Source organism: Acomys russatus, chromosome 5, assembly GCF_903995435.1.
Source record: "Acomys russatus chromosome 5, mAcoRus1.1, whole genome shotgun sequence".
NCBI lineage: Eukaryota > Metazoa > Chordata > Mammalia > Rodentia > Muridae > Acomys > Acomys russatus.
Genome location: NC_067141.1, coordinates 44,468,217 through 44,752,029, shown reverse-complemented (window position 1 = coordinate 44,752,029; position 283,813 = coordinate 44,468,217). Strand labels below are relative to the sequence as shown.

Below are 283,813 nucleotides of genomic sequence, written 5' to 3'. Positions count from 1 at the left end.
ATATGTGCCTGCACACCAGATGAGGGCACCAGATCTCATTGTAGATGGTTGTGAGCCACCATGTGGTTACTGGGAATTGAACTCAGGACCTTTAGAAGAACAGCCAGTGCTCTTAACCTCTGAGCCATCTCTCCAGCTTTTTAATTCTTAATAAACTAAGAATTTTGGTTACATATAAAATTAATAATGTGGGCCATCCTTTGCAGTGGAAGGCTTACAGAGTTATATGATGATTCTGATCAAGGTTGAGACATGGTTTACCTAGGACTTTATAGTTTACTGCAGAATATAGGACCAAAGTATATTTTACTGAGCTACTGTCTCCCTGTTTATAAAGTGGAGATGATACAATTCGCTATGAATTTTCCCAGGGATTAAATGTCAACTGTACTGAATACACGATCCCAGCAAGTACGAATCTCCACTTTCTAGCAAAGTTTGCTGTACAATTCAGCTTCTACATATTAGCAGACCTTTTGGAAGATTTTTTTTTCCAGTTTTAAGTAAAAGGAGGCAAGAACATTGGTACCAACTTTGAGTTGCTAAAGTGTCAGCATAGTTGTGTGGGAAAACTGCATGATTGACAGCTTGGTAAAACCTTGGAGCTTCATGCCTTAGTGTTCCTGTCTGGGTGGCTGTCAGTGTATAAGCCAGAAAAGACCCTCTAAATTACTCACCAAAGCAGACTTGGGGGCTCAACTGCCTTCCCTGCTTATAAATCCAGATTTTCCAAGTTATTTATTATTATTATTTTATCTTTTTGGGTCTGGGGACAATAGCCCCATAGTAGAGTATGTGCCTAGTAAGTAGAAGGGAGTCAAGCTCCACTGCCAAACATTGTTTAAACTAAGAAACTTTATAAATCTTCTCATGGGCTTTTGTATAGGAATTTAAGTTTAATAAAACTACCTCTCTGGGATATTTTTAAATCTTCTTTTAAACTTTTTTAATTTTTAAAGAGCTATTTATTCTATGTATATGAGCGCTCTCTCTGCATGTACTCCTGAATGCCAGAAGAGGATATCAGATCCCAGTACAGATGGCTGTAAGCCACTATGTGGTTGCTGGGAATTGAACCCAGGACCTCTGGAAGAGTAGACAGTGCCCTTAACCATTGAGGCATCTCTCCAGTCCCCTTTTCGGGGTCTTTAATTCCTAGACTGAATTTTGAAGGCAATAATAAGAAAACAAAGCAACGAAAGGTATCTAAAGCAATGATAAGTAACATTTCATGATATACAGGTGTGGTGACAATCTGTGAGTTGGGTAATTATTCCCTTTAGCTTCCTAGTCTAGGTGGGAAAATAATGTTTAGAATGCATTGAAAGAACTTTTCCATGTCTATAAATGATTGTGGACATGATGTTGAAAGAAGTGGATTCTGCCTTAAAATGCTGAGTTATTTTCTCAGAATGAAGCTTTTTTTTTTTTTTTTTTAAACTAGTATTAGTTCTGGAAAAACAATGACAGCAAAACTGTTTAGTATTTGGAGATAGGCGATGACGAAGCACCTTTGAATTCCCACTGTTCTGCGCCTTCCTTCAAATGTCCAGGAGTGTAAGGGAAGACTGGAAGCTTAAGGCAGCATCAAGGAGGTGAACAGTGTGAGTCCTTTTGTTTTTTAGAATGAGGAACCACAATGGGCTTCCCCCAAGGCGGTTGACTTAGTTTTCACTGCTGTAGCTATTCCATTCATAGTCACTTTTCCTGAAGTATACAGTTCACTAAGCCTACAGTTAGGACACTATTACTGGAATCCAATGCAGAACATTATAGTTAACTTCCAAAGAAGCCCTAGGTCCCTTAACAAATACTTCCCGTGTTCCTTACACTAATCTCTAAACAGTTCCTCTAACTTAGCATGTTTCTTCAGGCCCTAATACTTTACTCCGTATTGCTGAATATTCTGTTAATTGGTTACATCACACTTTGTGTGTCTACTGGTCAGCTGACATATAACTTGCATCCTTATGGCTTTTAGGGCCTTCTGTTTAATCACTCCACCCCCTGCATGATGGGAAACTGAGTATAGGGCTTCACAAGCTCCAGGCGAACTCGCTGCTGCTGAGGTGTATCCTAACTGTTCTAGTCTGCTGTGTTAAACCACTGATCAGAAGTGACTCAGGGGAGGAAGGGCTTTGTATTATCTTCCAGGTGGTAGTCCATCACTGAGTGAAGTCAGGGTAGGAACTTGGAGGGGAAACCATGAGGAACAAAGCTGGCTAGCTTATGCTTAGCCTGCTGCTTTGTGCAGTCCAGGCCCACCTGCCCACAGTAAGTGTGCCTGGGCAGGGGGTTAGGGGAGAAGGGGACACTTCAGTCATCGGTCAAGACAGTCTCTCACAGATGTGACCACAGGCCAGTCTTGTCAAAGCAATTTTTCAATTGATATTCCCTCTTCCCAGGAGACATTAGGTTGTGTCAAGTGACAGCAAAAACTACCCAGTATACCGGGGCCTTCTTTTCACTTAGAGGTTAGAGCTCACGAAGTTTCCCATGCCGGCCTTAAACTCATTCTTAATAGCCCAAGCAGGTCTTGAACCTGGAATCCTCTTGGCCTAGCTGCTCTAGAGTAGCTGAGGTTATGGGCTTGATTCCTGAAAACTGGGTAAATTTTAAGATTAATTGTATTGTGTATGTGTGTGAACATGTGGAAGCCAGAGGACAACCCCTTTCTCTTTGTTTGTTTTTCGAGACAGGGTCTCTCTGTGTTAGCTTTGGCTGTACTGGTCTTGCTTTGTAGATCAGGCTGGCCTCGAACCCCAGCGATCTGCCTGCCTCTGCCTCCCAAGTGCTGGGATTGAAGGAGTGTGCCACCATGCCCGGCTCTCTCTTCCTTTTTATTTCATTTATTGTTAATATTCTTTTCTGTCCTGAAACTCTCCATGTAGGCTAGCTGGCCAGGGAGTCTCAGCAATCCACCTTTCTAACCCTGGGATTACAAGTGTGCCACCATGCCTAGCATTTTTATGTGGGTTCTGGGGTTCCAACTCAGGACCTTGAGCATGTAAGGCAAGCACTTTACCACTGAGCTAGCTATTCAACACCCAGCCCTGGGTTAAAGGTTTACATTGATAGGTGCACCAATATTTCACCATGCTATGGTGCATTTCTTACCACTAGTGAACCAACACTGATACAGGCTCAGATTGTTTGGCATCCTTAACTCATATTGTTTTTCTGTTGAAGAATCCCATCCAGGATAGAACATTGCACTCTATAGTCTCCTTAGATTCCTGTGGACTATGGCAGTGCCTTAGCTATCCCATATTTTTGTGCCCTTGGCGGTACTTAGATGCTCTTCGGTTGGGATTCGTCCCATGTAGATCAGAGTGCCATATAGATTGGAGTGCCATATAGATTGGAGTGCCATATGGATTGGAGTGCCATATGGATTGGAGTGCCATATAGATTGGAGTGCCATATGGATTGGAGTGCCATATGGATTGGAGTGCCATTCTCTCACTAAACACTACACATCAATACTGCATGGTAGTTGGTATTGGCCTTCATCTCCTGGCTGAGGTTTAATTAGATTTCTACGCAGGAAAGGCTACCCTATTCCTCTTTCTATTGTATGTTTTTGGGAGAAAGTCACATGTGTGACCCACACAGAAAGTAGTTGAGAATTAGGCTCCATCTGGAGTAGCTATTTGAAATTCTGATTTAACAATTTATTTTTAGCAATGTGAACACACAAATATATTTTAGACATTGAAATTATAACACTGCTACTTTGGTTGCATGGATTGTCCCAGCTTTGACCACAGGGAACTCTTTAGTTAGCTCCTGAGTCACCTTGAGATTGACCTATAATGTGGGGGTTTTGTTCTGTTTTTGAGCTCATTCTTACATCCTTTCATTTGTAAATAACCCAAATTCCCATAGCAGTTGACTTTAGGCAAACCAACAATACCCTGTCTCCCAGGTAATCAGAGAGGGGGAACTGAGCCTTTCCAGCAGGGGCTGAGGGCAGCATCTGGGACTGCCTGATTGAATGAGACATCTGCCCCAGCCCTCCCACAGTTTAGAATCACACAAATAGTCATGGGTCAATTTTGGATTCAAACACAAACCTGTTAGGCTCAGATCTGTTGTTTGTTCTACCTCAAGCTGCGCTTAATAGAGAGCCTTGGAAGGTTAAAAAAAAAAAAAACAACAACAAAAAAACAAAAAAACAACTCTGTAGAGCACAAAGCTTTACTCAAAGGCTTACAAGGGAGCTGTTCTCCAAAAGGTGCTACTTTAAACTACTTTAATCCTAAAGGTGTGGAGCTATTTTTGATGTAATTTAACCTGGTAGTCGCCTTCTGATTTCTCAGTAGAGGTTACTATCATTTACAAACACCAAGGGTGACAGTGGCATAACTTTCATCCTTTTGTATTGTGTTTTGTTAGATTCCACCTCAGGAATTCCCCCAGTGTGTACCACAGAGTTGCATTTTGCCATACAACCTGTTTATGTTACAAACATATTCTAACATATTGTTGCTTTAGTTGCTGGCCTAATTCTCATGAAACCCATCTGAAAGCTTAGGTCCTCCAAAGCCTCCAGGCAAGTCCTGGGCTTGCAGTGTGGATGCTTCAGGATTGGCCCCGGTGTGTCTAGTAGCAGGGACACTGCAGCCCAACCCTTCCTCGGTTTAGTTTCAAGTTTTTATTATTATTATTATTATGACTACAATAAAAGCCCTTCGTGTGTCTGGATGGATGTTGGAGTTGGAGGCAGGGGTAAAGACAGGCAGGCAAGTGCACCCATACAGTGAGGGCATTCCTTTATTTATAAGACAATTGGGGAAACAGTATTTTTATGGTGAAACCAACATAGTTGGTCAAGAATATTAAGAAAAAGAAGATATCAGTTGTCATTGTGGTGCAAGTATGTTGCTTTCTGAAGCCCCCCCCCCCCAGGCACACCTGTCTGAATGTGAAAGATAATATTCACCTGTGTTTCTCTGGCTAAATATTAAAAGAATGTGGAGAATCGTGACTGTAAAGAGACTAAGGAAATACTCTCTCCCTTTAAAAAATCCTCTTAAAATTCACACTGAACTTCCACTAGGGTGTTTTAATCTTCAGGGAAATCGAGTTAGGGGAGCATTTGGTGGAGCTTGAATGGAGGGAGGCAAGGGGCCATTTCTCTAGAACGGAGGCGCATTAAGTCAGTGCTCCATTCTATTTGGGATAAAGTCCTTACTCTCTCCAGCTCCTAAGTATCGATATGGTCACAGGTCGCTGAGTATCATGTTTTCCTCCTCGCATTTTATTTGTGCAGTTTTAGAGTAGCAAATTAACAGAGCCTAGGCAATGCCAGAGCACTTTGGCTGATTAAATCAAGAGCATCTTCCTTGGTAGTGGATGAGTGTGAAAAGGAGGGACCAAGGACCCTCATCATTGGACTGCGTCAGAAGGAAGTTGCTCCACTCTGAAGAACCGAAAGGATATATAGTAGGAAGTCCACTGCGCATTTCTCAGAGAAACTTAGACCACTAAATGCACCTTGCCACGCGGTGTTAGAAAGAAGAAACAGAAGGAGCAACGAAGCCTAACCTAGGAGCGCTCCCGTTTCCTGGCAGACTCATCCCAGCTAACCCACCCACTCCAAACCAGGTGAGCTGCCCCCACGTCTACCCTCTCATTTCCTTCTTCCCTCCTATCCTCCATGAACTTGGCAAGAGCTGGGCACCTTCGCTCCACTCCGCCGCTCAGTCCCCTAAGCTCTGACCCGGATGAGGTGGAGGTCGACGTGCTGGCAGAGGAGGAAGATGGAGACCAGACGGAGGACGAGGAGGAGTTGGAGGAGACTGCCAGCCAGAAGTGCCTGGAGCGGTCACTGAGGAAACCCGGAGTGCCTACGCTTTCCGGTAAGAGCATCAGGGACCGCGGCGGCTTGAACAACTCCTCCGGGTTCGTCCGAAAGTTCCGAGAGCCGCGGACACCGGCGACCGCTGCAGCTGACTGCCCGCAGCCTGCCAAGCCCCCGTACTCCTACATCGCGCTCATCACCATGGCCATCCTGCAGAGCCCGCACAAACGTCTGACGCTCAGCGGCATCTGCGCCTTCATCAGCGGCCGCTTCCCCTATTACCGCCGCAAGTTCCCCGCCTGGCAGAACAGCATCCGCCACAACCTGTCGCTCAACGACTGCTTCGTCAAGATCCCCCGCGAGCCCGGCCACCCGGGCAAGGGCAACTACTGGAGCCTGGACCCCGCCTCCCAGGACATGTTCGACAACGGCAGCTTCCTCCGGCGCAGAAAGCGCTTCAAGCGCCACCACCCGGCCCCCGGAGGCCACCCGCACTGTCCCTTCCCTCCACCCGCTGTGCCCGCTACCTTGCACGTCTCCCAGCCCAGCCTCCTGCTCCGCTACTCTGCTCCCCAGCAGCCTGGCATCGGAGCCCATCTCGCCGCCCCGCCGGGGAGCCGCCCTTGCGCGCCGATGCACCCGCATCCCCTCAACTACCTGCTGCTCGCGGCTCCGGCCTATGCCGAAGCTCCTAGAAAAGCCGAAGGTGCGGACCTCGTCACCCCCCTCTCCATCCCCGCATTGCAGCCCGCACTGAGCTCCCAGCATTGGGAAGGGGACCAAGGCTCTGGATCTCGACACGGTCGCGGTTTTACCACCTTCACCATCGAGAGTATCATGCAGGGAGTTAGAGGAGGAGGAACTGGGGCTGCGCAGAGTCCTCCCTCCACGTCCTGGAGCTACTGCCACCTGCTGCAGCACCCGTCGTGTCTGCTCTACCCCCGGGCCGCTTCCCCTTTGCTTCAAGTGTCCGCAGCCGCCCGGACAATGCTGCAGCAGCACCCACCGCCGCCCCAAGAGCCTCGACACTATGCCGATAGTTGCACCCCGGGTAAAGGCATTCGCTTGGGCCGGCATCTGTCTGCCGTTGCGGCGCTACTGAGGCATCAGCCTGCAGCAGAGGACTGTAGGCTGACAACCCTGACCACTCTTTCGGGCAGAGAGGGGACCTTACCCGCATTTTAAGCAGCGCCCAAGCCCAGCCTCCAGGCTGAGTTGCCGGGGCACATCTGGAGGCAAGTGGCAGAGTGGAACCACTCGCTATCTGGGTTTGCACCACCCGTCTGCTAAGCTTGTGTATGGAAAAACCAGCAGCGGAGCATGATCTAAGTCTTGCCAAACTGTTACAACCATATCTGTTCGGCTGACCTGAGCACGGGGCAAATCCGAGGGCTCCAAGTCTCGGCTTGTCTTGTCCACTTAAGTCGTGGCTATCACGGCTTTTCCGATTTGCATACTTCCCGAGATGTTTTGTTGTTTATAAAAACAAAACAACAACAAAAACAGCCAGCAACACACCCCTATCTCCATTCCCTAGGGAATGCAAGTGTTCCTCAGTGTAGAAAGCATACATGCTCCGACTTTCCGAAATCCGTATGTAATACAAGTAGAATCATTTCGGAACATTTGTTTCTTGTATATGTGTCGTACCCTACTCTAGTGGGGAGTGTTAAATTTAAGCCTAGTTATATAGACTGAATAAAATACTAAGCCAGGACGCTACATCGCTTGTTTTCTATTATGTATCGTTATTCGCTTTCATAAATGGAATTTCTTTTCAAGTTTACATTCTTATCTCGTAATTCGTGTTTATGTTTTATAACCGTTATAGATATTAGGGATGACACATTTGAAATATGAGCTTTAAAGGTTCCAAATATTTCAGAACAAAACGTTTATCTTATAAAATAGTTTTAATACTTAAGAAACTTCTAGAAGGAAAAGTTAATAAAAGAGAAATTAATAAAACCTCCATTCTATCTCACCCCCACCCATCGCTTTTGGCGGAGGCATGCGGTGGGGTAGGGTGAGGGGAGTTGAAACAGGAGAGTGTTGCTGTGTAGCTCTTGGTGGCTTGGAACTAGCGATCTTCCTATTTCTGCCTCCAGAATTCTTATCATGCCCCATTATGCTAAGTTTATTCGCCATTTTTCTCAAGTTGATTATTTTTCTGAGGTAAACTGGAGGGTGACAAGATCCATTTGAAACAAAGCGCATCTACTCTTGGGGAAAAAAAAGACTAGTAAGCATATTACAAATACTAGTATTTTCCAGGCCTTTTCCTTATAAAATAATTTCTGAGAGGCCCTTGCAAGAGTAAATCACCTTCAGGGTGCAAGGAAAACAAGGGAACACCAATTACCTCTGACAACCAGAAAGGCGGGATTAGAGCTGGAGTCAATAGTGAGCAGGTCCTCTAATTTGTGGCTTTGCGGGGGGGGGGGGGGTGTGTGTGGAAGCTCTGGGTAGAAAAAAAATCATGTTTTCCCCACCCTTAGCAAGGAAATCTAAAGTCTACATTTCGTTGTTACTATTCCATAGCCCAGAACTATTGCTCGATTCACCTGCCAGCCTACCCCTTCCTACTTGAGTGCTTTTTGGAGCCTTCTGGAAAGTTCCTAAACTTGGTAGCTTGGAGCATTCGAGCAGGCAGCTCTCCTCCGCTTGGCTCATAGTCTACACAGTACCTACCACCCCGTTAGTAGCCAGCAGCAGTTTGAGAGTTAAGAGGCAAATCAAAAAGAGAAAGATCTTCTTTCCCACTTATCCGCCCTTTCCCCTTTGTGCTTTGTACTAGGACGTTCCCAGACTGGCCACCTTCGGTAGTCAGTTAACACTATCCCCCGCCCCCACCCTTTCCCGCTCCTGCTGTAGCCGACCCCTGAACAGGAATGAATCCCCGACTGGACTCCCAGCGCGGAATTCCCTTTGCTTCCCAGCCCAAACCCACACCAGCTCGAGGATGACCCCATCAGAGCCTGGCCCAGGGGCCCTTAAATTATAATGATTCGACACTGAAACCGACTTGAATAGCTCGGACCTCTGCTTGGTGCCACCTGCACCGCGCCCACCTAGCTGGCAGAGGGGACCTGCTGCGGTCGCTGCTCCTGAGAAACCACAGAACCCAGTGCACCCCTGCAGCCGCCCCAGGCAGGCCAGCGTCCCCACCGCACCACGTCCCCGGGAACACTCGAGGGTGCGTGGCTGGGACGCAACGTGCTCAGCCTGGTCGTCCGCACTGCCCTCTCCAGGCCCACGCGGCCGGCGGTTCTTGATTCCATGTGGCGCGGATGGATGTCTTGGTTGGACTTAAAAAATACCGTGTGGCTTCTGAGACTCAGAAGACTGGAAGATCTCGCTGGGGACAGACTGGCTGAATGCGCCCAGAACGGAATCGAATGTGGGCCATCCCCAAAGCCACAGCAGGTCGGGTCTCTGCCCTCTATGAACGAATGACACACACCTTAGTAGCTCTTCCCCTGTTACTGGCGCGCCAGGCACTGAACTCAAACCTGCACCCCAAGCATTCACTGAAGAAGAGATTTAGAACCCCACTGCCAAGTAGAACTTTTGAACTAGGAGAAACTGTTTCCTAAGGACCCCCGGGTGGTAGCGTCCAGGCTCCCATAGTTTCTACACCATGAACTCTTCAAGCACCTGTAGCTTCCAGCGGGGGAAGAAGGGGGATTTCAAGGTCAAGCCAGGAGCCCAACGGGAAGTCACTAAAACCGAAGTAGTTAGGGGCGCACGGGGGTGGGGTGGGGGTGGGGGAATCAGGAAAGAATTCAAAGAACTCCTTCCTCTAGAGAGATTTTGTCCGGTTCTCCTGAACCTGGCACCCAACACCCAGCAAAGCCACCTCCTCCCGGTGGTCATCTGGGGGCAGTCCCCACAGCCACTTGCTCCCCCACCTGCTGCTTGCTGGGCTGGGCAGGGCAGGGAATATCAGTGCCTTGAAAGGTGTCTGGAAGAAAAGGTTGAGACTGGGGATGAGCTGGCTAGCTGGTGCGAAGGTACTGTTTTACTGAGGTATCCCAAATGAACTATCTGCTGACATTCTGGAATGAATGGTTAGGACCCGGAAATCAACCGGGCTCGGTGGCTCAGGCCTGTAATCCCAGCATTCTGAGAGGCAGAGACAGGGGGATCTCTGTGAGTTCAAGGCCAGCCTGGTCTACAAAGTGAGTCCAGGATAGCCAAGGGTACACAGAGAAACTCTGTCTCGGGAGGAAAAAAAAAAGTTCCAGAAACCACTTTCATCTCAAGACTGCAGCAGTCAGCCGCCCCTACTCCTTTGGTTTAGATTCTGTGACAGATGGTAGCCTAGAGCCCCACCAGAAACGAGGGACAAGGGGAAAACACTCTTAAGACTGGCAGCGTGATGGAACTAACGGCCCCTTCTAAAGATGGAACCTGTGGGAGACTGTTCTTCCCTCAGCATTTACAGAGAATGTTCAGGAATAATTTCCCATGCCAACATATAATTACAACCGACACGGAAATATTGCTTGAATTGCTAATTGGCCTTGTAATTTTCACAAAATAATCTTAATAGCTTTTTTTTCTCCTACATCAGCCCTGAGACTGTCTCATTTTTTTTTTTTAAAGAAGTGTTTATACGTACAAGCACTAACTGAAAAGTAATCATACAGGTGACAGCTAAGCATACCAAAACCGGCTTTCAGCAAAAGAAAAACTTACAGGAAGGAAAAGAGCAAGCATTTGAGACCACAGTATGACATTCACCTCCACCTTAGTTCCCTGCTGCTCAGTTCCCTTAACACAGTGGAGGGTTGCCTGGATGGAAACCCATCCTCCTGTTCCCGTAGAGTGCAGGAATGTATCTACTGCAATCAGTAACTACAAATGCTTTAGGACAGTTATGGCTCCCTTACAATGAAGCAGTTTCTTGTCCCAAAGCCAGGAAAGAAAACAATGAGATTTTATGAAGCCTATGAAGCACACACTTTTCCATGTATACCTATGAGTCTATTTAAGGCAGTACTTTATGACTCATAGTTTATAAATTATGGTGACTGTTGTTGCTATCTGTAGGTACCTATTGTATAATGCACACAGGGCCATTTTCCTTTTCTTCTCTCTATCCCTCTCTGTCCATCCCTTCCCCCCTCTTTCTCTCTTTGAGACAGCGTCTCACTGTGTAGCTCTGGCTGTCCTAGAACTTGATGTGTAGACCAGCCTGGTCTGGAGCTCACAGAAATCCTTCTGCCTCTGCCTCCTGAGTGCTGGGATTAAAGATGCATGTCGCCACACAGGCAGTGTGCCATTTTTTAAAAAATGTTTATTTATTTCATTTGAAAGAGTTATTAAAATTGGAAACTTTCATAGAGAGAACAGCGTAATTTTACCTCTGTGATAGCTATTTATAGCACATTCTGTTGTAATTAACCCGTTTCATCTTTATCATCTTACTGTTCTCTCCATAGTATTTTGTGTCAAATCCAAGATCTTATCATTTCAACCACAAATATCTCTTAATATTTCTGTAAAGGTAAGAATGTAACCAAGTAACATTATTGCTATTGTTACACCAAAATAACTTACTGACCATCGATTTATCCAGGCAATATTTAGATAGCCTCCATTGTCTCAAGAGAACATTTTAAAAAGTTTGTTACTTTGAGCAGGACATTGTGGTACTGGCACTGGAGGCCGGGATGGGAAAAAGGCTAAGTTCAGGCCAGCCTCGGCTACAGTGGTGACATCTTGCATTACAAAACAAAACCAAGACCAAAAGACAAAGTGAAACAAGAAAGCTTGTTGGTTTGAATGACAGTTGTGTAGGTGCTAGCATTTGGCTGTCTAGTCTCTTAGCTTTTTGAAAGTTGCTCCATCCTCTGTCATTGCCCCTAGGCATTTGGGCAGCTGGAGAAAGTAACTGAGAAATTTAGCATTCCAGACTTTTCTGCCCATAGATGATGTTCTCATGGCAAAATCTACCCAGTGATAATGCTACTTCTACAGACTTAAAACAACAACAACAACAGAAACAAAACCCAGAGTCTCACTATCTAACCCAGCCTAACCTGGAACTCGTTGTAGACCAGGTTGGTCTTAAACTCACAGAGATCCGCCTATGTCTGCCTCCTTAGAGCTGGGAGTAGAAGCATCAACACTCACAGCCCCTTCTGCAGACTTCTGAGTATTTCCAAGCATGGATCTTGGAAAGTTTATGTTACTTTCTCTTCAATGCTTCTTGTATTTTAAAAAATGGGTTGTCATTTCAGTTGTGTTTATAGACACATAAAATTACTAATCAAATACCCCATCTAGAGCTTAAATTTAGTTTTGTGTTGTTAAAACATAAAAAATGTAAAGGCATAAAGGTCTTCATTACAAAGGATGGTCTCACTGTTGGTAGAACCTTGCCTGATATCTTCCCAGTCTGTCTTTACATGGTGGCATCCCTCACTTACTGCCACAGAGGCCTGGAGGACAGGGCATGCCGTTCCTGATGTGACAGACCAACCATCCTTTCCCTGGACCAACAAGACCCATCAGAGACCTGTCTCAGTTCACACAGACACCTGCCCCTGCCTTTCACTGAGGTCCCACAGAACAATAAAAAAAACTACAATATCTCTAAAATTTAAATTAGCATACATGGGACAATAGGGGCACCCTTCTCCCCCATTAATCACCGGCTTCCTTTCCCTCTGACTTAATTTTCACTGGTGTGAAGATTATTTCCAATTCACTTTTTTTTCTCTAGAAGATATTGACTGGGAAATTATACTGTGCTACGCACTGTGTCAGAAGGGACACAGTGATGAGCTAAGACAAATAAAACCCTTACCACTGGACCTTGAAGTCCAGCCCTAGGCACAGCGTCCGAAGTGGACAACTATAAAGTCAATGGATAAAAGGCATGCTGGGCACACTCATGGTGGTGGCTTTTGTTTATTTGGATTCTATTTTATTATTTTTTTTGAGTTATGTGCATGCATGTCTGTGTGTGTGTGTATATATGTATACATACACATACATACACATATGTGCACAAACTTCTGGTGTTTTGAGGTCATATAAGGAGGAGTTTTAAAGGTTGTGGATGAACTATTGGGCAGAAGAGAGGGTCTGTGGGTAGATATGTAACTTGCTAACTTAACTGTTGTGACACTAAATTTTTGCAAGGATAGGTGACTCTTTCCCAGACACTAAGTAAGTTGCAGCAAGATAGCCATGTGGTTTCACATAAGTCAAGACCAAGAAATCCACCTGGAAGTGCAAGGGGGCCTCAGTAGAAGGGAGCTAAGGTGCCCATAGAGATGCTGGCGGTGGGAGTGGTAAAAGGCCAGTTAGAGAAGAAACTCATCTGTCTGCTCTTGTTAGACCTGCAGATGAGACTCTCCTGGCACTGGATGAGGTATTTATAAAGAACTTATAGACACATCTGAGAGGGGGGAGTTGGGTGCAGGAGAGGGGAAGAGAGGAAAAGGAGAGGGAAGGGGAGGGAGAGAGGAGTGAAAGGGAGGACAGGAGAAAGAGGAGAGACTCAGTTTACCTTGTATCAGATGTAGGAGCATGGATGCTAGTGCCACAATAGGCAGGCTCAGGGTGTCACTCACTGTCCAAGGCTTGCCTAGCATGCATGAGGCCCTGGCTTAGGTCCCCAACACTGAGGGAGACCAGTAAAGACCCTGGAAGTGAGAAATGTCCTGGGATGTGAGATTGGCACCAAATCCATGACACTCTTAGGGGTAACAGGATAGCTGGTCATCTGATGAGCTATCTCCTCTCATAAACTTAAATCCGGGAGGCATTAGAATACCCCTTAGCAAGGTGGAGGAGAAATGGGAGCAGAAACAAAGCCCTGCATAGCAAGGTAGAAATGTGACTCTGGCTGAAGGGTAAAGTCTTGGGTATCACCAAGAGTTGGCCCTTTGAACTTACTGACCTGAGGTTGCATCGTATGGCATGGACTCACCAGAGGACTGACTTTGTAATAAAAAGTGCACAACATGCCATTTACCATCCTAAGCATTTCTGGGTGTGCACACGAATAGCGTAAGGCATACGCTGCTTTGCAAAAGAATAGAGAATGTTTTCATCTTACATGCGTGCAAGTCTGTGTCCTTGGAACAGCCTCTTGGAGTCCTACCTCCCCTCAGCCCCAACCCTGACGTGATGGTTAATCTCTGTTGTCAACTCAAAGGCAGAAGACCACATTTCTTCACTGACTTTATATAATAGGCTCTCAGACCTTAGCCCAAGCAACTCCATGATAGAAGTGCCACTCAGGCCATAAAATACCACATAGACAGCACCACCTGCCAACACAGAAGCAAAGACCTGATCCGTCAAAGTCCATGTTTTGGAGAAAGTCTCTAAATGTCTTAAGTCTTGCTTTTTGACTTCCCTGGTTTCGCTTCTGGCTAACAGCTCTTGTTAACTGAAGTATGTTAACCCAGGACATGGATTTTTGTGCTTAAAATCTCACCCTGAGAAAGGCTCAGTGCTACACTGGGATCCAGAATGCCCAGTGGAGTCACCAGCAAGCTAATAAGGACTTTCTATTGGCTTAAACCCGTCTGAGTTGCCTTTTCTGGTGGATACTCCACAACATTAGGTCCCAGTTTTGGGCTTCCAGGATGGATAGGAGACAAGTTGCTCTCCAGGAATTCTTTAGGCCTTCAGCACTGGATTGGAACTGTAGAAGCACCCTAACTGTGGATTGAATAATTACTGGGTTCTCCGCCTCTCCTGTGTGAGACAGACACTGTTGGACTTCCCAGAATGTACCGTGTAAATACGTCTAACAAATTCCCTTTAGTTACCTGGAAACCTGCATTCTATGTCCCCCAAAAGGTCTTATCTTGGTTTTTTAGAATAAGGGAAGCACGGATGGAGAGGGTCTGCCTGTGTAGATTAAGGGCACAGGGAGAGACTAGAGAGCTGCCTCCTGGTTACACTGGGCTGCCACACCTGTTTACAGATCTCCTCCCATTTATGCATTTTTCTGCTTCCCCACCCAACTTGACCTGCTGTCAATGAGCTTTCTGCTGTAGTGTCCTGGGACCAGAACCACCCATTTCTGTGGGTGGTGAACCTCTGTCATATCAGCTGGTGGCACTAGTATATAGCATTTTTAGCCACGTGTTCTTCACTGCTCTGTCCCCAGGGAGACTCCCTCCTCCCTTCTTCTACCCTGGGGTTCCCTGAGTGTGTTGGGGTGTAGTACCATACGGAAGACTTTTGTTTTTTAAATTTTTCATTTCCTCAGGAGACTTCAAAACCGAAACCAAAAACCCCATCCCACTGGATTTATCATGAAATACACCACACACACACACACACACACACACACACACACACACACACACACACACACCCCGGTGAAACTTGGCTCCAGGTTCTCCACAGCTGCACGTGCCTAAGACCCTTCTATGAAACACGATATAACATAAACTATGCAGATGCTCCCATGTATTTTAAATGAGTATCTGTCATACTGAATGCAGTCTGATGCTCTGTAAATGTTTGCTGTACTGTTATGTTTGGGAGGACAACACAACAACAACAACAGAAACCCCTGTGTTTATTACAGTACACACTCCCCTCACCCTGAATAATTTCTGCCCATCCTGGGCTAAATCCACAGACTTGGGACCCAAAGGTATGAAGAGCCGACTGTGCTCATTTTTACCTTCTCCACGCCAGGAAACAGCCTCTTCCCTGCCTTCCCTTGAGCAGCCATACCCATACCCCTCCTCCGGGACCCAGTGCCGCACTCTTCCATCTCTGTCAAGTCCTACACACCTTTTCCTAGATCTGTTCATATTTCATGAGCCCAAAGGCAGCTTCCCTTGTCCCTCCATTCTTACTTTTCTCCAGAGTGCTACAGGACTCAGATGAGAACTCTCCAGTATGTTTCTTGTGTGTTTTGTGTTCTCTTATTTCCTATTAACTCACATTTGCTAACCCTTTCTCTCTCCCATGACTTAGTATTATTTCAACACAGTGAAGCCAGAACCAGGTTCTCCAGAATCTTTCTTCGATGTGGCTCCAGGTTAAGCTTAGCCACAAAAGAAATTTGTACAAGGATTGGAAAATGCAAGCAAGACAGCTCCAAGATGTCTGAAAGTTGTGGGACAACGCAGTGCACTGGGTCAGGTTGCTGTGGATGTTGCCTTACAGATGTGTGCTCATGGCTGAATCCACCGCTCCATCTGATGTCACTCTTTGCTACTAAGTTCCAGCTGCACATGCCTGTGTGTACCTCTGGCTGGGGTGTTGCTTTTCTGGTGCCTTTTATTGTCAGAATCTAATGGTGATATTTGTGGTCAGTGGGGTTCTAGACCATTATTCCATTTCATCCATGCAGTATTTGGGACATGAACAGGTAGGTGTTAGATGTCCATTTAGGAAGACAGTGGGAAATTCAGAACCATGTTTGGGGACTTTGGCATGTAGATAGCAGGAGAGCTGATGGTGAGATGAAGTCATAGCTGGACATGATAGCATAGCACAGCAGCAGGAAAAAGCAGTGATGGACTGAGGACCATTGTGACTTAGGAGGGAGCTGGGAGTTTGAGCTTAGGGAGAAGTAAGGATGCTGAGAAGGATTTGGAAGAAAAGCCTTAATGAGGCCTAAGTAAGGACCATTAGCCTTTCCTCCTGGGCATTGGGCATTGTTAAAACCTGTCAAATGGGGCTGGAGAGAGATGGCTCAGTCACTGCACTTGCAAAGAACCTGAGTTTGGTTCCCAGCACCCACTGCTCACAGCTCACAACTGCTTGTAACTGCAGCTCCTGGGACTCCAGTGCCCTCTTCTGGCCTCTGTAGGACTGACACTCTGTAGGACTGACACTCACATGCACATACCTCCACCAATCACATACACATATTTTTAAAAAATCTTTTTTTAAAAAACCTGTTGAAATCGGTTATTGTTTTTTTTGTAACGGCTTTACGTCTCTATGGTAAGTACTCCTTCTGATGTTCATTTTCCTGGAAATAAGTAAAGATGGTGGGGGATGGAGAAACAGACTCAATTGGCAGCTGTTAGCTGGACTCTCTCTTGCTGTCCTGGCTCTCTTGAGCAAAAAGTCCATCAGTCCAACAGCCAGCTGGACTAAGCCAGGAACAGTCAGCTGTCTTGAGCACTCCACAGATGCCTTGAGACAACTATGTCAAGGCTTCATGTAACTGATTGCCCTGGCCCCTGGAGGCACAGTATCAGCCTCTGTTTGAAATCAGATCTTTGCCAATCACAAGCCACAGGAAACCATTTCCGAAGGCACTCTGGGCAGCTCAAGTATGGTGAGCACGGCTCTGGAAGAGAGCAGTGGCCTTCTCCCTTATTCCCTCTGCCTTGGAAAACAACAACAACAACAACAATAAAAACAACAACAACAACAAACCCATTAGATTACATTCCTGAAGCTAGCCACCAAGGTCTATTCCTTTATTTGGCCACTTCCTCCTCCTGAGGCTGACTCCCAAGGTCTGGCTATCAAAGTATTGAAGTCCAGCAATCAAGAGCCCCCTTCGGCTCACTAATGAACATGCCCGATTAAAATGAAACACCTTACCCTAACACGAGGTTTCCCCTTGTACCTTTATAAGTCGTCAGTTGCCTATGGGCCATATCTGTCTCTTCTCTACCCAGAGGCAGCCCTTCGTCCCACTCTGGGATAAATATCCCTTCCCCGTCTCCCTCATCCTCTATTTCCTGTCTTTGTGTCTCCTGCCTTCTGTCCCTCTGGGGCAAATCTCCTTTGTGCTGAGGACTTGGTTTTGGGGTATCTTGAGCCGACTTCTGTGGTTCCCTACAATTTCAACCTTTGTCAGAGTGGAGTGTGCCTCCTTGTGGTCTAACAGGGGACTACTGTTTCTGTTACTCAGGTTAGGCCATGCTGGTCCAAATATACAAGCCTCCATGATGGCGATTATTGCTAAGAGGCAAAGGTGTCATTGGCTCAGACAATTGGCTGTGGCTGCGCTTCACAGCCCTTCTGTGGTTGTAAACACAGACTGCTCAGGTTCAAAAAGTGAAGTGATGCTGGGCACAGTGGCAACACATCTGTAGCCCTATCGGTTGAGGAAGCAGAGGCAGGTGGATCTCTGTGAGTTCGGGGCCAGCCTGGTCTACAAAGTGGGATGGCTAAGACTACACAGAGAAACCCTATCTTGAAAAACCAGAAGACCCCCCCACCCCCCCACCCCCGCCACAGTGACATGATTTGGAACACTGTCCTGTGCTGCCTGCCTTCCCTGCTGTAATAACACGAGCTTTTCTTGCTGACTCAGTATTGTGGGCTGATCTGGTAGCAGGAAGAGGCAGGAGAGACAGCAGAGTGGTGGGAATGTCAGAGGCAGCTACAGCTGAGCAGTCAGTAGGCCAGGCAGTGAAATCAGCAAGGCATCTAGTTTTTCTCAGCTGAGCAGTTCGGGAGTGGCCAGGCAGGAAGAAGGAGTGGCCAGGTGGTGAAGGAGAGTGACAAGGGAGGGCTGGAGAGCAACGGCTGAAGGATATAGGTCTGTAAGGAGTCAGAGGAGAGCACTGGTAAGCCCTGGTTGCTAAACCCAGAGATGTATCAGGTCAGGTCAAAGGTCTCAGACCCCAGGCCAAGAGCTATAACACTGGCTGATGCCAAGGGCTGAGAGCATTGCTACCTGATGACTGTGCCAGGACTGTAACACTAGAGGGCACCATCTTCACTGCTTCCTCCTGGCAAATGCTGAGGCCTCTGCCTCTAACTGCTAAAGAGAGCTGCCTGCCTACGTGCATTTGAGGAGTTTCCCCTGGCCTACCCCGTGTCCCTCTAGGTAGAGCACAAGGACCCTCTGACAGGGGACTAGAGACATTGTGTGACTCACATAAAAATGCAGGCTGGATTTGCTGCAGCAGCTTTTATGTAAAGGAATCTTAGATCCAGAAGGAAAATCATAGCAACTTAATGGGCACATCCACTTCATAAAGATGCCAGGACAACGCACCAGAAACTGGGTGGCTTAAAACAATCATATCGTTGTCCAGGAAGGCAGAAGTCCAAAATAAGATGTTGATTGCATCATGCCTTCTCTGAAGGCTGCAGGGAAGGCTCTGTTGATCACATCCCTTGGTTTCTGGTGTTGCTTGCAAGGCTGGGCACGCTGGCCATGCCTCTATCACTCCATGCAGGGCTGTGTCTCTTTTCTTCTTATGACACAACTCTTAGCAGATTAAGGGCATACATATAATTCAATGATTATATGTGCAGCAATTCTGTTTACAAAGAAAGCCCCATTCTGGGGTTTCAAGGAAGGACATAGATTTCTATGAGCAGGGACACTGGTCAAACTGATACACGGGGTGGGGTGGAGTGTGTGGGGGTTGGGGGGGTGGGGGTTGGGGGGTAAATAAGTAAGAGCAAGGAAGATTAAAGACTGATTGAAGAAGCTACCAAGGAAGACAGGGTTAAAGGCAGTTTTTGTTTTTCTTTTGTCTTGTGTTGGGGGATAATCTGATGTATTTTGAGGTTAATTACTGCTTTCTGTCTGTGACCCACCTTTTGCTTAATAAAAAGCCATCTCACCTGGGCAGGACAGAGGAGATAGGTGGGGCTGGGAGAGGAAGGAATTGTGGAAAAAAGAAAGGACAGCCAGGAAGAAAAAAGGGAGAGACCTGAAGTGAAGAGAGGAAGGCTGCCATGGGTTAGCTGGAGAAGCTCATGGCCGGGGTGGATGGAGAATCCAGCCCAGATGAGGAACTTTGACAAGTGTTTGGGATTATGGATGGAAAGTAACTTGATAGAAGTTATTGGAAACAGATGGCATGGGATTGAGACAGGGATCCCCATTATGGGAGGTAGTGTAGAGGATTGCTCTCTCCCTTGCCTCAGGTTAACTAAGGCTATTTTAAAATATAACAAGTGTCTGTGTCTTAATTGATTGCTAGCCGGGCCTACAGGTAATACAGATAATACTGATAATACATGTAATTTTAAAAACAATAGTTTTGTCTTGTTTTTCCAAGATGGAAGAGGTTTGAACATGTTTCTGTGTTGAATAAGTTGAAGAGCCCTAGGGACAGGGAAGCCAAAGAATCCAGACAGAGAGTTAGTAAGTGATGGTGCCAGCTCCCAAGGGTCTGAGGTCTGATGTGCAGGTGGATGGATCAATCAGGGACTTAGGTAGCGGACGGGAGGGATGTGTGTGGGTACAGATGTGGGTGGGGGATGGAGGAAGCAAGCGGTAAAGCTGGATGCATCGAGACAGCACAGCTCCGGGCACGCTGAAGGTGTTGAGCAAGGAAATCAAGAGCAGTTGGCGGCAGCGGCCTGAGCAGCTGCAATAACAGCTTGTGGAGCAAGCAATGCTCTGCGAGGAGACGATTAGTGAAGGATTCTGACCGTGGGAACCCAGAGGGGGAGGGCAACCGACTCATGCTGACAGATAGGACCGTGGGGCACCGCTTCATTGTTAACCTGGAAACTGCTCTGGACGGCCAGAGGGAAGCCCCACATTCCTGGTACCTGCCTGTCTCTGCTGCCCCAGCACTGTGAATACAGGTACACTCCATCACATCAGGTCTTCCCTTGGTGCGAGGGGACACGCACCTGGCTGTGTGGCTTTGTGCACATTGTGTGGAGGCTGGAGGATGCTGCTGAACGCCTTCTTCCTCTATTGCGTGACAACTTGAGTTTGCATGCCCAGAACTTGCCTGACTCGGTAACTCATATGATCTGTCCCCTACATGGATTGGGAGGTGAGATAGGAGGCCAACAGGAAGCTCACAGGCCAGTTATCCTGGCCCAGTGCAGCATCAAAGGGACCTTGCCTCAAGCAAAGGGGGAAAGGGAGGACTGACCACTAAGCTTGACCTCTGACCTTCACATGCACATCACAGTACTCACTTGCCCATATGCACACACACTTACACATGCACACACACTTACACATGCACACACACTTACACATGCACACACACTTACACATGCACACAGCACACTCTACTCGTGTATACACATCTACATGCACACTCCTCTATAACGCTCTCAGCTCTCTGTATTACAGCATTGGGTGCAAAGTGGACAAGGTAATTGAGCCTCCAGGCTTGTTAGCTGCTAACCATGTTATTATTAGGACAAGTGTAAGTGATGAAAATCATGAATTTATAAATTTAAACCCCACACTCTCATCCATATTCATACTCAGGGCTATGTATGCACACACATGAATACACACACACACACACACACACACACACACACACACACAGAGAGAGAGAGAAAGAGAGAGAGAGAGAGAGAGAGAGAGAGAGAGAGAGAGAGAGAGAGAGAGAGAGAGAGAGAGGAACTTCTGTTTTCCCAAGATCTATCCTATAAGAAATCATTAAGAGGGCAGGAGAGATGGCTCAGAGGTTAAAAGCACTGTCTGCTCTTCCAACGGTCCTGAGTTCAATTCCCAGCAACCACATAGTGGCTCATAACTACCTATAATGAGATCTGGTGCCCTCTTCTGGTGGGTAAGCACACATGCAGGCAGAACATTGTATACATAATAAATAGATAAATAAATAAATCGGGGAGGGGGGGAGAAAAGAGAGCATTAAGAAGAGGAGATGAGGAAATAAACTGAGAAATGCGGAGGCCCAAGTAGATACTCAGACACCAGTGTGGCAGGAGAAGGGCAAGAGAAAAAAAGACAGAAGCTGCAAATTATGGGACATCAGGATGCTGGTTTTTACCTATGTTGCAGTAAAGCTGGTGGTGAAACTGAACAGATGCTCCAGGCTACAAAGATGGACCAATAACATAGGAAAATACAACCTTCATCTTGAGGTCATGGTCATTTGTAGATCTCTTTTGATATCCCCAAACCAGAGGGTGAACTTGGACAGGTTCACTGGCTGGCCCCTGTTTTTCCTGGCTCCCTTCTGGTATTGGGGTGCAGTGATGGAGTGAAACATTAGGACCTACTCCCTAACTCACTGAACGAGTAGAGGTGAAGGGATGGGCAGGCAGCTGGCTCCTTAGACAACAGGTGGACAATCTGTTTATCCACCCGTGAACTTAAAGGCCATGCACTATTTACTGGTTATAGATTTTTGTTCTTGTTTTGCCAACAATATCATCATGGATTGAACTTTATCTAATCACTTCATGCCTACTAATTCCACTTACTGTAATCTCTGGTGCAAGAAATTAATGTTGCTTTAAGAGCTTACATACAAAGGGTTTTAACACATTAATTTATTATCTGTGTAGGTATATGGGTAGTGCAAATGCCATAGCTGGCATGGCACAGTGTGTGTGGAGGTAAGGGACACTTTCCAGGTGGCAATGCTTTCCTTCCAACATGTGGGGCCCAGAGATCTAGCTCAGGTCATTAAGTTTGATGGCAAATCCCAAGGCATCCTGAAGGCTCACATGAACAGTTTTCTATATAAAATGCCTGTCCATACCTTACACTTCATCCTGCTCCCAACTGGTCCCCCTAAAATTAATTTTTTAAATAATTTTTTTCTAAAATTATTTTTTAATAGAGCTGTCTTTGCACTAATTAAGAAAGGTGACCATGTTTTCTTTCCTTGCTTCTTGGGTCTGCCTTGTCCCTTTTTGGCACCAGTGCAAGTTGCCATATTTAAGGGATACAAAATAAACCCACTAATAATAATAGTATTGTTGGTGTCTAACATTTTACTGTTTATTCAACATGTGTGAGATACTACACTAAACCACACAGAAATACTGCAGGGTTTGTTTGCTCCAGGGTATTTCAGAATGAGACAGGATGTGGAGCCTGTTTGTTCTTTGTGGACAACTATCAAGAGTGACCTACCAAGATATCTTTTCACAATAGCAACAAGATGGGATCAGCTAAGATATACATTAATTAATGAACGGGTAATGAAAAATGTTACACACACATACAAAGGAAATTTATTTAGCTATAAAGAAAAAAAAAATGAAATGATAAAATTTGCAGGAAAATGTGTAGAACCGGAAAATACGTTAAATGATATAATCCTGGCCCAGAAAGACAAACACCACATGTTCTCTGTCATCTGTGGATCCTAGCTTCTAATTTTTAGTATATGTAGGAATGAGTATGTGTAAAGCCCAGGAAAACTGACCGAGGCCCAGGAGAGGTGCAAATAGAGGCCTTAGGTGAGGAGGGGTAGTAGGAAGCGTATTCTGTAAAGGTAGAAGGGGAAATACTGGGAGTTGAAAGGATTTTGTGGGGAGGATGCAGGGGGCTGGGTGAGAGGAGGGTACCAAACTAATGTTTACCAAAATGCCATAAATAAGTCTGATGCTTGGTAAGGCAATTTTAAAAATGGAAAGAGGCTGGAGAGATGGCTCAGTGGTTAAATGTACATACTGCTCCTGGCAAGGGCACAAGTTTGGTTCCCAACACCCATGTAGGGTGGCTCACAATCATCTATAACTCCAGCTCAAGGAGATCTGACAACCTTTTTTTTTTTTGCCTCTACAAGGGGCTGCACTCAAGTACACAATCTCCCTTTTATACACATACACTTAAAAGTTAAAAAAAAAAAAAAAAAAGCAGGGCATGGTGGTACCATGCCTTTAATTCCAGCACTCAGGAGGCAGAGGCAGGTAGATTTCTTGAGTTCCAAGGTTACATAGTAAGACCCAGTCTCCAAAACAAACAAACAAAACAAAACAAAAACCTAAAACAAATCAGGTGGAAAATTAAAAGGAAAAAAGAAAGAAGTGGATGGATAAAATTGCTCCTAGAAACTATAGGCCATTAAAAGAAAATGCCAGCATGGTAGGTAGGCTAGCCTCCTACAAGTTTTGGTCAGGGAAGCCACCCAAACAATATAGTTATCTGCTATTGATATTTATTGCACCAGAACTAGAAGGTAAGAATCCATTGCTAAAGATACCACATACCATATCCAGTCGAAAGACATAGAAAACAAGGTGGAACTGCTCTGGAAGCTTCTACCCTTCTAGCTAGCTCTCATAGTGTTGGAAAAGGTGCAACGCAGGTCACTGCTGAGGAGTTTTCATCAATGCTACTAACTGGCCAGCACCTACTGATGCAATACTGGCATGTCTATTATATGGGTAACCAGCCACTTTTGAATTGGATCTGAGGCCTGCACCACAGGAGGAAATTTATTTCTTGTTCTGTAAACCTGGTTAAAAGTCCATGGATAGCAAAGTCTTAGTGGGAATCTACTGCCTTTTCACTAAGTAGACATAATTTTCTCATAAAATGTCTTTGTAAATAAGTACATTTGTGCACATATATTAGTGTTGTTGTGAGCTTTGGTCCGAGAAGATTCTTCTTGCAGGGGGCAGTGGTAACTATGGAGACTTATGACTGATCAAAGCAATGAGAACAAGGGATTGTTGAATGCTCATTCAAACCTAGGTCAGTTGCATTATCCCTTCCATAGCTTGGGGAACATTATATAAGAAGTGGTAGAAAAATGTAAGCACCAGCAGATGGACAAGGAGTGATATGGGATGCTGACTTCTGGACATGGCTGTTGTACTCTTGAACTCGCAGCGTCTGTGGTAGCTTGGGTGAGAATGGGTCCCATAAGGCTCACATGTTTGATGGTACTGTTTGGGAGGGATTAGGAGGTATGTCTCATTGGAGGAGATGTGTCATTGGGTGTGGACTTTGAGGTTTCAGAAGCCTACACCATTTCCAGTTAGCTCTCTCTCTCTCTCTCTCTCTCTCTCTCTCTCTCTCTCTCTCTCTCTCTCTCTCTCTCTCTCTCTCTCTCTCTCTGCCTAGCACTTGTGAATCAGATGAAAGCTCTCAGCCACTGTACCAGCGCCATGCCATGCCTGTCTGCCTGCTGTCATGCTCCCTCCACCATAATGATCACGGACTCCAGCCTTCTGGAACTGTGAAACCCCCTAGAAACATTTTCTTTTATTCGTTGCCTTGGCTGTGGTGTCTGAATCGCAATAGAAAAGCACCTAAGACAGCGTCTATGATTACCTGCGAAAGGTCTGCATAGGGTTAGGCCTGTCACCATTGCTGTCATGGATGGGGAAGTGCTCACAAGGCACCACCCATCCCTGAGGGTTTCTATGTAGCTAGTGACTAGTGGCGAGGCGGAGACATTTTCTTCTGTGTTGTAGCCACGGGTAAAGTGCTCACGCTACTGTAAACACACTCTCATTTGTATTCTTGTAAGGAACCCTAATGAAACTCATTGATTCATTAAAACCCAAGAAGAGGACGGAGTACGGGGCGGGGGGGGGGGGGGGAGGTTGGAGGAGGACAAGAGAGGGTATCACAGAATACATTACACACATGCATGAAAACACAGTGAAACCTAATACTGTGTGCAACTAACACATGCCAATGAAATAGTTTTCAAAAGAGAGAATGCCATGCAAAGGAAGGATGCTACGGATAAATGTTTTATAAAGGGTGTTGAGGTTAGTTGCTCACACTAACAAATGACTACTGAGGGCGGTCATGGAGGAGGCGGAGCTGGAGCCCTGCGACAGCCCTGCTCATAGGTGTTAGGAGTGCCATGCTGTGGGAGAGGACCAGCTCGGTGTTTGGTGCTCTGGGGCTGGAGCGGCCAGGGGACACTGGTTCGAGCTGAGGGAGAGACCTAGGCAGGTTCTGTGCTCTGCCAAGTGAAGGACTCAGCAGAGCAGTACAGAAAACCTTAGAAGGGAAAGGAAGAGAGCAAGAGGATTCAGAGAGTGTGTGGGTGCTGCACAGGGCTGAGAGCCTTTACCACCTGGAGTTGGCTAAAGTCTGAGGAAAGGGCTTTGCATTTCACCAATGTGGGATTTAAGGCTGGGAGGGGCTGAGGGGAGAAGGGAAGAAAAGAGAAGAATAAATTAGGGTGACCACAGATGGAGTCTTAAAGTTGTCTGAAGATCATCAGGGAAAGAGGGGGAGAGGGAGGGGAATATCCTGAGAAAACAGATGAAGGAGAGTGATACCGCTAATCCCTTTTCAGAGAGGGCAGATGTTGGAGAGAGGGATCACAGTTGTCCCGTTTTATCTCTGTTTCGAGCTCTCGTCTCTGATGCACGGGACAGGCTTCCGAGGCTTGCATGGGGAAACACACCTGATAGTGCTAGTACACTGCCTGGCACACACCTAGTCTGTGCTAATTATTCTAGTGTTTTGTTTCCGCAAGTCCACGATGAACTCGTCCAGAACCTCAAAGCCAAGAAAGGTGTCGCTCACATGTTGTCTCATCTTGGTTTCATATTTAACACGGCAAGTAAGAGGTTTCTGTTTTGTTGTTTTGTTTTGTTTGTTTTTAAAGGGAAAGAAATACCATTTAGCATATTTGAGAGCTGGGTCTCATAACGTGCTCAAAGACACATTCTTTTTTTTCCTCTCATGTACATATGAACAGCATACATTTCAATTAAGGATTACTACATGAGCCAAGCTCCCTCCTTATGGGATTTGGTTTTGATTTACTGCCCACATCTGTGTGGGAGGATTAAGACCAGGATGCTCTCTGATAAGTGATTAAACTAAGTTTTCCCTATTTTGCTAAAAAAAAAAAAAAAAACCTCTTGTACAGCACACACACTGAGATAATAACACCGTACTTTTTTAAAAAAAACTCTTCTTCCGTGGGCCAAAATGATTTTTAAGCAGCAACACGACTCAGAAGAGACCCTTCCCTTGGAGGACTCTGACCTGGCTCTTTTGGTAAGAACGCCATGGAAAAATAAAAGCCAAAAGGAAGAGAGAAGGTGGGGTGCAGAGTTAGCAGGGAGAAAAGGGGAGAGAAGAAGAGGAGGAGGGAGTGAGGAAACTGAGGGACTATGATGCCCAGTCACAGCAGAAGGGACCCAGTCACAGTCCAAAGAGGGACCCAGCACCCAGTGTCAGAACAATTCCAATGACAGTCTCACCCAGTTCTGAGCTCAAAAGTGGTGGAGTTCAACATGAGACCCAGATGGACATAGATGATGCCTGAATTGCAAACGGCAGCAGTGAGCAGATCGGGCTCAGACATAATGCTGAGTGCAACAGGAAGAGGGAGAGGTAAATGTATGGTGCCCCACACCCGCACAAACAGCTCTTTTCAGTTCTACAGAGACATGAGCACATGTAAGGGCATATATGGTGCTTATTGGAGAGGTTGTCTGTCAGTGTGGGGCAGAGGGGACAGAACAGTGGGCTTTGTACAGATAATACATGTGCTATGAGATATAGAGTGAGTTTGAAGAAGAGAAAAGCCATTGGCTATTTCTTTTTATATAAAAAAATTCTGATTAAAGTTCTTTATGGATATTGTGTGTGTGGCGGGGGAGTGCATGAGTGAGGAGCTCAAAGGACACCCGTGGGAGCCATTTCTCTCTCTTCACTCAGGTGGTCCGGCTTGGGGGCGAGCGCCTTTACCCACTGAGCCATTTAGCCAGATGCTGGTTCTTTCTGGCTCTGTAAAGTCAGTCTGTCACAAGAGCAGAAAAATACTGAGCATACCATCCCCATGCTACCGTGGGTTTTGAGGAACTCCTGAGGGAAGACGAGGTTGGCTTCCTGAGGGAACGTGGAGCTGTGGATAAGCCAAATGTCAGAGCGAGCTTGGGGGACCCAGGTGGTGAAATGGGCGGGGGCAGGGGGTGGGAGTCACCACAGAAATAGTGTTTATCTCAGAGAAGGCCGGAGTCTGTTTCCACCTGAGCTTTGTTTGAGGGTTACACTCAGGTTGCTTTTTTTTTTTTTTTTTTTTTTTTGGTTTTCTGGCCTCGCTTTGTAGACCAGGCTGGCCTTGAACTCACAGTGATCCTCCTGCCTCTGCCTCCTGAGTGCTGGGATTAAAGGCGTGCGCCACCACACCCGGCTCAGGTTGCTTTTATAGTTAACACTTCATCCCTTGAAATGTTTCATTTTCAGAGGTGTTATTTTTATTAACCCAAATCAACTAATTATACCTGAGCCTGAATTCCAGATATTTACCTCTGACTCCGAAGGGTGGACTCAAGGATCTAGACCTAGAAAGTCCCCAGATGGTTTGAGCCTGCTGCCGAAGCAGAGATCATCCATGCTTTTTCTGGACTAGGACCTGATAAACTCGGGCAAATGTATCAACCAGATCGTGTTTTTAAGTGAATGGAGAGGGCTGGAGGGATGGCGCAACAGTTAGGAGCGCTGGCTACTCTTCTAGAGGCCCTGCGCTTGGTTCCCAGCACCACATCACGACTCTTAACTATTTATAACTCTAGTTCCAGGGGATCTGACACCCTCTTCTCAGGCCTCTGAGTGCATTGCATACATGCACGTATAAAAATAATAAATAAAATCTTTTAAAAAATGCAAAAGCAGATGGAGTGGGCCTGGGCGGGCCTGGGTGGGGCCGGATGGGCCTGGGCGGGCCTGGGTGGGGCTGGGTGGGGCCAGATGGGCCTGGGCGGGCCTGGGTGGGGCTGGGTGGGGCTTGGTGGGCCTGGGCGGGCCTGGGCGGGCCTGGGTGGGGCTGGATGGCTGTGTATTTTTTTTTTAATCAAGCTTCTGAAATCTGCTATTGTCCCTAGACTTCCATCCCCAGTTTGGAGACACTGGCATGTGGGGAACTGGCTCTCAGGGGTCAGTAGTCTGGCCTTCCTAATCAGGGTTTTTTTTCCGGCTGCCATTTCACGTGCTCTACTACATTTCTGTCTGGCTCTGTGTTTATCCTACTTCAGGGATACTGAGAAGGTGAAGTGGGCAATGCAAGACCGTTTCCTAAGGTGCGTGTGCACACCCCATGTGGATACATATAAAACATTTAATGTTTGAGTGTTTAGAACAATGACCAATGATACTGGCTTCCATGTGTAGTGCCATAGTGCCAGCTACATGTGAGTGTATGTACCTGTGTGTGTGTGTGTGTGTGTGTGTGTGTGTGTGTGTGTGTGTGTGCCGTGCATGCCCACCCCATCTGGAGGCTGAAGGACAGCACTGAATATATTCCTCTGCGGCTCTCTGCCTTACTGCCTCTCGCTGAACTGGAAACCTAGTTCTGACTAAGACATTTAGCCAGAGAGCTCCCAGAATCTGCCTATTTCTGCCCCTCAAAATCTGGACTTATAGACAAGTGCAGCCACGCTCAGCTTCTTATGTGAGGGCTGGGCACTCCAGATCTGGTTCTTGTGCTGATGCGCCAAGTGCTGTGACCTGATAAGCCAGCTCCAGGGTCCTAGAAGAGGAACTTAAAACATTTCTACTTATTATTACTGTGCGTGTGCATGTGTGCATGCACATGCATGTGTTCAGGTGTGTGCACATGCCACAGTGTGCGTGAGGGGGCCAGGGGACAGCTCTCACAGGTAGATATTTCCTTCTTCCACAGGATCCAGCGATGGAATCAGGTTACTGTGTTGGCAGAAAGGTGCTTTTACCCACTGAGCCGTCTCACCAGCCCAAGGTACATCTTAAGTTTAGAAAATGAAGCTTTTGAGTGCCCCAAGTTTACTGGCCATGGAGAATGTTCCTTCACTTCATGCCTACGATCATTTCCCGAACGAGGAAAATAGTCATTGTGTGACGAAATGCCAGGACGCCTTGTGGTAGTGAATGAGCCCAACAAACCGAGAGGGCAATCACAGATTCTGATGTAAATAAGAATTTTTTTAAAAAATGAGAGTTCTTTTTTTTTTTTTCAACAAACAAAGCCTTTTAAAAAGATTTATTTATTTATTTAATGTATATAAGCACTCTATTTGCATGTATGCCTGTATGTCAGAAGAGAGCATCAGATTATATCATAGATGGTAGTGAGCCACCATGTGGCTACTGGGAATTGAACTCAGGACCTCTCGAAGAGCAGTCAGTGCCCTTAGCCTCTGAGCCATCTCTTCAGCCCAAAATGAGAGTTCTTCTTCTTCTTTTTTTTTTTTTAAAAAAGAAAAAAGGTGCAAGAGTGCGGAATAATTTAGACCTTGTAGTCCTGGGCCTCAGGACTTGAATATGCCTCTTTAGCCCCCTGGGCTTCAGTAGTTTCATCCACCAAGTTTTTAGGGTTGGCTCTTTAAGCGTAGTTTAGTTTCTGTGAATTTTGAACGTGAGAAGGGGTAAGGTTTGGGTAAGTGTCCTCGCAGCCCCATGGGTAAAAGGCTTGGGCATCAGCCCAGGCACTGTTAGGTGGTGGAACTCTTAAGGTGTAGGAATTGGTAGGGGGAGGTTATCTTAGTGGGGTCAAGTTCTAGAAGGGGACCAGGGACCCCAAACCTTCCTCTGTTTCTGATCATGAGGTGGACAGGCCTTCTCTGTCACATACCCCCACCATGGCAGTGTAGGACCTGAGGCTAGGTCCTACTTCCTGTCTAGGTCCTACTTCCCAGAGCCCACTGAGACACAAGAGTCCAATGCAATCAGCAAAGGATGCTTTATTGCTCCATCGTGATGGGGTCTACCGAGCTCTATTGAGCTGGAGACCCTGAATAAGCAAAGCTTTGGTCTTTTATACTCTTACAGAAGCAGAATTTATGGTTAAGCAGAGTTGTTGGACCATGGTTGGTTCTTAAAAATGGCCTTTAAAATGATTGGTTACTAATTATTTTATCCCTGAGGGGGCAAGATCCCAGCTTGGGATATCATATGCTGTCAGGTGTTCAGGACAGGTATGAGCGTGTGGTTTTTCTTGGAAAGTATAGAACAGCACTGAGGCCATCTCGGAAGGTACCAAGTGGCCAGGGTTGAAAACAACTTTTCTATCTTTTCAGCAGACTGTCATAGCATTAAGGACAGGAGAACATGGGCCAAAACTTCTAGAACTGTGAGACCAAACAAACATTCTCTCATGTTGGTTGCAGCGATGGAGAGCTGACTGACATAGGCTGTCTGCAGGAGAGCAGGAGGGCCACTGACAGTGAAGCTAGGCTCTGAAGCCTAGGACCCCATTCATGACATAAAATGACCAATAAAACTTTATTGAAACTTAGCAAGAATGTAGGTTCTTCTCTTTGATTTGAGCTGTGTAAAATGTTCCTTCAGGGAAAATGAAGCCAGATGCCATTTACCAAGGAGCCGGGCAGAGGAAGGACTCAAACTCCCACTGTCCACACGTAAACCAAAGGACTACGTTTCTGTTGTTAACTGTGGGATCAGGGGTCGAAAGGCAATGGTGATTGCTTGAGCCTTTTCATTCTGGCTAGCTTAGAAGCAGAGCCTGGGGTGGTCAGGCAGCTGAAAGGAATTGTGTCTGGGCAAGTCTGCCATCTGGAGAGAGAGAGAGAGAGAGAGAGAGAGAGAGAGAGAGGCACAGAGAGAGAGACAGAGACAGACAGACACACACACACACACACACACACACACACACACACACACAGAGAGAGAGAGAGAGAGAGAGAGAGAGAGAGAGAGAGAGAGAGAGAGAGGCACAGAGAGAGAGATCTGTTTTCATCTAACCTTAAAGGGTCCAAAACGAAGATGGAGCTGCCAGAGGGGAGTGCTGCCCCCTGGGAAAGAGTCTGCCAGTGAAGTGTGTGACATAAGGGAGAAGTTTCTTTGTACTATGATCCTTTTTAATGGGAAGACTCTGAAAAGAAGCTAGTCTTGAGTTCGAAGAGGCAGCTTCTAAAGTCAACACTTGCCTTGAGTTTTGCGGGGAGCCTTGGCTACAAAGAAGCAGCTTCATTTCTTGCTCCAGATGCAAGGCAGGATTCTCTAGGCGATTGTTTCAGTTTTCAGGAACCTTGAATGGGGAAAAATTACTTTTCTCAACATGGGCTTTCTTCCCATTGTTTGCTAAAACCTGATCTAATATTTCCTTCTTAATATATATTAGAGTCTGTATTCCTCTCAAGTGACGACGAGCTAATCACACAGTTTTCCTGTCAACTTCATACTTTCTGCAGATGCTGCGGAGGAGAAGGAAGGGTAGCCAGCTGGTTGTTTCTGGTTTCTCTTTGCGAACACACAACTCTGTTGTAGTTCTTGGCTCCTACTTTAGGTGGCGCTGTTGGACCATTTTCTCCACTGGAGCCTCAGGAATGGGCTTACGTGCTTTCTTCACCTGATATTGATTGAATCCATATTCTTTCTCACGTGGCGCTCTTTTTGCAGACAGCCAGTGCTCTTTCTGTGTTGCAAGCCCGAGACACCTCTCAGGTGCAATAAAAATGAAGACTTTTGAATGATGTCGGACTGCCAGCTGCATTGTCGCTCTGTGTGAAGTTGGTGGGTCTGAAGGTGCCAGGCAACAGTGATAGCCTTTAAAAGTACAAATCGATAGCTGTGGGGTGGGCCGGCTGGTGGGTGGAATAGGGAGATCTACAAATCAAAGAACGTGGACTGATCATTTGCATATAAAATAAGCTTGGAGAAGTAGCCTGACATGGTGCAGAAAAACAGAAAGGAGGAATTTGCCTTGGAGAGTTAGAAGGAGAGGTCATCGCAGGCTGTTACTTGCACAATAGCCATAAACTTTAAAAATTTGTATGTATGCATACACAGTTCTATGTAGTTGTTCATTTTTTTCTTTTTTCAGTCAGAAAACTGATTTATTTTCTCTTCTCATGGTTTTCCTCCTAAAGTCATCAGCCCCTTGAAAGACCCACCCTTTAAAATTTTTATTTAATAATAATAATAATTTTATATTATATCACTATAATATAGCAATATTATATTATTAATAAACATATTGATAATATTTTATTGCATCATCATTATTCCCATTATTATTTTACCATCTTTTGATTCTGGAATACAGGTGAACTTCAGGATGCTGGCTCTGGGTGGAGTTGGCCACAAAAATATAGCCTCTCCCAGGAACTTACTATTTAGGGGAGGGATGTCCCTCTTAAAGTTGTGGCTTCTGTCAGGCATGGTGGCACATGTCTGCAGTTCTAGCCCTCAGGAGGCTAATGCAGAATTGAAAGCTTAAGCTAAAGCGACACCCTGCCACCCTGCCTCAAAATAACACAACACAAAACTAAACCCAAGTGTGACTCTTTTACTTTGCACTGCTTATATCAAAGCAGTAGGCAACATTGGGCTTGTCATGACTGTCTTTCATAGACAATCGAGCTGAGGGGACAATGTAACTGAGAAGCTTGCTTCCCCTATCCCTGGTGCCAGTGACCAACAACATCCCGTGGCACTAGTGACAGGACTGGACAGATCTGGCATCCACTTAAGGTATATTTGAACCCTTATCGTTTCAGAATTAAGATGCAATGCTTTTGTGTAGAAAGATCTGGAAGTGACCCGGTGTCCTCGGTTTCCTTCGCCACACTGTTTGCTAAGATGCATTAGACTTTTAAATCAGGAGAGTCAGCAATTAGAGTTTGATTCCCCCCAGTCCCCCCATCCCCCGCCCCCCCATCCCCTGCCCCCCCTCGCCCCCTCCACAAAGAAGAGAAAGATATTTGCAGCTGTTTCCGGGACTGATAGGGAAATGTCTTGTAAACCAGAGGCTGGTGGAATGCTGCTCTCCCTTCAGGCCTCTGGTTCTCAGCAAGCAATCTGTGGGTCCTATGTAGAACTGAGCGAGCATGAGGACACCTGCCTGCAGGGAGACCTGGTGGTTCAGATGTTAGTCATTAGGACCTGGGCATGGGATTTCTAAAGTTAAACTGAATCGGGTCTGGGAGGAAGGTCTCCTGGATCCACGCCTTCTGTGCCCGCCCCATAATCTTCTCTGGAAAACCAGATTTCGGCAGAAGAGTCCTTAGTGTGGACTTTGTGCAGCTGAAATCCTTTGGGGATGATGGGAAAATTGGGAGTAAGAGTTGGTACGTCCCGCGCTTCAACACTATCTAGAGGCCGTGGCCTTCATAATAATAAGCCGAGACAAACAAAATTCCTCACGCACATTGAAAATATTGCCTTCTCATGTTAGCCAGATAGCTGAGCCTCAGCCCAGCCATACATTTTCTCCACCAGTGACAGATTTCACTGGTTGTGTATGTAATATCCAAATCATTAGCCAAGCATTTGGCTCAGGAGCAGATACTGAACACTGTACAGAGCTTGTCACTCTTTCCAAGGTGAGGCCTCACCTCAGCTTTCTCTCCATCCTGTCAGTTTAAAACTTTTCGAATATAAATATCCTGTTGGCTCTCCAGATGAGCTGCAGGGAATGCCACAGCATGTTTAGACATCAGCACAGTTTGCCTTGTAGTTCCTGAGTGAACCATGTACAGGTGTTCACTTCTCTGGATCCCTCTGGCCTCCCGGATGTTCGTGTCAGACAGCTGAATCCCATTAAATACCATTATAGTAAACGTTCGGTATGCTAATTCTGTAGCCTGTAATTTTACTGAGTTATCTCATCAATTCTAACGGTGTGCATGCCTAGAATTTCTATAATTTCTTTTGTGGGTTTTTAAAATTTTTTTTTTAAGATATATATTTAACAATACGGTACTATCACTGGGGCTGGAGAGATGGCTCTGAGAGCACTGGCAGCTCCTCCAGAGAACCCTGCTTCAATTCCCAGCACCCATATAGCCCTAGGGGATCTGATGCCCTCTCCTGGCTTCCCGGGGCACTGCACAAATGTGGTGCAAGTAAATGCAAGTAAAGCACCCATAAAAACGGCCATGCCAACAGCAGAGACAATTTCACGCTTCTACATGGCTGCCCTTCCTTCCTTCCTTCCTTCCTTCCTTCCTTCCTTCCTTCCTTCCTCCCTCTTTCTCCTCCCTAGCTTCCATTAAGCCCTCCAGTATTCTGTTGAGTAAAAGAGGCAAGAGCTGGCCTACTTGTCTTAATCAAATAAAGGAAAAACTTCCAATTCCTCACCATTGAACAAGATGATCCTATGTGGTTTTTCATATGGTTTTGTATCTTTTTGTTGAGGTCTGTTTCTTTTCTGCTTAGTCTGTTGAGAGGTTTCACCACAAAGGGACACTAAATGCTTTTTCTGTGTGTGTCAAGGTGATCATATGGTTTTCATCTTTCAGTTTGATAATGTGGTGTATCAAGTTTATTGCTTTGTATATCTTGAGCTGTCCTTGCACTCCAGGGATAAACCCCACTTGATTGTAGGGATTCTTTTCACATGCTTTTGAACTTGATTTGTGAGTATTTGGTTAGGAATTTTTTTCCATCTATGTTTATTGGTAATATTGTCCTGTCATTTTCATTTCTTGTGAGGGTCCTTATTTGGTTTTGGTGTCAGGGTAATGCTGACAATATTTAGCTGAGAAAGATAACTTTAAATGTTTGGTGGAATTCAACGGGGGGGGGGGGGGAGGCTGTCAGGTCTTCGTCTTTTCTCAGAAGGGAGACATTCTGTTACTGACCCAATCTCCTCACCCATTATTAGTCAGTTCAGGCATTTTATTTCTTAACCATTAAGTCTTAGAGGTTTTTTTTTGTTTTTGTTTTTGTTTTTAAATTTTATGTGTACAGTGTTTTGCCTACACATCAACGTATGTGCACCACATACATGCAGTGCTCTAGGAGGCCAGAAGAGGGCATCAGTTCCCTTGGATGGTGGAAAACCTCCATGAGGGTGCTGGAAATCAAACCCTGGTCCTCTGGAAAAGCAGCCAGCGTTCTTAACTGCTCACTCATCTCTCTAGTACCCTTGTGTAGGTTTTATGTATCTAGTAATGTATAATCTCCTTTCTGTTTTTATTTTTATTTATTTATTTTTTAATACTTTATTTAATTTTGAATTTATGTGCTTTGGTGTAGGGGTGTCAGATCTCAGAGTTACAGACAGTTGTGAGCTGCTGTGTGGGTGCTGGGAATTGAACCTGTGTCCTTTGGAAGAGCAGGCAGTGCTTTTAACCACTGAGCCATCTCTCCAGCCCTGCTTTTTATTTTTAAAACATGTATGCAGGACAACAAACTTAAAGCAGGCTACGCACTCCCCTGAAAATTAAGTGGTATTGTAACTGTTGAGTCTCCCCCACGCCTCTGCTTGGGCCATGTTTCCTCTTCCCAGCAAGGCCCATAGTTTGTACTCAGATGCTCATTATTACATCAAGGCAGCCACGGCAGCCACCTCTTGCCAGGCGCTCTGAGCCTGCCACGGACACTGTACACGTGTCCTTACAAAGCTATACAGAATATTCCTCTGTGTGTTCCTACACTTTTACATAAATGGTCTCACATGCCACTTTTACAAACCAGTAAGGTGTTTTCTGTTCTTTTGGAAGAATGAAAGGAATTGGGACTGTGGAATAATGAGCATTAATATTTTGATTAAAAAACAACAGACAGTAATTCTGCTGCTTTAAACCCAGAGCGATCCAACGAAGCACACATATGTACTTCCTGTCTAGGAAAGGCAGCTGAGCGCCACTCTGTGGACACGAGCAACAGGTCGCTGAGATGCAGTCTTCTGGTCCTCGTAGGCGCGGACAAAGCACAAAGCTTCTGCATGCCTGGAGGTTTTGAGTTCCCGACATAGTGAGAAATCCAGTTCTGCCAGGAGTGCTTCCCTGACTCATCCCTCCACCCTGAGTATGTTCAGGAACGGAGGATGACATAGCAGGGTCACTGTAATCAGAGCCTTTCCCAGCGGACTGGGATACTGCAGAGGAGGCGCTGTGAGCTGGGCGCCTGCGCAGGTGATCCCTGTATGGGACCAGAGAAGGTCTGGAGATGAGAAGGAAAGAACGGAGGGGAAAGTGTTAATATTTAGGAGTTCCTAGCTGGTGTTTCAACTTATTTGGGCTTCTGAACTTTGAGAAGAATCTGCTGAGCCGTGAATGAAATGATTCCTTGCTTAGTAGCACAACCCCTTGCTATTTGTGAGAATTAAGAAAAAAAAAAAACGCAATAGCCAATATAGAGGATGCTCTTGATTTGAAGACAGCCATTGACTCAGGGTCACAGGCGGATAGGGTTGAAGGTCAAGGTCCACACTGCTAGAAACCAGAATGGGTGTAAAAGAAACCTCCATAGCAACGACTGACTAGTCCCTGGGATCAGAATCAGGGGAAATCCCTCCTGGCCCACTGAGGACGTTGGGAGGAGGAATTACCTGCTGTGGTCACAAAGCCAGCCTGCCTCTTTGCCTAAGCACACCAGATACATTTCGTTAAAGGAAGTGAAGATGCTATCTTTTGCCTGGGGAAGAGGGATATTCTTGGGCCAGGGTTTTTGTTGCATGGCAGGTTTTGCCTAGCAAAGCTTATATGAGCCCCTGGCTATGATCTCCTGTTCAGCTAGGGGTTGGGTTGGGGTTGGGGCTGGGTGGGGCAGGAAACTGATTTTACACATTTCCACATACATACATACATACAAACATACATACACACACATGTGTGAGATTTTCTATTTTACATTTTTTTTCTCCCATTCTCCCCTCCCTGCTCCCCTGGCTTCAGGGAATCCAAGATGTATTCGACCTGCAGTGGTTATATATTCCTACTGAGTCACTGTCCACTTCCGTGCACACAGGGAATGCTAAAAACATGCTGGTGACACATTGACTCTGAGAGGAGAGAAACGCCAAAAGTACGGGACAAGAGGAGGCAGAAAACCAAGTGAAAAACGTCACAGGGCACTTCTCCACGGAGGCCCACATTTCTCTTCTAGCCCACCTGAACACTCTCTGGTGGGGGGGACATTATGTATATTTTTCAAGCAACACCAGAACACCACCTTCCACTAAGCCTAGAGGGGATTCATGTGGAATTCATATCTTCCTCAAATCCTTCACAATGAGGGCGCAGCATGAGGAGGAAAGTAAAGTTGAACTTCGTACATGTACCTTAAAGATGTTGGCACACCTGCCTCAGTGCCCTTACATCCCTGGCTTTGTTTTTCCATCCACAACTACCCATGTGGCCTTGAGCAAGCCACTCAGTCACACACTCAGCTTCTGTCTTTCGAGCACACACAATGCTTCCTGCCTCTTAGAGCCTGTGGCCTAATTTAAATAGTTGGTACAAGTGCCTGGCTTGCTGTTCTTACTATTGTTAAATCTGACTACTGTTGTGGTCATTATTACTCAGACATTATTACCAAAATAATAGTGATTAACTGAACTCTTCCATTGCTATAGTAATGAGTCTTATTCTTTGTATCAAAGAGTACTGATCTTGAGTGACTAAGTTTAACTTTTTTAGCCTGATTTCAAGTATAATAACCTTAATTAGGGAATTAGTGCTAATGATGAAAAAGCATTTTTACTGACCCGTATGTGCTCTGAAATAACTATGCATAAGGAGGCACCAGCCCAAAGTATAAGAAGAAATTCAGGGAGTCAACAAGATGGCAGATAAAGATGCTTGCTGCCAAGCCCAGATACCTAAGTTCGATCCCAGAACACACATGGTGGAAGAAGTGACTAGATTCTGGCAAATTGTCCTCTGACCACCACATGTGTGCTGTGGCACATGTGTGCATACAACACACACACACACACACACACACCATAATAAATCAGGACATGTAAGTTTTTTAAAAGGAGAGCCAACTCTCTAGCAGTTTGCTTTTGGAGGTAGCCACAAGATACCTAGACTATTTAAGTACCGTTGTTGGAGGTCAGCACAAGAAGTCAATGAGGAAAATTAGCACAGGCGTTGATTTCCTACTCCTATCTACACCCGAAAGAGAAAAGCATTTAGTTTTAATTAATTGAGTTTTGAAAATTATGGACTTCGGAAAATGAATGATTTTATTTAAATTCAATTATTCGTAAAGAGATGAGACTTTTGTCCCACTAAGGACACAGATTGACTGATTTCCCAGTGTCCTGGATAGAAACATTAAAGACACAGAATAGGATTATCTTACTCCCCGTCTCCCCACAAGACAGGGTTTCTCTGTGTAGCCTTGGCTGTCCTGGCCTTGCTTTATAAACCAGGCTGGCCTCAAACTCACAGAGATCCTCCGGCCTCTGCCTCCCAACTGCTGCGATTAAAGGCGTGCACTACCACGTCCAGTTTAGAGTAGTATTATCTTAATTTCAGAAATTGTTTCATCAAAGCTCTTTATATGCAAAAGAATGTGTGTTCTCCTCTAACAAAGTCTGTTCTTTGTCAAACTGCTTCCAAAGACTTGCAATTTCACTTGACAGTGTTGTTCTTTCTGTTGAAGTCAGAAAGTGAGGGCGGATTCTTAGAAATGTGCTTACTTTGTATTTGTCAAGAGAGTGATTTTTACAACCATCTGCACGACGTTCTTACCCAACAGCAGTGAAATGCTTTGTGCATCCTGGATCCTCCCAGAACAGGCTGCTTATTCCTTAGTGAGAATGGCTCAGGGCTCCCAAAGCTTCTTTGTTAATTCTGCCACCTTCTGTCCTGTAGAAGATGTGGCCACTTTCATGGGTTCCTGTCCCATTGACTTGCAACAGACCTGCATCAACAGGGCCTGGGGATCAAGAAAGACTTTCTGAGAATTCCTGAATTTATCTGTTATTTTATGGTCATTGTAATATATGTGTCTATTGTTATCAGAACAATAGAAAAGGAATCCGCTTTCCTGTAAGAGGGTTATATAAAATGTCTTGGGGTCATTGTTCTCTAAAAAGATACAATAACAAATGTGTAATTCATTACATTATAATATCCAATGCCTCACAAGGTTTATAAAATCCAGTCACATGGAAAAATATCTCTATGCAATCCAAATATAAGACAACAGAAAATATTGAAAGAGAAATGAAACATTTGCAAAACATAAGTGTTTAATGAACATTAAAGCCTGTCAGGGGCCTAGAAAGATGGCTCAGTGGTTAAGAACACTAGCTGTTCTTCCAGAGAACCTGGGTATGATTCCCAGCATCCACATGGCAGATTACAACCATCTCTAACTACAGTTCCAAGGATCTGACGCCCTCTGGCCTCTGCTGGCACTAGGCATGCAATTGGTACACAGACACACATGCAGGCAAAACACCCATATATGTAAAAAAGTTTTAAATATTTCTTCTTCATCTCCTCCTCCTCCTGGGATCACAGTTTCTCTGTGTAGCTCTGGAGACTAGGCTGGCCTTGAACTCAGAGACCCGCCTGCCTCTGCCTCCCAAGTGCTGGGATTAAAGGCGTGCATCACTACTGCCTAGCTTTGTATACTTCTTCACACTGACTTTATTTTTTAAGTCACTCTTAGCAGCCAAAAGGGCCATGGACACAACAGCAATAGCTATCACCAAGGAGGGAACCCCTGCCTCCTGGTCCTCTTATCTCCATCTGGGATTACAAGCATGCAGAGCCACACCTGGTTCTGTTTTTACCCTTGCAGCTTTACATGCTGCCTTTCCTATAATCTGACAAGTTATAGTCATTTTGTGTAGATAAGATGACTATAGAGATAAGATGAACATTTTAATAGTTCAAAAAAGAGGAAAAAAATGAAAAGAAAAAGATGATGTTATTGGAAGGCATCCAGAGTAGTAAAGTGTCTTGTAGAATGCTCTAGTCTTTGATCTGTTCATTGGAACTTTAGAAAAGGACCCCATGGTTCAACAAAAGTTGGAGATGTCAGACTGAAGTTAAAGCAGGTCCTTTTCTGCAGAGCCTCCAGTGTCCTCAATGCACGAACATGCTCTGAGGACCTATGAGAATGGGATGCGGAGTGAGGCTTTCAACACTTTACCCCAGGTCCTCACTGGGGAAATGCAGGTCTTCCTGAGTTAGTGTATGCTCTGTGTAATGATGGTGGTTGCTGCTGTCTTCACAGCAAGGAGATACTGAGGAAGAAAGGTGACACCAGGTGCTGTTTCACACCCTGGGTGGTGCTAATCTCTTGGGACTCAGGGAGGACTGAGAAGCATCTCTAGGCCAGATAGCCTCATGTTCCTTGTGACTCACCTTGCAGAGCTTAGCATAGGAGTACCCAGGGCCCCTGAGACTAGGATCAGGTTGGGAGGGCATGGCATAGAGCTAGCCTGGCTCCCTCTCCTTCCTTTCCCACGTGGTGCAGTGGCTCTTAGAAAGCACATTAGTCCCATATTGCTTAAGCCTTCTGTGCCTTGACCTCTGTCTCCCGACCCGACTCTAGGACAGGCCCCATTCCTTACTGCTTAAGAAGTGGAGAGATGGTCTTTGCAGGCTTCAGTTGACAGTTCCATTGGTTTCTCCATCACAGTTCAGTGATACCGATGAAGAGAAGAGGCAGTGGGAGAACTTGAGCTGGCTGCACAGGACCTCCTGGCCGTTTCCTTGACTTCACAAGAGGTTCTTTTTTCTTCGTCCATAAGATGGGCCAGTATGAATGTCATTGCTATTCCCTTGGATTGATTTTTAGCCTCTGAGGAGGGGGTGGGGTGGGGGTAAATACAGAGCCTTTAGCTTGTGTGTGAATTACTACTCAGTTATGTCACCATAAGCAACCACTACATTGCCCTGCAACATGTCAGCGGTTCTCCCAGAAAGCGGCTAATATTTTGGAGAGGAGAGCCGCAGCGGAGGCTGGCCTTGGTTCTGTGTCTTCACCTCCCGTGTTCTGGGATTACAGCTGCGCTGCCAAGCTCAGCTGCCGTCTCCTTTTAACCTCCCCTCCTCCTTTCACTCTTTTATGAAGATTTTCCTGATTTTGGATTTGAGGTGGATTTTTATGGAAAGAACTTACCGAATCCCTAGTTCCCGCAGAACGAAGCAATTCAGGCAAAGGGGCCTAGCACAGCAGGTGGCACTTCCTTTTTGCTTCAGCTGTCTTTGCTCATTTGTTCTTGGTAGACATTAAATGCGTTTTAATCTCCCTTTGAATGTGTTTTATCCAGAGACAGAGGAGTTCAGTAGTGTGGACAGATGCAGCCAGAAGGAAGCCGGTTTCTAAGCAGACGTATAGAAAGGACGAGCAGGGCAGGGATAAGAAAATATGTGTTTGTTGCAATTACAACAATGAAACAAACAAACAAACAAACCAAAAATACAAAACGAAAAATCTCCAGAGATGTTATGAAAGTTGGTGCTGGGGTAGTTCTGAGGCCTGAAGGGGCCGACAGGGTGTGATTCCCCACGACAAATGTTCCTGCAACGTGGACACACACACACACACACACACACACACACACACACACACACACACACAGAGCCCAGCCTCCAGCCTTCAGTTTCACCTCTGGCAGAGCCTAACAATTTTCAGCTCTCCTTTCCAGGGTTATTTTTGGCTAGGGCTGTTCTCTGATGGCGAAAGGTTTCAGCCCCCTTCACCTCCCTCTCTGTCCTTACTAGGGAGAGAAACTTGTGCTTGAGCTAAGCTGACTCTCAGGGTATAAGGTGAGAGGGCTGCTGGCTAGGCCCCAGGCTAGCTCAGACTGGAGTTCTAAGGCTATCTGGGGGAGAGTGTGCCTCAGGAGCAGCTGGTAGGTTGGAGTCCAGGCACTGAGCTGAAGGTGTGGTTGGGAACGCCGTAGCTGGGTTCTGGAGCCTGGGGAAAGAAATCGAGGACAGCTGGGCGCTCCTCTGTGAAGGAGAAAACTTTATCTGAAGGTGGAGGCAGACTCCATTCCGGGACGTTGAGGGGACAAGCTGAGAGCAGCGGCGGGAGGGTGGGGAGGGGCGGGGAGGGCGCGAGGCGGAGCCGGGAGCCAGGCCAGACCGCGGGGGCCCGGGAGGGCTGTAGATCCCCGAGGCTCCCGCAGCCGCGGCAGGACCGGCCAGCGGCGCCATGGAGGGGAGCCCCATCCCGGTGCTAACGGTGCCCACGGCGCCCTACGAGGACCAGCGGCCGGCTGGCGGCGGCGGGCTGCGGCGTCCCACAGGGCTCTTTGAGGGCCAGCGCAACTACCTGCCCAACTTCATCCAGAGCGTGCTGTCGTCCATCGACCTGCGCGACCGCCAGGGTTGCACCATGGTGGTGGGCAGCGACGGCAGGTACTTCAGCAGGACGGCCACTGAGATCGTGGTGCAAATGGCTGCAGCCAACGGGGTGAGTGACTTTCACGCGGGGTTTGCGGGCCCCCACGCCCCCGCCCCGGCCACCTCCCTAGTGCTCTCCCCTGCTTCCCACGCCGGCACGGGCAGACACTAGGTGCACTGAGACACTAGGCTTGAAGAGGGCTGTTCTTCTCAAAGCCGGGATCTGGAACCTTACGTTTCTCCCGCACCTGTTCCACTTTCCGTATTCCCTTCCTCGTCCATTTCCCACTCCATCGCAGCTTTGGGTTTCCCATATTCACCCAACCGATTTATTGCCCGCCTCCCTACATAGGCTTTTTTCGAGTCTGCCAACATGATCTCCCACCCTGGCGTTCTTTTATTCTTTTCTTTTGCCACAATTCTCTCTTTCCAAATCTTACCTGTCAAATTTAACAGTTATCTGCGTTCGCACGCCATCATTGAACCATGCACTATTTGGCCCCTGTGGGCCCCTGATGGATAACTCTAGCCCAGTGGTCCTTTAGTGATTACTTTGACTGAGACAGGGGTCGGGTGGGATGGTTTTAAAGGCTGGGCTCTCAGTTCCCAGGAGGCCTTTCTCCGAAGGCTCTGTGAGCATTCTGAACGCAGTTCTTAACTTCCCTCCAAGATGCTGCTGGCATTTGACACCCTCACCTTCATTTCGGCTCCCTTCTCCCAAGACCTCTTCAGTTTTCTTCTTCGGCAATCTGCTTTCTCAGACTTTGAGTTTCTTTCTGTCTCCTCTTTCTTATCCTACAGACAAAAGCAACTACCTATAAATCCATTCAGCTCGCCCCACTTGGTGCCCCCTTAGCTCCAAATCCAGCTACCAAAACGTTTGACTAGCAAACTTTAGGGGGGTCTCTGAATACTCTATAGGAAACATGATTTTAAAAAGTCATCTGAGCCTGGTTAACGTGACCAGATTCACACCCACGAAACTTTCTCTTGGGTGAAATCTCTTGCAGAGGTACAGATGTAAACATTTAAAAGAGCGAAACCAGATAATTACCTGTCATACGGACCCTGGCCGCCCCACCCTGCTCTCCGTGCTCCCATTTCCTCTTCGTGTTTCCTCGCTAGCTAGGGCTGCTCAGGCTTCATGTTTTCCTACTGTGATTTTCTCTTCTCAGTGTTTTAGGAATGGAATTGTGTGTGTGTGTGTGTGTGTGTGTGTGTGTGTGTGTGTGTGTGGTTTTTGTTGCTGTTGCTTTCTTTTCTTAATACCCCCCCCCCAAAACAATAGAGGGAAACGGGACCAGAAGTGTTAGAGTGGAGTCCAGACTGACATTTCTCTTTGGCTCCTCACCTGGGATTGACGAATGTGGGCTGGCGTCAGGGATTGATAAATGTGGGCTGGCATCCGGGATTGGAGAGAGGGTAACAAATACTCTTTCCCTCTTGTCTGACTAAGCCGGTCCTGGGAACGAAGGAGGATAGTGAGCCCTGGGAGGGCTATAACAGCATTCGCCTTCCTCCATGTTCTAATTTGTCGGGGGGGGGGGGGTGGGAGAGGGGGGTGAGAGGAACATAGTATTTATCGTGGGTCAGAATATTTGTGGAAGATAGTTGTTGATTTGTACTTCAAGCAGTGGCTTGGACCAGTCTTCTCTTCATTTTCTCTCATCTTCTGGGAGACTTGTTCTGAAGTGAACACTCAGATAGTTGGCTCTAGGAGAAGTGTTTGGCAGGACTAGAAAATGAAATTGCAATATTGGTCCTTTGTGTGACTGAAAACGGATGGTACAGCTATCCTGGACTTAGGCCTCCTACACAGATGTCATCAGTGGGCAGCTTAGTCTGCATGTGGGTCCCCTAGTAAGGGGAGCAGGGGCTGTCTCTGTCATGGACTCTGTTGCCTGCTTTTCGATCACTTCCCCGTGGTGGGGAGGCCTTGTCTGGGCTCAGTGGAAGAGGATGTACTCAGTACTGATGCAACTTTATGTACTGGGGTGGGTGGGTGGTGGTGGGGATCCCCTTTCCTGAGGAGTAGGGGAGAGGGAATAGGGGGAAGAGAGAAGGAAGGACTGGGAGGAGAGGAGGGAGGGAGCTATGATATGATGTAAAGTGAATTTTAAAAAATTAGTTGAGGGGCTAAAGAGATGGCTCAGTGGTTAAGAGCACCACCTGGTCTTCCAGAGGTCCTGAGTTCAATTCCCAGCCACCACATGGTGGCTCACCACCATCTATAATGTGATCTGATGCCTTCTTCGGCAGATAAAGCACTGATATACAATAAATAAAACAAATAAATCTTAAAAAAAATTAGTTGAGAAAAAGAAAATGGATAGGAACTCACTTGCCTTCTAACCTGCAGGCTGCATGAGGCTGAGGGGTGATGGACTTGGATTCCTAAAGCCTTTAAAATAGATTCCTGACCAGGCATCCATAAGCAGGATACAGAAGTCTCAGAAACTAGAGCTCATTCTCTCTGACCTAGAAAACCTGATTGTCAAGTGGCCTGTCATTCCTCCATCTGAAAAAGTTTGGTTTTGACTGAAAAATTAATGTTGTGGTTTGAATATGAGTGACGCCTCATAGGCTCATATAGTTGAATACTTAGTTACCAGGAAGTGGAACTTTTAAAAAGGATTAGGAGGCGTGGCCTTGTTGGAGGAAGTGTGTCACTGGGGGGTGGAGCTTTGAGGTTTCAAAGCCTACTGCCAGGCCAGGCCCAGTCTCTCTCACCCTGCTGCCTGTGGATCAGGGTGTAAAATTCTCACTACTCCTCCAGGATCATGTCTGTCTGTGTCTGTGTACCTCCATGCTTCCTGCCATGATGCTAGTGGACTAAGCCTCTGAAACTGTAAGCCAGTCCCCAGCTCAACCCTTTGCTTTATAAGAGTGGTTGTGGTCATGATGTCTCTTCACAGCAATAGAACAGTGACTAAGACAGTTAATTTTACAAGGGAACTTTCTGAGAAAAGATGTTCTTGGTATTTGTTAATATAGTTGCTGGAGGAGACCAGAATTAAAAAGTTTCTAAGTGATGAGCGTATTACACATATTTTACTAGTCTGTCAGACGTCAAGCTGATGCATTTCACACTAGTAACTATATAACCTGGGATTTGAATATTTTTAGGATAAAATTATGATAATGGGATCAGAAAGATCCCATCTCAGCAAGTCAAGTTCTTGCCTCAATGCCTAATCATCTGAGTTTGATTCCTAGAACCCACATGGCAGGAAAGAACTGACTCTTCCAAGTTGTTCACATGTACATTGTGATGTGTGTCTGCATGTGTATGTGTGTGAACATACATGCATGCATGAATGCATACATACATACATACACACACACAATAAATAAGTGTAAAAAATTAAAATTATGGTTAGGATTGTACATGCCTGCACTCTCACAATACACATATGTATGTAAAAATAAGTACAATGAAAATTTCTAGCTTTCAGAAAAGTCAAAATAGGACTTTTCGGTGGCCTAAGCCTTGACTCTAAACATTTTATAATGTTTGACCCATTTTTGTTGTATTAAGAAAACAGACTTTGTCCCTAGTGTGGAACTCTTAATAAATAAGGACCTTTCCCTTACATAGTTATAACTCTACATTTGAGTTCACTCTGTTGCTTTGACATTCTTTTATGCATGATTTACTCAACCCAAGTTTTCCTAATCAAGGAATAAACACTGCATTTGGTAATTTAGGTCAAATTTTAACCTATAAAATACTCTCTTGTCTGCTCATTAGTCTGTGAATCTGTCTATAAAACTGATTTGTAAAGAGCCAGGCCAGTTGCTTGTAGAATGTTTCTTTTGGCCTTTTCAGATTTTATGACACCATTTAACTTTTTCATTCTACCTTTTGTTGTTCTTGTTGACTGGAAATTAATTCTGAAGACTTGCCCATTTGGGCTACTGTAACAAAATGCTATGAACTGGCTAGCTTATACACAACAGAACTCATTTCAAAGCAGTTCTAGAGGCTGCAAGTCCAAGGTCCAGGCTCTTGTTATTTTGGTGTCTAGTGAGGGCCCATTTTCTGGCTCACAGAAGGTGCTTTCCTACTGTGGCTTTGCATAGAAGGAAGGCCTAGATAATTCTTGAAGACTCTAGATTCCAGTCGCAAGGACTCCATCCTTACCACTCAGCCTTACCTCCAGCAATCACCCTGGACTTAGGACTTCAATATATGAACTTATGGGACATGAGCATTCAGTCCTTTTGCAAATTTCAATGGATTCAGTTTTAACTTACTTTTTAATGAGCATATTTCAAAGCCTGGTGTGGCGATGCATGCCTCTGATGCCATCACTTGGGAGGCTGATGTCAGCTTGGGCTACGTAGTGAGACTGTCTCACAATCAGCACTTTGTGGGGCTCTGAATTATCTGCATCCTGCGAAGCCCAGGCTGGGTGGTGTCAGCATTAGTGACAATAGAAGGACTGTGGAGTCCTGGTAGTCACTGTTTCTATGCCCCTCCATTATCTTCCCAGGCTGTAGTCACTTGTGGGCTCAATTTATACTATGTGCATGTTTGGTTTCTTATCAAAATTTAGTCATTGTCTTAAAACCCACTAATGATCATCTCAAGCTATTTCATTGAAAGTTTCAAAATACTCTTTCAAAATACTCTAATTCTCAAATTATACTAGCTAGTGCATGTTTTTGTGCCTTCTCTGTCTCTTCCTCCTCTTCCTCCTCCTCCTCTTCTTCTTCCTCCTCCTCCTCCTCCTCCTCCTCCTTCTTCTTCTTCTTCTTCTTCTTTTCTCTCTCTCTCTCTCTCTGGGGATGGGGCCTGTGTACCATAGCATGTGGGTCCTGAGGATCGAACTCAGGCTGTCAGGCTTGCCGGCAGGTGGCTTTACCTGCTCAGCCATTTTCTCAGCCCCCTGCCTTGCTTCTTACATGGGTACTAAGTGTTGACCTCAGATATTCACTGCAAACACTTTACCAGTTGAGCTATCTCCCAGCCTTCAGGGCCATGAACCAGACATGTCCTTACAACTGAGCCACTTACTTCTTCCTTCTGGAAAGAAGACACTCTGTTTCCTTTCTTTCTTTCTTTTCTTTTTTTCTTTTTCTTTTTTACACTGCTAACTTTGGAACAAGGATTGGAGAAAACAGTCATCTCTATAACTGAATTTTATGACAACTGAATTTGTTTCACTTTTGGATTTTGGGAATGCTCCATGAATTCTTGGATTTTTTTTTCTGCATTCAATTTCAGTGGGTTACTGAATAAATAAGATATTTTTAGCTTTCCACCCTCCACTCAGTGCTGGGGGAATGCTAGGCAAGTATTCTCTCCTTTTTGTAGTTTCAATGTTGCTATATAAACTTACCTAAAACCTCCTGAGAAATATTTTAATTTTTTCTGAAGACACAAACCATGCTATACTGTAGGGAAAAAATGGTTGGGTATTAAAAAGTCAATAGGACTGAACTGAGAGTCAGTAGTATTTGATGTGGTAAACAAAATTAGTTTGCATCTAATTGTCTTTGAACCTGTTTTTATTTCCATCTGGTTCAGAACTTCTTTAGTAGTATTCACACACACACACACACACACACACACACACACACACACACACGCACGCACACACACACACTAAAGAATTTAGATCACCACAGTTTCTGTAAAAATACCTTTGTCCCTGTCCCTTTTTTGGCTGGAATCTTCTTACTTAATATTGGGAACTGTGTTTCCCTCAAGATGTTTCTAAAATTTTATCTCTCTGCACTTGACCTTAGTAAGCAGACCAAGGAGTGATGGAGATCCCCCTTCCCTGGAGATGACATTCTGTAGCATGGTTCTCTGCTGGTGGAAGTGTCTTAGGATCGGCACTATCCTGGCCTTTATCCAAGTGTGGCATCTGAATACTTGTAATGTAGCTAGTGTGATCAGTGAGCTAAATTTTAAACTTTTCTTTCATTTTAATTCAATAAAATTGAAATAGTTGCAAGGAGTTAACAATAATGATGCTGGATAGCATAGCATGGCACTGGAACTTAGCTTTTATAATCTGCTTGTGTGTTATAACTACAGTTGGTCTGGCATACCCCAAAGCATCCACAGGTTAAACATAGGCCATAGTGTTGGGGTCCCTGCAAGCAGCACAGCTAGCAGGAAAATGATCAGGTCAGCACCGCTTTGGTAGGCACTGGGTCAAAACTTCCAGAGTCTGATCTCACAGTTTATTTTTTCTTACACCTTTAAGCACAGTAAAACTGGGGGAAAGTCACCACATGGCAGTTATCACAACAAAGCTTCAGAGACGGCTACACTGAAACTCCTTTACAAATTACACTTCAATAGCAAAGTACCTCTGACCTTTACAGTAAGAATGGCCAAGGAGGAAGGATTTGTAATAAGTGTAAGGATGGAGGATGGAGGATGGAGGATAAAGGATAGAGGATGGAGGATGCAAAGTACATGGGACCTCTTTCATAATGATGGGTTTTATTCACTAAGAGACAAAGTTTGGGATTAAGGCCTCAACAATGCGCAGGATTTTGGGAGATCCAGTTAAAGACTGGCTCCATAGAATAGCAAGAGACCAGCAGGTTGTTAGACACCATCCATCCCACCCTTCAGGCTGACTAGATGTCAGCCATTTTTCTGCTCTCAAAGAATAAAAAACCTGCATGTTTAATAATTCTGGTTTCTGGGGTTGGAGAGATGGCTTAGTGGTGAAGAGTACTGACTGTTCTTCCCGAAGTCCTGAGTTCAGTTCCCAGCAGCTGATTGCAATTCACAATCTGATGCCCTCTTTTGGCCCTGCAGGCAAACATGGAGACAACGCACCTGTATACATAAAACATAAATCTTAAAAAAAAAAAAAAAAAAAAGCAGAACAAACAAAAACCAATTCTGTTCCTCCATTGTTTTCTCTAAGTTGTGCCTCCCACATCATCATATATTACAAACACATACTTGGAAAGTTCACACAAGATTTCTAAATGGGATAACCTTGGAGGTAATGAGATGGTAGAAATAGCCTTGGGTTAGCAGCTGGAAGGCAGACCCTCTTTTCCTTTCTCTGCCACTCAAGTTGCAGAATAGACTCTTTTAACCTTTTGGCATGTCTAGAAGCCACTTGCCTTCAAATTGGGTATGGTTATATCATTGTAATAATCTAATAATATACAGTAATAACTCCCTTGGGAATCTACTCAAGCCTTGTTCTAGAATGCACTTTGTAGCATTTAAGGCACCATATTGGGCATTTTTTGTTGTTGTGACAAATGCCTACAGTGGTAGGGATAAAGATTTAATTTATCCATCATTTCTGGGGTGTCAATGTGTGCTCAGTCTGCTATGGGCCCATGATGAAGCAGAAGACCGTGGGGACAGGAACTGGAAGCTAATCAAAGTGGAATCCCCTACCCCCACAACCTCCATGGTGGTCTCCCAGTTATCCATGTCTCTGAAATAGGCCCTACCTACCAATATTGCCATTACAGTATGACTCCATTAAGGGGTTAATCCTGGGTAGGTGGAAACCTCCAGAATTCAATCACTTCTCTCAAAGTTGATAACCTACAACTAATTTTCTTAGCACATGAGCCTTTGGGAGACATCTCAGCTTCAAACCATAATACTTTTTTTTTGTTTTTTGTTTTTGTTTTTGTTTTTTGGTTTTTGAGATAGGGTCCTGGCTGTCCTGGCCTCACTTTATAGACCAGAATGGCCTTGAGAGATCCACCTGCCTCAGCCTCACAAGTACTAGGACTAAAGGTATGTGTGTCACCACGCCCGTCATCCATAATACATTTTATCAAAAAGAAAAAAGTATTGTTGTGGCCAACAGAATGTGTCCTAGATAAATATGATTTAACCATATGTATTGAACAAAGGCTGTCATGGGTCCCTTGACAAAAACTTTACAGCTCTGCTGGACATTTCTGCCAAGAGAAAATCTGTTTGTTGGTCAAGTATGATCTACACTGACAACAGGATGACCAACAATGATGAACAAAGGATACAGTCTATCCAAGAGACTGCAATAGCTAGTCAGGATCAGTGAAATCTTTTAGAGGTGGAAGCCGAATTAGTCACCTGAGACAGCTTGGTCAGCTGAGGATTTGGGACTGTCTCCCAGGTAGGTGCTCCCACAGACTGTATGATCCCAATTGTCCATGGAAAGCTGGTTGTTAAAAAACACAAAGAAAAACAAAAACAAAAACATTAACCACCACCACCAAAAGCCTGAGAACATACTTGTTTTGGCATTTGCTGCTGCTATGTAGGGAGGATCTTGGTGTGGTTCCAAAGAGGAGTAAACACAGACTAGAAGTTGACACAAAGTAGGCTGTGCTGGTGGAGGGTGGGCGTGCAGAGACTGAAGCAAGAGCTGCTTCCAGTACGGCAACACCTAGGGCCTCTTGCCTGCGTTAGATCTAAAAATCTGGGTTAGGTGACCCAGGATGGGGCCTCACGAGGAAGAGTGATTGGCTCTGTGTTTTTAGCTAGCGTTCATTCGAGACCTGGTGGACAAAACAGAACGGGCTACCACAGTGCAGACAGTGGTGTGCTCAGGAGGAACCCAGAAGGAGCCTTCATAGCTTTCCCTCAGTGCCCTTTCCAGATCTTCAAACCTGAGTGTGCAACAGGCAGATCTCCTGGGAACAACAACGCACTTCAGGAGGCGGCAGCTGCCTCCATTTCCCCCTGTGACCAGTGAGCAGTTGACACTCTTAGCCTCTTGTCTTCACTCACTCTTTTTTTTTTTTTTTTTTTTTTTTTTTTTAAGGGGAATTTAAAGGCGGGAGAGGGAGTTTTGGGAACAGCTGGGCCCTCCCAGTTGCTGGGTGGTTATTTTAAGCTTTGGTTAACGTATCCAGAGCCCCAGATGGTGTTTTCAACTAAGCTGCTTTATTAAATCTTGTGATAAAATATAATGGTGTTTATTGAAAAGGCAGACACACATCCGCAACATTATGTGTAAAACTTGCCCTAAGAATCACTTTTGATCAGAGGTCTGTTTTGATGGCGCCTTTTGTGAGCTCTGCACATTTGCTGATTTCTTTACAGACTTGAGGGCCATTGTTAGAGAACAGCAATATAAATAAGCATTGGAATAGAATTTTAATAAGATTACTTGGGAATACTATGCAGGAGAAAATGAATCTGATTATCCGAAGAATATCAGAATGGAGGTAGAAAGCTAGGGCGCCAGTGTCAGGCATTGGCCGTATGGGTAGAACTGAAAAACGCACAGGCCTGGCCAGTGTGCTTTCGCTGTGTGTGTTTACACAGCCAAAGGGGGCATTTTAACTTCTTGCAACTGATTCCCCCAGCTAGTTATGAATAAACGCATATCTATAACATACACAAGACTTAAAAGTGAAAGCTCACAATTCCCGAGTCCTTAAATATGATGCACTTCTTAGGGTCTTAATGACATCATCTTTTGGAGCAATATCTGTATTTGTATGAAGAGAAAATACTTCAGGAACACTCAACCATCCAGGTAGATCTTTTCCTTGGCATGGTGGAGTCATGGAGGGTTTTGATTCTTCTTCTCCCTTTCCAAGTCTTTACTAAGAAGCATCTTGTTCAAACATAATATTGTTTTTGTCATTTTTATTGTTTTCCTCTAAAAAGAAAGAAAAAGGAAAAAAAAGCAAAAACGAAAACAAAAATGAATCCAGGGTTTAGTTTATTCAATACAAGACCTCAAACACATACTGAGAGGAGAGTTTTAAAGCTAATGGTTTGTATGTCCAACGCAGAACACACTCTTCCAAGTGAAGAAGAAAACAAATAATTTAATGCAAAAATTATCACCAGCAAACACACAAAGAATGTAATCAACCTCATTGTAACCAGATAAATCTAAATGCAATAATTGATATATTTAAAAAATTGAAAATACCCAAAAATTGGTGTGGGTAGGAGAAAGTCATCATGTTTATGACATAGTATTGGTGGACATTAATACATGTGACATTTTGGCCAGTCAGCTTGGCAGTAATTATCTAAACTAATAGAATCTTTATACAACAGCCCAGGAGGGTGTTGGTCTAAACATCATTTCTGCAGCTGTTTAAGTACAGATGTGCAAGCCTGTGTTCAACAATGCTCACTGTGGTACTTTGCTAAGGAAGCAGTCATCCCACAGTGAGGTGGTATATGACTTGTGACACGGCCACACAATAATGCTATTTATTTGGTACAAGACAGATGTGAACGGCAGTTTGCTAACTGGAAAAGCAATCAGCAGAAGTCATGATCCTCCCTCTGCCTTTTTTTTTTTTTTTTTTTTTTGTATATAAGGTCAGCAAATAAGGTTGGTCTCCAGCCAGTTTCAGTGGGCATATATATCTGTGTTTGGGGTGTGTGTGGTGTGTGTGTGTGTGTGTGTGTGTGTGTGTGTGTGTGCGCGCGCGTGCGCATGCCCCTTTGCTTTCTTTCTGCTTTACACACTTTTCTAATTAAAATAGTCATACATACATATATTCATTAGTTAATAGCCAGGTGTAGGGGAAATGGGCTTGAGGATTATATGAGCTTACAGGGCCAGGCTGGGCAACATAAGCTGCCCTCTACCTCAGTTACCAATCGACTAATCATCCATCCATCTAAACACACAGCACACACACACACACACACACACACACACACACCCACAAAACCACCACCATCACCACCACCACTGCTACCACCACCACCAAGTGGCCTTTCAAGAGACACAGCAAAAACAGGAAAAAGTCTGGATTTTGTCTACAATGCTGTTGCTTGTAACCTGCATGATGAGGGGAAGTCACACAGCCTTGGGTTGGTTTATAAAAAGGGAGAGAGCAGGGATATTGCCTCCATGCTTTCTAAGTTGCACGGTGGCTTAACGTAATGAATTACTAAGGCGTTTTTGTGTGTCTACTCATAGAACACAGTTATTTTGCTGTGATGAAAAGGAGGCAGAGTGTGCTTTTTTTTTTTTTTTTTTTTTAACTGTGGCTTTTTGAACCAGAGGCTCCTGTTGGTCTGGTGACCACAGTTGCTTCCTCGGGCTTCCTCTTGACTTTTGGCATTTCTCCATGCTGCTGGCAAGCTGGGTGGCAACTGCTGAAGATACTGTCCCCTCCCTGCCCAGCTGTGCCTGCACACATATGTACTCTTTTGAGTGATCCTTGAGGTGGCAGCAGTTGCTCCCACTAAGACTGATTCAACCCAAAGACCTTTCCTGGTACAGTCTGTGTGTTGTCTCCTGAAGGGAGCTAGCTGGGTCAACACCATGTTTTTCCATATTTAATCTTTCTGCCCACTCTGTCTTTTGTGGGGACACCAATCCGGGGCTCCAGGCCTACCCCACTGCCCTTTCCTGAAGCCAGACCTTAATCTGCCCATTTCACGAAGATTTTCTGACCTAATGGACTGGGCCATGTGAGAGATTATTGAGAGGAACAGGCCCAGCAGAGGCGAGGAGACTCCATGCTAATCTAGGTATCAGCCGAGGAGGAGTCTGAAAAGGCACAGCTGTGGGAGCTCACAGTGCTTTCAAGCACTTGGTTAAAATGTTTATCAGGGGCCTGTGTCAGCAGCTCTGCTCAGTGTTTGGTTAGGAGGCACGCTGTTCTTTGGGAAGGAGCTCTCAAATGTACAGTGACAGATGCAGGCACGGAAGGCCTTATATGCCTGTCATAAATAACAGTAAACTGTTTAATCTTGCTGAGTTGTAAATCTGATTGCAGAGGTCTTTAGTTCACCGGTTCACTGGAACATAGGATAAAGGGTGGGGCCATTTAGGAAACGGGCTGTTACTGTTTCCCAATCAGACAGAAAGTGGACTGAGGGACTTCATGTAAAAACAAGGACAAATGAATTTCAGTTGACTGTGATAACTACTCAGAGAAAATAGGTAACTTTAAAGAGATTTTAAAAATCTGATGTGAAATCTTTTATGTAAAATCTACCAAAGGTTTTTGTGTGTGTGTGTGTGTGTGTGTGTGTGTGTGTGTGTGTGTGTATTCTACCTACTTTGCCAAGTAGCATATGCCCAGGGCCCCACTCTCCTTACCCTCCACAAAGCTGTATTCCTCCCTTGAATATATCTAAGAGGAGTCTTCATTTCTTCTTCTGTTGAGGTGCCATGACTAAAACAACTTAAAGGAGAAAGGGTTCACTGTATCTCAGAGTTCAAGGTACAACTCACTGTGGCAGCAGGAGCCTGAAGCAGCTGATCACATTGCGTTTCAGGTCAGGCAACAGACATGCATGAATACATGCAAGGTAGTGCCTAGCTTCTCTCTCCACGTTATACAGACCTGGATTCCCTACCCAAGGAATGGCCTGGTCCACAAGTAAGATGAATCTTAATATAAACAAGACAATACCCCCCCCACCCCAGGTGAGCCCAGAGCCCCTCTCCAAGTCTGTTAACTTGACAGGGACACTAGCCTTCACAGAAGACAGAACAGAATCCCCAATGTCAGAGATGGTTGATGCCATCATAGAACTAAAATAGATATGCAGATCTTCCCTACCAACCTGTGTTTCCAGAACATTCAGTAGAAAGTGGTGATGGAGTGAAAGCAAGAATATAAGGTGCATGAGTCTGATGGCTCTTGGCCTCTCCCTCACAAGGATGGCTTTGTGAGCTGAGCTCAGTGGCACTGATGAGCCAGTGGCCCAGTCTGGTATACGCAAGAAGACAGGGTCAGCAAGGAGCTGTGGCAGGACAATATAAGATCTGAGTGATGTGATGCTTTCACTCCCTTCCATAGACTTTGGCCCCTACTTCTTAGTGAGCAGGTTTTGTGGCTAAAAGGATGCCATAGACACAGTCTATGAACCAACTTGCTTTCTTAATTTTTGGCAAATAATATCCAGTTTGTTACACCTCACAGTGGCTTCATTCTTCAAACATGTAGTAATTGTTTTACTTATAGAAACTTGAGGTAAAACACCTTTACAATGTCAGTAAATAATAGTTCATTGAAATAATGGAAGATTATACACCCAATAAAAGTATATTGAGATTATTCAGTGCCATAAAAAGAATTACTCAGAAAGATACATGCCACATGTCTTCCATATGTATATTTTAGCTTTGAGTCTTTAGATTTATGGGTTTGGAGATTTATGGTTTGCAGTATTTGTAGGAATTGGGAAACTAGAAAGGGGTTGAAGGTAGGGGACGAGGTGGTATGAAGGGGAAAAAAGGATAATGGGTGATGATTAATGAGGAAGGGAGGGAGGACAGGAGCAGATTGGGGGGTAACTAACACTAAGGATGCTTGATAAAGCATATGGAAGCACACACACACACACCCACACAGACAGAGAGAGTGAGAGAGGTAGGGGGAGGGGGGCCAGGGGAAAATATTAAGCAGTAACTGCCTTTTGTAAAAACATGTGAAGACAACTGAAACAGGCAGAGACCAAGGCGGAGCCTGGGAATGCTGATAATAGTTGTAGGTGGTAGGACTACAGATTATTTTTCTTTTCTTTTTTGTTTTGTTTTTTGTTTGTGCTTTGAGAGAGTTTCTCTGTGTAACAACTTTGGCTGTCCTGGGACTCACTTTGTAGACCAGGCTGGCCTTGAACTCACAGAAATCTGCCCTCCTCTGCCTCCCAAGTGCTGGGATTAAAGGCGGACACCACCATGCCTGGCTTGTTTTCTTATGTACCTCATAAATGCTTGACAAAAATTAACATAGGAGTAACATATTTCAAGTTAGTACCTGATGACAATGACGCACTGATTCACTCACTGTTACCAGCTAGAGAGAGGCTGAGCACAGGATGTGCTGAGGGATTGCTCGTGCTGGGCACCGTGACAAGCTGATGAGCTATATTACTTCTTTTGTTCCCATCATGTGATATAGATCCTTTAGATATCAAAACCAAGGTGCAGAGGCCTCAGGGTCTTGCCCAGAGCCACAGAGGCAGGGGAGCAAAGTGTTTTAATAGACTTTTCTGTTGGGTACCAGCTTGTCTCAGCTCTGTAACTCCCTTTTGCTTCTTCACCCCAGGAGATGCAATGGACATTGGCAATTTTCACCCTTTGTCCACTGAGGTGATTACCTTGTAGAATGTTAGCAGTTTACTGAGTGAGGCTCAGAGCATTCTCCAAGCACTTAACTACCTGCTTGCTAGGAGGAGCATAACTTCCAGTTTTTAATCCATTTTCCAGCTGAAGGCAATTAGATTTCCCAATCTTAGTGAGATTTTCCTAACAGGCTGCTTGAGCAATGTAACATGGGCCAGACTTCTATATGCCTGCGAGTTTTCCTCACATGTCCAGACACTAGGAATTGCATGAGAAGTCTGGGTTGGTTTGATTCAAATTGTACCCTCACTCCGCCTTCCAGCTGCAGAGTGTATGTAATGCCTTCCAAGGGTCCAGGAAGCCGGGGATGCATCCGGTGGTTCCCATCTGGTCCCCATGTAAGAAAGCACATAGCTGACAATTGCATGTGCAAATGGAGAAGTCCCTTGATATTTGGGTAACCACATCCATGCCTTGCCTTGAGTCTGCTTTTTCTCTAAATTCCACTGAGCCATCCATCTCCTCACTCACGCAGCACTCCTTAAGGGTTGGCAACCCTCTCTGACAGCTGGGACTTAAAGAGTGAGCACTTAGTGTTCATGTTCGTGGCTGCTTGGCTTTGGGCTTCATGTGTGTGTGTGTGTGTGTGTGTGTGTGTGTGTGTGTGTGTGTGTGTGTGTGTGTTAAACAAAGAGGACAGGAAACAGGCGTCTTTGTATATATTGCTAGCTATAGCACTTCATAGATAGAAATGGTCTTAAGTGACAATAAGGTCCCTCCAAAGGAGTCTGGTTCTGGGTTGGGTCATCCTTAGAGTCAACCAAATCCATGCAGTGGGAGGTTCAGAGTTGGGACTCGGGAATACTGTAGTTGCCTTCCCCAGCTGAGCCTGGGTTTTACCCAAGAACACAAGGCAGATCTTGCCTTTCAGCACTGTACTCCAAACTGAAGCCAGTTAGGTAAGCAGGCTCTGGTTTGTTTGCGAGGTAGTTGTCTGTTACTTTGACAGAGGCTCGTATTTCTAGGACTTTCCCAGAAAGTGAAACAATGGATTAAAGAACCTACCACCTAGGGAAACATAATTTTAAGAAGTGCCAGGGTTTGGGGAAGACATTAGCATTATATTCAGCCATGTCTAGGCTTAAAAGTTTTTCTTACAGAACCTTAAGTGAGTACTTTTGGCTTTGCATAAATACATTAAGCTCAGAGAGATTAAGGGGTATATATATTCTGCACCCCACTCCTTGACTTGACACAAGCTAGAAGTGTCTGGGGAGTGGGACTTCAAAGAGAAGATGACCCCATCATATTTCTCTGTGGCCATGTCTGAGAGGACCCAGTCCACTGTGGGTGCTACCAACTCTGGGCAGGTGGTCCTGAGGGGCATAAAAGAGAAGGCTGAACAGGTCATGGGGAGAAGGCAGTGAGCAGTGGTCCTCTGTGACTTCTGCCTCAACTCCTGCCAGGAGTCCCTGCCCTGACTCTTCTCAATGATGGACTATAAATTGCTTTTGTTCATGGGTGTTTTTTATTACAGCAACGGAGATGGTGTTTTATCACAGAACTAAGACATGGTACAAGCTCCTATGTAGTTCAAGTTGGGTACCTTCCCTTTATTCCCTGAGTCTCAAATGTGCATTTATTTATCTTAATAGCTGCTGGATGTTGAAAGCTGTGACTTTTCTGATGAGATTTGTCTTGGGTTAGTTGGGAGAGGGAAGGCTAGCAGAAGAGGCAACAACACAGGCATGCAGAGGAGAAGATGATGGGAAGACAGAGACCAGGGTAATGGGTAGATACCAGAAATTGGAGGCACCGCAGGCTCTTCTCCAGGGTCTGTGGTCTTGCTTGGACCTTGGTTTTGTACTTCATGTCCTCAGAACCACAGGAAGCCAGCACATTCTTGTGTTAGCCACTATGTTGTTGACAGTTTGTGTGGCAGCTGTAGGAGGGGGTCTTGATTTTATATTCATTTGCAGATTTTGTATTAATTTGTTAAGTCTGCCATAACAAATGGCCCACTTAGCTTAAAACAACAGCAGCTATTTTCTCACAGATCTGGAGCCCAGAAGTTGAAATGAAGGCATTGGCAGAGTCGTGCTCCCCAGAGACTCCCTAGAAGGATCTATTCCATGGCTCTTCTAGCTTCTGGTGGCTGTTGGCATTCCTTGGCTTCCTGGGATGGTGGACACATTGCTCAGCCACAGTCTTGGCCTCTGTGTTCACCTTCTTTCCGTGTGTCCTCCTCTCTGTGTGTCCATGTTAGTGAAAAATTCCAACCTTCCATAATGGAACTGGCCCAAATGAATCAACCTGCTCCCTAGCTGACCACCATAGGGGAATGCTGCCGTTTTGGAGCTTAGAGTTGATCTCTGCTGTCTCAAGATTGGACACTCACCAGGGAAGGAGGGCAGGTCAGCCTAGCGGAACAGAAACCCATGTTTCTGAGCTCCTTAGCAGGTAGCCCTAGGTTGTATATAAAAGCAGTGGAGCAGTAAAGGGCAACACCAGTAGGCAGCTCTTCTCCAAGGCCTCTGCTTCAGCCCCTGGTGCCAGGTTCCTGACTTGAGTTCCTGTTCTGACTTCCTTTGGTGAAGGAATGATCCTAGGGGTTGTAAGCTGGAATAAACCCTTTCCTCCTTAAGATTGTGGTCACGGTTTTATCCCAGCAACAGAACTCTAACCAGGACAGAAGCCCCCTGCTTACTCTGCTTACTTCTAGTGCTCTTCACTCTCATGTGTCCCTCTAACTGAATTTTTAAAATTATTTTAATTTATTCACATTACATTCTGATACTATCCCCTCAGTTGTATCTTCCTGTTCCTGTCCTCCCTACCTCTCCCACCCTATTCCCCTCCCCTAGACCTCTGACATGGGGGCCTTCCTGTCCCACTGGCTGACCACAGCCTATCAGGTCTCATCAGGATAGCCTGCTTCTTCTTCCTCTTTGTGTCCATAGGGCCTCCCTGCTAACGGGAAGTGATCAAATCGTGGGCACTAGAGTTCATGTCAGAGAAATCCCTGCTCCTCCCCCGCCCCAACACACACCATGAAGAATGAGCTGTCCATTGGCTATATCCTCTACTGAACTTTTGTGGGCTGCTAACTATGTTTGCCACAGCTGGAAACTTTAGAACTAATTACTTTTAAATGACTAAATAGTATTCCATAAGTGTTTTTTTTTCCCCATTATACTTTGTCTAACTGGTTCTTTGTTACTGGACAAGATTGTTTTAAAATTTTCATTTCAAGTAAATGCACCACAAGACACCTTTTCCAACTTTTTAACCTATTCATTAACTAATTTATTGTGCCAAGGAAGGAGTCCATGACTTCATGAAGCATACGTGGCAAATGCCCAGCCACTGAGCTCTATGCCAGCCTCCTGTCTACCAGTTAAAAACATATTTCTTTAAGAATAAGTATAGACAATGGGGAAGACAAACAGTTATGGATGGGAGTCATTAGCACTTTATAGATGTTCTTGAGGGAAGTGGTGAGGTCGTGTGTGTCCTTGTTTGCACATTGACTATTTCATGGTAGATAATCAATAACATGAGCTGAGCAACAATGGGAGTTTTAATGGAAGTGTATGGAAGGTGCTTTGTCAGGGCCCTGGATAATAATGGGGTGTCTCTGTCATCATCTGTCTCCCTTGTCTTGGTCCAGGAGTACTGCTGGGCATCTACCGGTAGTTATTAAGGGTATAAAATTGGGCATTATATCTGACTGCTTCCTCAGAGCTCCAGTCTTACCTACTGGTTAAAAACTGAGCATAGCTGAGTGGCTTATGTAGTAGAATGCATTCGCTCTCTCTTGCCTTGGTGAGATAGGAGATGGGCCACCTCTGCCTGGCGATCCTCATGATGCCACCATTGGGTATTGCTAGGAGTTTGTCATACGAAGATTTGATAGAGGCCTGAGGATCTGCTCCAAACGACTCACTCATGAGGTTGCCACATGGTACGGGCTATTGGTGGGAGGCTGCGGTTGCTCCACGCACAGGCCTTGCCACAGGGATCCTTGAGGGTCTTCAGAATATAGTGCTACCAAAGTCTCCATGAATAAGCAGTCGGGAGAGGCAGGCGGGAAGTGTCGGCATCCTTCTCAGCCCCTCCGTGGAAGGGGCTGGTGGGGTTGTATTGCTCACCTTGATCAGCACTGCATAGGGAACTGCACGGGGCCCCGTTTCCAGAAGGCAAGGCTCACTGTGGGCTGTGTGGACACTGGCTACCACAGCATGTCCCTGCCATTCTTCATGCCGCTTGCATGTTCTAGCCATTAAAACATCTCACAAACTGAACAACACTTTATTTCTACAGTTTAAGGAACTCTTAGCTAAATGCCGCTGACAGTCTTTAGCCTCTGCTCTCCTCACCCCTCCCTCCTGCACTGGATTTTTGTCATTGTGCAGTCCTGGTTTCGCAAAGAGTGGTTCCTTCAAGCATATTGTATGCTTTGATATTATTCCCCCTACATATCCCCCTCCCTCATCCTGTCAGGCTCCTTTCCTCCCTCAGTCTTTCTCCTATCATGTTATTTATACATTCAAACACCACACACACACACACACACACACACACACACACACACACACTCACACACACACACACACACACACACACACACACACACACACACACTCACACACACACACTCACACACACACACTCACACACACACTCACACACACACACTCACACACACACACACTCACACACACACACTCACACACACACACACACACTCACCCACAAGACTCAGTCATACATATTTTCATATTAATACACACACACTCACACACACTCTTGTATACATACACACACCCACACCCACCCACACCCACCCACACACATTTACATATACATATATGCTCACCCACCCACACTCACACATATACTCATTCACACTCACACACAGATACTCACACTCACCAAACACACAAAGGTCGAGAATAAAGTGTAATACTATCCTGCTGAATTTGGCTTATTTGGCTCAATCTGGTTATCTCCAGTTGTGTCTAATTTTCAGCAAATAACATAGTTTAACTCTTCTTTATGTTGACCCCGCCCCCAGCACCACCACCAAGGCTGACTCCATCCTTTGTCAGTTGTGAATAGTACTGCAGTGATCACAGAACTGCAAATGTTATGTGAGATGCTGAGCTACACCTACTGGCCATGTTTTGAGGACTGGTACAGCTGTTAAGATTTTTTTTTTTCTATAGAGCTTATATCAGTTTACACGCCCACCAACATTGCTGGCTTTTCTTTCCCTGACCCTTGCTGCCATTTTTTTTTTTTTTTTTTTGTATGGTTGGGGGTCTGACAGAAGTGAATGGAGTCTCAGTGTAATTTTAATTAGCATTGCATTGATGGCTAGGATGAGGTCCAGCTTTTCACGTTTGTTGTAATTTGTATGCATTGTTTTGAGAATGTATGTTAGCCTTTTTTTTTTTTTTTTCCATTAGCTTGTCTGGGGTTGTATTGAGTAGCTTTTAGAAATAGAGCCGCTGCCAGTTTTTCAGTGATGCCACTTCATTTTACCTTGTAGTGTCTTCCTCAAATTTTGTAGTTAATTCATATATTCTAGACACTAACCCACTGTCAGATATATAGTTAGCAAAGACTTTGTCCTGTTGTATTGACTGTCTCTTCATTTGATTAATTGTTGTCTTTGTTTGGAGAAGTTTTAAATTCCACACAACCCACTTGCCAGTTCTTTTTTTTTTTTTTTTTTTTTTGTTTTTCGAGACAGGGTTTCTCTGTGTAGCCTTGGTCATCCTGGACTCACTTTGTAGACCAGGCTGGCCTCAAACTCACAGTGATCCGCCTGCCTCTGCCTCCCGAGTGCTGGGATTAAAGGCGTGCGCCACCACGCACTTACCAGTTCTTGAGGCTGTTTCCTGAGCTACCGGCGTCCTTTTCACGAAGTCCTTCCCTTGCTATGCTTTCCTTGGACAGTTTTGGAGTTTCAGACCTCACCTTAAGGCTTTAATCAATTTGAACTGATTTCTGTACGGGGTGAGAGGTAGGGATTTAATTTCTCACTTCTGCCTCTGGATAAGCAGCTTCCCTGAGCACCATTTATCAAAGAAACCCTCCTTTCTACAGTGCGTGTTTTTGAAACTTGTCAAAACTCAGGCGGCTACAGATGTGTGCAAGTGTGTCTCTGGGTCTTCCATTTGCTCTATGAGCACGTGGCTCTCTTTGTCCCAGCGCCATGCTATTTTTGTTACTATGCTTCTGGAGTGGAGCATGACGTGAAGTATGTTGATACCTCCTGCGTTATTCTTTTTCCTCTGGCTATTTGCAGCCTTTTGTGCTTCCACGTGAATTTTAGGGCTGCTTTTCTTTTTCCATGAAGACTGTCATTGGAACCTTGGTGGGGATTGCATCGAGTAGCTTTAAGTAATAAAGTCACTGTCCCTCTGCCAACAATGCCAATTCACTATATCTTCTAGTGTCTTCCTCAAGTTCTTTCTTTACTGTTTTGAACTTTTCAGTGTAGCGATCTTTCCTTTTCTTAGTTAGGTTTCTTCCTAACTCTTTTACCTCAGTTTTTTTTTTTTTTTTTTTTTAAGCTCTTATGGGTTGGATTGAATTCCCGATTTTCTTCTCATCACGCATGTTCCTGGGATAGACAAATGTTGCTGATTTATGTGTATAGGTTTGTACGCTGCAGCTTTGCTGAAAGCTTCTACCAGTGCTGAGAGTTTTCCTGTGACATTTTCAGAATCTCTCATGTGCAGAATTATATCATCTGCCATAGGGATCAGGATCACTTTTCCCACCCATATCCATTTTCTTCTCTTGCCTTATCACGTTGGCTAAGACTTCAAGGACCATTATTGAATAAGAGTGGAGAAAGACCACACCTTTTAGCCCTTTCCTGACTTTAAAAATAATTTCAAACATCCCTATTTAGAACAATGTGGGGGTAAATGTCATTTATACCCTTTCCTATGTTGAGGTATGTTTCTTCTATTCTTGGTTTCTTGGGGCTTCATCATGGCACCGTGTTGGACTCTGTCCAGAGCCTCTTCTGCATCTGTTGAGATGATTTCCATCTTCGAGTGTGTTGATGTAATGCATCACACCTATTGATTTGCACGTGTCAAAATGTTCATCTTGGAATGATGCCAACTTTGTTGTGGTGAATAATGTGTGGTTGAATTCAGTTTGCAAGTATTTTATTGAAAAATTTGTATGTGTATTCATCAGGGAGGTCGGCCTATAATTTTCTATTTTTTTTTTTTTTTTTTTTTTTTTTGTGCCCTTAATTGGTTTGGTATTAGAGCGATTCTGCCTTTGGAGGGGGGCGGGGCAGTGACAGCATTCCTTCCCTTTTTATTTTATGAACTAGTTTGAGGAGCACTTGTGACTGTTCTTCTTTAAAGGTCTGGTATAATTCAGCAGTGACGAAGCCAGGCTCTTAGAACTGGCAGAAGGTTTGTTACTGCTTCAATCTCTCTATTTTTTTGTAGATCTAGTTAAAGTTGTTTACGTCCTTTTGTTTTAAGGACGTATATGTATGGGAATTTATCAGTTTCTTTTAGGTCTTCTAATTTACTAGAATAATGTTACAAAAATATTCTCCAATGATCTGGATTTTTATTGGTGTTTTCTGGAATGTCCACCTTATCATCAATAATTTTTATGACTTTGGGTTTTTTCTCTGTTTCTGTTTCTGTTGCTCTGCCTGTCTGTCTGTCTCTCTGAATTAGTTTAGTTAGAAGATTGGCAGTCACATTTATCTCATCAGAGGATCAACTCTTTGTTTCATTGATTCTTTATATATTCTGTTAATAATTTAATTTCTATTGTTGTTTTTATAATTTCTTTCTCATCTAATGATTTTTGTCTTGTTTTGTTTTTCTAGGACTTTGGAGTTCATCATTAAGTTATTTTTCTGTTATTTCTCTGATATTTTTACTCTTATTTTTTAAGAAGTAGACATTTATGCCTATAAATTTTCCTCTTAAAAGGCCTTTTATCATATACCAGAGGCTCTGGTATGGTGTATTCTTTTGGTTTGGGGATTTAAATTTTTTCCTCATAATTTCCTTGATCACTCATTCATCATTTGGTACTGTGTTGTTTGATCTCTGTGAGTTTGTACATTCTATGATCTCTTGCTGTTGAGATCTAGTGTACTTAATTGTGATCAGATAGATGAAATCACTTCAAATTTCCAATATTTGTCACAACTTGCTTTGTTTCTTCTTTGGACAAGTTTCTACAGCTTGCTGAGCAGAATGTATATTCTAGAGTATTGGGTGGAATAATGCATAGATGTCTATTAAGTTTATTTGACCTCTTTTACTTAACTTTGATGTTTCCTTGTTGAGTTTTTAGGGATCCTAGGTGACTTGTCAATTGGTGACAGTGACATTAAAATCATCCATGGAAGCTGTATTGAGGCCAGTCTATGCTATTACATCAAGTATTATTTATCTTCATATAATGAAATTGGGTACACCGATGTTTCATGCTTTTCATTTTTGTAATTGTAACTTTTGTTTACTTGGTTGGTCCATTATGCAGTAACCCTTTTTTAAAAAAATCTCTTCAGACTAATTTTGTCTTCAAGTCTATTTTGCCCACATTAGTATGGCCACACGTGCTTGCTCTCTAATTCTATTGCTTGGCTTGTCTGTTTTTCATCTGTTCACTCCAAGGCCATATTTGTCTTTGCTAGACAGCTGGTGTTGCTTGTAAAAACCAAATACATGGATTTTGTTTGTTTGTTTTTTCCTTTGAGATAGAGTCTCACTATGTATCCATATTTTTATGTAGACCAGCCTGGCTTCAAACTCACAGAAATTCTTCTCTCTCTGCTTCCTGACTGCTGGGAGTGAAAGCAGTGAGCCACCATGTCCAGCTGGGTCCTGGTGTTTAATTGCATCTGCTCCTGTTGCCTTTTGATTGGAAAATTAAGACTATTCTTTTTTCTTCCTTTCTTTTTTTCCTATACAGGGCTTCTCTGTGTAATAGCCCTGGCTGTCCTTGACTCAATTTGCAGACCAGGCTGGCATCGAACTCACAGAGATCTGCCTGCTTTTGCTTCCCAAGTGCTGTGATTAAAGGCCTGCACCACTATGCCCAACCCTTAAGACTATTCTTATTCTGAGTTATTATTGAAAAATATGGATTAATTCTTAAAATTTCATTGTTTTTGCAGCATTTACTATGTTCCTAGTCCCCATTCACTTGTGGCTCTACTACGGTTTATTCTTTCCTGGGGCCTTATGGGTATGTCTCGTTGGTGTGTAAGACTCCTTCATGTGTCCTATGCTTCCCTGGGTTCCCAGATTGAGCACGTAGGCAGGGAGGGACCTTTGCCTTAGCTTAGCTCTTGACTCAGTGGGGGTCTTTTAATTTTGATTTATTCATTTAAAGGTTGATTAGCATGTATTAATTATATACAATATGTATCTAACTATGGCATTTTCGCACATGTAACATTTTTGACTATGTGCAACCTTTCTCATTTCCCTCTAGTCCAGTGTGGGGAAGAGAAAGTTTCCCAGCACCATCCCATCCATTGCGTTGGGTGTGGCTTTCATCTCCCTTCCTCGGTGCTCTTTAGTGTTCTGTCACTGAACATACAGTGTGAGTTTTATGCGAGTATCTCTTTGCCTTAACCCGCGATTCCAAATGCTGCTGTTGCCCTCACTGTGAGGAAAGCACACCCAGTTGGAGCTGAGCCCTCTAGGATGCACTATGGACTTTTTCACCTGTTCTGCATTACAAAGTTTTCTTTCTTTCTTTGCTACTTAGACGAGTGTTCTTCTTCTCTCACCCTTCCAGTAGGACAGCTGATGGTTAAGCGTCCCTACCCTCATCTGGACAGTCTAGCAGATCATGTGTCCTAATTTCAGTTCTGTTGTGGTCATGAAATTCCCTGACAAAAGTAACTTAAAATTCCAGGCTATTGTCCGTGCTTGTGAGGAAGACAAGGCAGAAACTTCAGTCACATCATACCCTTAGTCAATAACAGAGAAAAATAAATTTATACATGCTTGATTGCTTCTGCTCACCTTGGTTTTTCCACTTCTACACAGTTCAAGACTTTGCCTAGGGAATGGTGCTGCCCACAGTGGGCTGAGCCTTCCCATATCAGTTAATCAACACAGTCCCCCACAGGTGTGCCCACAGGTCAATTCAACATCGATAACACCCTACTGAGACTTTTTGGGTGGCTCTAAATTGTGTCAAGTTGACAAAGGTAACCATCATACCTTCATGGGTATCATCTGCTATCTTCCCCTTTACCAGTTTATTTTTCATAGAGAACTTGTTCATTAGTTTTAATACTAACCAATTCACAGATGTTTACTACACACTTACTGTCTGGAAGGTTTGCTGTAGGTTATTTGGAAACAGTGAATAAATAATTCTTGGGGGTTATACACAGTGGGTAAATAAATAATATGGAAAGTACTAGGTGATAATCTATGATGCAGGAAAGTTTATGAGGACAAATAGAAAATAATGCGAGGTAGGCCCTGTGAGTACCATTTCAGAGGGCTGTCATGGTTTCTACCTCTCACATTGGAGTAGAAACCCAAAGGCATGGCAGCAAGAGTGGGATATGACTAGTCACATTGCATGTTCAGTCCCGAAGCAGAGAGCTGTGCATGCTCCTGCTCTGTTGGATTTCTTCTCCTTATGTAGCCCAGGACCAAGCTCATAGAATGGTATGGCCATTTAAGGCAGTTCTTCCTCCCTCAGCTAACCTCATCTAGATAATTCCTCATAGACATGTCTGGAGACTTGTTTCCATGGTGATTCTCTATTGCATTAATGTGGCAATCGAGATTAACGTATTATACCGAAGAAGCGAGGAGTAGGATGCAGTCCTTTTCTTTTTATTTGTCATTTCTAACACCTTCATCATTATAGTTTCTGAGGCAGACCTAAACTAAGAATTTATGTGACCTCAGCAAGCCTGTTGGTCACCAAAAGCAGATTATTTCAAACTACCAGAGATCAATGATCTTTAAGTAACTACTAGTTAGCAGTGGAAGACTAGATATGAATACCCCAAATGGACTTGGAGACTGGGTGGGGCACACAATGCTGGTACTCCTTTTATTCGGCTTTCCTAACATAAAAGCTGTTCAATTTCTTTGAATAGGAGATGGATTACCTCTTCCTGCTGAAATGCTTTTAATTTCATGAGCCTTAAACTGATTTTCCTCCCTGGATTGTTTAGATTGGAAGACTGATTATTGGACAGAATGGCATCTTGTCGACACCTGCAGTCTCCTGCATTATCAGGAAGATCAAGGCAGCTGGTGGAATCATCCTCACAGCCAGCCACTGTCCTGGAGGGCCAGGGGGAGAGTTTGGAGTGAAGTTTAATGTTGCTAATGGAGGTATGTGGTTCCAAATACGCCTTACCTGATTTATTTCTTCGTGTGTTATTATACTTTCTGATGATAGACAGGCAATGCAGAGAGGAGCCAGCTTAGAAAATTCAGTGAGGTGCCTAAGGCGATGTCGTTCCAAGGAAGTAACATATGGCCCCCTCAGATGCACGGGCTGGCCTGTTGATCTCCTTTATGCTTCGGCCAAGTGAAAGATGGCATAGTTGACACTTAACTGATACAAGGGGACTCTGGTTTTTAAAGTTAGAGAATATGCTGAAGGCCATTTAAAATATCGCTCTCATTTTGCAAAGAAACAAATGGAAGCCCCGGGAGACTGAGTTACTCTGGAAGGTCACAAGGCTGCTCAGAGGCAAATGAACTTTGCCTAAGTCTTCATCTCAGTGGAGATGTTCTCTCAATACACACACACACACACACACACACACACACATTTACATATATATGTACATACACATATACACAGATTTACATATATATACAGATTTAGTTAATTTGTTTTTAAATGTATAGAAATGCATAGTGTGGAGTCCTAGTGAGCTGTGAGATGAGTTACTTTAAAAAACAGAATGCAGGTGGGTTCGGTGGTGCCCACCTGTAATCTCTGCACTCAGGGAGGCAGAGGCAGGCAGATTGCTTTGAGTTCGAGGCCAGCTTGGTCTGCAAAAGTGAGGCTAGCCCAGGCAATAAGCAAACAAAACAAAAACCCAACCAAACAAAAACAACCAAACAAAACAAAACCCCAAACCCAAAAAGCAAAATAAATAAATAAATAAATAAAAACAAAAGCAAAACAACAACACAAACGAGAATGTATAGAAAAGTAGGAAGAGTCACACATGGTGTCCAGTTATCCATTATTGCTTTTTTTTTTTTTCTCTCATTTTGGTAATCATCGCCCCCCCCCCCCCCCGGGGTATTTTAAGGCAAAATTCAGCATGAAGACGTTTCATACCTAAACATTTTTTTTAAAAAGAAAGATACATCTCCCCACAACTATAGTAGCATGCTGTGCTATTTACTTTTCATTCGCTGTGATGAGCTCCTGACAGAAGTAACCTAATGAAAGAGGGGTTTATTCTGGCTCACAGTTTGCAAGGATTCAGTCCACCATGGAAGGGAAGGGTTCAGGGGAGAAAGGAGAGGAAGGGGAGGAGGGATTCAGGGGAGGAAGTGAGGAAGGATTCAGGGAAGGAAGGGGAGGAAGGGGAGGAAGGGGAGGAAGGGGAGGAAGGAGAGGAAGGGGAGGAAGGAGAGGAAGGGGAGGAGGGGGAGGCTGCTGCTGTGTGTGTGTGTGAAGGGTAGGGAGGGAAGGGAGAAAAGACTGGCGTTTTTGTATTTCCCTTTTTATTCAGTGTGAGGCTTCTGCCAATGGCATGGTGCCACCCACAACTGGGGTGGGCCTGTCCTCTTCAATTAAACCTTTGTGAAACAGCCTCAAGAGGTGTGTTTTCTAGCTGATTCCAAACCCAGTCAAGAATGAATGAATGACAATGAAGACTAACCCATCACACATATCTAACAAAAATAACACTGGTCCTCTACTACCATTTATAACCTAATCTCTAGTCAGACCTCCCTCCCCCTGCAGTGATTGTCAAAGTTTTATTGCATTGTTTGTGTATGAGAGCATAAGCTGACTTTCAATTTAAAAAAACCCAGTCATTATTGTGAATTATTCCAGGCACCAGCAAAACAGCACAACAGTACACTGAAAAGAAGAATTTGTTATTGTTGCTTCCCTTTAGCCATTTTGCACATTATTTAAAAAAATAATTTTTATTATTTAAAATTTAATATTATTTAAAATTTAATATTATTTAAAAAGTAATAAAAATTATTCATAAGCCATGAATAATTTATTCACTTTGAATGTTGAACACACATGCACACATACACAACATACACACACATGTACACACACATGTGCACATGCACGCACACACACACACACACACACACACACACACACACACACACACTAACCACAAGGAAAAACTAGAGCACATCTATGCCTGAGGAAGTAATCAACAATAGTATAGAAAAATCACCAAACCACAAAAAGTAGAAAAAAGTAACAAAGAGCCTAGGAAACAACAGAGAGCACTCAGCTAAGTGGGAGGGGTAAGTACTTATGAGTGACAGCCCAGAATGCAAATGAATTGACTTCTTCAATTAAAATATGTAGAGTGGCTGAATGGGCACAAAAACAGCCATTTCCTAGCTGTCTGGACTAGACTCTTGGGAGCTTTCAGAGCACACATAAGTCACAAGGGAAGGGGCAGAAGAAGATATTTCTGAAAGAGAGACACCAAAGGAAACCAAGACTGGTAACACTTAGGTAAAATATAACTCAAGTTGAATAATTATTACAAGGTAAAAAGAAGGGCATCATGTAATGATAAAGGGATAATGATAAAGGCAATAAGAACTATAAGATTCTATGTGCTCAATGCCGAGGCTCCCAAATACCAAAAAGTAAACCTTAATGGATATGAAGGAAGAAATGGGGTATTGGGATACCAATAGTAGGGTACATCAATATCCCATTATCAACACTGGGTAGATCAACAAGGCATAAACTTTTCAAGAAAATATGGGATGTGAGCTGTACTCTACACCAAATGGACCTTGCAGGCATGAATAGAACTTTTGTCTCATGACAGTAGGGTATGTTCTTCCTCAGGACATGCGAAACATTCTTTAGGTAGAATACATGTTAGGCAATACAGTAGCACACTCAAGAATTAAATGGGCTATCACCTTATACTTGCTAGGATGGCTACTATGAAAATAGCAGGCGATAAATGTTTGAGCGGATAGGGAGAAAGAGAAGCCTAGAACAGTTGGAAAGAACTTAGATTGCTATAACCATTAAGGAAAACAGTAGGAAGGAAAAACGAAATTTCCATATGAGCAAGCCATCTCTCTTTTGGCTCTACACACAATGATGCTGCACCACCATATTGCAAAGAAATCTACACTCCCATTTTCTTTGTAGTATCTTAACCACAATAGCTAAGATATAGATGTTAATAGATGAATGGATGAAGAATGCGGTAGACACATGATGGCATAGTATTCAGCCTTAGAAAAGGATGCCCTGCCATTTGTTACAACATGGATGGACCCAGAGGGCATTCTGCTAAGTGTAGTAAGTGTGAGCGTACTTACAGGTGGAATAGAGTTAGTCAGCTCTATAGAGACAGAGGATAAAACCAGCACTTGTCATTGTTGGTGAGGACCTGAGGGAAAGATGGAGAAATAGAGGCCAAAGGACACAAGGAAGCAGGCATGTTGGATGAACAACTCTAGGGATTTAATGTACAGGAGGAGTGTTACAGATGATTGAATTGCAGTGTATTCATGATTTTATTCAGTTGATCTTAGGTGCTTTGCTACAAGAAAACTACCTGTGTAATGATAGATATGTTATTTGATCCATCATAGTAACCATTTTATTTATTGTGTGTGTGTGCACATGTGTGCACATGCATGTGTATGTATGTATGTATATATGTATATATGTATGTATATGTGTGTGCATATAGAGGGCAGAGGTCAACCTTTAGGGTTATTCTTGTTTTTTAAAGAAGTTTTACTGGCCTAGAATTCGCCCTGTAAGCTAGTTTGACCAGCCAGTGAGCCCTGGGGATCTACTGCTCCTGTCCTCAGTGCAAGGATTACAAATGCATTCCACAACCTCCACCATTTTCCCCGCTTTTTTCCTTTTTCTATTTTTTTCCCCACATGGCCACCAGAGCTCTGAGGCCCTCATGCTTAGAAGGCAAGCACGTTATCAGCTGAGCTATCTCTCCTGGCCTCACTTTATTTTCTGTATGGATTCCACAAAACCATGTTGTGGACTTCAATTACACATAATAAAACATATTTTGAAAACAAAGCAAAACCCAAATTTCCTGAGTTCTTCATTTTCTCTGCCCCTCCCCACCCCCATTTTGGATCAGTGTCTCACTATGTAGCCCTTGCTGACCTGGAGCTCACTGTGTAGATCAGGTTGACTTCTGCCTCCTAAGTGCTGGGATTTAACCTGTGCGTTACCACATGCAACAAATGCCCCATCTTTGAAAGCCAGCTTAGGGCAGTGCTGTCTCACTCAGAAAATGCTTCCCCATGGCCTACATCCAGTTCAGCAGCAGCTTTTGAAGATTTCAGATAAAATGTGAAGTTTCCAAGATGTTCATACACTAGTGGAACCACGAGCCAAAGTTTGGTATTTTGTAGAAAAGTAGAATACATAAGTGGCCTAATGGATAATAAATTTCAAGCAGGCATTCTGTGTCAGCACATAGTTTCCTACCTTAAAGAATTATCTTTACACTTGACAATGATGCTGAAGTATAGCTCTTCACAGTTGATGGTTTCTGGCAGGGTGGGGTGAGGTGGGGAAGGACTCAGTTTTCTTTTAGGGACTGGCCACTGGGAGTTTGACCTCGCTCTAATGAACATATGGGCAACACAAATTGAAGTTGGTGTTTTTTGGATTTTTTTTTTGTGTGTGTGGTTTTTGTGGTGAGGGAGGGTGCAAGGGTGGGAGGGTAGACATGGGAGGAATCAGTGTGATCAGGGTACATTGTACAAAATTTGCAAATAATAAGAATATTATGTTGGAGAAAATATTTTTACATTGATTTGTTTAGTTGGGGGGACGGGGGAGAGTGTTTTTTGGCAGTCATTCTCTCCTTTCATCATGTGGGCTCCAGGGATCAAGGCCAGGATGTCTGGCTTGGCAGCCCCTTTCTCATATCTTATAAGTGTCTCAGTTGTCTCTGTGAGGCATGAGAGGAGAAAAGTGTGATTGTGTAATAGTCCAATTCCGTTACCATTACAGAATATTTAAGACTGAGTGGTGTAAAGAAAAGATGTTTAACTCACAGATTTGAAGGGTAAAAGTTTAGAACACTTAGCCCCACATGTTTGGCCGCTTGTGGGGTCTTTTCTGGCCACATCACATGATGATGGGTGACATCATTGTAGCCGGACATATAAGAGGAAAAGAACAGTGACGTGATGAGACAGGAAGCCAAAGGGGCTCAGGGACCAGAACTGCTCTTTTTATAACAGTATTCCTCTCCAAGGAACTAACCAGGGCCCCATAAGAACTACATTAATCTCATCAGAGGATGGTATTTCCATCGGCTTACCCACTTTTCACTGGGCAGATGGTAATGAGGGCTGGCTGCTGTGTCACAAGCTGACCTAGACTGTGAGGACTCAAAGGCAGCATCTCAAGGCTGCCATCCTGCCTCTGCAGAGATGCTTAGAGTAGGAGCACCGGCTGTTCTTTCACAAGTCCTAGGTTTGAGTCCCAGTACCCACAAGCTGCTAATAATAGTCTGGTCTATAACTCTGGTTACAGGGTGATCTGATGCCCTCTTCTGGCCTCTGTGGGTACTGCACACATGGGGTGCACATACAAACTTGAAGGTAAAACATCCATATACACAAAATTTAAAAAATCTTAAAAACCTCAAACAAAGACACGCCATGCTTTATGACTTCGGCTTTTCCACTTGGAGAGGGTAGTAATATTCTGTGATTTTGAGTATTAAGCTCCCTGTAACATATCCAGTGTGTTTTATATAAGTTTTCGTACACGTTGGCTCACATGAGGACCCCAGAGTCCTGTTGTGACAAGAAACCAATAAAGCTAGGATTAGGGTGATGTTCTGGGATTAATCAGGTGGTGGAAAGTGACAAATAAGAGTGTAGAGTGGGTTCAGAGTCAGGCAAATGGATGATAAAGATTTTGTTAACCTCGGGAGCTCAAGTACGACATTTTTCAAAGGATTTAAAGGAGTAGGAGCAGTGGGAACAGTGTCAGGCAGCGATGATGACAGTAAACGCAGAAGTAAGTCACGGGGATGGGACACGTTAAGGGTCTTTTTTTAAACATTCAAATGCTTTTTGGTAGCCTGTGGAATTGTGGGTTTCAGCATGACATCTCCTCACATTAATGTCACGGTACTTCACAGCGATCTGCCCCTGATTCTGAGAGTATCAGCATGGGTGACTGAGTAACCCCAGATCATTATGTAGAGCTATGCAAACTCTGGCTAGAACACGCTTTGGTTTAATAAACCAGTGTGCTTTGGTGTTAGACTTCAGACTTCATAATCATGACATACACAGGCAAGTAATGCACTATTGTACCTGGTGCCACCCCATGTCTGCTTCCCCCTTTGGGGTACCAGGCACACTGAGCTGGACTGGAGGGAGGGAAGCTGAGTTGAGCTCAGGGGAGTGCAGTGCAGGATCTCAGGCAGCAGTGAGCATTCCAGAAACAGACTTCCCGGGAGACAGCTTCAGTGAGACTGCTCATTTAATTGGGAGGAACATAGGCTATTTAGACCTCTGTGGGGTGAGTGTACATCATTGGCTGGGGCCAGGCTGTTGAGGATGCCTCATATGCACAAGGAGGAATTCCAGGTGCTGCTGGACATTACCTTATAAGAGGAAAGGAAGTTTAACCTGGCAGACAGGCTATGTGACCTCCTCAGGAAGGCACGGGTGGAGGCACAGGGCTATGTGTGCTGGGGCATGCAGACCCAGGGCAGAGAGGGAGCAGTCCTACTCTTGCTGATCTCAGGATGAGATTTCTAGGGTTTGGACACGTCTCAACCCTACTCTTGTTCCAGACCGGCTCCCCCTCTGCATGGCTCTTCAGTCCCACAACCTGGAAAGTGAGTGTATGTATGTACATACGCACATATGTATAATTATGTGCCTACATGAAGGCCAGAGGTTAATATCAGAATATCAGTTGGCTTCCTCTATTACTATCAGCCTTGTCTTTTGAGATAAGATCTCTCTCGCTGAACTAGGAGTTCACTGATTGGCTAGACTAGCTGGCCAGTGAGCTCGATCCTTTTCCTGTTTTCCTGCCCTTGTCCCCAGCACCAGGGTTATAGGCATGGGATACCATGCCTGCTCTTTACAATATGTGATTGTTGAGGATCCAGGCTCAGGTCCTCATGGTTATGTGGCAAAGCACTTTACTGACTTGATCCATCTCCCAGGCTCGTCTGAGCGCTTGAGGTTTTCACTCATCCCATTTAAGATAACTGTTGATAAACCTATGAGGGTCTCTCTTGCCTTACGTGCTGGAGTGGAGCTGTTGCTTCTTATTCAAAGAAGGCAGCTTTGTTCAATATGAATGTATTAAGAACCACATATATTATTTAACATTTTCTAATAGTTGTATAAAAAATGTAAAAAAGAACATCTAGGCAACACAGTTTGTTTAACGTACTATATCAGCATACTTCAATATATAAATATAAAGTATTATATAACAAGTCACATTGCTGTCTGTACTAACTTAAAATTTGGATGTGCATTTTATAATTGTAGCCTTTTTTTCACAATTGTAGCAATTTACAATTTTACTTTGAATAGCAACATTTCAGGTACTCAGTAGCTAAATATGGTGGGTAGTCATCATATTGAACAGTACAGTCTCTGGAATGGGAAATGAGATGAATCTAGAAACAATTTCTGTTCAGTGGAAAGTTACATTATAGTCAGCAACAATGATTCACACATTTAAAAAAAACTACCTAGCTGTGCTGTCTTTTATATTTTTGGCCATTCAGCATACTTATTTATTTAGTTCCTAACATTCTCCAAGACCAAACAAACAAAAAGAAACAACTAAGGCTTGTGTGTTTTAAAAGAGGAGGAAACAAACAAATAATTTCATCCTCAACTCATTTAAAATCTCTCTCGCTCTACCACTGTTGCCACTTTGACTGAGGAAATATATCAGGGACTTTTACCTGCCTCTCATTTTAAGAAACAAAGCTGTAACGGAGAGTGTAAATGGGAAAAATCAATTTACCTGGATAACTGCATCTATCAATGAGACAATAGCGAGGAGTAGAATTCATTTTTTTTTTTTTGAGGTGCACTCTGGGAGCTGTGGTTTAAATCTGGAATCCCTCACTTCTGTCAAATGCATATCCTGTTTGTGTCTCATTTCCTGGATAAAGCTGATTACATAACCAGGTCTCCCCAGCAGGTGTAAAACTATTTTTAGAGTGCATGTATCATTGCTTAGAAAAGTGGATTAAAACAAACATGTGGGTTGTTGGTCTACACAGAGCAGGCAGGGCTGGTCAAATATCCTCCACAGTGACTGAATACAACATGGGAAATGCGTGGTCTAATTGAACTGTGAATCTTTGTTCACTGTGTGGAAACTAAACGAATTCCTCCTCCCTAGTGCAGGAGGCCGGTAATGTTTCTCTGATAGGAATTCTGGAGGCTTTAAAAATAAACACATATTGGGTATCAAATTTTAGGTCCTGCTCCAGATGCCGTCTCAGATAAAATATACCAGATCAGCAAAACAATTGAGGAGTATGCCATCTGTCCTGATCTTCGAATTGACCTGTCTCGCCTAGGAAGACAAGAATTTGACCTGGAGAACAAGTTCAAACCGTTCAGAGGTAACAGATATTTTGGAAAAAAAAAATCAGAAAAATTCCGTGTGTTGGGGGCAGCCTTCCAAGAAGGGTGCCTATTGGTGGAGCCTGGGCATGCACAGGAGTGCAGTAGTCCAGGCTGGTGCTCAGCGCTTTCTGTGGGGAAGGATACTTCGAGAGAGCCACTGAGTTAGTCATCTCAAGAGTGGCTCTGGAGGGGTTGTTAGAAAGTGTATGCAGTGCAGAAAGAAACTGGGAAAGCCTCTGTCTTTAGACCTGGACACTTTCAAAAGTTACTCTCCGAACGGTATCATTTTCAGCATAGGGAAAGGTTTGCACTTACCCATCGTAGCATACATGGTGTAGTCTGTGGACCCCAAAACCTGTCTTTCAATAATTTCTAAGGAATGAAGGTGAAGATGCAGGTCAAGAGAACTAAGAAAAACAAATGAGTTGTTAAACTTGCCATGGGAGGTAGGAGTTTCTTTGCCAGGCCAGAGCCATGAAGTTCTGCTTAACACACCGTGGTTGGTCACCTGCTCTCTACGAAGTACTGTCCCCAGAGATTTTAACAAAGGGATTCAGTAACTACCAAGTGTATTTAGGCAAGCTGTTCAAGAACTAAACAAGTGGTCTGGCATACCATGTAACCACAGAACTTGGGAGATTGAGGAAGCAGGGTCATAAATTAGAAGCCAGCCAGGGCTCCACAGAGAATAAACTAAGAACACACTTTACTATTTTACCAGTTCATTTTGAACACTGTAACAATATTCATGCCCTGAATATGCACATCACACTCTTTATGCAATTAAAATTATACAGAAGCTACTTAGGTAGCATTCGAAGTCCTATATTTTATTCTTTTAGTGCCTCTACAAGATTGGGTACGGTTTGCATCACAAAGGTGACCTCATTTGACAAGTAATTTAGTCTATGCCACCTCTTCTGTAGTGCTCTCTGTACTTTGCAAGGGGAAGGGGTTGATAAAGATGTCTTATTTAGGGCTGAGCACTCAATTATCTCTCATCAATACTTGGACAAGTTATGCATCCTATATTAACTATTTTCTACTTCAGAAGAAGCTTCTGGGGCCAATGTTGAAAGCAACAGTAATCAATGGAGATAAATATAAATAATATAAATACTTACTTGGCAGTTTGGTAACATGTCCATTTTGCAAGATACCAGTCCTAGATTTCCCTGTAAATTCTATGATCTCCTGGCTATGGGTTTTTGATCGGGCTTACAGTACTAGGAATTAATTCCCTTCTGCAGAGCAGGCCTCAAATCCAATCCAAGCCAAAGGAATTGGTTAGCCCTATAACCCTCATGCCACTTGTACCCCAGGGGGAAATTTCTCATTTTATTAACCTTGTTAGAGGTGCACACATATGCAAATATAATCATGTAGGCAACTAGACAGCTGTACCTAGGTTATATATATAACAAAATTATTTAAATATGCCTGACTTTATATGATTAAAAAGACTGGGGCCATAAGATGGATGAGAGCTATCAGGTGTTGTCACCAGAAGAAGTCATAGATATTTTAATTGTTTTGGGCATATTTATGATGCTATAGTTTTTCAGAGACATGAGTCTTTGGGGAGCCCGTTGCTGTAACCGCATTGTTGATTGATGTCTCTAAAGTGCTGGTGATAGTCTGGAAAGTAGGTGGAGAGCTTCCTGGCTTCCCAGAGTAATTTGGAGATAATCCTTTGAGATAACTTATGTGCTGCACTCCCATTGTGTTAAGTGGTGTGTAGTGCTTGCATTAATTGAAAACAAATAGTCTTTGGTGTCCCACCTTAAGGTGTAAAGAGTATGTGTGAGATAATGGGAGTGTTTAATTTTCCTAGATTCTTGTTTCCTTGAACTGTCTTTGTGGTTATCAAATATTCTTAGGCAAACGATTCAAGAATTGAAGAGCCAGCATGAAATTTCCCAAAATATCTTACATTATAGAGTAAGTTAAAATGTCTAAAGCATTCAAGGCCTAAAATCAAGATGTATAGTTCATGGTCGGTGATTTTTAATTATTTTTTGAATTAATATTCTCCCCACTTCACAAGATAATGAAATAGTCTGTGCTCCTTAAGAGGTAATTAAATTTGAGTAGATAGTCATATGTTGGTTTAGATGTAAGGAAAGTATTATGAGACATGTGTTTGACCAGATGAAGGGGTAATTTATATCACACATTAAATATTGTCCCTGGATGTACTGAAAAATTATTGAAGATTGATTAATAATATCTTTAATAGAGGCTTAAGCAGTTTGGCTTCGAAGTAATATGACATTGAAAAGTAATATACAGATAGCTTTAAATTTTTAATTATAGGGGTCTAGAAAGATGGCTTAGTATTTATGAGCACTTGCTGCTTTTCCAGAGTACCAAGTGTGGATTCCAACATTCAGGAAACTCATAACCACCCACAATTCCAACTTCAGGGGATCTGATGCCTCTGTAGGCACCTGACCTCATGTGCAGAAACCCAAATGTGTACACACACACACACACACACACACACACACACACACACCTAAAGAGATAAATAGATGTAACTATAAATTTTAAAAAGCAGTACTTTTTTTTTGGACAAATTTTTATTTCTTCCAAATGCAAATGTTTACTCCTCCAAGGAAAAATGCTTTTTGAGTATTACTTGTGTGTGATAGATGCCTGAAAAAGGTGCCACATTCTCTGTGCTGGGTTTTCATGGGTTTTAAATAAAAAGCTTTGCTTGGGATCCTTGATGACACGCTGGAGAGCCCGTGAGTTCGCTGAGCACCTGCAGGCGTTTGCCATGCCCCCGGAAATTAGCTATGAGCTGATGTGAAAGAGGGCTCATGTAAAATCAGGATGCTGCCCTGCTTCACGACTTCTGTCCTTGGATCCAGTGTGCATAATAACATTTGGAAAAGAAAGGTCACAGCTGAGGTCACTCCTTTATGTGTTTCACACCAGCTGAGGCATTCTTTGGCTAACCTCACAGGAAAGACCACTGCATATGTGGGTTGCTTGCTAGCATTGGTGTGTGCACAGCTGGGCGAGAGAGGTGTTGAGAAGATGTGGGCAGAGATGTCAGTACATTTGTATTATACATTCTTCTGGTGGTTAATTTTCCCTCTCAAAAAGACTGTAGAATGACAGTCTTTGTGCTGTTGCTTCTCTGAAAAGCTCGTTGCATTTCGCTTGTGTGGTGATTTGAGTTCTTGTCTGCAAATGGACATTTCTCTGACCATGTAACATGCAGGTTACACTGGGATTTTTGATCAGAATTTCCCATCATTCGGGTAGTAATTTTTCTTGTGCCTCTAAAGATCATTTCTGGCTGTGCTCACTGACATCCTCCCCTCCTGTTTTCCTCCATCATCAGTGGAGATTGTGGACCCCGTTGACATCTATCTCAACCTCCTCCGGACCATCTTTGACTTTAATGCCATCAAGAGCTTGCTGACTGGGCCCAGCCAGCTGAAGATCCGAGTCGATGCTATGCATGGAGGTGAGCTTGCGCTGTCACAAAAGCAGCGGTTAAGAACCTTAAGGAGACCTCTACATCTTCAGATACACAGAATGTTCTAGAAATTTTCAAGACTCCAGTTACTTTCTTTTTATGTAAATGACAACAAAAGTTGAACAGATTAATTTGGGCCTGTACCGTGTGAGTGTGAAGTAGATCAAAACTACCTATTTATAGACTTTAAAAATCTGACTATGTTTTATAATTTAAGCAGTTGAATAAAAGTTATCATGAAAAACATAGATGCCCAACTCCTTTCTTCAGTCAGTGTCCTACTTTCTAGTGGTTAACTCTTTCAGCCCCTCTAGTGGCTTTGAAAATTATCTCCTTGTTATGAAATGCCACAAATACCCAGCTGTTCCTTAACTTTTCAGTTTTGAAGACCACAGGCTTCTCACCGGACTTTCATAGTCAGCCCTCCGCCTGTTCCAGCAGCCCCTGGCAGCTATTCTGCTGCCTTCTGCTTTCATTGTTTTGCTCCTTCCGGAAAGTCATATAAATGGAAGGATAAACTCAGAGTCTTTTGCTTCACATCTTACTCAGCACACTGTTTTGTTTTTTGTTTTAAACATCATTCATGGCACACGTGTCCCCTCTTGTTCTTTGTTACTGTTAAGTCCTAGTCTGTTTTACCAATGTGCCACAGTTTATCTTTTTGCTGGTCGATAGAAATTAGCCTTTCGGTCCCTGGTGTTTGGCTGCTACAATTAAAGGTGCTATGAATAGTCACAAAGTCTTTGTGGAAACGTATGTTTCCATTTGTTGTGGGTAAATTTCTAGAAGCAGTATTGTTGAGTTCAGATAGTGAGTACCTGCTGAATTACATAAGAACTCAGCTGTTGTCCAAAATAGCTGCTCCTTTTACATATCCAGCGGCAACTCGGAGGCTTCAGGGTCTCTGAGCTCCTACCAGCACTTGGTAGTGTCAGTCTCTTCCATTCCAGCCATTTTTGCTCCATCTTGTTCATCTCTTTGAAGGCATTCTCCCTGTGTGAAAAGGTTTCTCTTTGCTGTTTGTTCCAGACTCAGGTTTAGTGTGTTGTGTTGGGAGAAAACACAGGAAGGTGACCTCTTGTACATTTCAGCCGACAGGAGTGCATGCTGATCCTGTCTCAGGCTCTCCTCCTTCATTTTAATGGCTTCCACTTGTGTGGTCCCCCCTGCTACCACTCCTCGCAAATTTATATTCTTCCTTCAAGTCCTACTCAAAACACTGCTTTCTCTGGGCATCTCACCCATGGGTATCATTTTTTTTTTTTCTAAGCCATTGAGTCCAACTAGACACCTCTCTTTTGGTCTCACCTCTCCACTCATTCTGTAGATTTGACGTGTCTCACTACTAGATAAGAGCCCAGGAATGTAAGAGTCACGCACCTTACCCTCTTTAATCCGGTCCTTTCAGTTCTTAACATAGGACTTCAGGGTTAGGTCTCCTGGTCCATGGAACTGCTATGATTGCTCAGCATTCATTGTTCTGCAAGAGGCGCTTTGTTTTATAGGAAGCTTCTGGGATCTGGGTGCCTAATGATATACTTGGCAACGTTGCAACAGTTGTACAGAGGGGGTTACTAGTGCCCGTTAATGCTTTTGATGGACTCAGTTGAAGTGCTTAATACATGAGATGCAGCAGGTAATAAAGCATTATCATAGAGTTGATTTCTTTAAGGCAATGTTTTAGGAAACCGTAAAAAAAAACAAATTCATCTCACTGGATGATTGACATCTTTGATCTGCTTAACAGTCCCTGGAACATGCTAGATGCTCAGTAAGTGGAAATTGCTATGACTATTATTTTATATTATGTTATATTATGCCCCTAAAAGTGCTATGTATTTTTCTTCTTCCGGGCTATTAAGTGAATTGTTATCTTTTTTTAACCTGAAGAAAATACCTAGGGGAGAGTATTCTTCAAGTATTTTTACACTCTCAACTATCTTTTTTTTTTTTTTTTTTTTTTTTAGTTATGGGACCCTATGTGAGAAAAGTTCTGTGTGATGAACTGGGGGCCCCGGCCAACTCTGCAATAAACTGTGTCCCACTAGAAGACTTCGGAGGGCAGCATCCTGACCCAAACCTGACATACGCAACTACCCTTCTGGAGGCCATGAAAGGGGGGGAGTATGGATTCGGAGCTGCATTCGATGCTGATGGGGTAAGTGAGAGGGTTCCCAGGATGCTGAGCCTTTCGTCATGTGGTAGAAGCAGCATCGGAAACCAGAAACTCTGAAGCTCGTGTGCATGGGGCATGGGGCCCTGCCCCCACTTTGCCGTTAGCGCCATGAAACTGCCACACCTTTCTTTAGTTTCAGGTTGGTGTACGCTATTGGGAAATTGTTTCTTTAAAAAATAATCAGGCAGCAAATTTTCATTTGTCGCTGGCTTTGCTGAAAGTGCCACATGCAGGGACCAGCTGTTTATCAGTCACTACCACTCTCTAATCCACTGGGGAGGAAAGGGGTGTGTCCGTGGAGGCCACTGAAGCATGAGTGAGCTGGGCACAGGTCTCACCAAGTGGATAACATTCCAGCTGTATCAAGATTCCGGGCCCCTGGGGGATTTGTATGGCTTACCGTGCCTCCTTTGGCCAATTCATATCATTTTAGGTTGTTTAAATGGCAGGAAAGTGGCTTGTTTTGAGGATGGGAACTGGGTATAAAGACCAGATGCTTCTCCCTGATCATTTTCACACATTCCTTCCTCCAGGACCGTTACATGATCCTTGGCCAAAATGGCTTCTTTGTGAGTCCCTCGGACTCCCTTGCCATCATCGCCGCCAACCTCTCTTGCATTCCATATTTCCGTCAGATGGGGGTTCGTGGGTTTGGGAGGAGTATGCCAACCAGCATGGCTCTGGACAGGTAAGCAAGGCTGTTACTGTGACGTATCTCGTAGTAGACCTCTGACGCCAAGGCCCCTCTGTTGGCAAATGGCAGTCATTGTTCCTGCTCCGCTGCAGGCCAGGTGACAGCCTGGGGACTTAGGGATGTGATGTGTGTGGTGTAGCAGTGTGAGAGTCAGGTGGCCTCAGCTCGCTTTCATATTTGATACTATGTCTTACTGTTAAGCATCTATGATGTGGGGAAGCTAACAGTGTCATCCTTAGATAGACTGGTGAAGTATGGATGAAGTCATGCTCTCTATGACCAGAAGTGCTTGCCTATTCCCAGTGTCATATAAGTAGAGTCCTCTACTATGGCTTTCTTTGTTGTTGGTGTGTCTCATTTGATATATTTTGTTCATCTGTATGCACTTTGTTGAGACATAATAAATGTCCATAAATGTGTGTAGTCTTTAAGGTGCATATAAGTAAAATGAAACGAGGTCAGACTATATTAGACGCAAGACTCAGCTTTTGCTTTCATCAGGTGGGCAACAATGGGCTGCCGAATTGCAGGATGGTTCGGGACGCTATACTGCAGTATGGCTGTAAGAATGAAATGACGCTGTGCAGAGGGCGCCCACCAGGAGGTTCACTCTGGAGGCCCTTGATAGCGGGACCTGGATTAGATCAAACCCAGAGCCTCAGACATGCGAGGGCAGCACTCTGCCACTGAGCTGCAATCCTGTGCCTGCATCCGATGTCCTTATAAGAGTGGAGCATGTGCGTTAGAGGACATTAGACAGCACAGACAAATGAGAACCCAGACTATCACACTATTCCCAGTTACCTAGGGTGATAGGCAAGTTCATACCTGTGCTGTGTCTTGTTCTGTGTACATACTGTGCAGGTATAGTTAAATATATAACATAAGTGCACAATAACAGTGTATAATGCATAATACTGAAAAAACTAAAAGTTCATACTGTTTTTTAAATCAATTTATAATCAATTGTCTATTAATATGCTTTTCTTTATCGTCTGAAACCAATACAACATTTAAATTCCCCCTGAACATCCCCAAAATATTTTGAAGGTTTATTTTCTGGATCCCATCCAAAGCCATACATTGGGTCTGCTTGTGTCCTGTGGTCTTTCTTTGTCTAGCACAATTCATACCTGTTGGCAGTGATTTTTGGAGATCTGGTCAGTTGTCCTCCAAAATGTCACCTTCTATATTGTGTGGCTATTTTCTCGTGACGTTATTTGTTCAGTTAGGCATAAAGTAAGAGTTATATGCTGTGAAGTGTATAAGCTTGAGAGTTGAACTCAATGTGTTTTGAAAGTGTGACTGTGCATTTAACCAGCACTCAGATGAAGGCGTGGGTTAGCCTCATAGCTCTGCAGCCCTCTTACCTCTTCCGGTCCCTGCAGACAGCCTTTGCCATGATATCTATCACCGTGGAGGTTTGCCTGTTTTACACGAGGCATGGGTGGGATCCTTTGCCTCGTCACCCTCCCTGTTTTAGATTTATCCTCATAGTTGCATATATCATAAACACATCCCTCGTTGCCAGGCAGTATACTACTAACATGTGAGAATATTGCCATTTGCTTTTGGTTTTCTTTTTTTTCTTTTTTTTTTCCAGTTTCTCATTGACAGACATCTGGGCTTTCTGCAGCTGGTAGCTATTTAAAGCCTTTGTTGTTGCTGTTGACACATTTTAATCACTCCTGGGTAAATATCTAAGAAGAAATATTGGGTTTTAGGGTACTTGTCCATTCAATAAACTAAGAAACTGTTTTCTATCTTAACGCTTTTCTCAGCAATGTGGGAGCTTGTTGTTGCTTCATATTCTCCCCAGTATTTGGTGGTTCGGAGAGGCTCTTAGCTTTAGCCATGCTATTACCTGCTAGATGTCATTTTATCATAGTTTAAAATCTCACCATCCAAAAATTGATGATATTGAATTATGTCATATGCTTATCAGCTACTTGTTACCTTATTTCATTGTATATTCATCCAAAAGGTGTTTGCATGTACTCAGAGTTGGGTTAGTATGGTTTTGTTATTGTTGTTTTTGATTTGTGGATATATATTCAGTCTTTTGTCAAGTATAGTATTATCTGTATTTTCCCTACCTGTAGCTTGCTCCCACCGTGTGTGTGTGTGTGTGTGTGTGTGTGTGTGTGTGTGTGTGTATGTGCGCGCGCGTGCATATGGGGGCCAGAAGTCAACCTCGAGTCTTATTTCTCAGATGTTGGCCACATTTCAGTTTTGAAACAGGGCCTCTCACTGGCCTGGAAATCATCAAGCAGTCTATGGATGTGCGTGTCTCCGCCTTCCCAGGGCTGGGAAGTCTGTGACCACACCCAGCTTTTTAACATGGATTTGGGGCTCTGGATTCAAGGCAGACAATTTACTGACTGAACTATCTCCCCAGCCTCTGCTTTTCATTTTTTCCACTCAGTGTCTTTTGATGGGCAAAGGTTCTAATTTTTTATGAAATCCAGCTTATTATTTTTTTCTTATGCTTCACCAATTATATTGTTACTATAGATGCTTTTGGCATCTATGAGAAATATTTGTTTACTCTTGTTATGTGATGATATTCCTGAGAGACAAGAGCAGGCATCTACTCACTCCGGATAAGGACACACCAAAGTAAAGACACCTCCAGAGTCGAACTTGGTGAGTGGAGGTTTATTGGGTTACTACAGGAGCAGAAGTGACTAAAAGTCAGCTGCATCACCAAGGTCCACCCCAGCGTGGGTGACAGTGCACAAGATCTGGAAGCCTGGAACTACGTGCACAGCCTGTAGACTGCTCAATCAGCTGGGGAGTGTCCTCTCCAGCAGCTCAGGTGGTCTGAACCTCTTTGAGTAGCTGTTGATGTCTTTGTTGCAGGTGACTTGGCTGATCTGAGCTTCATCTAAAAAGTTCACCTTATCTGAGAGTCTTCCAATAGTCTTTACAGCTTATATATGCTTGTGCAGGGAGGGGCCTAGTATACCTGGCCAGTCTCAGGGACTTCTTGAAGCCACTGAGTTGTTTACTTCCTGAATCTTAATGAGCTTCCAACCGAGACGGATGGTTCTCAGAGGAAATTGCTATATAAGACTTTAAAGGTCAGAAAGATATGTCCCCTGTGTTTTTCTTTTAAAAAGTTTCAGTTTTAACATTTATATTTATGCTTTAAATTTTTGGTTCATTATTATGTGTGGTGGGAGGTAACAGCTGAAGATCTTTTTTTTTTTCAATGTTCAGTTGTTACAACTCTATAAATTGGAGGAATTTCCTCTCTCCTGAATAGCATTGATTTCCTTTTTGTTATAAATTGACTGGATGCGCGCGTGCGCGCGCACACACACACACACACACACACACCTGTATATCTATCTTTTGGGTGTTTTTAATCCTATTCTATTCATTTTGTTGATCTTTACAAAGATACTACACTGAAATCAGATGAGTCCTTCGGTCATTTTTATTTTCTAATTAGTACATGTATATCTACCAGGATTTCTCCAGTAATGCATCCATTTTAGAACCAATGTGTCAGTTCACACCAGCACCCTTTGAGACCTTGATGGAGACTGTGTTCAATCTATGAAGCCATTTGAGGAGGGTTATATTTTAATAACACTGGTTCTTCCAATCCATGGTTGTATTTCTAAATAGATTTTCTTCAATTCCTTACATAGACACTTCAAGTTTTTAGTGTAGATACCTGTCAGTTTTTGTTAAAACTTGAGCCTTATATAAGTGAAGTAGTTTTTTTTAAAGAAAATTATTTTATTTTTTTAATTTTTATTTATGTGTATGTATGTGTCTGTGTGAGTGAATGTCATATGGTGCAGGTGCCCAAGGAAAGGACCCTGGGCATTATGTAGCTTATTTGGTATTGCGAAATTCTACTTAAAACCTAATTTTATAATTTAGACAGAATTTGTGTATATCTCACTTACCTCAACAATAGTTTTTTGAGGAAATTGTGTCAGTCATTCCTGTCTCCATATCTACGAAGAACTAGTCATCAGAAAAGTTGAGGGCCTGGTTCTAGGCCCCACAGTTAACTAGAAATGTGGGGTTTGACCCTGGGTTTTCTGACACAGTTACTATTGCAGCTTCCGGGGTCTAGAGGGTCCCAGACGCAACAGTTGAAAACATTGCCCAGCTCTCCTGGCAGGGTAGGCAACAGCTTCCCAAGCCATAGCCAGAACTGTGAGTTTTATTCTGACAACAGAAACCATTTGTCCTCTTTTCTTGTGGAAATGTCCCAGTGGGTCTCAATTTCACTTTATCCACTTTCCCAAGAAAACCTTCGTTCAGTCAGAAGCCAGAGGCCTTGCCTGGAGATTCACAAAGGGCCTGTTCTGATACACGAATGACCGTTTAAAAGGATTATTCATGCCTGTCGGTTGGGATTCAGGATTCCGTGGGGCTCTGACGTGCTGATTTGCTCTGGGTATTTGATCTGCTGGGTAGCTCCCTTGTGGATTCTCATGATGGGCACTTCATAAGCCTCTTTCTTCCTGTGAACAAACACAGCTTCAGACATTGGTCTTCCTGTGGTTTTCCAAACCACTGGTTATGAGTATGATTGTTCATTATTATTTTAAGTGAATGAAGCCATAGGATTGTATCCATAAATGCCAGGGTGACGGGTGAATGCTTGAGATTCATCCGATGGCCCATTTCAGAATGGGCAGGGAACCTTTGAAATTGATGAGTTACCCAAACTTCCATTGTCCATAGATAAAATTGGTATTTCCCAGGCAAAGACTTTCATCGCCTTTAATTCCTATTCTCACAGTGTCATTAAAACAAAGATTTCATTTACCCCTGAATAATAAACTTTCAGTTTTGAAAATGGCATTCTTGGGGGACTCTGTCATCTGAATGTGTCTGATTTGCAGTGCAGATGAGTTGTGTTGTTGAAAACATTCTGGTTCAGATGATTTGAGAAGCAAAGCACATTCAAAGTATATTTGTGGCCTGAGGTCCATCTCCACCCACATGGAGGTATTAAATAAATAATCCTTGGTGTCATCGTCATTTGGTAATATTTATGAAGCTCCCATCTGTGCTTGGGGCTATGCCGAATGCTATGCAAAGTGAGGCAAACATGCAGGCTCCAGCCTTACTCACTAGGGAGAATTCCACTCCTCCTGGAGGCTAGCATCCTTGAAGGCGTCCAAAGGATCCAGCTACGAGAATGTTTTGACTACAAACAAGACCACAGAGGTCCACATGTAGAAACAGGACAGTGACACATTAGTGACCTTCAACCTTCCCCCCCCCCATCTTTGTACCACCTGTGTGTTTGGCAATTTATTCACTAGGAAATCTTTTCTAAGCACATTCTATGCCCTAGATATGGTCTCCTGCTATGGCAAAACTCATTGTCTAGTGGGAAAGACAGAAAATAGCATGTAAAAAACAGACAGATAAATTGTAATACAAGCTATGGGGATATGAACTTGGTACCATAAAACTTGGTGAGGATAGGGCCAAGTTCATATCACCCCCCCCCCCGACCCCTCGAGCTGAGGACCGAACCCAGGGCCTTAGCACTTGCTAGACAAGCGCTCTACCATTGAGCTAAATCTCTAACCCCAGAGGAGGGGGCATCTTGCTTAGAAAGGGTAGTTACAGAAAGACTCTGAGAAGGTCACAGGTGGGTCATGGTTCATCAGAAACATGCAGCTGGGCCCGCCTGTGAGGCTGGGATAAGAGGTCCTGTATAACACATATGAAAGCACTTACTCCCGAGTCTGTGGTTGGCTGCCAATCCTCAGTCTACAATACGAACTGTAGCTTATCTTGATCACGCTCAGCTGGTTCCTGGAATTCAGACAGTGTTAATCCTGCAAGTATGCAAGTTCCTCCTGATGTACGGTGACCTCGGCCCTTGCCACATCCACAGCTCGGTGCTGTTTCATCTCCTGCATCAGTCCTGATGTACATGGCAATGAGAAATGTAATGATGCGAGTTAGTGTCCAGCCACTCAGCTGCCGTAGATCGCTTTTGCAACGGAGTGATAGAAATGTTTTGCCTCAGCAGATAAATATGGCCGTTTCTCCTATATTGAAACAGCAGAGAGAAAAAGTGGGGGGGGGGACCTTTAGATGACCACGAAACTCTTCACACCCACCAGGATGAAGGCAAGAAGGAGGTGGTACTCTGAATAGAGGTTTTACAGAGGTGGGGAGATGGCTTAGTGGTTCAGAGCTACTCTTGCAGAGGACCCGAGTTCGGCTCCTAGCAACCACACTGGTCAGTTCACAACTGCCTCTAAATCAAGCATCAGGAAATCAGCTACCTTCTTCTGCCTTCCACTCATGTGCACATACCTCCACACAGGTAGACATGCAACATGGCATCAGAAATTCACCTTAAAAAGAAGAGGCCTACCGAAGAGACTCTAATAGTCTATGGAGGCATGAACGGAGTTAAGGAAACCCCGCCCCCCTCCCAAGGTCAGAAAAGAATGGGGAGGCCAATGGAGTAGCAGATGTGGATCCATAGGACTGGAGGGTCAAGGGCAAGGGTCAAGGGAGCCCAGCACAGTGGGCCCTGGAGCTGTGAAGACTGGGCTGGTGCATGGAAGCTAAGCTTTCAGGGAGGGAGAAAGAATGAACTCTGTCCTCTCACCCTCCAGTCTCCTGTTGGTGCCTCCCACCAACTTAACTCAAAGGGACTGCCAGTTCCCTTTGGGAGGAAGAGTAGGACAGAGAGTGAAATGGGGATCAAGGAACGAAAGAGGGCAACCAAAGAATCACCACGGCACCCAGCACACCAGCCAGCCTTTCTGCTGTAGTTCTAGTCTCACCCCTTTGGGGGACCTCAGACTTAGATACGTTTGGCATCATTTTGCAATTGGTCTTTTAAAATTGGTTTCTTACATAAACTAGTTTTTTGTTTGTTTGGTTGGTTTTCTTTGTTTTGTTTTTGTTTTGCTTTGCTTTGCTTTGGTTTGGTTTGGTTTTTTGGTGCTGCTGATCAGACCCAGGGCCTTGTCCATACTAGACAAAGTACTGCACCGCTGGACTGTGTTCTAGACTGCAGGGCTTACTTCTAATCACTTAAACAATTCAATATTTGTGTTTTCTCTAATCAACTGCTCCAACACAGGCCTCAGTGGTGTTCTCAAGCACCCTGCTGTGTTTCTGATTCAGTCTCCCCTTTCCTGTCTTGTGTTTACTGCTCCAATGCTCACGCGCTTTTCTTCTTTGGGCTATTGCAATAATTGATAAAGTGGCCTCCTGCTCGTCTTCATCACATATTCTGGATTGTCTCCCCCCTCCAAAGGACATTGTTCTGAAGCACAAAATCACAACTCTCTCCTTCCTAAAAAATTGGCTGGTGGCGTCTGGTGGCTGTGGAAGGAGCTGCCTCCCATCCCCTGTTATGATGTCTTCTGCTTCTAGATACACACTGCTTGCAGCTCCCCTAGTTCTCCGCGGGAAGCGCGCTGCCTTGGCCTCAGCTCATTCTTTCCTTTTAAGTCTGCAGTCCACTATTACCTTCTCAGCGAGTCTTTGGTATCAACCCCCCCCCCCCCCCCGCCCCAAAAGCAGAGTATGAGACTTAACTCTTCGTGGTTCCTTTGTCACTTTAATAACCTGGACTGAAAGCGGTCCCTTCCCTCGTGAATTGGCATGGTACGTGTTTTTAGTTTACACTTATTAAACGAATGGGTGGCATCTCTCCACTTTTTGCTACTTACCATTTTGGAAAAACTGCCTGCAGAACACCACAGATCGATGCACATAATTCTGAAAGATTACTACGCACTGCCAACAGACCTCCTTGGACTTTATACCAAGATCGTTTTTGTGATGCTAGCCCTTGGATACAAGAGAAAATAGACCCAAACAGTGAGAGCAAAACAAAGGATGCCTAAGGACCCAACCAGCCTTATTTGGGTGTTATAAACTGTGCTTGATTTGTGGTTTTCATGTACCTTTGTGTGTGCTTTGCAAGCTGGATTTTTAGCAATGGCAGATGAGTACCGAAGCCTGTGTCATGTGTGACTCAATGGGAGAGGAAATGGCACGGTCACTTACTGGCTAACAATTAAAATCTGCCCAATCTGTGTTCCAGTTGAGGATGGACTGCGTGCCTCTGTAAACAGGAGGAGCAGCAATCCCACTATTAGGATGTTTAGAGCAGTGGTTCCCAACCTTCCTAAGGCTGTGACCCTTTAATGCAGCTCCTCATGTTGTGGTGATCCCCCCAACCATAAAATTATATTCGTTGCTACTTCATAACTGTAATCTTGCTACTGTTAGGGATTGTAATAGACATCTGTGTTTTCTGACGGTTTTCGGTGACCCCTGTGAAAGGGTCATTAGACCCCTAAGGGGGGCATGAGCCCCCAGGTTGAGAACCTGCCTAGCACTCCTTCCTGGGTGGGTTTTGTGTTCACTGCCTGGAAAGGATGCTGAGACTGCTTGTGCCTGATATCCAGCATCTCTGAGTGTAGGTCTCAGGTGGGACAGTGGTTTCATAGGGGGCACTTGTGTATGTGGCTATGGTGAGAGGAGTAAGCGAACATTTCTGAGTAGAAGGTGCCTAGGCTTCGGAGACACTGGGTAAATCGTCTTTCTTTCAAGTTCTCAGAGTCATCTTAGGTTTCTGCTCTGTGAGTCTGTCAGTAAACCCTGTTGGGTGGCCATTAAGTGACCTGAGCTCCACACTACGTCATTTCCTTTTTGTTCCCAAGTGAATGGAGAGATGAACGGGTTCTGAACTCCCCTCTAACTGGTCTGCTATATTTGGAAGGATTCTTTGTCATTCCTGATGCTGCCCTGGATGGGCACTGAGATTGGCAAAGGTGCCCAGAACCCCTTCTCAGCCATTTCACTAGAGCAGTCTCCTTGGCATCTGTGAAATCATGTTGCCCATTGACAGATTTCACCACACTGAGCAACTCCCCTTAGCATCATCATAATACTGGCTGGAGTTAATGATGAAAGCAGGGTTTCAGAGACTTCCAGTACATCAGTGCTTTGCCACTATTTGTAGCTTCATTTTGGTTTCTGGAGATGTGTGTGTGTGTGTGTGTGTGTGTGTGTGTGTGTGTGTGTGTGTGTGTGTGTGTGTTTAATAACCTCCCTTCATTCCTCATTACTTAAAATATTTATCTGTTGTTGATAGGGCTGGAGAGATGGTTTAGTAATTTAGAAAGCAATCCCTTTGGTTATTGTAAAGGGCAGTGGGGGTCACTGGACAGATAATGAGGCTTAGTCTCTTGACGCTGGCAGTAGTCACACAGTTGTATAGACTTGCTGAGATCTGTGGAGCTATACTATTACAATTAAGAAAAAAGAGATGACAAATCTAATTTTTTTATAAGTTAGACTTTAATAAAAGTAACAAAATAATTAGGGCTGGAGAGATGGCTCAGAGGTTAAGAGCACTGGCTGTTCTGCCAGAGGACACAGGTTCAATTCTAGGCACCCACATGGCAGCTTACAACTGTTTCAGCTGGTAACACTTGTGCCAGGGCATCCAACACTCTCATACAGACATGCATGCAGGCAAAACACCAATGTACATAAAATAAAAAATAATAATTTAAAAAGTAGCAAGTAATCGAACCCATTTATGTAAAAAAAAGAGAAGAAGGTATTTTTTTCCTCTATGGCCAGCACCAGGAACCATTATTTCTTGTGGATGATCCCCCTTGTCATCACAGAGGCTTTGACACACAGACTTTCTGAAAACGTTGGTTGGAATCAGAAGCCAGGAGAAGCTTCTGGACTCCACCTGCCCCCACTTCCCCACGCTGAACCAGAACATAAATGTGCTATCAGCAATCTTACCTTCTTTCGCAGAGACTTACCTTTCATTTAGAGCTGGAGGTTTTTTAAGATTTAAAGATCTATAGTCAAACTTATTGACCACAGAAAAGATACAGGGGAGCCAGCCAGCACTGTATAACCCTGGCTTGTGTGTTTGGCATGGAGCACCGCTTTTATGTAGAAGAGAGTGATGAAGCCATTTTAGGCCCACTGTATTCTCCAGGATGTAAGAATGCTGTGATTTTTTTGTATGTGCTTCTATTTTGAAATGCTTTTTGCAACTCTCATTAACAACAGCAAAACAAACAAACAAAACAAAAACAAACAAACGTAATAGCTTTTAAGTCTGAACTGCACCCCCAACGCACCCCCGGCCCCGGGTCATGGTAAGCTGGCCTGTTGTCACATGGCTCAAGTGCTTGCTGAATATCATTGGCTTTACTTGAGAGAGGGATGAAATGTGAGGGAGGCACTGCGGGCAGGAGGGGTGGGGGGCGGACGGGGTGCGGGGGGGGGGGGGTGGTTGAACTGAGAAGCTTCCTGAATTGCTGCCTGTTCCACTAAGAGGAAAATAGAGTACGACTGCATTTTAATCTCCAGTGAGCTCTGGTGTAAATGTATCATTTGTCACACAAGCCCACAGAAACATGTGGAGCAGGCTCTGTTGTGGACACTGTGTTCATAGAAAATATACGATGCCAACAGGTTACCTGACTGTCCAAGGTCACATGACAATAAAGATGCCATCAAGGCTATAACCATCAGATGGTCTGCCTCAAGTCTTGTTGTTTCCTCAATTATTCCTGCTGTTGGGAGCAACAAAAGTTCTGCCTGTACCGTGAGTGGGTATCACTTGTGTTGGCTGGCCTGGAGATCAGAGTGGCAAGAGAGACGTATTGCCAGATAGTGGCAGATTACACCAGACACACATATGTAATTTTAACTCAAAAGGTCTTGTAATTTTGATCCCACTTTTTGTTTGTTTGTTTGTTTGTTTGAGCATGTCTCTCTCATTAGTCAAGCTTGGGAGGAAGCAGATCCTGGCTTTAACTTGAGACTTCCAGGAAAACGTTGACAGGAGTTCAAGGTAAAGTTTGAATTAACACCCTCGCCCCAGGATCCGCCCAAAGCTGTAAGATCAGCATCAGCGGCTGTGCCTAGGCTGTTGATCTGGTTTCAGCAGCTTTGCCAGGCTGCCTTCTGTGCAAGTGGGGTAAGCAGATAAGATTTCTTCTGTCCGAGAGTTTTTAATCCGAGACAGACAACACCGGTGACCCAAAACATAACTGATATTGACTAAGTGTGATGAGGTTTTTTTTTCAATAGGGAATGTGCTATGTGCTAGCCGTTGCTTTTCAGCAACTCGTGCCTAAAAGGAAAAACAGAACAAGACTCTTGTCAGTCTCTGTCTGTGTGCTCCGCACAGGTGAGGGGGGAGGCCAGGCCTGAGTGTCCCTCATCTTATCTCCTCATCTCAGATCTGGTTTCTACCTGAGGCGTGACTGTGCCACTTGGGTTCCAGATTCTTCTAGTGTCCCCGATGGCATCAGCAGTTTATAGCCCAGCATTGAGGGACACTCTCTGGTGAGTTCAGGCTTGTATTTGAGACAGCGAGATCTCTATCCAAGACTCAGATTGTATCTGTCAGTGCCTTTGTACAGAATGGGAGAGAAACTAGACCAAACGGGACCTAAATAGTTAAGCGGTGTTCGGCTGGCCTCAGGTGAACTGAGGACTGGCAGCTCCTTGGCCCTGGTTGTTCTTTTTGTCTTTCCGCTCTCCCTTGGAAGGTGTTGCTCACATCTCCAGGCTGCTTGCCGTGGCTCTTTAGATCGGAGTTCAGGTAGCAAATGTTTACAGGATTTCTAGATTTCCTACCCGGCAGCATTCTGTCTATGAGGCTGAAAGACAAAGAAACTAAACATTTTTCCTTGAGACTGGGCCTTGATTACAGTTTTCAGCAGGGCCATCGACAGTAGCATGGGTGGACAGCCTTAAGTTTCTACTTGTCCTTAAGTACAGCCGGGATGAGGCTCCTTCCTTCTCAGACCAAATGATGGATGCATCTGTTCTTTTTGCCCACTGAAAGTAGTAACTGCAGCAACTTTAGATTAGCATCCATTAGATGGCAGAGTGCTGTGAAATAATACATGAGTGTGTTGGGGGTACAGTTTCAGAAGGGAACTCATGCCCCTCCCAATTCTTCAGAGCTCACTGATAAGGAGCAAAGCATTACCATTGCAATGGTAGCCCTTGCCCGTGATGTTGTTGATGTTGAGACAAGGTTTCTCTGTGTAACCACCCCTGACCTTTACACATACCATGTCACACATTCCTCTGTCCTTTCTTATTCACTTCCCCTTGACCCCTTTCTTTCTCCCTCTCCTTCCTTCTTTCTTCTCCTTCCTCCCTCTCTCCTTATTTTCATTTACTCTACTATAGTCTTCTTTCCTTACCTACCTTCACTTTTTTTCACTTCTCAAAAATCCACTTTCAGCATTCCCTGCATTCCTGGCCCACCGGCACCGATCTTCCTTTTCATCTTCTGTCTTCATCAAGCGAATTCCACTAAAACACACGTGATGAATACTTTTGTAAGGTATTTGGCCAGATTCTGAGAGGGCTATCTACATGAGTCTTAAGAACAGACCAGAAAAATATTCTGAAATCATGATGGAATGGTATCCTAAAGATCTTTTATATATACCTAGGGGTTAGAAGAAGGAGAAGAGGGCTGGAGAGATGGCTCAGTGGTTAAGAGCTCTGCCTGCCCTTCCTAAAGGTCCTGAGTTCAATTCCCAGCAACCACATGGTGGCTCACAACCATCTATAATGTGATCTGATGCCCCCTTCTGGCTTGTAGATGTACATGCAGACAGAACATTGTATACATAATAATAAATAAATAAATATTTTTTAAAAAAGGAGAAGAAAAAGGAGGAGAGAGAGAGGGAGAGAGAATGAGAGAGAGAGGGGGGAGAGAGAGAGAGGAGTAAAAAAGGGGGAAGAGACAGACTTGCTCAGAGCAGTGTCGTCCATGGTAGGAGCTCAGGGAAGGAGGGCTGTTAGTATCAGATGATTTTTTTTCCGACACCAAACTGAAGCACGGCAGACTAGTCTCACGATGGATCTTCAGCTCCGTATTGTACTGGTTATTTTCTCATTGCTATGAGGAGATGCAATGAAAAGAGGAAGGGTTTATCCTGGCTTGCAGTTCAAGGGGATCGTTCCGTCACGGCGGGGAAGTCATGGTGGCAGGAGCAGAAGGTCAGAGGTCACAGTAGATCTGCAGCCAGGTAGCAGAGTGAGAACAGGAACATGACCAATCATCAGATCTGCCAAGCTCACCCCAGGGACCCACTTCCTCTGGGGAGGCTCCACCAGCTCCATCAGCTGGAGGACAAGTATTCAGACACACGAAGCTATGGGAACCACTCGACATTAAACACACAATGCACATTTAGGACTCAGTCTTTGAAGGCCAGTGGCTTGAGGTGGCCTCCAGATCTTCCCTCAAGAAAGATCGTGAGTCTCTATGCTGTGGGCCCTGTACACATCACAACACAGCGAGGCTTTAGGAAGACTGCTGTGTGAATTTTGCATATCCACAGATTATTTTGGTTACTAATGACTGCTAGCCTTCTTTAGCTCTTCTTTGTGTGGGCATCAAGCTTTCAGCTGGTGATACAGGGCTCGGGCTACTGCCCCTTGACCCATCTTTAAAACATTGAGGCAAGTAAGAGATCCTTGGTTCTTTGTTCCCTGCATAGGCACTTTCACAGAAACATGTTGGATGCCACAGGCCTATCTCTTTGGAAAAATTGCTTGGTGGGAGGATTTTGGTTGTTGTTTTGTTTTTCGTTTAAAACACATCTGTGTCTGTCTGCATGCTGGCCAAAACCCATTAAGTCCCTTGAACATTTATCTCCCCCATTAATTGTGATGATAGGGCTCTGGCTGTATTCTGCAGACATCCCACTAAAACATATGTGAATTGTGTCCATATTGTAAGCATTTGCCCATTTCCTAATCTGGTTAGTAGTTCAGCCAAAAGCTACAAAAGTAAAGAGAAACACCATAATAAATTGTTTTATGATAAACTTGTTCACGGAGAGATTTGTGAGGATGGATTTCTTTGTTACTCTCTCTCTATATTTTTTTTTTTTTTTAGCAGCAGCTAACTTAATTTATTCCTATACTAGTGTTTCTTTTCAGATTCTATATTAACTTTGCCCATTTCTCTGCTAAGTCACTATTTGGGTCTTTTGGCCCATTACAGATAGACTCTAGAGATGGAAGGGTTAAATATTTAATCTCTCAAATTGGATTTCTTTAAATGCATCTTATCAAATCAGGTGGGGCCAGGCACACAGGAAACTTGAAAGCAATGAGTGCTTCAGACAAGGTTTTAGAGATTTCTAGAGAAAACTTTCATCAAATGACAGGACTAAGTTGATGTCATTGCATTCTTACTACAACAAAATACCCGAGGCATCTAATGTTGTAAAGAGAAAAGGTTGGTTTAGGTCAGAGTTTTGGAGGTTCAGGGCATGGCATGGCTTCAATGGTGAAGGTCTTTCCAGCTACAGCCACATCATGGCAGAAGCACGTGAGTGAAAATGCTTAACGTTGGCAAACAGGATGTTAGAGAGACAGAGACACTGGGGGCATACATGCCCCTTTATGAGTATACCTTGAACAGCTCCAATACCCCAAATGAGGCTCCACATCCCAATGGTTCTCCCACCTTAGAATCCAAGCGTTTCACTACATGGGCCCTCGAAGGACACAGTTCAGCAATTAAACTACACTCAAACTATGCCAGTAGGGATAGCTACACCACCACCTCTACCCTCCCCCCTTCCTTGCTTCTTCTTCATTCTCAGGGCTTTGGGAAGTAGGAACTCCAAGCACCATGTCCATGTTTTAGATAGGAACAGGGGAGGGTAAAGAAGATACACAGCTTTTAAGATGGCTTACAGAAAAAGACACCAACACATATGATCAAAGCCCAGTGTTAGGAACTTTGGGGGCTGAGAAATGTAATCATCATACTGAATGTTCACACTCAGCCCAAACAGTGTTCTCGTGAAGAAAGCAGGAAAGGGTAGTCAGAGTGGGCACAGGGCAGTGTCTGCTGCAGTTTTCAACAGTGTTTCCAATACTCTCTATAGAAAAATATGGTTGGTGGAGATATAAAATATCTAGTTTTTGCTCAAAAATTTTTCCTAAAGAAGTGCAGAGTATGACATAATCTATGATGTTGGTAGTACTAATAATGGTGAGAAGGAGGATGGAGGGGGGAGAGGGGGGAAGGAACATTTTCCAGAGAAAAGATTTCAGGCTGTTAGGATGCAATGACTCAGAGCCTGGTGAATAAAGGTATACTTTCCTTCTTTCAAAGACAAGTCAGTTGTTCCATGTGGGGAAAACGCACTGAAAGCAAACCAGCCTGACTGGTGAGTGTCACAGCCACAGGAGCTAAAGGCTTCAGCTGGAAGGCCAGAGCTCGCAGCCAGTGACATAGCAGAGAAGGAAAGACCATCACACCTATTAAAACATCCTGAAGGGGCAGCCCCAGTGGGCCAGTTGATTCTCTACTGATACAGTGCCCTAGAGGAGCCTGCTCTGCCCTGCTCGGGTGTGGTCTTTCCCCAGGTGAGTTATTCCTACACGAAAACACCCAAGGCCTCTTTATAATGATATAAAGAGAAAAGGTTTGTTTAACTCGTGGTTCTGGAGAGTCAAAGGCATGGCAGAGGTCCCAGCAGTGCTGTCTATTTTACCCTGACATAGGACCTGGTCTTATGTCATGTCCAACCCCAATTGATACTTTTCCAATAAGTCCCTGTACCTAAGGCTCAGGGAAACTCATAGAAGACAGGGCCAAGAGATTGTAAGGGCCAGGGTGAGTTCTGTGTCCTCTATATACGACAGGGAAGTTGCACCCATGATATCTCAACAGTGTGGATGCCTGAATAAGCTCAGCGTAATGACAATACTAGTTGACATGCCAATATGGACAGGGGAAATTCTATATTGTCCTGCCCCTAGATAAGAGGTACAGGTGGTCAATGCCCACGGAGAGAGGCAGGGCCAGTCTCCTTTTAGGGATGAGCTACCACATAGGTTATCTAAGCCACATGGACTTAGTAGGTCATATATAGAGAGAGGTGTGATGTATGCCCATGTGATACACACACATGAGCGCATGTAAGTCCATTTAACAATTTAAAAACGAGATCATGAAGTTGGGAGGGGGTGTTGGGCAGGAGAAGGAATGGCAGGAGTGAGGTAGACGTGATGCGTATGTATGAAGCTATAAAGATATGCTAAACAAAAAGGATAAAGGCAGAAACCACAAAATTTCTTTGAGCTTTTCAAAAAAAATTAACAAAAAATGTTATATTAAAGGAAACAAATACAGAAAGAAAGAGAAACATCTCTGAAGCCCTCTTATGAGGAGCTGACCCTTGTTCTTCGGTGGGAAGTGACATCTTGTTAAAGTTCTAGTTCTGTCAATAATAAAAGTCATTTAAAGTGCATGCCAGCAATCCCAGTGCTCATGGAGGCAGAGGCAGGTGGGTCTCTGTGAATTTGAGGCCAACCTGGTCTACAAAATGAGTCCAGGACAGCCAGAGCTACACAGAGAAACCCTGTCTCAAAAACAAACAAACAAACAACAAAACAAAACAAAACCCCTCAAAAAAAATTGCTCACCATTAAAGAACTTTCTAGGATTATGAGTATCCCACCCCATATGCCATCCCCTTCCAGTCTCTCTCTTGTTGTGACTAATTCACTTATCATCAACAAACGTCTGTTGAATTCCTTCCTTTGCGTGTTCCAGTTTGTTTTCTGTTGCTGTGATAAACACCATGACCAGCAGCAACTTGGGCAGGGAAGGGTTTATTTCATCTTATGACTTCCAGGTCACAGTCCATCACTGAGGGAAGTCAGGGCAGGAACTCAGGGCAGGAAACAGGAGGCAGGAGCTGAGCAGAGGCCGTGGAGGAATATTGCTTGGCTGCTTGCTTCCTTTGACTTACTCAGCTACATTCTTACACCTGCCAAGGTACAGCACTGCCTATAGTGGGCTGGTTCCCCAACATCAATTATTAATTAAGAAAAGACACTCCAGAGGCCTCTGCCCAACGCCATGTGGCACAGGTTGTGGGCAGGCACCACTACAATGAACAGTGGTGGAAAGATGGGAGAGAAAGAGAAACAGAATGCTTTGTGCATTATGAAGAGAGGCAGAACTGGGGACTCTAGGGCGGTGAGAACAGCCTGATGTGAGTAGCCTGTACTGACACCAGAGGCCATGGCGATATGCTGGCCTGTGCTGCTCCAGAGGGCCATGTCTGGGTCTGTGGCCCTGCTGTGGCAGCAATGGAGGCTCTGTGTCGATGTCCATAGTCCATGCTACCACTAAAGGCCATGCAAATATCCCTGGTCTGAGCTGCTGCTGGGGCCACATTTTGATGTCCCAGGGCTGCAAAGAACTGGCCCTACCCCTCACTGGCTGCAGTGTCCAGAAGAGCTGACCCTTGTCTCACCTGGGCAGCACAGTAGAACTGGTCCTGATGACATGGGTGTGGGAGAGCTGGCCCTGGCCCTCATCTGGGCAAAACTGGAGGGATAGCCCCAGTGGCACAGGTGCAGGAGAGCTGGTGGGCTGAGCAGTTCAGCTACCACCCTGGCCCAGACCTAGGGATTCAAGTTGGCCCACCCCAACATCTCTCCCATCTATGAACTGCTGGAGCATGTGAAGGGGCTGGTCCTGCAGAACCAAAACTTCAGGATATCCATGACACAGGGCAACAACAAGATATCTGAGAGGAGTCCCGATGAGGAGCCAGTACTGATAGTGTAGTGGAAGCAGGAGACCTTGAACCAGACCAATGACTCATTGTAATGAACATTTGCAAGTAAGGCTGTTTGGACAGAAGGGTATACCATGCAGCACACAGCAGCTTCCACCGTGTATTATTTTTTTTTCTTTTAGAGGGGAATGTTTCAGGGGCAGGGGGCAGATATGGAGGGATGATGATTGGGGTACATGATGTGACATTCACAAAGAATCAATAAAAAGTTTTTAAAAAATCCCCTCAGGCCAATCTGATGAAGGAAATTCTTCAATGGACATTCTGTCTTCTCAGGTGTGTTAAGCTGACACAATTAGCTGTCACACTTGGTTTGACAGTGTAGCAAATAGGCTCATGTTTCTGATTTCGTGAGAGAACCAGGCATCGGCAACACATAGAATAAAAAGAATTCTTTCTATAGAGGCCGTTAAGTTATGGAGAAAAGTTGGGCTTTTTTCTCCTGCTTTTGGGCCAAGGTGACCAGCACTTGGTGTGGCAGTTCTTTTACGCCATGGATGCTGTTCATAACACCTTAAGAACAGATCATGTGTTCTTTGCTTTTTATTTCAATCTGAGCAGAGTGCTCTGATTATACCCACGGCCCATTTGGCAAGGCAGGATAGGCTGGATGAGGAGGAGAGAGTGCGTTCTGGAGCAGACTATCCACGGAGTCACAAAGTGCAGCAGTGTGGTGGCAAGAGTCAGACCTTAGCTTCACAATGATCTACGGGTGAGCCTGAGACCCATGTGACTAGCCATCATGGACATGCACCCCTACCTAACCTTTCACCCCTACATAACCTTTCACCTCTACCTAACCTTTCACCTCTACCTAGCCTTTTACCACTATCTAACCTTTCACCCCTACCTAACCTTTCACCACTACTTTCACCCCTACCCAATCTTTCACCACTGCCTAACCTTTCACCCCTTCCTAACCTTTCACATTACCTAACCTTTCACACTACCTAACCTTTCTATGCTTATTTTCTCACTCGTCAAATGAAAGTCAACTTCATTGGGTTGTCATGAATTCAAATGTGATTATTAATGTAGGCGCTTGCCTGCCATGCAGGAGGCCCTGGATTCATCCCCATCACTTGGGGAGGGGAGTAGGAAAGTAATGAGATCCATATGGAATAAGAACTCGGTGAATACTATCTGGTTCTTTTTTTTTTAAAAAAAAGATCATTAATAACATCCTTTGCCTTGTTATTTTCTCCCTTACTTAAGAATCTCATATTATTGAACCATTTGTTGAAGACAACCCTGTCTCTAAATCATATCATAACGTTATGACAAGTGGAAGCAAACCCAACTATGGTATGCTTCATGGCTCCTGAGCTGAAAGCCAATGTGTTTACATTTCTGTTCTGATTCTGATAACTACATATACTAAATTTCCTACCTTATCCTTCTTTGGTTGGCTACTTCCTGAAAGTTGAAAGGGTCAAGGGTCAAGCGTTGCTAAATTCCCTCCTCCTGGGCTTGACAGAACTGTCCTTTGTCAACAGATCAATTTCTAGATCTTGGGGCCCACACTTGAACCCTACCCCTCCAGCCCCAGAACTGCTCAGTACTTTTGAGCCACTGTGTACAGTTGTCCACGGCAGCCCCACCTGTGAGGCTGCATGGCACTTTTTTTTTTTTTTTTTAAAGTAGAGTCTTCTTTTTTTGAACTATAAACTATCTTCCATTTTAAAAAGAGGATTCCAGAGTGGGAGCTGCTGGGTACAGCGTGGGGTGTGGAATGGGAGATGAGGCCGACGTGATTTACACATGGAACGGTGAAGGTAGGGGAAATCCAGCGGTGAGAGGCTTTTTCAGGGACAGAGGATGCTGCTGTACTCTGTGGGAAGAGAGTCACAGCCCGACAGGAAACATCTGCTTTAATCTGCTCCAATATCAACAGAATCGATGTGGTAGGAACCTGTTGTTACTGTGTGGGCTCCCCCTTCTCCGGTCAGGGCTTGGCTGGGATCAGGGCTATTTGGACAGTCAGCACCACGTGGTCTCCTTTGTCAAAATGTGGATGCAACAAGCAGCAGCATTTGGGAATATCCTGTGGCTATTTTTCTATTTAAAGGGACTGTTTTCTTCTTAACCTGGCCAGCTATCTTTGTTTCTATCTCTTCCCTTTTATGTTTTCTCTTTCCCCCCTCTCAGCATATTCCATCTTGGGGGTTATATACTTCTTGTCCTGGGTTTACACCACTGCAAGCAATGAAGGCTCCCTGTGGTGCAGATAGCATGTGCCCCAGAGCATCAAGGCATCTGGCATCACTGTGTGAACTCACAGGCACACAGCACAGCCATAGGACCGGAGAAGTTGTCAACTGCACCTAGGGCGTATCCGCCTCCCTTTGTCCTAAGAGTCACTTGTGCTGCAGAGGTGACTCCTAGGGTAAAGGCAACTGTCAGCAAGCCTGGGCAATCAAGTTTGATCCACGGGATCCACACAGAAAACCAACTCCTGCATTTTGTCCTTTGACTTCCACATGCACATTGTGGCATGCATAACGGCCCCCCTCTGCCATATGCACATGAACACAAAGCAGATGAAATATAATTTAAAAATGTGAATGTGCTGGTGAAATGGCTAAGTAGATGTAGGTGTTTAGCACGTACAACCGGGCACATGAATTGGACACTAAAAGCTATGTAAAGGTGGAAGGAGAGACCAAACTCCACAAAGTTGTTCTCTGAACGCCTCCCCAGAGACTCCCCCATTATTTGAAAAAGCAGTGTTACCCCTGTAAAGAATTCTAAAGCACCCATATTGTGTATTATATATGTATGTGTGTGTTTGTGCACATGTGTGCATGTAAGTCCATGTAGAGGCCACAGATTGATGTCAAGTATTTTCCTCAATCCACTCCCCCCTCCTCTTTTTTTTTTCTTTTTCTTTTTCTTTCTTTTTTTTTTTTTTGTTGTTGTTGTTGTTGTTGTTGAGATTTTCATTGAACTTCTTGCTCTGATTTTCTAGCCTGGCTGACCATGCCCAAGGCTCCTTCTTGTTCCCACCTCTCCCAAGTTAAGCAGAGCTGTTATAACCAGCTTTTTATGTGACTGCTGGGGATCTGAACTCAGGTCCTCAGGTGTGTGTGGCAAGCACTTTACTGCCTGAGCCAACCCCGCTCCCACCTCCCTGCAGCCCTCCAAACGCTCTTACATCAGCACACCTGTGATATAATTATGACATGGCTGTCAAAGTGGGCTTATATCTCAGACTAAAAGCCCCAGTCACATTCAGATTAAAACAAGGTCCTCTTTCAGATGATTTCCAGTCATTAAAAGTGGGGCACCAGTGTATAGTTGCTCCCTACATGCAGATCAAAAACTTGGTTAGATCAAAGTCTGAAGACCTGGAGAGCAGGGCTGAGCCCTGTGCCCCTAGGAGTTGGGAAGCAAGGGGCATGCTCTGAGAGGCAGCGTGCTGGGAGAGCCTGTAGCCAACATCTGGAAGGAGAGCATCCAACAGGGCAAGAGAACTAAGAGATTAATGTATGGACACCTGACCATAGTCAGGATTCAAACACACAGCCTGGAGCCTGCAGCCTGGGAGGGTCTCTGTGCCACGGGAGATGGGGCAGCTGGCCTGGTGGCCTTGAGCACAGACAAAACTTATGGTTCATGATGGGGATTGACTTGGCTTAGGAACAGCCCTAATTCATTTTGTTACATAAAATTTCCTTCATTTTTACCTCATAAAATTATTATACATTTATACTTTAGTTCTTTCATGTGTGCACGCATGTGTGTGTGTGTGTGTGTTTGCACATATGTGTTATGTATGATGTGTGCATGATGTAGGTATACGTAGGTCAGAAGACAGATTTCAGAAGGTTATGTCTTCGCTCTTGTTTAAGGCCAGGTCTCTCTTGGTTCTGCTATTGTGTTGTGTACTCCAGACTGCAAGCTTTGGAAGGATTCTCCTGGCTATGCCTGCTAGCTCACTGTGGGCATGCTGGCATGACAGAGGCTACACCACCTTGCTTTTCTCATGACTTCTGGAGATTGCAGTCAGCAAGTCTCCCTAGCTCTATCACTTCAATTCTTGATTAAAACTTTGTTATAAGTTTGATTATGAGTCTGTTACACAGAAGATGCCTTAATATAATGTACTCTGCCTTAATGGTGCATATCAATTTGAATAGTTTCTAGACATGGCATTTATGTCATATATGTGCATTTTTTATTGAATTAAATTCATGCTCTTTCAGGAAAATTCCATTTTTCTGGGACTTAGAAACGATTGCAGAAGAAACCGATATTGTTGCTGAGATTTTAATCATATCAGTTCCAGCATGGCTGGTGTGTACTGAATGATGCCCAAGTCCTCAGAGAATTTAGTGCATTTGCTGCAGGCCTGAGATCATTTAGCCATGCACGGCAAATTGGGGGAGTACAGAGGCTCCTCCTATAAGTGTTCTGCCTGGTTATCGGGTAGGCAGTGGCTTTCTACCATCTACAAGGAACTGGGACAGTAGGAGAAAAATAGACATTGGGTGAAGTACTTTCAGTCAGAGGAGTCCATCCACGGAGCCGTGAGTGGTCCTGATGGCAGCCGCTTCCAGCACATGATGGGAGTTGCCCTGTAAACATTCCAACTCCCCTTTGGGAGATCTCAAGATGGGCCTTCCCCTCCAACTCCCAGAGAACCCATGTGGGATTAAGTCCTTGTCACCCATGGCGATAACTGGCCTGAGATCCTAATTCGTGTTCATTTTCTTCCTCACCTGTTTTTCTGTGTTCTCACTGCTGTTCTTGCCACCAAGATAGGCCACTTTTAGTTGAATCTGCAGGATGCAAAACTCTCCCCCAGAAAAGTTTTTTTAAAAGGCGCAAGAGCATTTCTTCCTTTGTTCCTCATTTGCTACTGAGATGGTTTAAGGCCCTCCCAATTTCTACTCCACACACAGACCCAAGCTTGGCTTTTGAAGAGCAGGCCATTAGAAAGCTCATGTCCGCAGACAAGCATCCCACAATTACAATAGTTAACTTGGAAAGTGCCCAGTCTGGGGGATTATCTTGGGCCCCTTTGATGACTATGTATAATTTTATTTCTTTATGAGACTGGCTGCTATGAAAGTCTCTTATAGGAAGAGATCGAAGAAAGCCAAGAAGGTACACATCTGCCACAAAGAAAATCTTATCTTACAAGTGGGATTTCCCCTCAGCTCAGAACGCTGACTGATATTTTTTTTTCTTTCTCTAATGGGGTTCAGCAGGTTGACAAGAAAGCCAGGATGACAGACAGATGGAGGTGTGAAGATTGGCTAGCTCAGGGCCCATGGGTCCCCACAGTTTGCTCAGCTCTCCTGCTAAAATCATCTCCCTCTAGCTAGATACAGGGCTGTCACTCTCAGCCTGTCACCAGGCACAGCCTCTAAGCTAAGTCAGCAGAAATTCTTATGAAATGGGTTTTCTTGTCCAGACACCCAGAGGCTTGATGCTGGGACAGTGGGGGCCCCTTCGTTGACAGTGGGTTATACTTGGCTACCCCAAAAGAAGTAGAGAAGTGAGAAAGTGCTGTCCCTGACCCTGGACTCCCTGGGGCTTGTGTCTCTGTTAGTGGGAAATGTTGATCTGTCACCCTGGATGATCCACTTCCTGCAACACTATTCTCTTACTGCCCCCCAACTCAGATCAGTAGCTAGGATACAGCACAGACAATTTTAGCTTCAAAATTGGCCTGAGATGCAGAATTAGTGCTGGAAATTAGTTCACTGACACACCTAATCAAGTCAGGTAAACACTAGGAAAGCCACAAATGATCGGAATCAATACCTGCCTTGTAGCCTGTCCCACTAAGGCTGCGAATATTCGTTCTCTCTCACCCCCACCCTTTGTCATGTGGCACACACCTTTAATCCTAGCACTCGGGAGGCTGGGGCAGGCGGATCGTTGTGAGTTCGAGGCCAGCCTGGTCTACAAAGCGAGTCCAGGACAGCCAAGACTACACAGAGAAACCCTGTCTCGAAAAACCAAAAGAAGAAGAAGAAGAAGAAGAAGAAGAAGAAGAAGAAAGAAGCAAGAAGAAGAAAGAAGAAGAAGAAGAAGAGAAGAAGAAGAAGAAGAAAGAACAGAAGAAGAAGAAGAGAGAAAGAGAGAAGAAGAAGAAGAAAAGAAAGAAGAAGAAGACGAAGAAAGAAAAGAAGAAGAAGAAGAAGAAGAAGAAGAAGAAGAAGAAGAAGAAGAAGAAGAAGAAGAAGAAGAAGAAGAAGAAAGATTCCTTTTCTATGTTGCAGCCTGGAGTCCCTGGAATTTGATGCTATATCCCAGACTTAGGGAGAGGCAGGGGAGACCTCTTAGCTCTGCTTCAGTTGGTCCATATCTGCCCTGTCACTGGCTTTAATTGCACTTTCTGTGGTATAGGAACCTGACGGTATCTGCTCTCAGCCTGGCTTCACTTTACATGAGACTTACCGTTGCCAGAGTCCGCCCACCCCCACCCCCCAAATGCCTCCAGGGAGCAGGGAACTTAACACCCTGCCTTCTGTCTCTCTCAGTCTGCTCTGTTTTAGGCCTTACAAAAGCCAGAGTTGTTTTGAGGGCTCGCCTAAGGCCTTTCTCTGTCTTACAATGTACTGCTGTTGCTTGGGTCCATTCGTGTTTGCTGGGCTTGAGCAAAGGGTCTCAGGTTTATTTGGACTACAGAGGAACATCTGCTTACCAACCCAACGCACCCCCATTTCCCTGCACAGGTCAGCACAGGCATTTTCATTCACTGGAGGAAGGGGTCCGCTGAGAACTTGGCCTCCACACTTTCTGACACCTCCCACTCTTTTTTGGCTTTAAGCAAAGGCACCCCTGGGCTCCGGACCCAACTGGTGTGTGCTGCTCAGCCTTATAGACAAGTGAGTTTGTTTGTTTGGTTTGGTTTGGTTTTTTTGAGATAGGGTTTTTCTATGGAGCCTTGGCTGTCCTGGACTTGCTTTGTAGACCAGGCTGGCCTCAAACTCAGAGACCCACCTGCCTCTGTCTTCCCCAAGTGCTGGAATTACAAGTGTGTGCCTGGCTAAGTGGGGTTACTTTTAGCTCAGACATTTTAGCTGTCATCTTTGCAGTGTTGAGTGTGTCAGAGAGAAGCACCTGGGGAATTAAAATTTGTCTCTTGTAGCTTCTCCTACACTGGAAAAGATGGGAGAAAGGGCAGTTTGCATTCAATCGCAAAGACCTAGACCTCAGTTTCTAAAGGAGGTCCTCTCTCTCTCTTGCCTTGTCCTGCTTGCTGCATGGCAAGATGGCTGCCTGCCCTTGGCTGGTCTGCTCTGTGAGTCCATAGTCCTGTACCACCTGCAGTGACACCTCACTGGAGCCTGCCTGGGACAGGGTAGGTCTTACTGGTGGCTGGCTGAGAAGACACTGTAGTGGGATCTCTCTCTCTCTCTCTCTCTCTCTCTCTCTCTCTCTCTCTCTCTCTCTCTCTCTCTCTCAGGACTCCTTCTGGCTGCTTGCCAAAACTACCCCAATAACCAGATCTCAGTTTCTTGTTTTGGGGGTCAGAGTTGGGAAGAAGAAAGAGGTTCTGGGAAATGAAAGTCTGAGGGTGAAATGATACCGCGTGAGTAACCTGGCAGATCAGGAAGCCTGTTTCATAGTGATAATCATATCACCAAGTGTCCTGCCACTGTGCCAGTGTAAATACACAAGAAAACCACCACCTTAGGTCATTCTAGTTCAACATTGCCAGGTTTATTTTGGTTCAATCTAACACAATCGACTGCAATTCTTTAGCTTCCAGCGCTGGCTTAATTAGGAGTTAGATAAAAGCCCTGGTGTAGACACTGAGTTGTCTGTGGTAGAAGATGGACGGAAGGTTAAATGGCTTTAGATATGGTACTTATGTTAAATATGAACTATGAACCACACAACACATATGGCATGAGATTTATTGTATAAACGTGGGAGAGGAGAAAATGGGAAAAGGGCACCCCAGGGGGACAGAGAGAGAGAGAGAGAGAGAGACAGACAGACAGACAGACAGAGACAGACAGAGACAGAGACAGAGACAGACAGGGAGAGACAGAGACAGAGACAGAGAGAGACAGAGACAGAGAGACAGAGACAGAGAGCAAGAGAGAAAAAGACAGGTATGTTTTCCCTTTTATATCCTGGGCAGAGTGCTGGGCGGCCTGTGATGATGTCAGACATTGCTAAGCAACTAGGGGCAGGTATGCTAAAAACCTCAACTTTAAAGATCTTTAAGATGTGACTATGTAGAGTCCTTATTGCTGGGCACTTTATTGGCAAAATAACCGGAATGGCTAACACTCAGCCCAGCTTGCTCCTCCTCCCCTTCTCCATCCAAGCGTGTAGGATAGGAGGGCAGCCTAGCCAGGAAGGCCTGCTTGTGTGGGAAGGTTTGGCTAGCATAGGCACCACATCAGGTGCCCTGGGACACTTAAGCTGCAGTGGAAGAAGCCCTCATTGAGGGAAGCAGGAGCAGAGAGAAGGACTGGAGGGGACCGCACAGCTTCTCCGAAGATTAGCCCAGATAATTGGCTTTACACAGAAACTTTCTACAGACCTGGTATTGCTTGTTCTTTCTACATGGCATTTAAATCCTGTTATCCCAGTCAGTCAACTGTATGAAGCCTCACCTTGCTCTGTGCTCTTAGTCTCAGACAGAGCATCTCTGGAAACAAAGAATGCAGGGCAGGGTCAAGTCTCTAATTTATGTATTTAAATTGTGTGTGTGTGTGTGTGTGTGTGTGTTTATGTTTATGTGTGTCCAGGTACCAGAGAAAGCTAGAAAAGGACATTAGACTCCTTGGAGCTGAGTTATAGACAGGTATGAACTTCCTGACATAGGTGCTGGGAACTGAACTCTGGTTCTTTGCAAGAGCAGCAAGCGCTGTTAACTGCTGAGCTATCGCTCCAGTTTTTCCTTCTCTTGTGAACCTGCCTCCTAACATCAGCTAGCAGTCACACTTGGATGTTCTGTGTGGAGTGCTGTGGCCACCTCTGCCCTGTAGGCTCTCTTACCAGTGCTTGCCAAGCATGTGGTGACCTTGGCTTAGGAGCAGTCATTGCATGTAGACCAACTCAAAGTCCGGTCCAGCACTTTCCACAAACATTTGCCAAAAAGAATCCCCATAGTTCAATGGAGCCACCTATTCTAGCTGTTCTGCCACAGATGACGTCATGTCAAGGCCAGCCGCTTGAGGTCACTGGGGCTTTTATTTGTAATGTCGAACTTCTGAGGTGTGATGTGTCCCAAATACAGAGTACAAACTCCTTTGCTGTCTGTGGCTTTGTGGGTTGAATAAGTAGAAATAAGTCAGTGCTGGAGGGGAAAAAAATCCCTTTGTAATCTTGAGGTAACAAAGGAAGGCAATGAAGGAAGCCAACATCTTTGATTTATGCACCAAGTCCCAAGGTTCGCATGATCTGTGAGAGACACAAAAATGGTCCTGCGGACCTTCAGCTAATGCACCATGCATGTAACTTGTATCTGGCACTTAGCTTGATATGTTGTAGGAATATTGACTCACATGAGGAGGTGGGGCAGCACTTCTCATGTACGCCCAATTTATTGTTGCCAGGAGTGTCTCTAAAATGGGTAATGTGGCATAAAGTAATTGAGAGAAGCCGACTAGCACATATGATTAATTTATATCTGCACTTATTGGTCTATGGCCTGATGTAACACTCTAGGGCAGTGGTTCTCAATCTTCCTAACACCGCAACCCTCTAATACAGCTCCTCAAATGTGGTGACTCCAAATCATAATTACTTTTGTTGCTACTTCATAATTTGTTTTACTATGATTATGAACCTTACTGTAATGTCTGTGTTTTCTAACGGTCGTAGGTGACCCCCATGAAAAGGTCTTTCAACTCCCAAAGGGGTTGCGGCTCACAGGTTGGGAACCTCTGCTTTAGAGCATCAAGAGACCTACAGGCTTATTGTACAGAGTCATGACCCTCAGGCATTCATGAGAGGACAGACCACATCACTCTGACCTTGGCGCTTAAAGAATTCGGAACCTAGGGATGACCCCTTAATGCTTAAGTTAAAGGCTTAAATCCCTCCGAATTGTCCTCTTAATAAAATAAGGGTCTTAGTACATGAAATGCCTTATACAGCAGTTATGAAAAGGGAAATAAGGATGAATGGATGATCTGGAACACGCTTTGAAGGTTTGAGAAAAAAATGGCACCAGCTTGGGATTCATGCTCAGCTCAGACATGGTTTCTTCTTGGAAGGCAGTGCACGAGAAAGACAGATTAATGGTGTGAATGTGTGTGTGAGTGTGTGTGTATGTGTGTGTGTGTGTGTGTGTGTGTGTGTGTGTGTGTGTGTGTACACTCACGTGTATGTGTGTGTGTCCATACTGGGAATTAGAACATGAAATTAGTCACATGCTGGACAGGCCTTTGCGCTCTTCCGTCTGCCCAGGAGTGGTTCCTGAGTCCCACCTGCCACCAGTTTCTCCCCACAGGTGGCTCCTCTCCTGGCCTGACATTGTGACAAGGTCCTGATATTGCTAATGCCTGGTGGACTTATCCTCTTCTGTTTTCTTCACTCTTTCATCTCCTGGGTCACAGATACTCCATTTTAAACTCCTTCTGTTAGATAACTAGAGTTGATACTGCTTTCCTGCCTGACTCTGAACAGTAAGAATGCTTTCTTCATAGATGGATGTGAGATTAAGACACAGTACCACCAATTTGTGTGATCCCCAAAGGGATTGCAACCCACAGGTTGAGAATCACTACATTAAAGAATTGTAGAAACTTACAGGCTTACCAAAAGTTAGGATATATATTAATAGGTTTCTTCTCTGCCGGTGACACAAATATAGGCCAGATTAGACCCGATTGCAGGTTTAATTGGTACAACTCTCAGGCAGGTTCACTGGTCTCAGAGAAAGAGGCCAGGGAAGGCCCAATGCAGAGGGGTAGCAGAGAGAGGGTCAGAGAGGGGATGCAGAGAGAGTGAGATCTGGGGTGGTTGGTGGCCTTTTTATCTGTAGCGAAAAGCTGGCTACACCTGCAGTTGCTGGATCCCTGAGAGCAGGCCAGTGCCTGTATTGTTGCACCCAGATCGCGAGACCCCCAAAAAGACCACCAGGAATGGATACTGATGCAGTATACATGAGGACCTTTAACTCGAGCCAGGCTCTGACCAGTCACCAACACAGTGGTATCCAGAAAGAGTCCCGATCTCTGAGCTGAGGGTAAATGTATAGGTTCCTATCTTCCCCAGTATCCCAAAGCAGGGGAGTTCCAGCCTGGCAAGTGCCTATTGGTTGGGTAACGTAAAGAGGCCTAATGTTAAAGTGACAGGCTATGGAAAAAGGCACCAAGACCACCCACGGCTTAGCTTTCTTTGTTTCTTTGTCCATGGAAGTCTCTAGTTTCTTATTAAACCTATCTCTGGTGGGCAGGAAGGAATGTGGCCATAAAACTGGGCCTCCTGGATCTCTTATCAACTCTATCTCTGGTGGGGCCCTTTGGGTCAGTCACTAGGCAATGCTGTCTCTAGTGGGGCTGCTCTTTGCAGCTGGCCAAATTAGCTCCTGTAGGCCTATTTCTTAACTTTTGCCCCAGTAACCCTGAGATCCAATTTTAGTTCTTGTGGTATCTCAGTATAATGTGTTTCTCTCTCTCTCTCTCTCTCTCTCTCTCTCTCACACACACACACACACACACACAAGAATCAAGGCAATACAATGTTAACTAAAAAAAAAAAAAACCAAAAAAAAACAGTGATCCCCTATTCAATTAAAATAGCTATCATGAAAATTTTAAATTAAACAACATCAAAACATATTAAAGAAATGATTTCTTTTCAAGGCAAGGTTTCTCTGTGTAGCCTTGGCTGTCCTGGATTCACTTTGTAGACCAGGCTGGCCTCAAACTCACAGAGATCCACCTGCTTCTGCCTCCCTGAGTGCTGGCATAAATGATATTTTAATGCTAAAAAAAAAAAAATCAGAAACTCCTTATTAGTAAGAAATCTCACTGCAGTTAAACTTTTAACAGATGGAGAGAGTTGGTGAAAAGCCTAACAACAATAAAATAGTTATTTGGCCTGACCAAAAGTATTTGCTAGAATTAGTTGTCTCTACAGGGGACTTTGGGCTCCTTCATCTTTGATCAAGTGGGCTAGATGGTTTGGCTAGAAGCTGCCTGCTCTTTTTGTTTTGTTTTATTTTGTTTTGTTTTTTCAAGATAGGGCCTCTCTGTGTAGCCTTGGCTGTCCTGGACTCACTTTGTAGACCAGGTTGGTCTTGAACTCACAGTGATCCTGCCTGCTTCTGCTTCCTGAGTGCTGGGATTAAAGGCTTGCACCAGCTGCCTGTTCTTAAGAAGGATGTTTTCATTTTAGGAGGGGGAATGACTTTCTGGGGTGGGGCTGAAGCCAGGGGACCTAGCCTCAGAGCTTCTCAGGGTGATTCCCCACCCACCACATCACTGGGAAGATATGTAAGGTGAGAATAGCGTCTGTCTGCAGGAACAGACCTGAATTTGAAAGATCTGCTGGCAGTGGGAGGCCTGGGATGGGTGTGCCTGGGGAAGGAGATGCACAAAGCAGAAGCTGGACTTCAGGGTTTGTTCAGTCCTGGTTTCAGTCCAGGGCAGCAGCTTCCTTCCTTCCTTTTTTCCTTCCTTCCTTCCTTCCTTTTTTATTTTTTGGGTAGCTGGGGTAGTTGTTCAGGATTCTTATGAAATAACAGGACTATAACTCCACCCCCACCTCTCTCTCTCTCTCTCTCTCTCTCTCTCTCTCTCTCTCTCTGTCTCACTCTCTCCCTTCCTACTCTCTCCCTTTCTCTTTGCATCTTTTAGGGGAGAGACACCTTGAAAACTCTTGGCCATTCCACAAACAGTGAGAGAGATCCCTTGACTATTAGACCACATTATTCTACCTATGGCCAATGCTACTTCCTTGGCCCGGGAGGGCAACAGCTGGGAGGCAGAACCTACCTAGATGAGCAACACTGGGCTGAGTTTACCCTTTTGAATCCATCCAGTGTCACCACGGCTGTGCCTCTTGGGGAAAGTAAGATGCAGGTACCCTGTGACCATTTCTCTTCCAATTGCACTTCAGAACTCTGTTTTCTCTCTCCCAACCCAGGCCTTCCCTGCAGACACCTCAGACCTCATGTTAACAAGGTTGGACCATCTGGAAAGTTATCCTAGGACAAGCTGAGATGTTAAATGAACAGGAGACTCCACTTTGCATTTCTCGCCAAGTTTTCTTGAAGGGCTACTTGTAGTAGTCCATTTGGGCTGCTGCAAACACATACTGAGTGGCTTATAAACAACAGAAATGTATCTCTTGGGATGGGAAAGTGGGTAGGAGTGCTTGCCATGCAAGTGTAAGGATCTGAGTTCAAATCCCAAGAGCCCATGCAAATGCTAGCTGTCTTGCTTGAGCCTCTGTCATCCCAGCATGGGGTGGGGGTGAAGGGGGATGATGTGACAGGTGTTCAGATCATGTCATTCTCCTGAGCATGATCAGGTCAGTGATTGTTCTAAAACAACACAGAGGACCTCCCCAGACAGACCAAGTCTAGGTCTAGAAAAGGATGAAACGAAGGCAGTGCCTGTCCTGATTCCTTCACTTCCTACAGCTTTCAAGACCCCTTGTGATTTTCCAGCAGAAGGCAACAATATTCCTCATGCTTGTTGGAACAAAGAGTCCCATCCCAGATATAGCTATTATGAGCCAATAAGGCACAGGTTCCCTGGAGACCACTCAGAGACTTCCACCTGTAAGATTCCAGGTGGCCTGAGCTCAGCCATCATAACAGTAACATTGTTAGCTAAGCAAAGGAAGATTCCAGGTGTCTTTGGCTTAGCCATCATAACAGTAGCATTGTCAGCTGAGCAAAGCAAGTTAAGAATTGCAGGCTGATAACAAGGACAAGCAAAGTAACAGCGAACTGAGAAGAATAAGTTAAAAATTCTCCACTAGCCTCCATCTCAACCCTGCCCCCAGAATTTACTGCCCCCATCTCATCCTACTTAGAATTTACTACCTCAGACCTCTATTCACCTAAAAGGTCACCTATTGTTAGCCTGTCACTTGTTAACTAACCACTGTGGTGCTGAGTTCTGCTTCTGTAAAGGGTATTGAAACCCTCAGCCTTTGCAGGACGAGGTCCGCCAACTCTTCTGATCTTAGTGGACCCCAGCACTTGGCTCAATAAAATTCCTTTGCTTTTGCATCGACTCTGGACTCTGACTCTGAATGGGCTTCTAGGAATAGACTCTGACGATCTGAGTCTAACACACCTGAATCAGCTTTGGATTTTGTGCTGGCTGGTGTTATGTCAGTTAGACACAAGCTATAGTCATCTGCAAGGAGAGGACCTCAATTGAAAAAAATACCCCCATAAGACCAGGATGTTGGCAAGCCTGTGGAGTGTTTTCTTAATTAGTGAATTATGTGTGAGAGCCCAGCCCATTGTGGGTGGAGCCACCAGTGGGCTGGTGACTCTGGGTTCTATAACAAAGCAGGCTGAGCAAGTCAGGAAAAGTAAGCCAGCAAGCTGCACCCTTCCTGGGCCTGCGCATTAGCTCCTGCCTCCAGATGCGCACTCAGATTGAGTACTTGCTTTGACTTCCCTCAATGGACTGCGATTGCAACCCAAAAAAACCCTTTTTCGCCAACTTGCTTTTAGCCATGGTGTTTTCAGCACAGCAATAGTAAACCTAATTAGGACAGGATTATTCCGTCTTTACTCAGCACACTCTGGTGGCAGCTTTAAGGAGGGAAAATATTCAACTGTGGAAGAGAAGTGTTGTTAATACTCCCATGTGAGGGCAGGAAATGGACACTGTCTAGTTCCCCTCCCCCTATGATCATTGATTTTAAAGGGGAGATTTTATATCAGGACAAAAGCCAAACTTTTTCTTTTCAGTGCAGGAGGTTGAATTCAGGACCTTGCATCTACTAGGGCACCACTGTATTCCTGAGCCACAATCCCAGCACTTAAAAGCCAAACTATTCAGAAGAACTTTAAAAAAAAAAAAAATATTTATTTATTTATTAGGTATACAGTATTCTGCCTGCATGTACCCTGCATGCCAAAAGAGGGCAACAGATGTCTTTATAGATGGCTGTGAGCTGCCCTGTGGTTGCCAGGAATTGAACTCAGGATCTTTGGAAGAGCAGTCAATGCTCTTGACCTCCAAGTCATCTCTCCAGCCCTCAAAATAGCTTTTGAAAGATCTGGTACAATAATTAGATGTTCTGAATACTTTGTGTATATGATTCTTTTTATATTTTTGAATTTTTTTTTTACCATGGCATGTGGGAGAAAAACCAAGTTATATTGTTTCAATGGTGCAACACCTATTTATTCCAAACAGATCTTCAATAGGAAATACAAGGTGAGATCTATTTAGGGTTTATCTTTATGAGTTTCTAATTCAGGTGACTTCTCCCTTGCTCTCTGGCCCCTAGCAAAGCACAAGGGCCAGGTTAAGAATGCCTACTGGAGATTTAATTTACTGATTAAAACATTTTGAGAGGATAAAAAACAAGCCAACCATTAAAAGTCCACAGAAGTTGCACAGAAACTACTTTCATCCCAAAGCAGAAAGTGTGGTACAAAGAAATGATTTAGGATTTGGTGTCTCTCTTCCATATAAGTTTTTAACCCTCCTGGCCTGGGACAAGCTGTGTGTCTACCCTGCACGTGGATTCTTCATGCGCTAAAACGGTCGTGGGTACCCTACCTATTTCTCAGGAAGGTGTGAGTGTCTTGTGAAGCTAAAACGGTCGTGGGTACCCTACTTATTTCTCAGGAAGGTGTGAGTATCTTGTGAATTAGCGTCAGCCTCTCTGCACATGCTCTGGCTTCTCCCTAGACATCATCGCTCATGTGTGTACGGATCTGATCGTATCCCCTGTGCATGCTGTGTTCTGCTTTTTACATCCACCTTTATGACGATGCTCTAGTCTCTCAGCTCTTTCTCTGTGATAGACATTTAAACAGTTTACGTGTGATTAACTTGTGCAGTGATACACATCTTTGCACAGGTAGGCGTCTCTCTGTATTATTATTCATTTACTTGGGGGACCAGTTTCTCTGGGACTAGATTATGGAGTCAGTGTGAATGAGTATTATATAAAAAAAAAAAAAATCTGGGCTGAAGAGATGCCTCAGAGATTAAGAGCAGTGACTGCTCTTCCAGAGGTCCTGAGTTCAATTCCCAGCAGCCACATGGTGGCTCACAAACATCTAGTATGTGATCTGATGCCCTCTTCTGGCCTGCAGGCGTACATGCAGGCAGAACCCTGTATACATAATAATTTTTTAAAAATCTACAGATATTTTCTTTGAGGCTACCAAATACAAATAGCCAAAACACCATGAATGTAACATTTATATAATTACTGATTATTTTGTGTTTTTTCTTGCTGTAGGTAGTTTGTTGTATATATGTGTAATAAATGTATATGTAAAAAATATTTAATACAAAAATTGTAAAAAAAAAAATTTTCTGTCTTTTGAGCTTTTCTTTATCCAAATACCTTTCCCTTGGTAATGTTCCTAGAATGTCACTAAGTGTTTCAATGTCTGTTTGAGGACAGCCAGAGAAATGTGGAATGGATATTTGGTAGCCATATTTCTGTCTTTAGACTCTCTTAGAACCACACAGCTGTGAGGCCGCCTACTGGAGTGTAAGTTTCCCCAGGGAAGGCTGTAGCTTCATCATCTCTGTAACCTAGCTTGGCCAGGCTGACCACCAGAGTCAGTGACTGGGGATTAAATGGCAATAAATTCAGCAGATGGCTAGCATGTGATGGGTTCCTTACTGTCACCCAGCTTGCCGAGCTGTTCGTTCATTAGAGTTATTAAAGTGCCATGTCATTCCAGGTACAGGTGCTAGAAACTGACAAGGACAAATGCTAACACGTGGCCTCGTCACTCTAGCGAGTCCAGTTCCCCTCCCCCAACACCAGGACAAAAGATCTGTGAATGCCTTGAGAAGGGGTTTTGGAGAAAGCTGGCCTGGCCTATGTAGTATGATGGCAGGGGAGGCCCTTGCTTCACTCAAGTATTTTAATCACTTCCTCACTGGTGTCAGTCACTCCACTGCATGACTCTTGTTCCCCAGTCTCCGCTATGTCGTTTGATAACCATATCCCGTGTCAAAGAATCCCAAGCTGTGCTGTGAAAGCCTGGATGTGAGAACAGAATTCTTTGACTCATCAGGATGGGGAGAGTTTCCAAGCCCCCCACCCCGCCCCGGAGCCGAAAATTCCGATGTGATCCTATTGAGAATCATAAAGCCACCTACTGGGGGCATGGAAGCTAGGGGCGGGGTGTCTGGGCCAATTCAGGCAAGACTTAGTTCTGAGCTTTCAACATGTGTGTGAGAAATGTTTCTAAGCATTCTACGTTTCCCACTTGGCTGTTGCTGGAAATTTTGATAAAGGGAATAGAAATTGGGCAAAAAGTTCTGAAATGGGTGTAGAGGGTTTTTGTTTGTTTGTTTGTTCGTTTGTTTTTTGGCCTTAGACTCTGGGTTATTTTGCTACCAGTTCCTTAGGAGTTTGTGTAATTTATTGAAGGCTGGCTGTAAACCTGCCGTGAAGCCTCCTGTGGTGTTGGCTTAGCTTGGTTACTTCTAAGGGCAGAGACTGGTAAGGGCAGGCCTGGTCTAGACTTCCAATGACTATTTTATGTGAAAACCCTCAGAGCACCCTTGTAGGTTTCTGAGGCTCCACACTGCGTACCCATGACTCAGTTCTCTGTGAGTAAGAATGCTGTAGCTTTCCTTCTCCAATGCGGCTGTGAGCTCTCCAAGTTTGGTTCAACAATTATACACTTCAATACATCTGTCCAGTTCAATTGAAACAAATGCACTTGAGTTTGTAAACAGATGGCACTCTGGAAATATTTATTACAGGGTTTGTTTTGGTTTGACCGGAAAGATATTATCTGCCTCAGACTCTCAATCAATGATGCTGCCTGAGCTTGAGGACTCTCTGTGTTTCCGAGAGAATGCTAATTGTCTGCAATTAAACATCTCTTGGGAGATAGGTCTGCAATAGCTGTGGGGCGTGGGGTGGTGATTATTGTTTCACATGTACACGTATGTTAATTTTTAGCCACTCATGGATGGCTTCATTATCCTAATTTTATACTACTGAGTAAATTGTTTCAAGCTTACAATTTTACCTCCTATTTCAAATGCCTTTGCCTCTGTTGACTGGCTTTCAGGCAGACACGCTAATGTCTGTTTCCCCTGAGCCAAGGTCACATATTGTGTTTCAGCTGCAAGCTTACAGCCTCTCAGGAGTATGGAACTCAATATCTGGGATTTGTGGTTCCACACGGAATCAGGATGGCGATGGGGGCCCTGCCGAGGAAACCTGCTACTCTGTTTGCCTGCTGCCTTAATGTTGGTTCTTAGCGTTAATTCAGAGCAGCTGCAGGAGTGCAGGCTGTCCTGGAAACTGCTGTCCCCATCTTTCACATCCTGAGGTTTCACATGCACATACATATGTCCCGTGACGCTTAGGGAATTTCTGGGAGTATTTATGTTTTCTGGAATGCTCCCTGCCACTCAGATTTCATGCATAGAATCATTTCATGCGTAACCGGGGGTAGCTTCTCTTTGTGCTCCCTTCTGTGTTCATGTTTAGAAGCGTAGCCATATATAAGGTTGACATGGGGCAGAGTTATAGCTAGTGTGATGCCCTATTGAAGGCAGTTTTCATCTCTAACTTACTAGTTAGGACAAACATTTTAAACCTTTTGGTCCTTTACTTTCTTCACCTGCAAAACTGGTGGGAAACAGTCTTGCTTTGGTGTCTTCCAGTTGGAGGTATGTGGATAGAACACTCGGTGTCTGCTCCATTCAATGCACCACGCTGTAAGGATTGTAGCAGCATTGCTGTAAAGACTAGCGGATGTGATGCCTTAACGCGTTCAGAGTTCAGAACTATTTAGAATGAGCTATTAGCACCAAGCTCTCAATGCTACAGAGACTATATGAGGGTTTATTTTGTTTCATGTGATGTGTGTTTTGCTTGCATGTATGTATGTGCACCACATGTGTGTCTGGTACCTGTGTAGGCCAGAAGAGGCCATCAGATCCCCTGAGACTGGAGTGACAGATTATTTGTTATAAGGCACCATGTGAGTGCTGGGATTTGAACTCAGGCCCTTTGCAAGAAGGCCACTGCTCTTAACCTCTTAGCTATCCAGCCCTTACTATAGAGATTTTTAAGAAAAGATTGACTCCCCATTTCTGATGTGGGTCAGAGTTCAAATTAAACCAGAGAAATGCTTAATGTGGGAGGCCAGCTGTCGGTATGGTTTCCGAAGTATAAGCAACCATCCTTTTTCTGCACCTCTTCATATGTTTATAATCAAAAGTGAAGACCCAAAGTTTAAAAATCCTTCACGGGATTATTACTCTTGTCTAGTTTGAAGCTTCTTTTCTTTGAATCTAAGTTGTCTTGTGAGATTGGAATAATCCTCATAATATGTGTCAGTTATTTACAGTTTTCAATAAAGAACCCCCAGCAACTGATACTTGCACTTTGGTCTCTTTCAAAGATGACAGTCTCGCCTTTCCCCCTAGATGACAGCACACCCAGAGTGAACCCTGGCCTGTGTGACCAAGTCTCAGGACAGTGCGATATTCAAACAACCCAAGGCAGATGTGTGTGTGTGTGTGTGTGTGTGTGTGTGCGCGTGCGTGCATGTGTGCGTGCTAAATTTTATTTCCATCTCCCAGAGCATACTTGAAGAACCCTATTCACAGATCTCAGCCACACTGCCCAAGATCCACCTTACAGTCTCCATTTCTTTGCACCTAGGGGCCCCGCACAGCCTATGCTGTCCATTGTTTTTTTTTCTTTTCTAACTCATCATGTCCAATTTTATTTTATTGGCTCTTAATTTTACCTTGTCTCCTCTTTATCCTGGTTCTTGTAGCTCAGGAACCAACTAATCAGGTACTCCAGGGATCAAATTAGTAAAGATGTGATGTGGTCTCCCGAGAGGGGAGGCAAAGGAAAGAGGGCGAAACATCTGTATTGGGAAGTGGAGGCATTAAGGCCTTTGGAGTGAGGCTGGGAATGTTCAAATAATAATAAATTTTGTCTCTGTCACACAAGCATTTTTTACAAAGAGCACAAGGATTTGACACGGCTATTAGAGTTCTTGCGTTACTTAGCAGGGGTCAGACTTTCCAAAAGAGGCCACCTGTCCACAGTTCTCAAGTCACTGGCAGCAGAGTGTGTTGTGTGTTCAGAGAAAGCTCAAATAATACATTTAGAATCTTCTAGAATTACTTTCTGGCAGCTAGAAGGACAAAGTCTACCATATCTCCCATGGTAGGATGATGGCTGGTTTGCCTGGACCCTATGCTTCGGTTTTCCAGAATTTTCTTCTGCAAGCGGCTAAAGAGACAGTTGACAGGAAAGGCTTTGCTAGGGAAAGTGTAACTTGGGTTTGATGAGTGCCAGACGCACACAGCAACATCACATCACATCAGAGGTGAGACTGATGGAGACCGATGCCGTGTTAAAAACCTGCCCTGTGCACTCCATGGCTTGGTGCAGCCAGGGCTCCCATGAGTTGCTTGCAGATCACTACCCTCTCTTGCCTGCATGTGCCTTGGGACACTCAGCTTATTTTATTGTCTGGGAAGTTTTTTGACCATGTTGCCCTTTGCTTTGAAAGGTCCCTCACCTTTGTACTGAACTACTGTTGACAGTGGAATGTGGCTTTTCGGACATGGCATATACACATCTGTGTGAACATGTGTATATACACTCAGGCACAGGCATTGAGTTTTAATTTGTTTGCTAAACAAACAAGAATGAGGTCGTCTGCACTCTTTGATCTGAAGTTCGCCATTTCCACTTTGTGGTCTGTCATGAAGGTGCATGTCAGAACATGAAAACGCATGGCGATCCTTTTAACAGCTGTTTGATTGCACAGCACTGAGATGGCATCTTGTACTCAATAATTCCTTATCGCTGGACATGGAGGCAGTTGCCAGTGTTTTTTCACTTTACCCACAGCAGTACAGCGAATGTTTGTGCATGTGTGTGTGTGTGTGTGTGTGTGTGTGTGTGTGTGTATGTGTGTGTGTATAATTTTTATACTTGTATTATTTGATTTCTAAGATTGCAATTTCTGGATCAGAGTGTGCTTTTGAGTTTTAATTACTGCGGTTACAGCTGTGTAGTCTGAGGAAGAAAACAAGAACACAGAAGGTGAGAGTCTTAATCCAATTCAGCTGCCAGCTCCCTTCGCTCTTTGGACAAGTTACTTTATTGGGTTGACTTCTCCAACATCCCCCAAGAATCTTTCCACATACAAATAGATGCTGCCCAGTTTCAGAAACGTATTCAGGGTGGTTCCAAACCAACGTGAAAATCTTCTTTTCAAAAGATTGCTGAGAGCAGAGCTAATTTAAGCTCCTCCCAATGTTGCTTTGATTAGTAAACAGAGCCATTAACCTCCCTGGAAGGGTCTTTTGAGACATTCAAGCTGTGAATTTCTCTTTCAGAGCGGTTTCAAAGGGGAGAACCGCTGTTGAGCAAAGCCCCATTTAGGCCAGATTGTGTTTATTTTGTCCGATTCAAATCAGTTTGATGGCTGTGTGTTTATGCATTCTCTTAAGTGCTCTGCAGTGCTTAGATGGGGCACGTTCGACCTGTTGGCCGGTGGACAGATTTGATTTTTAATCATGTTCCAAGTCCGATGGAACATCTCTCACGTGGTAGTGGATCCTTCAGCTGAAGGTCATGTTTTGCTCACTGATCCCAGTTAAAAAAAAAAAAAATCATATCTACGAATAAAATGTAGAGTCTGGGAAAGATGCTCGGTTGGTTTATTTCAACCTTCTGCTTATTGAGGAATGAGGGCCCAAAGGATAGGCAAGTAGAGCTATAGGTGTACTTATTTAGCAGGGCAAAGCTGTGGAATGGCTGGACCTTCCTCTGTAAAATACAATACTTTGAGCCTGGCATGGTGGCACACACCTGTAATCCCAGGAGGAGACAGAGGCAGGTGGATCTCTGTGCATTTGAAGCCAGCCTGGTCGACAAAGTGAGTCCAGGACAGCCAAGGCTACACAGAGAAACCCTGTCTTGAAAACCCAAACAACAACATCAAAAACAAAACCCAACAACAACAAATAGTCTGTCCTTATCCTTTGAGGATATGAGACAAGACCCAATGGATGCTTGAAATCACAGATAGTACTGAAGCCTAAATGTAGTTTTTTTTTCTACACACACACACACACACACACACACACACACACACACACACACTCCTATGATAAGGTTTAGCTTATAAAGTTGGCACAGTAAGAGGTTAGCAATACAATCCAGCAGTGAAATACAGTGAGGAAAGCACCTTGTGGTCTGCTCTGAGGTTCTGCGGCTGTTGGGCTGCAGGCAACAGGGCTGGAAGGCAATGCTGAGTGGGTAGCATGCCCCCGGTGTGGATACACTAGGCAGAAGGGTGGTTCACAGTCTGGATGGGGCCGAGGGCTCCATGCTACTCAAGGTGCCATGGAACTTTACGCATCTGAATTGCTTCCTGGATTTTCTGTTTCGCATTTGTGGACCCTGCTTGTCCCTGGGTAACTGAAACTGTGAGTAAAGGGCAGGAGATTCCCTAAGACATCCTTAAGGAAACATTCTTCATTTAGCTCAGCGGTCAAAGCACATCTGATGTCTACTTAGGCCAGTATAGGTAAGAGCTGAGTAGGTTACTCCAGGCTGAAGACGTGAGATCTTGTAAATAATCCCAGAGTTAGCCAAAAGTTGTGAAATCTCCCTGACAAGGTGACTGCAACTTATAAGTGAATCCTTTTAGTACTTAGAGTTAAGGTGCCAGAGGAGGATGGTATTAATATGGCTTTCAGAGCAGGCTGGACCTGATTGGAAATGATCTCTTGCTGCTGGTGGCAGCACACAACAGCCACCCCAGCATTTGCGAAGCTTATGTAGGAGAGTCATGAGAGTGAGGCCATCGTGGGCTGCACAGCTAGACTCATCTCAAGAGAAGAGAGGAGACACAACTGAGAGCCTTCCTTTGTCTTGCTGCCCCTCTTAGCCACTTGCATCTCAGGTGGAAGAGGAGGATGGTCAGCATCCCACTGATCTGTATGTTGTAGGCAGAGAGGGGCTAGGGAGGGGAACGGAGGAGGAAGAGGAAGAGGGTGTTAATTGGGAATGGCCTGGGCTTTTGAAACCTCAAAGCACTGCCCCCCCCCCCCACCAGTGGCACACCTCCTCCACCACGACCACACTTCCCAGTTCTTCCTAAGTAGCTCACCAACTGGGCTATGGGAGCCTATGGGAGTCATTCTTATTCAAGCCACTTCGCGGACTATGTAAGAACTATGGAGGAAAAAACGAGCTCTTTTTCAAGGCCATGAAGGTATAGAGGTGCTGGTGGGGTGGTGATAGTTACGAGTGAAGCCCTGGGAAGTAGAGTATTAAGAAAGCGGAATCTGGAAGATTAAAAACCATCCATGCCAATAAAGGAAGCCACCAAGCCCGTGGGAAGGAATGTCAGGGCTGAGGTGGTGGCAAGCTCAACCAAAGAGCTGCATGTGCTCCTGAGATAAAGTGTTCTTCCTGGGGCTTGCTTGTTCGCATTCCCAAGGGATCTGGGATGCTGAGGTTTCATGACTGCATTGTCCTTGTCCCAGTTCTGGAGTGTATCCCTGAGAACCACGCCCCTCCCCCCCCAAGTCCACCATGTGAGGTCAGTGCAGCTGAGACCTTATTCTCTGCATCCAGAAAAGTTGATTTCAACACTTTTCTCATTAACCATATCTTACAGACGATGAAACCAGGGCTCCAGATCATGTTGTGGTAGGGACGAGGGGCTGGCGTTCAGGCTTGCCTGATTTCAAGGTGTTTGCCCTCCCTGTGCCGTGCGCTCAGGCATCCCAGTTCTGGTGGGAACACACACACACACACACACACACACACACACACACACACACACACACACACACGTCCGTCCCCTCAGTGAGCCAGCTTGGAACTATGTAGACACTCAATTGTCTCAGCAAGTTTTTTTTTTTTCCACAAAAATAAGGGAAATAGTTTTTTCTTATGTAGATCTGGGCCCCGCTTTTACTACTGACGGTAATAAGATCTGCATTGTTGACGAAGCCTTTTGCTTTGAGATCAATGTCAAATGAGATGCGAGACCCACTCTCTTCTGTGACTTGCAAATTAAAATTCCGCTGCAGCATAGGTTGAGTTTTTTTGTTTTGTTTTTGTTGTTTTTTTCTTCTTTTAGTCAATTCTCTCCTCTGGTTGCATTTCCTCCTGGTTTGTGCTGAAGGAAGAGAGGCTTTGATAAAAGACATTGTTACTGGAGAAAAGGAAGCTGAGTAACTTCCATGAAATGATACGCCTTAAAGAGAAAGGCGGCTTTCACCGCAAAGCCCAGGAACTTCAGTTGCACAGGCTCTGCAGACTTGCTGAGTGTCTTTCTGAATGCGCCCTTCACCACTCAATCTCTAAACAATGGCATGAGTCTTAATATATAAGCGATCTCCAGGCATCTCAGGGTTAGAGATAATTTTTAAAAGGAACACACATTCATATACACATTATTGCACACACATTATATATGCATATTAAGTTTAATTGATAGGAATTCTAACAATTTCTTTCAAAACACAGGCTAGCAAAACCTGCTGGCCTTGAAAATTTGCTTCTGAATTATGTTTTAAAACTTGGGAATTTCATATGAAAGTTCCATCTGGTGTATTATTGAAAAATTGTAGGTCCTAATGCTACTGGGATTTCAGGCCCCCATAACTCAGACATATTTGTCTGGTCCCTTTAGACATTGAAAAAATAACAAAGAGATGGCCACAAATAATTCTTCAGGAAAAACAATCCCAAAACTTACATGAAATGGACTGATTCCTTGAAAACAACAAATTACCAACACTAACCCAAGGTGAGGTTATCTACTAGGATAATCCTATTACTATTAAAGACAATCTTGATTGAGGAGGAACAGGACAGAGGATGGGGCTCCGTGTTAGTGTGCTGGGTTAGCATGTATGAGGACTGAGGATGGGGCTCTGTGTTAGTGTGCTGGGTTAGCATGTATGAGGACTGAGGATGGGGCTCTGTGTTAGTGTGCTGGGTTAGCATGTATGAGGACTGAGGATGGGGCTCTGTGTTAGTGTGCTGGGTTAGCATGTATGAGGGGGGCCCTGTTTGACCCCAAACAGTATTTTAAATATCACAGAAAATGAAGAACAAGGAGGAGAGAAGGGAGAGAAAGAGAAGGAAGAGGAAGGAGGAGGAAGAAGAAGGTCAGGGAAGGAGGGAAAAGAAGGAAGAAGGAGACTGCTAGAAAAGCCATGGTTTTTTTTTTTTTTTTGTTGTTGTTTTTGTTTTTTATGGGTAGAAAGCAATGTGATAATGGTGAATGGACAGATCAACAAAACAGAAGAGAGCCCCAGAAATAAACCTAAGTAAACATGACTAGGTGATTTGACAATGGTGCTAAAGTAATTCATAGGAGAAAATGAAATGTTTTCAGGATAATGGAAGTGTTAACGCAGCTATTCAAATAAAAATTATGTGGATAATTTGAACAGATACTTCACCAGAGAGGGTGCCTGGGTCTCAGATAAGCACACTGAAAGATATTCAATTCTATTAGCCAGGAAGTGACACAACTTAAAATTACTACAGAGCAATTAGAATAGTAAGAATAAAAAGTTAGTGCTGCTATCAAGCCAAGTACTGATGAATCTGCACACCACTGGGACTTTTATATAGTGTGGCATTTGTGGGAGTGCAAATAGGACAGAAAGCTACCCTGGGAACTAGTTTGCCAAATGCTTATACAGTTAAGCAGATGTTTACCATATGACCCTGTAATCCCACTCCTGTGAATATACCCCAGAGAGTTAAATCTTATACCCACATAAAACGTGTATACAAATATTTATAATAGCTCATTTATAATAGCTCCAAATTGGGAAGCACCAAAGCCATTTAATAGGTGAATGAGTAAACAAGCTGCACTGCTCCACAATACAACTGAACTAATGGTGTGCCCAAGTTGGATGAATCTTAAGGGACTTTGCTTAATGAAAAGGGCCTGACTCAAAGGTCATATAACATGTAAGTTCATTTGTGTTGTGTTTACACAGAGCAAGCATGGAGGTGGTGCATCTGCGAGCTCACAGAGGCTTTCCTTGGGTGGTAGAAATGTTCTATAGCCTGATTTAGTTGCTGGATGTGTGATCTATTCATGCCCAAAGTTGAAAAAGCCAGGACACACAAAAAAGGCAATTTCACTGTAGGCAATTTAAGAAAAATGGACAAGTTGTGTGTGTGTAGGGGGGTGGGGTGGGGTTCATGCCTTGAATCCCAGAATTTAGGAGGCAGAGGCAGGTTAATCTCTGAGGCCAGCCAGGTCCACGATGGCTAGGGAAAGGAAGCATTGTCTCAAAAAACAGAAAGAAAGAAAGAAAGAAAGAAAGAAAGAAAGAAAAGAAAGAAAGAAAGAAAGAAAGGAGAGAGGAAGGAAGGGAAGGGTAGGGAAGAAAGAAAGCAAAGGAAAGAAAGAAAAAAAAAAGAAAAGACAGACAGACAAACAAACAAATAAAGCAACACAAATACAGAGTTGACAAAATGACTTAGTAGAGAGGTGCTTGCTGTCAAGCCTAAAGACCTGAGTTGGACTCTTGGAACGTGCATGGTAGAAGGAGAAAACTGACTCACATGAATTGTCCTCTGACCTCCACATATGCCATGGCATGTGTACACACACACACACACACACACACACACACACACACACACACACACACACACACACCCTCTCTCTTTCTCTCTCTTAAAAAAATGTAAAAATACATTAAAATGGGAATAGATTTTAAAATCTTTGCTCATAATGCTAATGTGCTGTCCAGGTTGTGTTCCTCACCTCTCTGGTCAAATGCAAGGGATGGTCCTCTTTCACAGCAGTTTCAGCAAATTCCTTGCCGTTGAACTTATTATGAAGAATCACAGTCAATAGCAAGAACCCTGCAGCAAGAGACAGGCAGTTATTTCAAAGCAAGAGCGGTAGGGAATCTGAAAGTGCGCCATGCTGCCAAGTTAAACAGAAAACAAAAATATTTGTATAGCTCTGTAACAAAAGAGAAATATGGGTTTTGGCTGAAAGGCCTTAATGGTACTTGTGGCTTTAAAATAACTAAGCCTTGCTCCCATTATGTGGAAATCACATGCAGATGTACTGCAAGTCAGAGACCATGGCACTGTCCCAGGGACACAAACCCAGACTGACAAGCAGGACAATCCATCTCCTTGTGAAGATACGGCAAAGCCCAATAGCTTCTTGGCATGGGTTCTTGAAGGGATGTGTGCACTGCTTAGAAGAGGTGGTGGGGTCTCTTTGCTGTGTGGGTTCATGATTATTTCTATTTCCAGCTGCAGAGATAGAATCTTTAGGTTTTACTTTGGGGACAGTATGTTTGGGGATCAAAGGCAGAAATTCTGGGCAATTTGGAGTGACTGGGTGTGGCACTGAGGGGAAAGGAGGTTTCCAACACCCCCACCCCCAAATCCAAATTCAAAGCCTTAGCATCTGCTCTACTTCCCAAAGGGAGCTGTGTAACACCAACTTCCCTTTGCAGTGGATTGGATTAAATGCTTAAATACTTATAACTATGGGGTCAGAAAGATGGAGATGGAACAGGGTCTGTGGATACACATAATAAGGTCAATTTTAGGCGACTTAAAAAGGATGTCATAAAAGGACAAAGTCATCACCAAAGGAACTAGTTAAAACAACAGCAGCAGCAGCAACAACAACAACAAAATAAGAGCCTGGGTAGCTGTCTTCCCAACCAGGGAAGGGAGATTATACATTGCTCCCATCCCACCTTCAGCATCTTTTCAGAGTAGGGTAACATGGCCACACCTTTTGGATGGGAGAGGAGATTGCCTTGAGTGACAGGTAGTGGTCAAGGAAAATTCTACAGAATTAACCAGGTGTCTTTGTTTCCCAGGCAGAGGTTGGGATTGGTCAGTGAGAAACAACAGCTTCCAGCCATCACTGTGGTTTTAAATATTTCTTTGGAGTGTTGGGATACATCTGGCTTGGGAACAGGAAGGTGGTGATGAGAGCGCTGGGTGTCATGGGAGGAAAAGCACTGGCCTAGGAGCTTCTTCGTGCAGATGAGAATTCTCCCCACTGGAAGCCAGGGGAGGTTTCACAGGAAGTTTCTCTTTCTTGGTCCTTTTGCTTTTCACACAAGAAGAGAGAAGGGCTTTAAGGCTCTTGCTCTGCTCTGGATATGGCTTAAGTTGGTCACCCCAAAGTTTCATGTGTTGGAAACTTGCTCCGTAGCGTGGCAGTATTGAGGTGGTTTATTTAGCCTTTAAGAGCTGAGGCCTGATGGGGTACAATTAACCCACAGGGTCACCATCCTTGGGAGAGGGATTATTAATAATAAGAAATAACTCAGATGTGAGTGAGTCGCTGGAGGGAACATACCATTTCCTGTGAAGCCCTCTTCTGCATGCTCTACCACATTTGCACATGTATTTGATCATTTGGGCCAGAGTGCACATCAGTCAGATCAATTCAGAGTCTTGCCCTACTAAGAGTGAGCGATCACAGAGCTGAAGATGCATTAAATGAGAACATAATTTATGCTTGATTACATTCCAGCAACTCAAATTGTGAGGATCACAGTTCAAAGCATTCCCGTTGTAGCTTCACCTACTATCTTTATTAGTGTCAATTTTAAGACAGAATTTGGATGGAAAATTTTGGTTCTTCTAACAACACAGCTCAAGCCTTTTAGGTATAAAGAACTCTTTGTAGTGTCCTTTGTCCCATTTCTGTCTTCTGTTTAAAGCAAAATTGTCCCTTGTCAGATGCTTAATTAGCTCTGTCTGTACTAACATGTCTGCATTTGTGTGGGTCTGTGATTCTATGTAAGTCTGTATGTGTCTGTGTGTCTGCATGTCTCTATGTGTGTGTGTGTCTGTGAACATCATGTGTGCATGTCTGTGAGTGCATTGCCATGTATGTGTTGAACAGAAAAGCAAAGCACAGGTAAGGAAAAAGCTATATCATAAGGGCCAAAGCCTAGAAATGTTTGTTCTTGCATTGCTTTTTACTTTCCTGGTATGTGAGAAGAGTCCTGCCTAGTCTTTGGCTTCATGAAATGTTGACATTCAAGAGAAAGAACGGACGTGTTTATTCTTCAGAGTTGAAAGCAAACAACCAACGAGAATGCCTTCTGTCCCACTTGGTCTTGCAAGCCCTTTGCCAGCAGGGCAAACTTTCTATCCTCCCTGCTGAACCATCCCACCGCTCCTGATCAGCATTCCTCTATTCCTCTGCTACATAAATTAGAAGGGGAGAATGCCATTGTGATACTTGACCATATAAGGGGGAGGAGAGAGGCCTAGCTATGATTCAGTTTTGCCCCTGTGTCAGAGCTGTACATGCACTGGAGGCCTTTTAAGGAAGCGCAGTGTGTGCAGTCCATCCATTTTCTCTGCTACTGAAGAGGAGGCTCCGTGTGACTCTGAAGGATAAATTACAGGGGCCTGTTAGCACCAGACTTTGGGAAGACAATTCAGAGATCATGCTTTGCTGGATGCAGTCAGCATCATATTGTCTGTTAATGGTCCAACTCCTGCTTGCATTTCTGATTTTTAGTGAGAACTTCACTAGGGCCACATCCAGACCTTCACTGGGGTGCTGTCCTTCTTTGTCTGTTACACATGATTATGAAGGCTGCAATGACATGCTCCCTTCTTCCTACCTCCTTCAGGCTTCTGATTAGTTGTATCTGTGCTGTGTATTCACCTCTGGAGAAGAATGGAGATAGATACAGATAGACAGATAATAGATAAATGATAGATGGGTAGTGGGTAGATAGATAAATGATAGATGGATAGGTAGGTAGGTGGATAGACAGATAGATAATAGATGATAGATAGACAGATAGATAGATAGATAGATAGATAGATAGATAGATAGATAGATAGATGGACAGACAGATAGGAAGGTGGATAGAACTGCTTTGAGCCATAGATTGTTCCCTTAGTGCCCCAAGCCTTTAGATAAGCCTTGTAACTCCCTGAGACTCAATGTTCTCAACTAAGAATAGAGAAAATGAGTGTAATAAAAATGCATTCAATGTGTTTAGCATAGAGCTGGAAACATAATGAAAGCTTGATGAATGGTAGCTATTGTTGTTACTGTTATTGTTGGCGTTACTGTCACAGCCAGATGAGAGCTATAGGTTTGGTGTCTGTGGGTAGTGTTTCCTGCAACCCTGCTGTTCTGATCAAGCACAGTTTTGACAAAGTGATTTTCTTTAAGAAATAAACACATTCAGAAATAGTTTTAGAATGCTTGAAGAATGTCTTGGCAGGGCACTGCATAGCAAACAAGGTGAGGTAGGCCAGGGCCTGGCTCTCCACCCGCCAGTCTTCAGTTTATGGAGTTGGACTAACTATCTTAATCTCCTGGTACCTTGGTTTTGTAGCCTGCTGTCTGCTGGTGAGAGTTGTTTAAACACAGGCATTTTGGTTGCCAGGGGGCAGAAACAAACCAAATCAGAGCAAGCACAGAAAGAAAAGATTCAATGCAAAACTATAGGGATTCCTCCGAAAGAAACTAAGTCTCACTTCACAAGATGGAGAAGGTGGAAGAGAAACAGGGGTCTCAGGAGGTGGAGCTCCTTCTCGTGGGCAAGTAGATTAACTACCCCATCTCCCGGGCTGCATCCAATCCTAAACTCACTTTTATCTTGAAATCCACCTTCTTGAGTTCTATTCTACAGCAAACAAAGGGCACATTGGTAGGACAGGCGCACACGACAGAAACGTGTGTGTGTGTGTGTGTGTGTGTGTGTGTGTGTGTGTGTGTGTGTGTGTGTGTGTGTGTTTAAATGCCCATGCTTCCCTCTTCTGGGACAAGCACAGTAGAGCAGCCAGTCTCAAAGTCATCCAGGTCCAGGGATCCATGCAGAGGCCTGTTCTACCAGAGGCTTCCATCCAGCATCTGAGAGGCCCTGTGCCGACTTCCTTAACAATGGCACTTCTCAGCTGAGACCCTTTTCTGCCTGGAGCTTCTGGAGAGGCCCAGAACCATTTAACATGAAAGAATGTATAGTACAGGGCTATAGGAGAGCCAAACGGGTAACTGTGGCAGGGTGCCATGTTGTCTTGGGGGAGCCTTGGGTGGTTTCCCATTCTAGATGCCTTAGTCTATTTGGGCTACAGTAACAAAGTTTCCTAGACTGAGCATCCTGAAGACAACAGTAATTCATTCTTTACCTTCTTTAGAGCTAGTGGAGTCCAAGACTAAGATGCCAGCAGATTCAGTGTGCAGTGAGGGCCCTCTTCCTGCCTCTTGGATGGCGTTGTTTCTGTGCCCTGTATGGAGAAGGAATAATGCAGCTTTTTGGCCCCCTTTAAGTGAGTGTGAGGTGCATTTGTATATGGTGTGTGTGTGTGTGTGTGTGTGTGTGTGCGCGCGCGTGCGCGCATGCATGTGTGCATGCGTGTGCCTCCTTCCCCCACATGCATGCACACGCACTCTCATGAAACTGGCCACCTTTGGTTCCGACTGTTTTGGAATTTTCAAGGACATTGGTCAATAATATTTCAGCAGTAGGCTGTCGTCCGTCAATGCTTGCCTCTGGGTCTGGTATTCCTCATGGGCATCTGTCATTGCACTGGGTATTGACAGAGGGCAAGGGAACGTGCTGGGAGGGCGATGAAATACAAAGCTCAGAAATGTCTTTAGGGCCCTCTGGAAACAAGTATAATGTACAGCAGTACAGAATGTAGTGGGTACAGTGCTGGGGAGGAAACAGCTTTGCCCTTCAAGCTTTACCACAGAGTCGATAACCCAAGGTTCTGAGGAGGGTCACGCCCTTGCCTGTTGCCCCCACATAGGCACCTACCCACCTCTACACATGCCTAACTACACCAAGGCCATTTCTTTATTCCCTGTTGCCATGTTTAGTCTCCTGCCTCAGGCTGTTGCTATCCACAAACCCATGAGCCTAAGTGACCTGAATCCCACCATGAGCTCCAAAATGAAGAAAATTGCAACTCTCCCATGATTAGCTGCCCAACTGAACATGTGAAATATGTAACATGTCATTTCATTATTAAATTTAGTACTCAGGAACTCATTATAGCACTTGAAAATAATTTATGGGCTGCATTTTCTCATTCTGAAAGGATTCTGGAGTGTGCACTAGGGACGAGAGATCATTGCCAATAGTTAACTAAATGAGTGGCTTGGAGGTTCATCCTTTCAAATGCAAAATTACAGAAATCCTTTCAAGATGTGCTTGGAGAAAAATGTAAAGATGTGACTGTGAAATGTGAGTTTGCTTTAATTAATATGTTTGACATGATATGGCATGGGGACACACACACACACACACACACACACACACACACACACACACTTAAAGACTTATTCATACTCACAGAGTTTCCCACAATGCAATGCTATTGAACAGGACACAGGGGGGCAGGAAAATGAAATGCTTTGTCCTACATGTTTTTGATGGCAGTGAAAGGCCTTTAGGGATACTGTCAGTGATCTGACCATCTTGGGAAGGTATCCCCACTTTCTACTTTAGGTATGCCGCTGCATGCAGCAGCTGTGTTGCATGTACCCTTGATAGGGGTGCTACTTAGTAAAGAGGTAGTCACATGGGGTGCACCCTACATTTGAATGCTAATTGCTGTGATGTTTTAGTAGATGATTTTCATGTGTTCTGGTCTAAGGAACTCAATGCAATATATTTGGATAGCTGGAAAAGCGGTTTGGAAGAAAAGAGGTGGTGTTCACCTTTCACTGTAACGCATGCCTGACGTAGGGATTCTCTGAGTCTGAGGTATCAGTACGTGGTCATTGGCCTCCGTGCTTTGGGCCCGTAGTGCCACCAGACATTATGTTTGGAGTGCGTGCCTAGTGGAGGGGCATCCTGTTCACGTCATGGTACTCGGAAAGCAAGAGTGGGGCTCTGGGGGGTAGGAGAGAAAGAGGAGGAGAAGCAGAGTCCAAGGTCTCAAGACTCCCTTAAGGATGGGGCCCTAGTGACCTAACTTCCTCCTGTCAAGCCCACTCCCCATCAGGGTGTGAGCCTGCAGACCAAGCCTTCAACATGCAGGTCTGTTGGGGCACTGGTATTGAAGTGATAATGGAGGCATCTGAAGCACTGGGCTCTAGTGCTGGTCTACTGGAGTACTGACCCACTGCTCTGTCATTTCCACCTCTCCCCTAGGTGTGGGGTCTTTACTGGAAGGGCGGTATTCGTCCCCATGCATAGTTGTTTTCAAAGCCAGAGGCCCTGGTATTTCTACATGCTTTTTTACCTGCTTTTTGCCTCCTTCCACCAGCCAGCTGCCTTGTTTCCCCAGCAGTAAGTTTCTTGAATTAAAATTTCCCTGCTCTTGCCCTATTCTGGTAATCTCCCTCAGTTCCCAGTTGGGCTCCACATAGATTGGGTCCTCACAAACACAGACTCTCCTGCTGGTCTCCAGAGCAGAATGAAGGGACAGTTGAGTGGCCTTCTTATTTTCCCAGGAGCATCTGCTTCTCCCATTAATCTCAAGACAACTCTGTATTCTTGCCAGCCTATTTTGGTTCCTGTCCCTCAGCGACAGCCAGGCCCACCGAGAGGATCTCTCTCAGCTGTGGCTGGCACAGTCACCCTGACTATGAGCAGCTGCGTTTCCAAACTTCTTCCCCACACTACCCCCACCCCCCTAGGGATCTCACTTCAGGGTTAGACTGCTCAGATCACTCAGACACTAGAGAGGCTTACCATTAATGTGTTGGCCAAGGGTGTCCCTGCTAGGCCTAGGCCTAGGGCCTAGGGCGGACTCCCCTGTTGTCTGCTTTCCTGCTGAGCTCAGTTCCTTGCAGTTCAGGATTAGCGGGTGAGTTCTCTGCTTCCTGGAATTCTCCTCAACCTCCTCTCTCAAGCCTCTTTGGGAAAAGCAAATTGCTTATGATCCCTGAAGTGAATGAACAGAATTTGGCGTGTTCTTTCCTCTTGGTCGTCGTGAGTGTTCAGTGGGAGTAAGATCCTTTGAAGCACACCGGTGTCACACTCACATAAAGGATGGATGTTGGGTTCATTTGAGATGGTGTTTTCCAACATGTGCTGAGTGAAACTGTCAGCCCCACAGGGTGCTCTGTGAGGAGTGTGTGCTGTTCCCTTCAGTGTTCCCATAGGGGGTGGGGAATACATGGTTCTTACTCTGTCCAGGGAGAGAGCTGGGCTATTTCACACTGAACTATAGCACTAGCCTTGGTAAGCTGACAGACACTCTGTGCGTAACGGCAGTGAGATTGTTAATGTTTTCAGCCCGGACCTTGTGCTGTTTCACAGATCTGCTTAGATTTACTCTCGGCTTCTAGTCATCCTGGGTATCTGCTCGTGTTTACATTTTAAAAGGTTCAGGGGTGTAAATCACTTTTTAAGCCTGTGACTGTGTTCTGATGACCCCTGTGATGTCTGCATGAAATGAACAAATGTCTTTTCCAGCTAGAGCAGGTACCCTCCAAGGCCGCCCAGATGGGGGAGGGGACCCGAGGGCTGGACATCCAGCGCAACACTCTGCTGGGTTCCTAGCTGGGCTTGCAGGGCAGCCAGCAGAAGAAGAGACTGACTAGATCAAGCTGGAAAGTGAGGAAATAGCCAGGCGGCAGTGGGGAGCACTTGTCACCAGTGGTCGTTCAGGGCCCGGCAAGGTGTTTCCAGGCTCCTGGCCTCTTCTTCAAGAAACTGAAATAAAGGCTCTCAGAGATTTGCCAAGTATAAAGGAAAACTGTTTTAAAGTGAGTTGATATTACAGATCAGAGAGAAATATACTATAAAGAACACCATTAGGACACACAAGGGACAGTGCTGGAGGGCCCAGTTATTCAGGGCTTCCTTTTATAGGCTTCAAGAGAAGGAGGGACATAGCACAGCTTCTTCTTTTTTTTTTTTCTTTCAAAATAAAAAAAAAGTTACATTTTATTTATTTGTATATGTGCATATGTGCCAGTGTGTGGTGGTGGTGGTGATGGTGGTGATGGTGGTGGTGGTGTGTGTGTGTGTGTGTGTGTGTGTGTGTGTGTGTGTGTGTGTGTCTGTCTGTCTGTCTGTCTGGTCTATCTGTCTGTCTGTCCTGGAGGACAACTTGTAGGAGTCAGTTCTCTCCTATGTGTAGGATCTGGAGACTGAACTTGGGTCCTCAGGCTTGGTGACATGCTCCTTTACCCACCAAGCTCTCTGGCTGGCTCATTCTTTGCTTGAGTAGACAGGTTTAATTATGTAAACCTTTGCTCACTGAACATTTTTATCCCATGATGCATCTGAGTCTCATCATATCTGTGCTCAGTTATGTATAGGCATAAAATGGTAACTAGGGATTTTCTTACCCTAAAATATCACTCAGAGGACAAAATTTGCTTTACTAAGAATGAACCCCAAATCAGTCTAGGCTAGATTGACCCCTAATATCTGTGGATATGTTCTGAAGTACATTTGAATAGAAACTGTCCACGAAAGAGGAATTTTTGGTGGTTGTTAAGGGGGAAGAGACACTTAATCCACTGTTAAGAGAAGAGTATATATGCAACTCAATGCAACAGAGGTCCTAAGCTGCTAACAGGTTGATAGATGCACTGTTCAGAGAAGTCTGTGTGAAGGGTGCATACAGTAAGGGTCTCAGGCTGCCAAATATAGTATTAAATGGGGCTATGTGCATAGCTCAAAACAAGTGGAGTCCTAGGTTTTTAAACTATTCCTTATGCCTGCCTGTCTCTTTCTTCCACTCCTCTGGCCTGAAGGATGGCCCCTATATATTATCTGTAGACTCTTCTTTTCTCCAGATTTCAGTTAAGGTTGGCTAAATGGGAACACTAAAGATGTCTGGCAGAAGAGACTGTGGTCAGGCATTTATCTCTCTCTCTTCAGGTTTCGATCAGCCTGCAGCATGCCTTTCTGAAGGTCCTGGCCTGTGCCAGGCAGAGCCTTTGGATTCCAGTTATAACTCTTTGAGTGGAAGGATGTAGCTTGTCTGGTACCTGCCTGGGGAGGGGGGCGGGGCAGGGGGGCTTTCTACTGTACTTTTCTTCTTCACTTTGCACCCCTGTGTGAACTGTTCCTATACAAACTCTCTTAAGATTACTCAAATGGAGTGTATCATCTCTTCCTGTCGGGGAATTCACCAAGACAAAGCATACATGACGTGAATCCAAAGCTGCAGGATTGAAGGAGGGCCCATCAGAAGAGCGTTCTGCTATGCCAGAGGTTGGAATCCGCAGAGGTGGAGGCATGTCACTGTTGCTGATGGTCCCGGAGTCCAGGGCTGGCCAGGAATCCATCCACCTGGGTCCCTCTGAGCAAGGGGATGGCTTGTTACCCTATTTCACAGGTAGAAAAACCAAATTTACTGAATACAAACATCTTAGCCAAGTTCACAAAACCAGAAAGGGATGGAGTTAGGAGAGGACTGGGTGGGGGGAGGGGGGGGCAAGGCATCTGGGCATGACTGAGCAGGCAGTGAGTGTTTACCTATTCTTTTTGCCCATGAAGCAGGGCCTTTTAGTGTCCAACTATTTCCCACAAAGAGTCATTGGCTTTTCCATCAGTTGCTTTCCTTATGACTCTGACTTATTAAACAAAGTCTTTTTTTTAAAAGATAATATTAGAGCAGAATTAATGTGGGCTGACCTTTCCTGTTATTAAACCCAATCCCTAGGGAGGGAAGAAACCAGGGAAGGTAGGCCTAGCCTCAAACTGTCCCTTGACGGATATTTATTTTCCCAGAGCCTGCCCGTGTGGAGATAGCTGCGTGGTAACTTGGTCTGGCTTCAAGAGAAACAGCTGCTTGAGTCACCTGATTGGACACAGATCAGAGTAAGGGCTTAGGTAGGAAGTGTTGTTCAGCCTGTGGCCTTGTGAACTGAGCATGGCAGCTGCCTCTCACTCCCAGAGGGACCCTCTGGGACCCTCAAGTTCTGCCTATGGCCCTGCTCAGGGCACTAACTCATGACAATTGCAGAGTCTGGGCCCTAAGGAAGTTTCAGCCTTTTTGTCTAAGGAGCAGGACCCTTGGGCAGAGAGCTGAACTTGAGCCAAGTTTAGGAATGAGACGCAGACACAGCGCATCTCTGTCACGAGGTCACTGGCTGGTTAGCAGGAGAAAGGGAGGGAATTGCTTTTTGCTTATAGAACAAGTATGCAGAAAAACAAAACAAAAGTTTTGAATCAAAGTAGGAAGGGGCTTGAGTTCTATCCATGCAAGTGAAAGGCACAAAAAAAAAAACAAAAAACAAACAAACAAAAAAACCCGCTGAGGATACACCCAAGCTAATTAGTTACAGCTGGCCGCTTCTAGCATGCTTGGACTTGCTTGCTGGCCAGAGAGGCACAGCTATGGGGCAGGTAGATCTTCCAAGTTCCTGGGTGGTTATGGTGGTGTTGGGAGATGCTGGCTGTTCCACTAAGCCAGATGATGCTCAGCCAGACAGTGCTGGATCTCTTTCTGCAGCTGAGTAATTCTAAAAAAACAAACAAACAAACAAACAAAAAAAACAAAAACAAAACAAAACAAAAACCCTCTTCAGAGTTGCAAATATCTGAAACCTATTACTAGAGAGTGGCAATGCTATCCCACTAGGCTCTCTGCTTGGACTGTGGAGGGGAGGCCGTAATTGGAAAACAGTGCGAAGCAACAGACTATACAATTCCTTTTCTGAACTCTTTTGCCCTCTGAATTTTAGTGCTCTTGAGCCACTCCTTTATGAGCTGTGGTATGAATAAGCTGTAGTTTGTAGAGGTCCTGTTTCAGGGATAGGAAGGTTGCTTTCTTCCTCTTGAAGTATGGTGCTGGAGTAGAGTCTTTGAGCATGCATTCGTGTTTCTTTAGAGAGTTGCTCAGTGGTGGACTTGCTGGATGATAGAACATAGTAGATTCTGTTACAAACTCTTAGATAACTGTCTAACCCTGCTGGCCGTGTTTGGGATTCTGCTTTCCCATGAACGCCAACACTGCACTCGGCGCGCACTCTCTCTCCCTCCCTTCCTCCCTCCCTTGTCCCTCCCTCCCTCCCTCCTTATCTCCCTCCCTCTCTTTCCTTCTCTGTTGCTCTCCTCCCCTTTCTCTCCCACCCCTTTATCTTGATAGTTTTGTAGGTGTGAAATGTTTCCTGACCACTGTCCTGTGATTTACCTTCTGTTTTCAGATTGGCCAGTCATTCTTTTTCCTGTGAACTGCACAGGTCATTTGAGATGCTCTTACTGATTTGCGGTATTTTGTTGAGGTTGATGAATCCTTCAGCATGCATTGCAAGTATCTTTTCTGAATCTACAGCTTATCCTCTTTTCAGATACCTTTGGCAGAAATGGACATTTTTGTCATTTTTAATGCAATAAAGGAAATGTCAAACAAGTGAGACTTGTTTGACTAGAAGTCAATTACTAGTGCTGTTTTGTCAGAGTCTGGGTTCAGAGCACATGGAGGACAGACAGTGAGGTCTCTGTGGCTCTGCTGACACTGAGTCCAATATGAAACATCAGAACCAGGAACAGATGATTGCTTTGGGAAAACTGACCAGCCCATGACATTTCAGAGCAGATGGCTGCCTCTCGGGATCACCCAGTCCTTGAAGAGAGCTGGTACAGCCTTATACAAATGCTAATTTTCTCTGGTCTCTATTCTTCCTTTACAGTGAGCATCTGTGTACAGTCTCTTGGTGTTCACTCTACCCAGCGCCGAGGTGTCTCTTCTCTCTGGCTTACAATGCAGACTCCATAGACCCCTAGGATACCATTTAGGAAAAGATGCTAATAGAATACAGAAGAGGAGAAAATCGGCTTTTCTACAAACCCAGGAGGCTTTGTTGTACTGAAATGTTTTCTCTCCTGGGTTGGCGATGTCTTGTTAGGTCTCAATACTTTTGAACTCTAGAAGCAAATGACTTGATTCTAAATATCCTAACGGTATTAAATATGCCTTAAAAAATAGCTTCAATCAGAAGCCCCTGGAATTCAGAGAACACAAAGCAAAGTGAAAACCAAATCACATGATTTATTTCCCTCTATTCTTAGTACTCTCTCACAGGAGTTTGAGGGACAGAGGACAATTGTCTCTTGGCCACCTCTTGCTTGGCTGGAGAACTCAGAACTTACATTCTCTTGGTTTCAGCTCCTAGTCAATTTTAAAATTTATTATTTAAAGACAATAAGAACCAGGTGGTTTTGTCAATGTGCTCAAGCATGGGATGGGTTGGGGGGCTGTTACTAAGAACTTAGTTTCCCACGCAGAGGCCTCCTGCTCTCTTAACTAGTCAAAGAGAATAAACTCATGGTTGTTTCAATTCTGCGTACTTATGTTCTTGGATCTCTGGTCAGTTTCCTAAAGCCAAGATTATTATTATTTTTTTCTTTCAAGTAAAGTCAAGATCTTCAGACATCTGCCTGCCTTCTTTTGCCCGACACTTTAAAATGTGACAGGGAAGGGTCCGCTACTGTCTCCTGCAGCAGAGACTTACAATGAATATGTAGAAGTGTCAAGAAGAGGCATCAAAGGTTCCTGGGCTGGGAATTCTCCACTGCTTTGTAGCTGTTCAACACCTACAAGTTGAGAAGGACAGAGAGACACACCATTAGCTCAGCTGTTGCCTTTTAAATATTCTCAGGCGATAAATCCGCTTCCTTTGGTTTGACAAAGATCCCACACTGAGAAGAGAGATAAGGAGGCCTTTCAGTAGCTGAGAGTGCCATCCCATCTGATCCTCACAGCCTGTCTGCTAAATCAGATGGCAGGTGTTATTTCACATGAGAGTTTTGAGGTGTAGACAATGCTGAGAGATGATGGGGGGGCAGCAGAAGCAAGTCACAGAATACTGCCTAAGTTTGTATATGCTTGAAAAAACATGTTTGCAGTCATTTTAGAGGGATGACTCAATGTTTTGTGATTGTTTTCCTTGAGAGCGTGAGTTGTTCCACCAATTGGTAAGTGTAGAGTTAAGTTTAGGATTAGAAGGCTTGGGAGTCTAGCTCAGTGCTGGAATTCTTGCCTACTGTGTGCAAGGGTCTGAACTCAAGCTTTATCACTAGAAGAAAAAAAAAAGCGGAGGGTGGGGGGAGACTGCTGTTAGAAAGCCAGGCTTAGATGAACTCAGCCTCGTTCATATTTATGGTCTTCCTTTAAAAAGGATTTTAAAGTTTTAAAGCCCAAGCTCATATAAGCTTTTTTTTTTTTTTTTACTAGTGGGCAGCCCTAGACAGTGCAGCCAGACATCAAAGGGATCTGGGAGTGAACACACCCATGCCGAAGAACTAACCTGAACCTTGTGCTACAATGCCTGCTGAACCTTAACAGCGGGTGGGAGGCTTGCTTCTTTCCAAGGAATATGAAAACGTTGCTAATTCAAACATGCATTTATCTTAAATACTCCGGAGGGATTTTTCATACAGATAAATTTAAAAATAATTAGTTTCTTTTTTTCTTGGATCGGATTTTTTTTTTAAATTTTTATTTTATTGATTATTCACTTTACATCCTGGCCATCGCCCCCTCTGTCCTCTTCTCTGGGCCCCACCCTCTGACATAGGCTCTGTTGCCTACTTTTTGATCACTTTGCCCTGGTGGCGGTGCTACCTCAGATAGGATCTTTCTCTTTGAAGTCAGGCTGGCTGATTTCAAACTCCTGGTCCTCCTACTTCAGCCTCCTGTCATGTTGAGCTTTAAAATAAACTTATAATTGACGTATAATGTGTATGTAAAAAAAAAAAAAGGCTCAGGACATCTTGTATGTAGTGTAAGAGATTTTCCTATAATAAACACACATTCTACACTGACTGCTATGAAGAAACAGCCTTCCTCATGCCTACCTCATTACCTGCCCCCTCCAGATTACCAACACCCTGATTTCTGCCACCAGTGATTTCTTTTGTCTACTTTGCACCGTGCCTAAGTGGGCTACTGCAGTATTCCTTTGTCTGGCTTCTTTTATGGCTTGCTACCAATCACTGCATCCATAGTTCTACATTGTGGAGGTTTATTCATCTCTGTTGTCCTATGGGATGGCACTGTACTGTGTTGAATAAATATACTGTAGCCTGTTGAATCTGCATCCCTCCACCATGAATTTTCATATCTTCTCCAGCGTTGGCAGTTCCATTCTTTTCCTCTAGGGTTGTGGGTAGTGATGACTCACTGTGGTCTTAGCATGCAATTCCAAGTATTTTTCATATGCTAATTGGTCCTTTGAATAGCATCTTGTATAAAGTGTGTACCTTTTACATCTTGTTTTTTTTTCCCCCCCTTTGGAGACCTTTAATTTTTAAAAATGATTCATAGGAATTTAAAATATGGAAAGTGCATGAGAACTTTGTTGGATATGTGTGATATGGATATCTTCTCCCACGCTTTGAAGATGAGGGCCATTAAAGGAGAGCCAAGAATTCAGAACACAGAATATGGTCCTCTGGGCTCCTCTTGGTTCTTAAGAAAGGTGATATTTGGATATAGGTAAAGGGACCCAGATCTTGTCACTTTTAAATCAATTACAACTTTTCTGCAGCAGGATTATCAAATCTGCTGGGTGTGCTCGAGACATATTTATTCCTTTCAAAATTCATGTTGAAAGTTAATGCCCCCCCCCAGGAGCCCAGGTGTTGAAAAAGAAAAAGGATAAAAAGGTAGGGCTTGGAGGAGATGATGAGGCCGGCAGATGCTTGTTAATGAATCTGCAACCCTTGTGAGAGACGTGTCACAGAGCAGGTGGCAAGGTCGCTCTCCCATGTTTTGCTTTAGGAGGCCATAGCAAGAAGTTCTTCACCATCCAAATATAGGCACTGTATTCTTGGACACCCCAACCCTCCGGAACTACAAGAAATAACTTTCTGTTCTCTATAAATTACCCAGTCTCAGGCATTCTATTTTAGCGTGACAAAAATGTACCCAGACAGACTTTCAGATGACAGACCATTTAAGATAGATTTTAACAGAGATTGGCCATGAAGGGTTAATCTGAGTTAAATGAACAGCACAGAAGGACTAAGCATTGTACAACAATAACCAGAGGGCAGGAGCATCTCTGGGAGAGATGGAGACAAGCTCAGACCTTTAGGAGCACAGAATGCAAGGAGGACTGTGGGGGAAGCAGTGAGTCTAAGACTGTGTCCATCTGGAAGCCACTTCTTTGGGAGTCTCCAAACCCTGGCTGAGGAGATAACGTAATGCAGTATGTCTGTTAGCCCCCAGCACTCGTTCCTCCCCACAGGAGAGTTGCAGCCTTGACAGTCTTCCTCAGCCTCCCTGCTTAGGTAGAGCTTCCCGTTTTCTCTTGGCGTATGGTGGCAGTGGTCAGAGAGAGAGAGAGAGAGGCAGCAGGAACAACTTTTCTCAGCTTTTGTGCAGCGGCTTCCTGCTAACAGAAGGTCCAATGCATGGTGTCTGAAGAGTACTGTGCTTGGGATGAGTAGGGTGGAGGGACATGAGTTCCTTTCTGACCCTGGGACACGATCAGTTTGTGCTTAGGATCCTGGAATGAAATTATCCATCTTATCTCACCTTGCACAGCTGCACCTGTGGCTAATAGTTACAAACTTATCTGGTCCTTCACAATCCAGCCGCAGCCGCAGCCGCAGCCTGGTGCCCTTCTGACGGTGATTAATTGGGAAGGGTGGGAACTGGGGAAATCCTTTCCCCTCCCTTCAGTCCTGCCAACTTGGCTTTGAACCCACAAGACTATTTTGCACAAAGATTATGTGTCCTCACGCCTGCTCCCCTCTCTCTCACCCTCGCCTCTTCCCTGGGTTGTGCATTCCATTTGGCACTCTCATGCGTTTCCATTTCTTAGATTAATTGTGACCTACGTTTTCCTATGTGCTCCTCTGGCTTCTGTGTGATTTATTTCTCCTTCTTTGAGCTTTTGACCATACAATTAGCAGCCTTCTGTTCTAAAGTTTGTGGAAAGGCTCTTCCCATTGTTCCTCCCAGGATGTAAGTGCAATTATATATTTTTCTTAAAATGAAAAGGAGACAAGCTAGATCCCTGGAGTTAAAAGAGCATCTAAGTATTACAGGACCATAAGGCATATATTCCTTTGTTTGGAGCTTCATTTTCTGTGTATGTTGGTGAAATCCATTCAGGGTGTTGCATAACACATCGTCTGTTTAATAGCACTTATATAATCATTATATATATATATATTATTATTATATATCATAATCATTATATATATTATAATCGTTATCATGACAAAATGCCCAAGAAAGTAACTTGAAATAAGAAAATATTTATTTTAGGGCAAAGTTTCAAAAGGTAAAGTTCAGGTTGGCTAGAGCCATTGTTTCGAGCCTGAGGTGAGGCAAAATACCATGGCATCAGGAATACATGGCAGTGGTTGCCATGGTGGCTGGAAGCCGACTAGTGATATGACCCCTAAAGGCATGGGCCAAGTGACCCACTTTCTCCATCTAGGATTCATATTGCACAGTTCTGACACCTCTTAACAGACTACTCAAAATGTAAATTCACCAGTGCACTAACCCTTACATAATAACCCTTGTGACCTCATCTTTGGACATAACTTTATTTCCTGCCCAAATGCACGCTTTATTAATCTTCTTGGTATCTCTTAATTCATTCAGGTTGACCATTACGATTAGCCATCTCAGAATCATAAATTAACTGTCCATTTGCCTAGTACATTTATTTATATTGTTTCAGTTATTGTAAATGGTGGTTGATCAGTCTTGTCAAATCTTGTGTTACACTCTGTGGATTAACATCACACACTGAGGTCTCCATGAAGTGGCTCTGAAAGAAATTTGCTTGTAGGAAGTTTATTTATTTCTACCTTAAAGATTAAAGTTGCAGCTATAAACAATGCTCTGTGAGTTGGGTTTCTGCTATTGTAACAAAATACCTGGGGAAGTCAACTTAGAAAAAAGAGATGTTTGTTCTGGTTTTAGAGGCTTTATTCTGTAGTTCCTGGGCCATGTTGCCTTTGGGCAGATGGCGATATGGCCCACATTAGCGGGGCCACATGCTTCAGGAAACTGACCACCTCATGAGAAGTAAAAAATGGGGGGGGGGGGCAAGGATGAGACCAACGTCCTGCAATCATCTTGAGGGTGTGCTCCAATGACCCCAAGGCTCCCACTGAGTGTGACTTAATGTTTTCCACAATCTTTAATAGTGCTGAGCTGAGGTCCAAACATGAACATGTGGGCATTTAGGGAACAGGTCACGCCCAAACTACAAGAAAGTGACAGTGAGGAAGGAGATCGCACAGAAAGACACCTGACTACTGAAGATACACAAAAGGTCTCATACAACTCCTGAGGAGCCCTGGAATTAAGGTGGCTTTACAAAGCTGTAACCCATGAGGAAGCTATTGCACATGGACCAGTCACTAATTGGGCTGACTAGCAGTAGCTCTCTGATTTGAGCAAGACATCTCTAATTGAAAGAGATCCATATTTGTGAGCTGGAAGCCATCAGCATTTCTAAATGTTTCCCAATGAAGACTCCAGCCAGAAAATACCTTACGTGTGTGAGTGTGGGTGTGTGGCGTAGGTTGGCCATATGACCATGAGCAGTGAATCGTAATGTCCACTACATAGTATTTCTAGAGTTGAATTCCTGGGTAGAGGCAAATTCATACTGGGTGGATATTGTTAAACAATACTCCTAAATGTTTGTGCTATCTTAATTTAGAGTCTCTTGTCTTAAGTAGACTCTTAACAACAACAAAAAAGAACATTTTAGAGACACTGAATAATTCAGACATTGACTTAAAATATATTGTACCACAGAGAAAGCAAAGTTGAGAGCATTGAAACATTCTACTTTCTCTCTAACATACAGTTTAGAAACTGCCAACAGGTATTCAAGTTGCTCTGAAATGTAGTTATGGAACAAATAGATCCTAAGACTTCCTATTGAGCTGAGAAAATAAAGGAGATCAGACATGTGAATTGAGACTTGCCTCAAATTTCATTTTTCAGAGTGGCTAAATCAATGAAGGTCCCTGTGTATGAGACCCCTGCCGGATGGAGATTCTTCTCAAATCTGATGGACTCTGGACGATGTTCTCTGTGTGGAGAGGAGAGCTTTGGCACTGGTAGGCTTGCCTGGGCTGATGTTACTGGTGAGGGTGGCTGGAATTCTGTGACCCCATTGGAGACTTTGTAAATAATCTTCGTGTGCATCAAAGGCTGGAAGAAGAACTGCTTAAAGAGCGAGAAAGAAAAAATAAAAATTAGAGAAACTCAGTAGGATGTGTGCAGTGACACACTCACCTCTTTTGGATACTGGTGCCCCATATTTGACCACGTCCCCTGGATGGGGAGGCCTGGTGGCACTCAGAGGAAGGATAGCAGGCTACCAAGAAGAGACTTGATACCCTTTGAGCATATACAGGGGGAGGAGGTCCCCCTCAGTCACAGTCATAGGGGAGGGGAGTAAGGGGAAAAAGGGAGGGAGGGAGGAAGGAGAGGATATAAGGGAGGGGATAAGAACTTAGATGTAATATGAATAAATTAATAAAATATATTAAATGACCAATTTGGAAAAAAGATATTCCTTTCTTTAAAAAGAAGCTGTATTATGAAATTTTTAAATGACAAATGTAGACAGAATATCATATTAATTGTACCACTCAATTTCAAGTGTCAATATTTTTGTCATTTTTTGATAATAATTTTATTTTGCAGTACTGAGGACTGAACTTTATGAGACTTTTTAATGTTTATTTGAGATAGGATCTTACTACACAAGTCATCTTTGAACATGTGGCCTTGCCCTCCTGGCTAGGATTCTAAATGTGCTTTGCTGTGTTACATGTTTCCCCTACCCCCCATGTGGTGTGTGTGTGTGTGTGTGTGTGTGTGTGTGTGTGTGTGTGTGCGTGCGCGCGCGTGTGCGCATGTGTGCGCATGTGTGCACACATTTTCCAGACACTGTTTATATGCGTAGCCCTAGCTGTCCTGAAAATAGCCCTGTAGATTCACAGACCTCTGTAGATCTCAAACTCACAAAAATCTGCCTGCCTCTGCCTCCCCCCCCACCCCCACCCCAGTGCTGGGATTAAAGGTGTGTGGCTTCTCCTCAGCTTCCTCCTTCTTTCTCCCTTCTTTCTTCTTAAACACAAGGTCTTTCTATGAAAGCTGAGCCCAGTCTAGAATTCACTGTATAGCTCAGACAAGCCTCAAACTTGAACTTTCATCTTCTTGCCATTACCAAGTGTTTGGCAGGCCCCTCCCTCTCTTCCTAAAATTAATCATCAACATTGATGTCTCTACGCTCTCCACAAAGAAAGTTACCTTTCCTGATTGTTATAAAGCAACACCCTCCCGACCACACAAAGGTCGTCTTGTTATTCCTGAATATTTTAGTGGGAATCTTTAAATATAAAACATTGTTTGAAAAAGCATATAACCATGACACCACTGTCACAGTTAAAATGTTTAAAATTATTTCTTTTAGTACCTTAAAGATGTCACTCCATTGCTTTGTATATTTCCATGATTTCTGCTATAATGTTTATCTTTATTCTTTTATACTGCCTTTATTTTTTAATTTTTGAATTTTTTTTTCGAGACAGGGTTTCTCTGTGTAGCCTTGGCTGTCCTGGGCTCACTCTGTAGACCAGGCTGACTTCGAACTCACAGTGATTCACCTGCCTCTGCCTCCCAAGTACTGGGACTAAAGGTGTGTGCCACCATGCCCAGCTAATTTTTTATTTTTAATGCCTAAAATTGGGTCTCTCTCTCTCTCTCTCTCTCTCTCTCTCTCTCTCTCTCTCTCTCTCTCTCTCTCTCTCTCTCTCTCTCTCTCTCTCTGTGTGTGTGTGTGTAATCCTGACTTCAACTCTCATGTTTCTGGGTCTACTTTTGTTGTTAATTTTAGAACATAGTCACTACCTTTTTGAACATTTAGCCTTCGTATTCTCTTTTTCTTCTGAGACTCCAGTTATACTGTATATTAGATCATCCATGGCCAAAGATGTTGGCTTGAAGCTTTTGGGTGCAGTGATCTCATTTCACTTATCCGCCCCCCACCCTCCGTCATGTTTCAGTTTAGATGATCTTCATTGACATATGTCTCAGGTTTCTGTCATGGTGATAAAGATAATGAGAAAAAACTTCATTTCCTCTTATAGCTTATAGTCCATCATGAGTGGAGTCAAGGTGGGAAATTCCAGGAAAGAGGCTAGCCGCAGGAATGGCAGTGGGAGATGGGAAGATATGCTGTTTATGTTGTTTCCTGGCTTGTTCCTCATGACTCACCCAGGCTACTCTCTTAATAGCCCAGGATTATCTTCCCAGCAGTGACAGCACTCCTAGCTGGCTGGCTGGTCCTATGTCAATCATTAATCAAGAAAATGTCCATAAAATTGCCTATAGGTGATCCAATGGAGATTTTTTTTTTTCTCAGTTGAAGTTCCACTTTCCAAATAACTCTAACTTGTATCCGGCTAACAGAAAAAATGTTTATATTTATCTATTCTTTTCTTAGCTTCCAATGTGATGATAAGTCTACTGAAGGAACTCTGATCTTATAAGATGTTTTGTTTGAGAAAGTCTCACTGTGTAACTCAAGTTGGTCTTGAACTCTCAATCTTTCTGATTCTGTGTCCCAAGGATTGGAATAGTGTGTGCCTGCATATCTGGCTTTGCCTTTTATTCCTATAACTTACCTTTACTATTAAAATAGTTTCTATATTTCCAAGGAAACTGTGTATCTATATGTTGTTGATCTCCACGAGATTAGGCTGATAGCTAGGATCATCTCTGACTCTAGTTCTAGCGATTACTTTTACCTCTTGACAATTATTTGCTTTTTCTTACTTTTTGTGAGCCTCATAATTTTTAATATACGGCCTGTGGATAAGAATGGAATATATGTAGGCAAATAGTACTTGAGTCCAGAGGATCGCACACCTCTTCCTTCAGGCCAATTAATATGGAGAGTTAAGTACATCTAGGCAGAAGTTGAGTTAGGTTTGGCCCTTATTGTTTATATTATTAATGTTAGTGTACCACAGGACTGAAATTGTTCTAGAGAGGTTGCTTTTTTTTTTTTTTCTTTTCTTTTCTTTTTTTTTCTTTTTTGGCAGGGGTCTTGCTTGTTTGCTTTTTTATTTTAAACTGCTCCTGTTACATTCTCAGCATTCAGCAGGCACTGGCCTTTTGCTTAGCATTGATGTATGAGTCTCGAGTCCAAGAATGTTTATTGCTTTCTCCATGGGAGCAGATGCATCTTTATCCTTGCTCCTCATACAGCAGTGATAGATCTTCTCCTGGATGCTTAGGACGAGGGGTGGGGTCTTCCCCCTGTTTCATATGAGAGAAGGAGTCATGGAAGTCAAGGGGCTTGATTGATGTGGTCCATCCTACGTGTTTATCCTGCTGTGTCTCCCGCTCTAGCCTGGACCTTCCCGAATCAACAAGGAGAGCCTGGAGCGCAGAACTTGGAAGTGTTTCCCCTCATAGCTGGGACAAGTGATTTTTAACTGACACCACAACCTACAATTGCGCTTTTTTTTTTTTTTTTGCATTTTGTAAACTCTCAGTGCTTTCTAAACTGCTCGTGTAGCAGCTCCCTCTTGCTCCTTGGTCCTTCAAAGGCAAGACCGGTGTTCCGCCCTGTCTGTGTGGAATGGCTTGTTGCTATTTAGAACTCACTATACTCTTTGACTTGTGGTGTCAGATCTCTAAGGAGTTTAAGAAAATTCTGTAAATTTCCTGGCCTTTTCTTACTGGTGACATTGTAAGACTTTTCTTCTACAGACGTCTATATATCAGAGTGCAGAAATAGAACTGCAAAAGCTATTTCTTAGTAAGTTCATCTATTATCTGTCTTGGTCCCCATTCAACAGTTTTCTCCTAGCAGGAACCAGAATATCTTAGAGTGTAACTAGTGAATACATTTCGTAAGTCTTTTTTTTTTTTTTTTTTTTTTTTTTTTTTAGCATTTTGGGAAGTGTTTTGTAGGAGCTCAAACTCAGGGCTTTGCACATGTCAGGCAAGGGCTATGCCACTGAGTCCCAACCCCAACCCAAAAGTCTTTTAAAATTTGTGTTGCATGTACTTTGAATATTTGAATTTTTGACATTGTCATCCCCATTTTTCTTTCTAAGCTTACTCAGAAAAGCACTACTACTATTACTATTATTTTAGCATATTCTGTAATTAACCTCAGTGCTTTTGTTTCCAATAACTGTATATTATCATAGGGTTTTTTCTGATGTTCAGTCAAATATTAATCATTTTTGGCATTTTCCAATACTAATATCTTTTGTTTTATATTATCTTATTATGTAATTATCATATTCCAAAAATAGTTAATAACAATTAGTTTTTTGTAATTTAATATTTAGCATCTATTTTTATCAATACCTTTTAATTTGCAAAATCTACCTCATACATTATTATTTTTTTTTCTATTCCTGTTTCACTTGCAGCTTCATTAGGAATGGCTCCTGGATTCACCAGGAATCTCATTAGAATTTGGTGGTCCATTAACATATTCTTTTCCTCTTTATTATGTGAATGTAATGAAAACTATTTTCTCCGCATATCAAACTATACTTGAATTACTAAGAATAAGTCCTGTTTGGCCGTGCTGAAACAGATTGCAAGAAGGCCACTTTAAATGGTCATAATGGTAGGCTTTTAGGCCACATTGGAATTCATAAGGAAACTTTTTTCTTGGGTTATTTTCTTCTCTTATCAAAACCAATTATACTTCAGTAGAATTGCCATTAACATTCCAGAAAGGCTAGCATGCTCTTTATTTCCTTGGACAGAAAGAGACCATAGCAAACTTTCTCAAGTGTGACTGTCTGAACTCAAATGGATTGATGACAGCTCTGCTTGGTACATCCTTCTTTGTGGATGCCTAACATTCAGATCTGTTTCCTTCCTCTTTTAGGGTTGTGTGCTTATGCCGGAGACTGTGATACAAAAACAGATCAGAAACGTTAACTTACACGTCATAATTCTGCTCAGTTGCTAGTAAAATAGCAGGAATACAGCAACTAGAGTGGAAGCGGGGACGTTCCAGCAATGCCGTCACCTCTGTTTTCATACACACTCACAGAATGCTTACGGGGTACCTTATGCTTTGTAACTTCTTTATAATTCAGAGGATAAAATAGTACACATGTAAATCATGCTTTAAATGTCTATGTGCTACTAACTCCTGTCAACTTGACACAAACCTAGAGGCATCTGAGAAGAAGAAGCCTTAACTGAAATTTGCTTTGATCATATCGGCCTGTGAACATACCCAGGGAGCGTTTTGTTGATTGCCAACTGATGTGGAAGGTCTCAGTCCACTGTGGGTGGTGCTCTCGCTGTGCAGGTGGGCCTCCGCTGTGTAAGAAAGGAGTTGAACCAATCTATAGCTTCTGTTTCTCTGCAGTCTCTGTGCCAGTCTCTGCCTCCAGGTTTCCCTCGGTGATGGACGTTGTAAGATGAGCAAATCCTTTCCCTCTTAAGTTGATTTTTGGTCAGTGTTTTATCACCACGCTAGAAAGCCAACTAGGACAAGTTACTAAAACACATTTCAACTTTAGGAACATTTATTAATTGCTTCCTGATTTTAAAACGTTATGTTGGGCAATCTGTTGAATACGTGATGAGGACCACACCCCTCTGGATAATAAGATGTCTACAAAGCAAAAACTTTGCAGGGCTACAGAGAGTTGTAGAGAATGTGCTTTAGATGATGCAATGAGGAGAAAATGCATTGGGACTGGAAGTTTAAAATGTGCTTTTTGAAAGAGATAGAAGCTGAGCTTGTGCTTGATGAATGGGGAGGGATTTTCACACATAAACATGAAAGACCAATGCCCTGCCAGATGGCATAATGTGAGAAAGCCAAGGGAGGTGGGAGAACAGGGGTGTGGTTTGGGAACAGGCAATTGCTCACTTTTTCTAGAGTGGTGATTTTCAAATATGGGTCACGAGATTAATATAATATCATCAATTGCTTTAAGGAATAGAAGCTGTGAAAGTACACTGCTATTCGAATGTTGCTTGCCAATTTCTCTATATATGGAAGAATATACACACATATGTACACATGTGTAGTTCTCTTGGTGAAATGCACTTATTGTAGATCATGGTGAAAATATCTAAGAGCATCTTTGGTAGGAATCACAAGACTTTTCATAAAAGGCAAGATAGTAAATATTTTAGGCTTTACCAGCCATAAGGCCTTATGGGGTCTCTTAAAAAAAAAAAACTCAGCTCTTTAAAAAAAAAAAAAAAAAAAAAGAAATCACTCAGCTCTGTGACCCTAACACAAAGCAGTCACAGATAATGAATAAACAACCCCCCATGACTGTCTTCCCATAAAGGGGTTAGTCCTGGAGACAAGCAGGAATGACTAGTGGACCCAAGGGCTGTGATTTGCTACCTCTGAACACAGGGTCAGGTACAGGAGAGAATTTCAAGAGACAAGACTGGAAATATCAGGAGAAAGGGGTTTCTGAATCCTATTGCCTTAGACATGGAGCCCAAAGCAGACACTGCTAGCTGATAGTGGGAGGCCACAGTCAGCACGTGTGGGGTGGTCAGCCTGTAGGTGCTTCCAACAAGCTTTGCTTTGAGAAGGTGATGCTGACTGCAACATGAAGGCTGGACTGGATGGGGATTTTAAAGGGCTTTTTCACTTTTGGAGTTGTCTGTCATTTTCCTTTCAAGGAGCGCAGACTTTTTTTTCACATTAAGGGCTTTAAAATTGTTGCATCTTCTGCCATTTTGGCAGGTTAAAATATTATCCTACTTTGATAAATGGGGCTCTAAGCCTAAGGAAGAGTGAAATGGGTCTCCCAGGGCACCAGAGCCTGGAAATGGTCTTCGTTTTCATTACATCTAGCAGAACTAAAAGGCAGTTCTCTGGCTCTTTGCTGCATACTGCTTCCACTGTGCCTGTCATTCTTTCCATGAAAATAATGACTCCTTCTGCCTCTGAAGCAGTCGACAGTGGAGTATGCACCTACTCCAGTGCCTGCAAGAACTGGGCATTGAATGTTTGAAAGAAGAATCATCCAGCCCCTGTATCAGGCTTCCTTATGTCTGGCTGTGCAAGAATCTCTTCTCTTCTCTTCTCTTCTCTTCTCTTCTCTTCTCTTCTCTTCTCTTCTCTTCTCTTCTCTCTCTCTGTCTCTCTCTCTCTCTCTGTCTCTCTCTCTCTCTCTGTCTCTGTCTCTGTCTCTCTCTCTCTCTCTCTCTCTCTCTCTCTCTTTCTCTCTCTCTCTCTCTCTCTCTCTCTCTCTCTCTGCAACGTTGAATCCCTAAGAGTGATTCAAATGGTGCCCAGGGCTTTGCAGTTTTGAGAAAGTATGTTTACCCAGCTGAGACCTGATAGGTTGTGATTATATGGTGGGAGAGGAGGTCCCCTTCTGTCACAGACCTAGGGTAGGGGAATAGGGTGAAAGAAGGAGGGGAAAATGGGAAGATATAAGTGAGGGGATAACAATTGAGATGTAATCTAAATAAATTATTTAAATAAATAAATAAGTAAATAAATAAATAAATAAATAAATAAGTAAATAAGTAAAAAAAAGTTCTGGTGCGCATCCAGGAACAGTCAAGAGATAGTGGTGTTTTTGCTTTGCATCAGGACTGGGAGAACAAGTTTCTTGAAGATACCACATTGGGTTGAACTAAACAGTACAAGGGCACAGGAATAGACAGCTTGTGGCTTGCATCCAGACCTTTGTTTGACACTGAAAGCCAACCAAGTGACTGCTGTGTCCCTCATTTGCAACTTGTAAATGTTGGCCCATCATATCTATGTTAGAATATGTTTTTCCAGAATCAATAGTTAATCCTAAGAAGAGACACAGAGAGATGGAAAGATTCAGAGAGGCTTCTAAAGTGCACTTTAGCTTCCCAAAACAGGCTTTTGCCAGTGTCCCTGGGGCATGGAACTGTGTACCAACCAAGAATGTACAATGCAGTGCCAAGAAAGCTTGGAAATAGGACTCTACCTCAGCTCAAGGATGCCAAGGCATTGCCCAGGGTTAGGTCCTAAGGAATGAGATCCATCCTGAATAGAAATGTCCCCACTGGCATCTGTGGTTCCCAGAGCATGCCAAAGTAGCAGACTGGTGGACAGATATGTGTATTCAGGCTTCTCTGTGTGAGAAGAGCCAGGTTCCAGGCAGTAGGAACCTGTGTTCATTGTGCTATCAAAGAAATTGGCTAAGAGAAGCCAAGCCATCTTTTGTTCTAGGACCAGGTGTCCACCCATGTTCTAGGAAGGATCTGGAAAGCTGCTTTACTGGGAGTTGGAGTATTTTGTACATACTCCGTCAAACAGAAGACTATTCATCTAAATGGCATTTGGGCTTCTTCCAATTTCAAAGGAATCTGGGCTTATTCCAAGCACAAAGAGAATGTACTAATATACTAAGATTGGGAATTTTTTTAAACCTAAAACTTGGGAGAAAAAAATTTTTTGTGTTGTTGAAAATGTTCCTCCATTTTCCATTATATAATAGCGTCATATTCCAAAAGGCCATGCTGTTTTCATAGCATCCGGATAGTCTTCACCCAAAGTCTGTCCCATTGCAGGCAAGGCTGAAGAACTGCCCTTTGTGTGGAAGGTTGCCAAGCTCGACCACCAGATTCTATAGTGTCACTTACATAGCAGCAAAGGCTATCATACCTGCCCAAAAGAAAACAAACGAACAACCACACACACACACATGCACACACACAAAATAACAATAATAACAAAACCCATGCAGCACAACATTGATTATTTCTAAGAAAGTATGCTATGTTGGACTTTCTAGAATCATAGCTTTGTTCATTGGTTTAAGTGAGTTGGGGCACTCCTAAGTCATTTATGCAGCCATCTCTTTCTGCAAATTTGGAGTTGGATAAAGATCTCTTGAGAATAACACACACCCAAATTGTCCCTCCAGATTTCCCCACTGTGAATTCTTGGGTACAGCATCATGTTCTTGAATTGACAGCTTTTATATCTCAGATTTTAGCATAACAAAAAGAGGCCAGTGGCAGAGCATTTTCTTGGTATATTCCAAGGAGTGGAATAGCTGGGTCTTGAGGAAGCCCTATTCCCAGTTTTCTGAGAAAGTGCCAGATAGATTTCCAAAGTGGCTGTACTAGTTTGCATTCCCACCAGCAATGAAGGAGTGTTCCTCCCTCTCCACATCCTCGCCAGCATGTGGTGTCAGTTGAATTTTTGATCTTAGCCATTCTGATGGGTGTAAGATGGAATCTCAGTGTCGTTTTGATTTGCATTTCTCTGATGACTAGCGAGGCTGAGCATTTCTTTAAGTGTTTCTCAGCCATTTGATATTCCTCTGTTGAGAATTCTCTGTTTAGTTCTGAGCCCCATTTCTCAATTGGGTTATTTGGTTTGGTGGTGTTTAATTTCTTGAGTTCTTTATATATTTTGGATATTAGACCTTTGTCAGATGAAGGGTTGGTGAAGTTCTTTTCCCAGTCTGTAGGCTGTCACTTTGTTCTGTTGACAGTGTCTCCTGCCTTACAGAAGCTTCTCAGCCTCATGAGGTCCCATTTATTAATTGTTGACCTTAAGGCCTGGGCTGTTGGTGTTCTGTTCAGGAAGCTGTCTCCTGTGCCAATGTGTTCCAGGCTCTTCCCCACTTTTTTCTCTAACTGATTTAATGTCTACCAACAGGGACATATGCTCAACCATGTTCATAGCTGCCTTATTCATAATAGCCAGAACATGGAAACAGCCTAAGTGCTTCTCAGTAGAAGAATGGATAAAGAAACTGTGGTACAGCTACACTATGGAATACTATTGAGCTATTAAAAACAAGGAATTCCCAAAATTTGTGGACAAATGGATTGAACTAGAAATGATCATAATGAGTGAGCTAACCCAGAAGCAAAAAGAGACAAATGGTATACACTCACTTATATCGAGACACTAGCCCAAGGAGCATGTTCCATGAAAGTCTTCACTTACCTGAAAAGTGGGTCAGAGGGGAGGACATCCTATTGGGACTTTAGGTGAGAGAAGCATGGGAGAATAGGGAAATAGAAGGATCCAGAGGGTCCTGGAAACCTACAAGAAGAACATTATGACAGGCAGAACTGGGTCCTAGGGTCCTGCTCAAACTATGGCACCCAAGGACAATATAGGCAGTAAACTTCGAACCCCTACCCAGACCTAGCCGATGGACAGGACATTCTCCACCGTTGAGTGGAAAGTAAGGTCTGACTTTCATACAAACTCTGGTGCCCCGTTTTTGACCACGTGCCCTTGATGGGGAGGCATGGTGGCACTCAGAGGAAGGATAACAGGTCACCAAGAAGAGACTTGATACCCTATGAGCATATACAGGGGGAGGAGGTCCCCCTTAGTCACAGACATAGGGGAGGGGAGTAGGGGGGAAGCAGGAGGGAGGGAGGAATGAGAGGATACAAGGGATGGGCTAACAATTTAGATGTAATATGAATAAATTAATAAAATATTTTAAAAAATAAAGCCCTCCCCCCAAAAGAGGCCAGTGGCTTCCTTGCCTTGCCATGAGTCTTCAATATCCTGCTGATTTCCTGAAGTCTGCTGATTTCTCTGTCATGTGGATATTGTAAATGCACTAGAGACAGGGTCCATCTCTCTCTTCCTCAGCCATCAGTCTTTGACATAACATAAGTCTCAAGTGAATGCTTATAAGACCCATAGAAGAGCAGAAAGATAGATGGAGGGAAAGAGGGAAGGCAAGGAGGGAGGAGTTTGACTTTGCTCTTTCTTCCTCTCATCAGTGCTTTTCTCACTCTTAAATGGATGTGTTTCTTAAGATCTGGAAATATGGGTATCCCAACATTGTTGGAGGGCTCACAGGAACAATTCAAATATATACAGGTAAACCATACAAATGTAGCCCAGTTATGAGTATGTAATAAAGAATGATAAAACACAATCATATGAAATTATAAAATAAAGTTTTAGTGAGTTTTTTTGGTCTTATCATTATCATCACAAATTCATAGCTAATAGAGCTCTTCCAGAAAGACCTCTCCTTCCAAAACCCATACTAGTGGTCAGATTTTAAAGTATTGGTAATTTTTACTGTTAACATGACCATTTCCCATGTAGCTGATGATGCTAACTTGTATGTGGCAGCTGATGCAAACTCAGATGTGGCTGTGCTTAACAGTGGGCTGGTTCTGGCTCTCGCGATGTTCCTGGTGCTACTAAATCACAGTGTCTTTGGGACAGTCATCCTGAGGTCTCTGTTTTGTGGCTTGCATCGTCGACTTATTCTTCAGTTACTTTGTGTAAGGAAATTTTAGTTCCCCCAGGAGTTTCACAGTGTGTTACACTCTCAGGTCATTCTCCTTTGCTTCTACTCTCGCTATGTCTGAGCTACACGCATTTTAACTCAAGACTGGCTTCACAGCAGCCCTGTGGCACAAATATTGAATAGGCTTAACTCTCCCATGTTTTGTCCAGCTGTTTGTATTTCTCCAATTCAAATGAAGCAAAGTTTATGTTTGTTCCCTTCAAAGGGGTCTTAACTTCATATTTGTCTATTTTCAGTCCTGCTCAGTCAGCAGGAGGAGGAGGCCGATGTATCTCTGAGTTTCAGATGATCGAGTACAGCGCTTTTTCTTCTCTGCAGCCAGGGCTTCTAAACTTGGCTGAATTGCAGAGTGGATGAGCGCTTGTGATGACAGCATTATCAGGGCTGGGAGACTAGTTTCTGGCAGGACTGTTAGAAATGGGCTGTGTGCAGTTCAGTCTAAGTTGGGCAGAGTGTAGAGGCATTGTGATTGACATCTCCAAGAGCCTCCTTGTAAAGTTGGAAAAATTGAAACTGCTTTCTGGGTTCTCTACAAGCCATCACCTGCTGTTTTGGAAACAAAACTCCCATTGGGAGTGAGAAGAATGCCTCCATCACGTGACCCCTCTCCATTGGCTTCTCGTGGGACCTGTTCCACTGACCACTCAGTTAACCCCGAATGGTGATGGAGCGTGGCAAAAAAGAGTGGTGTGTAAAGGGAACATAGGACTGGTGCCTTTGAGCTCACTTTCCAGTGCATTCTGGGACCTAGAGCCTGGGAGATCATGGCCATTGGTCATAGGCTTAGGACTTCCAATAGGACGAGCATAACTTTGCACAGTTTCTATTAAGGGACTTTAAAAGAAGGTGTCTTGTCCCTTGGGATTTAGAGGCAATCTCTAAATATTGTGCTTTGAGCCTTCGTAATGGGCTTTGGGAGATTATTAGCCACTAAGAGGCCTTTTGAGGAGGGGATGGGGTGACTGAGTGAAAGGCCTTCAGCCTGAAAGTCACTGGGGATGTTCCTGGTTTAGAGTGTGATTTGTTGGGAACAAGTTTTAGAGAGTTCTGTTGTTCTGGTGAGCCTTGGTGACACAGGAACAGTTTGGGGTATGTGTGTTGAGAGCTATTCTAGGGTTAAAGTGTTCCTGTGAGGGAAGTGTGTCCACTGGCTAGCCATGAAACGGCTAACATGCTCCATTCTCTGGCCTGGAGGGTCCACCAAATAGAAATGAGTTAATATTTTTGGTTGTGAGTCTAGCCTTTAACAGCTGAGCCATCACTCCAGGCCAGAGCGAGGTAATAAAATAGCGCTATTAAACATTACTTACGGAAGTCTCTGAAGCAGTAGACACAGCACCTTGTAACCCCTGTACTTTATTATCCACTCTGAAATGAGGCAGGGGGCATAATGGCCCCTGTTTTGTGGCTTAGGGAGGGTCAAGCCACTGGCTAAAGTTACCTTGATCAAGTGAGGGTTCAAACTCACTCTTGCGGGTTCCCCAGCACCTACTGCTGAAGTTTCAGTGATGCTAGTAAGTCAGTTCCCAAGGCTTGCTCCGCGCCCCCCTCCCCCCATGAAGATGGAATTGATTCTATATAACTCGTAGAATGGAGTCCTGCAAATGGCACAGCACCAGGATCTGGCAGAGCTGGCACCAATCTTGACACCCCTGCTGTGCAGCTCTACCGACTTGGAAAAACAGCTCTGCTTTTCCACACCTCCACACCTCCGTCTTCTCACTCATGAGATGGCTCTTTGCAGGCAGATGATCTGTGGAGTTCCTCCCATTGTGATAGGTTGGCTGTGGCCAGCCTCACTTTCAGGAAGGGGCCAGTGCTTCATGCTGTTACTCATTTATTCTCTCAGCAAACACTGCCCTCACAGCTTTTAGGAAACAAGCCAGGGATACAGGAAAGAGAAGTTTCAGACATTAGCCCTTCTCCTGTAAAGTTTGCAAGGCAGTACTTACACGGTCATCAGAAAGGCCAGATCATGTTTGAAATATCATTAGCAGCACTGGATGTTGCATATTGTTCATCTATTACTACAATCATGGGGCCCACAATGCAGAGGACATGAGGGGCGGTAGCTGACCTTACTCCAGACAGACTGAGCTTTGCTCTCCCACTGATGAGCATTTGTGCATTTCAGAATGCTTATTTTTAGCATTAAAAGGTGACTGGTTTTTTTTGTTTTTGATTTTAGTAAGCCTTCCTTTCCTACCAGATGCGAGAAAGTTGAATATAACTAGTTTGAGAAATAGACAAAATAAAATGTATTGCAATTCTTTCGCAGGTTCTGGAGTCTATCTAAAAGGGGTTTTGATCCCCAGGCTTTACTTCCTGGTCTTGTGTTTAAAGAAAATAAGTCCCTTTCTTGAGGAGAGGGCATGAACACAGAGAGAATTCCACCATAGTTGGATGAGAACTAGGAGCAAGCAGACCGAAGCTCCTGAGATGTGGAGTGTGAAAAGAAAGACTCGCAAGTCCATTCTCCAGATCGTTAGGTGGGCGGCCTCAGCTCCTACCTGCTTTCTTCCAGGGCTGCCATCACTGTGCTATGCCAGGACTCAGGAAGTCTATATAGGTTTTGGGAGCCAAGCTGTCTAGATTCAAATCCCTTTGTTTCTTAATAGCTGCGTGACCTCATGGATGGCTTGACTGTATCCTCTGTCTATAAGAAAGGGTTGTCAAATTGTAAATCTGAAGGAAGATGTGTGAAATAGCTGCGACTGGCACCTGGTGTCTTCCGGTTAGAAGGGGATTCACTCAGCCTAGAATTCTGCTGTCATCGTAGTGTGGTTTTTACATATATACTTGTATAGGTGTATATGCCACCTGTCATTTTGGGTTCCAGAGAGTGTGTGTACAGAGGCACATGCTGACTGTGCACATTTCCTGAAAATTACCCAGAACCTCCTTGAACAAATGGTCCTTTCTATTGGATGGACACTTCTCTGCTTTGCTAGGGTCTTAGATGGTTCTTAGGATATGAGGCTTCTCAAACCCAAACTGGGAGCATCCCGGCATGCATTGGTCACTCCAAAACTGGCCAAGCCCTCACTTTTCCAGATGCAAAGGACAAAAAGAAACCACAAGCCTGGAGTGTGAGTCACACCCATGACAAGGCCAGTGGCATCTCTTGTTGAACTAGAACACAGTAGCTAGTATCCTTGTCTCCTCTTGGAGCAGCAGGAGGAAAACATGGCCCTGTACCCCAGTGTGAGAGTGCAAATCCTTTCCTTCAGCAGCCTCTCCCCACCTGGCTGCCTGTGACACTCACCCAGGGAGCTCTTGGAAAGGATTCCCAATGGCTGGTGTGACTGGCCCTATGGGGACCTGAACATGGCCATTTTTAATGTTCTCTAGTGACTGTCACTTGCGATTAAGGTTTGAAAATGGCTAGTCTGTGCTGGAGTTCAGTTACAGTCTTGACAGCCATGCTGTGTCAGGGGCAAGTGCAGCATGCCCTGGATTTCCAAACTGACTAAGATTTTAATCATAATATAATATAATAAATATAATATAATATAACATAATAAATATTATAATCCTAAGAGTCAGGATTCCTGAGATGTAGTGCTGATTTGACTCAGTAGCAATGTACACGCGATACTTTATTGGTTTACCTGTTTGAGGTAATTCCTTCTGCTTTTCCTTCATTTCTTTCCCCTCTATTTTCCTCCCTGGTGAGTACAGTATGTGTATTGGCAAATTGCTGATTGTTGGGGCATGGTCTGATGTATTTTGATGTTAATTACTGTTTGCTGTCTGACCCAACTTTTGCTTAATAAAAATCCATCCCACCTGGTCAGGGCAAAGGAGATAGGTGGGGTTAGGAGAGAGAGGGATCCTGGGAAAAGGAAAGACTGACAAGAGGAAAAAGAGAAAGACCTGAAGGGAAGAGAGGAAGGCCGCCATGGGTCAGATGGAGGAGAAGCACATGGCTGGTGTGGATGGAGAATCCGGCCCAGATGAAGAACATTAGCAAGTATTTGGGATTATGGATGGGAGGCAGCTTGATAGAAGTTATTGGAAACAGATGACATGGGATTGAGGCAGGAATCTCATGCCTGTCCCATTATGGGAGGTAGTTTAGAGGATTGATATCTGCCCTGCCCCAGGTTAACTACGGTTATTTTAAAATATAACAAGTCTCTGTGTCTTAATTGATCGCTAGCTGGGCCAACAGATAATGCGTGTAATTTTTAAAACAATAGCTGACCGTAAGGAACTTTTTTTGTGGTGATGATTGTGTGTGCACGTATAATGTGGGAGGGGGCATGTGTGTGGAGGTCAAAGAACAGCTTTGGGATTTGGTTCTTCCCTTCCACTGTGGGTCCTGGGGATCGCGTGTAGGCGAGCAGGCTTGTGTGGTGCTGCCTTTACCCACTGAGAGGATTGTGTGTAGGTGAGCAAGCTTGTGTGGCGCTGCCTTTACCCACCCAGAGGTCACAACAGGCCCAATGAATGTGGCTTGAAAGTTTGAAACTTTTCCAGGTTGGATTTGAGTGGAGAAGGATCAGTGCTATTTCTGACAAGAAAATAGATCTCTTTTTTTGTTCTGCTTTTTGCTGGAGTCTGGCAGGGAGGAGCTGGGCCTCTTGAAGGCTGGTGGGCTCTGCTATGATGGCTGTGGGGCACACTGGGCAGATGGAGGTGCGGGGGGGTTAGGGCTCACTGCCTCTGATGGAAGAAGGAAAACTGTATGGAACTTCTCAGACTTGAAGTCAGGGCTAAATTCTCCTTATCTTGTCCCAAACAAATGGCAGGCCTTGGCTGTAGCACCAGCCAGAAGCTAGAGAAATCAAACTTCAAACATTGTCCTGGTTACTCAGTGCCCCAGGGTTAAGCCCTCCAGCCATGCGAAGGCAGTGAGTGCCCCAGAGTGAAAGAGGCCCACCTTCAAAAGGCCGTGTCCCGGCCGACTCCAACCACGCAACATTATGGAACATACCTGTTTCACGTCTAAATTTCTATGCATCACTGACAAATTTAAAGTTTAAAAATTTGAAAATAATACATACATGTTTATTGTAGAAGTAAAACAAGAGGCAGAGAAGAAAAGCAACCAGTCCCAACGTTCTGGAAATATATAAGGGTTGTTAGCAGTTCTCTTGTCCACCTCTGCCCCAACATATGTCCATGTGTTTGCCACAAGAATATACTCATTATTATTTTCATTAAAATAATTTTTCCATTTATTAAAATTTCATGAGCATCACTCTATGTCCCCGAAGACTTTTGCTTAATATTTTGTTTATACAAGAGGTTTTTTTTTTTTTTTTTTTTTTTGGCTGTTTCACAATTACTCTGTTGTTCAACAATGAATATTTATTTTCCTAATTTTTTCCCTATAGGTTATTTCTATGAGTGTGTATCTATAAGAGTAAAGGCTAAGAAAGAGGACAGCAGAGTCCAAAGGCTACTGGACGTTAAGGCTTTTGGTCATTATTGTCAATCTACTGGACAAGACTGCCCTTGTCTACATTGGTGCTTTGTCATTGCTGGGACAGTTCCTTTTCGAGCCAGCTTTGGCTGGTGTGACAGCCTCCAAATGCTGCCTGGCTCCACTGGCTTCTCTTTGACTGCAGTGAGACTGAACATTTGTTCAGATGCTTTCTGGCTATTATTATTTTCCGCTTGACAGTTGCTGGTTTGGGATGTGGCTTATGGTTCACTGGCCTCAAAAGAAAAGTGCTTTGCAACTGATGATCTGGGGCCAATGGGTAGGGGTCTCCCCTTTTCTGAGAAATAGGAGAGGGGGGATGGGGGAAGAGAGAAGGATGGTGGGGCTGGGAGGAGAGGAGGAAGAGGGCTGTGACCAGGATATAAAGTGAATAAATAAATAAATAATAAAAAATGTGTGTGTGTGAACATTTCCCCTTGTTTATAGTAGGCTTGTAGAAAACTGCCTGCTTCTTTGTGTATTCATATTCCTTACACAACTTACCTGACACTGATAGGGCACTGGGGTCCACTTGCCTTACAGATGTGCTAAGGGACTCCATCCCCACTGAGCACTGCCATTATCCAATGGAAACATCTGAGTAATCACAGCATCATTTCTTGTCTCTCAATTCCTCAACGAACTAGAGAGCACAGCTAACTTCACTTGATCACTGGCCCCTTATGATTCTTGGCAACTGTTGGCCCTGTTGGCAAAGATGTCCAGGCCAGCTCACAATTTATTATGCGTTATCTGCAGATGACCAGGGTGGGTTTATCCATCTAAAAGAACTCTGTGTCTCTGTGCCACTAAATTCTGACATCTTATCTTAAGGACTTAATAGCATCTAATGGTTCTATCTCTGGTAATGTGATCCAGCTGGAGATCCAAGGTATGCAAAGCCCTTGTTTTAGACAAAAGGGTATTTTTCTCCAGGCAGTAAGTAAAAGTGACTTCTCCCCTCACCCCCCCCCCCCCCCACTGCAGCTATAAAAGGACAAGAGGGTTTGAGATGATTGCACTGGGCAGGGTTTCCTAGCCTTGTTGTTTTGGCAGCTGGCCATATTGCTAAGCCTGAGTCTTCCAAAGTAGTTCTTCTTCTTCTTCTTTTTTCTTCCTTCTTCTTTGTAGCAGGATGAAGAACTCACTGGCTGAGAAGTGTCTCTTTATGGTGTGTTGATTAATATCCAGAGTCTTCTTAACCCTGAGCCAGCCACAGTGGGATAGCCAACAGTGTCACTGGCAGATTGTTGATCAGTGCGTTTTAAGAACTAAAGACTAAAAATGTGACTCTTTTTCCTATTGACTTAAATTACTTTGCTGCCCTCTCTGGCCACATTTTTCAGTGCTGTAGGCAGAGCAACAAAAGGTCAACAGTCTGCTCTTTCAACTTTAGTCTTCACAGATGATTATTAACTCAACTAAGGAACCATTTGGCCCCATTTTAAGGTCTTAAGAGTTCTGTGGCATGGGTCTGTTTTGTTGATTTTCTGTGTCTGTTTCACAATCACCTTAAAATCAAGAGTGAAGCTGGGACTAGTAGCACATGCCTTTAATTCCAGCACTTGGGTGGCAGAGGCAGGTGGATCTCTGTGAGCTCAGGGCACCTAGTCTACAAGACAAGTCCTGGGCCAGCCAGAGCTACACAGAGAAACCTGTCTTAAAACAAAAACAAAAACAAAAACAAACCAAAAAAAAAAAAAAAAAAACCCAACACCACAAATAAATGAATCTTTAAAAAATTAAGAAAAAAAATTAAGAGTGAGCTTGTCCATTATCACTGCCTGGTTGCAGTAAGAGATGGTCCGTTTCTGGTCTCAGTCTCAGTTCACTTTTTTTGTTCTAAACTATTTATTTTTATTTTATGTGTATTAGTGGTTTTGCCTGTGTGTATGTCTGTGTAATGGTGTCAGATCCCCTGAACATAGAGTTACAGGCAGTTCTGAGCTGCTATGTGAGCGTTGGGAATTGAACTCAGGTCCTCTGGAAGAGCACCCAGTGTTCTTGACCCCTGAGCCATCTCTATAGCCTCCCCAACCCCCTAGTCTCAGTTATTAAGGTGTTGCTACCACTAGAGTCAGAAGGAGGAGGAGGAGAAGGAGGAGGAGGAGGAGAAAAAGGAAAAAGGAAAAGGAGGAGGAGGAGGAGGAAGAAGAAGAAGAGAAGGAGGAGGAGAAGCAAAAGCAGCAGCAGCAGAAGAAGAAGAAGAAGAAGAAGAGGAAAAAGAGAGGCTCATGTTAATAACAGACTAATTTGTTTTAAAGCAAGCACTGAGGAATCAGCATTGTAGGCACCTTATGAGCATTACCCTCAGCCACAACCACTGTGGCATCTCAGTTACTTCCAAATACTTAATATATATGGGTATTTAGTTGATAATCCCAGAAGAAGCCATAGTGTAGATAAAGGCTATTATTGCTGTTGTATTATAGACAAGTATAGCAAACAGAAGTAGCTAAGGCAGGACCTGAACATGCAAAATTGGTCTTTAGGATGTGCCTCCTGTCACTGCCTTTTAAAAGACATGGCCTTGCTGTGTTACCCAGGCTGACTTTAAGCTTTCAATGCTGCCTCAGTTGACTGAGTTTCAGGGTATACAGACATGCACCACTCTCCTACTGTCTAAACAGGATTTTCAGATTGGTGATGCCTCGTATTACAGATGTGCATCTGAGGCCCGGAAGGAGTAGTAACTTCAAAATGACGGTCCACACCTGGCAGGCAGCAGAGGTTTGTTGGGATCCTCATTCCAAAGCCTTCCTCATGTTTTTCTCACACTGTAACATGTTCCTTTCAATTCAGGGCTTTGTCCACTTCAGAGAAAGCATGTGCCTGGCCAGGAGGCAGATGCTCAGTGCCTCTGCAGCACAAGCTCGCGGGTCCATGTGGTGCAGTGGGCTCCCCATTTAGGCGGCATGAGTTATTGTATGAGGGCCACAATGAGAACTGGGTCTCTTTTCAGCCTTTCAGTCACTCCGGCCTCCGGGACTTTGGGTTTGCTGTGCTGTGGTTTGGATGCCTTCTACTCTACATGTCTGTGTGTGTTTCATCGCCCTGATGTCTCTCAGTCTCAGGTGTGATCAGCTGATTGAGCCTGACCTTCACAACTGCATGTAGGCTCTAGGGTTGCCATAATGGTTCAGCACAAGCTGGCTGGTTTGATCGGTGGAAATGCACTCTCTGGGTCACAGATACCAGGTATCCAATGCGAAGGTGCTGTCAGGGCTGTGCTTCCAGTGAGAACTGCGCTGCAGAGTCCCTTTCTGCTTCTTCACTTTCAAATGCATCTGTGTACTTCTCAGCAGTATAAGCCAGCCTGGGGCGCCGCGTCTATGCAGCCTGGGGCTCTGTTTCTCCCTTCCCATGTCTTTGGTTTTAAGAACACCATTATTGGAATTAAGTCCCTTTGCGTTCACCAAGATAGAACCCTCAACAGAATCTCTCTTTTTGCCTTAGGCTCTGATCACCTCCGGGAGAAAGATGGCCTCTGGGCTGTCTTGGTCTGGCTGTCCATTATTGCTGCCCGGAAACAGAGCGTGGAGGAAATTGTTAGAGATCATTGGGCCAAATATGGCCGCCACTACTACTGCAGGTGAGAAGGGTTAGGGTGTCTGCATGTGTCTTGAGAACTTCTGTTAGAGATGGTCTCGAAAACTGATGGGCTAGAATTCAAGAGGAGGGCTGTGGCCGTACCTTTGGGAGTAGTATCAAGGGCTACTAAAGTGAAAGGGCAGATTTTACTTGCCCTGGTGACATCTCTCCCTAATCTTTTCACAGAAGGCAAAGAGAGTTGTCATGCCAAGAGGGTATCAAAACGCAGAGCTTTAAGAAATCCCCTGTGATCCACGGGAGCTCTGAGTCCTGTAGACAAAATAGACACATTTCTTGTTTGTTCCACATCCATCTTTTTAAGGCGTGACCACACACAGAAGTCCACAGTTTGGTGCTTTTGGAGTCGTCTCCCAAGATGGGTCTACTCTCCATACTAATAGCCAAAAGGATTCTGACCCTTTGTATGGCCCACGTGGCTCAGCAACCCCTGATTTTCACTAGAGGTTTAACCTCATGAGAAGACACACAGAGAAGAGGGATAGTACCTCTGATGGAGCAAATGAAAGAATAGTGGGCCAGAACTCAGGATAGCTGGTCTACTCATTTCCTGTTGTTGAAGTATCAAAGAGTAAGAACATTCTAAGGTTATGCTACCTGGGTGTGTGTCCGTTGTGTGTGTACCTAGTATCATGCCATGCTTAGGGGACTGGGTGGCAGAAAAATTGGTGACTATGGGCAACTATGTGTGGGAAAAGGGGACATTCAGGTAGCTTCGGACTCTGTGTCAAGGACAGAGATTGTGACTCATGCTGCTCTGTTTGTGTGTAACTATCAGCTTTGGGTGCTCAGTTGAGTTTCAAGGGCTCAAGGGGCAAAGAACTTTAGACTTTTCCCTTATATGGTGATTGTTTCTTCTTTTGAGAAGCCATTTACTTCGATAAATACCAGAGAATAAGAAGGACCGTGGTGGTGCTTATTAAACTTTAAAGGACTGCAATGTTCTGGGAAATACAGACAGCAGCCATCATAATAGCTTTGATCCCTGGTTAGTTAAAAAGACTAGGGATGTGACAATAAATAAACCAGCACATTATTTATTAAGTCATAAAACAGAAATTTCTAAGGTAGGACCTTGTCTTGGTTTTCAGTGTTTCTAACATGGGCCACACACCCCTGATTCTTGGGGAATTTCATTTATAGATTTGTTTAATTTATATTCAAAGACTAATACGCTTGTGAAAGTCTTCTGCCGTATGAAGATCTTATAAAGATTCCAATCTGATAAAAAAAAAAATATATATTGTGCTTGCTGGCTAGCTGAGGGATTACTCTAAGTCAGAGATGTTCTCTCTATAATTTGTGGGATGTCTATCTAGGTTCCTGCCAATGTTTTGAAGAAATGGTGTAATGATAAGTATATTTATAATATACTTCATGTTTTGTGGCCAGGAACTTGTAATGCTAATTGCTCTCTTCATAACAACACCATATTAGAGAACGCTGTGCAATGGAGATTTAATTTCTTGCAGGATGTTGAACTGTATTTCAAATTTCTGTCTAAAGAGGTCACACAGATTCAGAAGGGAGTAGGGAGCAGGTACAGCGGAAGACACATATCTCCTGCCACCCCCAGGAAACAGCAAGTCAGGTGGGGGGGGGAGGGATCTGGAAAGAAGTGATTTTTTTCGGCTGACAATTTTCTTGGCAGGGAGGAAATCGTAGAACAATTTCAGGGTCACTAATACTGGGACTAAAGTTGAGGCTGAGAAGAGTCTCCGAATGTTCTTTGTCTGGGTAAACCCGAGAAGCAGTTCTCTACTTAAAGAGTTTGTACTCCTTGAAGATGTGGTGCTGGCTGTGGTGACCGGAGGGGCCATCAGGCTGGAGGAAAGAATGGGAGGAGAAGAAGGAGAGCAGAGGGTGGCTTCAGGAATCCCTTGTATATGAACATGACTACTAGGAAGGCCATGTGCTTGGACATGATCTCGGCCTTAGACTCAACGTGGTCTTCCTCATTGGCAAATGTTCTTTTTTTTTTTTTTTTTTTAATTATTGATTTATCATATACACACATATGTACACCAGAAGAGGGCATCAGATCTTATTACAGATGGTTGTGAGCCACTGTGTAGTTGCTGGGAATTGAACTCAGGACCTTTGGAAGGGCAGGCAGTGCTCTTAACCTCTGAGCCATCTCTCCAGCCCTTGGCAAATGTTCTTAAGTTTTGAGCTTTTGGCTTGAACTCTCTCCTGTCTTGTTCATCTTCCTGCCTCTTTCTGGTTACCTTGCTTGCTTGCTTGCTTGATTGCTTCATTCATTCATTCATTCATTCATTAGAATCTTACTCTGGAGGCAGGCTGGCCTTGAACTCATATTTAATTCTCTTGCCTGAGCCTCTTGAGTACTGGAAATACAAGTAGGTACTTCCATGCCCGGCCCTAAGATGGGTCTTTCCCTCCTACAGTGGCTTTCTCCAATGAGAATCCTATGTCTGAACACAACTACTGACAGTGATAGGGTTTTCCTGTTGCTGTTTCTGAAGAAAGACCTGGAGTAGGAGGAAGAAAAGGATGTGCCAGCTGAGATATTGTTTCATGCTCCCAATTTTGGCAAGTGTTCTGATGTTCAATGAATGTCTTTCAAACCCTCAAGTTGATAAAAGTAGTGGAAACTATTGAGGGCTTCCATCTTTCGCCTCACTCTGAGCATTCTCTATGTGGCAAGAGGCCCAGATATGAAGGCCTAGTGAAGTCACTCGGGCTCAGTTGCCCCTCCTCTGGCTCCATTTGCAAATAGCCATCCCCGCCGTGGTATGCCAGTTGGATTTGGAGACAATTATCTGATGTTTGGAGAGGCACATTTTTTATATGAGTGACTAAGGAAAAAACAAACAAACCATTGAACAGATTAAAAAAAAAAAGTTCTGATGCCTGGCATTGTGCCAGCTGTGTGCTGCGCATCATCCTATTTCAAACTCCAAGATCAACAGGGAAAGAATAATTTTCAGTCTTTTAATTTCTTCTGATCCCCACCCCAGTCCTGATGCTTGTGGCTAGGAAGACATTTTTCAATAGAACAACTGTGACGTTTCTCCAGGGATTTTTCTAGTACACACAGTTCATTTTCTCCTTCTCTCTTTGACCCCTTCCCCCATTGATTCCTCATCCCACACTACTTACCTAGCTCCAGAAACAGCAGAGAATTAGAGAGCTAAGGTCTGTGCCCTCTTGCACTCACATCCTGGAGGGCAAAGACAGACTAAAAGTAAACAAATACAGAAATAAGCCCGTGGAAATCCATAAGACAGTGCAAAAAGAAAATGTGCAGGTGGTGACAGGCAAGGGGAAAAGGGGAAGCCACTTGGATGGATGGATGCTCAAGGGTGTCACTTTTTAAAAGAACAGGATGAGCCAGGCACAAAGAAGTCTAGGAGTGGAGTGGGCGAGGTGTTGCCAAGGACTGACGTGTGGGAGCCACGGTGGCTGGGGTGGGACAAAGTCAGTGCAGATCAAGCTAAGAGTGGGACAAAGTCAGTGCAGATCAAGCTAAGAAGGGGGCAGGGTTGAATCCCATGGTGCATAACAGACTGCTGTTGAGGTTTTAAGTTTTGTTCTCAACATGGTAAGAACTTAGGGAGGGCCTTATAAGAAAGGAGCAACATAATTTGGGTTTGACAAGGTCCCTGGGCTCCATGTGGAGACAGCATTGGATAGGCTGTGAGGAGAAAGCAAGGCCTGTTAAACACGCTTTTTTTTTTTTTTTTTTTTTTTAATCTCCTGGAACTAGACCCATGGGAGAGTGCACCCAGTTGCTGGTCCTCTGACTGGGTTTTGTTTTGCCCATGTCCTGCCCTCCTCCAACAGGTTTGACTACGAGGGACTGGAGCCCAAGGCAACGTATTACATCATGAGGGATCTGGAGGCCCTGGTTACAGACAAGTCTTTCATTGGCCAGCAGTTTGCTGTGGGGAGCCACATTTACAGTGTTGCGAAGACAGACAGCTTTGAATATGTGGACCCCGTGGATGGCACTGTGACCAAGAAACAGGTATTTGCAGGGGAGTCACTGGGCGAAGCTTGCAGAGGTGGGGCAGTCTTTGTGGGTGGTCATTTCTGTGCTCTTCACTTTGAACAGCAGAGAAACAGAGCTCTCCATCCAGGAAGAGGAAGCCCTCAGTGAAGGTTACCTCATTACTGGTGGAGGATAGGTTACAACTTGGGCCACTTTGTCCCATATTGCTTACACCTGGTAGCTGATGGACCAAGACCTCACACAGGAATAGGCCCCGAATTTCCTCCTTTAATGGTGGTAACCTACAGGTGCTTTTGTGCGGTGAATATTCTTGGTGACAAATTCAGAGAAATTTCTAGAGCAGAGCATCCCTGGCGTTAGGATGTTGCAGGGTAGGGACAATTCATTTTCTGTTGCCTTACATCATTCTAAGGGTTTAGATAAGGTCAGTGTCCATGGTAAGTAGGGAAGGAATAGTTGGAAGATTCGCCCAGACATCTCAAGTGGAAGATGCATGGACGAATGCTAATCTCAGGCAAGTAGCAAAGCCAACTACAGCTTCCATGGTCTTGTCTTTGTGAATTGTGTGAGAAAAGTCGATGTTGCTATAACCTTCCTCTCCGTCTTGCGTAGTTATTGCTTATGGCAAGCAGTGGCTCCTGTGGGAGCACATCACAGGCTTTTCACATTTGCATAGTACGTAATACAACCTGAGTAATGTCAAGAGAGGTTCAGTTCTCAAATCCCCAGGTCCTTATCTTTTTATACATCCTTCATAAGTGCTGACGGTAACACAGGCAGACCCTGCAAGTGTTTGTGACTAGATAAAACACGTTACTGCTATCTTAATTTGACTAGTATTTCTCCTGTTGTCTTTCTTGTGAAGGCTCTGCCACTAAGGGTACTCAAACCCCTGGTGCATTCTTTTTTATTATCTTAGTATATTACCTCTGGTTGACTAAGTTTTGTAATTATTTTCAAATTCTCCATCAAAATATCAGTCCTTTGGGCTGAAGAGATGGCTCAGCAGTTAAGAGCACTTACTATTACAGAGGACTCTGGTTCAGTTACTTGAACCTACATGGCAGCTCACAGCCATCTGAAACTTCTGGTGCCAGTGGCTCTTCTGGCCTCTGTGGCAACACACACACACACACACACACACACACACACACACACACACACACACACACACGTGGTATACAAACTTACATGTAGGCAGAACACATATGCATTTTAAAAATGAAGATGAGCTGTCTTTCATTCTACAAGTTCTTAACTGTCAACTCAGAAAGGCAAACGTTGTCAAGAAAACAGGATTTAAAGTCAGGGTTGAATCACATCACTCGCTGCAGGTTCCTGCAGCCCTTGGTTCCTTAAGGCCATACTTCTCCATCCACAATTGTTACGGAAATGAAGTAAGGTAGAAAAATGTGTGCGTTTTTCCTTCTAAGACAGACAAAAGTGCTAGTTTTCCTCTCATTAGAGAGCACCGCACAAGCTTCTGCCATGCTTCAAGTCACACTTCGAATTCTTGCGGACTGACATTACTCTGAAAGAACAGCCAGATCCAGCCCTCCGTGATTGGAGACAGGTGCTCACTTGACATCTTTGAGTCCCTAAGCCTTGACTGGTATTTTCCAGTTTTCCTTTACTTTCCCTCTGGACCAGCCTTCCCCATGCCCAAGGCTCATTTGAGTTTTGTTGCCATAGACTTCAGTACATGTGTTCTAAGGTATGCATCTGGGCCTATCATCTGTAACACCCTGAATCCCACCCCCATCTTGTCTAAAGTGTTCTTGTGAGGTTTCTGTTCTCTGGAGAAAGCTTGGGGTGGTGGGGAGGCACCACAGGTCTAGAGACAGTTATATTAATGTGTTGTGTAGTCTAGTTGTGGGAAACTTGTATGTGGAGATAACTTATATGCTGTTTGAGCCAGCATATCAATACCTTATTTTTTTTTTCCAGAACATTCAGTATTCAGGTGCCTTCTAGATGTTCTTTAAAACCAGCTACATCAGGACACTTCTTCAGCTGGATCTCAAATTCTGATGTGGATTTAGTCCTTCCACCTTTCCCTCCATAACCACAGATACTAAATTTCATTTGAACTCTGGGATACATTCATGTCTGCCTCCCTACACAGTTCCACTTGAACTCAAATGTAGCTATCAGTGTTGCCAGGACTTGCTCTTGGGAACTTCCCTGTAAAGAAGAAAGAGACTGTCTTCTTTTCCTACATATCAGGGTCCTGTGAGGGACATCTTCATTTGAGGGTAGCTCTGAATCCCACTGGAACTTTCTGCATTGTCAGCTAATCACAGTTTTTGGCAGTTTGTTCTGTTGGATGTTGTATGGGTGGGACTCAGCACAGTAGGGCTGCGCAGCCTTTTAGGTTATCAGCAGACATAAGTATTCAACTCCAAGACAGTTTAATCTGAGGCATACTTCAGGTTATATTGTGCAAAATCAACATACTTTCTGATAATGGACACCAAAAAGACATAGTTGAGTTTAAATTAACCAGAATGATTTCAAAACAATCATCACGTACTTTGGTACAATCACTAAGTACATATTACTAAGAGTATACAAGTTACATAATTTGTTTGTGTTTGTCATTATACAGTTTTCTAAACACAAATAGACAACGGCTTTATGGCCATGTAGCCCACACACAATACAGTTTGTTCATTAAAGTATAGCTGTCATTGTTTTTTTTTTCATTGACAAAGTAATGCAGTCACCACCACCTCAATAAATGTTAGGATATTTTCATCACCCCCCACAGTGGAACCTTCCTCACTGTAGTTTTCATCTCCCTTCCAACACACCTCGAGCATCCAGGTCCTAGCAACCAATGATCTACTTCTGCCTATCAATTTGCCTATTCTGTACATTGGCACTAAATGGAATCACATGTGATCTTTGTGACTTGATGGTCTACTTTCCCTTATTGTACCATCCCCCTGCCCGCCCATATGATTCTGGGTCTCAACACATCATTTCTTTTTATTGCTGAGCTGTACTCCATTGTGTGGATAGCCACATATTGTTTGCCACTTGTCAGGTCATGGGTTTCTACTTATCAGTGCTTCTTCCGTTGTTGACTGTGACAACGAACGTGGTATGAATGCTCATATGCGGTTGTTGTACAGACATAGGTCACAGCACTCTTGGTTACACAACTGGAAGTGGAATTGTTGAGCTCAGCCTTAAAGGAACTTAAGGCTTCAAGACCAGTTCTACTGCTTTACACTCTTGCCAGCAGTATACAAGGGATCCAGCTTCCCCACACCTTTGCTACCATTTGTTATCATGTCTTTTGATTTTTTTAATACTGTTGTCCTAAAACAACATACTCTACTGCAGATTCTTTTAAAATTAGGATAGTAGCAGAATGAGGCATAGTCACACACACACACACACACACACACACACACACACACACACACACACAAACACACGATCTTGGGATTCAAGAAGCTGAGGATCATAAGTCTGAGGTCAAGATGAGCCATATAGTGAAACCCTGCTTGGAAAAAAAAAAAAAAGGAAGTTTTATATCCATAAGGAAAAACAGCAGTATTAAAAATGCACACACAAAAAAGATAATCCTGTAACTCTGTGTGTGCTATAGGAAGCAGCCCACTGTTCTCTTCATCAATTTGTGGTTCTCTTTTAGCATCCTATTCCTTATCAAATGTTGGGTGCAGCTTAGAGTAGTCCTTTGTAGCATCCCATTTCTCTTCAGTGCCCTATTGTTTGACATCAGGCAGGCAGGCATAAAGACTGTCTTTGTCACTGTTCAGATGTTTGACTTTGGGTAAGCTCTTGATGTTCTCTGAACCTCAACTTGAGAGGTAATCTGCATGTGTGATAATAGAGGATGCCTGTGCAGTAGCTGGTAGTTAATCCACACTCAAAAAATGTTAGTTCTTTCTCTTTATCTAGAATTCTTAACTTGAATGTCAGCATGAGGGAAGGATACATCATTTTCCCCTCCTTCTGTCTTTCCATCCTCAATATCCCCAGAGGTGTATGCACACACACATACATGCACATACATGAACAGGTCTTTGCATTGAAAATAATATAGGTGTGTACTAGTACTAGAAATCATCATGCTAAGTTTGGATTTTATCCTAGCCTTCAGATATTTTGCATAAAATTTGAGGTTTGGATGAGTGATCCACAATAGTGGGAGGCTCCTGGTCAGCTCTTGTTTAGTCTAAATTTGACTTATTAGGGTAAAGAAGTAGATAACAAACATAGCCCTTTATACAAAATCTTTGCTATTTGTTTGATGCAGAAATTGTAAGCACAGCATTGCAGTAGCCTATGCCTCATGGCACTGCTGGAAGTCCATGGGCAACTTTGAAGTGTGTGGTCAGAAAGTCTAAGGACTGCTGTTTCTCCTCCATCTTAAAAAAGAAAAATCAAACTTATACGTTCTAATTTCTGACCTGATTTCCCTTCTCGTTGCTGTGACAGAAGTAACTTAGGGGAAAGGGGATTCCTTTTTCTCACATTTCCAGATTATAGCACATCATATCAGAGACAGCAGAGAAGTCACAGCAGCGGAAGCTTGAGGGAGCTGGTCACATCACATCAGTGGCCAGGAAGGAGAGTGAGGAATGAGTGTACATCAATGCTCCGCTTGCTTTCTCCACTCTTACACAGGTCGGAATCCCTGCCCAGCAAATGACGTCACTCACAACAGTGGCTCTTCCTATCTCAATGTGTGTAATTAGGAGAGCCTCCCCAGACATGCCCATAGACCAGCTGATCTACACAATCCCTCACTGAGACCCGCTTCCTAGGTGATTCTAGTTTGCATTACATTGATAATTAAAGTTAATTATTGCAGCATACAAGGCCAAGTGATGCTTTGTGGCATTTCCATGCATATATATATATATATACATATATATATATATATATGTGTATGTATGTATTTTTTTATTCATCCACCTCTTCCACTTCACTAACCTCTCCTTGTTCTTCCCTCTCTTTTCCTGAACAGTCCTTCTGTTTTCATGTCACATATATTCTGTTATACTTTCTTCTTTCAAATCCTCCCCCCTACATGAATTTAAATCTAGACTTCACATATGAGAAGGAACGTGGGAAATTTGTCTACATCTGGCTTATTTCACTTAACACAATGACCTCCAGTCTATCCATTCCCCTGCAGATGTAATCGTTTTACTTTTCTCTATAGTTGAATGAAAATTCATTGTGTACCATACATCACACTTTGCTTATCCGTTCATCTGTTAATGGACATCTGGGGTGGTTTCATTTCTAGCCTGATATGTGTAGCGTATCGATAAACATAGATTTAACTGTTTCTCTAGGGTATGATGATTTAGAGCCCTTCAGATATATACCTAGTATCGCTGAACTGACCAAATGGTAGTTCTGATTTTAGTTCTTGTTTCCATAGTGAATGTCTCAGTTTACACTCTTACCAGCAGCTGGGGAAGGCATCCCCTTTCTGCATATTCTCAACAAATCAATACTTTTTTTTTTTTTTTTTTTTTTTTTTTTTTTTGCAAACAGGGTCTCATACTGTAGCTTAGGCTGGCCTGAAACTCACTATGCATCTTAGGCTGGCCTTGAACTTGCCAACTGAGTGAACTGCCTGGCTCTCTGCCCCTCTGTTTTTTGTAGCATTTTCTGAGGATTTCATACCTGAGTACTGTATTTACACCATTTCTCCACTCTCTCCCCTCTGCAACTCTTCCCATGTTTCCTCTCTCCCTCCTCTTTTTTAGTTATTATTGTCACCTATACCTACATGTGTATATGTATGTGCGTAATATGATAAACATGATGAATCCATTTAATTTTGCTCGTATGTACACTATTTAGGGCTGACCACTTGGAATTAGGCAACCTATCAGTGGGGCTGGTCCCCAGAGAAGACTTATTCTTCTCGTAGTAGTACTCATTGCTTGATCCAAAGGTGACACCTTGTGAGGTTTTTCCCCATCTCCTTTGGAATGTTGGTTGGTATTGTCATTGCATAGTCTTGTTAAGCGAGCACATTGTTAAGATGTCAGGGGTACAATTCCTCGTGACACGCAGAGGACACATGTTGACCATATGATTTTCAAAGTCTTTCTATCGCTTCTTCACGTTGCCTTAGCCTTAGGTGTAGGGGTTTGTACTGTAGATTTATCAGTTGGGGCTGGGCATCCTTGAGTCAGTTGTTCATGTCATTGAGACCAGTTGTGGCTTTCTGTAATGCTCTCTGTTAATTGAAAAAAACAAGTGTCTTTGCTGCAGGATGAAAGCCACACTTACTTGTAAGTATAAGTGTTTAAAATGCAGTTGGGACTGACACTGGTTTAGGAACGTGCCATCAGGAGGTTCTTCCCTAAAGTCTATGACCTCATCAGCCTTATTTAGTTGGGTTTATGGTATCAGGCATAAATTCTCTCATATTGAGTGGGCTTTAAATCCAATTAATTGATCTACCTTCTTGATGAATTATTTTATTTGTTCTCCCTATCCAAGATTTTCTATCTGAGAAGATAAGAATAATAAATGGCTACCTTATGTAGTCACTTGGAAAATCAGATACTGCAAAAAGAACAAAAAGAGCACTAGTAAATGCTTAACTAAACTTACTTGAGCAGCCTTGAGAACACTGGAGATGTAATAGAGATTGAACATTTTACTATCTTGACCCCCAACACTGTAACAAATGAAACAAAAAGAACACCCTGTGATGGAGAGACCTGGGCATTTGATGAGTCACAGATAATAAGAAAAGCAAAGGGAAAATAGACCTGGCAGGGTGTCATGTGAAGATATGAGCGAGTCTCTGGTTTCTGAGTCATCACTCAGTGATTCAACTCAAATTACACCCTGCCCCCCAACACATACGTTCTGATTCAGGAAGGGAAAGGTTCGTTAAGGCAGCTTAGTCTCCTTTTTTTGTCCTTACTTTGAGGTCAAAGTCAGGAAGCAGATAATGGGGGTGGGGGTGGGGGTAGGGGAAAGCCATTCCACATGCATCTCTAGAGATAAAATAGAAATGCTTTTCCAACCAAATTGCTTAATCCTGTTGTGGTGATAAGTCCCTGGCCAGCCCCATGGCCATGGAAATGTTCAGGGAACTGTGTCTTGTCCAAGACCCTGCAAGGGTCATGGCAGGAGCAAGAAGGAAGCCCAGAGGCCTCCACCCCTACTTGAATTCTCTGAATTCCCAGGGCCTCCTTTATCTCCTTTGGTTTTCCAGCCTTCATAGGATTCACTGACTGTTTTTAAGCTGCTGGATATTTTACTCTATTTGGAACCAAGAACCTACTGGATTTGGAAATAGCAATTCAGCAAGGTTTGGTGTCACTGTAGTTATTCCTCATTCTTTTTGGGGTGTGTGTCGGGGGGGGATCTGTCACTGATTATTCTCAGGTATAGGAAATACATGAGTGAACAATGCTGCTTTCTCCAAATCCGAATGGGAGAAATTAAGTCCATAGTTACAATGTGAGTAGGGGAAGGGTTTGATTAAATTACCGATGAGTCTAAGACGTTCCCAGCATAAGCCTTGCAACAAGACGAGGGCCACTTTGGCATGCCCTGGGAGTCTGACTCTTGCTGCTGAGCCCTCTCTCCCATTCACCACCAACTTCCCAAGGAACATATTAGTACCAAGATAATCTCCTACCATTGCCTTATCCTATTTCCTACTTGCACCCCGAGTCCCATCTGTTTCATGCCCACAGCTATGAGATGCTTCAGTGCTAATGGTAGGAAAATTTTTAGTCTTAGGCCTGTGAGTGAAGGGCCAGCTGGGAAAGGTGATCAGACACTGAGAGCTGGTGTATTGACACCACAGTGGCCTCAAACCAGAGCTTTAGCCTACAATCAGGAAAATTTGCTTTTACATGGGAAAACTTGATCCTTCAGGAACAATATTTAACCAACTGAGACTCTTTCTCTATTCACACACACAAATCTGTGTTTTTATTTAGCAAGCTCAAAAATCAGAAAATCCCACCTGTGATGAGATAATTCATGAGGAACAGTCGTCTGATATTTAAAACTTGGTATAAACACATGTGTACCAGCTAGCCAATAAGGAAAGCCAAGCCAAATTTACTTATGCATAACTCTGGGCTAACTCTAGGCATGTTGGTGCTTCAAGTGACACAGGCTGCATGAAAACAGTTGGAGAAAGAAATCATTTGGAGGAAAGCCTGCTTTGAAGCCCACTTGCTTTCTAACTTGTCATTTTAATGTGCAGGAACCAGGGCTGTCCTTTTAAATATCAATATTTAGAAACAATAATGAAAGTGGATTGGCAGTCTGGAAATCATACTTCCATTCTTGGATGTGGTGCTTGACTTTGTCCCTTGGTGTCATCATCTTCTCTACTCTGCACCCAGAGAAGTTTACTGAGCTACCAGAATCTACTGCATCATGCAAAGGCCCCTGAATGGTGGTAACCAAGGATGCTGAAACTCCAAAGCCAAGGGCTTCTCTCTTCAGGGATTACTGGTCCATCTTCAGTTTCACCCATCAACTTCCATCTCGCCCTTATCAATGAACCACCTGAGAGACTATACCAATGACAGCTGGCCGTTGCTCTGTCCCATGCCATTTATTGGAGTGTGGTTTGTGCATCCAGAAACAGAACACTGGGAATGATTCAGTAGCACTGCTGAGTCCCACCAATAGAGTTTAGGTCTGAAAGCTGGCGCTGGTGCTCAGGCACAATAGTCCTTCTGGGTAGAGTAACAGAAGTGTGTGAGGAATGTGGTGTTACCATAGCAGGTATACTGTGGCATTGCAAAACAATCTTTGTGATAAATAGGAATTTCTTTCCTAATTTAGAATATGCCGAAGGAAATTGAATTGATTCATTTATATTCTTATCCACTGGATGAGCATTTACCACACAGTTGCTATTTGCCACTCAGCCCTATCTCTGGTCCTGAGAACACAACAGCATATGCAACTTGAAGTTGAACTTGTAATTAAATTGAACATTATTATTTTTAAGACTTTTTACCTGAGATTTTTTTCTCATTACTTTATTTATTTGTTCACTTTACATCCCTCGCATGTTCTTTGGTTGGTGGTTCGGTTTCTGTGAACTCCAATGGGCCCAGGTTAGTTGACTCTGTAGGTCTTCTTGTGTTGTCCTTGACCCCTCAGGCTCCCTCTACCCTTCCTCCTGCTCTTCCACAGTACTCTCTGAGCATGGCCTATTGTTTGGCTGTGGGTCTCTGCATCTGTTTCTATCAGCTGCTGGGTGAAGCCTTTTAGAAGATAGTTATGCTAGATTACTGTTTGTTAGAATAGCAGAGTATCATTAACAGTGACAAGGATTGTTTCTTTCTCATAAGGTGGGTCTCAAGTTGAGCCAATCATTGGTCTGCTATTCCCTCGATATCTATTCTATCTTTATCCCTACACTTCTTGTAGGCAAGACACATTTTGGGTTGAAAGTTTTATGGGTGGGTTGGTGTCCCCCTCCCTCTGCTGGGAGTCCTACTTGGCTATAGGAGGCAGAAAACTGATTTTTTTTCTACAAAGAAAACCAAACCATACAATGGAACAAAGGAAGCATCATCAACAAATGGTGTTAATCTAACTGGATGTCTGCATATAGAAAAATACAAATAGATTCATATTTATCACTATGTGCAAAACTTAAGACCAAGTGGATCAAAGACCTCAACACAAAACAGAATACACTATATCTAATAGAAGAAAAAGTAGGGAAGAGCCTGAACTTATTGAACATTATTATAGAGAAAGAACTTAGTTGGGCATGCATATTGGGGAACTAATCTAGACCACAATTCTAGAAAGATCTTCAGAGGGAAATGATATTTGATCCATTCCCAGAAGAGTAAGCAAGAGCTGGCTCAGGTGAGGCCATTGTATCATACTCAATAGAATGTAATTATATGGCTGTTTAGCTTTCTGGACAGCAAGGTTGATTATAGACAATAATATCATGGGGTATTATGATATCTACAATTATAATTCTCTACTTAAACAGTTCTGCAACACTGTTGTCATGGAAAATGAAGACAATTTGGCTATCTGCTCTGCTAAATATGCCTTTTGGTGGGACTTGTTGAAAACTGTTGGAAAAGATATTGTCTAGTATTGGTTTCCCTGAGATTTTCCTATTTTCCCTTCAAGGACTAAACATGTTGTTTCTGCTATGAAAACAGAGTGATGCTAACATGTTTTCTTGTTAGTTAGGAGGCCCTCATTCTGCGTCTAGAGAGTTCAGTTACAATGAGTTCACCTCTCCTTGCAAAGTTGGTAGGTTTAGGGCTGTCTTGTAAACTGTGAAGAGCACAAGCGTTCTTCCATCACAGGCCCATCCTACTGAAACTCTAATGTCTCTGTGTGGTCACAGTGATTCAAAGGCAAGGTTGCATACTCTCACAGGAACTAAGGGAAGAAGTGCTGCTCGGACTGGGGTAAGTATTTCTGATTCCAAGGTCTCCCAGTCCCAGTGCCAGTGTGATGTGGAGTTCGCAGGGATGGGCAGTAATTCTAACCAAGAAGTGGTACACATCAGTTGCCACTGGCCCGCATTTGATGGTTAGGATTTTCATGAGGAAAATCCAAGCAGCTTCTCATCACTTAAGGTAGTATTTGCTAGATGGGTGCTTTGAGAGAGAGCATCTGGTTAAAGGAGTCATTTGGCTTGATTTTCCCCAAATGATTCTTTCATTCTTTCTAATTGTTGGACCCCAAAAGGCTTGCTGATTATTTTTTTTAACTTTTTATTGATTCTTGTGAGTTTCACATCACGTACCCCAGTCCCACTCATCTCCCTGTCCCCTCGTTTTTGCCCTTGCAATCTCCTCCCAAAATAAAATATACATGTAAACAAACAACAAAAACATCAAAAACAAAGCATAGAAAGCATCTTATCATGGAAGTTGTAGTGTGTCACAGTGTATCCCTCTGTCCACACATATTAACTTGTAAATGTTCTTTGCAATAGGTCATTGGTTTGGTTCAAGATTTCTGGCTTCTGTGACACCATCAATATTGGATCCTCCCCGGGATTACTCCTGGTTGTCCTGTTGTTGCCCTGTGTCATGGAGATCCCGCAGTTTTGGAACAGCAGGACTGGCACTTTCACACATCCCAACTGTTTGCAGATGATATAGATTTTGGGGTGGGCCAATGCAGAGTCCTGGATCTGGGCCTAGGTGGTAGTTGAGCTAGTCAGCTAGCTGGCCCTTTCTTATCCACACCACACCACCAGGGCAAGCTCCCCTTCACTGCCCTGGCTAGGCCACTCAAGGCAACCATCAGTAGGAGGCACAGTCATCAGCTCTCCTGATCTCATGCCCTTGGGGCTGGCTTACCTGCACCTACACCTCCAGAGCCAGCTTCACTGTGCTTCTCAGTCAAGGTGTACAACTCTTCCAAGTTGTACAGCTAGTAAGAGGGCAGGGCTAGCTCTCTGATCTCATGACCCCAGCACCAGCTCTCCCAGCTCCTGCAGGTGGCATGGACGGGAATGAGAACGGACCCCAAAGGCTCATATATTTGGCTGCTTGGTCTGTAGTTGATTAAACAGTTTAGGAAGAACTGGAAGGTGTGGCCTTGTTGGAGGTGTGTCACTAGGGATGGGCTTTGAGGTTTTATAAGCCCGCATTATTGTGTAACCTGTTACTGAGCTCTCTCTGTCTCTCTTTGTCTCTTTCCCTCCCCCTTTCTCTGCCTCTGTCTTGCCGCCAATCTCTGCCTTATGCTTGTGGATCAGACATAAGCACTCAAGTACTGCTCCAGTGTCATGCCTTTGGGTCACAGACCCTAACCCTCTGGAAGCTGAGTCCCCAATCTAAATGCTTTTCTTTTACAAGTTGTCTAGGTCATGGTGTTTTGTCACAGCAGTAGAAAAGGAACTAAGACAAAGCCTGAATGAGAAAATGTCTCTGGTGTAGGTGTGCAGCCAGTGCACTGTACACAGGCACCCAGCCTAACAGGATAGCTGAAGTCTAAGTCCAAAGCTAGCCAATAGTGGGGGTGCTTTTGTGTTGCTCTCCCACCCAGGTGTGATCCCATTTTATAGCTCATACAAAGGCCCTGTATGGACTAGCTGCTGCCTTACTCAACTCATGTTTCCAATTAATTCTATGACTTAAGAAAGGAAAATAGGCAATTCTATGTATTTTTTTTCCTCCTGATATGTGTTCCATCCAAATCCCCTGCTCTATGGGCTGCATGTTTTCTTCTACAAAATATGGTTCAGACGTCACATGGCAGTGTTTTCACCTTGAAGCTTTCCAGATAAACGACCAGGATTTCCTGTGGGAGATAATATCCACATTAGGCTCAGAGTGTCTCCCAGGGTTGTCCTGCCTCCAGGTTCACATGCTCATGTGGCCAAATGACTGTACATGTGATGCAGTACCAGATTTCAGGGCCATATGCTGTTTCCCCCCTGGAATTCCTCCTATATCAGTATTCGACTAAGTCAGATGCTGCCAATAGTTGTCGGTAATGCACAGTGTCTCCTCCCGCCTGGCTGCAACATGTCCTAGAGTCTCCAAGCTAACATCTGGCAGCTCTGCATGGATTTAGCAACTAGCACATCTCTCTCTGCCTTGATTTACATGCGGGTTTAAAAAAAACCACCCAAACAAAAACAACTCCAACATTCATTTATCAAACATTTATCAGAAACTTACTCTACATAAGGCTCTGAGCCAGCTTTGAGTATCATACCAAACAGGAGACACTGGTCAGACACTCTGCATGAGAAGTGGTACATGAACATGAGTCCTTTTGTGTGGAGGAGCATCAGGATTGCCTGGAGTCCAAAGGCCTAGAGGCTCTTCCTAACAGTGTTGGAACACTGAGCCAGTTTTCACAATCTCCTTTCTCCTCCACAAACAGAGGACCACATCTGAGGGTTTTGGGTCCTTAAGTGTTAAGTAATGACTATTAACAAAGAAATATTTTATTGTTGAAGAAGCCATTTCAGGGCAGACATGAGGAAGATAATTGTCAGGAGACTGATAACATCAACAGTGATTTCAGAGGGCGGGCAATTTTCTGAAAACCAGATCTTAATTCTGCCTGATTTTTAAGAAGGGGCAGTGAGATTGCTCAGCAGGTAAAGTCCAAATAAATAGGACTGATGACCTGAGTTCAATGCCCAGGTCCCCACATGGTAGAAGAAGAGAACCAACTCCCCAAAAGTTGTCCTCTGACTGCCACACATAGAGTGTGGCACCTGCGTACACACCTCACTACCAAAACCACATATACAATGATAGTAAAATATAATAAAAATAAATAAGTATACACCATCATAAGACACCAGCTTTATGGCTTTATTGGTAATCATGTTTAGCATCATCCAGCTTTCACATAGGAAGAATCACAGCACTTCTATGATGATTGAAGCTTCCCAAAGCACTTTCCAGACAATTCCTGATATGATGCACCCAGCCACCCTATCAGCAAGGCTGTATTACTTTCCATCCAAGTTAGGAAACTAAGGCTTGGAGAGTTTAAATGCCTTACTCAAGACCACTGGCTAGCAAGTGGCTGAGCCAGAATTCTAGCCTGGGTGTATCTGGTTGCTATTCCTGAACCATATCCAAACTTCCGGTGCACAGTAAATCAAAGAGGGGTAAAACTAAGAAAGAGAATGAGAGAAAAAGGGCACGTTGGTGTCCGAGTACTGACTGGGTATTTGTGTAGAGATTGCTGCGTTCAGTAGGTGAGATTGCAACAGATCTAGGGTGGGCCAAACTCTCAGCACTGAAGTGTGCACCACAGGTAAATTGGAGGCAGAAACTTTTATACCTCCTGGCCCCATAACTTACACTATCTGCTAATGGAGAGAGGCACCCTCTCCTATGTTTGTTTGTTTATCATAATTTTGTGTCATTCTGACATTCTAGCTACTTTAGCTGCTGTGGCTACAGAGGAGCCATATTGTTCTAAAAACTAAGATCTGACACATAGCACGGTCCAGGTATCTGCAGGATGAGGCACTGTCAACTCTAGGTGTTAAACATGTAGTGACATTAGTTAACATGTTTTTATGGAGGGTCTACTCTGTTGTCCTGCCTCTGCAGCTAAAGCGGAGGTGAACAAGGTGTGTAAGTCACTCCTTCCCAGTGCTAAGGAATGATCTGAGAACAAGACATAGTAGGTCAAACACTTAAGTGTCAAGTTGCCATGGGAACTTGTTTTATATCCATTTGCTCCGGGCCTTCTCTTCAGGAGGACTTATGGCTGCAGAAACACATAATGAAGCTGTTAGGATATAAATGAGAAACAGAAATCGAGACTGGGGAATGTATAAATTAGAGCGCCAAGGGCAGAAGAAGAAAAAAACTCATAGCTTCCCAAGTCACAGAGACCCACTTGGACTCAGCTTTTAGTGCTAAGCATCCTGGCAGCCATATTGAGAAGGGAAATATGGTTAGTTACAAAGTGCTTATTGTCAGAAAGCAAAAGACAACCAGTTCCTTGGGGGGAAGGAAAAGCTTTCAAAACACTTGGCTTCTGAGAGAACGTCTCACATCTCGCTTCATACCGTCTGACAATATTCTTACAGGACTGAGGAGGTGGGCATTATAAACGGCCTGCACTGGGAGTGGCAAACTAAAGTTCCATTCATTACATCTACTTCTAGCAGGGGTCAGAAGTCATTCGATGTGGGATGTACTCCAGATACAGTGACAGCTGGAATTGGAACACCTGGGAAGCGGAGGGCTTGAAGCCCCTGGTGTTGATCTTCGTCGTTGTTTTTTCTCTCTTGCTGAAGTTTCATTTGGCAACCAGCCACATTTTCCGTTTTCTGCTATAAGGTTGAAGGGTAAATATTCCAGGCTGTGCATGATGTAATTGTTTATACCCGAGGCCAGTGGACACTTTTTTGAAGAGATCTATATAATAAATATTTTAAGCCTTATGCACTAGATGATCTCTGCCACGATTATTAATCTCTAAAACCATAGTGCAAAAATAGCCATAGGCAATCCTCAACTGAATGGGCGTGGCTGTATCCCGGTACAACTTGATTAAAAAAGAAAAAGAGGGCCTGACAAATTTCACCTATAGGTTTTCTGTTGCCAACCCCTAAAAAGACAACAGCAAAAATAAAGGGAAAGCATAACATTATTATTATTATTCTTTTGGTGAAATTAAGGAATGGTAAGAAGCTTGGCAGGTCTTGTTTAATAGTGACTTTGTCCTTACTGATTTATTCATAGTCATAATGATTCATGCTGGAAAGAACATGGCTCGAGTTTGCACTGCAAATTCATCATGCTCATTGAAGGAAACATGCAGATCTCAAGGAAATCCAATCCAACTACTCAGACATAGGAATGGTACTCAGGGACAGCTGTATTTCCCTAAGACCAATTCCTGAGATGGCGCAGCTTAAGGGAGGGTTAATTTTGGATCACGGTTGCTGTAGATAACAGCCCACCATGATGGGCAAGGCATGGCAGCCGGCATGCATTCTGTTACCACCTTTCAAGTTCAAAATCTCTACCTTCCTAATAATCTCTAGTGGTCTTTTATAGCCAGAGGGAGAATGTGATTTCATTTGTAAAGGTTTAGTTATGAACTTATTACAAATTGATGATTCAGTGTGACCTGAAATCCTATATATCTCCTATTGGCTATTAAAAAAAAAAAAAAAAACCCAGGAGTTTCCCTGTGTGATGAAAGAAAGACTTGCATCTGGGAAAGGACCAGAAAAGGTAGCCCCAGGTTATTTGGCACTTGCAATGACAGGTGTGTCAAGTACCTCAGCCTTAGAATTGCTTTAATCAATGCATAGACAAGCCATACATAGTCCTGGGAGTGATGAGTTATGCACTGTGTGACCCATTTTGTGACAATGAGAATGTAGCCTTAAACATGAGTAACAGTTTTGAAAGCATCTGTTAAAATATCAGAGAGCATAGCTGTGGGACTCTCACGGGTCTGTGATTTTGAACATCATTTCATAGCAGGTGTTTTCCGGATAGTAGGAAATGTGATCTTGTGCTCCACTTGATATTACATTGACTGTTCCGCTCTCTGGTGGCAAAAGCTAAGAAACAGTGTTTGATGTTTGTAATAGATGACTCCAGGCTCACGAAGGACAAACATTGTGTCTTTACCTTCGTATACCTCGGACGTAGTCCAGTGCTTCCTCCATAAGGCCACTTTTGTATGTTAATCCAACAAATAGAAACTAGTATGCAGTTGCCAGTAAGGGAGATGATTCCCATTGGTTTGTGTTGAACAACTCTAAGAGAAATAAAAGCTTTGTGTTTGAGGAAACAAAACTTTTAAAAATAGACCCCTGTGCGGATGGGATCTGATGCCCTCCTGTATCAGATGTGGTCAGGACTGGGATGGGGTAAAGAACCGGCAGTCAGATCCACACAGCAGGAATGGCATGATTTTAATACTGGCCAGGTCATAACTGACAGAACTGGAAGCCAGGGACATTTTTTCATTATTATTTTTTTATTAATTATTTACTTTACATCCTGGTCGTAACCTCCTCTCCTCCTGGTCCCACCCTCCCTCCCTGTTTCCCCCTCTCCCTGCCCTACTCCCCAGAGAAGGGAAATCCCCCATCCACCCACCCCAGTATACTAAGTTGTATCAGGACTGAGGCCATCCCCTCTCCCTGTGGCCTAGTGAGGTCACCCCACTAGGGGAACACAACAACAACAACAAAAAAGCAGCCAGTGGGCCAGGCGTGGTGGTGTATGCCTTTAATCCCAGCACTTGGGAGGCAGAGGCAGGTGGATTGCTGTGAGTTTGAGGCCAGCCTGGTCTAGACAGCGAGTCCAGGACAGGCAAGGCTAAACAGAGAAACCCTGTCTCGAAAAGCCAAAAAAAAAAAAAAAGTGGGCAGGGAATCCATGTCAGAGGCGGCCCCCACTTCCCTCACTAGGAGACCAGGATGATGACTGAGCTGCCCATTGTCTCCACAGCGCCCCCAGGCTCTGGTTAGTTGGTTCTGTTGGTCCTCCCATGGAGCTGCTGTTCCCTCTGAGTCCTCCATCCTTCCCCGCCCCACTCTTCCCCAAGATTCCCTGTGCTCCACCCCATGTTTGGCTGTGGATCTCTGCATATGCTTCCATTTGGCTGCTGCTGGGTGGAGCCACTCACAGAGGACAGCCATGCTAAGCTCCTCCAGGGACACTTTAATGATAAATTACAGGGAAAATGTCAGATGTTGAAATCACCTAAGACATCTACTTTTTAAGAGGTAGCAACTGGCAGACACTCTGTTTTTTCCTCTAGTCTTTCCAGTGCTTTTCTAATCAGAGTTACTTTATTAGTTGACTTAGAACATATTTCCACCAGAAGTCAGAACAGGATCTTATGGTCATAAAAATATGGTCATAATTTTGACTATCCTTGTCACTAATGAGAAAAAACATAAAGTAGGGATACAATGTTCAAAGCTTAAAAACAAAATTAGTCTTGGATAGCACCTAATTCACCTGGCTATAGCTTTGTACTATGCCAAACTGGTGCCCAGCACTTCTAGGTAAGAAAGGGTCGTGTAAGAGGGTCAGGTTGTTCTCAGCAACACTCATAGTGGCATGAGGTGGTGGCCCTGAGGGCTTCATTGCAGGGTTCTGTCACTATGAGAATGGAAGGGGCAAAGCTAAGCCAAACAGTATATGGGGGGGGGGGACCTTAACCTTAAAATGAGAAGCTTTTACTCAGCATGTTGGGGTACACATGTAATATCAGCTCTTGTAAGGTGGGGACAGGGTCTTCATACAGGACAGCTTGAGTGCATAGCAAGACTCAAAATGGGGGAGAGGCAGAGCATTTCTTATTGCAATAGATAATTTGCTTAATGTCTAGCGCATTGAGATTCCTAAGGGTTACTCCTTGGCTTTGGGAACACTTATTAAATGGTATCCTGTCCCTGTTATCTCCACTGTTTTTCCAATTCTCATATCACTAGACCCCTCCCCCCTCCAAATTCTAAGCATAGTTTGGCTCTTCAACATCTGCCAACGTTAACCACAAAGTAACAGAAATAGAGTCAAGAAGCCAATGGATAACCTCAAGTAGCTGACTATAAGTTGGCCTGGCCCTAAAGGGCTTCGGTGTACAGAGCTGTTATGATTTCTGCAGCATGTATTAGTTAACGTTGCCTGCATGCTCACTTGTTCACTGAGCCTTTTGGGATGTTCTTGGTCTCAGGGCCTGAGGATCATTTTCTCGGACGCATCACGGCTCATATTCCGGCTCAGTTCCTCCAGTGGCATTCGCGCCACCATCAGACTGTATGCAGAGAGCTACGAGAGGGATCCCAGCGGTCACGACCAGGAACCACAGGTAGGAGATCGGAACTGTGCTCTTGGCACTTGTGTTTTCCCCTTTAGAGCTCCCCTGGGCTGCTAAGGAGAACACATGTTGATAGCATCAATGGAAGGCAAGTTGTGTGTGACCTCAAGCAAGCTTAATTCATTCACTGAAATGTCTGATGCAGGAGAACTTCTTCTCTACAGGATCGGTGAGGATTTCAGGCCATAACTTCTCAAATAGCCTGTCTCTCTTCTGTGTCCTGCAGCTTAACCTGGGTGCTTTTCTATTGAAGAGGTACATGGTATACACAAGAACAGTTAAAGTCAAATTGGTCAGACCCTTGACTGTGCTCATGAAAGTTACAAATCTTTAGGAAAACCCTGTGCTCATGTAAATTAGGAATTAGGAAACCCCAGCATTGGACCATGACATTGAGGTAACCAGACAAATACCACTCTGGGCTTCCTCTCTCAGACTGAGGACGCACTTACAAGCATTTCAGCCATACACCACTGCACTTCCGCATTTACTAACCGCAGACAGACTGACCTGACAGAAAGTACCCGTTCTACCATTAAGTGAATGATGCCGCCCTGGCAGGTGCTCCTGCCTCCTTGGTCTTCCCTTTGATCTGGTTTGGTGGGTGCTTCCCTGGGCTGACACATTTAGCCATATTTCTTTTTGGAAACACAGACGGGCAGAAGTCCATGCTATTTCACAGTGCATTTGTTCAGGACTTCCAGCTCTAATCTGTCTGCCACGTTGGGCAGTGTCTTCCTCGGTCAGTCGTTTAGCTTGTTCATGCTGATTTTCTTTGGAGAATCTCAAAGCTCCTGGTAATCCCTGTTTTGTGGACTCTCCCACTTGCTCCTAAAACTCAAAGATCTCTGAAAGCAAAATCATCCCAGATGGGGAAGTAGAGGCCTCAGGGCCATTCTCAGGGTCACCGGGCATGAGGGGAAGAGGCCACCACTGGCATTTAGCCCTTGCCCTGTCTCTCAGGATTGTGAACTTTCCACGCAGGCTTGGGCCATGCTCTGCCAAAATAATTTGTTAGTGAGCACATTTACCCAGAGATAGAACCAAGCCTCGCAAGAACTAGATGGAGACTTACATTCTCACATTGAGACCGGAGATGAAAGGCAGGAGCTTCGCACTGGGTGAGGAATGACGTTCCTGGCCTCCTCAGCTCTGAGTCACTCTGACTCAAGAGCATTTTTTCTTAGCATTCTTTCCCCTATTTGCACAGGACAAGTGGTTAAGACATTTGCTTATTTTTATTTACCTCCTTTGCTGGGCTTCCTCCAGGCCATTAGGCTTTCTATATACAAATGAGTCTCCAAGGTGGTCGATAAAAGCAAATAGCACTTTTAAAACAGGTTTTCCTTGAAGCCAAAAAATTCACCACAGGCCTGCTTTTAGATGCTTGTGTGGGTAAATAAAGCAGAAATAGTGCTCATTTTTAGTCTGTTACTACATATTTTCCACCCTGTTTGTATACAAGTTTGCCAGTTGAAAGGGCTGAGGAATCCTTTCCTTGATGGTGTCGGATCCCAGTCATTTTCTCCTTTTCTAATACAAGAAGAGATTTTTTTCCCCCAGACTCAACTGGATGGGGCCAAGCACATTTACTTTAGCACAAGATCAAGCTAAGAGTTCTGTATTAAAATAGAATTCCTGGTTAAAATAGCACAGACCGTTGGCTCACTAGCTGACGCCCTTATTGCATAATAAAACACTGGGATCATGGTATAATAGTCAATTTAAAAGAATTCTAACCCATTAGGGAGAGAGGAAAAGAGGGTAGGGGATTGAAGGGGAGGGGAGGAGGGGGGAGGGAGGCACAGTGGCTTATCTCCATCAATCAATGCTCAGGCCCATCCAGGCCCTTCCATTGGAGATTTTAAGGCTTCTGGGAAATGTCGCTTTCCAGTACAAACTGCTTTTTCCTTTAAGACTTTCGAGAGGAAGAGGCTTTGGTTAGCCATTAACAGAGATAAAGTTGTAACACTGTGAAGCTGCTGGCTCACTACTGACAGGCCGCCTAACAGGCAAGGACCAGTTCGTACTTACTTTGATTCTATTCTTCAGTTTTGTCATTTAGATAACATGTGCGCACGCGCGCGCGCGCGCGCGCGCGCACACACACACACACACACACACACACCTGTTAAAGTCCTCTCTGATCTACAGTTCTGTTAAGCATCTGTGTATGTTTAACTCACACCACTGCTGCAGTCATCCACTTTCTAGTTATTTTGCGTGAGGACAGCGTTCCGTTCCCTTTAGGTACCTTATCGGTATCTGGCTATTTCACTTTGCACATGGACTGTTTCTTTCTCAGACAATTCGAGCACAGGAACTAGGCAGCTTTAAACAGTTAGACTTGTTACCTTGAGGAGGAAAATGTTCAAATTAGCGTAATGATTTCACTAGGAAGCCCTGTGACGTGCTCGATTCTCCTACAAGACTCCTCCAGCTAGTTTCCTCTCTGTCCGTTTGCAGAGGCGATGTCAAGGAGTCACTTTACCCACCTCAAACTGTTTTAAAATATTCTATCCACACTTAGCTATGCGTTGGTGGTGAGTGAAGGAAAGTCACGAGGAAGGTGCTTGCACAGCTTTGGTCCTTGGTGTATAAGGAAAGAAAGCCCCGCCAAAGGCCAGGGCTGAAATTTCATATAGTTTTCAAACATAGTTATTTTAATTTTACTGTCAACCAGGCTCTCAAAGCAGCTGCTGAGATTTGTCAAAAGGGTTGAGCCAAAATGGGTGGCACTCACAGGTAACTAGACACGGTACGGCTGCATCTATAGTCTTGTCTTTCTACGTCTTGTCAGAATTGCTGAACACTGTGTTTGTGTTCTTCTCCTGCCCATCGGAGCCTGTGGGGAGAGTAGGGAATGCTCAAGAGACAGCCAAAGGGAAAAGGAACACAATTTTAGTAAGAACTAGGTTAATCAGAGAATGAGGGGCACCGTGGGACTTATCAAGATGTAACACACCAGCCCACTCCCGTCTTGTGAAGGAGCCGACAACACTCTTTGACCCTTTCTTGACACTGATGGTTTGATGTATTTCTGGTAAGTTGCATCCAGGAGATGACTACCTAAAGCACCAGGAGTTTTGTGGGGTTTATATTTAATTCATTTGTCAAACCTAAGCCCCGCTGCCATTTTGTTCTAACAGTCCTTATAATACTGTATAGTTCAGAAATAGACAATATGGAGCCACTTTGTTGTATATGGAGAGTGTACAGGTGCTTTTGAGAGTGAAATTGTCTACAGATACTTATGTTGAGATTGGCCACTATCAACTGGCTGGGTGCTTACTCCAGCTACAGGTTTCCGCCCTGCTGTAGGCCTGCAAACCTTCTTAGAAAGAGGTAAGGAGTGAAGAATTAGATTAGAGAAGTTCAGCCCAGACTGTCATAAGAACCACTTGGATGGGGCTGGAAAGATATGGCTCAGAGGTTAAGAGCGCAGACTGTTCTTCCACAGGTCCTGAGTTCAATTCCCAGTAACCACATGGTGGCTCACAACCATCTATAATGTGATTTGATGCCCTCTTCTGGCTTGCAGGTATACGTGCAGGCATAATAATTTTTTTTTTATTTTTGGCTGTCCTAGACTCACTTTGTAGACCAGGCTGACCTCAGACTCACAATGATCCGCCTGCCTCTGCCTCCCAAGCGCTGGGACTAAAGGAATGTGCCACCACGACGAGTTTAAATCTTTTTTTTTTTTTAAATGAAAAATAAAATAAAATAAAAGAACCACTCGGAGAGATAGAAACATCCATAGCCAACCCACATTCAGAGATTCAGTTTCTTGAGGTGGGACTTGAGATTTGTGGAGATGCTTTTCATGTTGGTTTTTTAATGTAGCTGCATTGTGCCAGGCTCGATTCTACATATTTAAATACACTGATTATATTATTCCCTCATTCCACTGCTCCCATGGTGGGATTACTGTTAATCCCACTGGTCAAGAATACGATCAAGACTACGATTTGTGTCAAATTTGAAGCAAGCTTTAATTAATTACTAGCCAGGATGATGGACTCTGGCCAGATCCACTCCTGGGATCCCAGAAAATGGTGGTGAGTCACATTTTGCAGGGACACTGTATTTTCCATCAGGTCCAGTCAGAGGCAAGTTTTGTTTTTTGTTTTTTTAAAGAAGGCTTCCAATTAGACAAATGGGTAAGTCCAAAGGGGCAGGGATTTCTTACCTGAGCTTGAGTTCAATGCTGTGTCTGGAAGTTTAGTTCAATTTTGTTATTAAGAGGTTTCCCTTCAAGGGCTGCAGGGATAGCTCAGCAGTTAAGAGGTTTATCTTTCCACGGGCATCAACTTTTTGAGCCTCTAACATAACTGGGTCCCAAGAACTCAGTAAAACTCAATTTACATCAGTTTCACCTGACCTCAGGACAGGCCTCCACTCGACTGTTACGGTTTGTTCTAGAAGAACAGCTCAGGGATGGCCAAGAAAGAAATGTGCAGGGCCAGGTGTGGGGGAAGAGTGAGAAGGTCTGTGCCCCCTCAACACCCACCCCCTCTGCAATACCTCTAAGTGTGCACTTTCCCATAGGTTCTTCTAACCCTCTTCGGATTTTTTTTTTTTTTTTTTTGGAGGCTTTGTTACTCAGATTTGATTGATAAAGATGTTGATTGTTGAACTCACTCTAGGGGTCAGGGAGTCACCACAAGTTCACACTGTAGCCACCTGGGTATGTCCTTGTCAGACGCACCCACAGCTCCCAGACTGAAGACACCTTGTGAGTTTAAAGTTGGGTGTGGTCGGAATACAACCAACACAAACTCCCACCACCCAGGACATCCCAGTAATGTTAGACCTATGCCAGGAACAAAAGCAAATATGTTTTTAAAAACCATTTCAGACATATAAATCTGGGCAACAATGAGTTTCCTCACCACTACTTTTTATTAGCAACAAGTAGCTTTTTACAACATTGTTGAAAGGATAATGCTCTAAATACGTACCAGTTGTGTTTTGCAGCTAATAAATAGCCTGAAATTATTAGTTAAAAACTTGAAGACTAGAATTAGATGTTTATGATGTCAGACTTCAGAGTGACACAAATAGGCATTACTTAGCTTATTTTCATGATACACTGAAAACACGTGTGGATGTGAATGTGTATACATATGTAATTGTATGTCCGAGCGAGAGAGCATGATTTTTACAGTCAGACAATAAGCATATGATAAAACATTTTGTTCTTTAGAAAGAAATCTGTGTAGGCATGTCTTAACAGCCACGTGTTTGAAGAAAGCCATGGGGAAATACTTCCTTTCTCCTTAGAATTTAGTATGTGTTGCTGTGATGTGGCACGGGGGTGGGGCTGGGGGTGGGGTTGCAGAGAGGGTTTAGAGAAGAAACACTTGGTGAAAAAGTTGAGCTATAAGCTCTCTGGCCAAGTTAAGGAGCTGGCTTCGTTTTCTTGGAGGAGACGGATGACCCAGACATCTTCAGAAATTTAAAAATAATACGAGGTGTCGACAGATGACCAGCTGTTCACCGTGGCTAATGAATAAGTAATTTGAGGAAATAAACTCAAGCTGGAGAGGAAGAGGTTCAGATTGGCTGTCAGGACTGCTTCTCAGTCGTGATGTTTCCCCCAGCTGAGCAAGGATGGCTGGCTTGTGCTTTTCTAGAAGTCTCTATAGTTATGAAGATCAAATAATAATTTTAAAATATGGGCTAGGATGCAGAGATTGAATAAGATAAAATGCCAATTCTTGAGAGAGAGAGAGAGAGAGAGAGAGAGAGAGAGAGAGAGAGAGAATATGAATATGAGGGAGGGAGATCATATTCAAACTAGTGGGTAGGTTAGATTTCCCTCTAGTGGTACAGAAACAAACAAACAAACAAACAAACTAACCACCACATTTCACAAATCTGCCAATTAATCTTTTAACAAAGGAAAAAGTTATATAAATTCTGTTGTTGTTACTGTATTCTCTCTCTCTCTCTCTCTCTCTCTCTCTCTCTCTCTCTCTCTCTCTCTCTCTCTCTCTCTCTGTGTGTGTGTGTGTGTGTGTGTGTGTGTGTGTGTGTTTTCACATGTGTCCATTTGCGCACGTGGACCATGTTGGGTGTTGGGTGTTGGAGATCCGAATTCAGATTCTTGTGGTTGCACAACAAGCTTTAAACCTACAGAGACAACCAGCCCTGTTGTCCAGGTTTTATGATATTTCTGCTGGTTTAGTTGAGTTACTCCCTGAGGAAAACCACAACAAAATCAAATGAGCCACCAGATCCACAGTCTTCCCTTTTCTGGCCTTGCTATTGAAGTCTGGGCTCAACTCAGCCATTTTGTGTGTCATTTCCCTGGAGCTGAGAGGCTCTGTGGATGGCCAGGAGTCTGGTGGCGTGTGAAGATCTACTTTGGGCTGGGGGTTTGGCTGACATTTCCCAGGGTGTCACACATCAGTGCTGTTTAGAGTTTTGATGATGATGGGCCCTTTCCTCAAACCAGCCTTTGTGATCAGAACTTTCTTCAAGGAACTATGGGTGTGATGGCCCTGTCCGCCCTCACTATGCCCTATCTGAAACTTGTGAGAAGATGGCTGTTTGCCAATGTGTGCCCCTCATGTCAATCCTACAGCAGAACCATATCACATCCCCTTCAGAGCAGCATAAACAGAAGAGACCATTTTCCTAAATGTCAGCTCATAATCTTGAGGTGACAATCTGTCCATAAAAACCAGAGCAGTTGTAAAAACAGAACATGCATTTGCTGATGGGTGGGTCTGGCTGGGCTTCAGGTTGGGGTTAGCTTAAGGTTTAGAAATCCTTAAAGGTTAAAAAAAAAGAAAGAAAGAAAGAAAGAAAGAAAGAAAGAAAAAGAAAAAGAAAAAAATGAGATGTGATGTTCTCACTTGACACGTGTAATTCAAAACAAAACCAGAACTAGCTTTTAAAGGAGTGGTAAAGGAAATAAAACATTTAAGTCTTTTTCCTTCTGATGTTATACTGATGTTCTCAAATTAAGATATAATTTCAACTCTTCCGGGGTTTCTTTTGAGCCTCTGCTATGCTGGGTTTGAGGCACATGTTTAAGCAGCTATTGGTTAACCCTGCGCTGTTATGTCCGCAAATCATCAAATCTTGCTGGATCTTGCTTACTCGCCTCAGAAGAAAGCATGAATGAGTTTGTGCCCGTCATACAAGTCCAGAAGGGTCAGCAGGTACAGCTCCTCCTCTTGCCAGATGAATGGTTTTTAACAAGCTGTGACCAGCGCAATCTGGCTTTTCTAGCATCACCTTTGTTCCAGCCCAGCTGTACATCACGACACAATTTCAGCACCGCCGCCGTCTGTAGGAAGCTCCACATGGCTGGTGGGGATCCCGGATTTCTTTGAAGTAGCGTATTTTTGTGTGGCTAGTACATCATTGGCTTTGCTCATAAACACGAGTGCTAACAGGGAACCTGGTCAGTGGCTGAGACCTTTTGGCGGAAAGGCCTGGATGAGGTGTGATCAGCCGTCACCTAGAGAGGGCCTGCTAGGCTTCACCACAGTCAAGCACCAGCTCTCCTTAGGCTCTTGGCTGAGTTGAAGCTTGCCATCCTAGTGCCACATTGATACGCCCTGTGTGAGATGCCCAGCAGAGGAATCCCACGTCCTTGTTTTCGCCTCCCAGTAATGTTGGGATCCAAGAAGAGTCCAGGGTGGGGGTGGGGCTAGGGATCTTGGATGGCAGAATGCTCTGGTCTCCGGGGAAAAAGGAAAGCAAAGAAAGGGTAATAGGGTTCGGGCTTGGAGTTTGGAGTTGTTTGGAGCGGGAGGGGCTCATTTCTTAGCAGATCTGTTGGTAGAAATTGCCCTGCGAGGTGCTGCTTGGTCCGCTGGCGCCTGCGTACTCCGTACTCGATGGTTTAGGAACAGAATTTAGACAAGACTGCGAGAGTGGCTTCAAATGCTAGTTCCATCATCATTGGGTATGAAAGGGCCAGCAAACCAGGAGAAAACTGCCAGTGACAAGATGATTTACGACTCAAAATCCTGACAGGGGGTGCACACATGCCCCACCAGATCACACAGGGTATACAAAGGAGAGCTGGGAGGCAAGAAGCGTCAAGGAGAAACCTTGGGGTGAAGCCTCTATTATTTTTCTGTTTTTAAAAAAATGTAGACCAGGCCAGGCAAGCAAGTTTAGGACTGGTAAGTCTGAATAATTCCAGGAAACTCCATTCTGGGATACAAGGCCTGCCCCTAACTGCCTTGTATCTGGCTTTGGGAGATGCAGGGCAGGAAAATGGTGGCCTAGGTATGAACCTAGTGAAGGGAGCCACTGGCCTGCAAGTGGGGTACACGCTAGTGTGAGCTGTTAGGTACCTGTAAGACCTAGCCAGTTCATAGTTCACGGTGTCTTTGGATACATTTTATTTTTTTAAAAAAAGGTTAATAACATAAAAAAAAAAAACATTTTTAGTTCAAAGTTCATACCCAAACTGAGTGGAGGCCAGGTTCTGACCAAGGACTGTGGCATGCGAGCCCATCCTTGCTTTACAGCTTCTGAATGTGATGGCTGCACGTCAGTGATGCATGTGCCCAAATGTCTTCGTCTAAAGACATTGTTTTATGAGAGGTAAAATGACAGGACTGGAAAGATGGCTCAGCAGTTAAGAGCACTGGCTGTTTCGGGGACCTGTTCACTTTTCAGTATCTTCATTACAATTTATAGCAGTCTGTGGCTCTAATCCCAGGGGATCCAGTACCCCCTTCTGGCCTCTGTGGGTACTGCATGTGTGCGGTACATATACATCCAGACAAATACAAATGCACACAAAATAAAAACAAATACATGTTTAAAAGCAAAAGTACACTAGTATTTATGTGTGTTTGTGAATCTGGATGAATTTCAAGATTTTATAAAAGTCTAGAAGATTGGCCTAATGAAATTACACTTCTTAGCTTTTGATTCTAACCAAACATGGGAATGTTTGTTTGTCTTTTTAAGTCTATTTTTTTTTTCAGGTATTTTGTTTCCTATTGGAAAGTTTATTCCTCCTCCTCCTCCTCCTCCTCCTCCTCTTCTTCCCTTCAAGCAGTTGCTCTGACATAATTTTAATAAGGTGAATAGTATTTTATTTTACCTATACTGGAAGAACGGGGTTAAATGGACCAGAGAAAGACAGTTCTAGATGCTATCTGTGTCAAACTGTTAGAACTCAGGCACTTCAGCAGCTCCCCCTGCTGTGCTAGTGTGAAAAGCTTCTCTTGGAGGGTCACAGGGGACAGACGCCTTAATGGTAACTCCCAGATTCACTTCCAATGTCAGCATCCCCGACACGGGCAACGCGTCTGTTCTTTGCTCTTAGACACATCCTCAGGAGGAGCTACAGTCAGGACGGCCAGCGTGGTGTTCTCAAGGTGCTAAGACACTCTAATGAGGTAGTCTTGAGGTCCGGCAGCCGTACGTGTCTTGCTGCCCTTCAGCCTGTAGGTGTTTGTGTATGGGTGAATCTAGCTGTTCACTCCCACTTGTGTTAGCATTGCCTAATTCATACTAACAGCCTTCAGAATTTGTAGTTATTGCAAATTCACCTTTACTAAACAAGCATTTTTATGTTTATCAAACTGCTTGGAACTTTCACTACCTAAAGGACTCTTTAAAAAATTTTTTTATTAATTCATTCATTTTACATCTCAATAGTTATCCCATCCCTTGTATCCTCCCATTCCTCCCTCCATCCCGCTTTCCCCCTACTCCCTTCCCCTATGACTGTGACTGAGGGGGCCTCCTCCCCCTGTATATGCTCATAGGGTATCAAGTCTCTTCTTGGTAGCCTACTATCCTTCCTCTGAGTGCCACCAGGCCTCCCCATCCAGGGGACGTGGTCAAATATGGGGCACCAGAGTTTGTGTGAAAGTCAGACCCCACTCTCCACTCAGCTGTGGAGAATGTCATGACCATTGGCTAGATCTGGGTCGGGTTCGATGTTTACTGCACGTATTGTCCTTGGCTAGTGCCGAAGTTTGAGCAGGACCCCTGGGCCCAGATCTGCCCATCATAATGTTCTTCTTGTAGGTTTCTAGGACCCTCGGGATCCTTCTATTTCCCATTCTTCCATACTTCTCTCGCCTAAAGTCCCAACAGGATGTCCTCCCTCTGTCCCACTTCCCTGATAAGTGAAGACTTTCATGGGACATGCCCCTTGGGCTAGTGTCCGGATATAAGTGAGTATATTCCATTTGATTCTTTCTGCTTCTGGGTGAACTCACTCATTATGATCATTTCTAGTTTAATCCACTTGCCCACAATTTTTGGGAATTCCTTGTTTTTAATAGCTGAGTAGTATTCCATAGTGTAAATGTACCACAGTTTCTTTATCCATTCTTCTACTGAGGGACACTTAGGCTGTTTCCATGTTCTGGCTATGATGAAGAAGGCCGCTATGAACATGGTAGAGCATGAACTAAGGGACTCTTGACCAGCGGCAGCAGGCTGCTGCGTAGAATCGCAGCACCCATTAAGCAGATCTGCACTGTCACAAGCTTTCAGGTGACTCACATGTACTTAAAAGTTGGAGACGCCATCAGTAGATGACCTTTGAGATCTTCATTTCTGCTTCTGCTTAACAGGATTGGCCTTCCTTCCAGATAAATCCTCAAACGCCAAGCCAACTCCCACATGCTTACGAGGGTAACTGGCCTCTGCCACTCTTCCCACCGCTGGAAAATTACCAAGAGCATCGAAAACAATCCAAGAAAATAAAGTATTTCCAATGCTCTTGAAAAATTTATTCCTGCTTTTCAGGTCAATTCACAAAAAGGGAAGCAGGAAGATCAGTTTCACTTCGCGTCTCCATGGATACCTTACCTCAGTGTCAACCCACAAATGAACTTGTTTTCTTTGCAAGCTATCTTAGCTAAGCTGGAAGATTCAAAATAAGCCCTGGATGAAGTGCAGAAACTTCTAATTTGATATTTTTCCAAGACACGGAAGTCTTGCTAAATTTGTTGGTAGACAGTCTAGCACAACTCGAGTTACTAGGAAAAGGGCAATTATTTAAAACACTTAGGGTTTGTATGCCGGTTGAGTCTTAAAGGCACAGAACGTGCCAGGCTCCTATGACTAAGGGCACTCATAAAATGTACAGTGGCCATCCGTGAACCCCACTGATGACTCCTTTGCTGTGCTGTGTTCCTTCCCTTCCTTTTAGTCTATGGCATGAATGAGTGCCCTGCTGAGAGGCCTGCTTCATGAGACTCAAGCAGCCTTCATGGTAGAAGATCTCCTGTCTCTGTGCCAGAAGGCCTCAACATTGTTGAGCTAAGCCAGTATTCACCATAGTTATCCTTGCTGTTGCTCTCGGAAGCTGGTATTTCCATAGGGGTCATGTGCCAACAAATATTACCCTCAGTGCCCACTGTTCTCACCATTGTCTGGTCCAACTGCAGTCTGATGCTGTTCCTTCTGGCTGGCTCCAGGCATCAGTGCAGGGCACAGAAAACCATCTGGGCACCTCCCTGACCTAGGGGATGCAGCAGAGTTAAGTGGCTTTCGGTCAAAGAGCTGAGGACTCTCTGACATTCTTCCCGCCCCTCCCCCATTTATTTGTTTATTACTTTACATCCCCATCTCAGCCCCCTCCCTTCTCTCCTCCCAGAGAAGGGAGGGCCCCCAGTTGGTACCAATCCACCCTGGTATTTCAAGTCACTACCGCACGCACGCACGTCCTTTCCCACCACCGGGGAGTGACAAGGCAGCCCAGCTAGGGGAAAGTGACCTAGCAGCAGGCAGCAGATCCCGAGACAGCCCCTACTCCTATTATTAGGGGAACCACAGGATGGCCACGCTGCACACTTGTCATTCTCTCAGTCTCTGTTGCATCTGTGCCACTATGCTTCTTGTAGACAAGACACATTTTGGGTTAAAGGTTTTATGGGTTGGTGTCCCTCTCTGAGTTGCACCTGGCTACAGGAGGTGCGGACTTTGTGCTCCTTAACAGCCGTTGCTTGGCGGCTCAGCTTAGGGTCACCCCTATAGATGCTCAGGAGCCCCATTTCTGTTCTCTCTCCCAGTTCTCCTCTTCACTGGCTTTCCTCCTCTCTCTGCCCACCTGACCCCCACTCCTGTTAGCCTCCCCACCCCATCTCCTACCCAGTTCCCTCTCTCCATCTACTTCGGGTGTCTTTTGTATTTCCTGTTCTGAGTGAGAGTCAAGCATCTTCCCTTCGGCTCTCCTTGGCTTCTTTTGTCATATAAGCTTCCTTCTTCAAGAGAAACAAAATGGCAGTGTTCATCTGTATATAGTTATGTGTGTGCCACCTAGGAAGTTATGGGTTTCTACATGCCATATCTTATTCCTAGCCCCATGCAATGACATTGGTAGCCATAGCCATCCATGTTTTACCTGTGAGAAAATTCTGGCCATGAAAATCTGAATAACCTATGGCTTACAAATAATACAACTGGTATTTGAACCTAGATTCTGGACCCAAAGCCCATGACCTCAACTGTGGTGTTGTGTTACATGACACCGCACACAGAGGGTTACTCCTTCACCTTTGAAAAATGCCCTGGGGTAGTTCAAGTACCTCAATCTGGCATAAAATTATTAAGGACCAACTCATCCTCCACGTAAGTTCCCAGATGTTATCCTCAAGCATCACCACAAGCAGGAAATCAGGCCTAACTCTGCCACCTTTTGTCCCCAAATCTCTCCCAGTGGACTATCCCTCTCAGAAAGCAAATCCTCAAGGCGCTGGGGACTAGCACACCATCTGTGTGTGTCCGTGAGGCTGTGGGAGAGCGGCTCTACAGCAAGTCTGTTAACTCTCTCCCAGAGAAGCAGTGTTCCCAGTCCAGGGTGGCCTCACCAAGGATTGGCCTGAAAGGACATGGTAGTGCTGGGCCCCCAACATGAAGCAGTGAAGGTCCTTGCCTGGACCTCTGCAGTTCCTTTGGTGGGAGGAGAGAAGAGCTGACCTTTTCCTACATTTTCCTACATTTCCTTCAGCCACAGGACACTGCGCAGGTCTGTCCTGCTGAGACCTCTTTGGCTAATCCTTTTCATAGCAGAGCTGGGTTGTAGTGGAGTGGGCTGTCCCCAGGCAGTAGAGACTCTCCACCTGGGCATCTCTGTTCCACTCATCCTTATCACTGGAGTTTCTTTTTGTTCCTTCCTTTCTTTTTTCTTTTGTTTACAAATGTTTATTTAGAAAAATAAAACAATCAGTTTTCTGTTTTGGTTATATTCATCTTCTAATTCAAATATCAATAATAAATTAAAATATATATATTCCAGAAGGAATGATTGACCTACCTGTACTATCCAAATGTCACTTTGTAGTCCAATTTCTTTTCATTTTGACCTATACCTATTTTTCTCCACTTACCTTCGGCCTTCTCCTTCCTATTCTATGACCTATTTATACTAAATCCCTACCTTCTAATATTACCATTCCCAGATGTTTACAGCTTTGATATTGTGATGTTTTGATTTTCAAAGAACATTTCTATTAATTTATAACTTTATAACTATCTGTGCATGCAAATGGAATGTTTGACAGGAAAATGGAGTTTTTTCCACAAAATTCTCAAAGAATTAGTAAAAATATTATTTACCTAAGAGAAGAATCCACAGTGCTTTTGGGGGATGCAGTGTACCCCAGAGGAGGACTGGGGTGCATGGGGACAGTTGTAGGTTACAGTTCTCCATTAACAACCCACCCAGCTCTAAAGCCAGGCATGGTGGCACACACCTTTAATCCCAGCAACCAGGAGGCAGAGGCAGGCAAATCGCTCTGAGTTCGAGGCCAGCCTGGCATACAAATCAAGTCCAGGACTGCCAAGATAACATAGAGAAACCCTGTCTCAAAAAAACAAAAGCAACAACCCAGCTCTACTGTGAAAAGGGTTAGCCAAAGAGGCCTGTGAGACAGACCTGTAGCAGCTTCATGTGGCTGTAGAAAAAGTTTCTGCCAAGGCAAGAGACCCTCATGGCAACCCCCACTCCATTGCGGGTGGTAACAGAAATGGAACCATGACAGAATTGGGAAGCCGAGTCACAAGTCTGAGAACTACCTGATCCCCCAGAAGTCTCACAGAAGGAAATGAAGGAAGCTGACAGTAGCTATGCCTTGAGGTATGTCTTAGAACCTCTTTTTCAAACAAGATGGACAGCAACCAGTAAAAGTTTGCAAGTTACCTAAAGAGACTTTAGAATCACACACCAGAATCAACAGACCTTATATACATCCAAAAGAGACCCATGGGTGTGGGAGTTTGTCTGGCAAGACTGTGGTGCAATTATTTTCACTGTATGAATAGAATTCAAACACCAGATAGACAGTCACTAGCAAATATCTAGAGATTATTGTTTTTAGAATCAAGATGTTGAAGGCTAGAGAGTTGGCCCAGCAGTTAAAAGTACTCGCTGCTCTTGCAGAGGACCCAAGTACCATTCTCAGCAAACACAATAGTACATAACTGTCTGTAATTCCAGTTCCAAAGTCTGACACCTTCTTTTGGGTTTCTTGCGCACCAGGAACACATGTGGCGCACATACAGAAAAACATAGACAAAACAGCCATACACATAAATAAAAATAAACAAATCTTTAAAATAAAAAAATCAAGATGCTAAAATTTTTAAAGAACTAAAACTGATAGTTGAAATTAAAACATAATAGTTTCATCCACAGCAGAAGAGATTGTTAATGACTTAAAATATGTCCGAAGAAACTAGATTACAATATAGCTGGAGAGATGAAGGGGGGAATAGAAGAGACGGAGTGAGACAAGAAAGTTACTTGAACAGTTCTAAAATGATTAATTGGTCTCAAAAGGAGAGGAGAAAGTGCTGGGGTACAGGCAAAAATCTGGAGAGGTTATTTGTCCAATGGAACTAAGTGGTAAAATAGAAGGTACAATTAGCAACCAGTTTGTGTCTAGATGCCCCAGACTCCTTACATTCCCCACAAAAGAGCTTTCAAAAGGATGAAATATAAAAGCTTATCAAACCAAAAAAAATTCAGAATTTGGGTGTTTTAGAACTGAAAAGTGTGTGTCTGTGTGTGTGTGTGTGTGTGTGTGTGTGTGTGTGTGTGTGTGTGTACAGTCGCACAACTAATAAGCAAAACAGCATTAGTCATTTCAGATAAGGTAGACTGAAAGGTCAAACTCATTGCTAAGGATAAAGAGGGACTCTTCAATATAAACTAGGTTTAATTTTTCCCAGAAAATATATATATCTAAATCTATAAACCAAAAGACTGGAGAAAGTATAAAGGAAAATAAATAAATCCCCCTATGTCAGCAGTTGTTAGAGCAAGCAAACATTAGTGCTAATACAGATTAGTTAACACACCCAACTTAATGGGCATATATAGATACCTCACCAAGTGACATTAACATAAAATTCTTTTCATGACACAGGGACACATTTAAAAATTAGCTATGGGTAGAGAATGAAAGGGTTCTGTCACTACCACAAAGCCATTTAAGTTCAAAAACGAAGCAAAATAGGCATTTGATAAAAGATGGCACTCCTTTATTGTCAGCAATCTTCTGAAAGGAGCCAGAGAAGCCTCCAGTCTCACAAAATGGTAGTGCCAGCTGACAGGCTTGCATACAACTCAGGCTAAGCTCAGAATCATACACATAAGTGTTACGTATAATTCAAATTAAATTTAATAAACTTCAGTGTGGTTATAATAGTCTACAATTCTTTTATTTTACATATATGGGTAAAATGCTTGCATGTATGTCCATGCACCACATGTGTGCAGTGTCCTTAGAAGCCATAACAGGACATTAGATTCCCCTAGAATTGGAGTTACAGCCATTTACAATTATTTAAGGGCTGATTTCCAATGCTATACCTGAGGCAGAACCCTTTGAAGTACAGCCATTCAAATAACTCTTAAAAAAAGAAAAAAAAGACTCCTCTTTGTTCCAGAGATAGCATATCTTCCCATGCAATGCCAGCCTAATCTCTGGGACATATTGGGCACCTAGTTACCAGGGCTTCCTGAATGGCTGGCAAAATGGATATTGTTACCATCAATGACCCCTTAATTGACCTCAACTACATGGTCTACATGCAGTTGTATGACTCTACCCATGGCAAGGTCAATTGCTCAGTCAGGGCTGAGGAGGGGAAGCTTGTCATGAAGGGAGAAGCCATCACCATACTCAGGAGTGAGATCCCATTAACATCAACCGGGGTGATGCCAGTGCTGAGTGTGGTGTGGAGTCTACCAGTGTCTTCACAACCATGGAGAAGGCCAGGGCTCCCTTCTGCTGATGGCCCCATGTTTGTGATGGATATGAATATGACAAATCACTCAAGATTGTCAACAATGCTTCCTGCAACACCAGCTGCTTAGTGCCTCTGGCCAAGGTCATCCATGACAACATTGGCATTGTGGAAGCACTCGTGACCACAGTCCATGTCATCATGGCTACCGAAGACTGTGAATGGCCCCTCTGGAAAGCTATGGCCTGGTGGCCATGGGGCTGCCAAGAACATCATCCCTGTGTCCATTTGTGCTTCCAAAGCTATGGACAAGGACATCGCAGAGTTGAATGGGAAGCTCACTGGAATGCCCTTCTGTGTTTCTACCCCTGATATGTCTATCGTAGATCAGACATGCTGCCTAGAAAAAGCTGCCAAGTATGACAACATGAAGAAGGTAGTAAAGCAGGCATCTAAGGGCCCACTAAAGGGCAGCCTGGGCTACACCGAGGACTAGGTTGTCTTCTGTGACTCTTGCACCTTTGATGCTGGTGCTGGCATTGCTCTCAATGACAACTTTGTAAAGATCATTTCCTGATATGACAAGTGACTATAGCCACAGCGACAGGGTGGTGGACCTCAGCCTACATGGCCTCCAAGAAGTAAGAAACCTGGGATCACACACCACAGCAAGGACATGAGAGCAAGAGAGAAGCCCTCAGCTGCTAAACTCATCCCCCAACACTGAGCATCTCCTTCACAGTCTCCAACCCAGACCCCCAGAATAAGGGGAGAGGCTTAGGGAGCCCTACTCTCTTGAATACTATCAATAAAGTTCACTGTACCCACAAAAACAAAACAAAACAAAACAACAACATAAAAGACTTCAGAAAAGAAAAATGTCCTTATGTATGGAAGAGGGGTCATCTGTGTTAGTAGTGGCCCAACTGTGAGGCTCAGATCAGAGCACTAGCAAGCCCTGTGACTTTCAGCATGTTGGCACAGTGCCTCTGGGCCTCAGTTTCCTCACCTAGAAAGCGGCATAATGCCACCCCCTCAGAGGCCATTGTCAAGATCAGTTTGACACATGGATTCAGAATAGCATAAGAGACATGGTGGGTACTCAGTGTGCAAGGGCTAAAAACCATTGAAGAAGAATCAAAACCTCAGAATCAAAACACACGGCCTAGCTGAAGGCCGTTGTACTGCCTGTGCACTGAGCCCACCCAGGGTGTATTTTCTGGTGTCCAGATCTGCTTCAGCCAGAGTGAGAAGGTACTGCAAGTGTGGAGTCCCTTCTGTGCATTTACATCTTCCTTGGGTGAGGCCTCCTGGCCACCTCATAGACAGAGCCTTGACTACAGGGTAGGATGCTGCTGGGAAGCAGGCTGTGTATACATCTGTTTGCCTGGTAACCACTGTGCCAGGCTGGTTTTTTTTTTTTTTTTTTAATGTTGTTGTCAACTGTGGAGCTTGTTGACCGAGAGGACCCCTGCCATGTGATGAGTTGAGAAAAGGATCCCTTCCTCCCTGCTCATTAGCACTGATTTGCAGGAGCAGCTCTGAAGTGTGGCCTGGTATCAGCTTAAAAACAGACAGGGTATGGTGGCTTTTCACATCTGAATTTTAATTGCTGGTCCATAGAGAAAAGAGCCAGCCAGACATTCTGTCTCTGAGAGTTTCCTGATGCTTGCAGAAGTATCATGACTTAAACTGCCCGGGAGCATTTGATAATAATATTATTAATGCACGAATCCCGATCATTAATTGAATGTTTACTATGTGACAGGCACTTTGCTAAGTAATGTCGTGTATCATCTTGTCCCATGCTCCTGGCTCTGGGCAATAGGAACTATTATTAGATTCCAATTTGAAAAGTAAGGCACAAGAGATTAAATGCCTTATCTAGTTTGTGCTCGAGGTGGAAGGAAAGCCATCCCCGCCCCTCTGCCCCATGAAAGGCAGTCAACCCACTCACATTAGAGTCTCCTTCAGCTCTTAACTCTTTCCTCGCCTGACAAAGCACCATGACCTTGGCTGTCATCAGCTGATGTTACTTTAACAGGCTTCTCACAGTTTAGCAGCACACTGCACTGATGCATCCTATGGATCCATGGATCCTGCCAGCCAGGTATTTGAATGTGGCTCTGGAATAGTTTGCCCAGCATAACCAGCTCTGTGATATCAGGGAAAACTCAAATGACTGGAGCTAGAGGGATCTTCGTGCTTTTAGGCATGTGCCAGGCTGCTTCTTCTTTCTTTCTTTTTCTTTCTTTCTTTCTTTCTTTCCTTCTTTCTTTTTTACTTTTGGCTTTTCAAGACAGGGTTTCTCTGTGTAGCTTTGACTATCCTGGACTCACTTTGTAGACCAGGCTAGCCTCGAACTCACAGTGATTCTCCTGCCCCTGCCTTCAAGTTCTGGGATTAAAGGTGTGCGCCACCACCACCCAGCATGTGCCAGACTTCTTAACACAGCAGCTAAGGGCTGGATGGGATGCTTCAGGGCCTCTGGGAGCCCAGTCTGAGAACGCACCTAACATAATTTCTGGACTCTCTGCCTGGAATTCAGATGCTTGACATTCCAAGGCTGGGAGAAAAAGAAAACCTGCATCTTTGCTTTTTATTTCATGTGCTTGAGTGTTTTTCCTGTACTTATGGATGGGAGGCACTTGAATGGTGCCTGTGGAGGCCAGAAGAGGGTGCTAAATCCCCAGGAACTGGAGTTAGGAATGGTTTTAAGGCACCATAAGGCTGCTGGGAAGCAAACGGAAGTCCTTGCAAGCCAAACTCCAGCTCCAAACCTACTGTTTTGTGTGAGAAATGCCAGAGACTTGGTAGCCATGTTTTAAAACTGCTCAGCTATTTGCACTATTTATGTAATGTATTAGTCAACTTTGCATCACTGTGATGAAATTTCCCAGCTAATCTTCCTATAAGGAGACATGGTTTATTTGGGCTCACAGTTATCAAAGGCTCAGGACTGAAGACCCATTGCTTTCAGGACCCTGGTGAAGGTGTGAGATAGAACTGAGAGCGCTGTCTGCCCATCTCAAGGCCAGAAGGAAAAAGAAAAAGAAAAGGAGGCTTGGGCTTCCACACTCTTTAATGGTCATGTCCCCGATGACCTAAAGAACGTCCACAAGGCCCCCTCTCCTAAAGTTGCCACTATCCACTGAGGAGCAAAACTTTTAACACATGGATCACTCAGAGACCTGACCTATAGCTGTGACCTTCAGGGTATCCAGTATAATAAAGATGGAGCCAGGCCTAAGAGCCAAAGTCCGTCAATGGTGTAGAGGCTCCAGCACATCGTCACTTTCCTCATAACTTCTGATTTGGAAACTGCTTTTGAGATGGCACTTTTCTGTTACATAGAAGTGAATAGTGCCATTGTCGGTCAGGAAGAGGTGAATTCTATGGAAAACTAACAATTCCAAAAATCTTAGACGGCTGCTTATGAAAATGAGGCCCATATGGCTCAGTTCGGAAGGCTAAAAGTCCAGGATCTGGCAGCCACATTTGTTCTGCCTCTGGTGAGGAGCCTAGCCGAAGCTAGTGTCGTAGGAGGTACAGGTATCAAATGAAGGACCCTATCTCTACCCCGAAGGCCAGAGAGGCTGTGCGGTTTGCCTAGGGACCTAACATTAGGTTCTATCTTTCAAAGGCCCACCGTCTCCCAACATCACCACCCAGGGGGATAAGTTTTTAATACATGATGTGTTGGGGGCAAGCTCAAACCATGTGTAAAGCATAGCATGGGTTTTGTTATCCCTAAAACCAAGCCGGGAGGGGATGGGGTTGGGGGGGGGTGCCTTTCTGCCCAGAAGCTTTCAAGTACTTGTTCACTGTGAAGCTGAATTTAATAATAGCAGTGTGTTTACACTCCGTACTACCGACAGACCCACTGTATCACTGCAGAAGCCAGCTTCTCAGGAAGGGCCGCGGTGAATGCAGGCCATGGCCCTCTTGGCAGTCCCTGGGGTCAGAAATCCAAATGGCAGGCTGACAACTCAGCAGAGCAAAGAGGGCAGTAAGACATGACAGCAGAAAGTTGCTGCTTCGAACTGGAACTCATGGCAGAGGCATTCGTTTGGCATCTGAGAAAATATGCGTTGATTTTATAATAAGAGAGCATAGAGTACACCGAGCAGCCATTAACTGCCGGTCTGCATGCCCTAATTCCCTTCTGCGTTTTTAATGGCAGCCATTATTTATGTATCTGCCTGCGTGCCCAGGACTGTCCTGTTTCCTACCTGTGCCTGAGGTTAAGTGACTTACCCAGATCACACAGCTCATGATGGAGTAGAGCCAGTCAATCCAGGCAAGTTTGGCTTCAGAGTTCAGTTAACCACTATCCAGTTCAGCCTGTCCTAGGATAAGGAACACGATGCTGCCAAAGAGGGTCTCAGACCTGAGTAGATATCAGGGTCATTTTTGGAAGCTTGTCAGAGATATACATTCTAGACTCTCAGGAACACAAACACTCCGTCCGTCTCTCTGAGTAGAACCCACAACAATTGTTCTTGGCTGGTCCTTGGGTAGCAGGCTGCTGGATGCAGACCTGCAGATGCAGACCTGTGGGTGATTTGGCTTCATTTTTAAGGAGCATCTGTAAGTGGAGCACCAAGCAGAAGCATGCCAATGCTGCAACCACAGGAACTCAGATTGCTATAAATGGTAGAATAATCTGTATCTCACCTTCTGCAGCCTTGGAGAGGAGACTGGCAGTAACAAGCTCTACAGATTTCATTTTTTATTTTTTATTTATTTATTTTTTTTACTTCTGGTTTCAGTCTTTTAGATCTATTTCTTCTAAAAAATATATTTGTGAGAGGTAGGGAGTCATTTTCCATTAAACTAGCAAGTATATTCCACACAAAGGGAAATCTGAAATGCGCTGTGGACAAGCCCAGTGAATGAGGACGTAGTGGGGGCATCCTTGGCAAGGCATACAGAAGTCTAAAGCAGTTAGTAATTCTCCTTCCTCCTTCCATGCACTTGGTGGCATGAAGGTGAGGTAGATTCAGCCTACTCACTCCCTACCCTGTGTTCTCCAGAGGCCTCCATATGTGGAGCCACATGGATCTCATGTTTAAAATAAACAGGACAGTCTTTGTGATTCTCATATTTGGTTTGTTATGTAAATGCCACCTCTTAGCTAACGACCCAAATCAAAGGCACCAGTGGGGAGGGTGGCAGAGAAGGAGGCTGGTCCCACCTGCCTGTGTGACTTTTGTGGGTGGCACATTGTACTCCCGGAACACTGGCATGGTTTTATTTTGATGAATCTTGTTAGGAGTATTTCCTCCATGTCTATCTGGAGAGGGATTTTCCCTCAGAAGAATTTTTTACAGACGCCTGTTTTGTTATTTGATTCTCTCAGGGTTGAGCTCTGAGTTCTGGTTTCTCTATAGGCATTTTTTTTTCTTGTCCACTTTGATTGATTTTAGGTACATTAGAATAAAGATAGATGGCATGAAGTGTGCGTGTGTGGAAGGGTGCTGAGGATTATAAATACATCAGGAGCCTGGCAGCCACACTTTGAGGAGCCATCTGAGATTTATTCACCAAAAGGTAACTTCCAGAAAGCTCGGTGTGACAAGGGTGAGAGAAGCTGATTGTCACCTATGAACCATGTTAGGGAAAAAGCTGGAGGAAGGGAATGTGGGTGAGAGGCTACTGTGAGAAGAGGCCAGAGGGTTTGATGACTGCCAGCAGGTGGGGCAGGAAGACAGACTCAACAAAAAGTCCTCTAACCACACTGACACTGACGGAGACCGTGGTATAGGTGTGGCACACAGAACCCCAACTCCCAAGGCCTCAAATGCTCCCAATTTCTAAACTGTTTGAGCCTAATGTGCTGGAAGTGGAAACTTCTGCACTTTGGGTCATGTGATAATGGTCACAGTCAAAATAAAGATGTATTAAGAATATTGTATAAATTTCCCTCCGGTTATGTGTGTTTTTAAAAAAAAAAAAAAAGCATGTGAGAAATTTAAATAAATTTTCTCTTTAGACTTGGGTTCCATCCCATGATATTTCATTATTTATGCATATATTCCCAAACAAATAGAAAAGAAACCGGTTAACATATGAAAGGTAAAGGTGTCACCACAATCTGCTTCTGTGAGCTGGCTTGATTGCCACTGATGGCCACACACTTTATGTAATTAGAGCACGAGACAAGTTTGGCTCTTCAGTGCAGAAAAACTTCCAAGAAATCACTGGCTACATACATGTCTTGATCACTGTATCTTTCCCATCACATATGTAGATCTATGTGCTCATTTCCCAGTCATTTAGCTTTGGGTCAGGGCACTTCACTTTGAATATGAGCATACTGTTCAGAGTTGTGATTCTGCTTCATCCTCTATAATGTCCAGTGTTTATTCCTACTCAGTTAGTACCACTGGACTCTAAATGTAGTTGTGAAGGAAGCTGAAGCGTTCTTTTACATTTTCTGATTTCTCACCAATATTTTACAGTATCTCATGCACATCTAATCCAATAAATCATCATTCTCTATTTTCCTAGAATACTAAAATTTTTATTATTACTTTTTAAACCCTCTCTCTATATACTCATATCTTACCATTTATTTGGGTAATTATATTGAAATTATCTCAACTTAATTATTTGAATGAAGTGAAATTATTCTGTGGTTGTTCACTATTGGTGCTGTGCAATTTAATGATATGAAACAGCCCTAAAATAACACCTTACTAGATCCAGATTTCTCCTTGCCCTGATTATGATAGCCTTCGGCTCCAAGGAAGGTAGCATCCCCTAATACACAGTGAATTACATTGGTGCACCCCACCTAGCACTTAGGTCCCCTCCCACCAAAGTGGCTTTCAGTCCATTAGTGTTCTCTGTGAATTCTATGCGTACCAGCTTGCGTGTGCTGTCTGTACCCTATGCATGCTCTTCTGTCTGACTGCAAAACGTGAACATCCTTCATGGTTTTGTCTGCTAGGAATAGGTTAGGTTGCTAGGAATAGAATGCTGCCTCTCCAGAATTATGTAATCTTGTCCCCTTACTCCACCTCTACCCAACTCTTCTCTAGGTATTCCTTTGTTTTGAATGTTGTCTTTAAATGAACTCACTTTATAATTATATATAAGTTTACATCAGCAATCCACATGGAAAAACAAAATATTGTTTGATAAATATGAGTGTGCCATACACACAAATTTAGTAAAAAATACACACAAGAATTGTCTTCAGGTGAGGTGATTCTTGAGCGTGCTAAAGGTCAGCAGAAAACAGCTGCTTTCTAATTTAGGTCTACGGGTGTGTCTGGGGTATGTGCTCCACATTTCAGAAACTGGGTGAGCAATTAATCAAGAAGAGATCCTTGGTTCTTTGCTGAACAGTGTGCCAAAGCCCTCTAAGCCACCCAACCGCTGTGGGAGTAACAAAGAAGATGAGTGTAGCCTGAACGGTATAGGACAGGAAGCTGGATCCAGTAATTCTGCAGCATTAGTGTGCCGCCATCTTCTCTGAAACATCAGCATGGTGGGATGGTGAGGAGAGAGCTTTGCCCTCACACTCAATGGGGCAATATTTGGTGGGGTTATGACTTGGAAGGAATGGAGCTTTCCAGACGTCCTGAATTCATTGTTTAGTGCGAGGCTTAGGCATGTCCCTATCACGAGTCGATTTCTCTGGGCTTGAGCAAGACCACATAGAGCAGTTTCTGCTTCTGTGTCCTACCCATACCAGCCACTGCCTCTAAGCTGCAAAAATATAAACTGACTCCACACCTCCGAGGCAGAAATCCATCCAAAGCCTGTGCTGTAGCTGATCAGCATCTGTCTTTCTTTTCCAGGCAGTGCTGAGCCCTCTTATAGCCATCGCACTGAAGATATCCCAGATCCATGAGAGAACTGGCCGGAGGGGACCCACCGTCATCACCTGAGCACAGGGCAGAAGAGCACTCAGAAAGATGCTTCGCTGCCCCGTGCCTTCTCACTTCCTGTTTGTGCCTCTTAGGACTTTGGAAAAACAAAACCAATTTTGCTGTTGGGGTGGGGGTGGGAGGGGGTTAAAAGGAGAGTGGGAATGGGGGAAAGAACCCCTTTCATTTTGATTTGTCCTGTTCCTCCAAATGCAGCAGGGTCTTTAGTTATCTGTCAGAGCTTCACTGTTGTTTAATATCTGTATTTCATTACACCAATGAGCTTCCCCTTTTGAGAAAGATAGGTGCACTAGGGAAGTAATCATAACCCCGTGTATTCCTGGTGTCTTGTGAGACAAGATTCTGAGAGAGAGAGAGAGAGAGAGAGAGAGAGAGAGAGAGAGAGAGAGAGAGAGAGAGAGAGAGAGAGACAGACAGACAGACACAGACAGACAGAGAGAGACGGAGAGAAAGAATATCTCCAAAATTAGACTGACTCTAAGTTTTCAAGGGCTTTGGGCAACCAGAAGATCTCACCAACATGGAGGAGGACTCAACTTTACATCCTTAATAAGATCTACCATGGTGAAAGGTTTAGAACTTCTAAGATACATCCATCTCCCACCAGCCATCCAATGGTCCATGCTCCCCAGCCTCTCGACATCTCTGCACCACCTCTCTCTTTTCTAGGGTTTTCTATGACTCACAATGATGCACCTCCAACAAGACATATAAAGGGTTGTTGTCTTCTCTCTTCTTTTGCATATAGTATTAATTTAGCTACCAAGCTGGCTGCATCCCTCTGGATGTATCCATTTCCTGTGCAGGTGGCAAAGGGCTTTCTAGAAAAGACGGAAACAAAAGGGAGGCTTCCTTGATTATGTCACAGAAGCCAATACATCAGTTTGTATAAATCCTCCCAGGAATACCACTGTGTGTTCTGACCTTGCTAACAGTGGCTGTATGAATGCAGGAGAGCGGAAGGGGCTGGGGTAATTAGTGGGATAGTCATGGGCCCTAGGAGACAGAGATGTGCGTTGTCACCATTGGCTTTCTTTGCCTGGGAGAGAAAGGGACCTGGGAGCTCCAGCAGTCACGTGGACTGGGGCAGAGTCCTCAGTTAGGCATGGGATGTGTTTGTTTCTGTTTGCCTTCCTTGGGAACCGCAGACTCACTTATCACACCACTCACAGAGATGACCTAGTGCCCCTTTACTGTTAAGGAAGGCATGATTATGGCTGGCAAGGTCAGTGCCACAAGGAAACATTCCCAGCAAGGTGTTTGTTTCTGTTCTCTTTGTGCTTCTGTCAGAAACTTGCTAGGACATTTCATAGCCAAGAAAACAGAGCTTCCATATTTTAACCTCCATACATGATTGTGGGCCTCAGCTCATTTGCCACTTTACAATAACAGTGTTGGTTTCCGAATAATAGGAAGGCGGCTTTTAGCTTTTATCTTGTAGCTTTCAGTCTCACTATCTCCAGACTAAAGGTCCCCGACAATGTCCATCCATTCTTTCTCTGAGGACGTGTTGTCAGTGCAAGCTGACCAATCCTTTGGCACATTAGCTCTAGCTAGGCAGGCAAATATTTTTTCCTTAAGTTCATGAACTTAAGTGATCTCTAACTTTTAAGATCAAGTTATTCTACTTAAACATTCTGCTTTCTTTATTTTGTGTGTGTGTAGTAGCCCAATTATAGTCACTTGTAAATTCTTTCTTTCTTTCATTAATTCATTAATTCATTCATCAAACACTGGTTGCGTAGCTACTCTGGGCACATTCCTCTTTTTGATGGATCAAGAAGATGGATGAAGTTATCCATACTCTTTGAAATTTACAATTTTGGGAGAGTTGGCTGTGACAAAAACCCACAGTAATTAAGGAGGCATAAATGTCAGAGAAGTACAAGCGTAAGCTATGGGAACACAGAGAGGCTAATTGACTCTGAAATGGTGGGACACTGGGGATAGGAGACTTTCCCTAAAGAATAGGGTTTCTTGGGGGTCCATAGCATTTGTATAATTTGCCAGAAGTGAATGGAAGCATCAAGACACAACAGTCATTGCTGGCCAGAACTTACGGAAGGGGCTGACCTTGCGGGCCAGACGTTGGTGTGACATTCAGGCAGACACAAGATATGAGATCAAAGGCAGCAGATATGAGTGGCCACTATTTGCTCTCAGTTGTATTAACAAACAGCATGTCTCAGTGATTCTAGGATATGGCCCCTAAGGTTTACATTGCTGAGGTATTATTTCTGCCTTAACCCAAGATTGCATGTGTTCATTCTTGCCTTATTCTCACAAGAGATTAAAGCCAAATGCACACCCTTCCCTACATGATGCTCCTCTTGTCACTAAAGATGGAGGGCCAACAACCAAGCTTTAAGAGCAATGACCCAAGGGTCAGTGAGATGGCTGGGAGGGGGTGGGTAAAAGTGCTTATCGTGCAAGCCCAATGTGTGGCTTGAGTTCAATCCCCAGTCTGTACATAAAGGGAGAGAGAGAGAGAGACCTCACTCCACAAAGTTGTCATTTTACATTCATATGTGTCCTGGCATGTGCACCCCCCCACACACACACAAAGAGAGGGACAATAATTAAAAAAGAAGAGTAAGTAACATGAGACATGCAAGAATTTTGTGGGAACCGGGAGAGTGAATCACAGAAGAGGCTCTGGTTAAAGTGAAGTAACTATGAGGGCTACTCTGGTGATCTTCTAGCACCAAGGGCTTCACTTACTGCGACATATACCTCTGGACAGTGGTAAGCCACCATATGTATACAGCGGTTCTTAACCAGGGCATCACCCCATTCGTCTAAGAGATTTGGAAATGTGTATGTATACAGTACTTCCAGGAAGGAATTTATAAGAGGAGCCAGGGTGTTGAATACTGGGCCTGCCAGGTGTCAGCCATTCCCCCAAAACAAAAGCTTGCTTTGTTTCACCCGAGATTCTTGAACTTCTTCATCATCCTTTAAAAAGTGGGAGGATGCTATGAAGATGGCATTGACCGTAAGTTGTCTCAAAAGCTATTGACCTCTGGCCTGCACACATGCATTCACACATATAAATAGGGGTATGCATTTTTTTGTTTTGTTTTGTTTTGTTTGAGACAGGGTTTCTCTGTGTAGCCTTGGCTGTCCTGGACTCACTTTGTAGACCAGGCTGGCCTCAAACTCACAGTGATCTGCCTGCCTCTGCCTCCAGAGTGCTGGGACTAAAGGCGTGTACCACCACACCCGGTAGTGGTAGCCATTTTTAAAGAGAAAACACGGATCAAATCTTACTGTTCCAAATTGCAGACTGCATCCATGATATTTGCAGGTTGTGAATGTTTTCGCACAGAAACTTTAGACTGATGGCCATGCTTCATGGGACCGTGAGCTAGATTCGGACACACTAAATCATAACAAGAATGACAGTGTCATGACTGCGTTTGGCTACCCACGGGTCAATATAAGGCTTGAGATTTTTGGTGGCCAGATCCATGAGCTATGGCTGATGTAGAGGATGAGAAGCATTTGTGGAACTGATAATGACAGTAAGATGACTCCATGCCCATGTCAAGGAAATCAGTGTTTGGACCATCAAACAGTTACAAACAGCAGGAGATTATCTGAGGCAGCAGAGCTTAATGGAATGCCTGTTGCACTTCAACCAGCTGGACGCTTTACCAGCAGAACTGTCCCATGTAGTTGACAGCTCACTAGAGTGTGAGTAACCCTGGGCTGTCATGGAACTTTATAGAACACAGTGGAGACATGGGTTACAAACCCATGATTCTCCCCTCTTTCCACTTCTTTCAGGGCTTAGCATGTGCCATGCCACAAGTGAGTTTGAGTAGTGCCTCACTAATATATATATATATGTAAATTCTTGACAAACAGAGCAATCAGTAAAAGTCACTTATGAGCTTTTCCATGGAGGGGTCAAGATGGAGCCCAGTACAACTCAAATATGAAAATGCCCGGCCAGCATTGTATACTCTACACTGACCTTGCCATCCTGATCTTCTGGGTGCTGGTGGTCATTTTAAAATTTGTTCATCACAGGAACAACATAAAACTATGAGTTGGGGTGTGAGTATCGCTCACACTGGAGAAGAGGAAGAATGAATGGCAACCTCTCCCGTGGAGACTTTCTTCTCTTCATTGTTTCATAGTCCAAACGCCCTCCCCAGTGTCCATGGAACCATGGCTCCCAACCCAGCAATGTTTCACTTGATCACAAACCTGAGAAAGAGTGAAGATGCCAGAGCTGCTTTCCTGAGTGCAGCTTTTATGGGGTAATAATGTGTCATCCACTACAGTAGGACACATTTGTTTGACTTGCCCACTGGATTTTAGTTGGTGGGATTCTAAAACACAAGCCTGCTTTGTGTAATGCCCAGGTTCTTGACTCTTGAATCAGGGTTTGTGTGTTTTAAAAACATGTCAAGGACTGTGAATTAGTGCTGATTTTCTTTCTTTCCCTCTTTCTCCCTCCCTCTCTCTTTCTTTTCTTCCCTCCCTCCTTCCTTCCCCCCTCTCCATCCCTTTCCTCCATCCTTTCTTTCTTTAGCCCAGGCTAGCTTCTAACTTATGATGTAGCCAAGGCTGACTTTGAACTCTTGATCCTATAGCTTCTGCCTCACAAGCGCTTAGGTTACAGGCCTGTGCTATTATCATGCCCAACTTTAGTGCTCTTTTAAAAAGGAAGCACCAGGCTGTTTTCTGAATCAACAGCTTGTGTCAATCATGCTTAGGAACTCATCTTGATACTGTGGAGAGTGCTATCATGACTTACGTTCCTCTACTGGTTTTTTTCTTCTGATACAAAAAGTGACAAAAAGAAAAAATGAAGGAGAGCCTGAGGTAACGGAGAGGTGGCTTGGTAGGTAAGCGTGTTGGCTGTGAAAGCACTAGGAGCTAGCTTAAATCCTTACTTGTGCCAGGAACCCCAGGAAGATCCCTGGAAACTCACTTGCCACCCAGCCTACATGAAACAGCAACCCCTGGGCACCCTAAGCATGTGCACATACATGCACTTGTGAATATACACATGTATGTACAACACACAACTGCACAAAATAATTTTTTTTTAAACTCTGAACACAAAATGTATTGCGTTAAAGAAACTAAAGTAATTTGTGCAAACTAAATTGAACATTTGTTTTAGCCGACCCCCAGAGGTAGGAGACCCAACTATTCTGTGTGCAAAGCTGGTTAGAAGTTCAGTAATGCTGTTCAGTCAAACCCGTAGGGAAAATTGACCTATAGAGGGGTGGAAAGAAATGACAAGAAAGGAATAATGAATTGCATTGCTAATAAATGATTATTTTCCTGGTAATCCATTCCTACTTAGTCATTTCTTCATTGTCATGGATTCAAAGTGGAGATTCATAAAGATGTGCTTCATGGAGCAGGGTTTTGCCCATTCGGCATCTTATATGTTTATCAGGATGTTCACAACCTGGGTGCTAGGCATTGATGGGGAAACAGAAAGCATGGATACCCAGTCCCTCCTTGTTGACTCTTCTTGTGGGTTGGCAAAGACTCTCCTGTGCCTCACTGTGGCTATTCTCAGTAGGATGCAGGAAAGCTTCACGATGGGCGCCCAGCTCACAGACAGAGGACAAGGCTGACATATTTTAACTGAGAATCCCAATAGCTCTAAAGCCACTCAGCTTCTTCTTCAAGGGTGGCAGACATCGCAGTGACCTGGAGCATCGCTTTCTGTTCAGGGTCACTTTGGAAATGGAGACAGTTATCTAAGCTGCTTCCCGGAAGGAGGAAAGAAAAGCATAACTAGCCTAACTCAAAGGTGTGACGTAAGTAAACCCCTCACGTCCCTTTAGGCTCTTCACCTTCCTTGAGGTCACTGTTTTATTGAAACATGCTTCCCTGGATTCTCAAAGCCTCAGTTGACGCATTGCTAAAACAGGACCGGTCATAGCATTCGCCTCATAAAGACGGAGTCGGGGCTAAATAACAGGCATGGGAGGGCTAGTTGAACCTGCTGTTCGAAAGGCACACCATAACTGTTAGATATTGACCGCAACGCAGACGTTTCGTTTGGTAGAGAAAGAACTTGAGGCCAGGAGCCGAATGTCCTCCTCCACACTCAAAAGTCTCCACCTGGGTATCCTACCAGCATCCTTCCCACCAGCATGGCCTCTGATTTTAAAAACTCCCACAAAGAAAATAAAACCAAGGAGGACCTGCTCACTCTTTAAGGCTAGAAGTCTAGTTCTCTATCTTGGGACACAAAATTTACCCTGGTAATGGAGACGTGGCCTTGCAGGATTTTTATCTCTTATATTCTGATTTGGGGGAGGAGAATGTCTTTGAAAACTACATATAAACATTTTTTAAAATATCACAAGATTTGTAATCAGTTGTGTATTAACGTTACCCTTGGTTCCCTGTATTGTGAATTAAATATTCTATCTAGGCAACTTGAATTTGTAAGAACCCCTATGTGCTTGTCTGAGGACCTCTTTAAGAAAGAACTCAACATTTTCTGTTTGAAAGATTTGAAATCAACTATTACAGTCTCTTTTATATAGAAAAAGCCATACATAATTAAAATAAAATGATACAAAATAACACTCCTATGTTCCTAGGGCAACTCTCATGTGTGTGAGCTATGGTGTCACTCAGGTAGCACAGTCAGTGAGGTGACACCAAGGTTGCCTCCCAGATTTTCTTCCCTTGATTCTTCAGACATAGTGTGTGAAGGGCTATGGCCATCCCACCAATGACAAGTGTCCCTCAGGCTTGGGCTCAGGTGATGAGGTTAGGAGGGAGGTGGCAGGCCTGGCCACACCTTCTCTGTGCTCTAAGGTTCACCTAGGTTGGACTTTGTGGGAATCCTCTGCACCCACGTCCTGCTAGTGGCTATGCCCTTTGAGGACCCCATGCTGCCCTAGAAAGGCTAAACATGAGTCCCTGGAACCCACGGTGTCCTTGACCCAGTGCAGGGTGGCAGAGCAGCTTCCTAGTCCCTGGCCAGCCTTTCTTCTGTGCAGCTGGTGAGTTCTGAGTGCTGGAGAGCAGGCCCCGCCTTTAGCACTATGCTTGGCCCCTCAGCATCCCATGACTTTGCTGTAATGGCTGCATCTGCTGTGCTTTCTTGGTAGGGTGGTGGGGCCTCTGGTTGCGGGTCGTTTTCATCTTCAAGTTCAAGGCTTGTCTCCGTATACAAAGGAGGAGGAAATCCTAGGAACCCTCTGCCTGTAGGGCAGGGCTGTTTCTCAGCATCCAGGCTCTCTTCATAAGCTGGGGGGTAAAAGTCGGGCCTGTGGGATGAAACGCCACAAACATGCATGTGTTATTTAGGCCTGGGTGGTGAGGAAGCATATGTCTGCCTCTCTCAACTCATGTCGTGTGAAGCTAAACTGCTAAGAAACACAGTTAGAAACAGATGCACTTTTCTAACGTCACTGATTTCTAAAAACTGCTCACCCTTCCAGAGAACCCCTCGTCAGCCATAGCAGCCCTCCTGTTCCAGACAGTATTCCAAGCCATTCCTTCTAGCTTGTTCTTTCAATCCAGGACCCAGCCATTCAGTGCACTATCCTTATCAGCTTTGGGTGACATGGGGACTTTGACCATGGCACCTCTCTTTAGCCAGTACTCAATCTGTTACCATTCACACCCATCGTCTTCTACACCATTGCTCTCAAGGCTCAGATATTCCCGAGCAACAAAATAATGAGTGGAAACCATTCGTTACATGCAGGTCCCTGACCTACGAGATGCTACTAATCTCTCCTGACACACTGTCAAGTCCTAGGCAGCTGGGTTCAGAGAAACTACAGGGAACACACTCAGGTCTCAGAAGGCATCCGCTAAGAGGTTTGTAAGGCTTTCAGCTGCAGCATTACTATGCTGGCCTGCCCACAGTTGAGAGCCATTTACCCCAGCTGATGGACGTGTGGGTCATCTTGCCCGTCTAACTAATTACTAAAGGGTTCTGGCCCCTCCACCATGAATGAAGGTGGGGGCGGGGTGAGTGGAAGAAAGGCAGGGTGAGCTTGCAGGAGTTGTGTATTTATAGAGGTAACCTATCTAGTGCCACAGGGAGTGTTTATGGTGGGTAACCACAACAGAACAGGGCCTGCCATTTGCAGCCACTACTCTACTCCAAATACCACAAGGCCAAGAGCCAACTCGCTGAAGGAGCTGTCTACTGTACGATGTAAGTCTTGACCTTTCCCAGGAATAGCCAAGGACCAGTCATGGGGACAGAAAGGTGAGCTCTTCCCTGGAACCATCTGAGGGACTCCAAGGACTGCCGCCAGGGATTCCATCACAGGAGGGATGTACGCTTGACTGTCTCTGCTGAGTTAAAATCTATTTTAAGTGCAGAGCTTTTGAGATGTGGGACTTTTCAGTTTGACTCTGTGGGCTGAGCATCTCATGATGCAGCAGGAAGGGGCAGTGTGAGTACTGTCAAGACATTCCTGATTTACTTTTGAATACTACAGACAAGGGGATATAGGAATGTGTTGGTAAATTTCAGATGCATCATTTACTATTGATGCAAGAACTCACACTGTAGAGGTAGGTACATACATACATATATACATACATACACACAAACACATGCACACACACACAAACATATACACACGACCATACACACAAACACATGCATACACATAAACACACACATGCACACACAGGCACACAATCACCCTAGAGACACCTTCTAAATCACTGTTAGTCTAACTGACCTTGGAAATGGGTTCAGATTGTTGCCTCTCGTGTGATGGATGCCAACAATACATAGGCTCTGGTGAGAAACCTTGTACTCAAAGTACGTGGGATAATTAAAATATTTTATGGTCCTCCTACTCTTGCATGAAGAGCACAAAAGGACTTATGAATTCTTACACTCTATACCTTAGGAACAATGTTCATATGTTTGGACAAGAATTAGGAGATTGGTGCTAAGTTAACCAACTACAAGTTACCTGTAGTTGGTATTTTTCTTTGGGTAAATATAAATAACTTAACATGTATTACATGTAAGGGCATTTGTGGCATTAGCGATCTTTTATTGCTGCAAACCATCCCTAGAACACTCCAAACCACAATCACATGTTCATTAAACAGTAACTCTTCATTTCCCCAATGCCCCAGGCCTACGAACCGAACCACTGTTCTGCTTCCTGTCTGTGGTAGCTACTTGTGTAAGTGGCTGTGGTGTAAGTGACTGTGGTAGCCACTTGGTGGTGTTGTAAGTGTGCATGGTGTAATTATCTATGCTAGCTCTTGATGTAAGCAGAATGGTACAGCGGCCGCCCTTTCTGGCTGGCCGGTGTCACTTGCCATAATGTTTTCAGTGTATAACCATCTATGGTACATATCAATTTCTCTGTTCTGTCTTAAGGACAAGGAATACTGCTGTGTGTGTGTGTGTGTGTGCATCCTGCGCTTTGTTTATCCATCACTGATGGACACGTGATCATCCTGCCTTGAATGCGTCCTCCAAAGCAGTGAGATAAAAAAAAAAAAAAAAAAAAAAACCTAAAAGGACAGTGATCTAGAACTTCCCTTAGTCACAGGACTGACTTGGTGTCTGCTTGCTCATTTATTGTGGACAGAACTGGGAGTTTCTTCATAACTCAGTCACCAGGTCATAGGGGCCACCTAGTCATTACCTGCTTTTCACTAAAATCACCCCTAAAGCATAGGAAGGACCTGGGGCTTGTACCTCTTAATTTGTTTAACCTGAATATTTTTGCTAGGGGAGTGAGGATTGTATGCTAAGAACATTCTCCCATACCTCACTGTTTTCACCCAAAGGCAGCCCTGCTGCGCCCCACAACAACCCCAGAGCAAATTGCGCAACACTGTAACTTCGAGCCTAGATGCCTAGCCCTCTGCAGGTGGACCCAGGATGGGATTATACCTTGCTCCACTTCCACCCTGGGTCTCCTCTCAGCCTTGCTCATGGCCTCTGGCACTCCGTACATACCTGTCTATAGTGGCCAGGGGCAGGTCCTGGGAAGGAAGGTGCTGTCTGAGCACATGGTTGAACATCTGTTTGTTTTCATTTGCTTGGCGGTAGGTGCCCCAGAAAATTCCACTCAGAAGGACCACAAACCCCATAGGCAGAAGCGCATAGGCCACAACCAGACTCCTCTGCGAGTGGAATATGGAGTTGGAGATGAAGAAGGCCCCCAAGCAAATCATCAGAAAGCCTGTGAGGAGGGAGAGGGCACAGACAATCAGACCAGCCCTGCTCTGCATCCTTTCTTCTCAGGCAGCCCGGGTGACCCTGCCACTCCTCCGCTTCCAGGCCTGCTCAGGGAAATATGCTCATTAGCCAGGTCACAGTCTTATATACAGGAACAAACAGCCTTTGAACAATTAAACGAAGCAGGCACCAGGAAGCTATTCATTAACCACTGAAAGTTACTGTAATATCCTCCGGGGAACCTAGAAACATAACACTGTGTCCTCCAGGAAGGGGAGCTTGCACGTAGCCAGTTTCCTCCTGGTCGGTGGGTGGGGCCTCAGCTGCTCCCAGATACTGGAGGAGAGGTCCTAACCATTTTGATTCTGAAGGCACTGGTCTCTCCACCCTCACTTGTAGCTGGAGCTACTATTATCTCTCGGTAAACTATTGTTTTCGTTGTTTGACCAGGAATCCTTTCCCAATTTCATTTTCTCTTGCCTACCTCAGTGACTCTGCCCTCCCTGTCCCCAATACTCTGATCCTGGGAGAATTCCATGGGGAGCCGGCCAGGGTATGATGCTTCTGTTGGTCGAAGCGAATCCCAGGAGGAGAAGAAACATGATGGAGAAGGGACTGTGTGGGGACACATGGTGTGGTAACTGCTATTTGAATTCTGCTTCCCATTGTTGGGTGCAGGTGTTACAATCCCATTATCACCTCTGGCTAACAGGTATTTGTTAAGTATTTATTCTATGTGGCTTTAGAGCTGGGCCACCATTCATGATTCATTATACATGCTTCACCCAAGCCTATTCCTGCTCTCAAAAAAAGATCCATATACCTCAGCATGTACCACGTATACCAAGAAAGTACTTGTCAGAAATGCCTCCTATTGCATCCCACTTTCTGTCCCCTACACAGTTTCACAGGGCACGCTAGCAGATGAGAGGCTCTGAAAAAAAAAAAATCTAAAACCTCCCCCCTAAAATATATCTTAGGTAAAAATCTAGCTTAGCACATGCTGCCAAAAAAAAACAAAAAAACCTGTTCCTCACCTCCTCCCCTACATCTTTGCTCTGTGTAACACTGCCCTGGGAATGTGTTCTGAGCTACCTTCCGTACTCTGCCTGAAGTTGGTTTCCTTCCTCTTGACAGCCTGAGGTTGTAAACGCCTTACTGAAGGTCGGCTTCGGGCTTTACTTCCTACCTTTACTACTTGGTGCCTTGGCACGTCCACACCAAAAGACTTCTTCCCACAGGGTTTCAGAGTCATTTTTTGCCTCGATGTTTTTTACATTCCTCCACTGTCATTGCTTATCACGTGCTGCTCCCGTGGGATAGTGTTTATTCCTTCAGTGTCATTCTTTAGCCTTGTGCCCACCACTTTATTAGCTCCACCTTTGTGTTAGGGCTAGGAGAGACAGGAAGACACTGCAGATCAAAAACAACAGCAGGCACTTCCTCATTCTACCTACTGACCTACATCTGGTAGCTTCCGTTTGAACCTGGAGCTGCTTCCATCTCCTATGCGTGGTATTATTGATGTTTGCAGGCTAGCCTTTGTCTCCCTCCTTCTGCAATCGGTTTTCAAGTTCCTATGGAGGTCTCTGATGGCCCCTGTCTCCTATGTAGCCCATACCCTCCATTTGACTGTGAGCTAGACCTAGTGACTTGATTCTAGAGAGTGGAGTATGACAGAGATGCTTCTGCTTCTGTGGTTACGTTATGAAAGAAGGGTGACATTCGTCCCGCTGGCAGGTTATTGGCTCTGAAGCATGAGGGCTTATCTGGCAAAGAACTAAGAACACCCTCTAGTCAATAGCCAATGAGGAACCCTTCACGAATGGCCGTTAGTTCACCAGCCACGTAGAAGAGCTCTCTGTCAACAAGCATGTAGAGTGAGGAGTAATTCCTTTCACAATTGATTATGGAGAAGACATTCAAGCAGCACTCAGACTAAGTGACCCCGGAGAACAGGTGCCATTGAAGTTATATTTGCCACACGTGAGTCACACAAGCTTCGGAATTATAAACACGCATTGTTCTCCATCGCTACACTCCGTGGCATTTTTTTAATAGGAAGAGAGAACTAAACCGGTTCCATTAGGGCTTGGTGTCCCGTCCAGCAGGACCAGTAATTACGGGGTCGCGAGGGGAGCCATACCTGAGAGATGGGACAGGAAAGAAAGGCGAGACCAAGTAGCGTTCCTATCAAGGTCCATTTATTGAATCAAAAGCAAAAGCTTATATGGGGTGGAGGCAGGAACTAAGCAGTGGGGGGGGGGGGTTGGTGGCTGAGAATGTCTCCAGATGATACCATCAGGGGAACAGCCTGTGGTTTTATCTCGGAGCAATTTCTATCTTATCTTAGCTAACTATCTCTCAGAAAGTCCTGAGCTAACCTGCTAAATAACATCTGCAGGGGGTGAAGGGAGGAAGTTATACAGAGGCTGAAAGAAGGAAGTTAGCTTTGGAACGGGGCATCAGTATCTTTCCATAGCCAGTAGACTCTTTTAGCCTTGAATAACCCAGGCTGGCTCCGAACAGCTTGGAAAATTAGAGTAGTGTCAAGGTTATCACAGGACCCGGTCCACAGCACCCAGTTACAGACAGCTGTCTGAGTCCTCACCAGCATTACCTTTATCACAGTCAACCCCCAAAGTTACAAAGAAACTGAGGGTTCACAACTAAGTTGTTGTCACTAATGGTTAGATCCCAAGTTCACATGCTTGGTAGGACCCTGGAGCCAATACATCAGATAAAGGAGAGGAAGCACTTATAATAAGACTGTCCATCATGAAAGTAGGCATGTTTGGTTTACATCAATGTGGGAGTTCGACTGGGGGGAGGAAGGCAGATCAGGCTCAGTTCCTGTTATGATAGGAACCCATGAGCGCATAAGCGCCTTTCTACTTCCCCTCTGTCAGCACCAACATGGCTTTCCAGGCAGGTTTTCCTCCTCTCCAGCATTCCCAAGGTGCTCCTGTCATTCCAGAGCAGTGTTTACTTGAACTGGTGGTAGTAGAAGCGATGGACTTGTCTTGCTGAGAAATTCAGTGAAATAAAGCAAAACTAAAAAGAATCGGGCCATGGGAGGACCGAGTTCCATCATATCAAATGTATAGAAAAGAAAAAGTAAGTTTCTGGAGCTGGGATATTTTAGGAGTTTGAGGAAAGATGTGGCAGCATCAAGGGAGAATGTGGAAGAGACTCTTCAGCACCCAAGTAGAGTGGAGAGAAAACACAGCTCTGGGGATATGAACTGCCTAGGAACCACAGATCTCTTTCATGAGGCTCAAGGACCACCAGTGACCCTGAAGTGCCTGCTGTGTGATGTGTACATTTAAATAGTTGTGTGTGCATGCTTTGGGATGTGACACTTTATTTAGTAGCTTCAATTCTAACCTTGAACTGCTTCCCTCTCCTATGCTTGGTATTATTGGTATTATTGATATTTGCAGTCTAGCCTTTGATTTCCTCGCTCTGCAGTTGGTTTTCAGGTTCTTCTGATGGTCTCTGATGACTCCTGTCTAAACCAGGTGGATCACCATTCATTTGTTCTGTAGTCATTAGTTCTCTTTGAGTCTTCAAAAATTATGAAGGCCCACTAAAACAACGACTTTATAGTTTTAAAGAAATATTGTTCATTGGTACTTTCTTTTTTTTTTTTTAAGATTTACTTATTTATTATATATACAGTGTTTTGCTTGCATGTCTGCACACCAGAAGAGAGTGCCAGATCTCATTATAGATGTTTATGAGCCACCATGTGGCTGCTGGGAATTGAATTCAGGACCTTTGGAAGATGGCTCTTAACCTCTGAGCCATCTCTCCAGCCCAGTACTTTCTTATTATTTATGGTGCAAGGTGCTCTTTTTTTCCTCCAGCTACTCAATAGTAAAAAAAATTTGAAAAAGAAAAAAAAAAAAAAAACAGTGGTGCAATCCCATATTCTGAGGGTAGGCATCTTACTCCTTAGAAGTCTACAAGGGGTAGGAGAAACCTGAACAGAAAGGTTGGAATGCTAGAAGAAAGTGAGCAGAAACCATGTCTTCAGAGCTGGGGACAGTGGGACAGAGCTGGATCCCGTGGTGTCAGCAAACACCAGGAGGCTCTCTTACAGGGTCGTTGCCAGGAACCTTCAGCCCCTTTCTGAGCTGTCTGGCTTCACTCTGTGTTCTGGATCTGTCCCCTTTGCCAGCCATTGTCTACTTAGTCTGCTTGTTCCCACCCAGCACTGATCATGGGACAAGGGACTATTGAAAGGGAAACTGTAGAATGGTGACAGGGATTTTCATGGTCAACAGAGGAAGCCTGGGGCTGGTGGGAAAACGGATCCCATGGACCACACGCCACAGAGAATGACTGTAAGGACCACTGAAGCCAAGCCCAGCTCCTCAATCCCTGATTCCATTTCCTCTATAAGAGACACAGAGACACCTTTAAATTAGTCTATTTGTGCCCCCAACAAATCCACCAATCAGTGAAAGCATTTGACATAACTGCTTAAAAGGGCTCTCTATCAGGCCCAAGCATTACAAACATGGCGCCAGCAGGTCGTGTTCACTCCTCTTCCCTCTTCCTTGTTTGACCATTCCATTCCTAAAGCAAGCCACCAAGGTCTATCCCTTTATTTGGCCCCTTCCTTATGCCTGACTAAAACTCCAAGGTCCAGCTATCAAAACACCAAGGTCCAGAAATCAAAATGTATTATTTGCCCACACTAGCTAGCTTGTCCAATCAAGACTCACCAGGTCACCTTAGCACTGACTCCCCATTTTTCTCCTTTAAAAAAAAAAACACTTCTGCAGAGACACCTGCTGCTGGTTTTGCTTAATCCAGAGGAATCCCCCCCCCCCCACACACACACACTTGTCCCCTCTGGGGTAATAAAATTTCTTTCATGCTGAGAATTTGGTGTCTGGGTATGTACTGTGCCAACTCTGAGGCCCTTCAACCATTCCATGGTATGTTTAAGTGGAAGGGTTTTATTGTAGATGTGCGTGTGTGTGTGTGTGTGTGTGTGTGTGTGAGAGAGAGAGAGAGAGAGAGAGAGAGAGAGAGAGAGAGAGAGAATCTAGAAGCATCTGGAAGAGTTTAGAGCAGAGAGAGAAAGAAGTAGACTGAACCTGGCAGCAGACTGAACCTGACCATGAGAGAAGGCGGGGGGGGGGGGGGGGGTGAGGGAGAGAGAGAGAACAAGAAGGAGAGAACAAAGAGAGAGAGCATATGTCTAAAATAGCAGGGTTATAAGGAGCATGAGTAGCTGGGGGCAGAAGGAAAGGAGATTAGGACTGGGATGCTAGCATGGGGCGTGGAATGTGTACCAGATACCTGTGATACTCAGAGAGCCTGGAGGCCAGCATGCTCTTTGGTATGCTAACAGGTACCACAGGGAGCCATTTGTCCCTTCTGTCAGAGATGAGGAAATGGCTTCTTTTGGTAGAGGAACTGGCTTTTCAAGTTCTCAAAGAATGCTGGCTTTTCTCTAACCACCAGAGACCTTCCTGTAGTCCAGGTTTCACTCATTTCTGGGCATTTGGACTGCTTATGGAGGTTGGGGAATTGGAGTTTCCCTTGGACCTAACAACAGTAGCGTGCTATTTGGCCTTCAGCCAGACATTTTAAGACGTAAATAACTTTCAACACTGTTCCCTTGAGCATGACAGACCCACGAGCACTGTTCTGAACATTGTGTGCGACCGAGTTCCAGGCACTGTCCTGCCTCCCGGGCTCACATTAGAACACCCTGAAAACTGACCCGCTTTTTTTCCCCACACTCCATAGCACAGGCAGGGCCTTAAGACACCACACAAGTCCTCTCCACCCAGGTTTCTGTTTCCAGGGTACACAGGCCTGTGGTAACTCGGAAGCAGCCATTGGCTTGTGGAGGCTGTGGTACAGGAAGGGCCTGATGCCAAGCTCAGAGGCTGAGATGAAGATTAAAAAGGTCACCTGGGTTCAGGAAGCGAGGCTCTGCAGGAGGTGGAGGAGGCAGCATGTGCGTAACAGGAGATGCCACTGGGTCTAACCTCATGGTGGTGATTACTAAGTGGTTTCTGGATTAGCCTTTCACACTTGAGGGTTCACTGAGCACTGGGCACTTCCTCCTCCTTGTTTTCTTGTCTCACGTAGGAGAACACTGAAATGAAGGACAATGAAGATTGGCAAAAAGACAAACAACAAGACAGAAAATTTCTAGCATGGGAAGGAGGCAGCCACTCAAGCGCCCACGGTGAACCAGTAGGTCACCAAGACAGACACACGTGGGGCCCCTGTGTTTGTGGGGTTGTAGGCCAAACCCCTTGCTAATCAGTACAGATTCTGTTTTCAAGCAATGTTTGAGAAGCCTAGTGGGCATCCCTGCTCCTGAGTCAGTCAAGTGTGGCCATGTTTGGATCTCGTCACATCTGTGGACCAAACAAGAAGAAAAAGTTGTTATAGAAAGTGCTTAATTTCCAACATAATCTACATAAGCCAGAACAGATTTGATTTCTTCAGATCCATAGAGAACTGAAAAGACACCTCCCTCCATGGCTTCTCCAGAGCCAGACAGGCACCTCACACCATGGCACGATGGCTGGGGACTTGTAAATATGACACAGGTCTGTGTCCCATCTCCTGAAACTTCCTTTAACATTGAGCTTCTAGTTTCCATCCTCTTATCTCTTAGTTGTCTGCAACCATTTTCTTCCTGAATGACTTAAGCAAAAAATTTCATGTCCTTCAAAGATGTTATAGAATTCGCATATAAAACCACTTGATCCGAGGTCTTTCTATTTCCTTCTTTCTTAAAACAAACAAACACTCTTGCTATTTGTCACTGAATGCCAGATACTGTGCCAAAGACAGTAGAGATTGAGATAAATAGTGTTTATGCCCTCACTGGACATGGCACACATTTCCATTGCCCATCAATGGGTGTAGGAGGATGACTGAATGTGCAGGCTCTTGGGCTTACTGATGCTTGCAATAAGGACCCACTTGCTTAAATTTTGTGTCTATAGGGGTCCACCTTCATCCTGACTTCATATCTTCGCCACATATGTGCACCTCATGAAGGGGGTGGGGATCTTGTCATTTTGGCCAGTTCCCTCAGCAATAGGTTACTGTCTGTCTTAGGGTTTATTGCTGTGAAAAGACACCATGACCTCAGCAACTCTTATAAAGGAAAACACTTCATTAGGTTCAGAGGTTTAGTCTATTACCATCGTGGTGGGAAGCATGGCAGGGCGCAGGCAGACATGGTGCTGGAGAAGGAGCTGAGAGGTCTACATCTGGATCGTCAGGCAGCAGGAAGAGAAAGTGAGCCAATGGGCCTGGCTTGAGCTTCTAAAAGCTCAAAACCCACCCCAGTGACACACTTTCTCCAATTAGGCTTCGCCTACTCAGACAAGGCCATATGTCCTAATCCTTTCAAATAGTCCCACTCCCTCCGCACTTACAAGAGCCTTTTTATTCAAACTACCATACTGCCATTTGGTGCTTGCTAGCAAGGTATAGGATCAGGGATTGCTCTGTCATCTGGGTGTACCTTGGCCTTCAGACTGGGCTGGGGGCTGTCTTGGAGGCCTACCCTCTCTCCTAAACTCCAGCTAGCGTCCTGGCCTCAGAACGGTTTGCTGAGCCTCCTCTGGAAGCAAAGGTTTCCTTCTCTTTCCTTTCTCCAGCCATGTGGGATTTTTGTTGTATCATGGTGGTAAGAGGGTATAGTTCCTCCCTTCCTGCCAGCCCAGTCCAGCAATTTACTGGAGTTCCCGGGGGTGTCAGCACTTTCCTGTAACAGCAAGGTTGGGCAGAGCAGAGGCTACAAGCCTTTAAGTGTCTTCAGTGACCACTGGTTCCGTGCTTTCATGTTAGCCCACACTTGGAATCTAACAACTCATTAAAGGTTTTAGCTGAGGGGCTGGAGAGATGGCTTAGCAGTTAGGAGCACAGGATGTCCTTCCAGAGGACCCGGGTTTGATTCCCAGCATCCATCTACAGGGCAGTTCACAGCTTCTGTAACCCCAGACTCAGGCTCTTCGGGCCACCACAGGCACTGCACACACATGATGCATAGACATGCATGGAAACAAACCCCACATATACATAGAAACAAATAATAAAATAAAAATTGCTGCTGAATTAATCTTCTTAAATTGTGTGATCTTCAGGTCCCCATTTCCTGGCCTCAGCCTTAGGTTCTGCAGGCCTTCTCTCTCAGCTTGCCCCAAAGGCTCTTGTCTTGGGCTTAGCTATTTGGCTAGCTTTTCTCCTCAGCTCCCTGATAGACTCAAGGACAGTTGTGACTCACAGGCCACCTTTCTATCAGAGAGAGACACAGAGAGATAGAGAGGGAGACTCTTTACAGCCTTCTGCATGCGAGGCACCATTTTTTAAAAAATCAGTTCTTCAAGCTCTTTTAGTAATTTTCCTCTTTTTAAGTCAAATTTTATAATTAATAATTTCCTGGAAATATTCAATGTATTGTCTGCCAGTTTTACAGTTGAGCTATATACACAATACTTATTTATGCTGAAATATATATATACATATATATAATGTGTATATGTATACATATATATACATATATATATATATATAGTGTACTCACAAATTTTCAGATCTCCTCGGACGCTATGGTACTTTCCAATGCTTAGCTTTGCACCCAAGCCAGTATTTTCTGCTAGACATTTTCAAAGCCTGTTCATGTATTGCTCTTCACCAAGAAGCAGCACCTAGGCCTTTCAGGGCTTTTCTTTTTACAAAGACCTTGCTTTATGTCTTCATTTAGTAATGTCTGCTTTCACCATTAATAATTCCTTTAGTCTGCTTTCACTATTCTTTCTGTACCATCACCTGTAAATCAGGACTTTTAAACACTTTGTTGTTATCAATTTTGCATTTCAACTTTTTTGCACCCCACCTTAATAATCTCTTCAGTTGACTGTGAATGTTTGGTTTCTCATTCTTTTTCAGAATTGCCTGTAGAATGCTTTTCCCAGTCATTTTCTAACATAAAAAAGAGCTACACATCTTCTTGCCACTTTAGCTCAAATTTCATGTCCTCATTGTCATTAGTGGCCAAATAATAAATAATTTAAGCTATTATGAAAATAAGCAAAACAGATAAATAACGTGACTGACAGGAAAATAAGTGAAATAGCCATTTAAAGTGATGTTCAACTTCACGTATGATAGGGAAACAGTGAAAGATGAAATTTTACATATCAGACTAGTAAAATTTTCAAATAGGGACCACATGCCCTGTTGGCAATGGTAAAGAAAAGGCAGTCTCATATGTTGGTGGTGGAAATTAGGTAGGCCAGAGACCTAGGGATAAAACAAGCACTACTGTCCTGTTAAAGAATTACAGTAATGGAATGACTCATAATAACATTCTGCTGTGCTCATGGAGCAGTGCCTTGCTCAACCATTATTAATGAAGCTGTAGCAAATTAGAACAACTCTACTGAGATCCATAGCCAGATGTTATGCTGAGAGCAAGAAACTTTGGAATACTTGGCCCTAAAAGAGAAGTCTCTATCAAATCCCCCCTTAGGACTCAGGGAACTCCTTGAGAGAAGAGACAGAAAGAGTGTTAGAGCCAAAGGGATGGACACACCAAGTAACTAGGACTTTCTAAATGCAACAGGACCGGCACACATATGAACACCTAGAGACCGTGGCAGCAGGCACAGGGCCTACATGGGTCCCCACCAGATGGGGCTCTGGGATGCAGGATAGAATTTTCAGGTAGGCAGTAGATTTACCTTGGTGGGGAGGGTCTTCCTCGCCCCAAAGTAAGAGATCTAGGAACCTCTGATGTCAGAAGAACACATGATTCTTTGCCTTTTCCCCACCTTTAGCTTAGCTACATGTCTGCATGACATCTCTGCTCAGCTGCCCCTTCCAAGGGACATGGTGGCTTCACTGTTTCAAGCAGATGTTAAGGCTTTAGCATGGGAGCCCCCAGAACTCCTTCAGAACTGTAGCATAAAAGGGACCCAGGACAGTCTTGATTGCCCAGCAGCTCAAAATGCAATCTTTTAGTTTATAATTACCAAGCCCATATATGCCCTGACCCTGAAAACCCTGAGCTTGAAGCCCCTCCAACACATATGTGTTTTAAACTGATTTCTGCTCTAGCTTTCCTTTGGTTTTTCTTTATAGTTCTGTCAAACTATACCTACACAAATCTTCAAAATGCCCACACTGTGGTTGTAAGTTTTCCTTTTGTTATTTCAGTGTAATTGGAGACAGGAGAAAGGCAGATAAAGATGCTCAGACTACCAGTTAGATGTCTCACTTCCCCCTGAGGGCACCAGGATAGGAAGGGACATTGTTTATAGAGCTAAGATTGTGTCCTATTATCTGTGTGGCTTTATGTTTTGTTTGGCTATTTGTTTTACCACCCTAACAACGTGGTTTCTGAAAACATTACTTCTAGTGATTATATATTTTGATTGAACCTTAGTGCTGCATCTTCCTGGGATACAACTGATCACTTTATCTCTTCCACACCCAAGAGTGAGATGTTGGAGGAAAGAAGAAACGTGTCAGCTTTAGGAGACCTGAGCTATCATGACCTTATAAGTGTTTCGTGTACAATCCAATTCTTCTTTCCATTGAATAAGTGAGGATCGAGGACAGGCTGAGGCAGAAAGCAGAGTAACTGACTGGCTGAGAAAGAGAAGGGTATGATGGGTACCCCCAGTCTTTTACATTTGTTTTCTCTTCACCTATGTTTTGGCTGCTTTTGTGGCAGCATTATCCTTAGTTGAAATAGGAAAGTTGAGATTTCCCTTATGTTATTGATACCCTAGAAACAAACGTTAATTTTGGAACAAGATGTTTCTTCTAGAAAATATCACAGGATGTATGAAGTATTTCTGGGGAGGGTGAGAGGTGTTGCCCAGTTACAGGTGCATTGAGATGTGGGAAGATGGTGATTCACCCTGTATTTTTGCTGAGAGACATTTTCTTACAGCCAGGGGCTTGATCGAGCAGTGAACATGGCTTGAGAGTCACTATAAACTCCTGTGGGATTGTGACCCTGGATTTTTAGACCTTCATTTGAGTGTACCAGGGTGGATAGTTCGCTGCCCTTGGATAAGGCTTGGAAATCATGAAGCCCAGAGCATCTTGTTTTGTCTTACAAATAAACTGAGCACTTCAGAGGCAGCGGATCTCCAGTTTCTGTCTAAAATCACTGAGAAGCAAAATGCTGGGCCTTTTTTCTTTTCTTTACTTCGTAGTCAAGCCATCTGTTTATCCAATGTGAGTTATCCAATGTGTCTAGCACAGAGGAAAACACACTAGTTCCTTACAAATATTCCTTTTTAAAGAGGATAAAATGGAGTTTAGACATAAATAATTACCCCTACATCTAGTAGGAGGTTAAAAAAAAAAAAAAAACCTCAGATTGCAGTGTTTTTGAAAGATGGATAAGAGACAGAGAGATGGAATTGCTGCTACTGTCTATAGGAAAGAAGAGCCGCAAACACCTTGGTTTAGTTTTTTGATTTCTTACTTTCATGAGATCCGTTATGAAAAAATACATCTACCACAATCCTGCTAATCCATGGAGTACCACCATATTCTAGGCACTTCCACTTACTGTTGCTAATTGCACAACACTTTTGTATCATAAGCTCCCACCAAGCCTAGAGGATGCTGAGTTCTGAGAGGACCAACAACCTCCTCGAGGTCACATGCAGCACTCTCCACCTCACAGCACACGTTGAAGGTTGGTGATTTTGCTTAATGGTAAAATTCTTCATTGCCGCTTCTTAGGGGTTTCTAACTTACAGGCTCACAATGTTGATTGAGAACATCGAGTTATCAACCAGAGCACAGGAGGCCTTGCTTCGTAGCAAACACTTCTAGTCCTCTGTAAGTTTAAATGTTGAAAGTTAGTTTCTTGTTCATTTACAGTGCTCACCATAGTTCATCTGGGGCTCTGCTGTAAGCTGACACTATTGTCACTTTAGGACCCAGCTGATCAGGAGCTAAACTGTGGCAGCCACAGAGAAAACATAAGCCTGAAGGGTCCTGGAGTGGTTGTTAGCATTAGCATTTGGCCCAGAGGTTCACAAGTCACTTTGTTGTAACTCATTGACAATAATTGGCACTATACCCCCAGCCATCCCTGAGGAGCCAACAAGAGTAAATCTAATGAAGACTTGGAACCTGGGTAGCCAGAAATATTTGGTGAGCAGCCTATCTCTACTCACCAGGCTTGTAAACAGGTACCAAGTAGAGCACAGAGGATGAGGTGGGAGCTTTGTCTTTTGATGAGGCAGACAAGCAACGGTACAAGGTGCAAAGAAGATGGTGTGCTCGTTAGTTCATGGTGTAAGCTGCATGGTAGAGCAGTGGTTCTCAACCTGCGGGTCGTGACCCCTTTGGCAAGCCTCTAGCTTCAAAACAGTATTTACATACAATTCATAATGGTAATAAAGTTACCATTATGAAGTAGCAACAAAAATAATCTTATGGTTGGGGATCACCATGATGTGAGGAACTGTAGTAAAGCATCACCCCAGTAGGAAGGCTGGGAACCACTGTGTTAGAGGTAAAGGTGGTGATTGGTAAGTAGCCAGCTGCAGAGTCTTACAGATGAGCTTGGATTTTTTTTTTTTTTTTTTTTTTTTTTTTTTTGTGAAGAATTTCACATCACCGAAGGGCATATTGGAGAGATAGGAACCTGCTTAAGGGAGCTTTGTATTCACATTTAAGGCAAAAGTGGACAGGCAGCAGGACAGCAGAGGCAGACAAGGGCCAGGAGGGGCGGAACAAGAATTGGAGAAGGAATCTGGGGACAGACCACTGAGATCTTGTGCCACGGAGGGAAACAGTACCTCATCAAATTGAGATGGTTACAGTGTTGCCGAAGTTATGGTTAAGATGCTGTCTGCAACAAACTAGCATTTCCATCTTGACACATTTATGTTTCTCAGAAGAGTGTGCTCTGACGCCCATTCACAGAAAATAATGAGGCTGTCAGCAGAGAGTGCTTGATGCTTGTCAGGTAGTCAGTAAATATGAGTGAAGAGATAGGGCAGAAGCCAGAGAAAACACAACATCGGCCCTTTCACTCTGTCAGGTTCTGAGTACTTCACTCACTGGGGAGAGCAGCTTGGAAGAAGCGTGACAAAACACCCAACTCCACGTGGCAGTGACTTCTCATTCTCCCTTTCTTCAGCCTCAGCATGTGAATTCTTTTCAAGGTTCCTCTTAGGTTTGGTTCTGCAATTCTTTAACAAAATTTGTTGTTTCTTGAAAAACTGTCTAGGTACTGTGTGTGTGTGTGTTTAAAGTCGTGAAGTCTCAAACACCAGACAGAACTCACTGAGGGAAACCCTGTCCTGTTAAGTGATATTTATTGGCATGTAAGGAGGAGGGACTCCTCACAGAGCTCAGTGTAGAAGCTTTGATCAGAAGCTACAATCCATGGACTCAGTAAAAGGCTCTATTAAACACACACACACACACACACACACACACACACACAATGGAACAAGCATTCCAAATGCTACCATAGTAATAGCTTCATCTGGTTCAAACTGGAAGATAACTGAGTTTGTACTAAATCCCGGTTCTTTATCGTCTCCAGAAAAATAAGAGGGAAATCCATTAATGGAGTAGACTAAGCAAAGCCTTCATTGCTTTCATTGGTAGCACTCTGGGTCTTGTGACAGATGAGTGAGTGAGGGAAGAAATAAAGAACTAGATAATGTGATTAACATGGCAGACACTATGGACACCACTGCCATCTAGGCTGGTGTTTCTCAGACTCAGAGCATGTCATGTGAATCCCCTGGAGAATCTTAAGAACGTGCAGACTCTGATTCGGCAGGGCTTAGGGTAGAACGTCATCTCTAACAAGCTGCTAGGTGATAACGGTGGTAATGATGAAGAAGACGGTGGTGATGGTGATGATGGTGATGGTGGTGGTGATGATGGTGATGGTGGTGGTGGTGATGGTGGTGGTGATGGTGGTGGTGGTGGTGGTGGTGGTGGTGGTGGTGGTGGTGATGGTGGTGGTGGTGGTGGTGTGGTGGTGGTGGTGGTGGTGGTGGTGGTGTGGTGATGATGGTGATGGTGGTGGTGGTGGTGGTGATGATGGTGGTGGTGATGATGGTGGTGGTGGTGGTGGTGATAATGGTGGTGATAGTGGTGGTAATGGGAGTGACTCTATATCAGTTCTACTGAGGTGAGGATATTAATCAGTCTAAGTCAACCATAGACACTTTGTTCCTTCTGCCTGTGATTGGTTGTGTGACCAATATTGGTCAATGAAACAAAAGTGAATGTTGGGAAGGGTAGATAAGGCCCTTGCTGCCTCCTATCTTTGGAGGTTATAGAAAAGGATGTGATCTTCAGAGCTGCTGTGCTCATGTCACAGTGTACAAAGAACTTCCTGGTTCCTGGGTTCCTTCACCCACCATAACATTGGACACTTTCTGTCATATGTATATGCATTATATCTCCCAAATCTTGCATCTTTACATTCACTTCTATCTCAACCTGTATATCATTGTTTATGTATGACAATTTATATACCAGTCTGCTTCTACCTGTATGCCTATATCAGTTCCAACGCCAAATCTTCGACTGCCTACTCAATATGTCTACCCGGAGAGCCCATGACAAGCAAAATCAAATACAAGTCGTGGGACGTCTCCACCTTAGGCTACTCCACCTATGAGTGCATTGTTAAAGTTCTTCTTGAATGTCCCACCAGCCTTGCCTTTTGTTTAATTATTTTCAACCAGTGGGCTCAAACCACTGCTGGCAAAGAGACTAGGATGACCATGTTCAGCGTTACCTGGCAAGAATCCTTAGCCAGTGAGGCCGGGTGGGGCTGCTATCATGGTTCCGTCTGGGATTTTACATACCCTCTCTCCACTGCCATTCCAAACTTGCTCCTCCTTCTGGATTTTTCTATGTCAGGAAAAGAAATGACCAGCTTCCCAGTTATCTAGCCTGAAACCTGGGAAGTCCTTCTATGCCCTCCACACTTCCTTATATAAAGCATCCTCCATCTGTATGTTTAATTTACCCCTACCTCCTTCCTCTTCATTACACACTACCATCGTGGCCAAGACCACTGTCATCTCACTTTTGGATGAGGACAGCCATTTCCTAGCTCACCTTCTCATCCTTACCTCCTCCGCAGAGGGATTGATTAAAGATATCACTACCTTGGTTAAATCTAAAAGTCAAACTACACATCAGTAATCTGTTGTGGAAGGCCTTCTGGGATGGTCTCTGACCCCTCTCTGGCCTGTCCCAGCTGCCAATCTGACTGTTTCTGGTATTTCACACACTCTACACTGGCTTACACCTGAGCCCTTGGAGATGCCTCTTGCTCCAGAAACTCTTTTTGCTTGTCTCTTTTTGGCTGGCTATCTAGCTATCTATCTGTTTTTGAAACAAGGTTTTCCTGTGTAACAGTCCTGGCTGTCCTGGAAATAAGTCTGTCCAAGTTGGCCTCAAACTCACATAGACTTACCTGTTTCTGCCTCTTGTGTGATAGGATTAAAGGTGTGTTCTGCCGCTGACTTCCTTTGCCTTTTAAAAATATTTATTTTAAAATGTTACTACTTTTTGAGAATTTTAGACACAAAGTGTTATATTTATACTATTTCCACCTCTTCTTCTCCACCTTCCAACTTCTCCTGTGATACTCCCACCTCCATCTCAAATTCATGGTCTCTTTTTTTTTCTCCATTAATTTATTTTTATTCACCTTACATCCTGATCACAGTCCCCTCTCTCCTCCCTGTCTCTCCACTCACACACACCTTCCCCCATTATTCTCCTCCTTCTTCTCATGGAAGGGGGAGATCTCTCATGGGTATCAACCCACCCTGGCATATTAAGTCAATGCAGGACTAGGCACATCCTCTTCCACTGAGGCCAGACAAGGCAGCCCAGGGATCCAAAGGCAGGTATCAGAGTTATGATACTTTACACACAGACATAGACAGACAGACAGATAGACACACACACACACACACACACACACACACACACACACACACACACACTGGTTAGTGTTTTGTTGACATATGGGCAGAATAAGCACTAATTAAAGAATTGCTACATTGTATTGGGCCATAGGCAGATCTAGATCTGTGGGGGCATCTTCTTGACTAATGATGGTGAGTGGGGTCCAGACCAGTTGGGCAAGCTATTCCTAGACAGGTGGTCCTGGGTTGTATAAGAAAGTAGGTTGAGCAAGTCATAGAGAACAAGCCAGTAAGCAATACTCCTCCATGGCTTCTCCATCAGTCTCTATGTGGGGCTCTTCTGGAAAGGTCAAAGTCTGGAGCTTTCGGAAAGCCTCTCAGCTTGTTGTACAGTGAGCATCTTTCTCAGCAGGGTCCCCTCTCTACCTGAACCCTAGAAACCATAAAGAGTGTCACATAGCCCTCAGGGAAGATTACAGATTCCTGGAAATACCCCACCCTATGCTAAGGGGCTCTTAGCTTTCAGCAAACAACCCTTAATGGTACCTGGAGGTTCTTCCCCCTGTTAATTAAATATGATGTTCTTCTCGGGATAGGACCCTACTGCATGTAAATGAGGTACTGTACCACTGCATGTAAATCAAGTATCTGTTGCAGTTAATTTACCAGTGTGGTATAATTATTATTACAACAGTATTTTCTAACCTGCTAGCAATCAATCAAGACACAGACACCTGTTAAATTTTAAAATAGCCTCAGTTAACCTGGGGCAGGGCAGATATTAATCCCTAAACTACTTCCCATAGTGGGGAAGGCATGTGACCTGCCCCAATCCCATGCCATCTGCTTCTAATAATTTCTGTCAAGCTATCTCCCATTCATAATCCCAAATACTTGCTAATCATCATCATCTGGGCCAAGTCTCCATCCATGCCAGTCATGTGCTTCTCTTCCACCTAACCCATGATGGCTCTGCCTTCTTCTCCTCTGCTCAGGTCTCTCCTCTTCCCAATATTCTCCCTGTCTCCCCCAGCCTGGGAACCTTAGCCATGCCTATCCCATTTGCCCTGCCCAGGTGTGATGGCCCTTTATTCGTCAAACAGGTTAGGCTCTTAGGCAAAGTACAGGTGGAACAGAGATAGCAAGCAGTAATTAGCATCAAAATACATCAGACCAACCTCCAACCACCTCTAGCCCAAGAGAATCAGACAGATTTATCCTCGAAACCCCTTCCATTACCCAAGGTCTAGAAATGTCTCTGATTCATGAGAGAAACTCTCCCCTGCTCATGCTTGAGCTATTCTTCCACCATAACTGTCTGAGACTCCATTTGTTCTGGGGAAGAAAGGGCTCCCCTCCTCGCTGGAGAACCGCTGTAAGATGCCTGACCTTAGCTGCCAATGAGGCAGCTACCTGTCCAGCCTTTGTGAGCCTCTGGACCACCCGGGGCTTGACTGTTGGCTGGTGCTGACCTCTGCAAAGCACCTTCCAGGCCTGCACTAGGCCCACCAGGACTGCATCTCATTGGACCTGCCTTTTGGCCAATTTTGGTCATCTTCCTGAATCCTCTGCTGTACTTAGCAAAGCAGATTAACAGAGGGGCTGTGACACTTTGGTGTCACCACAGGCCTTTGGCACGCCTGAGTTTCCACTTCTGTCTGATACCGGCAAATTAATTCTAAAAGAGCTAACTGTAACACCCAGTGAAAAATTCATTTCTAACCCTCTTCCACCCTCCACCCTGTGAGACTGGGAGCCTTGCTAGCACATGGGCCTCACCCTGAGCGCTCTAAGCTGCCCTCTGCCCATTGAGAAATGGGACCTTTGAGCTCAAGATCCATCTGTTCTCATCAGGATGCAAGTAGCACCTGTACCGGCCTGCTGGACACAGAAGCCAGACCACCATTGGACAATAAACAACACTCTGACTCCCAGTTCTTGCCTTGACTTCCCTCAATGATGGACTGTGACATATAAATGTAATACAAATAAATCCTTTCCTTCCAAGGTTGGTTTTGGTCAGGGTTTTATCATACACACACACACACACACACACACACACACACACACACACACACACACAACCTGCCGAGTCTATTTGGTGTTGTTCATATGTGTATGCTTTTAGGGCTGATGACTCTGTAAGATTCCATGTGGCTTGGAAACAGCCATCAAGTTGTTAGCTGAGCAATGTGAGATAAACTGCGAAGGACAAGTTAAAATTTCTCTCTGCCCTTGGAATTTACTGCCCCTACCTCACCCTACTTAGAATTTGCTGCCCCTACCTCACCCTACTTAGAATGTACTACCTCAGTTACGTATTGCTAGCCTATCACTCATTAATTAATCTTTGCAGTTAAGTTCCACTTCTGTACATGGTATATTAATCCCTGACTTTGGCAGAATGGGGTCTTCCATTTGGTGGACCCCGACGCATCGGCCTTAATAAATTCCTTTGCTTTTGCATCGACTCTGGATTCTGTCTCTCAATTGGGCTTCCAGGGATAAAGTCAGATGACCTGAGTTTAGCAACTTGGGATTGGATAACCTATCAAGGAGCTCAGCCCTGGAGAAGGCTGGTGTTTCTCCCTCTCTGCAGACATCAGTTATTTGTATATTCATCTAGGGGTGGGACCTTGTGAGGCTTCCTACGTCCACATTGGCATGTCACTGGTGTTGTTACTGGTTAGGGGACCATATTGTTGAGATTTCATGGCTGTAGCTTATAAAGACACTATCTCACAGCAGTCATTCTGATCCTTTGGCTCTTACAATGTTTCTGCTCCCTCTCCCTTGATTTTTTTTTTCCCTGAGCCTTAAAGGTAAGGGGGTTGTGCTATTGATGTACCAGTTGAGCTGAGGATGGGCATGTCACAGTTGGTCGTTATCTGCATTTTGACCAGTTGTGTCTTTCTGTAATGGTCTCCATTTGCTATAACAAGAAGCTTTTTAAATGAGGGGTGAGAGCTACACTTTTCTCTGAGTATAATGATATGGTTTTAGAATGCAGTTAGAGATGATATGAATTTAGGAAAGTGACAGTAGTAGGGTCTCCTCTAGGATCCATGACCTCACAAACCACAGGTAGTGGATTAGATTTATAGTAGCCAGACATGATTTCATTTCTAATGAGCAGCCCTTCAGTCTAATTGAAAGAGTTACCGCCAACCTACAAATGCCACTATTGAATGTTTGGAAATATCTTGCAATGCTGGTCATTGTTGGAGGCCACGGGCTTTATAGCTAGGAAGGACTGTTGATTGTGTTTCTCCCTTAGTAGCTTCTGTAGCATCTTCAAGTACTATTAGGGAAGGCTTCCAGGTCAATTCCAGCTGTATTCCTCCAAGTTCTATGTGTGACGTGTGGCATCTTCAGCAATAGAGCTTTATCTTCAAATTCTGGGAAGAAATCAAGAGCAACAACAATGGCCTATATTGTTTTGGAAGTCTCTTAGATTCCCCTGACCAACGACTCAAAGGAGGGTTTCCATGGTGGCATACAGGATTTTGTTAAACAGTCTATGAGTAGCATTATCACCACAAGTGGCCTAACCTCATTTAAACTCTTTCTGCATGTATGTATGCACATATATATTGTCCTTATTTGTTTTTACTGCTGTGGTAAAAACCATGAACAAAAGCAACTTGTGGAAGAGGGGTTTATTTGGCTTACACATACCAGGTCACTGTCCATCACTGAGGGAAATCAAGGCAGGAATCCAAGGCAGAATCTGGAGACAGGAACTGAAGCAGGCCATGGAGGAATGCTACTTACTAGCTTGTTCCGCATGGCTGGCTCAGCCTGCTTTATTTATTTATTTATTTATTTGCTTGTTTTTTTGTTTTGTTTTGTTTTGTTTTGTTTTAAGATTTATTTATTATTTATACAGTATTCTGCCCACACATGTGCCTGCTCGCCACAAGAAGGCACCAGATCTCATTACAGGTGGTTGTTAGCCACCATGTGGGTGCTGGGAATTGAACTCGGGACCTTCCGAAGAGCAGCCAGCGCTCTTAACCCCTGAGCTCCAGCCCCTCAGCCTGCTTTCTTATACCACCTAGAAGCACTAGCCCAGGGATGGCACTGCCTACCTACATTGAACGCCTTACCCCCTACATTTATCATTAATCAAGAAAAACGCCCCATAGATTTGTCTATGGGCCAATCTGATGAAGACATTTGTCTTCCCAGATGACTCAACTTTGTGTCAAGTTGACCAAAAATACCCAGCACATAATTATTTTGAGTAGGTATAAAATAATATGTTTCCCTGTGGCTTTCCTAAACATTCTTAGTGTGATTTATTCCTCTTACCCCCTCTCCTTCTGGGTAACCCTCCACTCCCTCCTCCCCAGTTAAGGTCCCCACCATGTTTCTCAACTTCCCCCTCCATAGCACCGTGTCCCGCTAGTCCCCACTCTAGATCTCCTTCTCCTGGCCCCTACCAAGTCCTTTTATACTTTCCTGGTTTGTTTCTGCAGTTACTCCACAGCACCTCATCATCTCTGAAGATTTGGAGTTGGAAACCACAGATGAGAGAGAACATGTTTGTCTTTCCGGGTGTGGGTTCCCTCATTCAGTATGGTCTTTTCTAGTTGCATCCACTCACCTGCAAAGTTCATGATTACCTTTTTCTTTGCAGCGGAAAAGAATTCCATTGTGCATCATATTTTCATTATCCCAGTCATGACTTGAAGGACACCTAGGTTGTTTCATCTCCTACTTTTTTCTCTTGAATAAGAGTAGATTGTTCCAGAATAACACATAATCCAACTGTAGTTTTTCATTTGTCCTCAGGTCTCTACTCCGTATGAGATCACCAACACTTGCAAGGCATTGGCTATGGCTGACTCAGCACTTTACCATGGTACAGTACCAGGATCTGGCAATTAGCAGTGACATAATCATCGCTTTTTTTTTTTTTTTTTTTTTCTATCCATGTGTGATGGTTTGGATGAAAATGGCCTTCATAGGCTTATATAATTCAATTCCTTGTCCCCAGTTGGTGTAACTGTTTGGGAAGGATTAAGCAATGTGGCCTTGTGGTAGGAGGTGTGTCAATGGGAATGAGCTTTGAGATTTCATTCCATTCCATTCCCAGTTAGCTCTCTCTGTCTCATGATTGTAGATCGAGATGTAGGCACTCTGCTACTGCCCCAGAGCCATGCCTACTTGCTTGCTGCCATGTCCCACACCATGATGGTCGTTAACTCTAAATCTCTGAATCTGTGATCTCCAAACTAAATATTATCTTTTATAAGTTGCCTTGGTCATGATGTTTTGCCACAGCAATCAAGCAGTAACTAAGACACCACATGACATAAGCTTTGACCAAGACACTGCTTTAAATTGCTTTAGTGAACAACTACAATTTTGTTTCTTTATATGGACACCTGAATTCCTGAAAGTGAACTGATACTACTTGAAATGTTCTAGGATATTTGGAGCTGTTTAACAGTCCAAGTAAAAAATGTCGAGTGTGGCCAAAGTTCACATGTCATCCTCATAAGGCCCCTGCCTTTGCCCTTCATCTCACAGTAAGATCCTGGAAAATCAGATCCCAACAATGGTTTGTCCTGTATGGTTTCTCTGTTCCTCCTCAAGGATGCCCAAAATACATCCATGCTGTGATTCTCTTTCACATTCCTACTGGTCAGTCCCACATTCACTATTGTTTCTTTTACATTTAATGCTCTTCAACCTGGTATTCCCTGATAGGTCCTACAGAGATACTATAATAACTTCCTTGGACTAGGCCTCTCTTTGAGGTTGAAAATTAAAATGAGGGTTCTTCAGTTGTTTTAAGTAATATAGTTAAATATTACAGTGTGGTTGACCCCTGCCTCCCAACTGCTACTCTTATGACGTGACTCTGTCTTGTGCTGACCAGCTGCTGAGTAGACAAACATGGATAAGCTGCTGAGGAGGTAACAGGGAAACGGATGTGTTAGACGTTAATCAAGAGCAGGTGCACATTCCCTAGTGACCCTTGGGCAGGCTGTGGAGGGTCATGGGCTACATCCTACAAGGCCAAACTGCACCGTCTTTTCTTCTGTTCCAACCAATAATATAGGCAGTGGAAGAATGGACTGTTCCTTGCTGCAGCCAGTCTTCCTCTCTACCTAGCCTAGAAAAGTTGCAGAAAGGATGAAAGCTAAAAGACCAGCCTGGGATGTTGGCAGGAAAGATGAAAGCTCTCCTGGAGCTGTGGCTTCCAGAACATTGTTGGTCTCTGCTACCTGTCACCCCAGTGCTGCTTAGTGCAGAGAAAGCAAGGGCCATTTTGCTGGCCAGCCTCTGTGGCTGGCCAGATGTGGAGCAAAACAAGCAGTCATGAGGCCACGGGAGGCCTCTGCTGGTGGAGCACATTCAGGACTTATTCTAAGCAAGGCCCTGGCAGGCTTTCCTCTAGTCTGTTTTGGGGAGACAGAGAAGGCTGAATGGTTGCTGACTTTAGGGGATGTGAGGCTTGTGGAAAAAGCTCCAGGGAAGTCCTGGCCACTTCATTTTGTGTGTGTGTGGGGGGGGGGTCACACTTAATTTCTGTTTAGTGTTTCATAGAAATCCTCTCATTGTTTCCATCTCTTCACTTTCATCTTACTCAGCAACCTTTCATGCCATGCATCCCTTTGTCCAGTGGAGTATTTCTGGAGAAGCTGTTTCTGTTTCTTTCTATACATCACATACGATAGCAATGATGCTCCATATGGTGAATTTTGGCCGACTTGGCTTAGTCTGGGCTTCTGGGAACACTGAGGGGGAGAAGCGCATAATAGTGGCAGGGAAGAAGAAATGGGGACCAGAGGAAGCCGACCCTCAATAATGCTACAACTTAAGGCTTTAGTTGACTCTGTAGGGAGCTCTTGATATGATAGCCTTCTAGACCAGTGGTTGTCAACCTGTAGGTTGTGACCCCTTTGGGGTTTGAATGACCCTTTCACAAGGGTCTCATATCAGATACTTACGTTACGTTTCATAACAGTAGCAAAATTACAGTTGTGAAGGAGCAATGAAATAATTTTATGGCTGGGGTTTACCACAAGATGGGGAACTGTATTCAAGGGTTGCAGCATTAGGAAGGGTGAGAATCGCTGCTGTAGAGTCACCCCAAGTTGAAACAAGAGGCCTAGGGCTTTGTCTTCCTGATCAGCTAGCCACTGGCCAGAGGCTCTTCCTGGGAAGGGGCTGGCTCTTGAGCAAGCCTGCACTGTAAAGAAGGCTCTGATGCAACTGGGACTTGGGACCTAGAGCTCTGAAGGAGGCAGGGAGCAGCCTGGCAGCTCTCGCTTGGGAGTATGAGGGAAAGAAGGAAATGGGTCAGCTGCCACGACCTGTGTCACCAGGGAAATTTCTATTCCCTTATGTGGGTTCTTAGTCCAATTTGAAAAAAGAGAATTTAGACACAGACTCAGAAAGGAAGCTTGAGAACAGTTTTATTAGCTTTTAAGAACAACAGGCTAGGCAAGCTGTAAATCCTGGCAGCTGCCAGGAGGAGGGAAACAAGAAAGCAGTCAGAGAAAGCCAAGCCCTTTGAGTTAAGGTCCCAGAAAGCAGGTTTGTTCAACAACAGGGGTCAGCAAACTGCTGCATAATGAAGGTGGAGGTTTGGGTAAAGGGTGGAAAAGCACAGGTTATCAAGGAAAGCATGCTTGGGCTTTAGCAGGTATCTGGGGAAAAAAATAGAAAAAAAAAAAAAGGAAAGTTAGACAGGGTTAGCGCATGCGGAGGCTCCATACTGGCTGAATGGGGGAAGGGCTTTCCGAATGTATAAGTACGTTATCTCAGTAAGAGGATAATTATTCCTCCCATGTCTTCAGTGTGTCTTCTGGTGAATCAGATTTTCTGTGGCCTCCTGAACAGTGATTGAAAGGCCCAGCTATTACTTTTTTTGTTTTGTTTTGTTTTGTTTTTGGAGACAGGGTTTCTCTATGCAGCCCTGGCTGTCCTGCACTCGCTTCGTAGACGAGACTGGTCTCGAACTCACATAGATTCACCTGCCTCTGCCTCCCAGAGTGCTGGGATTACTGGTGAGCACCACCAGGCCTGGCGCTAGATCACTTTTAAGGGAAGAGACGTACTATCTAATGTTTTAATCTTTGGAGTAGATCGGAATGCTATGTTTCCACCCAGGGCCAGAATTAGAGTTCATTGTTTTGACCAGGAGACTTAAGCAGAGTCGTGATGTTTTCCTATCTAGTATTACCAGGAAAATGGGCCATGGCTCCCAAAGCCAAGTGAGAGGAGAGAGGAGGGGCGTTGGTGACCATCTGCCACCTAGTCTTCAAGTTAAGACTAGATCATCACGTTACCCTAGGTCTTCAACTTAAGCTTACCAAGCACTGTGAAAGCCTCTGTTGCCTTCAAAAGTCCCCATCAGCCTCCTCTGAAAACCAGTGACTTCTCTGTCCTCTAGACTGTGGCCCACACCCCTCATGAAGGGTTCTAGGCTTTCCGTACAGGATCTGAACTTGATTTGTACAACCTGGCACTAGGCTTTTATTCTGTCATTCAAGATTCTGCTTGGTCTTTCATGAATTATCCTTCCTTGAGGAGGGGCTACCAGTCAAAGCTCAGTCACTTAGAGGAAAGTCCCTCAAGACAGACCAAAGCCCAAATTAAACTATTTCTTTGTCTGATTTTTATTATTTTTTAATATCAATGTAATTGGGATTTGGCAAGAAAGTCACATTTTTTTTTTTTTTTGCTTTCCTTTTTTCTTTTCTTTCTTTCTTTTTTTTTTTTTTTTTTTTTTTTTTTTTTCTTCAGGTTTTCTGTTGTTGTTGTTGTTTTTGTTTTTTGTTTTTTAGTTTTTCTGAGACAGGTTTCTCTGTGTTATCTTGGCTGTTCTGGACTTGCTTTGTAAACCAGGCTGGCCTCGAACTCACAGCTTGCCTCTGCCTCCCGAGTGCTGCCATTACAGGCATGCGTCACTGTGCCTGACTTTTTTCTGTTTTTCAACAAACACTACTCCAAAGTAGATTAGTAATAGTAGTTAATAAGTTGGTAACATTTTTGTAAACTAAGATCCTGTGGCCCAGACTGTGGAAATACGGGCTGTAAGTCTCCAGAGTGTATAATGTTCTGAGCCTAGAGTGGCTGGGGCAGAAAGAGGCCTTGGAGTGGAGGAGCCCCTAGGAACTTTGGTCCCACTGCCTGCCTTTACTCTTGCCAGCCAGTGAGGAGCTGGGTGCTGTGTGTGCCTGGCTTTCCTGCGCTGTTAAGACAGTCAGTTTTGAAGACTTTTGTGTTTCCTGACCACCCATTGAGGATCTCCAAAAGATCCCTTCCACCTGAAGCCACCCAAAGTTGTTACCCAGGCCCTACTTGCTGATATTCTCAAGCAAGAGTACTCAACATCTCAGGCAAGGAACCCAGAAGGTGTCTGGCACTCCCTTCTCTGCCCATGTATTACATAATAGACAGGCTCTGTAAATGGCCTGTCTAAGCCTAGTCTCACGTCAGAGAGAAAACTGAAGCTCAGGAAAGTGAGATGCTAAAAGGCAAGGCAGAGATCATCAGGATTTGGGCATCCCATCCCTCCTATAAGAAAATTACTGTTTGAAAAGCCCTGATTTGTTATGACGACATTAAGGAGAGTACGTGATGAGTGCGTGCGCTTGTTAATTCCATGGCTTTGGTCGGTCACTGGCACACGATTTGGTTTTATACGTCTTCTACACCTCTGTAACACTTGCTTTCCTCCATGATCATCTTTTTCCATAAGGAAGACACAGAAGAGCCCAACTGTCAGACAAGAGACCCCTGCAAGAATTTCATCCCATTGTTTTCTGCTCATTGTTTCCATTTTCGTAGTCACTTCTTATCTACAGCGGGTGATATTGAGTTTCCATTTTTAGCAGAGATGTGAAATGTCTTTTTACAATAAACTTTAGGGCTGGGGTTGTAGTTCAGAGGTTAAGCACTTGCTTAGCAGGTGTGAGGCCCTGGCTTCAACCTAGAGAACCACAGAACTGACCCCACAACCAGCCAAACAAATCCAAACAAATTTTGAAAAACAGGATCAAATTGCAAGTTTTAAATAAACCAGTACTAATAGCCGAAGTGAAACTTGGCTGTGCTGAACAGCCCACAGAATGCCCTTGCAGTACCTGTCGAAGCGTCTCGATGTCTCAGATGCCCCGAGGTAAGAACTGAACCTCCCTGCAAGGTGACTGTGCAGTTCATATATGTTAACCTAAGTTAAGAGCATGAAGCAGTGCTCAATGCACCCGAGGTGGTGGTGCTGTACAAATGTGCGACAACTAGGAAAGATGATCATTTAGTTCTTATGTGCTTCCTGTGGAAAGGCATGCTGGGAACCAGGGGCATCTTAGCATTTAAAGGCAGATTCATTTGTGGAAGCTATACTTAATTTCATATAGTTCTAAGAGTTTAGGGGACATTTTTTACTGTGATAGATACTTATTCACATACACTTTAAAAATATTCAAACTGTCTTTATTTCCTTTATAAGGAACATGAAGTGTTTCCCCAGGCAGCCCCTTGCACAGGAAAGGAAAGGCAGCAGTTGGCCTGCAGCAGGTGCTCCTACACTTGTTTACTGAGTACAGCATTTTATTCTGAGAAGTATAATTATGAGGAAGCAAAGCTTAGGTAGCACGTGATAAAGGACCCAAATGCGTAGATGTGCAGCGTGGAAGGAGCGTGTGTGTTCAGGCACGCCTCTGAAGAGCTTGGAGGACATACTGTGGTGTGGTCGTGGAGACTTAACACTTTCAGCAGCTAACTGTTCCGTGTCAGAGGACAAGGCTCTTCAGGTTGGGGTGCCAATCATTGGAGACAGAAGCCGCTCACCAGAAGGCACCATACAAGTTACCAAAGGAGGGAAGCAAACAGCAGTGATATTCAGCTATGATGCCTGTGAACCATAGCATCCAGCATGGCAAGGTGGTCCTAAGGGTGCAGCAGTGCCTCGCTTGCCTTGGCTATAGCCAACAGCTTTCTAATAGATTTATGACCCTCTCAACATGCCAGGAAATGGAAACCTAGCCCAGAGGTAGTGAAATCATGGATTTTGGAGGAGAACCCACAAGCACCATTTTACTAAGCCAACACAATCCCTAACTACGTTTGAAATATTTATCCTTATACCCACAGATACATGTTGTTCTCAGCCAGGCGTGGTGGCGCACCCCTGTAATCCCAGCACCCAGGGAGACAGAGGCAGGCAGATCTCTGAGTCTGACGCCAGCCTGGTCTACAAAGTGAGTCCAGTATAGCCAAGGCTACCCAGAGAAATCCTGTCTCAATTTTTTTTAATGAAGTCTTACCACCATCAAGGAAACTTCTCTTTGCAACAAATGGAGACCATTACAGAAAGCTACAACTGATCAAAAAACAGAGGCATAGATTCCAGTCCCAACAGATATGTCTGGAACACAACTCCTCATCTAAGGCTCAGGGATTATTATGGAAGAAGGGGATGGAAAATTGTAAGAGGCAGAGGAACAAGAAATTAGCTGTGACATTGGGTCTCCAAGAAATATCAGAGAAGCAGTACCCATAAAATCTCACCAACATGCCTCCATACGTAAGACCTTAACAAAGATGACACCAATAGACATGCTAAAGTGGAAAGGGAAAGCTCCCGAGGCCTCAGCCCTAGACAAAAACTATAGGCAACTAAGGAATACAGAGAGGGAAATAAATATTCTTCCCCAGGGAAGAGAACACCAATTGGTGATCCAACACCAAATAGAAACACACACATATGTGTATATATGTAACATATGAACTGACTGAATAGCAACAATTAAAGAAAAAGAGACAATTAATTTGAAAGACAGTGGGGGGCGGGAGGATAACATGCGAAAGGTTGGAGTAAAGAAAAGAAAGAGACGAAATGATGTAGTTACATTGTAGTCCCCCGAATTTAAAAATTACTAATAAAAGAAGAAGAAAAGAAAAGGCTCAACTCTATCTTCTCAGATTTTTGGCTAAGATCAAAAAGAGACATTTTTTTCAACCTTACGAAGGGATTTTAATTGTTTGTCTCCGATACACATGGAGCTTGCTATTTTAAGGAAAAGCGTACTTCGCTGACTTCATTTATATCCCTTATATCACACCTTGCTGTGTGTGTCTGGGGCTGTTTCTGGCAAGTGCTTCAGTGTGATAGAGAAAGAAGCCGCTGGATAAGCTCCCGGCTGTGGGAGGCAAGCTGGGTAAGTTCAGTTTCTGGCTCGGTCACCCATCAGATGTCTAATACTGGGCACGTTATTTAACTGTTCTCTGCTTTATTTTTTTTCCCCATATATGAAATGGGATAGAAACAACACTCCATGGTACAAGTGCGAGGCTTGACAGTGTTCAGAAAATTCTCGGCATCCTCTAGATGTTCTGAGAGGATGTGACCCTGACATCTTGTGTGTCTACAAACTTACTATCCTTGTGTCATCAGCTGGCCCTGTTCTGCTGCCCCCCTGCAATGATGAAAGTTCCCTCCTGCGCCCCATGATTCCCTCATCTTCATTGTTGCAGACGTGTCCCCTCTGTGGAGTCCCTACAGCGGAGAAGGACCAGCTGTACTTTACGACCTTTAGACCACACCGATAGGTGTACTTTACGACCTTTAGACCAGAACGATAGGCCAGCCTTTCTGTCTGGTAGGTGTCCTTACCTATTGTGGGGATGTTTTTGAGCCACCTCGTGACTTGATCTGAGCCTCTTCCAGGTGTTCAGAGCTGTCCTGTCCAGCCTCTTACTCAGACCTCATTCATTCCTTAGACTCTGCTTTCAAATTAAAGGACCATCCATGTCTTCCTCCCCTGGCCAAAGTAAAAGTCTTCACTGAAGCGCTCACTTCCTGCCCTGACCCAACCTCTCCTCTTGCTGGAGGCTGAGAAGAGAGTGTCCCTGAGCCCCTCCCTGTATCTCATTCAGGGAACTTGGAATAACTGGTGATAGTTGTATGGGGGGGACAGCATAAAAATTTTCAAAAGTACAAAGCAGAAAAGCCGTAGCCTAGGATGGGTGCAGTTATGGGTGTGACTGTTTGCTTCCTGGATATGGTTTTAGAATGTTTACCTTCTAGGAGGAGAGAGAGGGTGAAGGTGAATAGTCATGAGGGGTGTAAGTAGGGAGAGGAGTGGTCTGGATGAATTCTGTTTGGGGTTTGAGTGAATACAAGGGGCCAGCATTTTTTAGTGAGGCAAATTCTTGCAGGTACGGTTAATGTCCTTTGTCTTTTCTGATTGGATCATGGAGTTTCCCTGATGGCCGGCAATTGTGCTTCACTTATCGTCTGGTCTTGATGAAGATAAAGGACCAGGTAGAGAAAGCCTTGCTCTTGGCTTTGTGTAAAAGAAGCCAGTATGCCTTTAAAGTCTTTTCATTTTCTGTGGATCAAATGGGTCAGCAGCATGCAAAAGAAAATCCACTATGTTTAGGGAGTTATCTTTCCCTGGGCCCCAGTACCTCACCCTATCTGCCAGGGCACGGGACAAGACAATCTTGACCAAACCATCTCAGTTTCACTGGGGTTGATTTATGGGCTTCCGGGAAGAGCAGGCACAGCTGCACATACGCATCATCAGACGGGTTCTTTTCCAGAATCTTAGGGTTCAGTCTTACCCACAGTCACCTTGAGCTGGGAGAGCTTGGCGTGCTGAGAGGCCCAGGTGCTGATGCAGGATTCAGGGTTCTTTGCTCCATCAATGACTATTTTAGCTATCTCACAGTTTTGAAAGAATGTGAAAGCCCCTCTGGGAACCGGCTCTATTTATAGCATTGTCTCCATGGGAAAGTGTTCCAAGCGACAGTCAGTGGGAGATGGATGGCTAGAGGATGGCTGGTAATTGTTTCTTCTCATGCAGGGATTGTGCTGAGGGTTAAAAAAAAAAATCCAGTAAAAACAAATAGAGCAAGAACAAATCGGATGCTGCTTCTTGCATTTTTAGAGGAGTTTCAAAAAATCAACTTCTTAAATAAACAAAACTTATTTTAAACAATAATATTTATTGAGTATTTGCTGTTCACTGGCAACTAAGTTGTAAGGTGGATGTCTCATTCAAACTTCACAACAACTCCCCAAAGCAAGTAAGTAAGGAATCTGGTCTCGTTTTGTTTCCCTTATTACTTTATATTATTTGTTTTTAGAGTCTCGTAGTCCAGGCTGACCTCGCTCTCGTGGCCCTCTTCTCATGCCAGCTGCTTTCAGTCTGAGCAAACTAATGAAAGGCCCGGATGCTTCTCCTCGGCCCAGGTGGAAATTTCAACCACATAAATGCCACCTGCAGGGAGGAATTTTCATCCCCTCTCGATCCTTCTGCCACCACGAAACGCTCCTATTGCTATGACAGAAGCTGCTTTAAAATAGCAAAGGTTTGTGTCGCCCCTTGGTTTTAGAAGTCTCCATCCCTATCTGCTTGGTTCTGTGGCCTGGAATTGTGATAAGCTGGAGGATTGTGGGAGGCCATGGTGCAGGAAGCTGTGCATGTTGTGCTGTCTAGCCAGCCTCGGCCTTGGGTCCAGAGGTTTGTGCTACTCACTTGTTAGCTCTGCAGCTCACTAGAGAAATCAGAGGGGACGCAGACCTCCACAAATCCACAAAGCACAGGCTTTGAGACCTGGGGTATACGGTGCCTTCAGCCACGTGTTTCCTACATGTGTTCCCAGAGCAGAAGAGCAGGAACACCACTCTGGCCTTCTCTCCCTCAGGTCCGTGCTGCCCTTTGAACGTTAGTGAGTAGAGCTATTTTAAGGTCTTTTACCTTTGCTAATAGTTAATACATATTGAACAGTAAGCCTAGTGCAAGACTTCTGGAAACTTTGTTTTTTGTTGGTTGTTCTGACTCTGCTGTGGTGGTGGTTATTTTTCAAGGTACTGGGAACAGAGCACAAGGACGTCCTTGAATATAAGATGCTCTTGTCTTAGCCTCCTACGTCGCTGGGATCACCGGCCTGAGCCACCAGGCCACTCATACAGCTCTTTTTTTTTTTTTTTTTTTTAAAGATTTGTTTATTTATTATGTATACAGTGCGTATCAGATCACATTATAGATGGTTGTGAGCCACCATGTGGTTGCTGGGAATTGAACTCTTGAACTCAGGACCTCTGGAAGAGTAGTCAGTGATCTTAACCTCTGAGCCATCTCTCTAGCCCCTCATACACCTCTTTTAACAGCCCTGTGAGCTAAATACCTTTATTCTTGCCACTGTTACAGATGATGAAATAAAAAGAATGACAAAGTCAGGTTGCTCATTCAGAGTCACCCCACTTAAAAAACAAAAACAACAACAAAAACAACAACAAAAACGTGGCAGGGCTGGGATTTGAACAGAGGGAGGCAGTCTGGCTCAGAACCCATACTCTTAGCCTCAGAGCTATGATGCCTTTTATGTGGTATATAAAAGAAAGAGATCAGTAATTGACTAAGCTTATAAGGATTTAACACTTGCCACAGTTAGCTGGATGACTGCAACTTAAGGCAAAAGCTATAGTAATGACACATCTGTGTGTCTCCCTAAAGTTCCTGTATTACCCACATATTCACTCAACACTCTCTTCCCCCAACAACTAGGAGACAGCTGCTGCTACCACAGGGCTCCAGAGAAGATATTTGATTGGCTTGCAATCAATTACAGAGTTGCTGAGTTACAGAGAGTCCCTCCAAGACCACCTTTGACCTCAATACTGCGCCATGCCATCATTGCAAGGAAGCCTAGATTTTCCATCAATTGCCATGGAAACCTAGAGTTCTTGTTCCCTGTCTTGTGCCATCTGTCTCAGTAAAGGTACAACAAGAAAAATAATGATGTGTAATTTCTCATAGGAACAGCCCTCAGATCCATAGGAACAGAATATTTATATTTAACCATCTGCTTTCCCCTCAGGCTTTCCAGCAACTTCTCTGTAGCTAATAAATTAAATTGTGTCACATTTTTTGACAGCTGTTTCATTGTACATGATTCTTGGCTTTAGAAACACAATTATACAGAAAGTTAAGATTAAGCTACCTCAAAAAAAAAAAAAAAAAAAAAGACTATGCATCAAATAAGATCAGCGTGAGTTACAGCGCACACAGTTTCACAGCTGGAGGAATGCTGGAAGTCATCTTTTATTTCAGTCTGGGTTCCAGAAGCAAGATCTGCATCCTTTAAATTGGACCCTGATCCTCTCTCCCTCAGAAGCCTTGGGCAAATAACTTGCCCATGAACAAAGTTAGCTTAATAATGGCTTCCATGCAGAACTGCTGGAAGATGAAAGAGCCTGGGAAGGATTTGGAGGGTAGGTCTTTGTGGAATTCAGTGGCCATTCCTTTGAGGAACTAGATCAAAGCCAGAGGGCAAAGTATTGGAGCTGGAAGGCAGTTCTCAGCTTAATGGCTTCCAGTCTGCCCTGTGGAGGCCTTTGATTTCCCCTGGGAGCCACAGAGGTAGGAGACAAATTGAATGAACCTCTGGACCTAATGTCCCAGGATACCTCTCGTTTATTAGACATTGAGATGAATCTTTTCATAAAGATGATCTTAGAGAAAGACTCCAAGATGCGCACACGGAGAGGGCCCGGATGTTGCCCAGCCCCTTCCTTCTATGGGAACATGGATTGCTGGGGGACACCCAGAGCTGTGTCTGGGACTCAGAAGGTTCCTGCCTCCCCTGCCGGCCATGCCCTCGGTGGTCTCTAGTGTATTTGAAGAAACTGAATACTAGCTCCCAGGTACTACTCTGAGATTGGGTTCAGAGCAACATCGCCACGCCCCCAGGCTGAATGTCATTCCCCTGAAACTCTGAGATTGGGTCCAGAGCAACACTGCCACGCCCCCAGGCTGACCATCATACCCCTGACTGTTGCCTCCTGGCTTCTCTAACTGCATTTCCATCTGGCTCACTGCATTTGATGCCTAGTGTAGCTTTTCTAACAACACTCTGTTGTTCCTCAGGGAAATAATTATTATAAATAAATGTTTATTTCCTAATGGCTCCCAGTGTTTGGTATTGGGAAGTAAAGATCCAGACAGGTATCAGTGAGGATCTGGGCCCTATTAATCACAAAATAATTGTCACTCAAGTGGCCCATTTCAATGAACCGGTGAGTTTTCTTTATGGTGTGCAACAATAATTAAAGAAAGCCTATGCCTCTGAGTGGCCAGGCCGCCATGACTGTGGGCCTGGGAGGGATTATGGATGTCATTTTTCCTTCAAAATATCCCATGGTTGCAGAATTGAACTTAAACTTCTTCTCAATTCTGCTGCCATTTCTTGAGCATTTACTAGAAACTAGACAACTGGGTTAGAATTCTCACAAGTATTCACTTTTAACCTCTACAGTCTTTAGGTATAGTTATTCTTCCTACTCCACAAAGACAGAAACCAAGGTTCAGAGAGGTTAAATCAGAGCCATGGTCTTGTACAATATCCGATACTTTGGTGTCTTTGAAAATGGAGCCATTGGGAAGACAGTGCAGCAGCCCTGGCTTAAATGAATCCCAGCTTAGCGGAGCTGGTAAATGGCCAAAGCCCGAGTCACACTGAGGACTACTCAAGGCCCACGGTCTAATCCCTAACAAGCATCAGCTGCGGAAGCTCATGTCCATGTGCAGACGCCATGAGTCTTGTAATAGAAAGGAGATCTAAGAAAGGATGCCGCCAGCTGCTGAGTACCAGACATGATTCAAACTCAAGATAAGGACCCAGGAGGCTTTATTCATATGGATGTTCCTTCCTGCTTCTGAACTTCCCTCACTTTCTGGATGTCAAAGGGTTAGTTCTGTGGCATAACTTTAATTTTTATTCTTAAGTGATTTGGAACAGAAAAAAAAGTTACATCAAAAATAAAGACCTCCTAGCCGGGTGTGGTGGCATATGCCTTTAATCCCAGCACTCAGGAGGCAGAGGCAGGTGGATCGCTGTGAGTTTGAGGCCAGCCTGATCTACAAAGAGAGTCCAGGACAGTCAAGGCTACACAGAGGAACTCTGTCTCAAACCCCCCCCCCAAAAAAAAACCTCCTGAGAAACATTGACAAGTAGTAAACTACACTGTTGTGATGTGTGTAGATGCGTGTGCATGCATGTGTGCACAGATATCACATTTACACACATACACCACACACACACATACAAATAATAAGTTAAAACAAAAATCCCCCCAAACCTACCTAGATTCACCAATTATGAACATTTTTCTGCATTCATGTATATGCCCCTACCTCTATCCTTCTATCTCTTCTTCTCTCCCTCTGTCCTCCTCCCTCTTCAGGTATCACATTTACACACACACACACACACACACACACACACACACACACACACACTTAAAGTAGCCCCACCCCAGATCCCCTGAAGCATGGAGTTGAAAACAGCACCAATAAGCTGTGTTTCAACAGTTCACCAGGTGATGCTGGTGCCTGCCCTTCTGAGAGCCACTGTCCCATGGGCACATAGGGGAGGAGGGGCAATTGCTCTATGAACTCACTATTCTTTTCTCATAAAAGAGACCGTGGGGAAGGTTGGAAAGTATAGCCTAGTGTCTCTATGAGTGATAATGATGCAAAGGAACCATGGCTGGTTTTCCTGAGCTGAGCTGATTTACATAAAGGGGTGCTATAGGCTCAGGCAAATGGTGGCCACTCAGTGTGATCACTAAAGATCAAAGGTGGCGTGCCAAACTCATTTCTGTGTACTTAATGCTTCTGAAATTGTTTACTTCTTTGTTTTTGTTTCTCACGACAGGGCTTCTTTGTGTAGCCCTGGCTATCCCGGAGCTCACTCTGTAGACCAGGCTTACCTCAGACTGGGAGATCTGCCTGCCTCAGCTTCCCAAGTGCTGGGAGTAAAGGTGTGCACCACCGACACTGGGCCTCCAAAAATTCTTCAAGCTTACGGCTCATGGCAGACCAGAAAACTCAGAAATGTCACCATGACAAGGAAACTGGGTGATGTAAGATACTGGGTGCAACAAAATGGCTTATGCCACTTTCTCAGTGACCAGAGCTTTAACTGGCTCTCTTTCTAGAAAGAAGTTTCATAAGGTCATTGACAGGACAATTATCCACGCAAAACTCACAATCACTTTCTCCCTTAAATGAATGATTCAGGGTTCTACAACGCAAGGAGTGAGGATTCCCTGAGGGGTGGGGTGAAAAGTAGATGCGAAACAGAGCCTGGATTTTTCTAAGAGGTTGACAGCATGGTTTCTAATAATTGTTTATTCCTGTAGCCTGTGTCGGTATGAGCCATCCTAAAACTGGTTGTCTCTGGTTCTGTATACAGAGCAGGCGTAAGCTTCTAAAGAAAGAAGATGGAACATACTTCTCTGGGCTGTGAAAGCGTAGCCACATCGCTGTGAAGCAGGCCTTTTAGGGCGGTCTTTTGGTAAAAAGACAAGTGCACTGGCCAGGAACGGAATTTCAGCATCTAGATGGTGCTTGGAGTTTTCCTAACTCAAGCCCTCAAATCAACAGAAAAGAAGAGGAAGAGAGGAAAGGCAGTCATTTCTTCAAGCCAGTAACTTTCTAAGTTGAAAGTTTTCATGTTTGTTCTAAATCATAAGGAATCCCATCTCACAACATGCCAGACAACAAAGATGAGAGAGAAAATAAAAAGACAAGGCCTGACAAGTCTGATGTGGGAAAGTAGTTCTTTTGAAAACTCTCTGTTCTGTGACAATTAGCTCTGTGCACGTGTACGTATGAATAGGCGTGCATGCATGTGCATGCGTGTGCATGTGCGTGTGTATTCACATGCACACATGTGCACATGCGAGTGTGCTTAGGTATACACGCATATGTGTATTCAGGCCAAATGCAGCAACAGGTGCCTTCTTGAGTTACTTTCTACCTTATTCATTGAGCCAGAATCCCCCTTACTGAACACAAAGATCACTGGCTAAACTGGCTGCCAGTGAGGTCTAGGATCTACCTCCTCCACACCCCCTCCACCGTGCAACCCCCCCCCCCCCACACCATTCTCCAGTCCTCGGGTGGGTTGCATATGCACCAGGGTCCAAGCTTTTCCAAGCATCTTGAAGCCCTGGCCTCATGCCTGTGTGGCAAGCACTTTATGGAGTGAGGGATTTCCTGGCCCCGCCCTATCCTTCATATCCTGTCTCCCCAATCATCCTGGCCACTACTCAGGATCATAAATATTGTAATGTCTTTTTACTGCCCTCTGCCCCACTTGGCATTCTTTTCCTATTTTTTAAAAAAATCTGTCAGTCTTTTCCTATTAGGCCACAGTCTAACATTTGAAATAAAGCCCTACACCACGTCTTTAACAAATGATCAATGTGTGTTTATTAACATAACTTTGAGCTTGGAGCATAGAAATGTGAGCTTGGGTTGGGCTTGGCTGCCTTCATTGTCCTTACCTGTAAGGTAAGTGGTGTGCAGCCTAGAAAATACCCGTGAGCACTCAAGTTCTCATTTTTTGTTTGTTTGTTTGTTTTATCTTTTCACATCCTGTTCAAAGTTGCCAATCTACATTTAGGAAAACTTAAATGAACAAGAGTTGAAAAGGAAGCCAGTGTTTTTAAAGCAGAACAAACTAAAAAACACACCAAAGCCTTTCTACAGATCATCTTAAGCCTTTTTTTTTTTAAACAAAACAAAAAAACAAAAAAAACCTCTGCAAATGTTTGATTTTTCTCTGCAGGAGCTGAGTGGCTCCCACCAGAACAGGATGCTGTAAAGGAGTGAACCAGCCCTCCCCAGTCTCTTTGTCTCTCCCAGATCATGCAGTGCTGCCTTCTGTTTTATGGTACAGCAGGAATCCTTCCTAGGCACCTGTGCCACACTGTCTACATTGCTGCCACCAGAATCACAAGCCAACTAAAACCTTTCTTTATAGAATACCCAGCGACCAGTACGTTGTTATAGGAACACAAAGTGGATCTTGTGCAAGTTTGCCTACATTTCCATCTCTGTCCTCATTTGGCACTTGGGCACACCTTTAGAAATACAGCCAGGCATTTTTAGTGACTAACTCGGAAGGGACAAGTAGCTTGCTTCAGGGATTATTCTTCCGGTAGGCAAACCAAAAAGGAAAGCATTTTTCATAAGGCTCCTTTGGAATTTTAGAAAGGATTCATAGTGGGTATTTAAAAATAATAATAATAAGTTGTGTTCTTGGGAAAAGGGGGGAAACCACAAAGTGTCCTCTCTGAAAAGAACTCTTTAAAAATCAAGCCTTTGTTTAATGGATTGCACATGTTTGGTGTCATGTGCAATCCCCACAGAAGGATGTGCCTGGCACCCTTGCCTGGAAACCTCAACTCTCATATAGCCACATGCTGAAGAAAGACAAGAATATTCCTTTACCCAAGACATGCTTAAATACCATGTAGAGGGCTGGAGAGATGGCTCAGAGGTTAGGAGAACTGACTGCTCTTCCAGAGGTCATGAGCTCAATCCCCAGCAACCACATGGAGGTTCACAGCCATCTATAATGTGATCTGATGCCCTCTTCTGTACATGCAGGCAGAGCGCTGTATACATAAAAAAAAAAAAAAAAAAAAAAAAGAAAAAGAAAGAAAGAAAGAAAGAAAAGAAAAGAAACCATGTAGAAACTGGGCATGGTGGCACACACCTGCAATCCCAGTACTTGGGGATGCAGAGGCAGGTGGATCTCTGTGAATTTAAGGCCAGCCTGGTTTACAAAGGGAGTTCAGGATAGCCAAGGCTAACAGAGAAATTATGTCTTGAAAAATGAAGAAGAAGAAGAAGAAGAAGAAGAAGAAGAAGAAGAAGAAGAAGAAGAAGAAGAAGAAGCCACCATGCAGGTCTTTCCTTCCACAGAACCTATGCCCTGAGCTGGGGTAGCCAGGGTTAGACAAGGGGGCAAGCTCTACTGCTGAGTTGGTGTTTGGTAATCACATGAGAGACATATGCTGATACTTTCAATATCTGACTATTGAGTCAGCACTGTTTACCGGGATTCCTAACTTTAGGCCTCTGAGGTAGACCACAGGAGATATAAGGGCATTTGGACTGCTGTTTTCAGCTGTTTGGATTAAGGTGATGTGCTTTGTTAGGTTCCGTCAACTTAATACAAGCCAGAGTCATCTGGGAAGAAGGACCTCAGTTGAGAGAATGCCTCCATCGCAGTGTGTGGCCTGCAGAGTCTGTGGGGCAAGACCAGGTCATTGCAAGCAGTACCAGGTAGTGATGGCACACACCTTTAATCCCAGCCCTCAGAGGCAAAGGCAAATGAGTCTTTGAGTTTGAGGCCAGCCTGGTCTACAGAGTGAGTTTCAGGATAGCCAGGGCTACTACAAAGAGAAACCCCATCTCAATAAATAAGCAAGTTAAGCAGCCAGGCGTAGTGGCACACACCTTTAGTCCCGGCACTCAGGGAGGCAGAGGCAGGAGGATCATTGTGAGTTCGAGGCCAGCCTGGTCACCAAAGCAATTCCAGAACAGCCAAGGCTACACAGAAAAAAACCTATCTCAAACAAAACAAAACGAACCCCACAAAACCAACCGACCAAGCAAGCAAACAAACAAAAACAACCCCCCTCCCCTGAGCAAGCCACAGAAAAAGGCAGTAAACAGCATTCCTCAATGGCAGGGGCTTCGACTCCTCCCTCTGTGTTTCTGCCTTGAATCCTGTCCTGATATCATGATATCTAACAAGTATAAGGTGAAACAAGCCCTTCCTTCCTCAAGTCAGATTTGGTTCATGGTCGTTATCACAGCAGTAGAAAGCAAAGTAAGACAGGACTCTTAATTCACTCTTCTCCCGCAGCATTTTAGAGGCTTCCTGGCTTAACTCACCAAGTACCAAATCAACAGAGCTTCAGAATCACTCTTGATTTTAGAGTTTTCAAGTCCTCACTTTTGCCACAAGCAACAGGAAGAACCCTGAGTTTAGAATGCTTCCTTTGCAATCTCGCTTTTATGAACACAGTGAGACAAGTCTGTTTCCTCCAAGAGAAAAACATAAGTGTTAACAAAGATGAGGAAACAGCTTTCTTTCTTTCTTTCTTTCTTTCTTTCTTTCTTTCCATTTTCCTTACTTGTCATTTATCCATTTAGTCCATGAAACAGTGGCCTCGTGGATATGGAAAGTACAAGATGATAGAGATGGGTTTTGTCCCCCAGGAAGTACAAAGCTGACTGGGGGTGGGGGTGGGCAAATAGAAAAGTAAATAAGTGTGAGTATCGCACACTTCATGTGGCAGGAGAAATTATTTGAGGGGAAAAAAAATGATCTGAGGAAAGTGAGGCTTTGGTCCCAAGGAGAGAGGCAGAGAGGATGGAGGAAGTAAGCAAGGAGGCCTACTGCAGGAGGGGCTGGGCCATATCCTTTCTGTTTCACACAAGCCAGAAAGAATCCACCGGGAAGACAAGGGTCAGAGCAGTGGTCAAGATGAAGGACGCCAAGGATGCCGCAGGGAGTGGAGCCCCAAATCCCCAGCCAGCTCATAAAGAGGGTAGGAATGTGCTTCCAGGAACACAAAGAGGGATTGTGATGGCTCTCCTCCCCTCCTCCTCCCTTCCCCCACCCCACCCCCCTGCCTCGTCCTTCACCTCCTCTCCTCTTAGAATTGATCCCAGGACCTTCAGGATAATGGACATGCAGTCCATAATTGAGCTATGAGTTATTCCCTGGTTTCTTCTGATTTTTGGTGATGTCCTATGGTGCAAATGGCAGTTTTTAACCACCTTATCACAGCAGTTTTCAATCCTTTCAAGAGTCTCAGCTGTGGTCCTTGGTGCCACTTCTGTCTTTGCTCTGAGCTAGAAATATGATCTTAAGCCATTTCACCCTCTTGGAGGCCAGTTTAGTGGACATTGGGTTGTCATTTCATCCTTACATACAAATTCAAGACTCTGAGAGGACTTGTCTGTCACAGACCCCTTATTAAGTTAGCACTGTGTCATCCACCCAAAGGGACTGCAGATGTATTATAGTTTAATAAGTAACTCAGGTTCACGGTTAAGATAGTAACAAGTCTTATTTTGATTAAATCACATTAACACACAGTTTACTCTGACCACATTTGACTCTAACCAAGTTGAGACTTTTATAGTCACCCTACTCAATGTTGTGTCTAAAAATTGGATCCCCTAGGTTTACAGAAAACCCTCACAATTTTAAGGGTATGGGGACAATGAAAGACCCACCAGTGACACCTCTGGAGGCATCTTCTTCTAGAGAGCCTTGCTCAGAGATGGTAGTGGCACTTCCTATTGACTCTTCTCTATGTTGCCTCCTCTTCTAGAGATTCAGAGAACGGCATCAGGATGGCCTGAAGACTGGTCCTGATGCAGACTACCCAATAGACTCATCAGAGAAGCTTTGGGAAGAGACTGATGTCCAGGCCCTCCCCTCAGAGAGTCTGTGCTCACTGGCCTGGGAAAGGTGGGTTTATTTTCTGATGTATTTCCCAGGTGACTCAAGCACAGAGCTGGAACCTGAGAGGCCCTCTTCAAAGATGTCACTACAATTTACTTTTAAAACTGGCCCTTGAGGGGCTAGAGAGATGGCTCAGCGGTAAGAGCACTGACTGCTCTTCCAGAGGTCATGAGTTCAATTCCCAGCAACCACATGGTGGCTCACAACCATCTATAATGTGATCTGATGTGCATTGTATACATAATAAATAAATAAATCTTTAAAAAAAAAAAAACTGGCCCTTGAAGGGAGAAGGGCAATCGAATAAGACATTACACAGAGAAGAGGCAGGGAAAGCCTTCCCTGCTGTGGACTTCTTTGTAAATTTTGTATACTTTGTAAACTTTGTATACTTCGTAAGAAAGTGTCCAGGCCCTAGCCTGAGACCTCCAGCAGCCAGGCTGGACCACTTCCTTCAAGTTTTGTGCCTGTTTCCCCTGGGGCTCTTCAGCTCCCCTGGGTGCTACTTCCTTGTGGTCCCCAACAGGGGTGCTCAGATCTTCAGCCTGTGTTGCTGGCCTCTCTACACCTCTGGACTCCAGAGCAGCTACTCCATAGTAGCTGAGGCTAAACCTCCACAGCCCTGGGACTTGAGATCAGACACCTGGAGAAACTGAAAAGCTGAAGACCGCCAAAGAGAAGGCTACAGCCCCCAGAAGCCTCGGTTGGTGGCTCCTGGGGAAAGGGAACTCTGGGAGCCAGGCGTGCCCAACTGGAACTAGTCTGTGAGCTTGGTGGCCATCTCTGTGGTGACAATGTATCGACTAGCCATTCCCCCAAGGTAGGGAGCTTTATACGGTCTGGCACTGTCAGCCAGGAACCAAGACCAGAAATCTGGCCCCTCAGTATAAGTTCACAGTTTATTTGAGGAAAGTTGTTTTGTTTGGCTCAGAGTTCAAGTCTGTATAAACCCTTTGAGGTGCCTCCCTCACACCTCTGTAACTGTCATAATGGCATTTCCAGCCTCTGGAACTGTCACAAAGGTCATGTCTAGCCCCTCAATAGAACTTTTCACAGATTATGTTAGTTTTAGGAGAAAAGTCTGAACAAAAGCCACCAATCCCAGAGAAGGAAACCCACCAATCCTAGAACAGGAAAATGCATCAATCCCTAAACTCGCACAAGCTCAGGATTTGAAGTCCAGTTCCACTCTGTGACAGCCACTGTTAGGAGGAGGAGGAGGATGGCTCCTTTTTTGAAGACATGAATTAGATCATGCTGCTAGGGACTGATGGGTAAAGAGCAGCAAAGGTCTGAACCTGCACCGAGGAACCGTCAGGCTAACACGTGACTTGAGTATGGGCAAAGCTTCCGAGAGAGTTCCTGTTCACCTGGCGGCATTAGTAACAAGGAGAGACATTTTCCAAAGTCAAGGGCAGGGACTTCACCCACAGGCAAAGAATCAAAGGTGAAACAGACTCAAGCATTAGCAGTTTTCTTCTCCACTTTTTTGTTTTGTGGTGTGTTTATTATCTTTTTTTTTCTTTTTTTATTAATTTATTCAGATTACGTCTCAATTTTTATCCCCTTGCTTCTCTCCTTCCGTTCCTCCCTCCATCCCTCTTTCACCTTATTCCTATCCCCTAGGTCTGTGACAGAAGGGGACCTCCTCCCGCACCATATGGTCACAGCCTATCAAGTCTCATCTTGGTAACCTTCCTATTCTTTCTCTGAGTGGCTCTGACATGAACTCTGGTGCCCCATATTTGACCATTTCTTCTCCACTTTTAAATATTCTTCAACATGTTAAAACAAGCAAACAAACCAAAACCAAACAAACAACTCCTCCTAGAAAGTTACTAACTTCTTTAACTTGAATTTTCAACAGAGAATGGCTCTAACCCACTGCTAGACCATTGCTTTGGGTTGCATGTGTGTGTCCGTCCAACTGCATACAACTGAACTGCTGCTACAAATGTGATGCTGTCAGAAGGTGGAGCCATTGGGAGATGACTAATCACAGGGGCCCTTATGAAACACGCAATACCTTTATGAAAGTGTCCCCGGAGCACTGCCTCCTTTGTCTCCCGGGAAGGAAGGACACAGCTAAGACCCACTGTCTATAAACATAAAAGCAGGTCTTCACTGAATACCAAATCTGCTCTTGTCTTGACCCATAACTCCCCAGCCCCTGAGGATACTGGAACTTCAGTTCTGATATTTATAGACCACTCATTCGGGATGTTGCCGCAAGACACCTATTATCTCTACTGCAGACATTCTCACATTCTTGGGCCAAACAACAGTTCAGTGTGTCTTTGCTCCCTTCCCCTGACACCATAGCACCATCCCCAATGCAGATCAAGGCATAAAACAGACTAATGGGCTGGATTTGTCTGTTTGTGTTTGCTTCACACTTTCCGGTAGGATCAGAACTTTCCCTTAGTGCCAGCGCATTGCTGTTAGTCCTGACAGTCTGGATTAGCTGTACATTCTCAACTAAAAACACATGCAAGTTTGTGGTCAGGGCTTCTATTCCTGCTTCCTTTGGGGGGTGACTCAAGGCTCTGATCACCCTCTTTCTTAATCCCTTAAGTCAATGTGCACCTGTCCACAGTAAAAAAGGACCTTGGAAACTTCCAGAGTCAAATATGGCAGACAAGCGTATTCTGGGTTTCCTTCTGGAACATCCTGTGCTGAGATCCAGCACGGCAGAGCCAGTGCTCTTGTCCTCTTGACTACCAGGAAGATAGCTGAGACCAGAGAATACTGTCTTGTTTTTAACTTGTTTTTAAGGTTCTTCGGAGCCACATAAGATTTTGGTAACAAGCTCTATGTACCCGGACCTTTAAAAAAAAACCAAAAATCTGATATATCTATATATCTATATATCAAAACACACTCCCAGGAGAACTAACCAGGCTTACACACACACACACACACAAAAAAATCCTCTTAGGGGGCACACTCTTTTTATTTTATTTTATTTTATTTTTGATTTTTGATTTTTCAAAGCATGCTGTATTTAAGATTCTTAAACACTTCTTCTACCTTCCTTCTTTATATATATATAATTAATTTATTCATATTACATCTCAATTATTATCCCATCCCTTGTATCCTCCTATTCCTCCCTCCCTCCTGCTTTCCCCCTACTCTGGGGGCACACTCTTGACCATCCCCAGGACCTCCAATTAAGCCCTATTATGTCTCAAAGATTTACACCGTCATCCAGAACTGCTATCTTGAGGACCAGGCTCCAGGACCTTAGCTTGTTTTGGTTTGGTTTGGTTTGGTTTTTGTTTTTCAAGGCAGGGCTTCTCTGCATAGCCTTATCTCTCCTGGACTTGTTTTGTAGACCAGGCTGGCCTCCAAGTCACATTGATCTGCCTGCCTCTGCCTCCCGAGTGCTGGGATTAGAGGCCTGTGCCACCACGCCCGTCCAGGAACTTGTTGAGCGTGGCTTCTATCACATCCTCAATCCTCTAAATCAGGCAACGCTGAAGGAGTGTGCAAGCATCCCTCAGATACACATACCTCTATGGTGGTTTTATGCATTTTAGGGTCCGTCATTAGTGACTTAAGAAAGAGTTTAGTATCAACTGAACATAGCCATTTCTATACAAAAAAAAACGCATAGAATTTCTACTAAATAGTTTAGCAGGTGCCCACTAAAATAAGCATCATGAATGTGTTGGGGATAGTGATAGGCAGACAGGGTAGGTTCTTGAGAGAACAGGAGAAGAGGCACCATCTTACTTCAGATGTGAGGATTTTCCCTCATACTCTCATGTGCTTTCTCCTGGTAGCTAATATTTGTTATAATGTAACTGGATTTGGACTCACCTGGGAGACACAGTCTGTGCAAGTTTATGAGGGTGTTTCCAGAGAGGCATAACAGAGAAGGGAAGACCCACCCTGAATGTGTAAAGTGCCATTCTATGGGCTAGGGTCCCAGGCTGTGCAGCGGCTGATCAGACTCCATCTGTGGCCAGAAATCAGGCAAAAGCCGAAGCCGTGGTGCAATGGGATCAGAGGCTACTGGGTCCTGCTGCCTCCACAGGAGCTGTTCTTAGCACTGGGGCGTCCCGCTATGGCATCATCCCATCATGGTGGACTATAAATTTGATCCTTCCTTACATTGTCTTTGTCAGGTATTTTTGTCACAGCAGCGAGAAAAGTAATTAATCAGAGGTACCACCACACAAAAATACTTTGTAAACACTTTATTACTGTCACAGATGTGCCCAGTCCTCCCAGGACATTTGCAATGGTATTCATCTGTATTGTATTCACTTTTCCAAGCTGCATGTATATGGATTTTCAGAGCCCTATTTTTTGTTTCATGTCATTCTGTCCACTCGAAGGCTAGCTTCATGACTTTACCAGTAATAGACACAGTGCTCTCTCTCTCTCTCTCTCTCTCTCTCTCTCTCTCTCTCTCTCTCTCTCTCTCTCTCTCCATCTATCTATCTTCTTTCTGCATCCTGGTTACCCTATCTCTTTAAAAGATCTCACTCTGGCAACAAACTCACTACTGCCATCTCAATGACTGAGGGCACATCTCTCACTCCAGGGTGATGGATAATTTTATGTGCCAGCTTGATGGGGCTAAGGGATGCAGTGTTGTACAACCTTTCCTAGGGACAAGAGTCATTTACAAGGGCATCAGTGAAAAGCCCCATGCAGGCTTGAGCTTTACTTTGTAGTTGAACTCATGACCCTCCTGCCTGTACCTCCCAAGTGCTATGGTTGCAGGCATGCTTCGCCATCCCCAGCTATGAGGACCGTTGATAGCCCAAAGCTCCTGACTGTCTCCTGTGGGTAAGCACAGCTGCTGATTCTAGACCAGCACTGGTCCAGTCATGTCCAGAAGGCAACGTTCCACTACACTGGAAGAGCTGATAAAGCTTTAGTTTTGGGTGTGTCTGTGTGCGGATGTTTTGGGAAGAGATTAACACTTTCACCAGCAGGAGCAGATTTAGCAGTCTGGACAGATGCATCCAAACAGCTGAGGGCCAAAATGCAACTTAGATGGAGAAAGGGTAAGATTCTCTCTTTGGGGACAAGGCCATACGCCTTCTCTTGCCCTTGGACATCAGGATTCTACGTTCTTGGGCTTCTTAGGCCAGTGACTCCCAAGTCCTCGGGTCCTTGGCATTAGATTAAATTATTAATATATTGCCAGATTTCCTGTTTCTCCAGTTTGTAACCAGTATACAATAAGGCTTCTTGACCCCCATATTTGACCTCCATAGTTCATACTGCACCGATTCCCACCCTAATTTTGGAATGCATGCATGCATGTGTCAGTGTCTTCATCTACCTGTTGCCATCATCTGAGTGGTTCCTTTCCTCTGGAAAACCCTGACAAATAAACCAAGCAGGGCCCTGGATATGAAGAGATTAGCTTTCTAGTTGAGCAATGTTTTTTTTAACCAAAATTTTAGTCTACGAACACTATGTAATATGGATGCAATATATGTAAATATAATTTTTCTTTAAAAAAAACATTGTATGTGTTAAAACAAGAGTTTATAAATGAAAGGAATCTGGGAGTCCTCATTCATTTGCTGATTGGTTTCCTTTATATCTTGTGAGGACTCTGGTGGAAGATGTTGGCACTCTTCCTAGGGCCCTTGGTTTTGTGTCCACTCCCAGCCTCCGTACTTTGTTACTAGCTTTGCCAGGGTTTGTCTTTTTCAGAACTTTGGATGTGGCTTAAGAATAGAACTTGTCCATTTAGATCGTTGAAGAGCTAGGAGTCACCCCCCCCCCCCGCCCCAATGCACTCACTGGCCTCGGCAATTCATCCCTGATCACCTGTGGGTGGTGACATCTGACATGGTGTTTTCCTAGCCTTGAGAAGAGATGCCCACTAAGTGACGTTTCTTCCCAGTGCTCCCATCAGAGCAGGCAGAGGCTCCAGCTATCTCCCATCGCCATGCCATTGCTGCCTTATCCCTCCTCTCCACCCTAACTTCCATTACCTAAGGAAGTGTTTTCTTAATAACCTGCACTTCTATTTTAGGTTTAAGGTCTGCTTCTCAGAAAACCCATCAAAGACCTTCACCTTCCTTAGGCCAGACTTTGTGATTGTATTCTAGCATGAGAGGTCACAGCAGATAAACTAACCAATAAAAACGTCAGCCCTGAAAACATCTATACAAGTAACACTATACAAACTGAGCAGGTTATATTTAAAAACAGATGTGTGTGTGTGTGTGTGTGTGTGTGTGCACATAATAACCATTAATGAAAAAGGGGGCCATGAATTTCAATGGGCATTAGGAAGGGGTATATGGGAGATTTGAAAGGAGAAAAGGAAAGGGAGAGATGTTGTAATTATTTTACTCTTTCAAATAACAGAAAATAATTTTCTAAATGAGCTGGCCAAAATGCATTAGGCTTCATGGCTCTCTGATGAAATGTGTATGTTGGGGATCCAGGGGAAAAAAGGGATGGGCCTCTGGGTTGGGGCAGGTGAGAGCAGGTTGTATGTGATGAGATTGAATCCAGTCTCAAGCATGCTAGATAAACACTCCGACACTTCCCCAGTGGTGAGTGTAGGTTTATAAAGTGATTGTCCATAAAGGTGTGGATGGGCCGGACGCAGGCAGGAGGATTGTGAGTCTGAGACCAACCTTGGCAACTTAGTAAGACCTTGTCTAAAAACCAAATTATAACATATATAAGTATCCAGTGACTCACAAATCAGGCACCTCCAAACCACAGATGGTTTAGCGCTGCACAGGCAGAATGAGAAACAAAACATTTTCAGGGGTGTCTTTACAAAGCAAGGCAATGAAAATATGTTTATTGGTTGAGATGGGAAAAGTCTCTAGTTGAAGTAAGTTGGATTCTGATCCTTTGAGCATCGTTACCGGTTACAATGCCTTTGGTTTCAGTCTGCTTCCATGGGAGCCAAGGTACTAATCAATGCTTCTAATGAGTGTTCTTTCCTACACAGCTGGCATGGAGTACACGGCACCAAAGGCCACGCACACACTGAGCAGGGAAAGCCGCGCATTCTGCAAAGAGAACCACTGAGGCGCTGAGCTATACAGCATGCTTGGTCTACTGCACACGACGGAATGCTCACAAGCTACGGTGCTTCCTTCCTCCTGCCACAGCGGGTTAGAAGGACTAAGGAGTGGCTTTAGCGCCACGCGATGCGGCAAGCTAGTGAGGGAGGAGAACGGAGATAGGATGACTTAAACCCTTGCAGGCTGCGGGCAGCTCGCGTCCAGCCCTTCAGCCCGGTGGTAGGAAACGAGAGAGCAGCACGCACACCTCAGCTGCCTCTCTGTACTTCACTGGCTTTACTTAAGAGTGAGAGTCAGTTTGTTGTTGTTGATGGGGGAGGTGGTGAGACAGGGTTTCTCTGTGTAGCCTTGGCTGTCCTGGAACTCACAGAGATCTGCCTGCCTCTCCTGCCCGTGGCCTGGGACTAGAGATGTATGCTACCACCACAGTAGGGGCCAGGTTTTTTTTTTAAAGTCTGAGTTTTCTTTTCTTCTTCTTCTTTTTTAATGGCTAAGATCGGCCATTGTACTGTGTTTAAGAAAGAAAGGAAAGATGGAATTGTTTGTTTTTTAGGTGTCCATCTTGCCTTCTGGAGTAGACCTGCTGGCCCAGCATTTAGGGGCATATGCTCATAAGCTCATGGCATCCTTGAATGCATAGCAACTTCCAGGCTAGCCTGAGCTATAGTGAGATCCTGTCTCAAAAAAACAAAAACAAACCCAAATAAACAAAACACACAGAATTCAGCCATCTTGCAAGAACAAACGAAAATTGATTTTATTCTGTTTTTATAAGTCTTTGAAGGAGAAAATGTTCACCAACTATCACAGAGGTGATTAGTGGCTCCTGCAAGCCTCCTAAGTCCTTTTTGGCTTTGCAGACTTCTTTGCAGCCATTCTGCAGACTCAGAAATGCCGAGAGCTTCTCCTGCCCTCCAGAAGAGGGCGCCAGAGTCCCCAGCCCAAGGTTCAACCCGGTGAAACACAGCTTGAACACTAGAGGGAGACAGTGAGGTGCTCGTGCTTTATATTGAGTGCATGAGTGTGTACTGAGTTGGCCTTTATACTGAATGCATGGAGCCTGTGAAAATCTGTCCTTCAAAGCAAGGAAGCACACTTCAGCTCAGCATTCCATTTCACTAGGGTCTATCTGATGCCCGTTTACCCAGTACAAAAACCATTTTCTTCTGTTCAGTCTATTCATAAAATTTTTGAAAAATATGTTTTCTTTGTCTGCTAAAGTCAGCCAGGTCTCAAGAAAGTTTCAGACCATGTGAAATATCTGCTTCCCCTTTACTCTTGAGGTAGTGGCAGTGAATACAGAACGCACAGGTGGCAGAAGTCTCAGGCTGAGCCATAATAGGCCACTCAATCCCCACACAAGCCACCTCTATTCGTGTCATTTAATAGAGCCTTGGGGAGGAGTTCGGTGACCTTTTCCAAGTGCGATTGCAAAGGGCTCTCGTTCTAAGCATAATGACGATAGTGATGACAGAGAGATTTATTCTTCAAGTACCTTGTGTACACATAGCTAAGAACACATCCATTGAGTGAATACGCTAGGTTTTTATATGAGCAGTAGTGAGAGGCTGGAGAAAATTAAAGATAATCCACAGTGTTGAATAATTAGCCTCATAGAAGTGTTACTCACCTGGCCCAGGATTGCTGCTCTACACCTGGAGCCACAGCTCTGGGCAACTTGGTACCCACAGATGCCTGGTAATGATGCTATACGTCAGTGAATAGTGTCATATAATCATGTGACTGTATGGGGGGGGTGACACGGGTGGCCCAGATGGGACATGGATGACACTGGTATCTAACACACACACACACACACACACACACACACACACACACACACACAGGAACAGAAGTTTCTTCAAGGTTTGCTATTGGGCCTTTGAATGGAATTTGGTAATATCTTCTGCAGCAACTGGCCCCCACCTTTCTTAGTGTTCAGTTGGACTCATAAACAGTAAGCACCCGGTTGAGTATCTGTTATACAATTTCATGGAGGGGAGGGCCCTAGACTGACTTTGAAAGCAGGCCTTCTCTTTCCAGCCCACCAACGGCCTCTCCATTGTTCAAGGCCTCTTTGTCAAAGGTTTTTTCCTGGTGCCCAGCAGAATGTGACCTCTCCGAGGTTTCAATGAGGACTAATGAAGCCAAATACCCCACCTCTCCCAGGACACGAATCCTAGGGCAATCCCCTCCCCTCCCCTGTATATACAGAGGGCATTTATAAGGCCATGTGGTACGGCTTAGCCCGAAGTACATAGAGCCAACAAGAGTTACCTCATGATCCGTAGAAATTCAGACCGTCCTCGAAGCCTTTGTCCGTGCTTCCCTCTGAGTGTCCTGGCCAATGGATGTGGAATTTCCATGGGGCAGCTGGAAGACAGCCTCGCTAAGTTCCTATCCCCTCCCTGTGAAGGTTGGCTTTAATGCCAACTTGCTGCACATCCGAATCACCTGAGAGCCTCACCTGAGGAATCCCTCTGATTACTTAACTGATATGGAAAGTCCCGCCCCAAATGTGGGCGGCACCTTTGGTAGCAGCCCAGACTGTCAAAGGGGCGTGGCCGCAGGAAGCGTTTTTTTGTCTTTTGTCCCATTGGCCTTCCTTCTCCCTGAAGTCCGTTTGCCCTGTCATTGCTGTGGGTTCCTTTGCCAATACCAGAACCAGGATTCTAGGCTTCCACGTGGACTGAGGACCAGGGTCTGTCCAAGAAATCTTCCAAGTTTTCAGCACTGGGACTCAAAGGCACCCAGCCGTGTGGACTGAGAAGTCACTAAGTTGATGGCTTCCTTAGTGAGAGACAGCTGCCGTGGACTACTCCGGCCAGCCTCAGGGACCAAGCAACTGGGTTCTCAGCTCTCGGTGTGATAGACTATTGTAAGTATAATAAACTAACTTGAATTTATATATATTCGTTCCATTGGTTCTAGAAAACCCAGACTAATACAAACTGTACTAGCAAAACCTGGAAAACCAGAGTTATAAAAATAAGTTTCTCTAGTGGGCTTGGTGGGATCTGGACCTGGCTGTCCTGCTCAGACCTACAGTCACTGAAGGGTCCTCTGGTAGTGTGGAGAACATCGAAAATCCACAGTTCAAACTCTTTAAAGATCTCTGCAGGATAAATACATTTAAACCTCCTCTTTAAAGGACTTTGGTGACTCTGAGTTTAAAACCGTTTGGACAGGTATGGAATAGGAGGAATGGTGATTCTGGCTGGTTCTTTCTTCCATCTTTTGACAAGGTAACAGAGTGGGAAAGCGAGCTCTAGATGCAGATAAACAATCTACAAGTTTTAAGTGTGATTAGCTGGCTTACAGCACACGTGGAATTCCCTGCCTCCCAGGGCATCAGCAGTGATGGCACTGATTGGACTCCCATGACTCGGGATGGAGATGTGTAAAAGGACCCCAACCTCCCATCGGACTGGAAAATCAAGGTGCAGTGTGATGCTCAAAGGCTTCCGACTTCAGGGAGAGTTTGGGGCAGCAGTAACCTCCCTAAAAAACATAGTTCCCAAGGAAAAATGACCATTTCCCATCACTCCCCAGGTTCCAGCACCTACTCATATGTACCACCCAGTGGGTTGACTGGGAGTCATCTGTTGGTCTTCAGCATTTAACTGGATGGCCAGCAGGGTCAGAAGGTCCAAGATGGCCTCATTCATGCCCAGCAATGATGGGAACTCTTGCTCTTCTCTGACCAGATGTGCTGGTCTTCTTCACAGCACAGTGAGTACTTTGTTGATCCGTTTCATTCATACACACTCTGTTGTATTGTAAAGAATGCAGTGGTGTGCATATCTCCTAGTGAAGAGTTTTGGGAGTTGTGGCACATGTGTCCTCAACTTGCTAGGCAAGGCTTCATTACCATTATGGTAATTAATAATGGTCTGGGCTCTGGAACAATCACACTGTCACTTTGCCATGCTCTACTAATAAAGCAACTCTCAAGTCCAGCCCCAGACTCAAGGGCAGAGAAACAGATAGCATCACTTGTCAGAAAGAGTGGCAGAGCCACACTTCAAAGAGAATGCAAAGCCCTGACCCACTGTGGCCAGTGTAATAACCATCTCCCCACATACCTGCGTTTGCTTAGTCCTTGAGACGGCACTCTCGGTGACCTCTCTGTGCGGTTGCGTTATAGTGCAACACAGGTAGCCACAAGCATTCCTCGGAGGCGGGTGTTGCCATCTTTGAAGTGTAGAACAGAAAGTGAAATTGCACCAGTTCCTCAGAGCCACATAGCCAGTTCATGCTGGTTCACAGCGGACTTATACCTAGGTACTCGTGTGGCAGTTTTCTGTTTGTATTGAGAGGCATTTGTCAGTAAACGTATAAAAAAAATAACTCAAGTACTTATGCGTGTGTCTACCACTAAACTTAAGGAAGAGAGGGTAACAGTTCATACTCAGCTCCCCCGCACATCAGCTCTCATCACACACCTCCACCTCCACATGACTTGGTATTTGTCACATCAGTGTGCAGATGTACACATTTCGACACAGCTTATTTTCCCTTGGTGCTGGGCATCAAATCCCTGGCCTTGAGCCTATACTAGGTAAATGCTCTACCCCTGAGCTACAATACCCCCCCTCCCAGCCCTCTATGGCTTGTTACTCTATGAATGTCAACAAGCAGGTGTCATTATTCCTTAGGCACAGAGGTTTTCCACATGTTCTTATCACCGAAATCCAGATGCTCTCATAACTGATAGCACCTTGCAACACCTGTCAGCCAGGTGGCTGTGTGCCCTGATGTCCCCAGCTGTACATATACCAACATCACAAGAACCAGGGACAAAGCTGCAGAATGAGTCTCAGAAGTGTGGGAGGCATTGTAGCAACAGCAGATGCTCATTTTATCCTCAGGAGTCAAAGGACTGTGTGATGAGAGTCAGGAGGCAAATCGAAAACATCAGTAATGGTCCAGGAGTAGGGACCAAAGTGGGGCAGCTAGAGCTGCCTGACAAATAGGTTAAGGGTCCAGTAAAAAGGACTTTCTTCTCTTGAGGGTCTCTTTGAGGGTTAGGTGACACCAGTAGTAGTGTCCTTGGAAGCACGGTTTGTTTTATGGGAAACACAGACATCAGGAAAGGTCTCTGAGAAGTCAGACTTTAAATGTGGAAGACTTTGGAGAATACTCTGATTTATACTTTCCTATTTTATACATGCATGGCATCTGATTGTTAAAAGTACTTCTAATATAGTGCACAATTATAAAAGGCAAAAAGGCTTGTGTCAGAATTTAATTCTTCCTAATTTCTATCTCAATGATATGCTATGTAATGGCATATCTTTAGGTGAAGGGTGTCCAACTTTATCTGTATTTCTGAAGACTATGCTTATTTGCTCAACATTATGTTTCTGCGATTTCTTAGCAGTTAGCATAGGAGATTACATTGCATTAATACATCATGGCTCACGTACCCTTGTGAGTGGGCATTGCCCAATTCATCTGGGCCCAAATGGACCAAGGAACAAAGGATGCTATCTTGCTCTCTGCTGGAGTTAAGACCTCCTCACTTTGTTCCTGCCCGTGGACACCATCCTGGTTCAGATGAGACTGGGACTTATAGCCAGGGCCATTCACAACCGCTGTTCTCAGCTTCTAGGCTCAGGCAGCACTCATGTTATCAGTTTTCTGGTTCTTCAGCCTGGGAGGACTTCTCTACCCCCAGAACCATATAAACCAATACCTACCATTATATATACATGTGTGTATACATATGTATGCATGCATGTGTAGTGTATGTGCGTATGGTATGTGTATATGCATATGTATATATGATAGGAATCGCATGCACACTATTGATTGTTTCTTTCCCTGAGAAATCTCGACTAATGTACCACTGAAGAGTTAATTTTCTTTATCCACTTAAGCATTGACATTAATAATCCATTGGCTTCTCACCTTAGAAATCCCAGAGGAATTTTGTGAGAACTTGGGTGTGAAAGCATGCGTTTTGATGAGTGGATGCAAATCAGCAATGGGAATGTTGGTGCCTGGTGTGGACAGATGGATGTTTCAGATAGGCTGGCGCTTAAAATTAAAGTCGGGGTTCACTAGGAAACAGTGGGTCCTTAGTTATGTTTTAAGGCCATGGAAGCCACTGATATAAGATAACAGGATTTATAGGATTTGGGTGGGGTGGGCATGGGGAGGGGGTGCAAAGGAAAGACCCTAATAACATACCCTAATTCGACTCCTGATCAAACTGAGTGGCTCTCAGCAGAGGGTGCATCAGAGTCACCTGGGGGCCCTTAACTCCGTCCCTTTTGCTGGAGGAGCTGAGGAGCAAATGATGACAGATACATCTCTACAATGGGTTAGCACTCTGCAATAAAAAGGAAGTTCTGACACACTGTACCAGCCAGTTGGTTCAGCTCAGATGCATTATCCTAAGTTAAAGCAGCTGTAAAGGTGTTACAGAGGTGAGGCCACCCATGTGACCTCCTGAACCCCGAAATCTTGTAGGAAAAGTAGGCATTGATTACCTGGAGCAAGGGCCGGGGCAGGGCAGGTTGCCTGCAAAGGGGCCTGGTGGAACCTACGGGAGGGTGTGGAACAGCACTGCGCACACGAAATAGTTACCTGTGACTGTATGCACTGGACAGAAGTCACAACACTGTAGGCAGGCAGCATAGACTTCATCCCTTATAAATGAAACTTTATAAAAATAAAAATATGATTCCAAGGACCGTTCTCCCTAACATTGCAATTTGTTTTGTCTGAGTCAGGAAATTATATTTTAAAGACTCCTGAGGTGAAAAATATCTGCTTCTGTTCCAAACATGGAATAAGAGCAGATGCCCACCCCCCCGCCGCCCACCCCCCACCCCCCTGAGGCCTGAGGCAACCAAATAACCAGGTGACAGAAAACATAGGGGACAGAAGATTTCAAGACAATGACATCAGGCAACCAAAGATGGTGGCGAGCCTTGCAATTTGGAGGTAAGAGATATGTGAGCTGTTTGTAGGAATGGTGTCCTCCTCCTTCTTCTTTGAGTTTCTTTTGTAGCCCTGGCTGTCCTGGACTCCCTTTGTAGACCAGGCTGGCCTCAAACTCAGAGATTCACCTACCTCTGCCTCCTGAGTGCTGGGATTAAAGGTGTGCGCCACCACGCCCGGCTCTGTTTTCTTCTTAAATGTGCAGGTTATTTATATCTATCATGTCATGATTCAAGTTTTGTTTTCCTCTAAAGTTCTCTATGTGGTTATAAGCCTTTCCCTAGAGCTGAGAGCCAGCCCTAACAAGACTTTACTTGACCCTAGGACAACCATTCTCAACATACTGGTCACAACCCCCTTGGGGCAATCAAACAGCCTTTCTACAGAGGAGGCATATCAGATATCCCACTTATAATATATTTACATTGCAATCAATAACAGCAGCAAAATTACAGTTATGAAGCAGCATGCATGCGTGTATGAGCTGTATACACTCACAGTGCCTGCAGAGGACCAAAGAGGACAGTGTGAGGCACCAAGTGGGTGCAGGAAGCCAAGCTGGGTCCTGTGCAGAAGCAGCCAGTATTCTTAACCACTGAGCTATCTCCCCAGCCCCCTCCCCTTTTTTTTCCTAAGTGAATAATTTTTTAAGGAGGTAGTCACACAAGCTGAAACCCAGGAGATTCACCTAAGGTTGCTGCTTGTCTGCTGCAGCCTCCAAATGCACAGAGCTTCCTATCCCAGCATGAACCACTGTATCCAAGAGGTCCCAGACTCAGCAGCAATGCTGCCTAGGTGGCCACCTCTCCTGCCCTAAAGACTGCTATGGCCCTCCTTCTCCCACAAGCAGAGGGTTGCCTGGTCCAAACCAGGTGCCACGGCAGTTTCTCAGCACCTAGGGGCAAGACAATAGCACAGATTTGTCTCTGGAGCAAGATGACATAAAACTGCTTGGACTTGCCACAAGTAGGAAGATCCTGGTGGGGAAGGAAGACAGGAAGCATCAGAAAGAGGGCAGCTGAAGTGCAAAGTGAGCTAACTCTGCCCTGGACCACAGGGCAGCCCCTGGGCAAGTGTGCACATTCTGTGGCCTCTTTGTCCTGATGTTCTCTCGTCACTTCCCAGCTATCCCTGGATGCAAAGGGACTAGAGAGACACACAGATAGAGGGAAGACTGACTCCCATTCCCCGGGCATCACTGAACCCCAGCTGTACTGACCCTTTGCATGGAGTTCCTAGCTCCACTCTCATGCCAGGGTCTGCTCCAGAGCAAGCAGTGCCCTTGAGACAGAGGATACTCGTGTGAAGAGACCCCAGCCTCACAGTAATGTGAATCCCAGTTCCAGGTACACTCTGTCAGCTCTTGTGCAAAGCTGAGAGAGAGAGAGAGAGAGAGAGAGAGAGAGAGAGAGAGAGAGAGAGAGAGAGAGAGAGAGAGAGATATCAATTTTCACCTGTCTGTCCTTCCATCTCTTTGCCTGTAAAATGTAAATGTGGGGCTGGATGGTGGTGGCGGCACAATGCCTTTAATCCTAGCACTTGGGAGACAGAGGCAAGAGGATCGCTGTGAGTTCGAGGCCATCCTGGTCAGCAAAGCAAGTCCAGGACAGCCAGGGCTACACAGAGAAACCCTGTCTCGAATAACCGAAATAAATAATAAACCAAGTAAATAAAAGTGTAAATGTGTCTGGCAGTCTCCCCAAAAGAGCCCTGTGTGCAGAGTGCGAGCACCTGCATGAGGAAGCCACTCAAAAGTATCCGCAGCCAACACTTCACCTTCAACTCTGCTGAATTTAGTCAAGAGTTCCTGGGTTGTCAGAGTCACTTTCCTGAAGTGATGTTTTAACAGAGGCAGCTCACCAAGGCTTGCTCTGGTCAGGAAACTGGTTCTTTGAAAATCAGACCCAGCTAACTTCACAGGCTGGAGCTGGGTCAGAAGAAGCTGCCTGAGGGGCCTGAGGGGCCTGAGGGGCCTGAGGGGCCTGAGGGGCCTGAGGAGAAAGTACGGATAGATCTCTGGAACGGCAGTGCCTGCAGCAAGCTGTGTGGGCAGTAGGAGCTAAGAGAACACACCAGACAGAAAGAAAATTTAGCAAGCAGCAGAACCAGAGTTTATCACGTCTTGGCAGCAGCTTCTTTGATTTTCTTCCTTGTGGAAAAGACTCTTTGCTTCCCCTAATTGGGGAGCACGGGTCCTGAAGCCCCAGCGAAGCAGGGAATGAATTATCGTCAAAGAAAACTGCCGACGCTTCCAAATGTTCCATTAGTTGCACACAGGCAAGGGCACGCAGAAGGCTCTTCAGTGGAAGGGTTTCTGAACTCTTTATCTGGATGTAGAATTTGGGCTTAAGAACTACTGCCCCAAGGAAAATATGGAGTGCACGGCAAGGAGACCACTCACCATCACATCAAATCTCTCCAGGGTGCCTAGAAGGGAAAATATGCGTTACACAAAGCATGCCTGGCCCTTGAAAAGGCGCCTAGTTTAACAGTGTTCTTGGGAGTATGTGTGTGTATGTGTGTGTGTGTGTGTGTGTGTGTGTGTGTGTGTGTGTCTGTGTGTGTGTGTGTCTGTGTGTGTGTGTGTGTATGTGTGTGTATGTGTGTGTATGTGTGTGTGTGTGTGTGTGTATGTGTGTGTGTGTGTGTGTGTGTGTGTGTGTGTGTGTGTGCTGTATGTTGAGTTTAACATTATCTAGGGGAAAGAATGTGTGTAAAATTAAAGGGTGGTCTTTTTCAAGGTATTTTACAAGTTTGCATTTTTCATAATAGTGCATTTACTGGTGCGTTTAAGGCTTGTCTTCCAAATGGAGAAGCTGAGACCCAAAGATATGAGAGGACCCCCCAGAGCCGGCTGATATGAGGCTGCAGCCCAGGGCTATATGCCAATGTTTAAGCATTTATTAGATTTTAAGTAGTAGTTTTTAAGTAGTTAAGTTTTTTTTTTAAGTACACACGCGCATGCGCGCGCGCGCACACACACACACACACACACACACACACACACACACACACACACACAGAGGCTTAAACATCACTGCATAGTTTATAGTAGAAAACTGAGTCTTATTTCCTGGATACAGATCTTGTTAGACTTACTATTCTTTGTTTCCTCTGACACGTTCCCTTATATTTTTAAATGATCTACTGCTATTTGGCTCCTTGTTTGTCAATGCGAGGAATGTTTACTCTATTGGTTTTCTGATGTTCAGAGTGGAGACTCAGTACTTCTCCGGCTTTGCCTTTCCTGTCCTATCTCCACTTGACAGTAAAAAAGAATCTGGTTAAATCAGTAACAGCTAAGTCATTAACACCATCAGAAATGCCCTTCCGGGTGAGTCATGTGCTACATCAGGGAGGATTTAGTTTCCTTTTTCAGTTTTCTCTTGCCCATGGATTTATCAGACACGTTAGCTTTTCCTTCTCTGTCCACACTTCCACTTGACTCTTCTCAAACTGCGCAACAGAATGTGCTGCCCCTCTTACCGCAGCCCACCATGTCCATCAAGTCCCATAATGTTCCTCGGTACGTCTCCCATGGAGTGCCACTCCTCTGCCCCATGCATTAAAATAAAATAATGTTTCCATGTTTAAATAAGAAATATTTAAAATAAATGCCTAGCAATTAACTGTTTGTAAAGTAATTTTGGTAAATTAATTTGATAATTTATAATTGAATCATACTTATTTTTATAAATGTATAATTATATAAATAAATGAAGTTAAATTAACCTTAAATAATTAAAAGATTAAATTAATTTTTAGAATTAGATATAAATAATATTAAAAAATAAATGAATAATAAATAGCAAATATCTAATATTGTATATATTACACATATTATTATATATTATATATACATATATAATATATTCACATATATTACACATACAGATATATACTATATATTATATATATGCATATACATATACACACACCTTTTTTGGTTTTTTTTTTTCTAACTATTTTTTTATTAGTTCATTCATACTGCATCTCAATTATTACCCCATCCCTTGTATTCTTCCATTCCTCCCTCCCTCCCGCTTTCACCCTATTCCCCTCCCCTATGACTGTGACTGAGGGGGACCTCCTCCCCCTGTATATGCTCATAGGGTATCAAGTCTCTTCTTGGTAGCCTGCTATCCTTCCCCTGAGTGCACACCTTTTTTTTTTTTTCACGTGACCTTTCCTTTCCCATTCCTCAAGCCTGTTGTGGAGTGGTGGTGCGCCCTCTGGTGGTTTATATTTTTAAATAGCTCCACCTGCCCCATGATGACTGTTCTGGTAGAAACCTAATTTAAAATAAGAAACCATCATTTGCGAGTATTTCCTGGATATGGCAGGTCAGATTGACTTCCAGGAGTTTTTAAGGCATTGCTAATTTGCATGTACGTGTGTGATTTGTGTATGTATTTTCAAGAACATATTCTGGCCACATGTGACTTAAGTTGATCTGTCTGGCTTGAAATGAGGCTCGTAAGAGGAGGCAGCATGAAGTGGACCAAAGTGTTTCTGGTACAGCGGCCCAGAGCATCTCTGTCCTGTTTCTGTCCTGAAACACCTCCCAAAGGCAACTAGTTGGTAGTTCGAGAGTCAGGAAAGAATGAAGTTGAGGATGCTTCTTGGATTGCTTGGCTCCTGCAGCTGGGTACGCAGTGGTGGTGTTCCCCGGGGGGGGGGGGGGGGGGGAACAAGGGTTTGTGGGAGGCATTAAGAGCCCAGGTCGTGCCATGATTGTTCTAGACCAATGGTTCTCAACCTTCCTAATGCTGTGACCCTATCATATAGTTCCTGTTTTGGTGACCCCCCCCACCATAAAAGTATTTTCATTGCTGCTTCACAACTGTAATTTGCTACTATATAAATAACAGTGTAAGTCTGTTTTCTGATGGTCTTAGGTGACACAGCGAAAGGTTCACAACCCACAAGTTGAGAACCACTGTTTTAGATGCCCGTAGGAGTTCTCTACATGGAGAAGCCAGGCTATGAGCTTGCTGACTCTCCATCTGAGGTTCTTTCTCCTGCACTGTAGATGCTTGTCCTCCAGATAAATCTTGAAGTTGGGGGTGGCGGAGAGCAGGTGCTGGCAGGGACTTTCTGTCATGACTACATTATACCGGCCTTATTGGTTTGGCTGGGGCATCTCTTTCAATGATGTTATATCGGGAATAATGTATGGAAGAGACCCAATAATCTAGTATTCTCTTTCTAGAAAACATCTCCACACCTTGCTAGTATTATTCTTGATGCAGGCATGCAAGGGCCATCAATGCATGCTGAGCCAGTTTATATGTATGTATATATACATATATATATATATATATATATATATATATATATATACACACACACACACACACACACACACACACGCACACAAAACCTATTCTTTGTCTTCTCCAGAATCACTTACAGCAACACAAGTGGAAGTTTTAGAGTGAAGAAGGCAAGATGGCACCACTAGTATCGTCTGTAGACTATTTATTGGGGGAAAAGATTGCCCTGAAGTAGGGAGCTCAACTCACAATCCGCAAAGGTTCCCACTAACAGGGCACAATGGCATGGGTTGCTCCCTCTGTGCTCTAGTGAAGAGGACACGGTTTGTGCATATTAGAATGTCAGCAGAAGGAAACACTGAACAGCGCCCCCTGCGGGGATGCTAGGAATATGCTAGCTCACACATCTTCAAAGGCATAGGCAGTCAGCAGATGGAGACAGTGAAGCCAGTTGCTGGAGATGCTGTTTGCTTTAGGTGAGAACACACTGAAATCACCTGGGGCTGAGCTAGAAGTCCCCTGCTGACAAATGTCCATGCTGCTTGAGGCTGCTGGGCAGAAAACGTCATCAACAGTCTTTCACAGCTATGGGCCCTGCAGGTGCAATTCTGACCTGCCAGGCAAGATATGCCCCCTGGATCAATAGTGGAAAGAATGTTTTGGGGTTAAGTAACCGCTGCCTAGTTGGGTTTGAGGCTTGCTCTGTGGGAGGGGCTACATGGCAGAGTCTGTAAACCTGTTCAAACTTGTGGCTGGTTGGGCCACGGGCCCGAGGAACGTATCACTGGTACGTTGCTAAATGGACATGTGGCCAAATTGCCTCCTAAATACACTGTTTACACTCATAGATAGTGTTTCGGTCAGCTTTGGCTGGAGAAGCTTCTGCTTTACAGAGAGCAATGATTAACACGGAATCTCTCAATTAGTCAAGTGCTGAGAACGAGCAGACCCTGAGTGCTCATCGCTAAACAAGACATCTCTGTCACCCAGGCAAAGTCAGGGAATGTGACAGAAGATGGAGAGCAAGAGGACGCAGAGTGCTAAGAAACACTGTCTTTCTGGGTGTGGCATGCTGTCATAATCATGAACACAAAGCAACTACGACTGCTGGCACAAGACCTACACCCTCAGAGAAAGACCCAGGGGTTGAGGGGCTAGTTGAAAGGAAGAAAAAAAAAAAATCAGCATGAGTGGGAGGGGGTGAGAGAGGGCAGTGGGAATTGGGAAGGATTGCAACACGTTCTGCGTGTGTATGTAGTTGTCAAAAGTAAAAGGCATGGCTGCTAAGTTGTCCTGAAGAGGAAGAGACCGAGGAAACAGGGCAGCTAAGTAGAAATACATGGCTCCAGTACAAGGCAGCGTTGGAAAGATTATGTCCCGTAATGGATTCACATCAGTGTTAAGTCCCTGAATGTGATCACTGTACTGTGTCTGTGTTCTGTGGAGACACTCGCTGTCCAGTCGCTTCAAGCAATAATGCAACTGCTAATAACCTACACACGCACACATAAATAAATATATTAAAAAGCGATGCTTTACAAGTATACACAAAAGCACACAGGCATTCATTCTCTGTGAGTTTTTGGATTGTACATATCATAATTATATGTACTATAATGAAAAATGAAAAGGCACAGGTATCCAACCTACACACAAGCAGCCGAGTGTCTAAACACTGAAAACCTAGCCACTGTTCCTTTCTTAAGGTCAGCTATTGCAATGTTATCTTTTCTAGCCTCTAAATCCCATCTTGATGAAATGTCAAAAGAAGCCCTAACCTCCCCCTCGGAAGGCTCTTAGGAACGTACAATATTCGCTATAAATTGAAAGCTTGCAATGTTTACAGAGGAATTCATTTCTTTTAAATCCAGGTACTCAAGTGGAAGGCTGCCTGCAGGCACTCCTGTCCCCTTGCAGGGTCACAGTGGGCAGCTTCCATGGCCAGCTCCCTTGCTGAGAGGAACTGGAATCTCCCATTCACAAGGCAGCACACGCAGCCTTCGCAAGTCCCAGCTGCCCAGACAGAAGCG

General features: G+C 44.3%; 3 protein-coding genes across 3 annotated transcripts; 2 read left to right on the top strand and 1 right to left on the bottom strand.

Moving 5' to 3' along the window:
* Positions 1 to 5,648: 5,648 nt before the first annotated feature.
* Positions 5,649 to 7,098, top strand: LOC127190069 (forkhead box protein D4-like). The gene has a single exon (XM_051147116.1). The coding sequence runs from the start codon at positions 5,663 to 5,665 to the stop codon at positions 6,989 to 6,991; it is 1,329 nt and encodes a 442-aa protein (XP_051003073.1). The 5' UTR covers positions 5,649 to 5,662; the 3' UTR covers positions 6,992 to 7,098.
* A 35,065-nt stretch (positions 7,099 to 42,163) lies between these two features.
* On the top strand, positions 42,164 to 212,204 carry Pgm5 (phosphoglucomutase 5). The gene is made up of 11 exons (XM_051146273.1): positions 42,164 to 42,509; positions 67,658 to 67,820; positions 76,157 to 76,303; positions 79,663 to 79,788; positions 81,768 to 81,958; positions 82,510 to 82,664; positions 145,340 to 145,455; positions 165,548 to 165,683; positions 169,508 to 169,691; positions 187,857 to 187,991; positions 212,009 to 212,204. Exons 1-11 carry the CDS (start codon positions 42,249 to 42,251, stop codon positions 212,096 to 212,098), a joined length of 1,704 nt encoding a protein of 567 aa, XP_051002230.1. The 5' UTR covers positions 42,164 to 42,248; the 3' UTR covers positions 212,099 to 212,204.
* Positions 212,205 to 219,013: 6,809 nt separating this feature from the next.
* Tmem252 (transmembrane protein 252) lies at positions 219,014 to 222,425 on the bottom strand. The gene is made up of 2 exons (XM_051146272.1): positions 222,048 to 222,425; positions 219,014 to 219,360 (listed from the first exon to the last, which is right to left on the bottom strand). Exons 1-2 carry the CDS (start codon positions 222,320 to 222,322, stop codon positions 219,060 to 219,062), a joined length of 576 nt encoding a protein of 191 aa, XP_051002229.1. The 5' UTR covers positions 222,323 to 222,425; the 3' UTR covers positions 219,014 to 219,059.
* Positions 222,426 to 283,813: the final 61,388 nt, after the last annotated feature.

What these genes read in the sequence shown, in the direction of transcription:
- LOC127190069 (XM_051147116.1), top strand. Translation starts at nt 5,663, where the DNA reads ATGAACTTGGCAAGAGCTGGGCACCTTCGCTCCACTCCGCCGCTCAGT.
- Pgm5 (XM_051146273.1), top strand. Translation starts at nt 42,249, where the DNA reads ATGGAGGGGAGCCCCATCCCGGTGCTAACGGTGCCCACGGCGCCCTAC. An exon ending in AAATGGCTGCAGCCAACGGG is followed by an intron (nt 42,510 to 67,657) that starts GTGAGTGACTTT and finishes TGGATTGTTTAG; the next exon opens with ATTGGAAGACTGATTATTGG. An exon ending in GGCCGCCACTACTACTGCAG is followed by an intron (nt 165,684 to 169,507) that starts GTGAGAAGGGTT and finishes CTCCTCCAACAG; the next exon opens with GTTTGACTACGAGGGACTGG.
- Tmem252 (XM_051146272.1), bottom strand. Translation starts at nt 222,322, where the DNA reads ATGCAGAGCAGGGCTGGTCTGATTGTCTGTGCCCTCTCCCTCCTCACA. An exon ending in CCCCTGGCCACTATAGACAG is followed by an intron (nt 219,361 to 222,047) that starts GTATGTACGGAG and finishes TTCATCCCACAG; the next exon opens with GCCCGACTTTTACCCCCCAG.